The sequence below is a fragment of the Sinohyriopsis cumingii genome, chromosome 10 (assembly GCF_028554795.1).
Source record: "Sinohyriopsis cumingii isolate HCF-2022 chromosome 10, ASM2855479v2, whole genome shotgun sequence".
In the NCBI taxonomy this organism is placed as follows: domain Eukaryota; kingdom Metazoa; phylum Mollusca; class Bivalvia; order Unionida; family Unionidae; genus Sinohyriopsis; species Sinohyriopsis cumingii.
The window spans coordinates 45210155-45443522 of NC_142970.1; the positions used below are offsets into that span (position 1 = coordinate 45210155).

Sequence of the window (233368 nt, forward strand, 5' to 3'; positions counted from 1 at the left end):
CCGAAATAATATGCGATATACAACAATCACCTTCGGATAACGTTGTACACAGAAAAACAAAACCCGCGTATATTTATTTAATATTTAAAAAAAAAGATTTATCCAATCAAAGGACAGCAATCAGACCATTACCGTGCCCAGAGAGCTGGTGTTCAGAGCATTAACATTCCAAACACAGCTGAGTTGTTTCTCAGATTAATCGAAGACACAGCGAAATGGGTTGGACAGCAGCTTGATTCACCTGCGGTCGCAATTATGACTGGTGATAACATTCGCTATTGCGCACGCAGCGACTTACTGCTGCATTTGTGATCGTCCTTTTACCGAAAAGCAAAGATCATCCATCGACAAAGACCAAATTCCCAGTTCCAAAGTTTATAATTTCTTTCAAATCACTGGTGCGTACAACGGCGCGGAACACAATGCAAAATTTTAATTTGCAAAATACGAAGTTACCCCAACAAAGCCAAATTTACGATGGTGCTTCATGACCTGCTTTGGTACTTTGGCCACTTTATAATGGAAGCAGCAGCCACGGTATCAGACTCATCGATAAGCGGTCTCCCCAACAATATGGAAAAATATAAGACGTTGTGGCTAGGCCAACTGAAATATATCGATTCGTTGCAGTTGATGAATTTGTCCCTGCCATAGTGAAGAATCTAGTCGTGAAAAATTACAAAGTCACACGGCGATACTCTCCAAGCACCCAAAATACTGACCTGCAGACAACGAAGGGCGTGTATCCATGCAAGTACATGAGTGACTGGAACAAATGTGATATGTAGTTCAGGTACGTATCTAAAATCGAGTCGGATTTGCGGAATGGTTTTATTCTGCGCGACATCGCATATAGTATGAAGTCATGATAGTATTATAGCGACAGACAATTTGTCAATGGCATCACACAACAGAAACTTCGTAGATGACTTTTACCTCAGGGATTTCTCAGCACTGGCAACCTCACTTCTTGCACTTATTATTGCCCCTGCTGAATCCACTAAAACTCATTGATGTTGACTATGCACTGGCGATGGTTAACCTGGAATCAACGTGATTGCGACTTCTGCTGATGATCATTCGTGGTATGATGTTTTTAAAAATGTCCACAAAGCGTTGTGAATTGGTAACAACACCACAACGACTTTGCCGTTCACCATCGATTTCTTCACCGTTTACAACGCTACTACCATTGACTAATTTGGATGCGAACAAAACAATCTTGTGGTGTTCGATGATGTCATGTATGAAAATTACGTCAATCACTCGCAAATATTTTTACTGTTCCGACACCAAAATACAAAACAAATTGCTGAACATGCCGTGGATATTAAAATGGCTACAATAGCAATTACACAACAAGCGGCTGCCTTGACGTGAACAAAGGGAACATTGGAACTAGTTCGTAAAATAGCCAAACGTACCAAATATAACAAGAAAGCTACAAGAGTTAATGGGGAGACTATCGCACGTTTGCCTAAGGCAATTAAGGAATTCAAAGAAGAGCTTATTGAAGTTGGAGAAGCCTCTCGGGCAATATGATGAAGACGTTAGAGAAGGACATGCCAGAAGTCCAGACGTGCCACCCGAATACAAGTCGCCATAAAAATGCCATCAAAAATAAATTCATCAGACACGGATAGGAACTTGCTTACAATGATATTCAGGGAGTTTACTGAAAAAAGCTGTCAGTGAGCAGTGTAATCGTTTTGTAGCGGCATATAATGCATACGGTAGTGAAGATATTGAAAGAGGTATTTCGTTATGGAGTGAATATTTGGCTTGGTATACATCACACTTTTTGCGGCAACCACAGCAACCTCCTGTTCTTGAACACATAACATATGGACAACGTACGTAAGCAGAACACAATCAAGAACAAATTGAACAGAGACAATCTCAGTAACAAAGAAAGCAAATGTAAGAGTGAGAAGAATTAAGAGGTGTCTAGCATAACAACTTAAAACAGAATTCGCCACAAAGGATGAATATGGACAATGGCTAAGAGAACAAATAGAAAAATGTCAAAAACCAACAAAGTCGTGATGTGCATGCTTCTCCAACAAGTCACAGGGATACGGTCTAACCAAAGGTGTACCAAAACAACAGCCTAGACTTGAAAGTATAACACCACTCCTCGAAGGGATACATGCAAACCTTGCATAGAAAGAAGAAATGCAGAGGCGGATGGATGAACAAGAGAAGATAGAAAGCAGCTTTGCTGTGCTTGAACCCCGAGGACCGTGTGACCTTAATGATCTTGCCGATCGATTGGAAATACTTGTTGGAACTGTTAGTGCGGGGAACAATGCAACTGAATTCATTAATGAAGCCGAATAGTTGTGTCTTATGGATGGATGGATGTCTTATGTGCGCTGACTAATGAACCCGTTGAAGACATTCATAATATATAACGATGATGAGTTCATGAACGATAGACGGTGCGTGTTTTACTCGAAATACATGCTGCGATGAAATAGGTTTTTTTATACAGCCCAAATCGTTACCTTGATGATTACCATTTAATCCATGAAAGCAGAATCCAGTGTTAATTTTTCTGCACCATTGACCGCCGAGGAGCCAAGATCACTTGAGATCGCACTAGCATCACTGTGAGTGTAATACAGCTGGAGTAATATTCGATCGCATCGGTTTGGTGGTCAGCCCTCGCAGACCAAGTAGAAATGCGAGTTGTGTAATGTGCTAAAATTGCAGTTGTAGATTTGTTAAAGCAAATGGGCTCGCAGGCAGCTCAGTCGCTATTAGAATAAGCGATTACAAACACGGACACCAACGATGTCTCTGGGATATTACTATCTACAGAATCAATGCCGCCTGCAGTTAGTAAAATCATTAACGAGGCTGCTCAACAACAATTTTCATATTCAGCGATTCCAAATATGGTAATGTTTAATGGATTTGTAGGGTATTAAAGACAATCAATAATGTATAATGGCCCAGGTCAAAGATACATTTGATCTACCATTTGACATGGAAGCGATGTTTTAAAAGATCGAAGCAAAAAAGATTTCCAGTATTGCTCATACCTACCTATGTACTTAAAAATCAACTGTCAAATGGCACTGAATTTCAGATTGAAAGGAAACAATTGTTTTCTTTAAGCATACAAACATAGAACTGAACCAAGAAAAAAAGTACATCGCTTGTTATGGTAGGGTTTTAATGAACAATTTAACTGGAAGCTCTGCACAATCTCACGTTTAGAAAATGTCCAAACGGTTTTACGTATGTATTAATATGGCGTTCATGCATAAAAATAACTTAAATACAATCCTGCTTGTGTGTTCTCGGTCGAGCACGTGCGCACACGCACCTCCATACGGGAAGAAACAAATAAAGGTTTCAGGCATATCGATACGATGTAAAGATGTTGTTTACTCAAGGAAAAAGATAAATTCCTCAGAGTAGCAAGACCCCCGACTGTACTATTTGTTTGTAATTTGATTTGTAATAATGGAACAATTATAATCGACCATCTTCATGAAACTGGAATGATAAACAAATGTTCAGCTAGATATCGTATTGCTAGAAATGTAAACAAACAGTTGAAATATTACAAAGTTTCTTCTGTATGTTAGAGCTAATACAAATCATTGGATAGATGACACAACAAAGAAAGCATCGAAATAAAGACATTGTGCAAGTGAAACATAAATTACTGAAGGAACAAAATAACATATAAAAGAAAGAATTATGCTCACTATAAGACTCGAAATGCTGATTTATTATTTAGTTGCTGGAAATTTTCATACACATTACTTCAACACCATTTAGATTCTTTGAAATTGTGACATATGGACCGCTGTAATGTTTTAGAAATAGTTCCTGTTTTAGCAAACAATGATATTTCATAGTCAAATCTGACGTCTTAAGTCTGGCATTGTGCTTGAGTCTAGGCATAGTTTTTCTAATGCGAATACTCTGCCTATCCTTTGTAATAATTTTGTCAAATACATTTTAAATAGAAGATTTTTACCCTTTTGCACAACTGAAATACTGATGCACATTGTGTTGCCCTATATTTAATAATGTTGTATTTGCGCCAAATATTCTTGGCAGGTTACGTAGGAGTAGAACTTTGAAATCAGTTCACTAGCCCTCGCATTCCTCATTGAGCCAGAATACAAGTATTTTGTCTATAATATCATCACATTAGTTTTTTATTGTACCCTTCTCTAACCAAATGTATTTCTTTCTTCAGCTATAGAGAAACGTAATTAGAAGAACATATTGTTAAGATTACATAAAGAGCACCTTAACAAGAAACTCACCTGACTCACTATTTGCACTAAAGAATGTAGTATGTTCTTTGTCATGCAAGTCCTTTATACAGCTGCATTTCCCATTTACCTCCTCTGGATGATGCTGGCAGCTGATTAACCGTTTTCTTCATTTCGACTGCACTTCATTCTCAATAAGTCGGTACTGAATGCACGTATGAAACAGCAAGCAACAAGAGACCAAGGCATTTAGTTAAATTTTCCCAGAAATCACACAACTGAAACATTTCAACAAAGCGCTTTATGGCGCTTTTTATCATAGCAAAAGAACTCGAACGAAAAACACGTTTGTCTTTACGTCTTTGTAAGACCAACACATCATTCAATCTTTTCATAAATATAATGTTATTCTGTTATTAATGACTTGTATCAATTTGACTTACAAGCTTTTATTATGTCTATCTATATTGTGCGCTTACAACTTGTCCCTAATTGAGGGTTGGGGTTTTGCCTACCTGATTGTCTTTTTAGTGTAAGAAGTAAACAAAATGGTCACTTAAATTAAAGTTGAAGATAGAACTTTGTTCTAGGGAAATAAATTGGTCTCAATTCTTTACGTTAAAAATCCAAATCACACACACACACACACACACACACACACACACACACACATAGTGTCAGACCTTGAATCTTAAAACCTTGTTTTTATTTTCACCACCCTGTGTAAACACAAATCAGTTGTTTTGTAGATTGCAATGTTAGGGTCCGAAGTGAGTACTTTCTGTCTTATTTTGACTTGATTTGACCTCGTTTATTTGATTTCACCTGATCTGCATACCTCTTGACCAGTTCGTTTCATGAGACAATGTTGTTTACTAGCACACACACATTATCGTGCTGTCTGACAATATACATGCACGTAAATAAAAGGACAACCAACTAATATTGACGGAAAATGACATAATATTCCTTACGTAAAGCTGATATTTGCAACACAGATTTCTCATGGTACCAGTTTGTTCATGCAAGATGTGATTTTAAGTTGTTACGGCTCAAAGTTTAGTTAGATCTTTGCTTTCAAAATTGAATTTCTTATTTGACTTAAAATTAAGATAAAAAACAGAGCAGAAATAGCAACAAACCCGTTTGAACTACAGTGTTATTTATAATAATGCCTACTTTGTAATTCTAGTGGTTAACCATCACTTCTCAGAGGATGAATAACTTATTTGGCTAAGCCGCACTATCATACAAGATCTATAGTCTTAGTTGATACATTGAGAGTGAACCCAATTATTGAACAATTTCATGATGAAACAACACTAATTTTATTTGTATTAAGCAAGCAACACCAAATTCATACGCTGGATTTCTCTACAATGTGCAACAGACACTATCATACATAACATACAAATAATTAAAATGTTTCTTGTACCTTATAATGTTAACAATTGTTGTATAGAGCGTCAGAAGTTATACGTACCTGAATGTTCCATAATAAATTAACATTTCGACTGTTTTATCTGCTATTGCATTGCACAGTATGAACGATTATATCACAACTTTTCCACCTGCTAACAATTACCGAGAAGTTTACATGAGTGTGTAGAGCATTACTGAGACATGTGTACAGAGCACATGTAAAAGAATAGATCAATAATTTATAATGCATGCAAAACAACTGACCCCGGTCGAGTAATTTAAATCTTGTGTATAAACTGAGCGTTTAGGAATTTTAATGTATTAACAATTTTGATGCATTTGTTCCTTTAGCTAACTGATCGTTGTAATTCAAAATTCAATATCGTGTAGCTTGCCCACTTACAACAATGCTTCGATCTTATTCCCATGCTATGATGTATACAGGACGTCTATATTTATTGATTTCCTTGATTTTACATTGGGGAAAGTCCATACCAAAATGACACTCCTAATAAAATTTGATATGTGCATGCGGGTACATATGAATTCAATGAATAAATATGAAAGACTTCGAGAATAAGCAAGTTCAGATTTATTGCATATTTAATAACACAATACTTTGATGAAAAAGCGTTCATATCTCCAAAAATATCATAAAAATAAATATAAATGAATCTTAAAATTGCTGCACATGCTCATATACCAATCAAGATCATATTTCTATATGTCATGTTTAATTTTAACTACAGTCAAAGGAATCGCATGACATTACGCAGACGTGCGCGTACATACGGCATTATCTCTTAAACGTATCCTTTGCTCGGCAAGGATGCAACGTAATCAACGTTTCCTTTTCTCTTAGTTGTTTCTTGAGTGGTATCATTGATGTATTGAGGAGTCAGAAGTCTACAAGTACATTTGGGTGAAAGAGGCTCATAACCCCTATAGTTATAGACCGAATGACACTGACTTTGAAAATCATACTGTTACATACATCTTGTTGTCATCAAAGTTCTTAAGAAACATTAAATACGAAGCAAGCAATGCTTTTACGAATCATTCTTCTCATTAACACAAGCAGGTTTAGCAAGAAAAACGAAATGAAATGTCTTCAACAAAAACTAACCACGTGATAATTACAATGATTTATTAAAAATGCCACATGTATAAAAACCGAGAGATACGACAAAGTGCCCGATGTAAGTCTGTCAAGACTACATTTATTACAGCTTGAAATCTTGCATCCGTCGTATATGACACGTTCTTGTTTGTAATACTTGCTTTGTATCCACGTTTTAAAGAACAGTTATGCCAAAAATTAATATTAATACGAACTATATTGCCTATAGTAATTTAACTGTATGCAAAACTAATTAAGCCATATCAAGTTCTCTGTTATTCGTTGGAGATTTTGACAAGACATTTGATAACTATACGTGATGATTACAGTACGAGCTCATGACTTTTCTAATGTTGATCGAGATTGACACCACATGAAGCATTCTCATAATTATGTTAGCGTTTATAATAGCAAAGGTATTAGGTTTCAACGTGGATACGTTTTAATCCATATTTTGACAAATACGGTTGTCGCGATTAGAACATGGTAATATCGGTACCTACGTTAGACTATGTATTCCAATTCTTGGTTTAAGCTGTGTGTATAAGCATTAGGGGGCAGGACAAGTACTATACGGGCTAAGAATAAATTACTGCACGCAATCTTAGCAAACAAAAATACAATGCTGTCGAATTATTAGTGTGTATGTGAACATTTAGTGATGAGAATTACTTTATGTAGTGAGTATGTATATGCTCGTCATAAGCAAGAGATATATGGTCTACATAAATCCAGTAAAATTATTCTCTCTCGTTCACCATCAATTTATGATTCTCTCATAATTGTTATTGCATTAGTTTATGGCGAGAGAAAAAAGGTGTGTCATTAAGTTAATATACTTTACTTCTTAGGCTGAGATTGGCATTTTTGGGGGGTTATAATTCAGAATTTTTTTAAAATACGTGGCATATAGAGGAAGTTGATTTGTCAATATATCTACGGAATATACTAGTTGTGTATAGTTTGCACACGATGATTTACACGCAATAATTACGTTGTTACGTTTCAGAACAGTCATTACAATTCTCTGCAGAGAACTTCCAGTAATATGTAATATTAAGGCTTGTAAGTGTCCCGGAAACAAACACTTAATGTGATTAAACAGCTAGGTGGTATAAGAAAAAATAACTAAGGTACATTATTCCCAATGTATCGAAAGGTCTTACAAACATAAAGTTTGGTTTGAACAATATTCGTAAATAAATACTTTCATTACAGTTTTAATCACAGAAGTGTTGGTTATGGTATATGCCAGTAATAAATGTCCACTGTACATGGACATTACCTCACATCCAGCAATACGCTTGACTTCAAGACGCCCAATCTGATTAGGTTCGTTGCTAGAGGATATGACAGCTATTTCGGCGTGGAGTGTGTGTCGAGTGTTCTTCAACAGATGTCGTAAAGCACTCCCTCGTAGCTGAGCCATCTGTCTGCCCTCCTGCTTTCACCCTTCCGCGCCGTCATGTGGACCACGCTGAACCGCTTTCGGAAAGGACATTGTCGTTGCTCAGTCAACCTTTTCAGTTGATGACAGGCCACTGACTCTTTCTGATGCTATGGAGCTCTACAGACCATGTCACAGTGTGGACAACTGTCCACTGGCTGCAGGCTCTGCACCGTGCTGATGATGACGCTGTTAAACAGCTGAGCAAGCAATGCACACGATATGTAATATATTACAATTGTAGTGCTATAGAAAAAGGAGATATTTCATTGCCACAGGGGATTTATGGTATATCTGCTGCACTAGATAAATGTGAACCTGGACTAAACAAAGATAGCATCATATTGATAGCTGTCTCTCTTTACAGAACAATATATACAACAAATCAAAAGGAGGTTAAGTTTTGCATTGACATATTATATATCGCTACAAATAAAAAATAGAGAAATATAGTACGTAAACATTCGGGATGGGGGCTAAGCACAGAATGATTCACTAACCTGTTTGACATCGTTATAATGTGTTTATATATTCTTATTGTGAATGGGTGTGACTGTATTATACGGATCATGCATTCTTAGATATTCGATATTGAAAAATTATAAGATGGTTATAATTTTAATTTAATTCGATAATTTAACAAATTATATTGTTCAGTAATAAATGTTGTTCCGGACAGGGGCGAATAATTGAAAACTTTATACACGTACTATGCAGCTGTTGATTCTCCAGATCAAACCTGAAATTATAATTTAAAAAAATGATGTCATCCAAATGCATCAAATGTTTATGTAAAACCTTGTATGTGATCATGTGAGATATCGGGGTGAAAGCCATTGCAGTACTCAGCGTTGCAAGGACGAGTTTTGCGACATAAGACAAATAAAATAAAAAGAGTTTAATAAACACGGGTATTATCAAATGGCCTAAATATTAGATATGAACTTTCTGTAACATTCAGTACAGTTTAGACAAGTTGTTGTTTATCATCCTTTATTAATTTAACGTCATTAATCTTCAATCAAGGACAAGCTAGTGCAATAAGTGAACCTTGGACAATTATGTTAGAGACATGCGCACCACCTATTTTCGGTAGGTTTCCTACCTGCTCATTTTAAATAATACATACGCATGATTATTATTTTCAGCGTTAAAATGGATGGGTAATATTTATACGCGTTCATTCAGCTTATCAATGAAGAACACATCTTAAGACCACTGATTAATTTTGAAACACGGCAAAGAATAAACGTGACAATGACAAACACCTATGTTTTAAATATTATCAGCCATCTGATCTGCCGTTTTATTGTTATACTTGATGTGTTTCTGCAGTGTGGCAAAGATGTTTTGAAATATAACGATATTCATACAGTTTTTAAACATCTCCTAAAAATAATTAAACTTACAGCTTCCTCGTAAAAACAAGAAAGAAAAAGCTTTCGTCCATGGTTGTTGAATAACAGTAATTAAATTAGCTCATTTCAAAGTGAGTAGAAAACGATTTAAAATCAAAGCCCCTATAAGGAAACATAACACGAAACCATGGCGAATGAAGTTGTAACATGGCACGATAAATTAACAGCGCTCTATATCAACATAATATTTCGATCTTAAAGTTTCAATTCAAAATAGGTATTGTCTGATTAGTTCTTTACAATATCAATAAAAAATATATCAAATATGTATCCATCATTGCCTGAACTACAGTAGTACACTATATCGTTATCCCTTTCAAGATTCAGAATTGCACACCCTCAAAACCCGCTTATAGACTGCTAACTTCACAGAGCCAGATATGTCGGTGCATTATTCGACGGCAGTTCTGTGTCAGTGTTGTTTGCAGGTAAAAATCGACTTATCCATTGTCGTCTGTAGTTTTTCATTCTCGTTATTTCCAAATGTTTGTCTATATATATTCATTGGGCATCTTTAAATTTGAATCAAATTCGATGTCATGAAATACCAAGCAGTTTTAGTGCGAAATCATGCTTTTTATTTATATCACATATAGCACTTGTTTAGTATAATATTTTGAAAGATCATCATTGTAATGCAGTGCAGCCTTGGTTCAAAGTATGATTCAAACTGTTTGGATAGCCTATGCATACTGTGTGATATACAGATAATCTAATATCTTTCTTGGCACACGATTATGTGTGGTTTCTTGCAATATTCATACTTTCAACGTACGTCACAGACTGACTGAATTACATGATACATAATCCACATACCAGAAACAAGAGAAACAAATCATTTAATCAATATCATAGATACTCCTTGTTTTGTAGATAATAGAGAACTCCAAAGAGAACAAGTAATCGTGGATTAGCTACGAGATTTCTTCATGACGATTCCTCCGTATGGCAATCAAACTTTGGATGCAGTATGTTTTGCCACACAAGTGAATTTGGAAAGATTTACACCTCATCAGACCCGCATCTTCGACTCAGTCCTTTCTATATTTGGCAAGAATATATCAAATAACTTAATTCTGTTCATAACTTTTGAGGATGGCACTTATCCACCGGTTAACAAGGACTTTTTAATTTGCAAAAACACCTTTCAAAAAAACATTTCAATTTAATAACTCGGCGCTATTTGTAACTACAGATAACTGTGACATTACTTCGATGAGTATTACTACTAATACTACCATTTTTTTATTATTATTATTATTGATATTATTATTATTATTAACGTCGGTAACGCCAGTTTAAAAGGTGGAGACTGATCAATATAACCTCATCGATATTGATTTATTGTTTCATTTCTTACTGTAATCTTGATAATCCAGATGATGTTTTAAAGATGGGTGGGTTTGTGAACTATACCATGATATAAATATAAACATGTTACAAATTTGTATTAAAATTCCATATCAGCTGTGCTCGGTCCAAGTTGGGGTTAGTGTTTGTTTTGGGTTGTTAGGGGGGTGTTGTTGGGGGGATTGCTCATTTTTGGGGGTGATTTTGGGGGTCTTGTTTTGTTTTTTGTAACATATAATTAATGTAAATAAACGTCACTACTGATTTTTTAAGGATTTCGCTGCTTGGTCCTGTTCGTCCTTTATAGTAATGAGCGATCCCTCGTAACAGTTCATTGATTTCGCAGATCATTCGTCTTCAAAGATGGAATAGATTGGAAATCAGAGTCTTGACGGGTCGTAATATTTCCATTTCTCGACAGAAATGTATTCAGCTATAACCTCTTGCAGATGATAACTGCATGTGACTAGCTTAGGAAGCTTATCGACCTAACGATATGGGGTCATATATACAAGAATGCATTCTAAGAAAGTTATCTATCCTACTAAACAACAGTGTTGAAGACTAATACTCGAGAGAGAAGACAATACATGCGCTCAGTACATCATATGACGAGTATAGCACGTGGTGGTATCACATGATACTTCAAGTAATCTGCCTACTACTCGAGTTAAAAGGAGCCTTGGAACGTGACCTATGCTGAGTGTATGGTCCCCGTCTCCACATTTTGATAATCACATGATCCTCAGTAGTAGATATTCGTTACACACTTTGCTCTTCTGCAATTTCGCAGTTTATTTCCACGTTCCACAATAAAATCGGATGTTTCATATGTATGTAACGAATATGGAATTTAAACAGTCTTCATTAGGAACATTTTATAAAAATTTAATTTGAATAGAAATCAAATCTTTATGAAAACTGTTAATTAGCGGACATTACTCAGATTGTTTGGATACAGATTAAGTAACCGATTGCAGGTGACATGTGATAATGGAATAATGATACATATACGGATTTAGAAATATATTGATAATTTTAACTGCCTTTTGATATTATAGTTTTATGACGGTTGTTCTTAAGTTGTAGAATATATAATTTTCACATTGATCCATCCTTTGTAAATATGTATGCGCATCATTTTCATTTCAATACTAAGATCAGTGTCACTTCTCCAAACTTTTTATATCAGCCTTAGAGTTCATATAATAGTTTTAATTTTGAATTGTGTGATTTCTAAGCTCAAATTTCATTGATAAACATGTAGAGCAGCAGAGGGGCTGTACAGACCGAAACTTTTTGCACAATAAACCCCTCCAGGAAACTATTCCTCGATAGAGGGCTTATTTCGACGAAATAAACCCTTCTATTCAGAATACAGGACAAAAAAAAATGTCCCCCGAAAACTCGAAGAGTTTCCAGGGACAAACTCGTTGAGTTTGCACTGACAACTTGGGTTACTTCAATAAATCTGAAACAGTTTCCGTGGCGGGGTCGTTATTGAAAAATCCATGGGTCGGGTCCATCCCCTCTGCTGCTCTGGGAAATGAGTTTCCAAGGAAAAACATTTTTATGTTGCAAATAGTGTATCAAGTCCAATACGGTATCTTGTTCTGGGATCGTGTAAATTTATTGTCACAAATCCGTGAGGTTTTCTTTGAGCATGACTGAAGAAATTTTTAAATTTATTTAAATCCATATCGCCACCACACCAGGTTTGATGAATATTTCTCAGTGTATGTGTATCAACTCCATTGAATATCGCAAGAAGATTACAATTATCCCTGATTACTTTAGGAATTTGTGTATAACGCTGAGTAACATAAATCACATCAGTGTTTTTGTGACGTCCCCGGGAAAATATTCTTGCGGGATTTTTTTGCTTGTCCAACATAACATCATCATACACTACTAGGTTGTTAATTGATTCATCAAGATCCTCGACGCTGGGGGCTTCTTCGATATCAGTGATAAATTCAACAACATCCTCACCGTCTTTACTCAGCGCGCTTGCACTCTCATTAAAATCTTTTATAACGTTATAGCATCGTTGATCATCTACAGATGGAGCTATCAAATACAGTTTATCCCATTTCATCCACTTCATTATCAAGTTCAGCAACAGCTGTGTTTTACCTGAACCGGATGGCCCAATTATAATCGCGCGGATAGAGTTTGGTAGCACTGAATTATGCTTAACTGGCTCTTTCTTTTTTGTCGCAGAAAAATCTGTAATTTCCATTTGTATATAAAGAATAATAATTATGGATCTATATTGTGTGAAGTGTAAGGCACGAACCCCTACGAATGATCTAACAACCATTACAACAAAAAATAACAGACAAGCACTTTCTGGTAAGTGTACGCGATGTGGCACAAAAAAATTTAGATTTCAAAAAAAAAGCGAGAATTTAGCGGAGGTGACATTGCAGCCAAACTTGGAAAGCTCCCCGGAACTCCCTGGGCAAAGTATCCCGGAGAAAAACATCTCCCAGGATACAATTACTGCGGTCCAGGGACCCGACTAGATATCAGACTTGATGAACAATCTAAACCAAAACCGGGAGAGTATCCGATAAACGCTATCGACGCAGCGTGTCACATACATGATGTTGCTTATCGAAGTAAAGATCTACAAGACAGGCATATCGCGGATGTGAAATTAATTCATGCACTAAGCGCCATAAAAAATAAATCATTTAAGGAGTCACTCGCTAATTGGTTAGTAAGATCAGCGATGAAATCTAAATTAGTATTAGGCGCTGGATAATTAAATAAAAATGCAAGCGATTTATTATTCCCCAATCGGATACTGGAGAGGTAACTCAGCAATTAATAAACTCGCCAACGCGGCATCAGTAACACGCGAGGTTGCCAAAAATTGGCTATCAAAACAAGCAATATGGCAAATCTACTTACCACCACCTCGACAAATCAACTTTGCACATTTTGATGTTAGTGTGCCCAATGAAGTTCATCAGGCTGACATACTATTCCTGCCTCATGATACTGTCCGTAGAAAAATATACAAATACGCGCTAACAGTAGTTGATGTTGCCAGTAGATACAAAGAAGCAGAACCGTTAGCGACTAAAACAGCGTCCGAAGTCGCCTCTGCGTTTAAACGAATTTATCAACGAGGACCTCTAAACTGGCCACGATTATTACAAGTTGATCCTGGCAAGGAATTTCAGGGCGCGGTGTCATCACTGACAAAGCAGCATAACGTTACCATACGACGAGGACATACTGAAATTCATCGGGATCAGGCAATTGTTGAGCGATTTAATAGAACACTCGCTGAGAGATTATTCGGATACCAGTACGCGAGGGAATTCATTTACGATACGAGATCTCGTGAATGGGTTGCAAGACTGCCAAACGTGATAGCCGCACTGAATAATGAAATTACCAGAACAACAAACATGAGACCTGTAAATGCAATCACAAAAAAATGTATACCCCGCGTCAGTGAACGCGGACAACAGCAACAAAATGTTTCAACGCAGCCAGGGACGCTAGCGTCCCCACTGCTGGGTAATGTCACCGTTAGGTATTTATACGAACCAGGCGAACTAGAAGGAGGAAAAAAAAGAGCAACCGATCCCACATGGAGTGTTACTACACATAAGATATCCAGCATAACCAGATCAACTGGGAGAAACGCAATCTACAGATTAGATTCGACTGCTCCTCAACGCGGATTTAAACGCGAGCAACTTCAGGTGATTCCCGAGGATACACAATTACCACCCCGATCACTAAAGTGATCCGCACTGAAGTGATTCAATCATTTAAATAACTGCAGCAACACCTCTGCGTCGGTTACACTCAAGACAGGTCAACATCACATTTTCACGTGTATGACCGCGACTGCTATCTATTCTATCTACGGTGAATTGCCTTGGGTCGTTTTTCGAATACTGCCACAGCAATAAACAATTACAACTCGCACAGTGATTATTCTGCTGTTGTTGTAATTGTATTACAAATTCAACATCCAAACTTTGTTTGGGATCAAACTCTCTACCATTTTTTTTGTCGCTCTGTTTGTAACCGGCTAATTTCTTTCTTATTGTGTCATCAGCGATTGAGCTGTCGTTGACAACATCATCTAATACAATTCTTCGTAACTGACCTATCCTTCTTACTCTTGACACGGCTAAATAAACTAAATTTGACCACTCGATGCGATCATCAACAATCCAAACTGTTGTATCTGAAATAGTTAGTCCCTGCGAACTGTGGATGGTCATAGCGTATCCTAGCGTCCACGGGGATTTGCTCATTTTCAGTGCCTGTTCAACAGCATCAACATCAACTGTGACAATATCATTTAATACTAAATTCTGTTTCTCCGGACCCGACGCAGTCAGGCGCCCTGGAATATCAACATCAATATTCTGCAATCGCGTATCAGTTGGTCTATAACACAACGGCACTGGCAACATGGGAAATTTCTTCTGATGTAACTGAAATAACCGCTGCTGAAGTGTGTCCCTGACTATCTTTCTACTTGCCACAATTAAATCACCTGGTTTCCACGTTTCCCAAAAGTCGCTCAGCGAAGTCTCTGGAATTATTTCACGCATTATCTCACACTGGACTTTATTGGTTTGTAGCCTGATCAGTGCCTTAAACTCTTTCAGCGTTTCATCGAGTGCTCTAACATCGTTAGTTATTTCCTCATAATAATCTACAAAAGTTTTCAGCCACTCGTGTGGAGATTCACCTGTAAATGGGGGTGGTTGACCATGATCGCCGCACATCACCACTGCGGTATTTTTCTTTAGCAGCCAATCCAGAAACTGTTTTAATGTATCCAACGGCACAGTGTCTATCTCATCCCAGATGATTTTCTCGGGAATATATTTCGTTCCCATTCGTTCAGGTGTCCACGTGCCGCCGCTGTATTTGAAAAAACTGTGATACGTGCACGCGTTAACATCCCGTTGTCTCATCTCCCTGGCAAGTCTGTGTGTGGGTGTTAGCACAATCATGTCAGAGTTTCTAAATAATTCAATCGCTCGAGTTGTTTTACCAGAACCACCAGGACCGTTCAGATAAACTGTTTTGTGTCTTGTAACAGGATCGTGCACCGGCGGCAACAACGAAGTTGCCCCCGACGAAACCATCGAAGATATTTCTGCGCTGCGATACTCATCCTCGATTTCAACATCAGCCGATTTACAATATCCGTGTAACATTTCATTCTTTATTCTCCACGAGCCCCACGATGGATCATCCGATATAACATTATCCAACAGCGCTGAGTGTTTTTTATCAATATAAAATGAATCCGTTGCAACTCTCACTGCGGCAACAGGGAATCTATTGATCATCGACAACAAATTTATGGATACATAAGCCAGCATCGAAGATCTCAAATGTATGTACTGAGATGATTCTCCGTCAATATAACTAAAAACAGTCCCTAGTTTTTCCCCGTTTGACAGAAACACATCTTTGCGGTTACAGAACATGTTGTTCGTGGCTGCATCAGCGACAATAAGATCCAATTCAGTCTTGTCCATGATTAATCGACTGTGATGTTGTTTATGATCATACGCTCCACCTTGAGTGAATTTCCCTATTATTCTTCGTCCTAGATCTTTTGCTGTGCTTTCATCATTTCTGAGTTTGCTTTTAAGTACTTCAGGAGCTTTCTTGATGATAGCGTCGATAGAAGTTTCTGGATATTCTCGTGACCAATCTTCGATGACTTCTTCTAACGTAACCGGCGTTGGAGTTGGCAACCAAACTTCGGTTTGACGACAATAACATATAATCGCTTCGCTGACCGTCAGCGACAACAGTATTCGACTGTCAAGCATGTATCGCAATAACACTATCGGTGCCCATCGCTTCTCAACGAAATGTCTGCCAAACCAAACATAACACACAGGATGTAAATCCTTAGCGAATTTAAACGACGACACACAAGCAAATCCGGTCAAGTCAAAATCGGGTAAAACACCGTTGACAGCTACTCTTGTCATGGTATTGCCAGCGTGGCCAAACCGTTTAAAATATTCGCTGCATTCTCCACGCCCAAGGAAACTTCCTGGATAACACGCCGTCATGTCCACGGATATCATACCGCGGTGATCATACTGAGTATTCCACAAACCGCCGTGTCCGTATTCGACACAGCTCTGCTGGATATCAGCAAGAAAACTTTTCGGAGTTGGTCTCCATGAATTTCGTTCCCGGGCTACATGCGCGACAACACCCGGGACAGTAAAACAGTGTGTCAGTAACGTATCAGTGTTGCCAGCATGATATTTTTCTGCGAGTTTTTTCATTTCCTGCTGTAACGCCATTGTTCTGTATATTTCCCCGTTGGGTCTCACAAACTGATCATATTCTCCATCTTCGCTACTTCTGAATAACCACACAGACACTGGATCGGTTTTACTTATCTGATAAATAAAATCAAACATGCTCCCAGAATTGCTTTGCAATTCCGGATAATACTTCACAACACGGTCTTGCGGAAATATCCTAACCGAGTCAGTCCAGGCGTGACTGTTATGATCGATAATAGTTATTGGTGTTCCACGGGAATTGTATTTACACTCATACAATACCTCACCGGTTAACGATGAAACCGTTATAGGAAATTTTAGTAATCGCTCTAGCTCAGCAACATCATTTATTGACGCTCCTTTATCCGCTACTCGTGTCGCCCACGCTGTTATTTTAGTTTGTCTTAGCGGTGTTAGGCCGTTTCCTCGCATTGCATTTTTAAAATGTTCCATTACTCGCTCAGCTACACAATTCAACACCGACACCTTCATCGGTTTGAGTTTATCAACGCGTGGTTTCTTCATCGGATAAATTCCATAAACAACTGCGGTCACAGGATACGCTCTGGCATAATATGGTATATCAATCCCAACAAGTACTCCCGGTTTTGAGTCTTTACTTAACAGAACGGTTTTTCCACGAACGCCTCTGGCATCAAGAACAGGGTCTAGTTTGTCTCTGATAATCCACGTTCCCTCGCCGACTCCAACAATAAATTTTATCTGTACGAAATATCTTCTATCGTCGAGATACCCAATTATGTTACGCGCGATTGTATCGTTCATGGTAGCATCAATGATACGGTCACGAGAAATGCTCGCGTTTCCGAGGATAATTTTATACGAAGACCACGTGTGTGCGGCACCATCACGACGAAACTCTTCTTTGGCATTCTTGATAACACCAATTACCTCTGCTAACTCTCTTCGTCGTGGATCAGCGGTTAACCGGTCAAGATCGAATCTAGAACCTGATATGGGTTTTATTCTGGATAGTCTTTCAAAACCCATTATTATAATTAAGACAAATATTTAAATAGACAAATATATTATATGATGAACCAATGCAAGTGGATCAAACTAAATTCATCAGCGCCGTGTAGCAAACCCTGCAGAGGCGAATACTGTGGACAACATGCTCAACAGGTCCGCGGTGGGAGTCTAGGACCGATACCGTGTATCAGATGCGGCATTGGAGTACGAGAAAAAACGCAATTATGTTCAGCGTGTGGTGGAAAACGCTATCGAGAACTAAAACGGTATTATGATAAAAAAAATCCAGACTGTGATAACGCTCTCAAATGCGAGCGTGATTACATAAATAAGTTTTCAGACAAATTATGAATTAGACAATGATTTGCTTATAGTATAATGAATCAAGAATTCGTCCGACATCCAACTATTCCAAATTATGAGGCAAACCGAGATGGCATAGTGAGAAACTACAGGCTGAGGAAACAAGTTGGTACAGTTGATAATGCTGGTTATTTAAGATTTACTGTTAGGAAAGGGAGGTATTTATGTCATCGTTTCGTCTATGAGGTTTTTAACGGAGAGATCCCTAAAGGCCTTGTCATTGATCATATTAACGGGAACAGACTTGATAACAGTATTGAAAACCTTCAAGCGATCACTCAGAGCAAGAATACCATACGAGGAAGAGTTAAATGTAAAACAGCTATAAGAAGAGCAGTGAAATCTGTGAATGTTGAGACTCGTGAAGAAATAATATTTCAATCAATGAGCGCAGCCGGTAGGTATTTCGGTATTTGTCCACCTTCTGTACAGCATGTCGCAGATGGGATCTACAAAACAGCATTTTCAAAGAAGCTCAAATAGAAGATTTCATTCTGTTATATAACTCTTATCGTTGACACAAACGACGATAACTCCTCCGAGAGTGTGTAACGCTTTGCAGAGTTGTCGTTGCTGGTCAGAGGATTTGCTCCCCCTAAGAAAGCCACCTTGATAAAATATTTTATCGAGTTCATAACATGTAATCATTTATTTACCGTAGAATATATATTTTTTTACAAACAATATCCTCGTTTTACTGAATATATCCGACTGTTTTGCTCTTCTGTGCTTGTTATATGACCGCGCTTAAGAAAACATACAATTAAAATATTTTAAACAAGTCCCGCCCACTGCTAGAGCGAATTTCCAACTCGCAAGTAACAGTTGGGTTATATACGAAATCGCTCCCTAAGACCTTTGGGTCGATCGAAAGTCAGCACGCGCAAGCAAAACCATAAATTTAATCCGCCAATGGCGGGTGTCTTTTGTGCACCATCCAATGGTCGATTCAATGGATGGTTTTGCTCTGCTGCTGACCGTAGAAAATGACCCACCTGTGTATGTTTGTGTCGTCATAGGATAAGGTCTTAGGATAAGTTAGGATAAGATTACATGTTCATTGTGCCTTTACTTGCTGTCATACTCGAATCAGAGGTTAAAGGTTGTCTGTTCTGTACCGTCTCTTAGGATAAGATTACATGTTCATTGTACCTTTGCTTGCTGTGATACTCGAATCAGAGGTAAAGGTTGTCTGTTCTGTACCGTCTCTTAGGATAAGATTACATGTTCATTGTACCTTTGCTTGCTGTGATACTCGAATCAGAGGTAAAGGTTGTTTGTGTTGTCAAATAAATGTTTGCCGGGCCTGCTAGAGAACTCGATCCTAGAAGCCAGGGCTGTCTCGTCTTGTAAATAAATGTGCCTCTGAGTCACTTGGCAGTCAGAGGGGTCCGTCCTTAGGATAAGTTACGTGTTATATGTTTGTCCTTGTCAATTCACTAAACACGTCCTCTTGAGCCTATAGAACGTTATTTGACGATCTAGAGGCTCTTGCAGGGGATAAAGTGTTTCGTGTTACATGTTGTATTGTCATGTCGGAAGCAGTCCTCGTGGGGTTCTAGAACGTTATTTGACGATCTAGGCCCTTGCAGGGGATAAATGTTTCCGACTGTCTCGTTTTGTTTTGGAAAGCTAGCGTTTCTCATGCAAAGTGTTTCTATTAAAAATATAAAAATATATAATAATATGAATCACGAAAATATAAATACCATACTTGTTGAAATTAAAGAATTACAACAGCGAGGTTTTAATATTTTACTAGACACTGAAACAATTATGTCAGATTTTGAATCCTTGAATGAGCTATCACGCTTGGGGAAGAACAATCTCCCTGCTCGTTATAGGTTCATTAAGGGTTTGCAAGATCGTGTTTACAGATCACTTGCCGGGATAACTGAAAATCAGGTATCTGAATTTATTCCACTGTGCCGTGCAGTTGAGAAGATTCGTCTTGGATTGTCACAAGAGTATGAGACTCGAAAATTAATTAGCACCAGGGTGAGACGGTTAAAAGGTTATATAAAGAATCTAGACACGGAAATGCCTTGCATTTCTGACAAAAATACTAGTGTTTCTGACTACGAGGCCGACAAGGAAGTATAAACCGCATAGCGTGTGACTCACAGCACAAAGTGAAAGTAGAACCTGAGAACGCTAGCGCCCCCCCCCCCCCGCTTGGAGTGTAAAGCACATTTCCACGGGTAAAAAAAAAAGTGTATTATTTTTTTTGCCCTTGGAAACTCAAAGAGTTTCTCAAGTGAAGGGCGCTTTCAGATTTTCAGGATTTGCTTAAGCGTTTCAACATCAATACAGGAATGAGAATAGTTCATAATCTGTTCTCGTTGACACCAAACTATGATCATATGATTTTGCTGTAGCTCTGTTAATTGTGACGGAGTTAACAAGAAGTCTTCGTCACCATACACGTCAATAACTATTTTAACGGGGAAATACTGTTCTGGGAATGTCTGTATTTGAAATGCGGTTTTTATTGCCTCGTAAAGAATTTGCTTATCATGAATATGAACTCGTGCATGAATGTACTCGGGTTGATACATTATACACAACCGTTTTTTTTAAATGCGTGCTAGCACTTTCAAAGATAACTTATGCTGGTTTTGATAGGGTATTTGCACGATAAAATGACGAAAATGGATCAGTGCAGAAAAAAAAACTATTATAAATATTATGGATCCCTTGACTTAGGACTTCACCAGTAAGTTTATACTAACAGTCTCGTCACGCAGGTCCAACAAATTCCCCCTCTGGTCGGTGAGTTTGAAATTTATCGTTGACAACCACGGGTTATGACACCGTAGATAGACCGGATTGATTGGTTCTTGCACAATCAGAAAACCAGGGGGGTCTCTTGGTGTGAACGTATACAGGATAAACCCCTGTTGTGCCGTCGTAGTATCTGATGCGCTGTAACTGCCATCGATGACGTCACATACAAGATTGACCGCAATAACATCTGTGATATTTACGATCCCGGGTGAGATGTGTCTGCCATCGGATCCTGTACTGTTGTCGTGCTTGAGAATAACAGGTTGTGGTTTTATTCGTTCGTACGCGGCAAGAATATCTTCGAAAGATTGATCGATGAGATCAGAGACTGATTTTCTCAGCTCGGGCACGTTATATCCAGGAAATTTAAAATCTGAAATATCATTCACTTGAATACCATATTTAATTGCAAAATCTGCTCTGGCTATCTGTCTATAATTATCATCGATATAGTCTTTAAGATCCAGTAAAGCCTGAATTATTCTTAGATTTATAGTTTCCATGGCCGATGCGAGTTTGTTTAGTTTTTCTATGGTTGTGATAATATTATCACGCGGACTTGTTAAATCAGAAATATAATCTTGGAAATATACTCGCAGGAGTTGTAGCTGTTGTTTATGTACTAGATTGATCGGAATAAATAATTCAGATTCTATATCATCTAGACGGTAAACACGGAGCTCCTGCCCCCCCTTAACACGTGGAGCTTCTATACTCCAAGTATCGGGCATTAAAGTACTTTTTCTTGCTAGTAATTGATCTGCAAGGAGTAAATAATAATTGTACTCGAGGTCGTGTAGTGCTTCTTTATAGGTCATAAAATCCGATTTTTCAGGTTTTGGTGGACGAGGTTTAACCTCGGGGGCCTTTGGCCATCCTAATAATGTTCGGATTGAGCTGTTATAAATATCCACGGCGTATCCTGGCGTTGAGATTTCAATGACCGCAGACAGCGTTGGTTCATGAGCTGTTATAGATATTTTGGCTTCCTTGCCGGTGATTCGTTTTATTTGGCGTTGTATCTCATTATTGATTTCTTCGATCTGATAACTCCCAGTGGGAAGTGTAATTGTATTCCAGTCAAGTTCACCCTGTTCGCCGGAGTCGGCTTTGCTTTTCCCGAACACGAATGAATTATTTGGCTGCAGACCACCAAATGATGCCGACCTAACATTGGGCCAGCTGTGATACACACTGAGCTTTGCTAACGCGATTTCACTCACTGGAATTGGAGTTCGAAAATTAATACCGAATTCTGGTGTCGTCGAGGACACTGAGATCATTGTGGTCCTTACCGGTGTTGTGTTTGTGACTATTTGTTGAAGCAGTTCTATTGACATTATTTATTTGTTTAGTTTTCAAATAGTCATTGTACGCATCTGACATTAGTTTGAATTCAGAATCTGATATCGTAGCGTCGCTACTTTGCACGTCTAACGATGATGATATCAGCGATGATAATTTCTGATATGCGGTCGTGGCTGTATTTAATTTTGTCGTGTAATCGTGTAATTTTGTGTTAGCACATGATGATATTTTTTTTGCTATGATGCCGAAAACTCCAGCTGTTGTTGTGGCCGCGGAAACACAGATCGTGGCGGCGACTGCTGCAGTTACCGGAGTGACCGCTGATAGTATTGCTCCGGCAGATGCAACAACGGCAGATACTGAATAAACCATAATATCCAGCACTGTTATGCGGCGCTTGTATTTTTTTACTTTTTGACTAGTTACTTCGATGACAGTTTTTAACTCAGATTGCCACTCACGGACTTGATTGTATCGATATTGTTGAGCATCTGGCGTCGTTGACATTATTCAATTACGCGGTAACCAATTGAGGCGTTGCAGCGACGAATTCCAAACAAAACCAGTAAGATGTTGCTGTTAAACTATCGTCCTCGGCTTCAAGCATAAATGTTTCCTCGGTTCCGCTGTTTAGTATTACAGTGCAAACCCCGGAATACTTATCGGTGGAATGTCTCCAAGGATATGTTGTGAAGATTTCAAATTTAGCGGCTGAAAACACAGACAACCTGTAAACACCGGTGGCTGTTGCTGTATATTTGATAGTGTTATTTTGTCGTGACCATGTTGCGAATCCCGATGATACCGTGAATACGATGTTGGTGATATGCCCCGGAGTAACTCCAGTGGGAACTTTAATCAAACTGGTTTTGTTAACGATATCAGGAATACCCGATACGATATCCTGCTGTGTTTGTTTGATCGTGTTAATGTCGGTCTTTACATCAGCGAGTTTTACATCGACGACTGGAGGAGTCCCAAAGAACTTATCCACGACCTCATCAGTTTTTACGAAGTTTCTTCGAAATCTTGTAAACGCGCCCACGTGAACATCATGCTCTGCACGCAGCGTATTTAGTTTACCGTTGACGATGTCCACGTATTGTTTGTTTGACGCATCCTGGTCGGATTCGGGATTCGCTAACGCGGTTATTTTGTTGCCGCTCATGCTGAGTTCGCCTGTCATCGTGTCACCGGCTTTTTTCACACATTTATCAACACCTTTATCAATACTGTCTTTGATGCTTGCGATTGATATATTCGAGTCCTTGATCCGGCCGCCATCACTAAATGCAACGAAGTTATCCTTGGTAGCTCCAAGAACTCTGCGAATTATATCATTCCACTTAATGTTGCTCGTTCTTAGTTTTCCTTGCCTGTCTTGGAAAATAGCAACTTCATCTGGGTCAACTCCAGCTATATTCAAAAGATTATCGACTTCATCTTTGGTCGCATATTTTGAGAGATCAGCATCTGTGCTTGGTTTACCTCCTCGTGTGAAAGGTCTTCCGTAAATATCCACCATTATTCTTATTGCTGTTTTTCAAATGCTAGCATTTCTCGATGCGGTATATTCATACACTACTTTATGAGGAGGAGTTGCTGGATTTCTTGAGATTGCATCAAGAACATTTAAAACCTCCCTCCCACAAATGGGCGGATCAATTAATGTTTGTGTTGGTAACGTCGACTGCCACACTGGAACATTAGAAAATCTGCTGACATACTTGAGAAACTCAACTGGCGGTGCTAAACCGTACGAATCAAAATAGATAATTCCACGTGGATCGATCGCGTAAGCAACCCAGTGAGTTCCCGGACCATCTTTGTTGTCGAGATTGATAATGCCAGTTTCTGGATTATTCGGTCGTTGCGGTAATTGATCTCGCATAAATACGCCTCTGAAATGTTTTACACGCAATTTTTTAACAGCATCGAGTAAATCAAAATTGCTCAACGGCGTTAGAATTTTTTTGGATACCATGATGGTGGAGTTCCTGGTAGTCTTAGACCGCGTCCCTTTTTTTTCTTGTATCCTTTTCCCGTTGCCTTTTTTAGTGCCATTCCAGCTGCAGTTCCAACTGCACCGAGTGCTGCGGCTTTTGCTACGGCTGGTGCTGCCGCGGCAATCAACGCCGGTATTGCTGCGAGAAGAGGAAATATTCCACCGGTTTTAGTCATGTCCTTGATAGCTGCAGCAGAGAAATCAAGTCGGACACCGGTTTTTGCTGTTAGTGCCTTATTAAAATGTTTAAGCTGAGTATTAGTCAACGACAATTTGTTTGGACCACCAGTAATCTGATCTCGTTTTAGTGTTATTGATGTCCCGCACGTGCTTGCGTTCTTTGATTGCAATTTCTTCGTTTGACCGGAAGTCAAGGTGACATTAACATGACTGTATGACATTATATCCTAAGTTTGATTTTAATTGCGTTACATATTCTCGATTGGAGCGTCGATGACCCTCATTCGTCCGCCAACACCTTCAAGCAGCATTGCTTTATCGGAGAGTATGACAGCAATCGCTCTGTAACCACCAGCAGGAACACCTACACGAGCTCGGAAATGTAGGTCGACAACAGATTGTTTAACCAGATCAAGATGTTCCAGCGAAAAGTAATAAATCGGATATAAACTCATAAAGTCTCGCTGTGATATTTGCAGGCCAGTGTCTACATTAAGGTCGCGCCCCATAAATGACATCAGACGATGATACGCGCGTGCGACACGATGATGTTCGAAATCTATTAATATATCCTCAGATGGCTCCTGATGCCCATTTATTCTCAACGAAACTTCAGAAACTCCAAGTGTATCAAATACCATTGGATTTCTTTCCTGGCTATCTGTTCTAGCACGGTATTGAAATGCAATGAAAATATGTCGTGGTGCTGATACTCCTTGTTGCGATGATATATGCCATGTAAACAACCCACCATTATCACCCTGAATAACGTCTGTGGTTGTTGTTTTCCAGGATAGCAGTGATTTACCGCCCGTGTCCATGAAAGACAACAGTCGTTGTTCTTCGGTGATTGACGGAGACAACACTGGCATCCACAACCACAGTTTAGTTAGTATTACCTGACCAGGGGCAACAGCAGCATCTCGCCAGATAGCGTCATTATCATCAGGTTTTCGCACAAGTACAACTGTGTGTTTGGCACCGAATATGACCTTGTGGACATCTCTGCAGAATCCAAAGATGTGAGACAATGGAATCACACCTGAGAACTCTTCATCTCCACTTAACATCGATCTACGTGTTGCAAAACCCAAATTAAAATTTTCGTTCATCGATGCAACTGCGTCACCGGCATTATTCATTGTTACATTCCTGTTCTCGGGGCTGTCGGTTATATCCTTTGCAAACATCATTGATGGTCCGGCTGATCTGGTGTAATCATCCGAGTATCTCGCCAACCCGAGAATTGTTGTGGCAACGTCGACGTTATCATGAATTGTTTCAATTTCTTTTCCATCTATCATGTAAATAGCGGATTTAAATAACGCCATGATGCCGTTGTTAACAAATCCAACTCGGTCGCCGATTCCGTAGTTAGTGTTATCATTCTTTAAAAGCCTACCTTCAACTTCGATGAAGGCCTCAGCGGGCAAGAAGTATCTACTTGTATCCTGGACCTGTAGTTCAATTCTTCCGCGTTGGTTAGGATCACGTGCTTCATAAGAATAATATTGAAAATCACGTACAGAATCATCTTTAAGTACTGGTTTGGACATATCAAACGCGTCATTGGATTTTCGTGCAAACATTATTATTATTTGTGATGATCTAATTAAAATGTTATCGTCACCGGAAACCACTACCAGCTATCAAATTAGCAGTTACACTATCTTGCAACGCTTTGGAGGTAATTCCTGCTGTTGCGATCTCAGCTAATTTCTGATTTACGGCCTTATTTACTACGCTACTAACATTTGCCGGCATAGCTTCAGTGGATGGTAGTTTTACTGGCACCAACCTCTCGACTGGGTTTTTTTTTCGTATCAGCTGTGCTAGTCGATCCTTGATTGATTGAAATGCTTTCCCGGCAAGACTACCAACAGTGCCAATGGCTTTATCCTTGACAACATCAGCGGCTTTCATCGCGAATTGTTTTGCTAACGGTCCAGCTTTCGGAGCGATTCTTGTGACTAAATCCCTAACAACATCACCGACTCCATCTCCGTAAACAACCTCGTATACTGGTAATCGTGAGTTTACTACTCTGACACTTCTTGGTCTGCGAAAAGAATCGTGTAGTATCATTTTATTTAATTATTGTTTATCTAACTGAATTTGCTAGCAAATTTAATTATTAGTCGCTGTGGTAACCGTCTGCGAGTTCATCAATGAGCCCCCGGTAGATGCTGATATCCATGATGCCACGCTGAAATAGTCTCTGACAGATATCTGCGGCTTCATTTATAATTTCCGGAGAATTGTTTCCGGCACGTCTTCCTCCGATGAGAACTTCCAACCGTGATACATCATCGATGATATTATTAGGGCAGGCAATAAAACCGGATCCTAAACCCTCCCCTGTTGATGGTACAATTCTTGGGGATAAAATGTCTTGAGGCAAACTTTCAGAAGATGTTGTTAAGCTAATTATCGGCGACCTAGTTTGTTTGAATTTTTGGCCCCGCGGACTTCCTTCAGATGCAGCCTCGTATTCACTTAACGGAGTTAGGTCAGGATCTATTGCTCTTCGCCGTGAAGGATATTGTTGTCGTTCTGTGTGTTGCAACGGTGATTTTTCTTCTTGAGGTTGCGATGGTGGAATTTCAAGTTTACGTATAGCATCTACAAGTCTATCGTATTTTGTATCGTCCCTGCTGATTTGTTTTTTATTTTCACGTATACGATACGAATATTTGATAAAATTATCATCTGTCATAGAACCGTGTTCTGGGTTTAAAGACACATCTCTTCTAATCAATCCTAACAGTATTGTCTCAGGTAATTTCTCTTCTGGTACATTTTTAAGAAGTTCAATATAATCCGGCGTAAATCTTTTGGCGGGGTCAGTAATTCTCCCTGTTACTCGCTTACCAGCAGGTACTGACACAACAACTTCATCGGGTGGAGGCGGGGGTTTAAGTCCAGCTGAAATATCCTGTAAAATTTTCCTTTGCTCTATTAAAGCCTCTTTGGTAACAGCTGCGGATTTTTCAGTAGCTTTGGTCACGGGTTTAAATAATTCCTCCGTAGTCTCTGCAAAGCCTTCCCGTGCTTGCTGTCTTAGTTGTAATTTTTGTCTGACACTATCACGGACAGGAAGAAATTTCTGAATTGCTTCGAGACGTTCTCGAGCTAATCTAGTCGTATGTGCTTCTCCAATATTTGCCATTATTTATTTGTCAATGATTTAATTCCGCTAACATAAAAATGTTTTTCCTTGGAAACTCATTTCCCAGAGCAGCAGAGGGGATGGACCCGACCCATGGATTTTTCAATAACGACCCCGCCACGGAAACTGTTTCAGATTTATTGAAGTAACCCAAGTTGTCAGTGCAAACTCAACGAGTTTGTCCCTGGAAACTCTTCGAGTTTTCGGGGGACATTTTTTTTTGTCCTGTATTCTGAATAGAAGGGTTTATTTCGTCGAAATAAGCCCTCTATCGAGGAATAGTTTCCTGGAGGGGTTTATTGTGCAAAAAGTCTCGGTCTGTACAGCCCCTCTGCTGCTTGTAGAGAAATGAAAAATACTTGCTATAGATTAAACTTTTATTATAAAAACACTACATGATCGTTTCTTTCTTCTTCATTATTATTATTATTATTATCATTATTATTATTATTATTTTGCTCCGGAAGTAAAATATGAAAAAGATTATCATGATGCACAATGTCGCCAGTATATATGAATTTTACAAAAGGACTTTAAAACTGTAATGAATGCCTTTTTGACGGCTACCTATGCTCAAAACGTTCTCTATGCACAAGATTGTGTACGCTGCACAATGTTGTTTTAGAAGTCAGCCGGAAGGAAAATGATGATCCGTGATGCATAACCCAGATTTTATTTGACACCCATATAGTCTGAGATGGTTAAGCTGGCATTCGATATATATGCTAAATCTGTTTGCCCTCACTGTACACATACTTTTGGTACTCTTTGTGTTCTCACTTACGTCCGTCTCCGTGTTCTTAGATACACCTGAATCCCATTTCTTTTTCATCTTCCACTCACAATGTACAGTTTTGCCATATATGAAATTCGTAAAATAGGGAGTTAGTAATAACTAGAAAACCAACTATTTTGTATTCAGTAGGAGGAAAGAACTCGAATGAATTGACAGAAGAACGGTCCTGGTACGATTGCTTCCACCTATCCTTACAGAGTTTTAGCACTCCAATTAAATTATTATTCTATTATTGCTTTCTAATGAGAGTACTGTTCACCTTAATGTGGTTTGGTTGAGTGTAATTGCATGGATGAAGGCGAGGGCACTATATCCCACCTGAAAACATTGTAGGAGAATTAGACCCATGGGAGATGAAAAATACATTTAGTATATCGCATGCCATAATGTCGCGTTTTATGAGCTCGAAGTGTGCCAATAGCTCAAGCCGGCATAAGTATAATGACGTCTGTGAGTAACCTTTATTTATCTGAAACAGCCGAATATTCATGTTATGTGAAAAAATGGGTCCAAATCTGAATCTTGTCACACACGCAGATATAAATTCAGATACGTTTGTATGTAACGTACAAAATCCTTTTATGCATCGACACAAATTTTCATCAGTTTTTAGCTATCAGACAATTAAAACATTTTGTACCTCATTTATTTCATTCATCATTTACTACTAATACTACTATTCCTACACCGTTTTTCCGAAATCGTCTCACCATTTTATTTTAAATGTGTCTGTTAAAAAAGCATAACTACTTGACTTTGAGTTTGGCACACATTTAGAGAACTACAAAGACCAAAGGTTTAATATTTAGAAACAATGATTTCTTGAATGACAGCTTGAAATGAAAATAAACATATTTTGTTGCATACTTTAGAAAGAGACAAAATAATATAAAAACAATTTAAAATTTACATTTCCATAATTTATCAAATAAATTGTAACATAAATTCATTTTTAATTAATTTAATTGTTTATTATTGTCAATAAGTTTGCTAATGATATGAGTTAAGACAGATTGACCTCAAACATGGTTTGCTGTTGAGGAACACGGTATGCTTTCATAGATGATACTTCATTGTTGTTTTCGTCGTCATTCAAGGACAGTTGTGGAACTTATTTACAGAAAATAAATACCTTTAATCATTCTCAGAATGGTTAATTTCTACTCCTAACAAATAAAAGAAGTTTTATAATATTAAATAACCAAAAAGAATTTGACCTAGTTAAACCTAAATTCAAATTATCTTTACCTGGTTAATCAGAATTTCTTCACGGAACCAACACGGATGCAGAAAGATAACTATATATGGTAAACTTTGCGGCTTACCTGGAATCGATTTAGGCGTAAATATATAAGAACCAGTCCAGGTACTAATGAGACAGAATGATGAGCAGGATCATAAGCTGCGACGGTGTTTGAAGATCAAAGTAAGCTCGTTTCCTAGGTATAATTTCTACTAATAATTTATTCATAACAGTGTCAATTACATGATAATTATTTTTATCTTTTTCATCTTTTCAGCATGCTGCATCACTAATATTGATGGTGGGAATTAGCTGATAATTTCGTATAATTTCACAAATATATAATACTTGTCAATATAATTAAATTGTATATTCTTCTTGAAATCTCGAAAGCATATACGTTTGATTACATGTACGCATGTTGTAACAGGCGCTCAATTACTGTTTAAGTAATAGATCATTAAGTTCAATATTATGTATTTTGTGTTCTGTAATCCTAAAAATGCATTATAGACAAGCAAATGGAGAACAAACCTTATGTTTAAATATATAAAGCTATATACCATCAGCGTGTTATTGAGATGTGCGATCTATTTTGCCCATTTGGGTTCAAGCGAACTTCTGAAACCTGTTTAATCAACGATTTGCACTTGAAGTTTGTAAAGAAAGATGCCGAAAATACGGACGAAGCTTGATTGAAAGATGTTTATTTAGCCTAGGAATCGGAATTTCAAATTGGCTGAATATCATTAAATTCCATTTTCGTTGCATTCAAAATCAAAACATTCGTCTGCATCCTCTGTTGTTTGCAAATTTGATTTCTGTTTTTATTTCGAGTTTGGAGCGCACAGTCTTGTGCATAGCTCACCAAACGGACTGTATCCAGACCAATTCGTAGCCATGGCCATATTTATTTCCAGGATAGACTATTATGTTTCACTGTACTTTATTTTCATACCATTTAATTCAGTTTAAATGAAAACGAAATAATAATTCAAACAATGTGATGTGGCTACCATTATTGCGTATGTAGTCAATGTATTATATGGATCGCTCTATCACGTGCTCTTGACCCTTTGGGTCTCGTTTATTCCAAAACGTATCACTTGTAGTGATACAGTAATCCGTATAAAATTACTGGACTTATACTATGTTAATAATAAATTCGGCATACATGTCCATCCTTCACCTTGGATGTAACTATTAGGTTTCAAAGCAATAACTTACATTATGTTCGAGATATCCCTTGTGATTATTATTTGTGAACTGAAGGTCAAAGAAAAAATTCAAACTATGATTATGCCTGTTGTTGCCAATGTAGGCCGACAAATCAGCCCCACCCCGTGATGAGATTTCACTGGCGCTTTAGGGGATGATATTGCCTATTTATTTAAACCTGCAAAAATCTGCAGCAAATCTTGTCTGCCTACATCAGTGTATGTATCACCAACTTATTACTACTATTTAAGTGTTTTCACTGACTTTTGCGCGTGGATGTTCTTAGATACACCGAAATGAATGTTTATTAAACCCTCTTTCTTCAAATCTGCTCTAATTACACAACTTCAAAATGATGGGAAAGCAATATAAAGAGAGTTATGCAATATTTACAGAACGGCATTCTTATTTTATTCCCAGTCTTAGGATGGAACTCAGTTGATATAACCTGATTGCCTTCACGTATTCTTCACTTCGTATTAATTTTCATTTTCTGCCCATTCTAAACAAAGCACATATGTAATTTTTTGCATGAGATATAACTTGATTATGAATTTGTATGATCATGCTCATTACATATTAAAAAAGTATGGATACAGAGTCAGGTCAACTGGATATCCTATTGAATGGCGTCATTAAAATATATCTCGAGTTAATATCACTTTATTGGATAAACATGTAAATAGCATCGATTTATATAAAACAGTGTAGATATTTATGACATCATGAATTGTAATAAACGTTATTAGATGTGCACAATGAGTGTCATTAGTTCTAAAGGACGTGTACATGAATAGGGTCGCTATTTTCCTATAGTTTTTGCATACCCAGATAAAATATTATTCTATCATCGCCTTGTAATGAGACACGGTTCACATTTAGTGTTGTCTGGTTGGGTGTAATGAAGGTGAGGGCACTGTATTCCACCAGAAAACATGGTAGATATATACGACCCAAGGCAGAGGACAATAATAAATCAGCACATCACATGACGTAATGTGACATCTTATGACGTCGCACTGTAACAATAATGAAAGCCGTCATTGGTGTAAATACCGCTGCCATACATACTACAACTGAGTCAGGTGAAATTGAGTATTATCGTAAGACAAAATCCCAGTAGTTAGCCAATAGGAACTCAATAAGTTCTCATATATTTAGGGCCTCTATATCAGTTTGACTTGAATGTGCATGTGTCCTTCACTATCTTCAGGTCCAGGTAGTCAAAATTTGTATGCTAGGTCTACTGCTGAAGCAGTTGTATAATGTATCACACACAGAAATGTAAAGTCAGATCCGTATGTATGCAACAAGCAAAATTCTTTTCGTATCAAAATGACTTTATATCAATTTTAACGAATTAGATAAACGAAACAAAATTTTAGATATTTATTTCCTCCAACATGTACTCCTATTACTACTACAAATATCACTCTTTCTTTTATTTTATATGCATGTATACAAATGGAAAACAGTACACCATTTTTGTTTTTGAAGGAAAGTTATAGAGCCATATAGTCAAAATGTGTATTATTTTTTACAAGGCAGCATGAAAATATAATTTTAAAAAATTATGTTCACATTCCCAACAACTATCAAAACAATTCAATATAAACTATTTTGTAGATATTATCACCAACTGTAATGACAATCACTATGAGTGGGATGTGATCATGATGTATGAAAGAAATATATCTGGTTAAGCTGTGTTCTAATAGTCCGTCACTGATGACCAATAGGTTTCAATGCACAGTTCTAAATATGTACGTATATACCAGAAAGTATGCGATAGTATTGCTTCCCTACACGGGAAAAATAATGTTCAATACTCTGTCCACTCGTACGTACATTTGGAGACCATACACTTGAATTTCGACTAGTGAGTAATTGAAAGAGTCACCATATGTTCTTAAATCTATTTAATTACATACTATTTACAATAAATGCAAGGCTTTACATTATCCAACTTGCCTGCCTGCTCAACTTCTGCCAAAAGACAATTGAAACATGATCAAGCTGTTTCTTGCTTAATTATTTTTGAAATACAATTAAGTATCGCCATTGTTGATCCTTGTAAACATTTTCGTATTTTACGCTGTAGACCGAGGTAAATCCATAAGTAACTACACCACTTGGAATCCAACAGATGCCTTTTTCTACGGTAACTGTAAAGTAAACTTCAGCATAAAAAGCTTGTTTGTTGTACAAGTCAATACGTTGTTGTTGTTTCTTGTACCAATTAGTACAGTCTAAGTTATTTGTTATACCAATTAGTACATTATAAGTTGTTACCAATTAGTGCATTGTTAAGTTGTTTGTTGTACCAATTTGTACATTTTAAGTTAATTAGCACATTGTAAGTTGTATGTTATACCAATTTGTACATTGTAAGTTCTTTGTTGTACCAATTAGTACATTAAGTTGTTTGTTGTACTTCTTAGTACATAGTAAGTCATTTGCTGTACCAATTATTACGCTGAAATATACATTAATGTAAAATGGACACAGTAGTTATTAAAAATTACGAAAATGTTTAACATAAAGTATTTTTTAGTAAAGAAAATATGTTTAAAATGTTATATGCAATGAAAAGAGACAGTGTTTAACTTGTGGTGCGACTTTATTTCTGGCTTGTACTGGGCGATTCTGAAAAGTGTGAATATAGCTTTATGACGAATTTTATAGGCTACAGTGTTACATGCGAAACCTTGTGACGTGCTTCCCATTACCGGTAGCATAACATTTTCATTCTCAAGTCATTGGTTGAACACGTAGTTTTGTAACCATTATGTAAATATGAAAAAAACAAAGACAAATATTTGGACATCAGTGCAAAACGCATGACGCACAGGATATACATCTGAATCAATTAAAATCAGTTACTGTTATGTAGTCTATTCCGTAGCGAGGTAAGTTCTATATATTGCATCTTTGATGTTAATTGTCTGTATTTGTTTTATAATTATGATGATTTACGTGTTGACATACTTTTGATACCAAATAGAACATTCATTGTAGATTAATTGGCATCTGCTTTATAAAATCCATGTCAAAAGTTTTACATTTTAAAAACTATCGTTTCAGTCCTTGAAGACGCAATAAGATGATCAAATCTATAACTAATCGGCTAACTTCTGGTAAGTATTGCACAAATTATACTTTTGAAATCGCCTTTGTTGCATGTTTTCACAGTAAACATGTCTGTAAAGAGAACGTGAGAGAAAGCTTGAAACTAGGCACATTGTATCAATTATCGTTTTAGCATGTGACCGATCCCCACAACCTTTGGATGTTTTTTAATGAAATCGAACTATACATTGCCAACAATTTTACTGATTGATACCTGGATGATATGGTTGAACATCAATCTGGAATATGCATCAGGCATGCTTTAACAGGGACTGACATGTTGATGTGTTTAATACATTTTGGTCGATACGTTAAATTTAATTCCTACACAGTCATGGTACCTGTCAGGAAAATGTTCATTTTTATTTATTATGAATTAGATCGACATAAAATATCCAAACTGTACTCAGTTTTAAAAAGAACGATTAATTTTTAACAATATGATTGTTGGAAAGGAACACAAGCTAGACCAGATAACTACAATTAAAATGACTGATGAACCTTTATTACTCATCTTGTGGCTAAGCTAAAGGAAGCATACCTATTGTGTGATATCGTGTGGTTATATCTAATGTGTGATATCGTATGACTGTGTTAAAGGAAGCATACCTAATGTGTGATATCGTGTGATTGTGCTAAAGGAAGCATATATAATGTGTGTTATGGTGTGGCTATGCTAAATGAAACATACCTAATGGGTGATATCGTGTGGCTATCCTAAAGTAAGCATACCTAATTGTGAATCACCAAAACACAAGACGGAAGAAACGTGTCCCGTTCCTGAGAATAAATTAGTATCCTGCTCTCTTTATAACTTTTATTTTTGGTAATAGCTCCTCAAACTCGTGTTGGCGTTGTACTTGATTCAGTGTGTCTTAAATTCTTTTTTATTTGGTGTAAAAACTTCCTCAAGCAATGAAATCGCCAAAATAATTTTTAAATCTTCAATAATTTTCACTCTATCTGAACAAATTTGCAAAGTAGTATCAAGGTGCCTTTTTCTATAACATATACGTACTAATAAGGAACATGCCGTATACCAGGTCAATTTTCTTAATTTCGCATTTAATTTTAAAAGATAACAGAAATCATTGCATGAATACAATCACCTATTTTCACCGGCTAAATGCAGCATTCGATGAGGAGACATTACTTAACATCAACGCCTTTTAAACCAAAATAAATATCAATACAAAAAGTTCGACATACATTTGATGCTTTTAAACTACAGCTCATTTTATAACCGAGAGTCCGAAGTGGGTGTAGGCAGTATGATATCAAACTGTTGTATAAACAGTACCGCATCAAATATTGTAGGCAGTTGTGTGGTAGGATGTAAGGGTCATAAATCACAACTGTTTGTTAAAGAAAAAAGGTAATAAAAATAAACTAATTGTTTATAATTGTAAACATATTTCATAGAAGATTAATGGAATTAGTATAGTGTAATTCACTAATCTTAATCATATGATCATGATCGGAAAATAAGATCAGTATTTTTTCTCTTTTTGTATCAATCATTTATTATGTGCTTTATTCACGATCGTCTCCGATAGTTTAACAGCTGGACATTTTTCTCCTCATGGCGGACCGTGCTCTCGTAATGGTATATGCAAGGAATTGGCCCGGTGCCAAGTTCATATTTATATGAAACATGAACTATTTTTTCTTCATCACGATATGAAATTTACATTTACTACCAATAAAGATATGCCTTTCTCTTGTTGACATTTACACCTGATGATCATATATATAATGCCCTATAATAAATCCATTTCTCCGTCCAATCAGCCATACTTATCTACCTGCCTGCATATCTATACAGTTAAATATGTGCACGTATTGCTACGATCATGTAAGCATGCATGCGCACGTATGTAAGTACATAATAATAAAGGTACGGACGTAAATGCATGTATACACACCTACATCCCAGCAATTTTGATACTATCTTATTAAATTTTTAAAACATTTCTATCAAAAACAAGGTTTTGTCCGGTTGTTCGTATTTAATTTTGACACTACACTGTTTCACATGCAGATTCCAAAGTGACTTTTTATTCTTTATTTATAGGGTCAAAAAATAAAAATGACCAAAAACAAGCGAATAGCCTAAACGAACCAAAGAATCTGCGCTGCAAGGATCGATCGTCAAATTCTGCCACAATGGAGTGGGATAAACCAAAAGGCGTTGAAAATGGTATTCATCACTACGAAATGAAGTACAAAATAAAAGAGGAAAAGCAATGGTATAGCGCAAACACCCTGGATAATTCGAATTCGTTACTCGTACAGGGATTGCGAAGCAGAACAGAATATGAATTTAAAGTGCGAGCCATATCTGACGACGGCGAAGAAGGGCCATTCAGTGACATCTGCAAACACGTTATTACTAAACAGTCTATATCAGACGATATCCTCCCTCTTGCTGAAAAGATTCAAGATGGTCGGCCGGCGATCTACAAGCTTCCGTTGGAAAGAAACGATAAATCTGTCAATCATAAATCGAAAACAAGGAAATGTATATTTGGTAAGTCTCCTACCAGTTCTTTTTAAATAATACATTTTATAAATCTTCTCTCCAAATGTATAGTGGATGATAAATATCAAAGAAGAACACATTTTTCGAAAGCGGTAGTAAATAATTTTTAAATATAGCAAAGAATAAATGTGAAGATCTTTGGTAGTTGAAAATAGAGTATAAACCGATAACCAATGAATATTAAAACAATATCATACAGTAACATAAAAGGAAGGAGTCACAAGTTCTCTATTGCAGTTAATACTACCATTATAAAACCAACAAATCGAGAATGAATGAATATATATATATATATATATATATATATATATATATATATATATATATATATATATATATATATATATAACATTTGTTGGATGGCCAACATTTGTCCTAAGAATTTTTTTTCTTAATATAGACATTGGCAATTATAAGGGTTATGACCACACCCCTCATTAGGAACAATGATATAGTCAGAAAGATAAATATATATTTAATCTATGTGACAAAAAATAAAAATCGTATAAAGAACGATTGAATAATTTTTTAAAAATTCAGTTAAATTACATCTTTAATATTTGAAGAATGTTACAGGTAAATACTGTGATATGTAATTATCACCAATGAGTCCAAGAGACACATGTATCAGCATTTGTCAGTTGTGTATTGGACTCGTATTCACCTTTGAAAAGAAATGTAACCATTTTATTGTAAATATCTATATTTCTTCATTAGAGAATTGTTCCTTTTCTTCACTGTAATGCCTAAAATCCAAATCTTAAATTAAAACTCATTTTAAATGTAGGAATTGTTTATTGGAAATGCGCGTCATGCGATTCCTCTTAACAGGGTGTCTCCAGTCCCGCGTGTGAATCGAATTGACCTATTTTCAATTATCACGTGACTTTTCAACAACATTGCTGTAGTCAAAGTGTTCATAATACATTAAGAACAATTGCTGTTCAAAACAATTATTTGTACAGTACATAATGAATTGTGGTGTGTGAGGGTGCCGGTAAGACTGACTTTTGTCTGGAAACCCGTTCTGAGCAATGTGTTCGCGATCTACGAGAATCGTGATATATTACATTGCGTTCAAACGAGTGATGATAGATGGACAGTCTGTGTGAGCGTGTCACTTTAATAGGGAAAGATAACATTAAAAAGTTTACTCTCCAGCGCTCTCACAGTTTTATTTCTGATTTATTATCTACTCAATCTTTTTCCCTACCGCCCAAAACATGTAAAAGAAGAATTTTCACAAGTCACGAGTTACAACAATTCATATTTATTTATTTTATGTCATTTGTACTATGTTGTAGGGAGAAGAGGTGTTCACGAGATAAGTGAGAAGACCATCATGGTTGTGGGTGCTACTGGATCTGGAAAAAGTACACTGATTGACGGGTTGGTGAATTACCTCCTGGGTGTGAACTGGGAAGATAAATCTAGATTTACCATCATTGACCTCGTGGAAGAGGAAAAGGGGAAGAACAATGACCAGGTAGAATTTTAAATTCGACTGAACCTCATCAACAGGACATTTTTCAATAAAAATTCAGGTAGTTTATATCCAAATGGACAAAACCAATTATTTTCCATCTGCTTTGACGTTTGTTTGCTAATCTTGATGCATTTCTACAGCTTGCAAAAGGATGTTTTCGCACATCTTGTACGATAACAATTCTCCTTTTTTTAAACTCCATATAACATTATTAAACCCACTAATGTCTCGTAAAACAAACAAATTAACAAACACAAGAAAAAAGTTGAATATAATGAGACATGAAACCATGGTAAATATAGTTGTGACATGACACGATAGTTAACAGCGGTCTACATCAACATCAAGATTAGATCTTAAAGCCACTAGTTTCATTTTAAAACAGATATTGGTCTGCGTGATGCTTGCCAATATCAATTCAACGTATGTATCCATCATTGCCTGAACCACAGTGGTATACTATATTTATATCAGTTTTAAATTACGACTCTACATAACGTTAGTACTATCATATAAGTAAAATCCAACTGCAAACTTCACAGACCCAGATCTGATGTACCGACAACTCTTGGTCTATGCAGATTGCTAGGAGTCATTAGTGGAACAAACAACATAGACCATGATCAGAGTGATCAACATACCATGCCGTTTGCAGTTTGACTCTACTAATTAGTGAGTCTATATGATTTTCTACTGTTAATTCCTGGATGTTCATATCTGTTCACTAGGCATCTTAATATTAACGGGATAATAGAATGGCCATTTATCCTTGTTCCAAATTACCTTTCGAACTGTTTGGATAATCGATGTATATTGTATTAGATGCAGATAATACAAACTATTTCATGGCACGCGATTCCTTATGGTTATCCGCTATTTCATTATAATATTCATATTTTCAGAGTCAATCCCAGACTGACTGGATTACATGCTATACACTGCACGTACCAGTACCAGGCAAAAGAAAAAGGAATTATATATTAAACATCATAGACACTCCTGGTTTTGGAGATACTAGGGGAATCCAACGAGACCAAGCAACAGTTGATCAGATAAAGCATTTCTTCACGATGCCTCCTCCTCAGGGCATTGAAACCCTGGATGCTGTATGTTTTGTGACACAAGCACCTTTGGCAAGGCTGACACCACATCAAACCTACATCTTCGACTCTATTCTTTCTGTCTTTGGCAAAGATATATCAAAGAACATATTCGTACTCATAACGTTTGCAGATGGGAAGGATCCCCCCGTAATAAAGGCACTAGAAGCTGCAAAAGTACCGTTCACAAAAGCATTTGAATTTAACAACTCAGCGCTATTTGTCAGTACAGAACAGCCAGAGACAGTACCATTTGGACCAATGTTCTGGAACATGGGGAAGGAAAGCTTCAGGGTATTCTTTGACGAGCTTGACAAAACAGAAACAAGAAGTCTTCAGCTCACTGCCGACGTGTTAAATGCAAGAAAAAAACTGGAAGTAACAATGCAAGGACTGCTGCCACAAATACAGGAGGGCTTACACGTGATCAATACAATCAAGCAGGAGAAAAGAATCATTGATCAACACATGGCTGACATCGAGGTATGAAGTGAAAGAAATTCATCAGAGGAAAGTTGATTTAGCTGCAGGCGAATATACAACCAATTGCTTAACATGTAATAGAACATGTCATTACCCATGCAAGATTCCAAATAACGATAGCAAACGTGAGTGTTCGGCTATGGATAAATCTGGCTGCTGCACCAACTGTCCCAAAAGATGTATTTGGTCGCTTCATGTAAATAATCCATACCGTTTTGAAACCTACCAGCAAACGGTCATAAAAGCATTTGAAGATTTAAAGAAAAAATATGAAATCGCTCGAGACAACGAAAGACAGCATAATATTTGCTTGCAACAAGTGAAGGTGCAGTTTAATCAGGTATGCGAAAAGGTTTTCACATTGATCAAGCAAGCCAGAAACTGTATCAATGAATTAAACCAGAAAGCCTTAAAGCAGAACCCTCTGGGCCAAGTTGAATACATAGAACTACTCATAGAAGCCGAAAAGAGAGAAGTTAAATACGGGTGGAAAAAGCGAGTTGAGGTGTTGGAAGCATTTAAGAAGCAGGCAGAGCTCTTGAAGGCAATACCTAATCAAGAATTCAAACCTTGGACTGATAAAGAACTTGAAGACTTGCTACAATAATCTGATTATGAACAAGGTAAGGGAAAGATAAGCTATTATCAAACGTACTTTATTTATTGACTTTAAACATAGTATATGATTTACTTAGCATACACCTGTTTGAGTAATGGAATTCGGGTCGAAAATAAAAAGCATTTGTCACATAATAAGTCATGTACAACTAAATTTGTAAGGGTTCCGTTTGGACGTGTGGACTAAAGCGCTTGCCTTTACCGATCATTGACATTATCACCAACGGCAGCGTGAGTTCCAGTCTCAGGCCTGGCCAGTGTGAGTATGTGAGAAAGCTGCAAGTAGCTTCTCGCCGTCTGGTTGTTCTTACCGGGGTTTCCTTCACCCCCAAAAAAAATGAAAAAATAAAAAACACTAACACGCTCAGAACAGTGTGTTATATTTCCTTAAAAGATTATCATGATGAAGCTGTTACCAGACTCTCAAGAAATAGTTAAATAATCTCATTACACCCACCCCCATTATGAGCGGTGCTGTAGGTGAACTATGAGTGCTTTGAAATAATTAAATATTTACATTTGCACTTAAGAGTAGCAATCAGCTAATTAGCAAGGTCGGTCCATAATGTATGTCTATCTTAATATTAAACACCCAAAACTCGGGGGGGAGGGGGGGGGGCATGAAATAAAGGATTAGAATTCTCAATTGTACGCAAGTTATACTTATAATAATTCATATTCTGCGATTTCTTTTAAGTTGAGCGCATTCCAAATATATAATAAATTTATACTTTTAATGAAGAGTGGAAAGCATATTTTCGTCTCTTTCATCTTAGCAATAATGAGAAGCAGGGAGATGGAAACTGACTTTTAGACAACTTGTCTCTGACTGAGAAGCACCACCCCACCCCACCCCCAGCTCAGTTTTCATATCTTGGAAACGTTCAGGAACCAGACAGGTAGCCCCCGAAACGTACCAAATATGACAGGGAGATCAACCCCAAATTTTAAAGTACAATCCAGATAAATTTGTATATCCAAATTCGTTTTGATTCTTTCTTAAGATACACCACCACAGACCTTAGGGCACCACATTAAGTTATAAAATACTTCGTAAATTTTCGGTCACATGGGGGACAACTCAAATGTTATGAGCTAATACAGCTGGGAGCTTGTGAGTGGCCCACATATTGAGCAATAATTTTCATTCGACCCCGTGTTTACAAGATATCACAAAACATGGAGAGAGCGGTCAACAAGAATTACTAGTTGACTTTACCTATTGGTTAAACATTCATAAAGGACTTAATCAACTCAAGAAATAAATGCTGCAAAAAATATCAGCAGTGCATAATATAGAAGGTGTAATTCACTTTTTAAAGCCACGCACAGAGAATTCACAACACTGTCTATGTATCGTGTGGACCAGGCAATAAGAACTACTTTGATGGCACATCAAAACGACCAAAACACGTATAATGTCAAAATGAGATAACTAAATGTACTTGGCCGACTCGATCAGAACAGCTGAATACTGATAGGGTTCTGAATTACTGCAAAAATGAGTATATTATCAGATGAATCTATCTAGTTTATCGTTTTATGATCTTCTATCATTTTTGGTAATCAAACATAGCTGTACACAAAAAAAAAACGTTCTTACGTAATTTAGTAAATGTTTTCCAGTTGATGAAGTTCTTTGTCACTTTACTGTTACATTCGGTTTTTCATTCGACTCTTCCTTCTAAAACTTAAAATACTTTTTTATATTTATGGTTCATAATAATTATCAGTAATCAAATAATACAACTGAAATTGTATTTGTATGCTACCAAATATTGCAACTGATGCATACTAAATTAATTACCTGACGTCACAAAGGAAAGTCAAGAATTAGACAAGCATGCTGTCTGGTGATTTGCTGCTGTTTTAAACGGTACTTTCCCGAGTTTCTAAATAAATGAATCTTGAACTGAAGACGTGAACAACTATTATATCTCAAAGTCAATCTTCCAAAATATCAACTTTCATTTTCACCGTATTTACTGTTGATACTTTTTTGAAAAGATAACGACACGGAAATGACTACCTTTACTGAGTATAAGAACATGTCATAATTAGAAGAAGATTCAATGTTCAGGCATATAAATCATAACTTATTGAGACGAGATTGAGTCTCCTTTCCTAGCCAATCAAAAGTGACTCTTGCAAGTAGTAATATTATTAGTAGTTCCCTTGCTGTATTTTTAACTGCACTTTTAACACGTTTGATATATCATATCTTGAAAATGGGAGATATGTGCTTTTCCCAAGGAAACACCGACCCTGGATGAGCTGGATGGGTATTGAACCCTTAACCCTTGGTGTATGGGTATAAAACTCTACCAACTGAGCTACAGTGTTTCTCTGGTAGCAGCTGCAGTAGTAGAAGTAGTCTGATATATCGAGGAATAATGTTTTAAACTTTTTATATAAAAAAAACAATAATCGCATTCAACAAATGTATTTTCAGGTGGATTTGGTGCCATGATGAATGACAGGATCGCCCCCCAATCGTAAAGACAGATTAGCGTTCGAACAAAGCCAGTGAAAAACATGCGTCAGTTTTACTAATAACATAATATGACGTTTGCGACCAAATATATGGTCCAGTGTAATTTACCTTTCATATATTTCTTTACTTTCATTCAGCAGAATTCTAAATACCTGAATACCTCTATTTTCGTGATAAATAAGGCCATCAACACGCCTATGCAAAAAAAAAAAAAAAATTAAATGGTTGAAAAAGTACTGGTCACAATGCTTGAATATAATCAATCTTGGAAATAACGTGTTGCATGGCGTTCGTTTCACAAAAAGTTCTTAAAAAACGGAAAAAGAAACCATTCTTTAATCTCTTTATAAAGGCATTTATTTTATGCAAAGGCTGGTGTCGATACTCTTTCAGAACTAGGACACCGGGCTTGTATTTTTTTTAACCTAAATTATCTTACAAATACTTTTCACTATTCTTCTATTAATTTTCATAAAATTGTATTTTATTGTTATTTATCGTATTTAGTCAAATAAATTTTGCTTTGTAACTTTTTATAAGTTATAATCAGAACTGCACCTTTTCGAAGTAAAGGAGATGATAGCTAGTACTTGCATGTTGAATATCGGTGACAATGTTAAATATATAGCTGATAACATTCTATATTAGTGATAGATTTATGTCTTTTGGAAAAAACTGTACTGGTCAATACGCTTGAACATAATCAAGCTTGGAAGTAACGTGTTGAATTGTGTTCATCCGATTACTCACCAATGAGTTTGAGAAAACAAAAACGAAAATGAAACGGTTTGGTCAGCTCTTTATAAACTCATTTATTTTATACAAAGGTAGATGTATATACTCTTTCAGAACATGGACAGCGGGCTTGTATTTTTTTCAACCAAAATCATCTTAAAAATACCTTTCACTATTCTTTTAATTTCCATAAAATTGTATTCTATTTTCATTTATCGTATTTAGTCCAATAAATTTTGCTTTGTAATTTTTTAAAATTATAATCAGAATTGCACCTTTTCGAAATAAAGGATATGATAGTTACCATAGTCATGTTAAATATTGGTGTGCCAAAGTTAAATATATAGTTGATAACATTCTATATTAGTGACAGATTTATATCTTTTGGAAATAACTGGAAATGGCTGTACTGGTCAAAACGCTTGAACATAATCAAGCTCGGAAGTAACGTGTTCGTTTCCGATTACTCACGAATGAGCTCAACAAGAAAAGAAAAAAAAACGAACGGAAAAAGAAACGTTTAGTTCATCTCTTTATAAAGGCATTTATTTTATGCAAAGGCTGATGTCGATACTCTTTCAGAACTAGGACACCGGGCTTGTAATTTTTTTTAACCTAGATTATCTTGTAAATACTTTTCACTATTCTTCTATTAATTTTCATAAAATTGTATTCTATTGTTATTTATCGCATTTAGTCCTAATAAAGTTTGCTTTGTGATTGTTAAATTATAATCAGAACTGCACCTTTTCGAAGTAAAGGAGATGATAGCTAGTATAGGCATGTTGAATATCGGTGCCAATGTTAAATATATAGCTGATAACATTCTGTATTAGTGATAGATTTATATCATAGATGATAAAAACGTTTTAATCGTTTTTCATTTTACCTGAAAAACACGTTTTTTTACGTTTTTTATTTTTTTTGCGTTTTTTATATTTGGTACTTCCATTTTTTTATCATCGGCCATACAGGTAATTATATGGAGGAAACCATACAGTGGTCAGATCATTACATATCTGGACTACGGTTTAAAACTTCTGACATTTTTTCATATTTGTATCACTGAAACTTTAAAACTGGGATGTAGCGTGTAAATATGTAAAATATTTATTTTTGTGTTGCCTAAAAACTACTGGAACGTTTCTTTTTATTTCGTTTTTTATTTATTGAGAAAAAAATGCGTTTTTTAAAAGTTTTTTATTTTAATTTTAACGTTTTTAACATCTATGATTTATATCTTTTGGAAATAACTCTACTGGTCAAAACGCTTAAACATAATCAAGCTTGGAAGTAACGTGATGAATGGTGTTCATTTCCGATTACTCACCAATGAGTTTGAGAAAACAAAAACGAAAAAGAAACTGTTAGGTCAGCTCTTATAAACACATTTATTTTATACAAAGGTTGATGTCGAGATTATTTCAGAACTAGGACACCGGGCTTATATTTTTTAACCTAAATCATCTTGCAAATATTTTTCATTATTCTTCTAATTTTCATAAAATTGTATTCTATTTTCATTTATCGCATTTAGTCCAATAAATTTTGCTTTGTAATTTTTTTAATTGTAATCAGAACTGCACCTTTTCGAAATAAAGGATATGATAGCTACCATAGGCATGTTGAATATCGGTGTGCCAATGTTAAATATATAGTTGATAACATTCTATATTAGTGACAGATTTATATCTTAGGAAATAACTGGAAATGGCTGTACTGGTCAAAACGCTTGAACATAATCAAGCTCGGAAGTAACGTGTTCGTTTCCGATTACTCACGAATGAGCTCAACAAAAAAAGAAAACAAACGAACGGAAAAAGAAACGTTTAGTTCATCTCTTTGTAAAAGCATTTATTTTATGCAAAGGCTGATGTCGATGCTCTTTCAGAACTAGGACACCGGGCTTGTATTTTTTTAACCTAAATTATCTTGTAAATACTTTTCACTATTCTTCTATTAATTTTCATAAAATTGTATTTTATTGTTATTTATCGTATTTAGTCCAATAAATTTTGTTTTGTAATGTTTTTAAAAATTATAATCAGAACTGCACCTTTTCGAAGTAGAGGAGATGATAGCTCGTATAGGCATGTTGAATATCGGTGCCAATGTTAAATATATAGCTGATAACATTCTATATTAGTGATAGATTTATATCATAGATGATAAAAACGTTTGGGTTTTTTTTTCGTTTTTTATTTTACCTCGAAAAACGCGGGGTTTTTTTACGTTTTTTTATTTTTTTTCTTACGTTTTTTATATTTGGTACTTCCATTTTTTTATCATCGGCCATACAAGTAATTATATGGAGGAAACCATACAGTGGTCAGATCAGTCAGATGGTGATAACGACATTGAGTGAAAAATATTTCAATCTTATCTGGACTACGGTTTAAAACTTGACATTTTTTCATATTTGTATCACTGAAACTTTAAAACTGGTATGTAGCGTGTAAATAAGTGAAATATTGATTTTTGTGTTGCCTAAAATCTACTGGAACGTTGTTTTTTTTTTTTTTTTTTCGTTTTTTATTTATTGAGAAAAAAATGTGTTTTTTTAAGTTTTTCATTTTAATTTTAACGTTTTTAAAATCTATGATTTATATCTTTGGGAAGTAACTGTACTGGTCAAAACGCTTAAACATAATCAAGCTTGGAAGTAACGTGTTGAATGGTGTTCATTTCCGATTACTCACCAGTGAGTTTGAGAAAACAAAAACGAGAAAGAAACGGTTAGGTCATCTCTTATAAAAGCATTTATTTTATACAAAGGTTGATGTCGAGATTATTTCAGAACTAGGACACCGGGCTTGTATTTTTTAACCTAAATCATCTTGCAAATATTTTTCATTATTCTTCTAATTAACATAAAATTGTATTCTATTTTCATTTATCGCATTTAGTCCAATAAATTTTGCTTTGTAATTTTTTTAATTGTAATCAGAACTGCACCTTTTCGAAATAAGGGATATGATAGCTACCATAGGCATGTTGAATATCGGTGTGCCAATGTTAAATATATAGTTGATAACATTCTATATTAGTGACAGATTTATATCTTAGAAAATAACTGGAAATGGCTATACATGTAGTCTAAGGCATACACTGAATTCAAAAGTTGTCATTGGGTACCAAGCTTCGTGAATATGGTGGATGCTGCAAAAATCAGTCAAATTCAAGATCAAACGAGCATACGAGCACGGGTATTGATCAAAATAGTATTTATCGCAAGACTTAGAAAACAAATCAATAAAGTTATAGGTTTGATCCGTTCCTGTGATGTGAGGAGGCAATTTTTGTGAGTCGGACGGGATATGCGAGTACCCGAGGACAATGCAGGCATTCTCTTGTTTAATAGTGGAAATGAGATACATGTGAGGTTTTTTCAATAACACAAAATTTTTTTATCTATGAAAGGATACAAATGTTTGTTTCAAATTGAAAATGAAGCCATTGTGTGATAATACGTTTTCTGTATACTGAAAAGGTTGGAGTTTTGAAAATAAAAATGCTTGTATTTACAAAAAGCCGTTTAGTATTGTCATTTCAAAGTTCATGTATAGGGACGCTGGATATTTCATAACACTATCCACGCATACACACACAAATCTATGAAACACATGTACAAACGTATTTAAGACATTCTTTTTCTACTTACACTCCTACTTTTTCTTTCCCAATCAATTTTCGAAAACGCACTTCCTCTGACCATATTTATAACGATTTTCTCCATTTGTCAGTTATTTTATAATGCTCTCTCTCTCTCTCCATCAAACTTATTCTACCATACACAAATATATCTTTCCTCATAATTTATTATCTTTCACTATTATCTATTTTTTTTTAAATACACTCTTCTTTTATTGACTATTCTTTCACAGGCAAACGCTCAAGTTCTGCCTTGTCCATTATGGAGTTCGAACCCTCCCCATATTCGATGTAGTTTCCAACAAATAAATCACAAATTTTGACCAAACATTCACTTGTTAAGTTAACTTTACAGTAAAACTACAAGAAGCATGAGTACTGCAAATGGCACATGATAGGCCTCGTCTTGTGACCTTTTTCACCTAAAGACCTTGACATATTAGCTAGGGGTCAGCATAAGGTGTGGATCTGGGTTTAGTTTCATCAAAAGATCTATAAGGTTTAAAAAGTAACAGCCTGTGTATGAACTTACAGTATCCCTAGATGTGACCGTGACCTTAAGACGGGGGTATGGATGAATTTTCGAGATAAAATTAAGTCAAAATATATAAAAGGTTAAATTTTCAATAAAACAACTTCACTTGTTGAAAAGTTTTACCCATGCATGGAAATTAGTCAGTAATTTATTTTGTCTTTTGTCATGACCAAGATATGGAGTCTGGGGACATCGTGTTTGACACCATCTTTATATTATATGTAATTGACTGTAGTTAAGTTCCATTAAAATATCTTCTGTGTTTCAAAAGTTATGTTCCAGCCAAAGATACAAGTCACTGAATACCATTTCCCATGTCGTGACATTGATCGCAAGACAGAGGGCATGACTATGCTATGTGGAACAACTCCTCTAATCATGCTATATCCTTATATAAAGTTTTTGTTTTCTTTAATTTAAAAAAAAATCTTTTTCCATCACAAAGTTATGGCCAGAACAAGTCAATCATAACAGGTGGATGGAAAATGTCATAACATGATACATGCAACTTAACCCAGGCATATACAAATGTTGATCCTCATGTAAAAACATGTATTATTAAAATGTGCCATTTTAAAAATACACTTTCTGAGACTGCGAGAGAAAGGGATGGTAAAATGAATTATGTGTACTTAACATCAAGGCATGATATATGACCAAAATATACACTGGTTACATTGCCACATACAACATTACCCGAGGGTGGTTGTTGTTTCTATGTGTGGTCATTTCAAAATACAATATCTGATTCAACAGCTGCCTCACACACAAAGTCCGTGCAGTGAGAAACCCAATTACTCATGTTCCCTGGTGTAACGTGGCCATCTCATAAAGAGGGGTGGTTAATTGGGTTTGGCTTCATTATCCAGGGGATGACCTCCCTCGATATTATATCCCGGCGAGAGTAAAAGAAGAATAGAATTTTAACAGAGAACTGAACGGGAATGCTGGTAAGAAATAAACAATGCGAGCCCCCTTTGACAAGAAAATAACAAATTTAATCAGAACAAATTAAAACGGTAATTCAAATTCCAGTTAGATTATATAAGTAGAATTTAACAGGTGTGTCCAATTTGGAGTTATTACATTATTATAACGAGAGGTGAAAGAGCTCAATGTCCACGATTGATTGCATCACCTTCATTCACTTTGTATATCAACGTCTCCTAGTTTATCCTTCTAACTTTAGGTTCTGCCCTTTCATGGAGTTCCTGGTCCTTTTACTCTGACCTCGTCCTTCTTTCTTTCTTTTCCCATACTCCTTTCTTTGGACTGTCTCGTCCTTTTCTCCGAAAGTTGTTCCTCGTCGCTGTTTTTTTTTTCTTTTCTTTTTTTCTTTCAGGAAGTGTGCGTCCTAGCACTAAACATGCCTTTCTTGTTCCACGAGGAAAGCACTAATCTTTAGAATTCCACAGAGTCGAGACAAAGTTTCCTCTTCTAGGAAGTTTCCAGACTAAAGAATTTACACTAGGGTCGTCACTTTAAAGTCAGATTGCTCTAAAGTGTACGCCCTAATTTATTCTGCCCAATCGTAGGCAAGGGTCCCTAATCTTTCCCCATGAAATAATTTATTTCATCAGATTTATTCAGCTCAGAATCTGTGTACGACAGTGCGTGACAATTTTCCCTTTGAAATTATGATAAGTGGACATAGGTTCCTAAAAAGCAGTTAGGGTTGGTAGCTCACTTCTAAGGACCATTTTAAGATACTCTGGTCAATTTCGCTAGGTTGGAAATATTGTTCCTTTTAAGTTTACACTGACATGGGGGAGATGAACAATGAAAGTTCAGAGTGACCTGTCACAAAGACTTTCCTGGCTTAACTGCGATAACTTTAATTGCTAAATGCATTCAACTTTAAATTTTCTGTACTTCACACCTGGCTGCAGAAATGACCAGAGTACCTACAAAGTAAATTCTCACTGTATTATGACAATACGAGTTATGTCAGGAAGCTGTCCACTTTGCAGAACCAATCGTTAGCCGTAGAGGTCTATGAAAATGTTTTAAATAATGGATGTTTCAAAATTTATTGTAAATTTTAGAGTTAAACCTGTCACATAATGCCAAGCTATCAGATAGACTGTTGTTTTTAAAGTTAGCCATTTTTATAACTAAAAATACATTGCAAACATAAAAGAATGTGAAAAGTTAAAGTTCATATAATCCAGTGACATTATTCTTGTCAAACAATGTAAGAATGTATAATAATCTTACACAATAGTTTTGATTTAATAATTCAACGAAAAACAAATCAGTTGTATGTGCAATTATACTACTGTATTGGCATTTAACTCTACCTCATGTACAAGGCCCAGTCATTGTAACAGGAGCTCTCAAGGACTCCTTTGGCAGTCTGAGGGGTGGGCATCCATGGTTACTCATTGACTATTTGATGAGAGTTGTGTAACCAGAGAATCGGAAATACTCCACGACTGTAAACTAGATGCAAAGAGTTCCATTTTCTAAATAATTCAATATCGATATACGAGTAAAAACCAATTATAAGTCTTACTTGTCCATGAATAATATTATTAATGTGAATACATTCTGTACATTGATCTCCATCATGACAGATCCATATATCATATTTGTTTTAAAAATTCCATCTCATTAGATACACTGTTTGAAATCACAGGTTCCAATTAAATTCATTTACAAATGTCGTTATTTTCTTATATCCATTTATGAGCTCTGTGTACATCATTCTCATAAATGTTGGACTTTATGAACAATGAGTATGGTATAGTGCTGGATTCATTCATCTTTCAATTATATTGTTAATAAATAACACATGCATGTAACTCCATTCAGTGTCTTTGCTGGATCAAATCCCAACCAGGCTTCATCTTGTATTTGAGACAGAGGTGCAAACTTTGGATGTTATCTTGGACAATATTAAACATTCCTCAATAATGAAGTCTGGAGCACGTTTACATGAATAACTCAAGGCTGTTCCTTTTAAAAATGCACTGTATACTAGGAAGGCAGTTAAAATATACACATCAGTATTTTATTTACTTGTCTCAAATGAAGCTTCTAAATTATATCTATGGGAAACAATTCCACACTCAATGTGCCTTCCCTGGCTGCAGTTTTACTGAAACAAACCTCATAAATATGCATAGGTCTTGCTCATAGTGAAACATGTCTAATATGCAGATGATCTAAGTTTATTTGCAAAGTTTGATCAAAATCGGGATATATATATATATATATCATGTCTCGACTGGGAAGACATTCAGCCGATCAAATGTAAGACCATCCCATTAATATGCATAGATATTTCTCAGTATTATATTCATCTGAGATTGTATTGACATAAGCCAATTTACCTAGTTTGACCAAATAAAGATCCGAAACAACAGTGCTGGACTGTCAAAAGTTCCACCTATTAGATGTACAATGTCCTTAATTCATGTGTGGATCAAACTCATTGCTGAACTTGTCCGAAATCTTGATGATGTGAGCCAACACTGATGAAAATCAGATTATAAAATGGCTTCAAGAGTGGTAACAAGCAACTGCAATACATTTGATGCAAGCCATGCCATTAAGCTAAAGTGACATAATGGCCAGCCAAGAAGAGAACAATAATGAACAATTTTAAAAACAAAATCTTTATTGCATAATTTAATTTCTGCATACTTCAAATCCTATCATGCATAACACAAGTAAATCAACTTGAAAGATGAACTACAATAGATATCAACAATTCCATTGTATACATTAAAACTTGTTGTTCCACATTTATTCAACAAAGTCATGCAGGATACAATTCATTGCATCATTATGTTATAACACATTTGCATTTCTTACTTACAAAAACCGTTAAAACTGATTTTTTTTTTTTAATATTAAGAAAATTTTAAAATTGTATTACCTATTGTTTTTCCAAATGGACATTTTCAAAAAAATAATTTCAACATAAAACTAAATAAAAATGAATTGCATGGCTTAAATTTATTCATTTATCCCTAATAAGCAAGGTTGGCAGCATAAATATGACATACATATACAAATAGTACCTTTATTACAAACTTTAAACTGCAACTGACAGCAGTTATCACTATATAAAAAAACTTCCATAACTTCAAACATGTATATCTACTAATCATAGGATTTTGCTTTAAAATTTTCTTGCGTGCTAATTTATGACATCTAATGGTTCCTTTTTTTTAATATATTTCCATTTATTCTGCACTCAATTTTTGGAAAATTTGAAAAAAAAGGATAAAATATGTAAAACAACATCTTATCAATCACTATTTCATTAAAGTTGAAACATTCTGTTTGCATATTTTATGAGATTTTCACCAGTTCAATGAAAAATACACAAACCTTCAACTCCAAATTAATAAGTTATTTTTCTTTTGGATGGCAATATGGTGGTGTTCAAGCTAAGAGCATATTGTATGAGCTTGTAAATTAATCTTTCATGTCACAAGAAAAATTGTATGCTTAATTAATTCTTACGTTAGGCTCATTCATCATTATAATATGTACAGCAGTTTGTGTAAAAGGTTCTTCTATCTTACTTTCTCTTTTCCCCCACACAAACAGCAACTGTTAAGGTATCAGCTTCAATGTTTTAACCAGTCACACAAATAAATAATATTCACATTTTACCGGCATGCAAACACACTTGTCACTAAAAATCTATTCTAAGAATAAACAAAAACGTTTGCATATATTACAAATACTATTGCAATTAAAAGTCTACATATCTAATAAAGAAAGAAAAGATTAAAATTGTAGAGACAATTATGCATGATTATTTACGTAATAAATAAAAGTCATACTGAATGAGGGTTGTCAAAGTTTAAAAAAGATAAAATCAGTTAAAACTTTATAAAATAATGCCATAAAACAATGTCTGGAAACAGTTATGGTGTCATGCACAGATACACAAGGATAACATTTAAAGTAACGACTACATTTGTGGTGGGACACGAAGCAGCCATTTAGTTCTCCCAAATTATTTATCATGACTGAGAATACAAAAGAAAAAATTTCAAGATAAACTGCAAACATTGAATGCAAATACAATATACACATTGATGAGTTCAGTCCTACTATAAAATAGGCCATGATTTGCAGTTGCATACTGTGCACACAGATCCAGATCTATGTTGTGTATTCTAATGACTACTCTGAACAAACTGGATAGACAGATCTACTGGCACATTGTGTTTGGGCAAGATATGAAGTTATGTTTGCATTTAGATGCAACTTATTAAGAAAGTAATTTACAACCAATTCTAGTGCAACTTACACTTATGTAACTCATGCTACACCAATAACAAAGTGATCATAGGAACCAAAACAGTACCCTGTCTACAGAATTTTTACATGTATTAGCATTTATCCAGGTAACGAATTATCCGAACATGGCTCTCGATGAGTCTGGATAAGCAATGGACCAGCTGAAAATATGATTCTGATTTTGTATTAACGGGTTTTCATCGGAAATTGTAAAGAAAAACTTAACACTACAAAGGAGTGCTGAATTTCTGAACAACGAAATTAAAGAAAAAAAGACCCAATTTTTCTACAGCCACATCACAACCTAATTTCAATCTTTATCACTATCATCAATTAATAATCTGCTGAACACATAATACTTATTTTGCAAATATTTATCACGCACACTTACTGAAACATGACTTATCTACATAGCGACAAGGAATGTCACAGAGTATATGCATTACGTCAAGTTGCATAAAAACCCGTAAACTTAATGAAACACTTAATACTGTTACTGAAATTTGAGTACTGTATTAAAAACAATTCTGAACAAATAATTCCTCAAATTTTCAAACCAATCATCAATTGTAAAATGATGTTTATACTCCAAGATCGGCATCTAAAAGTTAGTTCGCTATGTCATCTGCAGCTGTCGTCATACACATTTTAAGGATCTTGTCAAAACTAATTCAAAGAATTATATTTTTTTTTAAATTTTAAACCATCAGTTTATTTTTTCAAGCCCTGCTTCAAAATTGTTGACATAAGCACTTTGTCTTGAAGTGTCTGTTCCAATTCTTTCTCATCTAGTTTTAAGGTCACCTGGAATTAAAAACAAATTGTGATTATTATTACTAGTCTATTTCATTCTATAAAGGTACAACAAAGTAATGCAGTGTCTCACTTAACAACTTGTGCAGTATTGTTTCACTTGTCTCACAAAAAAATATAATGCAAATCTTTAATACAGAATCTTCATGCTGATGCCAATATATCCAGATTAAAAGGAATAAAATATATTACCATGTTGGTAGAAAATGTTTCATCTAAAGTGACACTCAAGATTCGTGTTTGTAACTCAAATACCCATCACTGTAAACCAGTCGAAACAAGATGACAATTGATAGAAAATTCAGATAAAATAGAACAGAACAAAAATTCTGCACAATACTATGTTCCCTAGATCACAGAATTAAGGGTTGTGTCAAGATAAAATGACATATTAACAGACATTTTTAGAAAAGAAAATAATAAAGCCAATTCTTTTACAGGATTAGTAAACCTGTTTTATTTATACAGATGAATAGTTCTGAATAACTTCTTATAATCCTTGAAGTCAAAACCTGATGTCGGAGTATGCATAAATAAATAATTTGATTATTGTTTCCTGTAATTTGAAATACATACCTTTGACATTCTAGCTTCCTTTGCTTTCTTTATTCCAAAGATTCCCCTAGCTTCCAACAGTGTGGTGATACCTTGCAGTTCAGAAAAGTCTATGTTGTCAATCTGCTGCCGCTGACAAACACTGCGGTAAACTTCATGAAGCTGAAATAGATTGCAATAGTCAGGAAATACGTTTTGTATTACTTCAGATCAAACATGTAGCAATAATTTTACATAAGGGTGGGTTCTATTTCTTTTCCTTTTTGTTGTTGCTGTGGGGTATTGTGGGGATTAACGCCATTTTCAGCACAAGATAGGCTATACATGGCGGCCAGTATTAATGGTGGGGGAAGAGCCTGGTAAAAACCCCGAAAAGAACCACCTACCCACGAGAAGCTACTGGCAAGCATTCTCACATACCCACATTGGCCGAACATGAGACATTGACCCCACGCAGACAGATGAGATGGCAGTGATCCGTAATGGTGAGCAGTTTAGACCACTTGGCCACTCTGGGCCTCTTTTCCTTTGTTGGGATGGAGAGTGGGGGTGGGTCGAGGAAAGAAAATATGTAAATTAGAATGTAAATTTGAACATTATCTACAAGAATATACAGCTTGTGTTTTAACAAACATGTATGAAGATCAAACCATTTGTCTTTTGCTTATCAGCAAAGCAACAAGGACAGTGAATCATAACTGCATGTAATAAGATATATTACAACCAATTACTGCCCTTTTACAGCCTAAACAACTAGTCAGTAAAATGCTTGCAATAATTAGAACACCAATGAAAGCATCTCAAATGACCATGAGCACTACATTTTGGCAACTGATCTACATTCCAGATGCTTACACAACCTTCATATCATGCTTCCTGTGGCTGGTAGCCTACTTTTACAACACAGATGGTTTCATTGGCTATTCAAGACATCATGAGAAAGTTGCTTACAGGATCAGGGCTGTTCCAGTAAAATATACTTTGGACCCAGGGAAGGCCATTTTAATAATTTTAATGTAGTGTGGTCACCCTTAGATGGAAATTAGAATGTTGTATCATTTTCATATGTACTATCAAAGTAATCAGAGTACCCTGGCATATATTTTTTAAAGTGCTTTCCCTGGGTACAATGTATGTTTAAATGGAATAGCCCTCAGTAAAAGTTGTGTACTTTCTGATTGTGCAAGTGCTCAATGGAAGCCTTCTTTTTCGTATTATTATATTAAACACAAATATCATTAGTGGATAATGTTTGTAAAAGCAATAAACAAGGCTTTTTACTGCTTTACATCACTTCATTTTAATATATCTAAAAGCATAATATATACATAGGTGAGTGCAACATGGAATTTAAAAAAATAATAATGATTTTAACAGTTGCAGACCTGCCTACCCTGACAAATCCGCCTAAGTAAGACAGCTGATTTTTTCCGTAAGAGTGACCAGTTTTCAATAATGTAAAACAAAATACCAATAACTGCTATTGTAAAGCTGGAAAACATAATTAAAAGTTTGATGCATCGACGATAAAAATTATCTTCAACCAAAATGATTGTAAAGTACGTGTAAACTTTATTTACCAAAAGTACAGTTTCACAAACTCTAGTACCAAACCCTACACAGCTCAATGTTTTGTTGATATTTCTCACCTTGACATAACATGACGAGGGCAATCATATCTCCCACCACAAGTGAAACTCAAATTGACTTGCGATGTCCAATAAACACAATTGTGTCCTTTCCAGCTTTGATTCACAAGAATCTGAATACTCCATTTTATTCTTCTGTGTTGATTATTAACACTTTTCTAGAAGCCTATTTTCCCCTTCGTCTTAAACATGCATCTCTTTCTGGATGCCATTTAAAAAAAAATGTTAAAATCAACAGTTTGATTAGGTAGACGCTTCACATGAACAAACAGGTGCAGTTTAAAGCATCTGGGGTGCTGCTGTAAAAGTCTGGTTCCCTGACTAATTTCACTAGTTCTAAGATGAAACCTGGATCCAAATAAAATACAGATGAACCAATCATCCGGACTTTTTGTCAACAGCCAATTTTCTGTAGTTTTTGCTAGTATACCCTAAGTCCGTATTTTAAGGATAATTTTTGCAAGACTTACAGCAAGATCCTAAAAATTGGCAGGTAGGCAATTAGTTGCAAATGTAGATTTTATTTTTAACCAATATGTATCGATTAAGAATCCTCAAATCTCTCTTACACTGAGACATTTACGAACTACATGTTCTGAAGCAATACACAATACACCCAAAAATTAACAAAAAGAACCAAATTTTATATAAATACCATTTTCAAGCAATACCTTTCCAACAGTGACTTCCTTGAATTTTCCCTCCTTGAGAAGGAGTAGAAGAGAACACACAACTATTTTCTGTTGAAGTGGAACTGTCTCCTGTTCTTGAGCTGCAGAACTGCTTCCGTATACATCCGACAGAACCTTGGATATGTGCTGAACTGTTATCTTTTTGGGAACGTGTAGTCCAGAATTCTTGATGGGGCTATTACAATCTGAAACGATTTGAATTTTTAAATAATGATTTTAAAATTTTTTAAATACATATTTGCAACGAATTCACTAATATTTGCATGGTACATATTTTGTAGACTTGATGGCTGATACAAGCACATAATTTATCAATGTAACAGATGTCATGAATTCCAATTTGCAGGAGCAAATCTTATCAAGTGCCAGATTTTAAGGCAACTGCTTTTCTAGACATTTTCCCCACAAGCAAGAAATAGACTGGAGTTAGAGTACAATTGTCCTGAAACTATTTTCTTCAGGTGGGATGGTGATGGGTTGCATTTAGAACAAAGCCTGAGTAGCTACGCCAACAAACAATTATCGAAGTTATTGAAGCATTCAAGTTAGCTCAATGACCTAATTTTGACAGATGTGTCAATCATAACTGAGTTGTTTATAACATAAATATCAACAGTTAATAAATTTAACTCCGGGACTGCAAGATGTATTAATAAAGGGAAGTAACTCCAAAATATGTACATAATGTTGAAAGTCTGGCCAAATGCAGCAAATAATATGTAAAAACATTATGAATTCATACCAAGCCATTGAAAGGTATAAGTGTAACTTCAGACCTGCCAACCCTGATGAATCTGTATTAGTAAGGCAGTTTATTTTTTTCTGTAAGATTGACCACTTTTCAGTAAGGTATAACAAAATATCAATAACTGCTATTGCAAAGCTGGGAAATGTAATTAAAAGTTGTACGCATCGATGATAAACATTTTGTTCAACTGAAAAGTGTGTACGGTAAACGTAGACTTTATTTACCCATAGTACAGTAGTACAAACCTTAGTCCCCCCCCCTTATGCAACTCAACGGCTTGTTTGCTATCTCTCACCTTGACATAATTCTTGGAAATTCCATTGCACATGACAACGGCAATCATATCTCCTGCCAAAAGAAAAACTCAAAGTGGCATGTGATGTCCAATAAACATAATTGTGTCCTTTTCAGCTTTTATTCACCAGAATCTGAATACTACTTTTTATTCTGTTTTAATAGCACTTTTCTAGAAGCTTATTTTCCCTTTCGTCTTAAATGTGCACTGTTTTCTGGACATCATTTTTTTTAAAAATCTAAGATCATGCAGACGCTTCACAGGAACAAATAGATGCCATTTAAAGCATCTGGTTCCCTAATTTCACTAGTTCTAATAAGAAACCCAGATCCAGATCAAACAGATGAACCAATTATCCAGATTTTTCATCAACGATTATTTTCCTGTAGTTTTTGCTCATATGCCATGTCCTTTTAAGGGTAATTTTCATAAGACTTATAGCAAAATCATAAGGGTTGGCAGGTCTGTAATTATGGCAAAACAGCGTAATCTATATATTACATGCTATAATTACATTACAAGGGGAAAATATGCATTCTGACTACTAACCACGTCAGGCAGCTGATAAAAAATCTTGCCCATATGGATTAGAACCAGACAAACACAAAATATACTGAAAAATTATTTATATTCTGCACTCACTTAAAACTAATCTAATTGTTCAACTTTTGCTGAATGATCATGAACTGCAATGATCATGGTCAGATGCACAGAGTGCTGCATTACATTATTCTTACATTCATTTTAAGTTGTAAATCAGTATTGATTTCTCCCTTTTCTGATCAGTAACTAATTCGCTTGTCAAATCTGAATCAGCTAACCAAAGTTTTCTTGTGAAGAACATGTCCATTTTCTTGAAAATAGGCAATGTACAGATGCAATATATAACAATTAAGGAAAGTACACTTATGCAGCAGTCACCTTTTTAAGTGTCTTCTCAAATTTATGAGTTGAGTTACAAAGATGATAATAAAAATGAAAAAAAAATCATGGTTTATTTTTTTATTTTAATTTGTAACGTAGCAAGAACTTGTAATCCACATGCAGTCTAGCAGGGACACAATGTGTTTAAAAAGTGTAATTATTACTCCAAAATCATAATGGTTGGCATGAATGCAATATGTGCTTTGTAATAACTTTATGCGCAAGTCTGCTGATATTCTGCCAACTTATTTCAGATAAAGAGGAAATCTGGTTATGTCATCTATATTCAAATTTAGGTAAAACATGTTGCTAGTGTCCACTTATAAATATTATAGGTCAAACAAAGAGTCATATGTGCAGGAAGACAAATGTACCATCATCCCCATGAATGAATTTAATGTAACAAAGACCTGCCAACCCTGACGAGTGCATCTCAGTTGATTAATTTCCATAAGACTGACTAGTAAGGTGTAACAAAATATCAGTAACTGCTATTGTAAAGCTGGAAAACATAATTAAAAGTTTGACGCATTGACGATAAACATTATGTTCAGCCGAAAAGTTTGTAAAGTATGCACAGACTATTTACCACTAGTGCAATTGCACAAACTCTAGTACCAAACCCTATGCAGCTCAATGGCTTGTTGCTATCTCAGCTTGACATAATTCTTGGAAACTTTTTCCATTTCACATGACAACGGCAATCATATCTCCGACCATGAGAAATGCTCAAATTGGCATGCGATGTGCAATAAATGTAACTGTGTCCTTTCCAGCTTTTATTCATAAGAATCTGAATATTCCTTTTTATTCTTCTGTGTTGATTATTAACACTTTTCTATAAGCTTATTTTCCCTTTCATCTAAAACATGCATCTCCTTCTGGATGCCATCTTTAAAAATTCTATAATCAACAGTTTTGATCAAGCAGAAAATTCACAGGAACAAACAGGTGCAGTTTAAAGCGTTTGGAGTGCTGCTGTAAAGTTAGTCTGGTTCCCTGAATAATTTCACTAATTCTAAGATGAAACCAGGTTCCAAATAAAACAAAGATGAACCAATTATCCGGACTTTTTGGCAACGATCACTTTCCTGTAGTTTTTGCTAGTATGCCACAAGTCTGTATTTTAAGGGTAATTTTCGTTAAGACTTACAACAAAATCATAAGAGTTGTTAGGTCTGTGTTACATCCACATCTAAGCATTAAAAATTAATTTGGAAGATTTACGTAACTAAAAAATTTACCTGCTGCAGAGAGTTTGAGGACTTGCTGACTTTTGACATCATTCTCAACAAGTTCAATAGCTCGCCTGCAAACATCCAGTGCCTTTCTGGCATCCCCTGCCACAGCGGAGATTTTTCTTGCACAAAACATCACAGCACTGGGTTCCATCACAACCACTCCTTCTTCTTCTAGCTGAAATCCAAAGTAAAGTATTTTTCCATATAAAATTTAGACGCAAGACACATATTCAAGTGGATAATTTTAGAGTGAGTATTTGCTTAAGAATAGAAACAAGTAGATTATAATTACCTTCAATTATATGTCCTTTTTATATTTAGAAATAAATTTAAAACAAAAAAACTGTGTAACAAAATATCACAAACTTTGATTGTAAAGCTGGAATATGTATTTAAAAATTTGGTATTATGCAGCGATAGTAAACATGTTCAACTGTACAGTTTGGAATGTACAAGTAAACCCTATTTACCACTAGTACAGTTGTACAAACTTCAAGCCCTATGCAACTCAATGGCTTCTTTCCATTTCACATGACGATGTCAATCATATCTCCCACAAGATGAGATACTCAAACTGACAAGTGATTTCAAATAAACATAAATGTGTCCCTTCCCACTTTTATTCACAAGAACTTGAATATTACTTCTGTGCTGATTCTTAACACTTTTTAAGATGCTTATATTCATTTTCAAGAAGCATTGCTTCTGGAAGCAACTTTTAGCAAAATCTTTATTCAACAATTTGATCATAAGATGCTTCTCATGAAACAATGTGATTTAAAGTGTCTGAGGGAATGCTGTAAAGTTAGTCTGGCCTCCTAACTCCACTAAATCTAATATGAAACATGGATACAAATCAAGCATCGATGAACCAATTATCTGCATTTTAAGGCAACAATAATTTCCTGTATACTTCTGCTTTTATTCTCTAAGTCTGTAATTTAATGGTTATTTTCTTGAGATTTATGACAAACATTCTAAGGGTTGGCAGGTCCACACATTTATTGCTCTTAAACATCTTTTTTAAATATCATTCACAAAATTGCTACAAATACGTTTTATATTTGTTAAAAATGTATTAGTGTTGTATGACCATAGAGAATTTATATTAACTATTGAAATATTATATGTAAAATTTCCTTTAAAACAATTTTCTACTATTTCATTAATGATGCAATATCAAAAGGTATAAATATATCATTAAATTTGTGTTGCCTCTGGTCATAAAACAGACACGAAAGGCCAGTCTATCCATACATTGGTATTAATTTTAAAAAGGCAAACGTTTGTTACAGTTATTAGTAATAGAAATGATATTCAGCAAAAGAGAATGCAAACTATGCCATAAGACAGGGGTGGACAAACTTTCCAGTGCAAGTGCCGCATACACAAATTTACACCTTGTCGCGGGTCGCATAGTTCATTAAGTAAAATAATCAATATTTTAACAAAAGGTTTTTCTAAAAAACATCTAATTAATTTTCAGCTGTTAATATGTTGTTAATATTTGAAAACTTAAACTTCAAAAGAAGCACATTTATTTGATAAACAGAGTAACATAACAGTCAGTGTGAATGATGACTTGTTCCTCGGCTGCATTAAAACCCTTGGCGGCCCGTAGTTTGCCCACTTCTGCCATAAGGCATATAGGGATTTTATGTTTTATTGCCGTGTCTTATTATTATATAGACAGTGGTACATTGCAAAACTTTATAAGTTTGAGGTTCTCATGTATAGTGTATTAGATTGAACTAAATGGTAATTATATTCGATTTTTGAAGAGTACTTGAAACATTTAACACGACTTGTGAACTGAAAAGGAAACACAACTAATGTACAGAGAACTCTATATGAATTGTCCTCACCTTTTCTAATCTGGCTTTGAGAATTGCTGTAATCTGATCTTTGTTGTAAGGGGCAAAGTTCAACAGCTGAGGTCGGCACTTCGGCCTTGCTTGTAGTCGAGGCAACACACGATCTGTCAAATCTAGGGCATTTGCAATACCTGTGGAAAGGAATATATTAACGACTAAGTCTTACAACAAAACTGAACATGTTCATTTGTACAGATTATGTTAAATAGTAGCTTCTATGGTGGACATATATTGGATGTCAGCCCAGCACCATATTCAATTAAGACAAAGGAGATATCATTAGAAGTCTCTGGATGAAATTCCAATCTCAATGGTCATTCATTCTGGGGAATGGCAACAAGATTTTAAAGACACTGTGGCAGCCATATTAGATGTAAGGATGGCACCATTTTTATTTAAGACCAGCTAGGTATTATAAGAAGACTACTGGTGAAATACCATCCATTCAGGAGGAGGAGCATTAATGGGATATCAACATAACAGATGTCAGCTTGGCACCATTTTCATGTAGGACCAACTTGACATTAGACTGATTAAAAACCCACAAAGAAATCCATACAAATTGGAGTTGAATGCAGCATTAACATGACTTGATTAGTATAGCCAGATTCAGAATATTACACCAACCATTCACTTATGTAATACCAGCATGAGGTCACAGGGAACCAAACAGTCATTAAACACAGACCTAGTTGCATTGTGGTGGTATATGTGATGTCAAATAAAACCTGATGCTATACATGCCAATTTTCCAAAATAATGGACATACAGAACTTCGACCACGGTTTTCTTTTTAACAAAATTCCTCAACATGCTGTCCAAGCTACAGTATAGAGAAATTCTTTACTTTGTACCACTGATTAACAGTTCATAGCTGATATGCTAAAAACGAGTTGACCAACATGTCATATGTATGATCTCTTGTTGCCTTTTGTTTTGTTTATGGAAATATCACTACAATAACATTCACTTGATGATTTTAATGCCATGAATTCTATTTACATTCATTGGCCACAAATTCTTATATTGTACTCACCAATCAAAATAAGCCTCGACTTTGGAAGTGATGGCCATTCAAAGATAGTATACAGGATCTCTTGATTTTTGCTGTCTAATTGATCTATCTCATCAAGAACCATAACTCTGGAAAATAAAAATTTCTTCGTCAGTAAACAGTCCAAGAAATCGAGTATTCTCCATCCAGTGGAAATATGAATCTCAACCACAACTGAAATACAGTAACCCACCACAAAAAAAAATCAATGGTAATAAAAGATATTTTGAAAACACCCCCCTTATAACTGGGATACAATACGTACATAATGACCAAATGTTAAATGTACAGGCACAATAATTAATTGTGTATGAAGACTACTCACTATGGTATTTAAAGTGCACAAAATATTAAATGTTGAATATGTAAATAAGAAATTAAATGCCATTTTATATAAATGTCACAAAACAATCCCATTTATGAAGAAATGACGGTCTTTTTCAAATTCTAGCTGGAAACACAGTAAAAGATCAAGTCAAACAGGAAAAAAACACTCAGTCACAATTTAAACAAATAAATAATTGGTACAACTATAACTTGGTATCGGAATGGCAATGAAGATATCTAAGACTGGGCAACATAAATAACTGAGTGAAAAACAGGTTTATTTTAAGCATTAAAGTTAGTGTAGTTTAAAACACATCAAAAGAAACTCTGAAGATGACGTCAATTCAAATATTTTCGTACATGTATTTATGTTCCAAGTATGTCCTGCCAAAACATAAAACACAAGCCCACATACAAAATTAATATTTATAAAAAGCAAAACCTTACCAGGCCTGCAAACAAGGATGCAGTCATTGTATAACAAGAGACCCATAAATAACATTGATGATCCTATGTTTACTTTCGAGTCATGTAGGAAATACTGTGATTGTGTTTATTAAGCATGGCGTATCAATGACCTGGAAATTTGGTGAAGGTATGCAGTCATGAACTACATTTACGTGCAGAAACTATAAATTTCTTATCAGAGTTACCAAAACCAAGACAGCAGATCTTGTACACTAAATTCCAGAGATTTCTTTATTATCCTATGTTCAAGACACTAAGTTTGGTCAAGAAACGTAAACAAGAACAAACTATACTCTGCAGAAACCATCTTTCCTTGAGCTGAAACCACACGTCTCCCTTCAGACAGTTACCTTGACTTTAAACCCATAACAAATTTCCGAAGGGATCTTGGACCGATAGCGATTAGTGGTGAAATGGAGGGTACAGTAGCTGTGTTATGTTTAAAGCCCTCCTACGTTTACTCCATCACTAATCTGTTTCATGGCACAAATTCCTTTAACACAAACACCCTCAATTTAACAGCAGTAGTACCTAAATACATTTCCTTTTTTTTCTTTAAACTGTCATTGTTAAACAACAAATTCACAATTACATTAATAATCCGCATCTGTCTGATAAAACATGATTAATTTAAAGCTGACAATAGTCAGCTAGCATGTGTCATGTCTTCTAGTCTAAGTCAATTAGGTGCTTAAACACATGTGACGGAATAGCAACCATCCTAATGAGTGTGATGCCTAATAATTTTCTCAGTGATGGTCAAAACATCCAGATATATTTTTGTATGGTCAGAAGACAAAACATGGTTAGTGGGGAAACCATAAAGGCTATGTGGTTACTATTAATAAAGTGATGAATAATACTAATTTCCTAATCAATATGACCAATCCTTGCAACAAAATACTTACACTGATGGCCCAGCACTTGTAAGACATTTCTCAATAGCTCTTTGTCTTTCCTTGGATGTCGGTGCATTCTTCCCTGTTAGGTCTGTGTACAGTTTGCCAAACACTGTAGCTGAGTCTTTCAACATCATGCAGTTAAGATAAAGAGTTTTACAACTATGTTGATCCTACAAGAAAATACGGGAAATATGACCGCCATGAAGATAACACAAGTCATATATTCAGAATGGTTAAAACCAGTAAAAAATGTTATTCACTAATCTAGTCATTGCCAACAAATGAACAACCCATGTACATAATTATTATGAACATTCCATCCATTCATACTGCATCTTCAAGTGGGTAGATAGAAACAACCCATTAAGTGCTGGTAGTCAGTTTAAAAAAAAAACATCAGTCATTGTTATGTGTTATTTAAAGCTTTTAACAGCTTACGTCGTTGTCCCATATTTTATGTTCATACTTGATTAGTGCATGAAGCAACTTTTCTTTCATACTTTTTTTTAAAAATATCAACACAGCAAAAGCTTTTGTCCTTATGTTGTAAACTGAAATTTATGTAACTCCAAAACACGTCCACTACATAAAATGTCTGTCAAGCTATACTTCTATCCAGACAAGACCCTAAAAACTCCTTAACACACAACAGAAGTATATGTGAAGCTGATAAAAGTGTACCTGAAGCTGATCAAGAAGGTGCATCAGGCTTGCTGTCTTGCCAGTGCCAGGAGCCCCTGATATGTACAAACTACCAGCAGTCTTATTTAGCATGTGTCCCTTGAGAAAAGCATGAATTTCCTCCACCTCCTTCTCTCGTCCTACCAACCTTTCGGGTTTGGATGTGTGGAAAGACTGCTTAGCTTTGTGATATCCATTACCTGCATAACATGAAAATTGATATCAAAACCGCTGAATGCTTGAGTACATCCTCTGCTAAAATTATACATCTCAACTTGAACGAGTTTGCATATAAAGTAACAATCTGAAGATATTATACAAGAAACAGATGTTTCGTTCCTGGCCATTCTCCAATGTCTAATCAGCACAAACATTTGGACCACTTTGGCTATTATTTCTATACACAAATATGCCTCACATGTAAGCTGCAAAATTATCAGCAAACAAACGAGAAAAGAAAATCACAAAAGAAACTACAAAAATCTGAAAACTAGAATAAATGGACACTGTTTTAATTTTATGACCATGTTAACAACAAAAAAAACTTAGTCCAGAAATACATTCCCCAAGACTCACCATCCGGCTTATAAAATCTCACAATCTTGGGACTTTTTACAGGGCTGTTTTCCTTCATACACTCTTTGGTGTTCGATTTTGTGGGTGACAATACAAGCGACTTAAAACCTGTTGACACTGAAAATAAAAATAACTGTTTGAATGGAAAATTTAACATGATCAATCAGGGTCCATGCTGGACTCTAATTTTAAAATAATGTGGTGGGACAATAAGAATTAGAGTTCACAATTATAATGCTGAAAACCACCACATAAAACAGCAGTTTTAATATAAATTTGAGCCAAATTTTGAAACAAAACAAATACCTATGGAACTTCATGACAATATTAACAAGCATTAAAATTTCATACTGCAAAATTGTTTGGAATATTTTGTTTTTGCAAAGTCTAACATCAAAATTAGGTCAGTACGGATAAAAGGCAAAACACATTAACTGAAACCTAAGAACAAACTCTCGAAAAAGAGTGAAATCAATTTCACTTTTTCAGCATACTTCCCCGACTAACTTCACTAATTCTAAGAAGAAACCTGGAGCCAAATTTTTCGGCAACAACCATTTTTCCGTAGCTTTTGCTAGTATTTTAAGGGTAATTTTCATAAGACTTATGGCAAAATCTTAAGAGATGGTACGTCTGTATCTGCCATAACTGATGTACAGTAACAAGTAATAAAATCTTTAAAAAAAGTTATATGAAAATATTTATCAAAGGTCCAGGCACTGACAAAGAGAATAATCTACCCGATTTCAAAAGACCATGATAGTCTCAAATTTTGTATTGGTAGTTAAAACTTAGACTAGTGCAAGCTACACAGATTATCCTAGTTCTCTTCAAAATAGGTAAGACATTCAGTACAAATTATGTACAGTGACTTGGATCTGTCATTTTAGGAATATTGATAAAGTTTTAACTTTGAAAACACTGTATTCTAAAAGAGGTAATTTATGGGTTTTTTTTAGTAAAAGACCATAACCTCGCTTAATTTTTTTAAAGCGAGAAATGAAACTAAAAAGAAACTGTTTTTTGCCATGAAGAAAACTGGGACTTTTCAAATTTTAAAAATCCTAAATCATGCAAATATTTCATAGTTAAGGCCACATTAATATCAAGAAAAAATTATGGCACGAAAAGTAATTCAAAACCGTTCACGACTGTTAAATCTGATGAAAAATTAAACTATAAATATCAAGCTGAAATTATAAAAATGATGAATACTCTGACAAAAAAAATGTTACCTTTCTGAGATGGTGAGTTAGTAGTGTTGTAAAATCTTTGCATAAGGCTCCCACAGCAGGCAGGAGTTTCTTCTCTCTTGCTAGGTGTTAAAGCTGATCCATTAGACCTTCTCTTGCTTGGACTTGGCGTACCCAATATGGGTATGACTCGATTTTCCTCATCACCTGTAAAAAGGTGTACTATGTTAAAATATATTTTGTCACTTTCATAGTTCTAACAGATCTATACGGACAATATATAGGCCCAAAGTAGTCCAGAGCTTACTTCAATACAGCAAACATTACAAAGCACCTGTCATACAATTCTAGTGTACAGATCAATGGATTGTGGCATTATACAGCAAAGGTTAAAAGCAGAAGGTCTGTGGGAAAACTGCATTGTAGCTGTTTCAACCTAAAAGTTCGTGATGAACAGTGCCCAAAGAAAATTCTCTTTAGATACGCTGGCTCACACTCCACATCACTGACACAAATTTCCTTATTTGCAAAGTTCATAACAGACCTGCTAACTCTGACAAGTCCATCTCAGTAAGGCAGGTGATTTTTTCCCCCAATAAGATTAACCAGTTTTCAGTAAGGTACAACAAAATATCAAAAACTCAACTGCTATTATAAAGCTAGAAAACAATTACAAGTTTGACGCTTTGATGATAAACATTATGTTCAATTGAAAAGTTTGTAAAATACTCGTAGACTTTATTTACCACTAGTACAGTTGCACGAAGTCTAGTTCCAAACCCTACACAGCTCAATGGTTTGTTGCTATCTCTCAACTTTACATAATTCTTGGAAATTCTTTCCATTTCACAAGACGATGGCATCTTGAAAATAAATGTCCTCATTTCAATCTAATCTTCTGTATGCAAATTAGATTAATTTTTTTTACAAGCCCAATCGTCACCTCACTTAGAATACAGGAGGGGCCTGATCTGAGACAAGATTGGCCATGGACATCAAGCTATCAGATTAATTCTAGTAGTGATGACTATGTTTTCTAGAGACAAGCAATGCTTATCTGTTAGTCAATGAAAAACGTTGCTCAGTAATAAACAGGTTTTGAGTGATGTTCCATGTGAATAGTTATCCATACATGAACAGGATCAACAGTGCGCAGACCATTTTCCACCAACGTCTGTGTAAATGCCACTTTTATGTACACCACACTACACTGTAATATTCAGGTGTTGTGGGGGAGTCAAGTCAAAAGCTACACTGCAATACAGGTTAGAGACGTAGCTAAATATCAAGTTACATAAAATTGGCCAGGTAGACTACTCGTGCTTGTGGAGCAGTCTGTAACTTACACCAGAAAAGTGTAAAACACTTCCAGTCAGAATATTACAAGATCTTTGTAAACTTCACATCTTGTCTGGTCATTAAAAGGAGAAATGAACACCATTTTATGAACTTGAAATTAAGAACATGAAAGTGACGCAAACTCATTCAGCGGAGTTATACATGCAGACTAGATAAAAAGTGAGTATTGAATATAAATAAATTGTATGCTTTGTGTTTGTATTTTGGTTCTAAACCCAAATGTGTCAAGAATTTTGACCAGATGCAGAACCAGGTTAGTAGCTAAAAATAATGTACACTTGTTCATATAATGCTCTGTAATTATGTTATGTAATATATAGATTACACAGATAATGCTTTTTGGCTGCTTATATTAGCAATAATTACATTTTTACCACTCTCAGGGATGGATGTATGCCTACTACATTGATAGGCATGGAAATATATAGATTCCTTGCTAGGCACCATTTTTTGGTGAAAACTGAAACAAGATATTGAGGTTGGCGATAGTTTGGTAAAACCCTTTCAAAGCCACTGCCATCGCTGCAGTTGCTAACGTTTTAATTGATCACATGCTGAAAAAATGCAAAAAAACACATATTCAAACAATGTTATGGGCTTTCCTTAGTTTTAAAGTAAATGAAACGATGATATCACACGTAAATGTGATGATAATGCCTAGATGAGACGCTTTTTAAGAAAGAGAAAGAATAATACAAAGATCATCATAACAAATTAAATAATACAACTTTTGTTAGTCACTTTAAGTTCAAAGATCATTATTTTCAATCCTTCATGAATCTTGAATTTTGGGGTTTACCACACAATGATTGATTTTGCTCAGACTCTATGAAGAAGAAAAAAAAACACGAAAATATGCATTTTAACATCGTGTAATTTAGACCTTTATAGGATGTTATTTCTTACGATACATTTGACAGATTTTTAAGTCATACCTTCCACACCTCTTTTTCTTGGTGAACTAAAGACAGGCTTGACACTTGGCTGTGACTGAACAAAGTCGACATTTTCAGCCTTCAGTTTTGAACACTTCGATGTTCTGCTCTTTCGAACTGGAAACTCCAATTTTCTCTGCACACTGGTGATGCTTGCAGCCATATTCTGCAATAGCAAAGTTGAAAAGTCAAGGTGTTCCCCTACTATGCCTATGTAATAGCAGTAAATATGGCTATGCATTTACTATCCACCCTTAGCAGAAATTGAGTATATATATTTATTCATTACATGGTACTCTGGGGGCATGGGTTCGAGTCTAAGGCTCAGCTATCGTGGGTACATGGGAAAGCCTGCCAGTAGCTTCTTGTGGGTCGGTGGTTCTTCCCTGGATTTTCCAGGGTTCTTCCTCCACTAGTTATACTGGCTGCCATGTATGCCTATCTTGTGCTGAAAAATGGCGATAAACCCTAGAACAACTACAACATGGTGCTATGTAGATGTATGCAGCTATGCAACCAAACACTAATGACAGAAGATAGGACCACAATAAAGTGTACTGATTCTGTATAAATATTTAAATAAGTAGTGTCCTCAATCATAAAAATACAAAGACACAAGATGTACTCTTTAACATGGCATGCATTTGTAAAATTTTACCAGCCACTGTGCATATGTAGGTCTTTAAATAATGTCACTTATGTATATAATAAAATTAACACAGAACTCCAGATTTCAGCATTCCCAGCTTTCGTCACTTTCCAGCGTAATGAAATGTAAGCCAGCAAAACTTGAAAACAGGTCCGATTCTTTTGTGAGAATTTGGTATCAAAGTAAAACATTATGACTTTACGTTGTACAAAAGCATCATTGTTTGTTGCCAGTCGTGAGATACTCCTGAAAATTTGACTTTCGTTACGATGTTAGTCGACATGAAAGCATGCAACACATGCTACATAGCAGTTAGGCCGTAAGACCCTGACGCCCAGAACATAATTATCAGCGTCGAGGTCTTAAATGTAGGACTATTATGGGCCGAGATCTGTTACCAACTCCTACGTGACCTGGAAGACTTGGACTTAATATATGAAAATTATCGTTGTATTAGATCGGTTTCTTACGAAAAGGTCTCAAAATTATGGTTTAAATATCACAAAATCAAAAATCAATTAAATTTCCAAATTGGTTTACTTATTAAATCTCAATCATAACGCTTTATTCAAATCCCTAAGACTGAGAAATCGGAAACCACTAAATCTCCGGCCAATCTATTCTTTCTGATAACATGCTTATAACAACTTAAAGTCGTTCAAATAGCCAAATCACTCAATATTCTCGTCATTTAATAACGACAACCGGGAGTAGAACTTGAAATAAATTGTCCTGACAAACAAAAATATATGGGAAAATAAAAAAGCCAAATAGTGCAATACTTTCGCATATATGGAAACTGACTGACGGCTAAATATTTTACCTTAGCACCTTTTCAACCAAATTATAGTGATCGAAAAGAAATTCTTTTTTAAATCAATAAGTTTAGTTATATCTCCAACGTCTTCCCAAGCTTTCTTGACCGAATGTGGCGCGAAGACAAGTATTGTTTCCTTTCCATTGGTCGTTCGTATTCATTTGGAGAATCTTTGCACTCAAGGGAAAAAATAGAAACTTCCCGGAAGTCTGTCTGTTCGTCGGCCAGTGCACGAAGCGAAACGTCGGGGAAACTCATATTGCTCAGTGAAGATTCACAAAAACAATGCCAAGGTTAAAGATTATTGTAATTTTTCCCGTTAGTGTGTGTAAGAGTAAATGTTTATAGTTCAAGTTACCTGGAGGGTATAGCCTGCTTTATAGGTCTACACCACTGTCCATATAATAACACTCCATATACCCTCAAGTATATGTGAATGTGTTCATGTAGACGCGTTTACTCATCTTGAATTAAATATTAATTATTCTAAAATTTAATACAGGTATATTTTAACCAAAGTCTTCAGTCCTGATCATTGAATGGTCTGCACCGTAACTGTCATCAAGAAAATTACAGACGATTATTATTGATTGCTCTATGGAATTGCATCATGGCCATTTAATAAACTGGGTACAGAAAAGAACACGCCAGGCAAATCATTACAGTATCAGTAGTACGAATTTTATTTTCAACATGTGTAGCTTTTATTGTGATATTACATAGCGTGATAATCCAGTTTGTACTGATTGACATCTTCATTTGGATCTCGTCAAAAAATATCCACATATTTTAACATTTGAGTTTTGCTTTATGCATTTCTCAGGGTATGTAAAAAATGGATTATGGACGTTTCGCCCCATGGACGTTTCGGCCCAGGACATTTTGCCCCACTTCAATGGACATTTCGCCCCAGTTCAATGAACATTTCGCCCCACATGGTATATGGACGTTTCGGCCCAGGACATTTCACCCCACATCAATGGAAATATTGGACATTTATAGAAATTAACAAATATTACACCATTGTCTTCGTTTACTTTAGGGGCCTACCGTTAAGATTTCATGCCCCATAATCCCATCACTCTCATCCATTTCAATTACATTCAGCGTGCCGTTATATCAGACAATATTTTCCTTTTCTTTTCTTCATTTATGTAATAAGACTAATAAGAAAATTAATCTATCGTTTACAGTGATTATTTTCTATACGGCAGTACTTCTATTTTCGCTGTTACACAAACTGATGAAAACCACTTTTACCATTTGTAGGAAATTGGCATATCGCCACTTATCAATCATGCTGTTCGTTTACCCAATCAGCGAGCGCAAATTAAACACAACTTAAAAGGGGGATTTGTAATTCTAACAGTCAATATCAAGATCGTATATATGGAGTTATGTTTATTCCTTTCGCGAAACATAAAAACTATGTTGGAATGTATATATATATATATATATAGAGAGAGAGAGAGAGAGAGAGTGAGAGAGAGAGAGTTATAACGATACAAGAAACAGAACAGCAAGTGCTATCACTGGCTTCTTCAAGAGAATGTTTGATAATACTTGGCAGAATTTTATAAATATGAATAAATAACACGTAGAGTACGAATTAATATATATATATATCTATATATATATATCTACATATATATATCTACATATATATATATATATATATATATATATATATATATATATATATATATATATATATGGAAAAATACAATGCAACCACAGATTGTATACAGCAATAACCATTCATTTACAGTAAACATAAGATCTGGGGGATCTTCTGGTCTGGTTGCAGACCTGGTCCAGTTGACCATTCTAACTAGGTTCTTCTCAGCTACCCTGGATGCATCAGGTTGTAATGGTTCTGCATGAACTTCTGTAACCTCATTAACCAGTGCATAGGCTGTTTCAAACAAATTCTGTTTCCCTAATGCCTTGGCCTAAACGAAAACCAAACCGTATACATGTATAGTATATGTATGGATCAATGTATTAATGTATGTTGTGTTGGTATGTAGGTATTCATGTATGTATGTATGTATTAATGTATGTATGTATGTATGTAAGGACGGATCATTGTATGGATGGATGATGAAATTTCGTTCATTATTGGCAGCGTATAATTTATTAAAAATGCTAAATTAATATAGCAGAAGCTTGGAAGACGATCTTTTACTGTATATAATAAAGCGATAGTTCTGGATTAATTACCTTGATACCACATTTAGTAGATTATTTACTAAGTCATATTAACACTTGCTGGGAGCAATAGTGAACCCCAGAACATTTTTTTCTTTATGGCACTAGACAGATGCACCCCTACTTATAAAAAAACATAAAGTTGTTTTATATGTGTATGTTTTCCTCAAAGGTATGTCATTTGTTTACTTTATAAAAGATTTTTGAACAAATATTTTCAAAATTTTGTTGGGTTATTTATGTATTTCCCTAGTGTAATCTATAGGGTTGTTCATCCTATTCCGGTTTTTGTCACCTTACTCGTAATCCCTCCGCATAATTTCAAGTTGACCTTGGCTAGAGGAAGGGACAGCCACTAAATTAAATTATCCATGTTTTATTATTATATTTTCTTATTGGATACAATCCATCCAATGATAATTTGTCATTTTATTATTTTAAATTTAATTTCGGATTTTTATTTTAAATTTAATTTGGAATTTGGGCGAATAAACAGTGTATTATATTTAAACAACAAATGAACCATATTGTTTTGTATGATTGATATACTGAGACAGGCTGTGCTCGAGTGAGGGTCCATACTTTATTTAATTGTACTTCTCCCGACTGGAGCAGGCCATCTTTTTATTTAGAATAATGCCAAAGAATTCAGATCACAACGGACACTTAATTATATTTTTGATCATTTTAAAGTAAAATGAAGAACGTGGTGTAATGCTGATGAATTTCTATAAATGTCTGATATTTCCATTAATGTGGGACGAAATGTCCTGGGCTGAAACGTCCATGGGGCGAAACGTCCATATACCATGTAGGGCGAAATGTCTGTTGAAGTGGTGCGAAATGTCCATTGAAGTGGAGCGAAATGTCTTGGGCCGAAACGTCCATGGGGCGAAACGTCTAGGTACCGTAAAAAATGACCTGCCGAAGAAATATGGATGTACACCTCTCCCTTGATAACTCCCGCACAATTGGGTCCACAAACATAGACCATACTATAAATGAGACGCAAGATACAGAGGGACCTTCAAAAATGTTAAAAAAATTGCTTTGACATTGAGAAAACCATGGGGGGGGGGGTGCGGCATTAGGGAACTGGGCTGTTTATTGAGTAAATCCTCATTTTACAATCGCATCAATAATAATTTGTAATAATGTGCTTTTTCTAATGAAGTTGTTCATTATTATGTTTAACATTTATTTTCAAAATGTATAACATATCAAAGATCATTCCAACTGGTTTCAACAACAGTCACGTGTACGCAAAAAAATCTGTTATAAAAGAATCTGTGTTATATGTCACTGCTTTTTGTTTTCTTGATGAGTCTGGTTCCCATATTTGTATTTAATATTATCCTGCCAAACTGGGAGTCCACAGAGCAAGAACTAGACTAACTGTTTATACACCACCAAACAAGATTCCTTTTTTTTTCAAAAACATACAACATTTATTTTGTGAGACAATCGTCTACGTCAAAACTCGATTTTTTTATTGTTCAGTTACTACAATATTGATGTCAGATTTCATTGGAAGTAATAATGAAAACTTCTTATCATCCTTGAGGATATCTCTAAGTACCAGTTAAAGAATTCTCTGAAAAAGTGTTCAGCTGATCAAATGATATGAGTTCACATGACCAGGGCCACTAGATTTTAAGTTTGTAGGATTTTCATGCATTTTACGTGTAATTACAATGGGACACGTTGCATTTATGATGATTACACTTAAAAGGGACTAAAATATAGAACTAGAACACAAATTTCAATTGATAAAAGAATTATTTAATTTGTATTTATTTATTTAATAGTTCATCCACTAGACGTGACATTTTCATTGACCAAAACTTTCCTTACATATCATTAATTGCAGAATGTCATTTGGAAAGAAAATATGAATAAAGTTTCCAGGAACTATCTGCTGTTTTCAACGATAAAACAAGTGATATTTCAAAGTTTCTGTTTCCAATTTTGATCGTGACTTTCTTCAAGTTCAACAATTAGCATATTTTCTGGTTTAAAAAATGGGAGCCCGCGTTATAAGAGGGTTTGTGGGTTGTTGAGGGAGTATGTATATCATGATGCAAATAAAGTGAATAATTAAATTTTAAAGGAATGTATAATCAAATTCTAAAAGAATAAGAATAATGAATTTCTAATGGAATTTAGAAACATCCGTTTGTAGTGTTTGCTTATCTAACCTTACAATGTAAGATGAACTACTTAGCTTGTAATGATACACCTCTGCAGTGTATCAATACAATTCATGATACACTGTATGATACATAATCGATGTACACATCAAATTTGATGGGTTTTTTCATCTTTAGACGGTCTGTCAGCAGTTGTGTGATGCCACTTTATGTGTTGACATAATGGTTGTATTTCTAGTTAGCCCTTTGTTTTGCACTCATTATTATTTTTTAAATATCTTACTACAGAGCTTCTTGTCGCCACTTTAATTGGACATTAATTTGATTCTGCCTTATAAAAAAGAGGAAATGGTATGAAGGATACCTTATCAAGAAGAAGTATTGAGTATGATAAGTCTTTGGTATAACTCGACCGAGGATTGAACCCACGAAATCCTGCATCCGAGGCAGACACTCTAACCTCTAGGTTACCAGAGCAGTTTTGTTAATTTGTAGAAGACCACTAGGTGTCGTCATTAGTTCCTCTTTCCTTCTTACAGAAATGGGTGTGTTCATGTTACTGCTATCTCAAATAAATTTTCATTTAAAGAATAAAGGCAAATGATTAATAATTATTCACAAACGCTGAAGATTAAAGTAACTTATATTAGTATATAAGTATCATTTTGTATCGATTCATCACCTCTTGTATCAATATGTGTATCAGTATGGAAAAAGTATCAGTTATTTGTTTCATCCCCAAATATCTGCCCTGATATTTATGTTGCTTGGGTCAACGTTTTTCTTGTAAAAATAAACAGTATTGTATAGCATGTTGACTGGTCAACTGACGTGAACTAGAGGCCAAATTTTCTGGAAAATCTCACTAACTTGTTGGATGTATTGGCACTTTTACACAAATTAAAATCTAATTGCTTTAGTCAGACTTTACTTACTCTAATATCTTTTTTCAAATTCTGGCCCAATCAAGGTGGTGCATTTTCAAGTTTTATTGACATATGTTTCAACTGGGTGAAATATATTGGTAGCCAAGGAATACCAAATTAACATAAAGTTAAGTTTCATTATGAAATCAAAGCTATCAAATCACACTTATCAATATTAATAGGGTTTTATTATTTTCATTAAAGAAACATACCCCAACTTAACTGACTTATGCGTTCCCTGGTTACTATCATTGCACTTTAATTTCTTAGTTCTTTTTCAAAACATTAAAACTTGACATTGCAAATATTGGATGTCCCATTTCATTGTCAGCAATTACAAAACTCCTTTGATGCAATGTCTGGTCTTCATCTTGCAGCTTCATGATACGTACAGTGGTTAGGTACAGTATAATGTGGACTGGATCTCATTAGTAGATTTGTAGTTATAGTTTTCAGTTTTACATGATGTGGCACAAGTTTTTGTTTAAGTTCTTATATTTGTTGTTGTTGTGGGGTTTAACACCATTTTTCAGCACATTATAGGCCATACATGCCGGCCAGTATTAATGGTGGAAGAAGAACCCAGGAAAACCCTGGAAAGAACCACCGACCCACGAAAAGCTACTGGCATTCTTTCTCACATACCTACATTGGCTGAATCCGAGACTCGAACCCACGCAGACAGAGGTGAGATGGCAATGATCCGTAACAGTGAACGCTTTAAACCACTCGGGGCCCCTTCTTATATTTGTTCATATTGGTATTTTACACTAGTCCTGTGCTGTGAAAACTACAGTTTAATCTTTGAGATATTTGAGCCATTGTCTGAGTTGGTTTTTGCATTTTTCGTACTTGTTCTATTTTCTTCCACCAAGAATTTTTCACCTACGTCCAGGTAATAAAATATTTTCTCAATGACTGTTTTATAATCTGCCACGAAACTTTGATTTTGAGATCTGTGTTCTGATGTTTAGTACATAAGCACTTGTGGCCACTAATGATGTTGTAGTTAGGATTTGTCCTGCATAATGTAGGCTAGTACAACTTATTGCTTTTTACAGGAAAATTTTTATATAAATTTGCAAGATAGCTTTTGTCTGCTTTCTCTCTGCATCATCAGACTTTTTCTTTTGTCTTTCCCAGTTTGGACTGATGTTGTTATCACCACTGGGCAATGATATTATAGGTTCTATAAACTTTTGTATCACCATTAGCTTTTTAAACTGGGTTCTTTTTAAAACTAAACAATATTTCAAACATCACATTGAGATGTATTCCCTGCAGTGTTAATATAAAAGACATTTGGAAAAAATAACTCTTTAGAGAAGATACATGTGCCATCATTCATAACCCACTTCCCAACTTTACTCTTCCTTTACAGGAGATATCCACTTACAGGTAGCAGTGTATCCCCTAGGGGTGCAAGACTGAGAGTCAAAAATCACCTTGGTGTCAACACTGGGGGTCAGACTGAGTAAAAACAAACTTTGGTACCATAAATGGGGGTCAAATTAAAAATGTGTGGGTCTCTGAGGCGCAAATGAGGGTAAATGGAAACACTGAGGTAGACTCCAATACATGACTGAATTCATCAAAGTGGGAAATTTGAACAAGAAAATCATTCTCAATGCTAATCCTAATTTGCTCAACATTAAAACTAGCACCTCCGCAAGTAGGTATCAAAACACTCAGCTCATAATTAGGCTCTCACAGCAATACTTGTGGCCATAGCTGTTTGGTAGATTGACATTTTATGTTTGAATACAATAGGGCACATTCCAATTGTGATGATTACACTTAAACCTAACTTGTAGAACCAAAACAAGAATTTAACTAGACAAAACTTATTAATCTGATATTTATTTATCAAAGTGCTGCCTCCAGTAGGCATTGACAACATTTTCATTGATAAAATTTCATTGAATATTGTTATTTATGGTGTACAAAAAAATGTTGCTTGGAAAGAAAATGTAACAAAATATACAACTTCTTAATAGTTGAGAATTTCATATTGATTCAATTTCTAGGACTGTTCACCATTTTTTTTACATATTAATGCTGCTTCACAATCAACAAATCGGGTCCAGTTTGGGTACTTTTGGGGTTCAAAAAATGGGATCCACATGACAGTGAGTTATTGAGAGAGCAGTGTTTTGTGACTGCAGAGGTGATCACACAGATGTGGTCTGCATAGATGCTGTCTAGGTGCTCTTTTTATTTAAGTAAATGGTATTAAGTGGAATTGAAAGAAATTGTGAACTAGAGTATGGAAAGAATAAAGTTCTATGTTTTATTGCATAGATGATTCATTGATATAAAGGATAACCTGGATATTGACCTAACCGTTTATCCTCACCATATGTTGTACATGATTGAAAAAGAGGTAGACATTAAATAGTCGTTTGGTGCATTAAGCAGCTGGTTGCTGTATCTATGCCAGTTTTATAGACATTTTTAGATTTCTGTAAACATAGTCCCTCGATGGATACTATTTGCATGTGTTTACCAGACCAGGTTTCACAAATTTACTGTCTCTGTTGGTGTCTTATATCTTCCTGATCACTCTTATTTTCTATTACGATCCACTAGAGTTAAACGTTACAATAACACCATCTCTTTATTTTTTAAAGGAAACATAGAAGTCATTCACCAAGCAGCTCGGAAAGTGAAAATGACAGAGAGGATGAGGAAAGAAAGAAGGAGAGTGGGACCAGTGACTCGGATTCTGATTCAGGGGCAGAGTCAAGCTCTAGTGGTAGAAAAAGTGTTGACTCGAGTGGTTCCGAGTCGGATGATAATCGAAAAAGAAGGGAAGTGCAGTATGAACAGAGACCCTCACAGAATTTGGGGAAGAAAGTTTCTGGTGAGAAATCCAGAGATGAAATTAAGCAAAAGGACAAAGTTGTGGTTGGAGGTCGAGATGGCGGAAGATCTAGGTCATCTCCAAAGAGATCAGAACTGTATCAACGTGGTTCACAAGAACGGAGAAAAAGGCGTTCAAGGTCCCATTCACAGGGATCATTTAAGGGGAATGAAAGAAGCTATAGGGACCAAAGACAGTCTAGATCTACAAGTCCTAAAAGTCATCAGACAGACATTGCTGGCAGAAAACCAGTAAGCGACAGCAAATCGAGAAGTTCAGCAGCGGAGTCTAAGAGGTCAGTGGAAGTGAGGAATAGGCCTCAAACACAATCAGGTTCATCGTTATCAGATAGTCCACCCAGGAAAAGAAGTGGTACTCGATCAGTTGAATCTGGTAGAAATAACAACAGTTCTCAGAGATCCAGGTCTGCTTCTAAAGCGTCGTCATTAAGAAATGTAGATCACAAAGAACCTAGATCCCCATCTGATAGCCCCAGACACCAAAGAGATTCCCTTGGAGGACCACGATCAAGTGGTCAGAATCCCTCTAGACAGAGATCTTCATCAGGAAGCCCCAGACAAAAGCGAGGTGGGGCTGAGAAAGATAAAGGTCTATCAATAAAATCCAGTCCTGTCTCAAAAGGTTCACCTTTGAAAAGTAGGGTTCACGGGGTTCAGAAAGGGTCCAAAAGTATGTCAGCAAGTCCTTTGGTTGAAAGGCATAGACAAGACCAAAAAGGTAATCAACAGTCAAGCTCCAAAAGTTCTGCCTCATCAGCTGATAATATTCAGGATTTGAAGAGGTCCCAAAAGAATGACCTGAAAAGACAGGGTTCTAGGTCAAGGTCCTCATCACCTGAAGAAGAGGACAGTAATTCAAGAAGTAATAAAGAAAAAAAGTCCGGCCCATTATCTAAGTCTCCAAGACAGACATCCAGAACATCAAAATCAGCCAAAGATAAACTATCCAGATCAAGATCCAGGTCTCGAGAAGTACAGACTCTGGCTTCAGTTCCTGCAGAGTCCAATGTAAAATCCTCTAAAGAACTAAAGAAAATACCCACAGTGGGAAAAAGTTCAAGGTCAGGGTCAGGTTCTCAGTCTCCGGGTTCAAGGTCAAGGCCTCAGTCAACCAACAAACAGGCAAACCCTTTAGGTGATAAGAGTGGTCAAATTTCAAGGTCCCAGTCTCCCAAGTACCAGGAGAGATCACCTAAGCAAAAGACCCTGTCAAGCTCTGTTCAGATTGTTAGGGTGTCGAAAAAGGATAGGGAAGATTCTCAAGAATCAGGTGACCAATCTAGAAGCCGAAGTCCAGTGAGAAGAGGCTCAGTAAATACAAGGCATGATATGAGAAGATTTGAAAGTGAACCAGAAAGTGGCGAGATAACCAGTTCTGACAGTGAAGCAGAAGGAAGTATGATACCAGCAATCAGGAGTGCAGTGCAGGTTGGTCCAGTTGTAAATTGATTGATTCATTTGCTTTACAAGTTTAAATGCTTACAACCTTTATGAGAAACGTTTTATTGTGCAATATCATTTTACACATGTAAAAGTTATGCCTATATATCTATATTTACACCTATATTACTTTCTTGACCATTTCAGTCTTGTGTGAGACGAGCAGATTTGAGCCATTAAAAATGTCATTATTTTGGCTATTATTATTATTATTATTACTCAGACATATTGTCTTGCTACATTGATTAATGGGGAGACTTAAATGTCACTTTTCCGATACTGTCTTTGTCATAGTTAAGATTCTTTGAAGTTCTGAAGATTTGCTTTACTTGACTTCAGTGATTTGATTTGCTTTTTTAACATTACAGAAACCCAGGACTCCAGAACAACAAAGAGGGGACAGGCAAGTAATTTTTGGGATATCTTTAGTTGTGTGTGTGCATACATACCAACCATGACACTTTTGGCACAATCATTACGCTATTTTTTTTTTCACTAAATTAATCTTGCGCTCAGCCATGCGTAGATTGTACTTTTCAGTATAGCCTTCGGCCCAAAAAAATCAATCAGTTGTTTCCTCATTTTTATTAATATTTCATTAATCGCACAGGTTATATCCTAGGACAGATGGCTTGTACATAACTACAGGACAAGAGTATACTTGTTTGTAGGCTTTGACCTCGGATGTATTGTTATGATTCATGTTTGTTAGAGAACCAGTCTATAGTGTACTGTAGATCATGTCTAATGGCTTTTATACGAGAGTACAATAGACCTGCATGTACTTTCCTCACACTATAATTACATTCTTTTTATAGCAGCTGTATGGCCTAGTTCAGAGAAAACATGCTGGTTTTCTAATTTTGAATCTTTGCTCTCAGATTCATTGTTCTGGTTTATTTTTGGTACAGAACAAGTGTGTATTTATTTGGCACTAAAAGTCATCAAATGGATTCTAGTCAATGCGTATGTTAGAGCAAAAATGTCTATCAAATAATTCCACAGCTGGATTAGAAAAAGACAAAAAATAAAACCCTCCAAAGATGAATGCATGAATGACATAATACAGCAATCAGTTTTAGGGCAGCTTCATGCCCATTACAGGCTGTGGAAAGGATCTTCATATTAGGCGCTAAAAGTCGAGTCAATTGGATTCTAGTCGATGTGTGTGTTATAGCAAAAATGTTGACTGAATAATTTCACAGATGGATCACAAAGAGACACCCAAAAAAATCTTCCAAAGATTCAAAATGAATGCATGAATGACAATACAGCATTCCATTCTAGCCCGCATCATGTCCATTGCATGCTGTGTGGAAAAGGTTTTAATATTAATCATCAAATTAGCTCATCTCAGAATCTCCAGTACTTAGGTGACTTCTTGTTTGTAGCAGAATGCAAGCATGGGCACAAATGTCATGAATGCAGAGGTGTTATTTACCGAGTTCTTAATAGAACACGGACTACCCCTAGCAGTAGCAGACCATGTTGGTCTTCTGTTCAAACTAATGTTTCCTTATTCCGAAATTGCAGAAAAAGATACATGTGCAAGAATAAAATCATTTAAGATTTGTCTGTATTTAGCTGAAGATACTTCACTTAAAATAGCAGAAGCAATGAAAATTGGACTGTTTAGTATTGCTACAGATTGAAGGAGTGATTATTATGTCAAAAAGTTATACCCCGTCTGTGTCAGATACTTTGCCAATGAAAAAGGGCATGAGTTAGAGTGTTCTTCTTTTATTACCAGAGTTAGCAGTAGATTACTCTGAAGAATTTTGATTTTGATCAGCTTGATAAGGCTTTGAAAAAACATGATATAAGTTGGAAGAGCTGTATGGGGTTTTCACTGATAATGCATCAATATTGTGAATTGCAATGTGACAGTATGTCGCTGTCTAAAGCTAAAACTGCTACATATGAAAAAAATATAAGGAGTAAAGGATGATAAAATCCCAGACAGGCAAATAAATCATTGTTCATTGAATTTTTATCATGTTATATGTGGATTACTCTTTTCTGCTTGGATTACTCTTTTCATCCACTTGGATTACACTTTTTCCTTTCCAGGGGTTGGCACGTGTGTGTAACAGTTAGCTGTGAAATGAAAGGCTTTAAAAGTGTTGCAGGCTATACAAGTGTTTAATAGGTCATCTTTTTTAAATTTCAGTGAGAAAAAAACGTGTCTACAAACTGAATCTTAGTCATCTATTTTTGGGTCATTTTTTTAATATAAAGAGTCAGTCCCATAAAGGGAAATGCTTGATAATAGTCTCATTTGCGGCTGCTTTCGTTTTAATTCCATCTAGTAAATTTATTCATGCAGTAGTAGCAGATAATGTTAAATCACTGCTGCTAAAATGTAGTATTTTGTTGTAGCAAAACCAATTCTAATACTTAATAGTAATACTGTTGCAAAAATTCCCTCCACCCACCTGTGATGTCATGTACTCCAGGTGTAAGCCAAAAGAGGATGCTGACAGTGACTAAGGAGTCAGACATGAAACATGCTGTTTATAATTTTGGCCTCCAGTACAAGTACTAATTGGAACATGGTGTTTTTAATTTGGCACTTCATTACAAGTACTAATTGAAACATGCTGTTTTTAATGCTGGCCCTCCAGTACATGTACTAATTGGAACATCCTGTTTTTAATGCTGGCTCTACAATACATTATTATACATGTATGTATTGGAATGTGCTGTTTTCAATGCTGGCCCTACAATACATGTTCTAATTCAGGGGTGGGCAAACTACGGGCCACATGCGGCCCACCAAGGGTTTTCATGCGGCCTAGGAACAAGTCATCATTCGGAATGACTGTTTATGTTACTGTTTGTCAAATAAATGTGCTTCTTTTTAAGTTTAAGTTTTCAAATATTAACAACATATTAACAACTGAAAATTAACTATGATGTTATTTATAAAAACCAAAATTATTTTACTTAATGAACTATGTGGCCCACAACAAGGTGTAAATTTGTATATGCGGCATTTGCACTGGAAAGTTTGCCCACCTCTGTTCTAATTGGAATATGCTGTTTTCAGTGTTGGCCTTCCAGTACATGTATGTATTGGAATATGCTGTTTTCAATGCTGGCCTTCCAGTACATGTACGTATTGGAATATGCTCTTTTAAATGCTGGCCCTACAGTACATGTTCTAATTGGAATATGATCTTTTAAATGTTGGCCCTCCAGTACATGTACGTATTGGAATATGCTCTTTTAAATGCTGGCCCTAACAGTACGTGTACGTATTGGAATATGCTCTTTTCAATGCTGACCCTACAGTACATGTTCTAATTGGAATATGCTCTTTTCAGTGTTGCCCTACAGTACATGTACGTATTGGAATATGCTCTTTTCAATGCTGGCCCTACAGTACATGTACATATTGGAATATGCTCTTTTCAATGCTGGCCCTACAGTACATGTTCTAATTGGAATATGCTCTTTTCAATGCTGGCCCTACAGTATGTATTGGAATATGCTGTTTTCAGTGCTGAACCTACAATACATGTACTAATTGGAGAAGAGAATCATTTAGCTTGGTAATGGAAGTATTACTTCAGAAAATGAATCTAATGTAATAGTGGCAAGTAAGTATTTAATAATTAATATTAATTTACATCTCTCTGTGCCTCCCAAAACAGAAAAAAGCATGTCAAAATTGTTCTAGCACTGCATATACTTTGCTTTTGCAGAACACTTCCAAAATGTGTAGATGATATCAGTTTGAAATCAGCTTATTGAAATTCATGTCTTGTAGTTAACACTTTAGTCCTGTCAGTGCATTAATTGATGCCTATGAATTTCAGAAATAATACTTTGGAAACAGAAACAAGGGATGGCTCTGATTCAAGAAAAAGACGTAGATTTGACACTGAAGAGGAACGGGATAGAGGAGGAAACCGAGAATGGAGAATGGATGACAGGTAAAAACAAAGTGATAAGAGTACTTCAGATGATCACAGCGATGTATGTACTCACATATAACAGACCTGATTTTTCTCCATTTTAAAGTGGAATTCCACGTTTCTCCTGACTTGATTCCGATTTTTCTTGATATAGTCCAGGATTATTTTTCATCACTGATCCAGTTTTTTAAAAACAGTCTGGTCTGTTCCATTCTGCAACGACCCTTGTAATGTATGGAAGGAAGAAGCATGCTTGCAGCAAAAAAAAAATGGCGTCATGAGTTGTTGAGAGAGACCATGACACGAACCATTTAGATAAAGGTTTTAAAAAACGTATGGGAATGGCTGGAGTGAAAAGTTGACAGAAATTTAGTTGGTCAATTTATAAGAAAACTGAATGCTAGAGGACTGGCATTTTGTGACCTCTGCTCTATGTCAATCACGGTTGGCAGATTTTGGAATGGCACCTACAAAAGAAGCTGCATACGGAAATATTGAAGCTTAGAAGGCATCTAGAAAAAGCAGAATTAATTACTATAAGAAGATTTCTTGCATGAGAGAACAGATGTAGCTTTCTCTCAGAATATGCACACTGCATGTCGCCAATACAGGCACCAGCTTGAAAGGAAAAAAGGCTCTCATTGAGAAGGAAAAGAAACGATTGCACATTGAGCCCAAAAAGTAAGGCTAAACAAATCTTTGCCAAAGCAGCAAAAAGAGCTTGACTAGAATATCAGCAGGTTGTGTCCACTGGAGAAAAAGACAAGTGAATGTATGGGATTATTTGTATATAGTTGGTGTCCTTGGGTGTTTATTTTACATATTTGTTATGAAAAGAGAGAAGTATAATATATTGCCTGCAAGAATTGAGAAATTATTTTGGCTTAATTATGATGTGAACACTGACATGAACATGAAATAACTTAAGCACCAATATTATTGGAAAACAAATTCATGTGACAATAAATATTGTGAAATTATTCAAATCAAGTTGAAATTTTTTGGTAAGTTGGTTAGTTTTTCAAATGATTATTTTGTTATTTATTATGATCATAAGTTGCACCAGGAGCAGTTTTTTATGATTGTAAAATGCATTTTTGGACCCCCGGATCGAGGGCAATGCCACTGGAGACCCCATTGGTGTAGGAGCCACAACCCCCCCCCCCCTTTCAGATTTTCAGCTTTTTGGGGGAAAATCAAAATCATGTCTGATATAAGTAAAATCCAACTGCAAGCAGCTTTAGACCCTGATCCGCTGTTTCATATTGCACCAGCAGATCAAGGTCTGTTTTATTTCATCTGCTTATTCCTCTTCGTAAACTGCATAGACCATGCATCTGCCTGCACATTATGCAATGACAAATCTGGGTCTGTTCATTTTTCAGTAATGACACAACCTATAGGTGAGTATTGAAATTACTTAGCATCTTTATTAAGAAAAGCTTCTTGTTGCATCAGTGGCAACACCAACAATGCTAAGAATATTTTAATTTCACCAACCTAAAAGGTCAAGTGGCCTTCATGATCCATCATGCTTCCTCTTTCATCTGACGGTTTACGATTGGTATTTACAACCTTTCCACCAATTTACCCATTGTGTTTACAGAACAGCTGACATTTGTAATAATGTGACTGCATGCACTGCCTTGCTCAGGTTGCAACCCTTTTTGTTTGCATTTTTCTTTTTGTCCCTTATCAGGGAATTCCATTAGGATGATATGGATTTTTTTCCTCATGGATGATCTTCATATTTCCTACTGTAATGCAAATGTAAAGCTCAAAAATGCAACAGGATTTACTTCCTGGATATTTACATGGGATGCATCTGTAGGATTTCCAATGACTTGCAAAATTTAAATGTGTGTATCTTTAAAACAAAATGTTTTAATCAAAGTTTCCATTAACAAATATGTTTAAAGGTAAATAGTGTAGTTTAGAGACTATTCTAAGCATTACCAGTAAATCAACTCAGAGAAGAACATTGTGTAATGTGTGCTTTAACTGTTTCTTCCCAACTCCTACATACTTTAAAAAAAACAAAATCTTACTAAATGTTTTTCAGTTAAATTGTTAAAATACATAGTTTAATTGAAACAGATGGTTCCTGAATCATTGACAGCTACATGAATGCATGTTCAAAGATTTTGTAAATATTTACAGGCTGCTCATCTGAACTGAGCTATAAAGACGTAAATGTTACAGCATTTGAGATGAAGCCATTGTAAATGCCTCACAGTCACAGGAGAAAGTTATTTTGCAAGGGCATTTTCAGTTTCCAGTAATCTTGAGTGTAGTTTATTACTTCAAGAGAGAACTCAGTCCCTGGATCTATGCCTTCCTATTCAAGGTTTTCTTATGTTGTGTCCTTGTCAACAAATCAGATCAAAAATCTGCCTCATCCCAGGCATACTTAATTTTCAACTGAACTCACAACTCTGTCAAAACCAGCCAATCCACTTCACCTGATCTTTTTGTCCTTTAGACTATGTGATGAGGTCAGCATTAAGTTTGCAATCTTTATCTTGCAAACTGAAGATACAAAGGACTGGGTAGCTGACACCCGTTTGCCCTTTTGAATGGTAGTGATAAACATGCCTTTCACCTTACCCTTCAGGTTCCTAACTCTGGTTTGGTACTAGCCACTGCCTTGCTTTGCACTCAGCATTAAGCAATAGTGTTAGGACTAGCTGCCCTGGTGTCAGGATAATGTGACTGGGTGGGACATGATGATACATGTCGGCTGCATGATGCCCCAGTACTTGACATCACTATAAACTGGCACACTGCAGACATCTTAGCAATATGACTTAAATTGTTAAAGCTACATAAAAATAAAATTGTATAACACACACACACTCAGATTCTTAGCTCTTGCAGTAGTGAGGGAATCTCATGTACGAAACAGCATGGATCAGCTATCAGTTCAGCTCATATAGGAACACGATCAACTCACCCTGACCTAATGTAGGAAATATTAATCAGCTACCCCTTCAGTCTGTGACCTAATGTAGGAAATATTAATCAGGTACCCCTTCAGTCTGTGACCTAATGTAGGAAATATTAATCAGGTACCCCTTCAGTATGTGACCTCATGTAGGAAGTGTTAATCACCTTCCCCTTCAGTCTGTGACCTCATGTAGGAAGTGTTAATCAGCTACCCCTTCAGTCTGTGACCTCATGTAGGAAGTGTTAATCAACTGCCCATTCAGTCTGTGACCGCAGGTAGGAAATGTTATGGATCAGCTACCTCCTTAAGTCAGTCTTACCTTTTATTCTAGCACTTTATTTGCATGTTCTAAGAAATGTCAGCCAGAACAGTGACCTCTCTGCCCTTGCAGATTTTGACTTGCCTTGACATTATTTGCAGCAAATTCATATAACATGGAATTTGATTCATGAGAAGTACATCTCTTTAAACAAAGCTAGGTAACTGCAGCCTACATTTCAATATTGTAGTTGTCTGCATAAACCTTCATGTGTAGCTGAGTTTTGTAAGACACTGTCACTGCAAAGTAATGTAACATTAGATGCATAACAGGAAGTACCAGACCATTCAGACAAAATTAGACTTTGCAGTGTGGACATACCACAGAGGTTTCAGAAACACTTAATCACATGTATTTGGATGCAACTTTTTTATCTGGGATGCAGAAAATCACTTAGGCAGGAGTCCTTTTGTATTCATGTAATAGGTGGGTGGAAAATTGAATGACTGGCCAGTCCTGCTGCAGCTGCCTGCTTAGTGGAAAAATGTGCATTTAGTTGTGCTGATATTTTCAATGACAGAATTCAGTGGCTGAATAACTCCATGATGTACATGTTCTCATTATAAGAGTACATCAGAAGAATATGATGCAGTATCTGGGCAGCAAGTTCAATGACTTTGGCTGCTGAGTAGGAAAATATGCAGATGTTTACAGTGTTTGAATTCAGAGGCAGAAATTCCCAGATATATACATGATATTTATTAGAGTACATCAAATAAACAAGTAGAGCTTTCACTATTGTGCTCATTTCCAGGTGTAGCTAAATAAGTAGTGCACATGACCTCAGAATTAAGACGTATTGAGATTTGTACAAAATGCCATGCACAAATTTGGATAAGTATTTTGGGGTTAAATGGCAAATTGACAAAGATTGTAATGAAATTCAGAAAGTGCTAAAGTTGCTAGGACTGATAGTTTGGATGCAACAGTAGCCAAATGTAAGAAAGTATGTGATGCTTGTCTTGACCATTCCTCAATGGCAACCAATTAGTACTTCTAATTTGCAAAGTTTTCTGGGAGGTGACTGCAGCGTTTGCTGGTGGGACTCATAGTTTTAAAGTCCTTGCGAGACCACTTTGTTGGGTTTCTTGTTAGTATTAAGTTGTGCAAGAGACGTTGTCGTTTGGATGAATCAGATGTTTTGGTCACCCATTTTGAGGAACGTCTGTGTTTGAAGAACTCCGGTCCTATCTCTTTATAACTTTTTATAGTGACACAAAATGAAATATAAACACTAAAGTAATAAAGAGGACATCTTACCATCAACAGCTGTGAACATTTGATCAACATAGTCAAGTTGTTTTCTATGTTGTGAGCTGTTAACAAATCTTCAAGGTAGATAACTCATCAAAAACTTGTTGCCTTTTTCTGTTGTGATGACATCACAGATGGGGGAATACTAATATATGATAATTTTCAACACTACAGAGGATCCTTTGTTATTTTTAAAATGAACTCTGATCTTCAGACTAAAAATACATTGCATATAGAAATGATTAAGTCTTAATTATATTAATGAATAAAGGTTGCTTCAGGGTTTCTGGAGAAATTAAGGAGAAAACACATCGTTCCAATATATTCTTATTTAGCACATTATTTGAAACCTGGCCACTGCCATATGAATAAGGTCATCAGATATAATACTGGGATTTGAAGAAATTTAATTTTTTTAAAATTTCATTTTCAGTTTTCGTTGCTCATAAAATAGCTCATAATTTTAGTATCATCAGCAGCACCTTTATTCTTTAAATTTGCAGTATAATTAATTTGTATGAGATCACATTAGTAAATGAATATTCATAACTTGAATGTCATCATCAAAATTCATGAAAATTAATGAGATTGGTCAAAATTATTTCCCCTTAAATGTTAATTTATTCATCTTGAAAAGTTCTTAACATGTTTCGATGGAATTTTCACTCTTATTTACGTTAAGATGTCATCATTTTTTTAATCATATTTATTTCTACCCTTATGATTCTTTAATGGGATCATTCTATCGTGCTTTTAAAGATTCTAATTATTGCAGAGATTCCTATTCTGTAAGAGGAGAGGAAAGAGATGATTACGTTTTAAGAAAAAGAACCAGATATGATGACAGAGAGAGAGACGACAGAGATGTCGCTAGAAGGAGAGATGAAGGAAGTAGAAGCGTCCCTGATGACCAGAAAGGGGAAGAACGGTTAGACTTATTTATTTGTCTTTTTTAAATTATCTCTGTATGAAAAGAAACAGAATTATTTTGTTTTGCTTTTATGTTGAGAGAGAACTAATTTTTAGTCACAAAATGGGAACTAAAGTAGGAGAATGTGCAGGAACTTTGATCTCAACTTGTATTTACTGTCTTCAGGGCTCTCACTCCTCAGTGGTTTTGGAAAATTTCTCACATATAAATTTGGTGCAAACGTGTTACACTGTGGTTGCTTAATGGATATTAGGATGTGTATTTGGTGTCCAGGAACACATTAAGCTGAAGATTCTAAAGTGACTGGCAGAATAAAAGCACTGCATTTCTCATAATTGTTTTAGTATTAACTGAATACTCCATGCTGTCATGTTCTAGACGTCTTCCGTGTCATCATTTAAGAACCAGCTTGTACTAAGGTATTTTCACTTTTTTGCTCACCAGGTCATAGAGTGAGCTTCTAGTATGGCCATGCCTCCATCATCTGTCCCGTCAACAGTTGCTTGCTACCAATGTGAAGACCATATTTATGATCCAGTTTCAGACTTGGAATATGGGATAATTTTGATATTGAGCAATATTATTATTTATTATTTTGGTTGTTGCATCTGATTGGCTGTCTTGTCACAACTCTTTATGCCATGTGTTTGATCTAGAAAAAATATTGTATTCTGAGAGAAGTGTATGAATATTCTCATGGTAGTCTTTGTTAGAAGTAGTTATCCTTCCTCTGTAGTAATACATGTATGTTATTATCGGATGATTCTTTGTGTATTAAAAAGTATACTGTATGGCTTCTCTACTTGCTCCAATTCAAAAGTCATCTTTTCTGTATCACCACTCATTACATTGACTTATGTCCCTGCTTTGATCAGATCACCAGGCCCATCACAATCGTCATTTCTATACTGCTTTTGTTTCTGACTCTTTAAAAACAAAAATCATGAATACTATGTTGCATTATTATGAAATCATTGTGCCATGACAACTGGATTTCAGTTCCCAAGTCAAGTGACTGGTTGCATGCATTAAATAAAAACCACATGAGCCGATACAATAAATTTATTACTTTTGATAGACCAGTCTGTCTATGAATGCCACTCTTTGTTGATTCAACAGAATTCAACAAAAATACCTTATTATATATATATATATATATATATATATATATATATATATATATATATATATATATATATATATACACACAAAATTCCTATATCTGTCATCTTTTTTCACTATGTATATAATAGTTACAGTTTTGCTTCATATTTGTTTATTTCTGATCTGGATTTACATAATATTTATGTATCAAAAATAAATTGAATCATACAACATTAGTCAGTTTTAGAGTTCACTTCTTCAGAGGAAAAGTACTTTGTAAAAACCTCTTGTCACATGCCACCACTACATGCACGTGAAAAGGACAAGCACCAAAATTGAATATATGCAAATACATCAACATATTTTTAACACAAATGCATAATTCGATGTGTGTACAATGTATGTATATACAGTCAAACCAGTCTACAGTAGTCACTCATGGGAAAAGGAAAAAGTGGCCTTTATAGACAAGTGACTTCTGAAGGCAGGTTTAGCTCTCAAATTTTGTTCATGTCAAATGCTTGTACTATGAGCAGAATAGCATTAGCGTTATTATAAAATAGTATCATTATTATTATTGATATTAGAAGCTATAGTATACTACTAAGATACATGTATTTAGTTTAGCTGTTTAGCAGAAAGAAAAATAACAAAATTTAATAAAATATTTTCAACCCAAAGATACTGTAACCTCACATGGAGTTTTTACTTACCAAGACAAGAAATGTTTTCTTCTCTCTATCTTCGCTAGCCAAGGTTCTGATGTGATAGCCCTATCTAGACCTTGGTGTATCAAGCAGAATTTCATGCGCTTCGGGTCTGTGAATTTCATTAAATGCTGCTACAAGCCACCGCATCCAGTCAAAATTAAGTTGTTTAAATTTGAACACTGTTCCTACATGATTGCGACATGGGGAGCACACAACTTGAATGGACTGATAAATAAGCAATTTCCCACTGTCAGTCTGTGTTTGCACAAATACCTTTCACTCAGATAGACCTGTAATGGACTCCCTCTGGTATGTAGTCATACTTTTGATGATAAACTTACAAAGTATCATTTTTAGGTCACTTGCCTCCATAATTTTCACCTGATGTACAATGCATCATGTTATCGGGTAGTTGGCATTACATACTAAGGTAGGCAATGTATGAAATCCAACAGATGTCACTAGAACAAAGCATCAATATATCTGTTCGATCCGCCAATGAGTAGATAAGGTTATCTTATCGGAACCATGGCTAGTGAAGATGTCTTATATTCTGTAGAGATATAGCTGTGTACATTTATCATTACCCAACTCTGCTTGTCATTTAATGTCTCATAAAACCAATCTGATCATTTACATACACCCCATCAAATCAAGAAAACTACAACTGTGTACATGCATTTGTTTATACATGTTAGTCTCTTTTTATCTCCCCCCCTTTCTCTCTCTCTCTCTCTCTCTCTCTCTCTCTCTTGCAAATACTTTTCTCATGATCAGTAGAAATGGTTCCTAAATAAAATTGCTAATTGACAGTTCGCAAGTAATTGTGAAACAGACAACTGACGTTTGTCTGGGCATCTTGTATCGTTAGGCATGAAAACAGGTGTTCACACTTTTCAGAGATGACCGATTAAGCAGTTGCTCAAACTCACCAAGATCAAAAGACAGCTTTTATTGTGAGCTTTGATGATTCAGTAATGAAAAGAAGCTTCCTATTGCTATAGTACCTACACAGTTAGTGACCGTTCCCGCCCCATTTTCAATAGTTTGACATCTATGTTGAGGTGTAGGGTCAGCACCAGTTGAAAAGCTGGAATTTGCTGCCACCATGCTGTTGTGGCATAGGGTAGCTGCTTACCAATGGGTCTTGTAAATTTAAACAATGTTACAGTGAGTTGTACCAGCATGAAACTGATTGGAAAATTAAGTTTCTGATAAATTGCAATTATTATAATCATTATATATTTAATCCACTGAAAGAGGAGACGACAACACAGCATTGATGAAATTTTTTATCTTGTACTCGCCGTTTGCTTTTCTAGTCACATGACAAGTCTTGAAAACCTACCTGTTGACAACAGAGGTCCAATAGCCACGATATCAACAATAAATTATGTTTCTGATAAATTGCAATTATTATAATCATCATGTATTTAATCCACTGAAAGAGGAGACGACAACACAGCATTGATGAAATTTTTTATCTTGTACTCGCCGTTTGCTTTTCTAGTCACATGACAAGTCTTGAAAACCTACCTTTTGACAACAGAGGTCCAATAGCCACGATATCAACAATAAATTATATTTCTGATAAATTGCAATTATTATAATCATCATGTATTTAATCCACTGAAAGAGGAGACGACAACACAGCATTGATGAAATTTTTTATCTTGTACTCGCCGTTTGCTTTTCTAGTCACATGACAAGTCTTGAAAACCTACCTTTTGACAACAGAGGTCCAATAGCCACGATATCAACAATAAACTCTGTTCCAATTAAAGTCACTTACTTTTTGTAAAAGAATGAAGGACATGTGATTCTCAACATATTTTTCTGTGAACAATGACCAGAAACTTTTCATTGTCAAAGCAATTTGGAGATTCATCAAGAATATTGCATGTATCAATGATGGTTTTGTTGTATCATGCATTACCGCATCAACATGTGCTCTCTACTTGAGGAATCGTGTTTTGTCAGAAACCTTTTAAGTTTCACTGGATTGTGGTAAGTACACTTGAATTGTAGTTTTAAACATCAATTCAAATAACATGCCATTGTATATACCAGTCCTTGCTCATCAAATGAAAGAAGTTTAATTTGCACACTTGGAGCATTCACCACTGATACATTCTAGTGACCACAGAAAGCCAGGTCAAACCTCTGCTTGGTTAAGAAACACCTGGATGCTAGCCATGGAATACAGGTCACTGCTGATTACATGACATTTATATAGACGTTTTGTTCAGGGTGTGTGCATATGTTAAAATGGTCATTATGGTCAGGTGATGACTGAGCTCAGATGAGCAGCAGAGGGGGCGAATCCGACAACTTTTTAGACAAAATTTGATTGAGGCTTTAAAACGACAAATAGAGCCTTCCTTCGAAATCTCACTTTTCGAACAAAAAAAAAATAAAGTCTCCGTTTGGCAAATGGAGCCTTAGCGTTTTTTGCTCGAAAACGCTATATTTCGCCACAACATCTCGTTGGTGTTTTCCCGTGGTAATCATCGGGCGTCCCGCGTCGATGTCATCGCCCCCTCTGCTGCTATGATCTTACAAACAGAGTGATCACTAACTCCTCCTCTTGTAGGTCAATTAGGTTATTTGACTGATCGGTAATTCTAAAATTAATTCTCGTTAAAAACCGATCATGGCATCGCATATAGACCGGATTAATCGGACTCTCAATGATCAAAAATCCCGGAGGGGCTGTTGGTGAAAACGAATAAAGGATATACCCCTGTTGAGCTTGATTTGATTGCTTGGTATCCACCTGGTAACTCCCTTCGATAACATCGCACACTAGATTAATCGCTATCACCGATGCAATATTTACGTTGTATGGAGCAATATGCCTACCACCATCTCCGTTATCGTATCTGAGGATAGTTGATGGGGGGGTGTCCGCGGGTGGATTCTTAGGCCATCCTAGTATGGTTCTTATTGAACTGTTATAAATATTAACCATATACCCCGGTGTGCTTATTTCAATCGTCGACGATAACGTCGGTTCATGAACCGTAATAGCGATTTTTGATTCTTTTCCTGTGATCGATTTTATCCTGCGTTGAAATTCCTTATTGATTTGTTCTATTTGGTATGACCCAGTTGGTATTGTAACCTCCTCCCAGTCTGGGGTCCCATCGGGTTTATTTGTCCGTGCAAAAACCAGCGAGTTATTAGGTTGTTGTCCATTAAATGCGTCCGCTCGAATATTAGGCCAACTGTGATATATTCGCAATTTTGCCAGCGCTATTTCCTTCACTGGAACCGGCGACGGGAAGTTCACACTGAATTCGGGTTTCGTTGACGTTATCGATATCATATTTGTTTGTACCGGAGTGGTGTTCTCCGCGATCCGTTGAAGCAACTGAAACCCTTCGGGGTTCAGCGACATTATTATTATTCGTTGTCTTTAGTGTCTAATTTCAACAACCAGGTGGTTCCGGCTTCCAGTTGAAAATCCTCGATTTTTGACATCGCGGAGCTATACAACTGGACCATCGTGGAGAATTCAACATCGGATACGAACAAATTATCAATCGATAATGAGATCAACCCGGATAATTTCGAGTATGCGTCGGATACTATTTGATGTTTTACTGTATATTCGTCGAGTTTTTTCTGAAAACACGATGATATCTTTCTAGTGATTGCGTTGGCGACTCCAGCAACTGTTGTCATCGCGGAGACAGCGATTGGAACAGCGATCGGGGCTATCGTGGTCACCGTGGATAAAATAACACCGGCGCCAGCTACTATACCCGACACCGAGTACACGACCGCGTCGATGGCGGTTATTTTACGACGGTATTTTTTTATTTTTGCACGGTATTGTTCGGAAAGCGTTTTTAAGTTCGCGGAGAATTCTTTTGCGGTATCGAATCGATATTGATGTGACGTCGGTGATACCTCTGATTCAATTACCTTGGTGGTCATTTTATTCTAAAAGAGCTAGTGTTTTTAATTACTTAGATTCGCTACAAATTCCACATACCATGTGATGTTTGCCCGGGCTAAATTTCCATCAACGGCATAAATTGTAAACTGTTCAGTTGCGTTCTTGTCTATAATTGTTGATATTGTATTGTTAAACCCAGATGAACTCGACGATAATATATTAAACTGCATCATTGAAACCAGTGTCAATCGATAAATGCCCTTAACAGTTGCAGTAGTATTTACTGTATTCTGTGTAGGAGTCCAATCGAATGATCCATGCCGAATTGTGTATACTGTGTTGATGATGTTCTCATGAGGGATTTTTATTTTTTCGAATTGCTCTGCTACTCTCGGTAGTCCGTCTTTAATCGCTTCAACATCAGTTCCGATTATTTCTATTCTCCGCAAATTCGCGTCTATATTATTCTTGTTCGCTGCAACCCTAGTAATGAGTATATCTATTTCCTGTATATGCGCGTCCACATTTTTTTTGTTCGCTGCAACCTTAGTAATGAGTGTATCTATTTCCCGTGTATGCGCGTCTACATCTTTTTTGTTCGCTGCAACCTTAGTAATGAGTGTATCTATTTCCCGTGTATGCGCGTCCACATCTTTTTTGTTCGCTGCAACCTTAGTAATGAGTGTATCTATTTCCCGTGTATGCGCGTCCACATCTTTTTTGTTCGCTGCAACATCAGTTTTGACTGTTTCTATTCTCCATTCATGCGCGTCTATATTATTCTTGTTCGCCACAATATCAGTTTTGATCGTTCCTATTCTCTGTTCATGCACGTCTATACTTTTTTTATTCGCTACAATATCAGTTTTGATCGTTTCTATTTCCCCTGTATGCGCGTCTATATTTCTTTTGTTCGCTGCAACATCAAGTTCGATTGTTTCTATTTCCCCTGTATGCGCGTCTATATTCCTTTTGTTCGATGCAACATCAGTTTTGATTGTTTTTATTTCCTGTCCATACACGTCTATATTTCTTTTGCTCGTTGCAACATCAGTTTTGATTGTTCCTATTTCCTGTGTATGCGCGTCTATATTCCTTTTGTTCGCTACAATATCAGTTTTGATTGTTTCTATTTTCCGTCCATGCGAGTCTACATTATTTATGATCGTTGCAACATTAGCGCCGATTATTTCTATTTCCCGTTCATGCACGTCTACACTCCCTTTGTTCGCTGCAACATCAGTTTTGATTGTTTTTATTTCCCGTCCATACGCAGTGATATCATTTATAGTTGTTGTGATTTCATCCAGCTTGGTATTTTTTTTACCAAAGAATTTATCAAAGTTGTCATCGATCCTGTTAACATTTTTTCGTAACGTGTAAAATTGGCCCGACAGCGTTGTAAACTCCGAAATAGTATTTTTTATTGTTGCAAGATTCGGTTCGGTTACCGTCGGGGTCCCGAAAAAACTAGCGGTAGTGAGCTGTATATCGGTGATAGATTTTTTCACCTCGGTGGCAGATTTTTTCACCTGCGCGTCGAGTTCGGTCACCGATCTATCCAACCTTATAAAACCGTCTTTGACTAATGTTACCGCCGATATATGTTCACCCGGTTTGAGTCGTCCGTCGCCGGTATAAAACGCGATAGTGTCCTCGGCGGCATCACGCTGTCGTGTTAAAACATCATCCAGGGACACATTACTGGATTTCAATTTACCCTGGCGGTCTTGAAATACGACTATTTCACCTGGGTCAACACTGGTTAAATTCAACGTATCGGCGATTTCATCCTCGATTAGTTTTTTTATGTCATCGGTGGCGAGTGTTTCCGTGGATTCCTTCAGCGCCGAAACCGGTCGTCCCCAAATATCAATCATCGTTATTGTAAAAAAAAACTGCGTTTCTAATTAACCCGCCGGGCCTCTACGACCCCACTAGTGTATTCGTTTACAACTACATGAGGTGGTTTTCGCGATGATGAAATCGCCGCGAGTACGTTCAATGCCTCACGGCCACATATCGGTGGGTCACTTAATCACTGTGTTGGCAACGTGGAATAAAACGCCCGGGCTGAACACGCCCGGATATACCGCATAAACTCGTTCGGCGGGGCTAACCCGTATGAATCAAAATAGACGATTGCACGCGGATCAATCGCGTATGCAACCCAATGAGTTCCCGCTCCGGAGGACCCATCGAGGTTAATTATGCCGGTTTCAATATTCCTTGGTGCCGCCGGTAATTGATCCCTCATAAAAACACCTCTGAAGTTTTTTATCGCTAACGCGTTTGCGGCGTCTATTAAATCAAAATTAGACATGGGAGTCATAGACTCAGGAGTCATTGACTCCCGAGTCAATAAACGGTTCCCGGTAGTCTTAGACCCTTTCCCGAGTACCATGAATACGGGGTTCCCGGTAGTCTTAGACCCTTTCCGGCTACGGGTCGTTTTTTTTTATAGCCTTTCCCGGTTGCCTTCTTCAATGCCATCCCCGCCGCGGTACCAACGGCTCCTAACGCCGCCGCCTTAGCCACTGCTGGTGCGGCAGCGGCAATCAACGCTGGAATCGCGGCTAACAGCGGAAATATCCCACCGGTCTTTTCCATGTTTTTGATCGCTGCGGCCGAGAAATCTACCTGAACACCCTTTTTATTCTCCATCGCATTATTGAAATGTTTTATTTGACGCGCCGTCAACGATATCTTATGATTACCACCTGCCATCTGTGACGGCTTCAGCGTTATTGTGGTCCCGCATTGTTTAGCCGACTTTGATCGTAATTTCTTGACTTGACCATCAGTCAACTCTACACTGACGACACTATACGACATTTTATTGTAAACGCGTTTGTGCTTTCAATTACATGTTTTCCACTGGTGCATCAATGATTCTCATTCGTCCACCAACACCTTCTAGCAGCATTGATTTATCGCTGAGGATGACAGCAACCGCTCTGTAATTAACACCACCCGGGGCTATACGAGCTCGGAAGTGTATATCAACGACGGACTGTCTCGTTAAATCAAGATGTTCCAACGAAAAGTAATAAATCGGATACAGGTTTTTAAAATCAAGTTGTGATATTTGCAAACCAGTGTCGACGTTTTGATCACGACCCATGTATGACAGCAATCGATGATACACACGTGCGACATGGTTGTCGCCGTAATTAAGCTGTATATCCTCGGATGGTTCCTGTTGTCCGTTTATTCTCAGCGAAACATCCCTGACTCCTAATTTATCAAATATCATATGGCTGCGTTCTTGACTGCCCAATCGTTCCCTATTCTGTAGCGCTATAAAAATATGACGCGGGGCTGAAACACCCTGTTTTGATGCCAGGTGCCATGTAAACGTATCGGCGACGTTATCCTCTTTAGCATCAGTTGTTACCGCTAGCCAACTCAACAACGATTTTCCTCCCTGTTCCATAAATGCTAACAATCGTGCTTCCGTGGTAACTGATGGAGTCAGCACCGGCATCCACAATGCCATTTTAGTTAAAATGACTTTACCGGCAGCGACGCCAGCAGCATGCCATATTGCATTGTTATCATCACCCCTTCGCGTCAGCGCGATTGTATGCTTAGCCCCATAGATAACCCTCCTGACATTTCTGCAGAATCCAAATATGTGATGGAGTGGAATCGCGCATGAAAACTGTCGGCGTGGTCTTTGCAACATTGTTACTCGTGCTGCGAATCCCATATTGTAATTATCGTTAAGACTTTTTATAACAGTGAAATTAGCGTCTGGTCCTGCTCTGCGGTCTGGGTTATTTGCATCAGCCTGTGGGTTAACTGCGGTATCTCTTTCCACCAGCACGTTAACGTATTGAAGATGATCAGCGTTATCGGTGGTGTCCTTCGCAAACATCATAGATGGGCCCGTCGATCTCGTATAATCGTCCGAGTATCTCGCTAACCCAATTATCGTCGTTGCAACATCAACCTCGCGTTCTATTGATTCAATTTCTCGCCCGTCAATAAGATATCTGGCGCTCTCAAATAACGCCATGATACCGTTGTTAACGAAGCCAACTCGAACACGATCGTTATCTGCGTATGGTGCATTATCGGCGGCATTTGTCACGAGTTCTCCCTCAATTTCGATAAACGCTTCACATGGCAGAAAGTATCTACTGGTATCTTGGACTTGAAGTTCAATTCGCGATCGTAGGTCGGGTTGCGCTGCATAATAAGAATAATATTGATAATCACGGACAGAATCATCCCTGCGCACTGGGGCATCCATATCAAACGCGGGATCAGCGGTTCGCGCAAACATTCTATTATTTATCATGTTGATGTTTTCAATTGCGATTTTCTTTGAATTCTGTTTAAGACCACTCCCCCGCTATTGTGTTCATGGGCGCGTTGGTGGATGACTGAGCCGCCAACGACTCTAGTTTTTCTTCCACGGCGTTATTTATTACTTTACTGACATTTGCAGGCATCACCGTCGTTGATGGCATCACCGGTGGTTTCTGTTTTTTTCTCCTGGATTTCACCAACGACATTAGTTTGTCCTTTGCTGCAGAAAACGCCCTTCCGGCAACATCTCCAATGGCACTAATACCCTTATCACGAATAACATCAATAGCCTTCATTCCTAATTGTTTGGCTAACGGCGCTACTTTTGGAGCCATTCTTGTAAATAACCCCGCAATGGTGCTACCGAGACCATCTCCATAGTACGCGCGGTAAACAGGCAATCGCGAGTTTACCACGTAGACGAGTACTGGTTTATCATGGTTGTAGTGTATGATCATCCTTATTAAAAACACCAGTTTTCCAATTAATCATCCACGAGTTCGTCTATGAGCGTTCGATATGAATTAATGTCTATGATACCACCTGCAAATAACCGCTTGCAAATATCAGCGGCCTCATTGATTATTTCCGTAGAGTTATTTCCGGCTCGTTTTCCTCCGATTAGTACCTCTAGCCGTGATATATCACTGAGAACACTACCAGGACAGGTAACACTAGCGTTTTCAACTAGACCACTACCACTTGGATACCCCTCTCCGCTTGTTTTTTTAGAACCAGCTTTTTTTTGACGTTTTTCTCGGACTTCTTCTTTTTGCTGTTGTAGTATTTCTTGTTGTTGTTGTATATCATAATCATCAATTCCCCTTCTAAATTCTTTATATCCCAATTCTTTTGTATCCAAGCGATCAATCCCTTTATTCGTTTTATACAACCAATTAACCCAGTCAACTCGTTTTATATTACTGTTTTTATACTCGTCTTTTAAAAAGTCTTTTCTTGAATGATAGCTTTGAGCGGCAAAATTACCAAAAAACCTATACTCGTCGGATTTCAGTAATTTAGGTTGTTTTATTTGTGCTATAGCCCCTTCAGTGAGTTTATCTATAAAGGGGACTCCTTTTTGAGTGGAAATTTTTTGAAGTTCACCAACATCACCCTGTTCAGAATCATCAATATCAGCTAATCGTTCATACTCTCGTTGGGTTTTTATATCACTGGAAAGTTGTTTTATCCGTTGCTGTGTTTGTTCTGTCTCTGCTGCTATCTTTTCAAGTACAGGAAGAAGAGGTGCCTCTTTCCGTTCGCCTTCCTTAGGAATATCCCCATATATTGCTCGTTCTGTTGCAGCTGTAACATCCTTAGTCGCTTTAGTTACCGGGGCAAAGAGTTGTTCGCTTCCAACAGTAAAATCGGTTTGCATTTGTTGTCGCGTTTGAAGTTGTTCTCGGACCCTGTCTCGTAACGGTATGAACTTTTTAAGCGCCGCTAGCCGCTCTCTGGCTAGCCGAGTAGTGAGTGATTCGCCTACCATTATTGCAATTGCGAAGCAATTTCTAATTTCTCGCCGGAGGCTCCGTCTATAATCCTTCTAATGTTTTTGATCTTACTAGAAATCTCCCGGCGTCGTTCATAAACACGTCCGAGTTTTTTTCGTATTATTTCAACGGCAGTAAATAGTCCAATGAATGCATTTGCGTCATTGTGGTACAAGTTTTCATTAATCGTATGTTGTAATCGTTTTACAAAAAAGTACTCGCGGGCCAGGGTAAAACGCCCCCGTTTCGACTGTTCGTTAATAATCTCATAATCGGATAATATTTTTTCACTGTCGAGACCATCAGATAATTCAATTCCTTGATTTTTTAATTTTGAAATCTCGGCTAATATATTATTGATGTCTTCGATATTCATTATTCCTATAAAACATCTTGTTTTTAAATAAAAAAAAATGAAAAACCCGCGTATCAATTCCGAAGGTGTTTAATAATTCGTTTTCTTCCGGAATGGACAATTTATTGTCAGCGCCATGGGCGCCGGTGACTTCGTATCTACATATGAAAATCGAATTATATGCCCGGTCTTTTTTGAGATTGCTGTTTGATATACTCGTTCTGCTACTTTTCGTATTGAGGCGATACAAATGTCAAAGTATCTACTGGCTTCATTCATCGACTGAAATATTTTTTCCTCGTGAGTTGTTGTATCAAATGACTTTACGGATTTTGCTTTCTTTGGGTATTTACCGGTTTGGCCTTTTTTGGTATTTTGACTCTGAGAGATGGCTTGCAAGTTTGTAAGAGAATTATCAGTCTTATTACTATTAATATGATCAATCACAAGTCCATTTTCGATTAATCCGTTAAATGCTTCAAATACCACCCTGTGAACATGGTACTTCTTCTTTCCGGCACCAAACATCAGATACCCCTGATTACTTACGGTACCAACCGGCTTCTTCAGTTTGCGGTTTCTAACAATGCCGTCGCGAGATGCCTCGTAATTGACGAGCACAGGATGCGGCTGAAATTCTTGGTCCATTTGTATAATAATACTACTTGTCTAATTTATTATTTGGTTTAATTATGAATCTTTCAACGTAGTCCTGGGGGGTTTTGATGACGAAGTCTGCGGTGGGGTCAATGACGGCGTTTTTAATTCGCTTGTCATAATAGCGTTTTAGTTCCCTGTATCGCTTTCCGCCACAATTGATACACAACTGCGATTTTCCTCTTACACCGACGTGACAAACCAAGCACGGGAGGGGGCCAAGAGAACCATTACGAACGCTTTGTAAATGATACCCGCAGAATTCACCTCTACATGATTTATTGCACGGGGTTGTCGACCCAATCATCAACCATTTGCAGTGATTCATTATACTATATTCTTTCATTTAAATACTTGTTTTAATTATATGGATGAGTTCGAGAGATTAGCAGCAATTAAGCCCTGGAAAAATATTAAGTTCAATCTTGATAGAGTCCTCAAGGACGCACCAAAAGCGTTAATAAACGATAGAACCCTGTTGAGTAAAATACGCGATTGTATCGATGAATTCAAGCGTGATGGCGCATCTCATAGTTGGTCAACATTTCGAATTGATGGTGTTGTTGATGCTACCATGAACGACAACCGCGCAGCAACGATAATATCACAACTTGACGGTAAAAGGTATTTCTTCAGAGTAAAATTCATTGTCCGGGTGGAATCAGGTAATTGGATCATACGTGATAAATTTGAACCAGTTCTCAGCGACAAGAAAACAGTCACTGTCAGCCGCGACTCCAAGCCGGGGCTGTTAACCGGAATTGACAAACCATACTATGAACGAGCGTATCCTGAAACAGCAGTTGTTTATGGAATATACCCGTTAAATAAGAAACCTGATATCGGAAAACTGAAACCAATGAAACAGTCAACGGGGATAAATTGTGTAGCAGAACGAGTAATAGAGCATTTTACAAATGCGTGTCAAGGAAACAAATTGACTGATTTACGACGTAGCAAAATCAACCAGTGGGAACTAACCATAAAAGAGCGTGGAGCAACCATCAGCGACATAGCAAGATTAGAAACGTCGTTGAGATTTCCAATAACCGTTACAACAATAACCGGTGAAGTATTATACGAATCAAAGTACAAATCAAATGGAGCCCCAATCAAAATTATTGATCATAACGAACACGCATGGACGCCCGCGATCACAATATTTCCACGGGATAGAACAGTAAAGTATATACCCGAAGAATTCCTGGGAGAAGAATTCTCCCGGGATGGTTTTCTCGCGGAGAGGAAACTATTTGATGCTATTGCTTGCTTGTGTAAAAATGACCCTGTATCAGTGTGGTTACTTCGCAGCGCTGAAAACGATGCGGATACCTTTGATCAGTTTGTAAGACCAAACGGTGAATTATATCGCACTGAAGCGTTTCACAACAAGATGAAACAAACCGCCATGGAATTTGAGGAGCATGATGAACAACTGCTAACAAATTGTTTTACGATTCCATCGGTTGTAGCTCATGTTGCAGCAAGGAAAAATGCGTGGAGACCAACGCGCAAGGAATTTCTGCCGGATGTACAATCCAGTTGTTTGGAATACTATCACGGTGGACTATGGAACACTGAATACAACCGCGACGCTATGATCTCGGTTGATATGGTTGCCTGTTATCCAGCGAGTTTTCTCGGGTATGGATCCGCCGCTAAGTACTTTAGACGATTTGGACACCCCAGACATGAAATGACTCGTGTTGCTATTAATGGACCACTGCCTGATTTTGATTTAACCGGATTCGCTCGCATAGTATCATTTGAATTCGCGGCAGGACTCCATCGCTGTTGTTATATTTGGATCGGTAGACACATGGCTGAAAAGAAGTGGCTGCCAATAGCGCTGCTACGGTATATGATTGATTGTAGCATGCTTGTATCGTTGATTGTCAGTGACGCGATTATATCATACCGGGCGCAGACTGAAGTCTGGTTACCAGAACCGGAGCGTCTAGATAGCATAATTGACGAGTCCAGAAAACACATTGATGCCGACGAGGAATATATCATCGAATGGTCCAGGAGGATATTCAACCAACGAAACCGCGAGGCAAAAGATCTCGGTAGAAGAATAATTGGTAAGTTCACACAAGGTGGAAAAAACCACGACTACAAACGATATTGCTCACGGCTGATTATAGATGACGCAGAATATGATTTCGTAATCAAGGACGCAGTGGCCAAAAATAGATACGTGAACTGCAAAACAGCTTTCTTGTCCAATGGAACAAAGTTGGGCACAGTTGTTACTTACAGCGATGGAGACAGCCCGGCATATCCACATTTGAGGGCGTCTATGCTGGGTTACGCCGCTATCAATTTATTCTCGATGATAAATAGATTTCCCGACACCGCGGTTAGAGTAGCCGTTGATTCGTTTTATATAGACGTAGCGTATAAGGGAAACGTAGCCGAGTTTACTAGTCCGGACGAGAGTTGGGGTATATGGAGAATTAAAAATGAAATACGACGCGATTATTCCCCGTCAGCAAATGTCACCGTTGAAAATAATTACTTACGCGGTGATAATTTATCAGAATGGTCTAATGCACCACCGTGTTCTGATCCAATTTGTAGATATAAAACAGTTTATTTAAGCGGCTGTGGCGGGTCAGGAAAGACGACTCGGGCAATTGAATTATTTCGAACGCGGGCAAGTATAATCGTGCTTACACCGACCCATAGACTAGCGCGAGAAATAAAACAACGAAATGTTGACGCCGTTACTTATCACAGCTTTTTTCGATACAGCGGTGGTGAGTGGACTCCTGATCGAATGGGTGAAAAATTTATTCCTGGGGTTATCATTTGGGATGAGATATGTACTGTTTCGTTAGATGTTTTACAAATGTTTCTTGATTGGTTGCTGCTCGCGAATACAGCGGTGATCATGTGTGGCGACCATGGTCAACCACCACCATTTGTCGGCGAGGGTCCACATGATTGGTTAAAGGGTTTTGTGGACTATTATGAAGAAACCGATACTGATTACCGAGCACTTGATGAACAACTGCGCGGGGTTAAAAAATTAATCAGATTACAGCCAGATAGAATTCAATGTGAAATAATCCGCGAGGTGATTCCGGAAACACCGTTAAATGAATTCTGGGAAACATGGAGACCAAACGATTTGATTGTAGCGAGTAGAAAGATAGTCAGAGACACACTTCAGCGGAAGTTGTTTACGTTGCATAAGGAAAAGTTTCCAACGCGTCCAGTGCCGTTATGTTATAGACCCGCGGACACACGGCGGCAGAACATTGAAGTTGAAATTCCAGGCCTGACAGCGTCAGGGACAGAAAAACAAATTCTCGTGCTGAATGATATCGTGCTCGTTGATATCAGCGTCGTCGAGGACGCGCTACGTGCTAATAAATCCCCGTGGACGCTAGGATACGCAACAACAATACATTCCTCGCAGGGACTAACCATCACGGACACAATTGTTTGGATGGTTGATAATCGCATCGAATGGTCGAATCTAGTCTATCTTGCAGTGTCCAGAGTACGAAGGATAAATCAGCTTCGAAGAATTGTTATTGACTGAGTCACTGACGGAGTCGCTGACAAGGTCAGTGACGACAAAGTCACCATCGATGCAAGCGTCATTGATAGAAAACTCTCGGGTTACCGCCAACAGGATAAAAAAAAACAGCGGCGTTTTGATATTGATGCCGAATTAATAATTGCGTTACGACAACAACAGAATAATCACTGCGCGAGTTGCAATTGTATAATGAGTTGGCGTTATTCGGATAAAGACACTCGCCAATTTACCGTGGATAGGATCGATAACAGTCTCGGTCATGTCAAAAACAATGTGAGGTTGACCTGTCTTGAGTGCAATAGACGCAACGGCGCTAGTTAAGACCACGTGGGGGTAATTGAGTATCGTTAGGTATCACTTGTAGTTGCTCGCGTGTAAATCCGCGCTGAGGAGCAGTTGAATCCAGTCTATAGATCGGTGGTCTACCAGTTGATCGTGTTATCGTTGATATGTTATGCGTGGTAACACTCCAAATAGGATCAGTAGCTCTTTTTTTACCGCCTTCAAGCTCTCCTGGTTCATACAGATATCTAACAGTGACATCGCCGAGAATCGGCTTGGAAACGCTATCTATTTTTGATCTTCCGGGTATATACTTTTCTTTAATCGCGTCGCTGGGCTTCATGTTGATTGCTCGGGTAATCTCATTATTTAACGCGGCAATTACACCTGGCAACCTTTTAACCCATTCACGAGATCGTTTTTCTTGGATGAATTCCTTCGCGTATTGATATCCAAATAACCGTTCAGCAAGAGTCCGATTGAATCGTTCAACAATTGCCTGATCACGATGTAGCGCAGTATGACCTCGTCGTATCGCGACGCTATGATGTTTCAGCGTTGATAAAACAGCGCCGCGAAATTCACTACCGGGATCAACTTGTAATAGATTTGGCCAGCGCAGAGGGCCTCTTCGATAAATTCTTTCAAACGCAGCGGCTACTTCAGTTGCTGACTTTGTTTTTAACGGCTCCGCTTGTTTGTATCGACTCGCAACATCAACTACGGTTAGCGCGTATTTGTAACCGTTGTCATGCGGCAGAAATAGTATATCAGCCTGATGAACTTCATTAGGTACGCTGACATCAAAGCGCGAGAAGTTGATTTGTTTAGGTGGTGGTAGATAGATTTGCCATATAGCCTGTTTGGATAACCAATTAGCCGCAGTGGTCTTTGTTACCTTTGCAGCGCTTGCAAGCTTACCAATTGCGGCCTTCCCCTTCCAGTATCCTCTCGGAGAATAATAGATGGAATCCATGTTGTTATTATAAACGCTATCGTTTTCAATTACCAGCGCGAGAAGCTCCGCTTCCAATCATTAATTTACCTTTCATAGCCGATTTTACCAACCATGAGGCCAATTTTTCTTTGAAGGATTTATCAGGAATAGCATTTAGCGCGTGAATTAATTTTACATCCGCGATATGACGCTGTTGCAGATCGCTACTTTTGTAGTAAGCAACATCATGAGCATGACACGCCTTATCGATAGCGTTTATTGGATACTCACCGGGTTTGGGCTGATTTTGATCATCGAGTCTAATATCTAATCGTGTTCCGGGGCCACAGTAGTTATATCCTGGGAGGTGCTTTTCTCCTGGATACTTTGCCCACGGTGTTCCGGGGAGTTTTGCCAATTTGGCTGCGATGTCACCTCCTCGCTTTTTTTTAAAACATCTCCGGGTCTAATAGAAATAAATCTAAATTTCTTTGTACCGCATTGTACACACTTACCAGTAAGCGCCGATCTGTTATTTCTTGTTGTAGCGGTTGTCATATCATTTGTGCCAGTACGCACTCTACACTTCACACAATATAGATCCATAATTTATGTATAGAGATATGAATATAATTGATTTTTCGGCGACTAAAACAAGAGAACCAGTTAAGCATGTTGCAGCGTTACCAAACTCGATCCGGATGATTATCATCGGACCATCTGGATCCGGCAAGACGCAATTGTTACTCAATTTAATAATGAGATGGATGAAGTGGGATAAGTTGTATTTGGTTGCTCCTAGCGTGGATGATCAACGATGCTACGAGGTGTTGAAAGATTTCAACGAGAATGCATCAGCGATCGCTAAAAAAAATGTTATTGAGTTTATTACAGATATCAATGATGCACCAGGTATCGATGATATTGATGGCGACGTTAACAATCTAGTCGTGTACGATGATGTTATGTTAGACAATCAAAAAAACCCAGCTAGGATATTTTCCAGAGGCAGGCATAAAAACACTGACGTGATATATGTCACTCAACGATACACTCAGATTCCAAAAGTAATTAGAGACAACTGTAATATTCTTGCTGTGTTCAACGGCGTTGATACACACACGCTACGAAATATTTGGCAGACATGGTGTGGCGGTGACATGGACTTTAATGGTTTTCGAAACTTTTTTAGTCATGCTCAGTCGACCCCACATGGATTTGTAACGATAAATTTACATGATCCTCGCACACGATATCGTATCGGACTTGACCAAATATTCGGTTAAATTGTAAATAACCACTTAGCAGCAGAGGGGGCGATGACATCGACGCGGGACGCCCGATGATTACCACGGGAAAACACCAACGAGATGTTGTGGCGAAATATAGCGTTTTCGAGCAAAAAACGCTAAGGCTCCATTTGCCAAACGGAGACTTTATTTTTTTTTTGTTCGAAAAGTGAGATTTCGAAGGAAGGCTCTATTTGTCGTTTTAAAGCCTCAATCAAATTTTGTCTAAAAAGTTGTCGGATTCGCCCCCTCTGCTGCTAGATGACCATTAAGACAGGTTTGACTATATATAAAGAGAGACAGAGTTAAGTGGGTAAATGGTTGATTAATTTTTGTTTTATGTGTGGCTACTAACTTCATTCAAAGTTTGTTTATGAACTAAAATGTTTGAGCAAACTTGCAGATAAAGGGAATCCAGCCTTTTTACATACATGATTTTTCACTTAATCAATGTTCTCTTTAGTACATAAATGTTTAGCCCTGGGAATAGAAGTCTGGTGCAGGCACTAAATTATGTCTAAGAACTGTATTTGTAGCTGGGTATCAGTTTTATGTCATTTCTACCAGTTTCTCCATGATAACAAAGAAAACATGATCAAACGTGGCTGCTGTGTAGAATTTTAGAAGGCACGTTACAGATCTGAAAGAAACATGGGGGATACACATATTCATGAGGGTATATGAGATTCCTGACTTGCAAATTAATGGGGGGCCCAGAGTGGCTGAGTGGTCTGAAGCGCTCTCCGTTACGGATCACTGCCATCTCACCTCTGTCTGCACTGGTTCAAGACTTGCATTCAGCCAATGTGGGTATGTGAGAAAGCTTGCCAGTAGCTTCTCGTGGGTCGGTGGTTCTTTCCGGGGTTTTCCTGGGTTCTTCCTCCACCATTAATACTGGCCGCCATGTATAGCCTATCGTGTCCTGAAAAATGGTGTTAAACTCCACAACAACAACAAATTAATGGAGACAACATTAGTCATTAGGCTTATTTTCATTAAAGCAAAAATATTACTAACTTACTGAGGTTTAAAAAAAAAACTTTCTAATATTTGGAGCTGTTAAATATCTTACTTCAGAATCCATCTGTGCATTAGCGTTACTTTTCTTAAATTCTAAATTCTGATCATAACATTATTGGGTTGGATTGATTGTGCCAAAGATAAACAATACAAACCTCTGAAATGACTATCTACATCTTTAACCCTTTAAGCCCCGATCCCGTCTGTAGGTGTGATCCGGTTTCTGCATTCAATGGCCGATCCCGCCTGTAGTCGTGATTTTTTTACTGCATTCAATGGCCGATCCCGTCTCCAAGCGTGATGAATGTGTGTTAGATTCAACGTCTCTGATTGGTTAGAAATGGGTTTATTCCAAGAACTAACAACTATTAAACCAATCAGAAATGATTTTACTTTCATTTGCGGAAATTTGAATTGTTCAGAAGCTAAGGGCTCCTGTTTTGAAAGCGGTTTAACTACACGTGTTCTGGTCATGAAAAATCGTAAATGATGGCGGACATAAGAGTGATTTTTGATGAGAGCAAAAATGAGGAGTTTCTCGGGTTTGATCTTGAAAATACTGAGCAAGCTGAGGAAAGATATGTTCATTAGTTGGATATTTTGTGAGATTTCGATTCGGACATAGAAGTTTCTGAGATTGAATCGTCCGAAGATGAGGATGCTGACAGCGCTGATGATCGAGTTCTTGCGGATAAACGTTGCACATAATTTTGTAAATTCTGTATAAATAAGTCGTGAAAGACTTGGACAAATAGGGAAAAAAAATACATCACTGTGTAGACAAATTCATTTGCAATAAATGGTGAAACTTTCTTGGATTTTAATTGGATATAAGCAGAGAAATTAAGGTAAGAGTGAATGCATGTGCACGATGTTTACAAAATTTTCAAACAGGTAAAAACTCTGGGGCACACGCAGCTAGACACAGCTTAGCGCTGCTGGGGCATAGCAGCAGTGATACTGATAACGGGTCTGGGGCTGAATGAGTTAACTGCACGCATTGAAGAAGAAATGGTTTATTGTAATGGGGATTTGTATGACTTCAGCATGACAGTGGCAGTTTGTGTTATGTACTTTCATTTGCATGCAAAGCTTATAAATATACAACTTGTAAACAAATGAGATTATATTCTATACATGGCCCACTATAAGAACAACCACCCTGTAAAATGAAGAGGAGGATTAATACAATGGCAAAATGTCTATATATTTAGTTAAGTTTGGAGAATTCAGTTGATAAGCTACAGTTCTGTATTGTTGATTAACATTGGCTATTTGACAATTTAGTCATTTTAATATAATTTGCATAAGAATGAGAGACAAAATTGGTCAGCATGAGAAAAATTGATAACATATATTGGTAACCCAACAATACACAAATTATGTTCTTAATTATTAAGTTTTCCTTATTGGAACTGCTATTTTTAAGGCTGGGACTTTTTCTGAGAAGGAGTTCTGAGCTATAACTGTCACAATCGTAAGGAGAAGCCAGAAAAGGAGTTGAAGTGTGTATAAACTTTTTCTTAATGTATCACAAAAGTCCAGCAGATGATCTGATTTTGGAACCACCTACCCACTCGTGTTGTGCTTAGTATCCTCTTTTATTTATGTACAGCGAGTTTATTCATCATAGAGTCTGTGGTCAGTCCAGTGTTTGATCAAACCTCTTTTGGAAGATAGTTTGGTCAGACATTGTGATATGTTTGGTTCTTCTGGTTCCCAATATGATAGAAAGGAGGAAAGTGTATCTTGCAATACAAAAATGAAAAGCAAACTATAGGATAAAACAAAGGTGAAATTTGGATGTAAAATGAATGTCTGTTCTGAACTTTATTTATATTTATGTGTGTGTGTTGCAAACAATCTGTTAATGTAAAATTATTTGTCTGCCTCTTATTGCAGGTTATTGGGAAAAAGACCAGCAGATGAGAATAAGGAAAGTGAAGTGGGGAAACCAGAAACTGTAGAGCCAGCAGAAAAGAAGGCCAAAACTGGAGGTGATATTCTTACGACTCGGACTGGGGGAGCATATATCCCACCTGCAAAACTTAGGGCCATGCAGGCAGCCATTACAGACAAGTCCAGGTTAGTATGTTATAGTAGAAAGAATTATATTAAAAAATACAGAATTGTTGTGTGATCTAGTATGCACTATTTTTCAGTGCTTTCAAAGACAGAAAGTTTAACACAAGCAGACCAGAGTTGACGGAAAGTATTCTGGCATGAAGGTCATTCATATTTGTAGAAAGGAATATGATCCCCATCATTTATGAACACCATTAACTAAATAAAAAGAAAATATTCAAAGGACTTCATGTAGCTCAATAGAATTTCACCAAATTTAATAGCATCAGGACATTAAGCTTTTCTACGTGCCATTAGATATGGCCACCTCTACTAACAGTATAAAATATCCTTATATCTCATCAGAAAGTGACCAAATTTATTGAACATTTTGGCACTAATGACTTTCAGATTTATACAAATGTCGCTTTATTCCCATTCAATATTGAAACATTTACCAAAATCAGAATTTACAAATATATTAAAAAGCATATTGGCATTAAGGGTTTTAAAATTCCTGTACATTATCCAAAATCTGCCATCAGATATGACCACTACTACTAAAAATAAAAAACTTTTGGTAACTTCTATAAAAATTTACTTTCAGAATTTTACCAAATTCGACAGGAAGTGTCCCATCTTGAAGACCTTTCACACTTATAGTAGTGATGACATGCAAATGTGGTTGCCATTAGAAAAAATAGACCAACCTTCAGACTTTTTTAATTTAAAAAACACAAAAGAATTTGACCAACTCTGACAGAAAGAATCCCCACATATAGCGCTGTCACTATTTGACATATGATTTTGATATATATAAAGAAACCCAGAAACAGTTATTTTCATAACATTTGCAATCAACAGCATTAGGAAATATTTCTACAGACAGCATCTTGCTGGTTCTGACGTTTGGCTCTGCTATTCAGAGACCTAGAGCGATTGGGGGCTGGTCTGTTATGTGTCATCGATCCAATGCCTGCTGTCATCCATACATCCATTAGCAGAAGCACAAATTTGTTATCACTGTTGCTCCTAAACTACTTGGAGGATGAACCAATACACACACATCATCCCAAGGTTAAGTTGGTCCAAAACACACATAGTGCTGCGAAGACAGTGGCCATCTTACAAATCTTTTTGTCACTTTTTCTTTGGAATAGATGGTCTCATCATAATGGAGTTTTCACTAAAAGACTTCTTTTGACATCATGTTGCTGCTTGATAAAATACAAATAAAGCCTTTGCAGATGCCATCTTGAGAATCTTATTACAGCTCATCCTAAATGGAAAGTCATATTCAGTGGACTTTTTACCAGAAGACTTCTTATGAAGTCTAGTTGGTCCTAAACGAAAATAGGTTCCACTCAGATATCTAACTTAGCCACAACTCCAGCCATTTTTAAAATCATTTTATCCTCTTGCATGTTTTTTTTTGTTGAAGACGTTTTATGATGTTTAGTTGGAATGAAATTGGCACCAATCTGATGGAAACTGTGGCCACCTTGTTGCAGAGTGTTGTCAGGACTGTGATTATCACTTCTCCTCCTGCCTGAATGAGCTCTGCTGGTATGTTGTCAGTGCTAATAACTTTCCTTTCTTTAGTGACCTAACTGCAATTTCTGATTCTTCATGAAGAATGGGGTTGTCATCAATTTCTTCTGCCTGAGGGCAATTTATTTGTGCTGGATCTCCTATCCTTTGGGTCTGATGATTGTACACTTCTGAGCATTATTCTGTCCATTGCTTCTGTGAGGCATTTTCCTGATTTGTCTTGGATGGTGGTTACAGTTTTCCCTTTATTATGGGTTATGAGATGTTTCACCAGTTGATATGCCATTTTGGTGCCATTTCTACTCAGACTGCCCTCGATTTTGCAGCATTGTCTTTCTATCCAGGATTCCTTTGCCTTTTTCATGCTTTTCCTGATCATGTTATTTATCTGTCTGTATTTTTAGCTCCTTCCTGATCTCTTTATCCCTTTTTCAGTTCTCTTCTTTTGTTGCATAATTCAAGGACATCTGTTGTAACCCAAGGTTTCTTTGTTTTGCGTTATTTGCCAATAATCCGACTAACTGTACTAGTCACAGCTGTGTTGAATGTCGTTAATGACTCGAGGTCAGTGTCTTGGCTGTCCAGGGTTATCAAAGGTGCAAATTTACCACCTATCATTGCTTGGAAGGCTTCTTTGACTTTTGGATCTTTCAATTTTTCAGGGTCAAATCTGATTCTTTATTGATTAGGCTTTTTGATCATTTTAAGGTGGAGGCGAAACATTGTCATTAATAAATCATGGTCACTTCCAATATGTGCTCCTGGAAAACTTTGTGTTCTGGCGATATTCAGTCCAGTGCAGAATTATTTTTTCACCAAGATGTAGTCAATCTGGTTGTGGTGTTGTCCATCTGGACTGTGCCAGGTCCTTCTTCTAGATGCTTTGTGATGGCCGAACGTGTTGGCTAGCACAAGATTGTTGTAGGCAGAAAAATCCAAGAGCCTGAGTCCTCTTTCATTTGTTTGTGCATTGCAGAAGGGTCCACAGGTGCTTTGCCAGTTTGTCTGTGAATCAGTTCCCACCTTTACATTATAGTCTCCTTGTACAAACAGAATGTTCTTGGGTGAGTTGTCAATGACAGTTGGTTGTAAAAATTCTCCAATTCGTTCTCATCATAGTTAAATGTGGGTGCATAGGCCTGTATGATTGTGATGTTGAAGGGAGTTGCCCTCAGGCAGATGGTAATGAGCCTGCAACCCATAATGCTGTTCACATGCCCTTGTGGACAAGAAATCCAATGCCATGGCTGTGTTCCCTCTTCCACCTAAGCAGAGCTTATGCCCTTCATCTGTTGTTATTTCGCCAAAGTTTTTCCAGCACACTTCGCAGAGACCAATAATGATCCAGTTGTACCTCTTCAACTCGTGTGTAAGTTCTAACATCCCTCAGTATTCTAACGTTCCATGTGCTGATGATGATGATGTCTCTCCCATGGATCTTGGTAGTTGGGGCACCAGTAGCATACTTGTCATCTCCTTCCTGGTGTGCAGCGGAAAGTGTAGTCATTGTTGACCCGGGCTGTGACCAATCCGGTAAGGAATAATTGTTAGTTGTCTTCATGTGGTGTGTCAGTGGCAAGATACAACCTGGCAGAGCTCATCCCTCTCCAGACTGGATGACCACAGCCAAAATCCACTGATATAGTGTGGCATGCCCTGGCCCTGAACACATGGTCATTGAGCTCACCTTGGAGCCATTTCACCCTGGCCATTGACTTCATCAAGGAAGACTTCCACCCAGGGATGCTGTGCTATCATCACACTATTTTACCCATATTTGGGACCCTTGGGGTGGGTGGGAGTGTCTTATTCCATTCCGTACGGATCCAATAGACCTGTACCACTGCCAATTCATGATCCTACCCATGTAAATTAGCACATCCTGATCCTGTCCATGCAAATTAGCACAATATGCAGCCTTCAAATACACCTCACTAGCTATTGTCAGCCAGTTAAGTAATATGTGAAATGGTGGTCTATACCTGACCTATTTTCTTTTAATTGCTGCTATTTAATTGCAGCTCCAATCATGACTCTTTAGTGTTTAAACATGATATATGTAATGGGCATATACTTAAACTGGTGGCTTTTTTGTTTCCTTTTTTAATGAAGATTACTGAAAATTGTGTTTTCTCGAAACATGATCATGTCAGGGAGTTTAGGAGTACAAAATTGTAATATTGGCATGACAGGCCATGATTAAATCTGATTAAAATCTGACCTCAATTTCACGTAGTATAGGGGTGATCTGATTTAGATTGCACCGTGTTATGGCAGGTATGTCAACATCTTGAAAATACATTTACACATTTTTTAAGTGTGATCAGTGAAAATATTTTTATACAAGCCCAAAGGGCACCTCATTTAGAATACAGGACAAGCCTGATCTGAAATTATAGAGGTACCAGGCATCAGTCTATCAGATTTGTTTAGCACTGCCTTATCCACTTTTATTCTTTGTATTTATACACATATTCTGCCTTGGCATAATCAGTACCATCTACTTTTACATCTAAGTCATCTACTTTTACAGACAAATTACCATCCAATTTTATAATGCATTTACATTTTATGTTATATTATTGCATTGACTTAGCTTGTACTTTTAATTTAGATATGGGTATTTCATGGATCATACCTATGGCAATACTTGAATAGAATATATGTGCTCATCTTTTCTACTTTACTATAATAATATTGAATGGACCTGACCGCTCTGGTAGCCTAAGTGGTTAGAGCATCCACCTTGGATGCTGGAGGTCATGGGCTCGAATCCTGGCCAAGTCATACCAAAGACTTATCCAAATGGTACTAGCAGCTGCCTCACAGGTGCTCAGCATTAAGAGGCTAGTATTAGGACTGGTCATCCTGGTGTCAGGATAATGACTGGATGGGACATGATGCTACATGTCAGTGATAGACATCACTATAAACTACCAAACTGCAGACATCATAGTGATATGACTAAAAGAATTTTAAAGCTACATTACAAATCCAAAACACACACACACACACAAGCATTTAATGCACCATTATATTCAAATTTTGTTTAATTGTCTTTACTATAGCAATTTTAGAATGCCCATTATAAACACTTATCTTACTATGACAGTACTAGAACGATCATTATATATGCACCATCTTTACCATAACAATATTTGAAGGAACATTTTCATCATTACTATAAGAAAAAGTGTGTTTATTTTCCATGTATTTTTATCTTCACATATACATGTAAAATCCAGATTTTATGGCATTACTGTATTGAATTAAATTTCAGCGTTGAGTACCAGAGATTGTCTTGGGAAGCCCTGAAGAAAAGCATCAACGGTCTTGTTAACAAGGTCAACATCTCCAACATTATCAACATCGTACGCGAGCTTTTCCAGGAAAACATTGTCAGAGGGAGGTGAGTAGTTACATGAGATATAGTTGTGGGGTAGGTTGTTAATAATCTGGCTACAGCTATCTTAAGAGACCACCTGTTGAAAGCCAGACATGTGGTCTTTGAAGTCAAGTGATCCAATCCAGATTTCTTAGCATCGGGTATATCAGATATAGAACTTCATTTTTTGGCATCAAGATTGGCAGTCTTTAACACAAGATGTATTACTATATTTGCTTTGTAGATTTTATGTATAATGAAAACTGACATCATATTTTCTATCAGTTGAATTATGTATATGTCAATTCTTGTTATTGCTTTTCTGTATTCATATATACTCATTTACAAATTGATGGTGGGGGTTTATTTAAGGTCGACTTATAAGCATAACATATTAAAATTGAATCCTTCAGAGTTTAAATTAGAGCTTGTTTGTAGTGACTTAATCTTCATTGAGTAATGCATTTTGTTTGCTGATTATTAAAAACTATATGATAATAAAATGTTTTATTTACATCTTAACACCTGCGTGTATTTTTGATTTTAAGAAAACAAAAGTGCTTATAAATGTTATTATGTCTTAATTAAAGATTGCATATGCCACCCTTTAAAATAATAATCTATTACCTTTTTATTATAGTCTTTGAATAACACTTGCAAAAGTCTAGAGTCAAAAGCACTTGTGTTATTTACTAATGTGACTGACACAATCCATTCTGCTTTGGTTAGCTAATCACTGAGGTCTAACATTCAAACTAAAGGTGTTTAATTGTGGAAATTGTCTTCTGTCTGTTCACCAGCCTGAAGTGACCACTTGTTAATCAACATATGCTGTTATGACTTGCCACTGGATTAGATCTTGTAATTTAATATGCATTCAAAATCCTGCAGATCTTTGTTCAGTTTCTGTATGATGCAACCAAATCACTTAGTACAAGTTGGACTCTGAATTTTTAAAATGTTTCTTTGATGTGACTGGTGGCAGAGAATGACCATATTAAGACAGAAGCAAAGATGGATGGTGGAGATGATATAAGAAACTAAATCATCAAGCCACTCAATACTAATAAAATCTTTATCTGACATTCATATTCAGACTGCAAGTATAATCAATTCTCTTGACTAATGACATCAAATCTTTTAGAACTTTCACTCTTCACTATTAATGCCTGTCAGAACAGAACACCTGTGTATTCAGTGGCTGTTGACATAATCCAGAAACATTTTGATCCAATGGCAGCATTTGTTTGGTGTCCCATCAGCATATAAATGATTCTGTACAGAAATAAAATTGTAAAGGTCATCTACTGCACAAGCCATTACAGTTGAAATCTGCCCTTCCTCTTCTAAACGGGGCCCCGAGTGGCCGAGTGGTCTAAAGCGCTCACTGTTCCGGATCACTGCCATCTCACCTCTGTCTGCGTCAGTTCGAGTCCAAGGTTCGTCTAACATGGGTATGTGGGAAAGCCTGCCAGTAGCTTCTCATGGGTCGGTGGTTCTTCCCTGGGTTTTCCAGAGTTCTTCCTCCACCAGTTATGCTGGCCGCCATGTATAGCCTATCTTGTGCTGAAAAATGGCGTTAAACCCTAGAACAACAAAAAATCCTCTTCTAAATGTTATTATTATTATTATTACTATTATTATTATTATTATTATTATTGTTATTATCATTATTATTATTATTATTATTATTATTATTATTATTATTATTATTTTAAGACCAAAATTGATATGTGGTTATATTTTAGTGTTGTTGTTGATTCACATCAAAAGATTTCCTTTTTCAAGAGCTAAGGACATTAAATTCATGAAACAGACAACTGTCAACATCAATTTTGTTTTAAATTCTAGTTTTAAAATATTGATGTCATGATTTCATTGAAAGTAAAATTTCTGCTCATCTGTGAGCAAATATCTAGTGCAAAATCAGGAATTTTAAGTTTAGTACAAATTTTTATCACTTCTCCATAATGAATCTCATGTGTGAGACAAAGCTTTTCATGCATCAAAAATACTCCTTTTGCTTGCTTCCTGTGCTGACATTTGTGAACTAGTAGGATAAACCACCGATTGATGTTACTTGAATTATGTTACCCACATAATAATATTTATAACAATTGGTCAGTTGAAATGAATTGAAATCTGATACACTTCCATGACTGCTAGCTTTCTTGTGGGGAGATTTGCATGCCTTTTTTTATAATTTTTTTTTATTCCACCCTTTTTATTTGATATGATAGAAAGGATGTAATTAATGTTATAATACAATGTTGGTCTACGTCTAATGGATTGTTACTATACGACAAATACTTCTGCAAATCAGAGATCAAAACACAGTCAGTATTCAGGTTCTCAGATATGCTCATAAACATAGCTCCGAAGATATGCTGACATATCACACTCATGATGAAAACACCGAAACCACATTGAAAGGCAGAACTAGAACATATATTTCACTTGACAAAACCTATTATTATCTGGTATATATTTCCTAAATCTGCTTCCACCAGTAGGCATTACTGACATTTTCATAGATCAAACTATCATCAAAAATTGTTATTTACAGTGTACAGAGATTTTCTATTAAAGGAAATTGAACGAAATAGCTTTTTATTGAAAGTTGTGAATTTCATGATGTTGAGTCTCAGTCTTATTCATGCTCAACAAACGGGGCCAATTCTTTTGGTATGTTTAACTGAAAAATATGGGATCTATGTCTGACCCCATGATAAAAGCAGATTTGCAAGTTATCCTTGGTGTGGGTTAGTTAATAACGTGTGCAAGATATACAATTCAACATTTATGCATAGACAAATGGATAGATGCTGAAACAAAAATAAGATACATGACATTTGTTAACAGAGGTTGTTATAATAAAGCTCACATGTGTATATCTGTAGAGAAATAGAATATTTTCAAGTAGTAAAATTGTTTTATAAAAGAATTAACTTGATCTGTTGTAGTATACAGGAAAACACAGCAAATTAAACATCAAAAAGGTAATTTATTTTTTATATACTCACTTATAAGTAGAGTCCACTGACCTAGATCTGCGATTGCATACCTGTCAATATTAACGATCAGTTACTACACAGACCCAGATCTCCATTGCATAATTAAAGCTGTCAAAATTTTAGAAAACTTCTACTGGATACCCATCAGTTTTAACGATCATTTACCCAGGTACCCTATAAAAGGGAAATTGTATTAAATGGGTACAAACCTGAAATTAAGTCAACATTTTTTAACTCACACTTTCCTATAAATATCACTACCTTATGTCATCATTTTATTTCCCGCATTATTATCAACGGGCAGGTTCCTGAGTACCCAGAAACCATTTGTCATCTTTACGCATATTGCACTGTAAGATTTGGGTCTGTGTAGTTTGTTAGGAGTAATCAGTAGAATAAACAACATAGACCCTGATCTGCAGGTGCATTCTGCTTTGGCAGATCAGGATCTTTATTGCTTGCAGTTTGACTCGACTTATAAATGAGCATATATGGTATCTTTCTTCTTTCTCTCAGTCATCTACTACAGCTGTGCAATGTTATTTTTCCTCAGAGGCTTGCTGGCAAGGTCCATCATACAGGCACAGTCAGCCTCTCCAACCTTTACCCATGTATATGCAGCTCTTGTGGCCATCATCAATACAAAAGTAAGTTAATCAGTAACATAATGGGTGCAGACATTTTTATACATGGAATGGTGTTCTAATGTAGATGACAAGTTGATTTCTGGTTCTACTAGTCATACATCACAAGAGCTTATGGAATGGCCTATTGTTCAGAGTCGTACATCCATCAACATAAGCTTGTTATTGCAGGTATAATAAACTACATGGAGGATTGCAATGATTCTTTGAATACACATTCAGCATTGGTCCTAATTTGTGGTGCTTCTCCAGCATCTAATATGGCCACCATACCAGCCATTTTGAAAACTCTTGTTATTGCTTCTCCGCCTGAATGGCAGTCATATTGATGCAGCAGTTGTACCAGAAAAGTTCTTATGTGTCTGATTTTTCCATCATGAAGATAAGTCTGCATAGACATCCAGTCATACGTCGAATTTGTCCATCGTGAAGATAGGTCTGCATAGACATCCATTAATGTGTCTAGTTTGTCCATCATGAAGATATGTCTGCATAGACATCCAGTAATGTGTCTAGTGTGTCCATCATGAAGATAGGTCTGCATAGACATCCAGTTAGGTGTTTGATTTGTACATCATGAAGATAGGTCTGCATAGACATCCAGTCATGCATCTAATTTGTCCATCATGAAGATAGGTCTGCATAGACATCCAGTAATGCAACCATGGTGACTATCTTTATAATCTTGCCATCATTTCACCTTCTAAATGGATGGTCATATCAGCATGTTGGTTTCACTGAAAGATTTCTTAACGCTCTTTGGTTGGTCCTAAATGAAAATGGTCTCTTTCTGGCATCCATTATGGCTGTCATCTTGCTATCGCTACTCTTCCTGGACAGAAATTCATGTTAGTATGAAATTTTCACGAAAAGATTTTGTATGATGCCTAGTTGGTCCTAAATGAAAACTGTGCTCCTCCAGACATCCAGTATGACTCCTGATGCAGCCATCTTGAACATCTAATTGCTACTCAACCAAACTAGATGGTCATATCAACATGTATTTTTCTTTCATAGACTTATTCTGATAACTGGTTGGTCCTAAGTGAATATGGTGCCAATCTGACATCAGTATGGCCAAGGTTGCATCCATCGTGAAAATCTTATTATTACTACTACTCCTGAACAGAGTGACTTAGAAGCAAGTCATTTTCACTGGAAGACTTATTATGGTGTCCAGTCTGTTGTGTATATAAAAAAATTGCCAGTCTCATATTCAATGTGGCCACCACAATGTTCATCTGACCACTATTCGTCCTAGATGGAATAGTAGATTTTCACCACAAGAATTCTTATGATGTCTAGTGGGAACTAAATGAAACAAATGGTGCCAATCTCACATACAGTATCGTCACCATGGCAGCCTTAATGAAAATCTTATTATTGCTACTTCTTAAAAAAGGAAAGTCATATTGAGAGTCCAATTATAATATCTAGTTGGGGTGCTGATGTGACCACAGATATGGCTGTCACAATGAACATACTGAGAAAAAAATGTCACTAATTTTTGCCTGAATGGATGGTCATATCAGCATGGGAGTTTCACATAAAGTCTTCTATTAGTGTCTGGTTTGTGTCTGTATCAAAATGGTGCTGACCTTACATGTAATATGACTGCCAAAAAGACTAATTTCAAAATCTTATCACTCATAAATATCAGACATTGTTTCAACAGTCAAAAGTTAAAAAGAACTAAAGGTCTTGTCATAGTTCTGTACATCCTTTTAATACAGTAGACCATAAGTTCATTTGAGTACATTTGTTTAGAATTAAATTCTAGGGGGTATATATTTTTGGAGAAAAAGCAAGTGAGAAAGAGAATGTCTTGCATTCACTAATGGTGTCATTTGTGCCATTCAACTGATTGTACCAACATGACTGAAATACTGGTGATTGAAGTAAGAAAATATAATTTGCAGATTATTTTGTACTAAAACAATTACAAAAAGGATCTTAAATTTAGTCAGTTGTTAATTTGTTGTAAACATACAGCTTACACAGACTTATGGAAATTTAATTGCTGTGAAAATATTTTAGATTACTTTACCATTACTTGTTATTTCTTCGTCCTTTTAATCATCATCCTATCCATTTAATTCTCATCACTCTTTGTCCATTTAATTATCATCACTCTTTATCCATTTAGTCATCATCACATTCTCTATTTAATTGACATCACTGTTTGTCCATTTAGTCATCATCGCACTGTCCAGTTAATTGACAGCACTCTTGTCCATTTAGTCATCGTCATGCTGTCCAGTTAATTGACAGCACTCTTTGCCCATTTAGTCATCATCACTGTCCAGTTAATTGATAGCACTCTTGTCCATTTAGACATCGTCATGCTGTCCGGTTAATTGACAGCACTCTTTACCCATTATAAAACTGTATGAATATTCTAGCATACAAATACCAATTAGTATGTACAGTATAGAAATCTAGAGAAGTGTGAAATCAATTAAAGTCTGTAATTATGGGAATGAGTATTACTGCTTGCTTTGCATATTTACTTTATCTTGATGTACATCACTTTAAATGTATGGGTATCAAATTGATTAATTTGGTTATAAAATTCATATTTGTAGGGTCCTAATTTTGTGGACATTTGATTTAAAAAAAATAAAATTGATATACTAATTGGATTGTTTTTTATGCATGTTGAAGATTTCAAGGTGAATATATGATTACAGCTAATGACTTAACTCACAATGGTGCTCATCTGTAATGATGAGCTATTTCTCTTAAAATTAATTGATGTACCAGTATACCTGCCTTCCATTAGTGGTATCATTGTAGTGCTTAAAGGACACTGGTACATACTTACTGTTTGGCAAGTAATTACAGTGCATTGGATTTGTATTACTATTTTGCCAGCTGGCCATCAGCAACTATACAGAAATTAATACTGGCATATTTGATACGATATGATGTTATCTATCACATATATATCATCAGTATATAATCACAGGGTATCCACACCCACCTGATTTTTAAGGTGGTCCTGGAATCTAAATGGAATTTGAATTGAACAAAAATATGAAGGAATCCTCCTTGAAAATGTTATAAAATGTCCTGGAATTTCATATGTATCTTTAATCAGAGCATCAGGCTTTAAAAATGACTCCTGAAATTTGTCGTTGTGTCCAGAAAAACTCCTGAAAAATAAAAATTATTTTGGTGCAAGAACCCTAAATATGATATGAGCATTAAAAGAGAAAAATAGCATTGTATATTAAAACAATGAAATTTACATATAAATGAAACAGAAAATAATGTTTAGGTCACCTGTCTGTAAGGTCATGTGGGCTGTTGGCATGGCTCTGTGCCCATTGTTGGTCAACTGTCATGTGTGCAAGTGCTTATTAGGCACAGAAAAAATTTGTGTTTTCTATTACACTGGTATAAAAATTACTGTATTCAGGTCATGGGAAGTATATATATTTAATGTGATTTCTTTGTTGGGGTTTGGGTGGGGTAGCATGGGGAAAAAGGTGCCTGGGTTGGCATTGAGAAACAAGGATGGTTGGCCTACCATAAATGGGGGGGGGGGACTTTATCATTCTGGAGTGCATATTTCTGATCATTTTCAAGTATACATGGGGGGCCCCAAGTGACCGAGTGGTCTAAAGCGCTCTTCATCACTGCCATCTCACCTCTGTTTGCGTGGGTTCAAGTCTCAGGCTCGGCCAATGTGGATATGTGAGAAAGCTTGCCGGTAGCTTCTCATGGGTCGGTGGTTCTTTCCAGTGTTTTCCCGGGTTCTTCCTCCACCATTAATACTGGCCGCCATGTATAGTCTATCTTGTGGTGAAAAATGGCATTAAACCCTATAACAACAACAACAATTATACATGGAGTATGGGGAGTATAGACTTGTATCATGAGAATCTTGGACAAGAGTGATAATGAGCAAAATATACATGTACTAATGAGGTGATTTTTAAGCAGATTGGCTGACCTTGTTATTCACTGTGGAGACTAGATTTCTGATCCAACTGGGATGATATCATTATGATCTTGATTATGGTGAGATATACACATAATAATGAAATGATCTTCCGCCTGATAGGGTGAGCTTGGTACTGGTCTGGAAGTCATATTATTTAGCTAATTTGATCAAACTTGGCATGTAAGCTTATGTTATTAAGGTCTTAGAGGATTTCAATATCTGATTGACTTGGCTTGTGACCAGTGAGCATATAAAAGATACAATCTTTTTTTTATAAGATTGGTTTGGCTTGTTACCATGGTGGAGGCCTATTTCTGTTCCAGATTTGATCAGACTTGGAATTTTTACTTATATTATCAAGATCTTATACACGTTTGACCATGAGCAAGAAATTATGCCTCTTAATGATTCATTTTTCTTTTAAAGTTACAGTGGAACATTGAGAATCTTTACTGATGTGTCCTATTATCCATCTCTTAGTTCAGACCCTTCCTTCTTTACTGAATGGTATATCTGTCTACATGTACTGTAATTAAAATTATTAAAAAAGATATATAATCTTTAATAACTTTAATTATGTACAGAAAATTATTAGATGTTATTGAAGAAGATATATATGCAAGAAGGGATAAAAGAAAACAGAATAAGCTATAACACAAATTTTTTAAAACCATTCCATATTTTATTTGATCTTATATTTTTTAACTTTTGTTGAGATATTATGCTACCATGTTTCTGTGGCAAGTTGATCACTCAAAAGACAAGTTTAGTTTTTCAGCCAGCTTGCTTGGGGCTAGCTGATTTGTATCAGATATACTCAGACATATTGTTGCCAGTAATACTCAAGGATATGTATGCTTGTAAAAACGGAGACATTTTGCTTGATATTATTTTCTGAACTTGAGTGCTTTCCCATTTCTCAAATGTTTCCAAATGTCATTGGATTCAGTAAAATTTTAATTAGTGTTCATTATTATAAATGGATATTATATGTAGTTATGATCTTTACATTTTCATTGTTCAACATCTTTCATAAATATTTCCAGATATACATTTTTCAGGTCAGTAAATGGCTTTGGTTTTAAGACAAGCAAACAAATGTGTGATTCTTGCCATCACATAAATTGGTAAGGTCGGCTTTGAATATCAATCATGCTCTGTTAATTTTTTGTGACTTTAGATTTGTAGTCTAATAAAAAATTAATCACATGAATAATAATGAATTTACAGTATGATACCATCTTGTATAATGTTCAGTTATATTTTTATAAATATTACAGTTCATTTATGTTTTTCAAGAGCAAGTTGAAATGTTCAAATTCTTCTAAACATTTATAATTTCCTTTATACCATTTCAGTTTCCACAAATTGGAGAGTTGATACTGAGGAGGTTGGTGATTCAATTTAAACGAGGATTTAAAAGAAATGACAAGAATATCTGTCTGTCGTCCACAAGATTCATTGCTCATTTGGTCAACCAGCAAATGGTATGTTCACATTATGTTATTTTGTCCTGTTGGCCAGTGACATGGCATAGGTAGCACATCTTTAGTGGCAAAAGTTTTGGCAATAGTTAACGACCTCAGAGATCTTCAGAGATGGTCCCATGGCATGCGATCACATGATTTGTGCAAAATTTCTACAAATTCACACACTTGGAAAGCAGTGATGCATGAAATCTCCCGCAGATAGTTTCTCGTTGCTATATGAAAATGTACTCAGCACAGTATACAATTTTTATTCAGCCATTCACTTTTAAAGAGCTTGTCACAACAAAAGTCAAGCCGTTAGAATTATTGTAGTGCTTGTTGTGATGTGTAATTTTTCATAACTGATTACACGTCTGGTTTCATCGGCTTGACGTGATTGGTTGTTAAACTAAATTTGATTGGCACATTGGGCCCTGGAACAAGCATTCAGCCTTAGTTGGAACATTGCATCAAAGATGTTTTAAAAATGCACATTTATAATACAGGCTATCTAAAAGACCAAAAATGACTGATTACCAGCATCATTCATCTTTTGATGTCTTTTTCATTGGGCAAATACTGGCTGATCACAGTGATGAGGGCACTTTATTTTTAAAGTTAGAAGTATATCAGATTATTGGAGCTGGAGAAGTGTTAATGGAGTCACCAGTGAGTGATTTTGAAACTAAAAAAAGGTGTTAAATATGAGTATGATATACATGCTGGATGGACAAAAACAATCAGCATGACGGACAACCTCTCATTTCAGCTGTGTTTCAAAATTGAATGTAGAAAGGGGAGACAAGTAAAATTAAAATACAGACAATTTAAAAGTAGATTGCACTTTTCGTTTCTTTTCTTGTCACAATTTAGCTCTGTGGGATTATGAGCAACAAAACCATATGGCCTTATTATAAAGGTTACTGTGAATATAATAAATAAGAATGAGGAAATGAAAATAAGAAATAGAGATATTTATTTGATGAAAATACCTCTCTTTGAACAAGTAGAATATGGCATTAATGGGCTTAAAATCCTAATACAGCATTGTGGAACAGTAAATTTATCATATTAGTCAGTAGAGTGCAAATTCAAGAAAATTAAACATTGGTAAAACTTAAGTTTGTGAAAAGTCTAAATTTGAAACAGAAGTATCCAAAAGACAAACCTGTGAGCTGTGGAAAATTGTACACACTAACCATAAGAACAATTTTCAAACTTGTTCCATCTGGCTAATGCTAGCTATGTATGTGCCTCTTCAGACAACAGAATGTGGGGGGGGGGTCTCGGTACAGAACAATATTTTTACACTTATAAGGAACAGGTTAAGCTCAGAAACAGTCAATAGATTAATGCTTTTACAACTAGAGGCAACAACTTGTAAAGATTTTGATTTTAATATGGATTTTACAGAGTGGATCAGGAAGAAAAGAGAGATGGACATTGAAGTATTATGTAAATATTGAACTGTGGCCATTTCCTTCTTTCCCCTCATTTTTCTTTACTTCGACCTTAATTTTCTGACAAGGGAGTTAAATCCCCCCATATGATAAAATCCTGGGAGCATCTCTGCATCTTCGAGGTCAATCCTATGGATTGCTGCCATTCAGACCACCTCAGCTATTAGTGAAACAAGGATAGACTGAGAAGTGGCAAATGCATCAGACTGGTTTTTTTTTATTCACAACTTATCGGTCAGTCCAGTTATACAGTAGCCAAGGTGGATCACGAAGAAAGAGATCAAGATAGATTGTGCGTTCCTTTTTGGGAAGAAATTTCTGGTGAAGGCAGTGTATTATTTTTCTTTAGATTACTGCACAAACATGGATCTGAGGCTTCTTTTTATCTCAGAAATAGCCAAGTTGGTCCAAATGATAAAAGAGTAACTTTAAAAAGCATTAACTGTTCCTGTAAATGTGTTTCTAATATAGTTGTCCACTGTGTTTCAAGTGAAATATTGGATAAGTTCATTAATCTTTTCATAACTTTTAGCTTCGGAACTTTTTAAATGATAGTGTTTGCTTTGTTAGGTTGAAAAAGCTATTTCATTAGCTTCCAAAATACCACATTTGTATGGTGGGCAGTAAAATTGTAATGCAGTGTATATTTGAAGGCACCAGAAGTTACTGTATTAGGCAAAAATCACATCTCCACTAAGTTATATATTTAATATATTTTATCATGAAAAGCCATTCAAAGTTCACTACATAAACATTATTGGGCTTAATTGGGAAAATTTGGGAGCAGGTGCTAGTGTTTAGCAAGGTGACATCAGCTTTGCTTTTTTTATGTATTGAAATGAAATTTAATTGACAAAGGCAATTATTTTGGCTGAATAACCTTTAGTATTACTTTCAGATAGGCACATAACATAGAAGACTTGGTTATAGGAGTTTACATAATTCAGTACATTAAAAGATTCAACACAAGATGAAAATTTTCATATCAAGGCAATGTTTGGTGTGTCAAGACTTTTTTTTTCTTCAGTATTGTTAGCAAGTGTCTCTCTAAATATGAGACTATATATGTGTTAATATTGTATCTTCAAATAAAATCCATTAAATATTGATAGATCATGAATTAAATATTGACTGATGACAGCAAAAAATTATTTTCCTCTCATTACCATCCTTTGAAAGAGATAATAGTTTAGTTTGAGATCTTGGGTAGTAATGTGGATCTGTTTGTCAGGCCAACAAGGTTTCTACAGCTGTATGTGACCTGATTAGGGAAGAATATATCAGATGTACATGTGTTTAACTTCCAACGAGTTGCAAATTGCATGGACCCTATTCTGCCATCACATTGTGTGTAGACGTATCGGGAACTATGAGGTTTGTTAGGACTAACTATGAGGTTTGTTAGGACTAACTATGACATTTGTTAGGACTAACTGTGAGGTTTGTTAAGACTAACTATGAGGTTTGTTAGGACTAACTATGAGGTTTGTTGCGACCAATCATGGAACACATATAAACCTAGTCTACTGGCATGTTATGCATTGGCAGATCAGGGTATGTCTTGGTTGCATTTGTACTAAACTTTTTGAGGTATATGAACATTTTTCTGAATTGTATCATTCCAGAGTTATAAAAATCTGTTGAATGATGGGGGGGGGGCATAGATTACACAATGGTAACTAATACCCATGCTACCTCACTATGTACCTTGTCATGCCATGGTTTGATCCCTGGTTTCAGCAAGTGTGAAAGTATGTTGTTGTTGTTGTTGTTGTAGGGTTTAACGCCATTTTTCAGCACACGATAGGCTATACATGGCGGCCAGTATTGATGGTGGAGGAAGAACCCAGGAAAACCCCAGAAAGAACCACTGACCCACGAGTGAAAGTATGTGGTTGGTCATCAAAAGTCAGTGATTTCTACCTGGCATTGAGCACAAGTTTGATTTTTGACGAATCAGAGAGACACATTATCTACGAAGTAATATCATTTGTGTTTGGCTGGAACAAAATCACAAGCTAAAACACATAAGTTTAATGATTTTCAGGTCACTTATCCATGGAGGAAGTGGATTCAAAGACAACACAATAATGAAATCAGAACTAACAAGAGATTGTTGCGTAAAACTTGTGGTGCAGTGAACAGTTAAGAAGTAGTTTAAAACTTTGGATGTTGCAATTTCTTATTAATTGCATTGAGAAGAGACACTGCAAGTTTGCCTATATCTACCACTCATAGACTGCAATAGACATTATGCTTTTGTAATATTGCTCACGTGTTTAATTACACAGGTCCATGAAGTACTATCACTGGAGATTCTAACCCTCCTACTTGAGACCCCAACAGATGATTCTGTAGAAGTAGCCATTGCCTTCCTAAAGGAATGTGGTCAGAAGTTAACGGAAGTCTCACTGAGGGGTATTAATGGTAAGTGTTCTCAAACTCATCAGAAAGTGTTACGACTTAGTTGGTTTTCAAGGGTGTATATATAGTGAATGTTTTTACCTATGCTAAGTCATATTGAAATGTGTATGGACTGTGCACCACCTGTGTTAACTCGTATTGGAATGTATGTGAACCTGTTTTAATTCAAATTAGAATGTGTATGCACCTGTGTTAACTAATACTGGAATGTATGTGTACCTATTTTAATTCCAGTTGGAATGTGTATGTACCTGTGTTAACTAATATTGGAATGTTATATGTACAGCTCTTCCCCATTTACTTTGCTATAAAGCATTTCCAGATATAATGTGGTAATGCGTGGGCCCCATAATACAAACTATAAAAATTATAATTTAACAATACATTTTAAAATAATTTTCAACATCAGCAGAAAACTTGACATCAGAACTACTGTACTCTATTTAGACATTACTGGAACATGTTTTTACAGTCACATTTTAACTCAAATTAGCCACTGTTATACTTGTAAGATATTGTGTTCCTAACGGGCTATTGTACACCCGAAATCACCCATGTCTCTAATAAGCCATAATTGTCATCGGTCTGTGTCATCTATTGTATTTGGCTAAAGTATATGACTGTTGAATTTACATTTAGAACTAAAGCCACCTCAGCAGATCAGTGTCTTAATCTCTGTAAACACAGCAGGCCAATTATACAGAAGACCAGCTTGATGCCGGTCATTTTATACTGACAACAGATCACAGAAAGAATTACTAGTGGCATGTCTTTTGCACTTGCTTCCACTTTCTGTAATTTGTTGCAGTGCAGCCCAGAAGGTTCTCCTTTGCATAATGTATGTAGGTATATTCAAACAGTTAAATGTCAATTGCTAGTAAAATCAGATTTAAAACTGAGTTCAGTATTATCAGTATTTATGAATTGATCAAGACATTTAATCTTGCAGTGGAGGAAAAGGAATGCTTTATTATGTGAATAAGATCGTGGTTTTGAGTGATTCATGGACAATGATGTTTAAGAGGCTAAAGCTATGCTACAGGGACATTTTAACTCATTTGACTATGTTCAGCACTGGACCAAATTAATGATGACTGCCCCACTACTGGATGTAAGACTGATGCTAACCATGTCGAGTTCTTCCTACATTAAAGAAATGCCTTGAAAATTGTGCAGCTGAGAAATATAGACTTCACATAAAGAAAACAAATACGGTAGATCTCAAACAACATAAAATCACGAAATACTGCCAGTCGGAAATGCTTATTTTTTTTGGGAATTAGTACTTGTTGTGAACAAATGTGTTTGTTTCAGACACCATTGGATTTTAAATGTATTACATGTATGTAAATTTGTCATTATGTTGGCTTTTTTAAATGTTATTCTGTGTTTTGGAATTGATAAAAGTGTGCTGAACAAGATGTGACATCACTCAGTCATATGTAACTGATGTTTTGAACTGAAAACAGTTCTTGATAAAAACAACTTGACATTTCAGTGCACTTGTTACAGATCAGTGTTCAGTTTTTTAATTGTTAAGTGTGTGTTAAAGTGGTACAAATGCAATTATGAGATTTTAATTAGCAAAGAATAAAGCGTTTAGCATCAGCCATCAGCCTCAAGTGTAACCAAATTTGATTTTTTTTCTTCAAGTGGTAACATTTTTTCTCATTTTTGATCACTTTAAACTTTATGCACTTGTAGATAGAAAGTATGAATGGCAAATATATTTATTAAAATGAGGTTATTTGCATCATTGTTTTTGATATTACTAATGACAGTATGGGTTGAAAAATCAACCTGAAGCATGGTGTTATTTTATAGACTTTTTAAACTATCATTATTTGAGAGAATTAAATGTATAAATGCCATGCAGTGAAAAAAAACACTAATTTACACAACCAAACATTACTCTTCATTTGTCTGATGTGTTGTTATTACTGCATCCCAGCCTAACACACAAGTGTACTCATAATTTTCAATCATTTTCACTATACTGCTGTTTGGTACAAAATGTGGTCAGCAGTTATGAACCCTGACTACCATGTTATAACGGGAGATCTGTACCAGTCTTAACTCAGATTGGAATGTGTATATACTTCTGTCCTGTGTTAAGTCAGGAATGCATGTGTACCTTTTACTAACTCGTATTGGAATGTTTTCTGTACCCATGTTAACTTGTATAGGAATATGTGTGTACATGTGTTAACTCATATTGAAGTGTGTGTGTGTGTGAATTCGGAGTGTGATTTGATCAGAAATACTTGATACAGATGCAGTGTATCTGTCTTATTTTTGGTACTTAACCCTTAGATAATTTCAAAGGCAGGTTGAAACTTGGGTTACACTTTGTGCACACTAACAGTGCATTACTGTGCTGTCTTTGGCAGAAAATGTGTAAACGATGTTTTGTTTTATTGTTGCAAAAATATAATGCTTCTTAACAATATCCATGATTAACATGGAACCTATGGGAGTCTTACAATTTGAACATTCTACATTTTAGCAATCTTTGAGAGACTGAGGAATGTTCTTCATGAAGGAACCATTGATACCAGAGTGCAGTATATGATTGAAGTGATGTTTGCTATCAGAAAAGATGGCTTTAAGGTAAGCAGTTAACAATTCAGACTCAACAATAGCAGTATTCTATTAATGCAGTCTTATGGCTACTGCCACCTCCTGCTTCATCATTGGCCTCTTACAGAATTCTTATATCCATCAGTCTTTCACTGAAGAAAGACCAGCCTTCGTTCAGACAGATACCACAATCTGTTCAAGTTGCTGACCTTTTGCCCTGCTCTGAAAGGCATTTTCAAGACCAAAAAGTTAACAGGTGGTTCTTTTCAAATTTAAATCTGACATGCATCAAGAAAGATCCAGCTGCTGACAGAGACAGTGCAGGCCTGGGAATAATACATACTGTATATCCTTTGGTCTGGCAACATAACACCTGAGGGTAAGACTTTCATGACAAACATGAGGCTTAGCTGAGTGTCTGATGCAAAATTTTGATCCCAGTGTTCGAATTATCTTACAATGAAGGACTCTTTCTAACATTTCTGAATGAAAAATGTGGGTTGAAGTCAAAATGGCATATTGTGAAAACTCATATAACTTTCAAAGAGCAAAACATCTATTGAGAATCTTCTACCTAATGGCTTGGTGCTCAGCATTAAGAGGTTAGTGTTAGGACTGGTCGGCCCGGTGTCAGGATAATGTGACAGGGTAGGACATCATGCTACATGTCTGCGGCATGATGCCCCAGTGCTAGACATCACTATAAACTGCCACATTGCAGACATCGTAGCGATATGACTGAAAAATTGTTAAAGCTACGTTAAAAATCCAAATCACATCACATCTACCTAATGGTAGAGCTTAAAAAGATAGGTTTACACTGAATAATTCAGTGTAAGGTTTAAATTGCATTTAAACTCATTTTAACTTTCAAAGAAAAGTGGTTGAAACAGCTATGGCAGTGTCAATACAAAGCATCCATACGCAGGGCCAGCGCTACCATATAGGCAAACTAGGCAGCTGCCTAGGGTGCTGATTTCAGGGGGCGCATTTAAAAAAATATATATATTTGTTATAAATTTTGAAATTCATAATTTATGGGGCGGGGTTGGGGGCTAGAATCTAACCTTGCCTAGGGTGCCAGATAGTCTGGCTGGGTCTGGCGCCGGCCCTGTCCATACATGAGATAGAATGTGCAACATCACCAATGTTGAGAGGTCAAAAAAGTAAAATTAACTCTTTATCCATAAGATTAATTGAGACAGACAAACAATTAAATTATTCTCCATTCTACTTTGATTGAGATAGAATGCATTGACTCTTCAGAAATAAAAATGAGAATTGTCAACATAGCACAAAAAAATATAATAACAACATTAACACATTAATCCCTGTAGGTTTTTGTCAGTTTAGCATGAAACTGGAGTAGGAAACATATTTTGAAAGCCTTTTCTAAATGCATCCAAAAACACCAAAATACCAGGTGATCTTTCAATAATATACTGCCTAGTTGTGTTAGGGACATCGTTTTTTGTTGGCTATTTGCAGACCTGCCAACCCTACTGAAAAAAATCGGGAGAATCCCGATTTTTGGACCTATCTCCCGATTCCCCGATTTTTAAGAAAAACTCCCGATTTTTCAGCTCCTCGAGAAAAAAAAAATCTGTATTTTTTTTTTACAAAAATGGCATTTTCCGTTTCCCTGTTTCTGTAGCTGGATTTTCTGTGTCTGGTATGTTTCTTAGTACTTTACCATATCCGGCTTGATTTGGATCATTTCCGGTTTTCATCTGCCAGTTTTTAAGCTGGATTCAGAACAGTTTTGACAGAACCAACCAAGCTCTACAGCATGACAAGCCCCTAATTCACAAGACCAGAGACATTCTACTCTCTATGTACCGAGAATTCCTTTCTATTGTTATTAAGCCAAAGTACATTGTTGACAAGACAGACATCACAGCAATTCATGTAAAAGATGAAAGTTTGTACATTCATTCTCAGGACTTGTACTTGGGTGAGGCAACCAACAAACTTCTAGAGAAGATGAATAATGAAGCACAGTTAAAGACTGTAGGGCATTTCTGATCAAATCACTGTCATACATGAAGGAAAAATTTCCATTAAAGAATGACTTACTCATTCATGCAAGCATTGCAGATGTGGCTAAACGATCTCTAGCATCATTTAAGGACCTGGCCTTTTTCTCCAGCCGAATGGAAGGAATCAACACTGATGATCTACATAGAGAGTTTCAGCTGTACCAAAGTTACAATTTAGACACAGAATTGAATATGGAAAGAGCAGATCATCAGTGGGTTGCTCTCGGGGGAAAAAAAAGGATGGATCTGGCCAACTGTTGTTTCCAACCCTAGGGAGAGTAATGCTATCAGTACTTTCAATATCGCAAAGCAACAGCAGTGCTGAGAGAGCATTCTCAATGGTCAGAAAAAAACAGAACTAGTCAAAGAGCCAGCCTGTCAGCATCAACCCTGGAAGCTATTCTTATTAGCAAATTTGGTACCCAAGGACAAATAAATGATGAACTTTTGCAGAAATGCAAATCTGCAACATTCAGTGGGCTGAAATAAAAAAAATATACATTGTTATCATGATATATACACCTTACTCTTGTACCTCCTGATTTTTTACCCTGCCTCCTGATTTTTAATGGTGATTTTCCTGATTTTGATTTTTTCAATGTTGGCAGGTCTGTATTTGGCTTGCGCAAAAGCAGAATGCTAAAAGTTGGAGTTCTCAAATCAGGACACAAAATCAGATCCAGACAATGGGCAAATTTCGAATAGAACAAAATTGATTCCAAAAATTGAGGTTTTCCCTCTGTATTTTGTGGTGCAACTAAAAATTCCAGATTATTTGATATCATTGTAGAGCTACATCTGTCTACCTTTCTATAATACCACACACTTTAGTGTATCATTCATGATGTTACAGAGCTCAGCAGTAGGCTACTACTTCCTGCCACGTTAACTCGTCGCTAGGGATTAATGTATTAAATACAGGGTGGGCATATAATGTACCATTGATGGGTCTCTTTTTGTTTTTTATTTCTCACTCAAAACTTAACTTGATTCATGGCATCACAAAAATGCAGGGGCTAAAGGTAAAATGGAAAGTTCCATATTGTATATGTGAATAAAAAGTGGAGATCTTTTCAGAGTATTTGCACAAAAAAAGGGAAAGGACTAAGCAAACTAATTTTTCAAATGATCATGCTTGTCATTGTGAATTGAGGGTTAGACTCCAAACAGAGCCAACTGCATACATTGTGCCCATTCGTTTAAGCAATGATCTTGATGTTGGTTTGGTTTTGTGGTATTGAAACACAATTAGGTTATTAGCGCCAAGGCAATTGGAGCAAAGAGCCTTGCCTAAGGACAGACCATGGTAGCTAACCCAATCGGGTCCAGTGTTACGGTTCAAATTCACACCCCTTCAATCATGCATGCTAACTACTGAATTGCTGCAGCTCCCCGATCATAACAGTGGTAATTTTCATTTCACCATTATCCAGATCCATACATCTACATCATAATCATTCCCACACTTTACCAAAAAGTTATCATGCTTTTATGCTTATGTTGGATATGCATAAAATTATGGCAAGAAACTTAATACTTTTGAGATGTAATTACGAGTTGTCTCTAGACGTACACAGTGGTTAAGTATTTTAATTAATACATTTGATGACAATCAAAGATAGGACAGACAGGAAGAAGAAAAGGGCAGTAATGATGCAAAAACCTGTAAAAGGATAAAATAATTTAATGTATTTAATAAGGTGCACGCTTTACTTAAGAGGAGTGATTTAGATATGTTATTTTACATGCACATATGCAGTGGTTAGGGATAACAGAGAAGAACGTTAGAATAATTCTGCTTTACTTCAGACTTCTAGTTAATTATGTTTGTTGATGTGGTTTCTGTTTATTTCTTTAAACAGGACCATCCAGCAGTGATGGAGGAGTTGGATTTAGTGGAGGAGGCAGACCAGTTTACTCACATGATGACAATGGAAGATGCAAACAATGCAGAAGATATCATCAGTATGTATAGGAACTGTACTCTAATTCAATATCATCAGTATATGTAGAAACTGTACTCTAATTCAGTATCATCAGTTTGTATAGGAACTGTACTCTAATTCAGTATCATCAGTATGTATAGGAACTGTACTCTAATTCAGTATCATCAGTATGTGTAGGAACTGTACTCTAATTCAGTATCATCTGTATGCATAGGAACTGTACTTTAATTCAGTATCATCAGTATGTATAGAAACTACTCTAATTCAGTATCATCAGTATGTGTAGGAACTGTACTCAAATTCAGTATCATCAGTATGTGTAGGAACTGTACTCTAATTCAGTATCATCAGTATGCATAGGAACTGTACTTTAATTCAGTATCCTCAGTATGTGTAGGAACTATTCTAATTCAGTATCCTCAGTATGTGTAGGAACTGTACTCTAATTCAGTATCCTCAGTATGTATAGGAACTGTACTCTAATTCAGTATCCTCAGTATATATAGGAACTGTACTCTAATTCAGTATCCTCAGTATGTGTAGGAACTGTACTCTAATTCAGTATCCTCATTATGTATAGGAACTGTACTCTAATTCAGTATAAATCAGTAAGTATAGGAACTGTACTCTAATTCAGTATCATCAGTTTGTATAGGAACTGTACTCTAATTCAGTATCATCAGTATGTATAGGAACTGTACTCTAATTCAGTAATAGTATCCTTGTGAAGTCATAATGAATTGTTAATACTTATTAGAAACACTTTCTGTGAAATGTACTGTAATTCACAAACAGGCATTTGTTTTCATTATAATTATTGTAGAATATTATTGCAGCTTTAACTGCCAAGAAAGATGTCGGTGGTTCAGGTCAACATCTTTTAATACATTATGATTTGAATAATTTTATCACACTTAATAAACACTGATGAAAGAATTTAAAGCCAAAATTTTGAAAAAATCCTTGCTGCTGGCATCATGACATCTGGGACATTTGATGATGTCATAGTCAGCACAGCTGATTATGTAAAAGTGAACAAGACTTGACATTAAAGGACACTCTGAGAGGTTTAAGGCACTTTCAGAAAGATGCCCATCATTTATAGTGTACTTAAACTTGCAAAATGGTTCTATTTTTTTTTCTCAGTCTGTAAGTAAATCATCATTTAAGATGTTGAGTAAAACAAAGCAAAGGTAGACAACAAAATGATGTTGTTGTTGTTGTTATTATAGGGCTTAATGCCATTTTTCAGCACAAGATAGGCTATACATGGCGGCCAGTATTAATGGTGGAGGAAGGACCCGGGAAAACCCCGGAAAGAACCACCGACCCATGAGAAGCTACCAGCAAGCTTTCTCACAAATCCACATTGGCCGAGCTCGAGACTTGAACCCACACAGACAGAGGTGAGATGGCAGTGATCTGTGACGGACCCCAAAATGGTGTAAACACAATGGCATAAATATGAGGCATTGTTAGCTCTTGTGCGATGAGATTATGACTTGTGAAATCACTTGTTTCATTTAGTATCATTAGGTAATATAGCTTAGCAACAGTGACATAGTACATGAGATGAATGGGTGCTTTTTACGGCAGGAACCTAGGTTGTATGAAGTATAATGAATAAACATTTTTTTTTATTGTTGCAAAACAGCAATTAAAGCAGTCTTTGGTATTTTAGTCAGCAATGTTTGAGGCACAAGATTCTGCTGTATTACTATTTTTGTACAAATTATCATATACATTTGTATTTGCATGCATAAATCTTTAAATTGAATTTATGTAACTTGGTCATAGCAATATGCATATTTTGCATTGATCATACTTCTATCTTTATCTGGTGCATTATGAATCCTTCAGTTTAGGAACTTGCTCTTAACTATAACCATGGTTCAGAAGGGTAGAGAGTTGTTTAGGGTAGAATTGAATTGATAAATATGTTCTTTTTTTCGTCTTTATTTTGGGAGACAGCTTGTAGAAATAACGGTACCGATTTCATATCGACATCATCTTCACATTGTATGTGCAAGCCTGTAACTCTGAAAAAGACAAGATAAACCACATGCTGTTAATAGATAGATAGTTTTGCAGTACTTTTCATGAATTTTCTTGGGTTGGTGAGATGGGGGCCCATCATTTTAACAGAATAATTAGTCCAATCGGGTTAGTGAGATTGGGGCCCATCATTTTGAAAGAAGAGTTAGATCAATTGGGTTAGCGAGATTGGGGTCTGGGCCTATCAATTTTTACAAAAGAATTAGACCAATTTGAGGAAAATGTTCTTGAGTAAATTGATAATATTGGATATTCTGCATGATTTGGAAATCTTTCTCATTGGGATGGGGCCCATCTTTGGCTGCTGAGGACCCATCAGAAATCCCTTTTCTTTAAATACAGAGAGAAGAGAACATTACTGTAAAATAAAGACAGGTAGATGCATAATTTGATCATTGTCATGTGAATTGATTAAAAGGGCATTTCTTATTTCATCTGTTTTGACATAAATGTTTTTCTTTTCCAGATGTATTCAAGCCTGATCCCGATTTTCTTCAGAATGAAGAAAGGTATAAAGTCTTAAAGAAAGGTAAGATTATCCTTACCTAGAAAAATTTATTATAATAATTGAGATCAGACATGAACTTATCAGCATTTTTATGTGCATTTAAATGATTCATTAGTGAAGGCATTATTAACACTGCAAATAGAACATCCTTGCCACTTTTTAATGCGAGTCAAATGACTCAGCTCTCAGAAAGAGACATGGTTGTAATCGTGGTGATGCTTCCTAGATTGGTCTGATTTTGGCAGATGAACCCAATGCTTGATGTGCTAACACTAAATCAGTTTCATGACAGAAATTTGCTGAACATGAAACACCTGCACTTTTAATTCAAATATTATTCCTATAACTCTTGAATGAAAAAATTTGAAGAAATTCTTAAGTTGCAAAAGCTTCTGTTGCATTAACGATGACATGTCACAGAAACGATGTGACAGCAGTAATAACAATGGACATGAGGGCAGTTCATAATGGTCACTAGCATCTAGTTCAAAATGGATCATATTTCCATTTTAAGGTCTTTTTTTTCTTAGCATGCAATAGGAAATGCCAATGTCCAGATCAAGGGGAACCCTTCTCCATCAAAAACATATACAAGATATTAACTACCAACTAACATGTCTTTCTCTGGTTAAACCACTGAAATTAATGCTCCTAAAAATACATAATTTCACAGTATTAAAAAAGATAAAGCATGGTAAAACAGTTAATTTGAATACTCTCTCTACTTTGTATACAAGATCATTTTATTTTATTTTATTTTATTGTATTGTATTTTAACCCTTTACCTCATAGAGCATAGTGACAAAGTGCAGCTCACTATAAATAGAACACATGTTACCTAGTCGACCGCATATGCATAGGCATGCCTGTGAACTGTTAAGCAATGTAGTGTATGTTACGTTGAACAGCAATTTTAACCATTTTACATTTTGGTACACATCTATTATATGTGGAACAATTTAAGAGTAAAGTCCAATTGTTATAGCTGTGTAATTATTTATCACGGAAGAATTTGTTATGTGCTTTAAAATCTGGAGAGAACTCGTTCACCGTCATGTCAGTGAGGCCGTGTGACCAACCGTAGCTGCCATTTCTCATACTCGAAATTTACAAGTTTTTCGTCTGTGTCTACATCACTAAGTCATCTAAATTTGATAATTTATAAAAACTAATTGCAGCCTATATCAATATCAGACCTTTACCGAGGTTATTGAATAATTCGTAGTTGTGATTCTAATCATGAAAACTTCATAAGTACTGAATGAAATCCACAACCACCATCTTGGAGAGTGGAGATTACGACCCAGTTACTTTAAATAGCAGATATCGACCAGTACATAAACAGTGACCACGTGATCTGACATAACTGTTATTCACAGAAATGAATGTAGTATCTAATAAGGGGTTTTCCCTGAAAGTGGCGCTACGAAAACCGGCTTAAAATGGCTGATGTTTACAGCCGATGTCAAAAGGCGCTTCCATGGGACTTTTGTAGAAGTGTCCAAAGACGGTTGTATGAGGTAAAGGGTTAAGAACATTTATACAAGTTGGAGATGAAATTTCAGAATTTTGACCAGTGTGTATGTCTTGGTGACTATCCTGTATGAATTGGTTGGTCTGTCAATAGGTCCATGTGTCTTGACAGCATTTTTTTTTTATAATTAGTTTTCATATTTAATACCTTGAAAAATCTGTGAATTTGTTGCCTTGATCATTAAAACTAAATAGAATGTATCACTTTTTAAGTTCAGAGTTTTTTTAATTCGATTTTCCAAAATTAATAAATAAACAAATTGACATAAAATTAGGTGGATCAGATGGCCCACAAAACCAGTAGTGCTTTTGCTTCAATTTTGTACTAATTATTTCAATGGTTTCCAAACTTATTTTGACCTGAAACAGTTTTTTTTTTATGAGCCTCATAAGCCCATTTCCACCTTTTCTTAAGTTTGCTACCTTCAAAAAGAAATCCTGGTGACCCTCTGCAACTTTCCAGAATGTCAGGATCATGAACTTGGAAACCACTGAATTATTTGTTTCTTTTGTTCTACTTGTTGACTTATTTACATGGTGATCAAAGAAGTAACATGGAGAAAATTTAATTTCCGTAAGATAACCCTTAAAAACTTTTGTAAACTCCTTAAAAAGTCTTTAAAATCAACTCTAAGCAGCTGTACAAAACTGTTATATAGCAATATAAATCATGGTTCTGTAGCTGTAAAAATCATGGTTATTTTGCTGTATAAATCATAGTTTTGAGCTATATAAAGCACAAATCATAGCTTCTTAGCAGTACATGGTACTGTAGCTATACATCCATGACTTCATAGCTGTACAAATCATGGTTCTGTAGCTGTACATAGTATGGCTGCATAGCTGTACAATATATAGCTCTGTAGCTGTACAAACCATGGTCCCAAAGCTGTACAAATCATAGTTCTGTATTTTCTGCACATTAACTTTTTCAGCACCCAATCTATTTATCAGTACTCTAATTTTTATAAATAATTTTGATCAGCATTTAAATTAAAAATGTTTTGAATTTTTTTTTCAGAAATTCTTGATGAGGGATCCGATTCTGAATCAGAGGGAGGATCAGAGTCTGGTAGTGGTAGTGCCGACAGTGACAGTAGTGAAGAAGAAGGCAGTGATAACGAGGAAGGTCTGTTAGACCATTTTTTACTGTTACTGTTGCTTTTTTATATACATCACATAATCATTACAAAGTTTTAATATACCCACTGAAAATGAACTATATATACTGTTTTGTAAGTCAAGTCCAATTCCAGACTGCCCAGACCCAGGTCTGTTATGCGCTAGCAGTTTGGGGTCCCTGCAGTATGCTCAGGGTAATCATTTGAACAATCATCGTTAACCCTTATCTGTGGCAGATCAAGGTCTATGTCATTTGCAATTTGACTCAACTTTTAGGCATTATAAGTTTAATACCATTCAGGTTTATTATTAATGACAAAAAATGGTTAGCTTTCTTATGGTGATGAAGATCATCATTATTTGCCTAGAGCATTGCAGGCCCTTACTTCAAATGATGACTACTTCAGATGCCTAAGTGATTAGAGAGTCCGCCTCAGATGTGGGAGGTCACGGGTCATGGCTGATCTCACCAAAGACATAAAAATGGTACTAGCAACTACCTTGCTTGGTGCTCAGCATTAAGAGGTTTGTGTTAAGACTGGTTGGTGGTTGGCCTGGTGTCAGGATAATGTAATTAGGTGGGACATGATACCAAATGTCTGCGGCATGATGCCTCTGTGCTGAACATCACTATTGACTGCCACACTGCAGACATTGATACACTATGGCTGAAATTTTTAAAAATCTACATTAAAAATCCAAAACAAACACACAAACACACTTTCAGTGATAAATTCTCTAAGACAAACTATTCTTTAAATGGATATTTTTGCCTAGACCCAGGTAAGTCTACCAAGGCAGAAGTGTCAGACTGGAGATTACCCTGCCTAGGCATAATTATCCAAGTGGAGATAATAACCTAGGCATAGGTATCCAAGAGGAGATAATAACCTAGGCATAGGTATCCAGGTGGAGATAAGCCTGGCTAAGCATAGATATCCAAGTGGAGATGATAACTTTGGCATAGAATTTCAAGCTGGATAGTATTGTTACAGGTGGGTGGGTGTGAGAGTTGGCAAATCAAGTGTATATTTTGCACAAAAATGGAATAATCACGTTCATTTTATCCCAGATAAATATGTCGGCTTCAATATGACCAGCTTGCAAAATAAGATTTCATTTCATTTACAGCTGTGCAGCAATTTATCAGAAAACACCCATAGTGAGGGTATCTGTAGTTATTGTTATTTCTGTTGTAAACTATTAGTAGAAGTATTTTTATTACATAAGAACACGATAATAATAAATGAATTTTTATAAGCTAAAATAACCAATTATGACTATTGCAGCAATGATAAGGAACTTCAATTAACTGTTCTTAAATGTTGTAATGCAATAATTAATAAGTTAAGTAAATTGGCAGGGCATCATTTCTAATCAAGCATTCATATAAATTTGACCTAGATAAATTAGTACCTATTATGATCCTTTTCCAGAAAAGCTGGAGCAAACACTTCTGGCAAGGATTTTTGCACTCATGAAATCCTTATTTTGATATGCAGGGCAGTTGTGGAATATTGATCCACTCAGAATTTTTTATAAAATTAAACTTGATTAAACAGTTGACCTTTACGCATTTGGTCTTTTCTTATACTGTAACTCCTTCCATATACCAGCTGAATCCCAGGTATGTCCTGGGACATTGATAGGTTTGATTGTTTGGGTTTAGTATCATTTTTCAGAACATGATGGGCTAAACATGACAGCTAGCATATTCAGTAGAGGTTGAACCACTGACCCACAGGAAGCTACTGTCAAGCTTTTTCACATACCCACACTGGCTGAGCTGAGACTTGAATCCATGTGAATTGAGGTGGAACATCTGTGATCTGTAAAGGCGAGTGCATTAGACCACTCGGCAACCCAAGGTCCCATGTTTTAGGACATAGTGTAGCGTTAGGACATGGCAATGTACAGTTTGTATGTTAAATTACAAAACAAATTGATTTAAATAATATGTGATAAATGCATTATGTTAATTTTTTTACCAGGTGGAGAAGGAAAGCAGACCATTGTTGACAACACAGAGACCAATCTGGTGATTTTACGTAGGACCATTTACCTTACAGTTCAGTCCAGTTTGGACTTTGAAGAATGTGCTCATAAAATGATGAAAATGGATCTCAAACCTGGACAAGAGGTATGTCAATAACATTTGCAAAACAAATTCTAACAAAATCTAAAGCAAACAGTCAGTATTGTTGAAAGAGCAGCTTGAGTCATTCAGATGGTATAAAGCTTTTATAGACTTTATTTAGTAGGAGATTCTAAATTGAAATACATGTTATATTTTCTGTGACAGTTGAACCAACTGGTTGTTATGTTTAAGCATTTGTTTTTTTGAACTTGGAACTGTATTATAATGTCAGAATAAACTTGTCATAATCCAACAGGATGAAAGAACCAATCTTTTGTCAGTATCCTGGATATGTCCAACAGTTCGATTGGGACAATAATTTGTGGATTTCATGAGGACAGATTTAAAGCTGTAACAAACAATCTGGAAATCGTTTATAAACAATAGAACCCATATAAAATCCATGACTGTAAGCACTGATCTAAATGTCATTTTTCACAATGCTCAGTATCAGTAAGTCTGGACGAAAACTTAACAGACCAAGATCTACCATTGCATAATGTGCTGTCAGACCTGGGTCAGTGCAGTTTGTTAGGAATGATCTGTAAAACATACAACATACACCCTGACCTGCTGGTGCATTAAGCATATTAGCAAAAGCATATGATTTCTTGTGTCCAGTTGGACTTGACTCATAAGCATGTATATATGGTAGATTCACATTATTTTGATTTCTTAGAAACAACACTAAGGTTGTCATGTCAGATTGGTGAAACAATATTTCAGCATTTGATGGCTTTTAGCCTTTCTTCACCTTTTCTGTAGGTTATAATGTATCGGTTTTATATCAGTGTTAAAATTTTACCCTATCATTATCCATTGGAGAACACATATACATGCATCAGCATTTCAAAACTCATGGTAATATGAAGGATATCTGCATAAATAAATGTATCTCACTTTATCTGGTTGTTCAGCCTGTATTATTACACATTTTAAAATTGATAACAGTAGTATTCACTTATCATATTGTTTTGTCTTATATTTGAGGCAGGACCTCAGGTGGCGGATTGGACTAGAGTATTCAATTTTACTGATCACTGCCATTTCACCTCTGTCCATATTGGTTAGAGTCTAGGGCTTGGCCAATGTGGGTATGTTTGAAAGCTTGCCAATAGCTTCGCATGGGTCACTGGTTCTTACTGGGGTTTTCCGCCACCAGTTACCCTGGCCACCACTTATAGCCAATCATCCACTGAAAAATGGCATTAAATGCAAAACAGCAACAACAATGTATGTGCTTTCTCACTGGTGTCTTGATACATTATGATCAATTAACGTCAGATATACCATTGTACTGTTTTACTGCAATCTCCACATTGACCACTCCGTTGGCCTAGTGGTAGAGCATCCACCTCGGATGCAGGAGGTCACAGGTTCGAACCCTGGCTGAGTCATGCCAAAGACTTTTAAAAATGGTACTAACAGCTGCCTCGCTTTATGCTCAGAATTAAGAGGTTAGTGTTTGGACTGGTCAGCCTGGTGTCAGGATAATGTAACTGGGTAGGACATCATGCTACATGTCTGAGGCATGATGCCCCAGTGCTAGACATCACTATAAGCTGTCGCACTGCAGATATCATAGCGATATGACTGAAAAATTGTTAAAGCTACATTAAAAATCTAAATCACACACTCACAATCTCGACATTATGTCTGTGCAGGAAATCTGAATGAAGATCGTTTTTAGAAGTGAAATAGTTGATTCACACCAATATATTTATATTGTCAATAGAATCAGTAAGTAGTTTTAAGATATTTTATCTTTATTTAATATGGTTATATATTTGCATATAATGTTGTAGTGACAAATATACACTCGTACATTTACCAAAAGTTCACCAAAAACTGAGCTCAATGCAGAGTGTAAAAACTACATATTCGGTTTTCTGTCAGATCAGCATCAGATTAAACTGTATCTCGCTGGATACCTATAGAATGAAGTAGATTAGGGTAGTTCATGGTAAAAATTTGCAAAAAAATTGGATAATTTGAATAAAGATTTTACATTAATTTTTATAGAGGAAAGTATTTTATGTATATTTGAGAAAAATGTATAGTACAACTAGATGATTTCATAATAAATGGTAAAATTTTGATTTACCAAAATATGAGCTAGTTTTGCAGCTGCCTTTATTGAATATTGCTTAAGATAATCCAAGAAAGAAGAATTCACAAATATAAGAAATACTTATTCTAATTTGATTGTGAAGATAAGTGTTTGGTTTGCCATGCATAGTAAATGTGAAGTAAAGGGAATAAGCTCTGCTTCACTGATTAAAATCAAATGAATCTTGCCTTGATATATTGAGAAATCGTACTAACCCTTAAAGAGATAGTCACTATATTAGTCACACTGCCAGTAGAGGTAGTACTTATCACATCTTAAGTCATTTCTCAAGTAAGCGACAGTGTACACATCCCATTACTTCAGCTTGCCATGACTGCTTGTAAAACTAGATTTGACTGGTACATTGGGGTATGGAACAAGCCTTCTGTCATAGTTTGCTCATTTCACAAATACTCATAATCACACACAATCTGGAAATTGTTTAAATTACTGCCACATAATACAGTGGTGATTTCTTTCAACAAATACTGACTGCAGATGGTGATGAGGACAATGGTTTTGAAGGATTTGAAGAAGATGAGATTATTTTAGTTGTGAAGTGTTGTTGGAAGTACTCATGAGTGATTTTATACCAGAAATTATTGCCAAAGTTGAGTCTCATTTACATGCTGGCTGGACGAAAAGGATGGCATGTCGGGCAACCCCAAGATTCGGTGGCATTTTCAAGTCAAATATCAAGATTTCAAATGCCAAACATAAAGACTATTCAAGACTTTTTATGATTAGTTATTGCATTTGATAGTAACTCAATCATTATGTAGATCAGAGACTAAATGGGGAAGACTTCAAGGAGAACAGCCACAGGAGAATATGGAAGCTTGTCACACCTGACCAGATGAATCCCTTTTTCGCATTGATTATAGCAATGGGTTTGGTACATAAATCTCATTTCTTGATGGGCTACTGTTGATGTAGGGGCCCCGAGTGGCGGAGTGGTCTAAATCGCTCACCGTTACAGATCACTGCCATCTCACCTCTGTCTGCGTGGGTTCGAGTCTCGAGCTCGGCCATTGTGGATATGTGAGCAAGCTTGCCTGTAGCTTCTCGTGGATCAGTGGTTCTTTCCGGGGTTTTCCAGGGTTCTTCCTATACTGGCCGCCATGTATAGCCTATCTTGTGCTGAAAAATGGCATTAAACCCTATAACAACAACAACTGCTGTTGATGTAATATCAACCCCATACTTCAGCAAAGAATGATTAGGTATACATTTCTTGCAATTCTAAGCATTTTTCACCTGGCAAACAATGAGAACAATCAAAGTGATTCTTTACTCAAGATCTGCCCAATGATTGTAAAAACAGAAACATTTGCTGAGGTTTATTCAGCCGATATGAACCTCAGTTTTGATGAAGCTATCTGCCCTTGGAAAGATTGTCTGAAATTCCAGGTTTATATCCCTGCCAAACCTGGTAAGTTTGCTATCAAGCTGTTTCAGGTGTTTGAGGCAAGGAGTGGATATTTTATTTGCTAGCACATTTACACTGGTAAACTATGTGGAGACCTTGACATTTACTGTGAAGAGCTAGAACTAAAATGTTGAGTAAAACCAGAACATTTTTGATTGGTTTGCTCTCCAAGTGTGGTCTTTTGAATAAAGGATAACAGTATGTTTTGATAACTGTTATTAATCACATGAACTGTTTAACAAACTTGTGCTGCAATACACGTGTGTATGAAACCATGAACACAAATAGTGTAGGTGTTGCAGAGGCAATGCTGGTTGAGGAAAGTGTATTTTTCATAGAAAGGACAATTTATTTCTGGTGAAATATTATGACAAATGAGATGTAAATGTAGCAATCATCATAAAGAAACTTTTGCAACAAATGCAACTAAAGTAAAACCCATCTGTATTGTGGATTATGTGAAAAATATGGAGTAGATTTAAGTGATCAGTTTTGCCAATACAATCCTGTGCTAAAAGAAATCCAAGAAATGGTAGAGAAAACTATTTTTTTTTCTTCTGTTGATTGTATGCATTGGAAAGAATATAGTATTTCTTAGACATATCTGAATTTATCCATCAAAAAAAGGAAAGAAAAATACAGATGTAATATAAAGGTAATATGTCATTTTATCTGTATTTTCAACTGTACATGCAAATGCGATATAGTTATACATGTGATTTGATGTAAAACATAAAGGTCAGACAACAACCATCATTTTTCATATCGGGTTTGTACATCTGTGATGTAAAGTAATTAAAATACATGCAGTTTTTTAGGCAAAGTTACATTTTCATTTCTTTTCTCAAACAATTCGGGACTGACAGGTGTTGTACTGCAAAACAAAATAGATCTTTAAGGTTTAAAATGTTGAATATATTGTACTAGTGATGCCGTCTATTCTTGTGGTTTTTTTTGTTGGATTCTCCACATAATATAATCTGATATATAACTTAAGTTGTGACCAATGACTCAGTAAATAGCCCCCCTGTCTATCTATCCATTCATCCTTCCTGTCTTAAATCTGCCCATCCTGACCTGACAAAAGGAATGGTATTGTTATAGTCATTTAGGCACATATGGTAACCTAGCTAATGTCTTTCTTTCTGTTTTTTGAATTATAAAGAAATTAAAGGACATAACTCTCCTTTACATATTTTACATGTTTCAGGTGGAGTTATGTAACATGATATTAGACTGTTGTGCTCAGCTCCGAACTTATGAGAAGTTCTTTGGACTTCTAGCTCAGGTAAGCCGAAACATATTCTACATTTCAGATTACTTTTTTCTTTATCTCTATGCAACCTTTCTTTAACAGCCAGCTATGAAATGGAAAAGTTTGAGATGTTTTGTGGAGATGGCTGCTTAAGGCTGAAGTCATTTAGTGTTTCTTGCTTTCAATCCAGAATGGTCTCATTCGTTCTGTTGATTCACGTTATTTCACCTGTGTAAACCTATAGCAACTGGATGGATATCAGAAATGATTTCTGAAGTGAGGTTGCTGTTATAGTGGATTGGATAATAGTTCTTACTACAGTATTTCTCCATCAAATACTTTATCTGATCACATTAACATGAGGAAATTACTCTGCCACTTTCCAATCAAGCCCTCCCTGAAAGACAAAAAATGTCTTTCCATATACACCATATAAATGAAGGGAAGTAACCCTTACAGATTAACTGCCCTTGTTCCATCTAGGTGTCCACCTATCTCTCAGATGTTCACTAGCTTAAACTTCACTGTGCCTGCTAAATGTGTCTCCAAAGAATCCATTACAGTTTGTAATCAGTATTGACCACCAAATTTTTTTTGTCCATGGTATAGTAAACCAAAAGGTTGATATACATGGTGTAGACAACATTTGTGTATTTTCTGATATTTTTCCCCTTGTTATTGTTGGTGTGGTATCAGTCAGTAACATTCAAGTTTCAACAGTATATTTGTATTGCACTGATCCATTTAAGTTTATTATGAGTCTCTTAGGTCATACTGAAAACGTGAGTCTGCATCCTGGAACATTTTTTAAAAATATATTTGCTGTATGCATTTGTTTATTTTTTTCTCTCTTTCGTTGCAGAGATATCTGTCAGGTGCAAGAAGTGCAGATGCTTTAAATTGGTGAAGGTCAACCACAAGAGGTGCCTTGTCACTACAAAGTGGCCTCACACCCATGTAGCACGTTTATATTGTAGGCAGAAGACTCATGGTCTGTTGTCTTTAAAAGGCTACTGAAGAATCACGAGATCCAATCATAGCTTTGCCAAGTGATTCAACTCAGGCTACTGTGATACCCTTTTATTTTCATGGGGCTCAGTTTTCTTGGTTCAGTAAAAACAAACAAAAAAACATTTTCTTGCGTGCTTAAATTCAGTGATTTGCCTGTCAAAGTTTGCATCTTATTGGGGATTTTAAATTTGTGGTTTAACCTCAACAGATACTCAGAAATAAAGACTATAACAGACTAAGACTATACAGATGCAAATGACAGGCACTTTGAGTGTGTACCACAATACTACTATATGTCTAAAACCTGACACGGTTTAGTACCATCACTGGAAGCCAATGCAACCAACAATACTAGAACAACACTACCGCTTCCAGGAGCAAACATAAAAACACTGTCAAGATTAATTGCTTGCACTGTGTTTTCAGTTGAGTGCTCAACACCAAAGGAAGTTAACATCACAAAAGTGTGACAAAGCTAACTAATTCAAAAGAAAGTAGAAGCACTCTTTTGTTTGTGCCTGCCTCGTGTACAGACCAACTTCAGCCACTTCATTTTGACCATAGATAAAGAGTACAGAGAAGAACAAGAAGAACTAAAATCACTTCCACAACTGGCATGCTAAACTCATCATGGAAGCCATAATGGAAAGAGAAGAAGTTACTGGTGATGAACTGTGCACTGTGTTAGCAAACCTTGCAAAGTCATTAATTATTCCAGTTGATGCTGAATGGATAATTGCAGTTCATCCGACAATAAGTGAAACATCTGACCCAATGATCAGTGGTTTTGAGAAAGCTGGAATTGTTTAATTCTGCAGTTGGGGTTTATTTACCTAACAAGCATTTGTGTGTACTGGAGACTTGATTGACACTACATTGATATTGTGGCTTTGTCTGAAAATCAGTGAAGTGTGAGCTTTAATAATATTCATGCAAGAATTCAAGTATTTTACAGGTTTGTTGTTCTTTTGGATTAAAAATGCATGGATAAAATTAAATGTGCTTTCAGGAGGATTTAAATTTTTCAATACGTGTTTCATTCAAATGAAGGAGCAATTTTGAAAATTTATCCAATTTAATTTTCATATATTAATGATTTATTTGGTTTTTTAAATTCATTTTCATTGTTACTAGCGTTTGAATACCTTGTTTTCTTTCTGGTTTCACTTTATCCATACTTGCCTCCAATATCGATATAAGGTAGTTAGTGGAAATTACAGCTACTGGTTACCTTATCGATGTTTACATTGCAATCTTACAAATTGTTTCATAATTCTTTTTTCATAGATTGAAAAAGGGCATGTAAAAATTAATACTGTGTTACCAAATTACTGGATTGAATTCGATTTGTTCGATTTGTGAACTACTGACTGCTTTTTTAATCTCTGGACAAAAACACAGTAAGAAAAATGGCAAACTTTTGTTTCGTCTTTACATTCATGGTTATGGGCAGCAACAAAAACCAAGAAAATAGATTCCCCTGAAAATTTCTGATACTACAGTATATTGGAATTGCATATGATTTGCATACCACAGTGAACTTTGTCAAGATGGTCACAGAGCTAATTAGGACCATATTTAGTCCAATAACGCAGTCCACTGGGCATAAGCCCCTATCTCTTCCCTTGCACCAAGTTGGTAACATGGAAGCTTGGCATACGGTAATTGCCTTCCAATTTTGCCTGTCAGTCAAGCTTGGAAGTAGTATGTCAATCACCATATACCATCCTGGTTGATTTGGTAGGCCCTACTAGTGTATTTGACAGCTTGAGTAATTTTGATCTCTGAACATCACTGTCATTCAGAATGATATACAACTGGATGCCGATCATACATAGGGAGGACAACCCTTGGTTGATGTGGATGATTAGGGAGGACAATCCTTGGTTGATGTGGATGATTAGGGAGGACAACCCTTGGTTGATGTGGATGATTCAGAATTCATCCATCTGAATGCCTACCTCCATCAGCAGTTACTATTATATACAAAGTCAAGGCATCTCTGAATGTTAATGAAGATGACAAACAGGTGTCCTTCATGATTTTACCATGGTTGTCAAAGATTGCAGAAATTGCTGGGTTTCTGTCTGGTAAAATTTGTGACCCTTAAATCAAGGGATTTCTTTTTGATGAATCACTTGCCTGCAACTTTTTCACCACAAACAAAAAATTCATACGTCTCTCTCATTTGGATGTACCTAGCCCAGACAAAGATATAACTGCAATTAACATATGTTTGACTCAGTTATAAAGTTGACTCAGTTATAAAGTTGATAAACATGTGTTTGATACCATGTCTGAGTTGGTCAGAAATGTCGTGTCAACTTCCTCTCTACTTGTCCCGGGTGTCTTCTGCAACTTTTTTGCCTAGCTATGAAGGCTGGAAACAACCACACCAGAGATTTGGTATACCATGTTGCCATGGTAGACAACAACATGTTCCACCAAATGATGGCAAATGCCCTAATGACCTTTTTTAATCTGTGCTTGGAAAGAAGACACCCTCCTGCATTATTCTTTTAAACCCCCATCATGTGGCATCTCTTCACTTCCTTGCTTTCATTTTCCCTCTTCTGTTCAGGTAGACAATTGAGAAGTGAGAAAGCAGGTAGCATAGGACATGCCCATTTAACCCTGCAGACCACTATCAAGACCTAATCAGAAGAATCCCAGAGAAGGATTGATCATCGACAGAAAGACCACAGCTTCCAAAAATTGTTCTTAATGCAATTCCTGGCTGGGACAGGTGCTGGATTAACAATGTTCGATCTAGTGACAGATATACCCAGGAAAATTGAGCAACCCTGATGCTATTCAAGCAGCCAAGGTTCAGGTATTATGTTTGTCCCCACAGAGACTCCATGCCTGGCCCTTGGCAGGGATAATTTGCTCAAAAAAAAGTTTAGTGCATTTATAGTGGAGAGGACATACAGCCCTCCACTTTGAAAGCATATGAGGGAAAGTGGCTTGTTTTCACCAGTTGGTGTCATGATAACGTCACATCACACACACACTCCATTCCCCATTTGGTTAACTTGAGGAAGTGAACCAAGCCCCTATCACAAAGCAAGGGATGCTGTTCTGTGATTTCAGACACATTTAGACATCATAGAAGAGAGAGTGTTGCTGCAGAAAAGAACATTCTGATTTGCTCAACAATTTTTACAATTTCAGGCCACACTTATTCAACTTGTTCCAGCAATGGAATCTTCACTGGGTGGTTCAGCTAGTTTAAGCCCATGTCTTCCACCTTTCCAAACTACAAACAGTTCTGTTCTGAGGGCATATTCATACTAATGATGCAACCTGGTTTCATTTCTAAGAATGGGTTACCATCGATTCCAATTAATAAATAACTGATTCCCCTCTCTGCTCAATCAAGCTGCAGTTCCTGGTAAACATCATCAGATGTTAAGATAAATAAACATGGAGACCATCAAACGTTCTTCCTACTGCTAAAGGCAGAAAAGCAAGATGAAATTTCACAAGCACGGAAAACATGGCTAAAAGGTGTTATAATATCAGTGTACACTGATCTGGTCTGACTTGTGACGATTTTGGTTCAGGAAATGAGCAGTTTCTGCAAAACTGGTCTTGGATTCGTCTAGCTGTCACATTCATCTACTTTCTCAAGCTTCTGTTTATGTGAAATGACCTTGCAAAGGAGAGAGTAGAATCATGTCATTGAACTGGTGGCTGTCCAGATAGTTAGCACATCCTCTACATGACAGCACAACCTTAGTGCCAGGCATGATCTTACAACTTTGACTGGATTTGCCTGGGAGATTTTTGCATGGAAGGCATTAATGAGATGCATGATACCATAGGTATACATCTCACATGTGTATAAATGGACAATCTTTGGCTGTGTTGCCATTAAGTTAAGAAAAATGTATCCTATCTTTAGAGCAGTCATCGTGCTCCTACAAGGTGACGTGGGTAAAGGTTGGATGCTTAACCATTTCCTTCTTCTCTTACCCATTTTACTAATATTTTTGTAACTCATGTTTGTCCAAAAATACTTACCCATTTGCATTACTATGAATCATTCAAACTCTTTCAGTTGCAACCATCTTGGTATAATATTCACTCCAGCTTAAATAAGAAAACATTCGTAATACAGGTGGCCACCTTGAAAGAACCAGCAAAGTGAGAGTTACTTTCCTTTCATTGCATATGATATGCAGATGAAAAGAGTCTTTACATTATTCAGGGAGGGGTGGATTCTGAGGTAGCAGAGAGAAATTTCCTAATGTTAATTTGATCAGGTAAGCATTTTTAATAAAACATAATATACTCAAACCTATCCTTTTTACCATAATAACACCAAGGTACTATCCTGCTAAATTTTTCCTAAGGTTAATTTGATCAGGTAAGCATTTTTGGTAAAACATAATATATTAAAACCTATCCTTTCTACTATAATAATACTAAGGTACTATCCTAATAAATTTGACCCATTGAATGTGCACAGTTTAGTTGTTTTTAATGTAAACATTTGGACAAAATACTTGACAAACATTTTAAGTACAAAAGACGTCAAATATTTTATTGAAATCAAACCTATTTTTCAATTGTGCTGTCATCCTTAATTTGGGGACAATATATACACACTCACACACACATATCGAACGAAGAGTATTGTAATATACTGACTTTTCAGAAAATTGAAATAAAAAACTGTACGGTGAAAAATACATAGCATTTCAGAGTTGCAAATCGGATAGCTTTAAGAACAAATGCTTGCTTGGTGGGGGTGAGAGGCTTTCATCAAACATGGTCAAATCGTCACATAAATACAGTAAACTTGTAGCAGTGGAAGTACCAGAATTAATCACCACTAATTCATTAATTTGAAAAACAAAGTGGAAAAATTTATCAGCATGTATGTCCATGCTATACAGGTATTCTCTTCTCTTCACGACTCATTTAGGTACGAATCGAATTTATAATCAGATTTTAAGGTTTTTGATATCTGCTTTAAGTTGTGTTGGGGTTACATGGCATTCATGCATGCATGCATGTATACAAGTCACATGTTTTTATTTAAAAGGCATGTAGTCAAACAATTCTGTACATCTGGATAATTAAACACCCATTAGAGCCCACATGAAGTTAAAAGATAGAATTCAGAATCCCATTTGTTATCACCATTTACTGTCATTATTTAACAGCGTTTTCTTTTCTGCAGAGGTTTTGCCAGATAGATAAGAAGTACGTTGCACCATTCCAGACAATGTTTGCAGAGCAGTATAGCACAATTCATCGCCTTGAGACAAACAAGTTGAGAAATGTGGCCAAGTTTTTTGGACATCTGCTGTTCACAGATGCAATATCATGGGGGGTATGTTCTTTTCCTTGTCAATTCCACAATATACAGTTTTAACAATGACTTTGAAAATGTTAATAGGCTGACTGTTTTCTGGCTATGTTTCATCTAGCAGCTTGAATTAAGTTTTATCCGTACTTGGATTGATTGATAGCTTCAAAACAAACAACCATCAGCATATGAAATAATTGGTATCCCCACATTTTATTTTGTGTTAACTTCCATTTGTCCATCTGTCATTCCATCCATCTGTTCATAGCCACATACCTAAAGTGCAGGGTAAAGATTTGATAAATTTGATGCACCAATTTATTGATAATCATGAATGACAGGTCCATAATCATTGACCACAGCATAAGCAAGATAGCAAGAGAGGTTGAAATTTTTGTTATGAGGGTGAGGAAAAAGGAAGTGGACTACTTACAACTTTATTGATACATCCTCACACCTTCCAACTCTTATGATTTTGCCACAGGTCTTATGAAAATTACCCTTAAGATAAGAACTTCAGGCATACTAGCAAAACCTGCAGAAAAAAAATGATGGTTGCCGAAAATTCCAGATAATTGGTTAATCCCTGTTTTATTTTGATCCAAGTTTCATCTTAGAATTAGTGAAATTAGTCAGGGAACCAGACTAACATTACAGCCGCACCCCAGATGCTTTAAACTGCACGTATTTGTTCATGAGAAGTGTCTGCATGATCAGACTGTTGATTATAGAATTTTTTTAAATGGCGTCCAGAAAGAGATGCATGTTTAAGACAAAAGGGAAAATAAGCTTCTAGAAAAGTGTTAATAATCAACACAGAAGAATAAAAGGAGTATTCTGATTCTTGTGAATCAAAGCTGGAAAGGACACAATTACATTTATTGGACTTCATGTGCCAATTTAAGTATGTCTCATGGCAGGAGATATGATTGCCATTGTCATGTGAAATGGTAAAGAATTTCCAAGAATTATGTCAAGTTGAGAGATAGCAACAAGCCATTGAGCTGCATAGGGTTTGGAACTAGTGTTTGTGCAACTGTACTAGTGGTAAATAAAGTCTATGCGTACTTTACAAACTTTTCAGTTGAACATAATGTTTATCGTCGATGCCTCAAACTTTTAATTACGTTTTCCAGCTTCACAATAGCAGTTATTGATATTTTGATACACCTTAATGAAAACTAGTCAATCTTATGGAGAAAAATCAACTGCCTTACTGAGACAGACTCATCAGTGTTGGCAGGTCTGCATCCTACTTATGGAATCTAATATTTATGAATGTTAGATTGGAAGAACTAAAGTAAAGTCAGTTGCTGCTCACTAAGGTAATATCAAACAGGTCCATGTATATTTGGAGTTGAGGTAGGTCCCTCACACTTCTGAAACCACCTGCTGTCAAAATAAAATGCCATTACTATCAAAATGCATACATTTTTAAACTCTACAGAGAATGGAAAAATTGAATCAGTAGAACATTTGGAACAGATAAGCCTGTCTTTCTTTAATTATGCCCCCCCCCCCCCCCCCTTCATTTTCCTTACCAGTATTACCTGCCTTTAAAGCACTAAACATCCCGGAAATTTAATAAAGTTGGAGATTCATATATATGTCAGTGACAATTGCATCCCAGGTATGAATAAATATGTGACCCATGCTTAAACTAATTTCCATCAAAATCACTCTTTGAAAATGTTTAGAAGTGAATAAAAACAGGAGTAGGAGAAAATGGTAAACTGCTTTTGCACATTGTGTGCTACAAAACCAGGCCAGGACAAATCTGTTTCTGTACTACAAATCTCCATTCTTAACAGCACTGTATTAAGAGGTTGAAACATAGAGATAAAGTATAACTGCCTCTTCTGTCATAGCTTTTCCCCCATCCGTTTGTATGAAATCGTTTAGTTCTTCCTTAAGCTTGTCTAATGTACATTTTAGAGGCAATGTTCTGTCCATTATGGGCATTTGTCCTTTACATAAAGGTGAAATAGACATGTTAGATTTCTTCATGGTAAGGTCACATTTATGTGGGAGGTGTCAGGTAAGGAATGTTTTTCACTGATTAATATTGGAGTATATTGATGTCATTGACTTGTTAGAATAGGAAGCAAACTATAACAATTCTTAAGTTCTAAACTGTACTGTATTTTTAAATGCACATCAAAATTGCAAGATATAGTTCATCAGCTTCGACTTTTTGGTCAAGTAGTGTAGAAAATTTGAGGTGTTTCCCTGTATTGGGGAGTAAACTAAACACTATGTTACTTACTTCATGTTCACTGTATTGCAGGTTTTAAGTGCAATAAGACTGAATGAGGAGGATACAACATCTGCTAGTAGAATTTTCATCAAAATCCTGTTTCAGGAGCTTTCCGAATACATGGGACTGCCAAAACTTAATGAAAGACTGAAAGATCCGTAAGCCAGCATACCAGCCTCCTTACCTTACAATCTTAGCTTTATTGAAAATGTCTTATACTAGCATATAGTGCTTTACTCAACTAAAACTTAAACCTATACTATTGAAGAGGGGGTGGGAATTATTTTATTTTTTTATCAGCTGTACTGGTTATAGACCACAGACCAGAACTTCACTCCAGGGTACAGTTGGGTCATAAACCAGAACTTCATTCCAGGGTACAGTTGGATAATAGACCAGAACTTCATTTACAGGGTACAGTTGGGTTATAGACCAGAACTTCATTCCAGTGTACAGTTGGGTTATAGACCAGAACTTCATTCCAGGGTACAGTTGGGTCATATACCAGAACTTCATTCCAGGGTACAGTTGGGTCATATACCAGAACTTCACTCCAGGGTACAGTTGGGTCATATACCAGAACTTCCGTCCAGGGTACAGTTGGGTCATATACCAGAACTTCATTCCAGGGTACAGTTGGGTTATAGACCAGAACTTCATTCCAGGGTATGGTTGGATAATAGACCAGAACTTCATTCCAGGGTACAGTTGTGTCATATACCAGAGGAGCTTATGGGATGGCATGTTGTCCATCATCTGTCCATCAGTTAGCACAAGTTTATTGTCACCACCCCTCCAAAGTTATTTGGAGGATTGCCTTGAAACTTTACAAAACTTTGTTCTAGGATACAAGTGGTCTAAATGAAAGTAGTGCCATTTGGACAGCCACTATGGCCACCACAGCAGCCAAATCGAAAATCTTGTAACCACTACTTCTAAATAGATTTTCATATCAACATGACGATCTCATTAAAATACTTATTATGTGTTGTTTGTCCTAAATAAAAATGGTCCCAATGTGACATTCAGTATGTCAGGCACCATGAAAATATTTTATCGCTTTGTCTTCTCAGTGGCCATGGCCGAGTCATGCCAAAGACTTATAAAAATGGCACTAGCAGCTGCCTCACTTAGCACTCAACATTAAGAGGTTAGTGTTATTACTGGTTGGCCTGCTATTGGATAATGTGATGGGGTGGGACATGATGCTACATGTCTGCTGTATGATGTTCTAATGCTGGACATCACTGTAAACTGCTACACTGCAGACATAATAGTAATGTGACTGAAAAAGTGTTGAAGCTATGTTACAAAATCTAAATTGCACACTCTTCTGACTGGAAAGTCTTATTGACATAGAGTTTTCACAAGAAGACATCATGTCATGTTCAATTGGTCATAATCCAAGAATCCAAGATGGAAGACGATGACGTATGCTGTAGTCGGTAATGTTGAAGTCTACAGTTCCTGTAGAAACAAGAATTATCACTCTAGTTTCTGATAGCTGAATAAATTTTTATATTAAAAAAAACTGTTCTTGTTCCACAATATTCCATGAGCACACGTATTTTCCAGAAAAATAACAGAATTAATCCTTTTGAATCCCAGTAATTTGAAATAACTTCAGACCAAGTAATTTGAAATAACTCCAAACAGCACAACATACAACTAACAGTTTAACAGCCAAGCTTCTACTGATATTCATTCTCCAAAACAGGTTATATGGGCTTTCTAAAACATCAACAAGCAGCAGAGGGGGCGAATCCGACATTTTGTCCAATCGTCATTTGGCTTAATTATTACTTTCTGCACTCAACGATCTAGTGTCGTCAGCGCCTGGTAAAAAAAAAACGACGTCGTCGTCGAGGGGATCGTCCGGACGTCATTTGGTTTAATTAATACCTTCTGCGCGCCGATCCCAGCGTCGTCAGCGTCCGGTAAGCACATCGACGACCGCGTCGATGTCATCGCCCCCTCTGCTGCTATGATCTTACAAACAGAGTGATCACTAACTCCTCCTCTTGCAGATCAATTAGGTTATTTGACTGATCGGTAAGTCTGAAATTAATTCTCGTTAAAAGCCGATTATGGCATCGCATATAGACCGGATTAATCGGACTCTCAATGATCAAAAATCCCGGAGGGGCTGTTGGTGAAAACGAATAAAGGATATACCCCTGTTGAGCTTGATTTGACTGCTTGGTATCCACCTGGTAACTCCCTTCGATAACATCACACACCAGATTGATTGCTATCACCGATGCAATATTTACGTTGTATGGAGCAATATGCCTACCACCATCTCCGTTATCGTATCTGAGGATAGTTGATGGGGGGGCGTCCGCGGGTGGATTCTTAGGCCATCCTAGTGTGGTTCTTATTGAACTGTTATAAATATCAACCATATACCCCGGTGTGCTTATTTCAATCGTCGACGATAACGTCGGTTCATGAACCGTAATAGCGATTTTTGATTCTTTTCCTGTGATCGATTTTATCCTGCGTTGAAATTCCTTATTGATTTGTTCTATTTGGTATGACCCAGTTGGTATTGTAACCTCCTTCCAGTCTGGGGTTCCATCGGGTTTATTTGTCCATGCAAAAACCAGCGAGTTATTAGGTTGTTGTCCGTTAAATGCGTCCGCTCGGATATTAGGCCAACTGTGATATATTCGCAATTTTGCCAGCGCTATTTCCTTCACTGGAACCGGTGATGGAAAGTTCACACTGAATTCGGGTTTCGTTGATGTCACTGATATCATACTTGTTTGTACCGGAGTGGTGTTCTCCGCGATCCGTTGAAGCAACTGAAACCCTTCGGGGTTCAGCGACATTATTATTATTCGTTGTCTTTAGTGTCTAATTTCAGCAACCAGGTGGTTCCGGCTTCCAGTTAAAAATCCTCGATTTTTGACATCGCGGAGCTATATAACTGGACCATCGCGGAGAATTCAACATCGGATACGAACAAATTATCAATCGATAATGAGATCAACCCGGATAATTTCGAGTACGCGTCGGATACTATTTGATGTTTTACTGTATACTCGTTGAGTTTTTTCTGAAAACACGATGATATCTTTTTAGTGATTGCGTTGGCGACTCCAGCAATTGTTGTCATCGCGGAGATAGCGATTGGAACAGCGATCGGGGCTATCGTGGTTACCGTGGATAAAATAACACCGGTGCCAGCTACTATACCCGACACCGAGTACACGACCGCGTCGATGGCGGTTATTTTACGACGGTATTTTTTTATTTTTGCACGGTATTGTTCGGAAAGCGTTTTTAAGTTCGCGGAGAATTCTTTTGCGGTATCGAATCGATATTGATGTGACGTCGGTGATACCTCTGATTCAATTACCTTGGTGGTCATTTTTATTTTAAAAGAGCTAGTGTTTTTAATTACTTAGATCCACTACAAATTCCGCATACCATGTGATGTTTGCCCTAAATAGACTGCTATCAACGGCTTTAATTATAAACCGTTCGATTGTATCCTTGTCGATGATTGTTGATATTGTATTGTTAAACCCGGATGAACTCGGCGATGATATACTGAACTGCATCGCCGAAATCAATGTCAATCGATAAATACCCTTAACAATTGCGGTGACATCTATTGCATTACGCGTAGGAGTCCAATCGAATGATCCGTATTGAACCGTGTATACGCCACTGCCGATGATCCCATGAGGTGTTTTCATTTTTTCGAGTTGCTCTGTCATTCTAGGTAGTCTGTCCTTAATCGCTTCAACATCAGTTTTGATTGTTTTTATTTCCCCTCCATACGCGTCTACATTTTTTTTGTTCGCTTCAATATTAGTTTCGAGTTGCTCTGTTATTCTCGGTAGTCCGTCTTTAATCGCTTCAACATCAGTTTTGATTATTTCTATTCTCCGCAAATTCGCGTCTATATTATTCTTGTTCGTTGCAACATTAGTTTTGATTGTTTCTATTTCCCGTGTATTCTCGGTCATACTTTTTTTGTTCGCTGCAACATCAAGTTTGATTGTTCCTATTTCATATGTATGCACGTCTATACCTTTTTTGTTCGCTGCAACATCAGTTTTGATTAATCCTATTCCCCGCCAATACGTGTCTACATTTTTTTTGTTCGCTTCAATATCGGTTTTGATTGTTCCTATTTCCTGTGTATGCGCGTCCACACCCTTTTTGTTCGCTTCAACATCAGTTTTGATTGTTCCTATTTCCTGTGTATGCGCGTCTACACTCTTTTTGTTCGCTTCAATATCAGTTTTGATTATTCCTATTTCTTGTGTATGCGTGTCCATATTATTTATGATCGTTGTAACATCAGTTTTGATTGTTTCTATTTTCCGTCTATGCGAGTCTACATTATTTATGATCGTTGCAACATTAGCGCCGATTATTTCTATTTCCCGCTCATGTACTACTACACCATTTCTGATCTCTGCAACATCAAGTTTGATTGTTTTTATTTCCTGTCCATACGCAGTGATATCATTTATAGTTGTTGTAATCTCATCCGGTCTGGTATTTTTTTTACCAAAGAATTTATCAAAGTTGTCATCGATCCTGTTAACATTTTTCCGTAACGAGATAAATTGGCCCGACAGCGTTGCAAAATCCAAAATAGCACCCATTATTGCTGCAAGATTTGGTTCGGTTACCGCCGGGGTCCCGAAAAAACTAGCGGTAGTGAGTTGTATATCGGTGATAGATTTTTTCACCTCGGTGGCAGATTTTTTCACCTGCGCGTCAAGTTCGGTCACCAATCTATCCAACCTTATAAAACCGTCTTTGACTAATGTTACCGCCGATATATGTTCACCCGGTTTGAGTCGTCCGTCGCCGGTATACAGCGCGATAGTGCCCTCGGCGGCGTCACGCTGTCGTGTTAAAACGTCATTCAGCGACACATTACCGGATTTCAATTTACCCTGGCGGTCTTGAAATACAACTATTTCGCCTGGGTCAACACTGGTTAAATTCAACGTATCAGCGATTTCATCCTCGATTAGTTTTTTTATGTCATCGGTGGCGGGCGTTTCCGTGGATCCTTTCAGCGCCGAAACCGGTCGCCCCCAGATATCAATCATTATTATTGTAAAAAAAAACAGCGTTTCTAATTAACCCGCCGGGCCTCTACGACCCCACTAGTGTATTCGTTTACAACCACATGAGGTGGTTTCCGCGATGATGAAATCGCCGCGAGTACGTTCAATACCTCACGGCCGCATATCGGTGGGTCACTTAATTGCTGTGTTGGCAGCGTGGAATAAAAAACCCGGGCTGAACACGCCCGGGCTGAACACGTCCGGATATACCGCATAAACTCGTTCGGCGGGGCTAACCCGTATGAATCAAAATAGACGATCGCGCGCGGATCAATCGCGTACGCAACCCAATGAGTTCCCGCTCCGGAGGACCCATCGAGGTTAATTATGCCGGTTTCAATATTTCTTGGTGCCGCCGGTAATTGATCCCTCATAAAAACACCTCTGAAGTTTTTTATCGCTAACGCGTTTGCGGCGTCTATTAAATCAAAATTAGACATTGGAGTCATAGACTCAGGAGTCATTGACTCCCGAGTCAATAAACGGTTCCCGGTAGTCTTAGACCCTTTCCCGAGTACCATGAATACGGGGTTCCCGGTAGTCTTAGACCCTTTCCGGCCACGGGTCGTTTTTTTTTGTAGCCTTTCCCGGTTGCCTTCTTCAATGCCATTTCCGCCGCGGTACCAACGGCTCCTAACGCCGCCGCCTTAGCCACTGCTGGTGCGGCCGCGGCAATCAACGCTGGAATCGCGGCTAACAGCGGAAATATCCCACCGGTCTTTTCCATGTTTTTAATTGCTGCGGCTGAAAAATCTATTTGAACACCCTTTTTATTCTTCATCGCATCATTGAAATGTTTTATTTGACGCGCCGTCAACGATATCTTATGATTACCACCTGCCATCTGTGACGGCTTCAGCGTTATTGTGGTTCCGCATTGTTTAGCCGACTTTGATCGTAATTTCTTGACTTGACCATCAGTCAACTCTACACTGACGACACTATACGACATTTATTGTAAACGCGTTTGTGCTTTCAATTACATGTTTTCCACTGGCGCATCAACGATTCTCATTCGTCCACCAACACCTTCCAACAGCATTGATTTATCGCTGAGAATGACAGCAACCGCTCTATAATTAACACCACCCGGGGCTATACGAGCTCGGAAGTGTATATCAACGACGGATTGTCTCGTTAAATCAAGATGTTCCAGCGAAAAATAATAAATCGGATACAGCTTTTTAAAATCAAGTTGTGATATTTGCAAACCAGTGTCGACGTTTTGATCACGACCCATATATGACAGCAATCGATGATACACACGTGCGACATGGTTGTCGCCGTAATTAAGCTGTATATCCTCGGATGGTTCCTGTTGTCCGTTTATTCTCAGCGAAACATCCCTGACTCCTAATTGATCAAATATCATATGGCTGTGTTCTTGATTACCCAATCGTTCCCTATTCTGTAGCGCTATAAAAATATGACGCGGGGCTGAAACACCCTGTTTTGATGCTAGGTGCCATGTAAACGTATCGGCGACGTTATCCTCTTTAGCATCAGTTGTTACCGCTAGCCAACTCAACAACGATTTTCCTCCCTGTTCCATAAATGCTAACAATCGTGCTTCCGTGGTAACTGATGGAGTCAGCACCGGCATCCACAATGCCATTTTAGTTAAAATGACTTTACCGGCAGCGACGCCAGCAGCACGCCATATTGCATTGTTATCATCGCCCCTTCGCGTCAGCGCGATTGTATGCTTAGCCCCATAGATAACTTTTCTAACATTTCTGCAGAATCCAAATATGTGATGGAGTGGAATCGCGCATGAAAACTGTCGGCGTGGTCCTTGCAACATCCCTACTCGTGCTGCGAATCCCATATTGTAATTATTGTTAAGACTTTTCATAATATTGAACTCAGCGTCCGGTCTTGCTCTGCGGTCTGGATTGGCTGCTTCAGCCTGTGGGTCAGTTGCGGTATCTCTTTCCACCAGCACGTTGATGTACTGAAGATGATCAGCGTTATTAGTGGTGTCCTTTGCGAACATTATAGATGGGCCCGCCGATCTTGTATAATCATCCGAGTATCTCGCTAACCCAATTATCGTCGTTGCAACATCAACCTCGCGTTCTATTGATTCAATTTCTCGCCCGTCAATAAGATATCTGGCACTCTCAAATAACGCCATGATACCGTTGTTGACGAAGCCAACTCGAACACGATGGTCATCTGCGTATGGTGCATTATCGGCAGCATTTGTCACGAGTTCTCCCTCAATTTCGATAAACGCTTCACACGGCAGAAAGTATCTACTGGTATCTTGGACTTGAAGTTCAATTCGCGATCGTAGGTCAGGTTGCGCTGCATAATAAGAATAAAATTGATAATCACGGACAGAATCATCCCTGCGCACTGGGGCGTCCATATCAAACGCGGGGTCAGCGGTTCGCGCAAACATTTTATTATTATTCATGTCGGTGTTTTCAATTGAAATCCATCAACGTCGTTTTCGTCGTAGACCACTCCCCGCTATCGCGTTCATGAGCGCGTTGGTTGCCGCATCGGCTGATGGCGAAGTCGCCAACGACGGAGTCGTCGCCAACGACTCTAATTTTTCTTCCACGGCGTTATTTATTACTTTACTGACATTTGCAGGCATCACTATCGTTGATGGCATCTGTTTTCTTTTTGAAAATCTCTTGGATTTCACCAATGACATTAGTTTGTCCCGCGCGGCTGAAAGCGCCTTTCCGGCAACATCTCCAATAGCACTAATACCCTTATCACGAATAACATCAATAGCCTTCATTCCTAATTGTTTGGCTAACGGCGCTACTTTTGGAGCCATTCTTGTAAATAACCCCGCAATGGTGCTACCGAGACCATCTCCATAGTACGCGCGGTAAACAGGCAATCGCGAGTTTACCACGTAGACGAGTACTGGTTTATCATGGTTGTAGTGTATGATCATCCTTATTAAAAACACCAGTTTTCCAATTAATCATCCACGAGCTCGTCTATGAGCGTTCGATATGCATTAATGTCCATAATACCGCCTGTAAATAACCGCTTGCAAATATCAGCGGCCTCATTGATTATTTCCGTAGAGTTATTTCCGGCTCGTTTTCCTCCGATTAGTACTTCCAGCCGTGATATATCACTGAGAACACTACCAGGACAGGTAACGCCGTAGGATTCTTTACCAACAGAGTATCCTTTTCCTTTTTTTGGTGTTATAATCTTAACTTCCTTGTGGAATGCGTCGTAATCGGATTTACTACGATGTGTTAATGCATCTTTATGTTTACTTGCTAAATACACTATTCTTGCCCAGTCCTTTAACGACTTTATATTTTTCTCGTAACCGCTATTGATATGCTTCTCATCTCGTATGCTCTTAGCAAAATTGTTGGCAGTAAAATTAATTAATTCTTCCCTGTTGCTGAAGTCTCTAATTTGATCTATTGTGCTCTTCTTGAGTACAATACGGGGTATATTCCTCTCTTTTTCTTCCGGTATTTCTTCTTCGGGTATTTCTTCTTCTGGTGTTTCTTCTTCTGGTTCTTTCGCAGTAGCGCCTAGTTCTTCCTCGTCGGCCATTGTAACATAAGGTTCTTGTGGTTCGGTTATAGCGAGTGGTGGTGGCCTCCGTGTTGTAGCAGCCGCTATTTTTGCAGGGAGTGTTTCTAAAGACCTTTTTGTTTGTTTTGTCTCTGCCGCTATCTTTTCAAGCGCACCAAGAACGGGTACAGTTACCGCCGTAACATCCTTAGTCGCTTTAGTTACCGGGGCAAATAACTGTTCACTTCCAACAGCAAAATCAGTTTGCATTTGTTGTCGCGTTTGAAGTTTCTCTCTCACTCTGTCTCGTAACGGTATAAACTTTCTAAGCGCTGCTAGCCGCTCTCTGGCTAGCCGAGTAGTAAGTGATTCACCTACCATTATTGTAAATTGATCCGCAATTTTCTAATTTTCCGCCGAGTGTACCATCGGGAGCTCCACGGAGTTTTCGTCTATAATCCTTCTAATGTTTTTGATCTTACTAGAAATCTCCCGGCGTCGTTCATAAACACGTCCGAGTTTTTTTCGTATTATTTCAACGGCAGTGAATAGTCCAATGAATGCATTTGCGTCATTGTGGTACAGGTTCTCATTAATCGTATGTTGTAATCGTTTTATAAAAAAATACTCGCGGGCCAGGGTAAAACGCCCCCGTTTCGACTGTTCGTTAATAATCTCATAATCGGATAATATTTTTTCACTGTCGAGACCATCAGATAATTCAATTCCTTGATTTTTTAATTTTGAAATCTCAGTTAATATATTATTGATGTCTTGGGAATCCATATTCTTATAAACATCTTATTTCTAATATCAAAAATTTTAATAAAATTTAAGTTTAAAGTTTAATAAAATTATTGGGGTCATTTTTGACCCCGTTTTTTGTATGGACAGTACAATGCCGTAGATCTCCACTCGAGTGTTGTGGCAGATTGCAGGCATACATGGACAGTACAATGCCGTAGATCTCCACTCGAGTGTTGTGGCAGATTGCAGGCATACATGGACAGTACAATGCCGTAGATCTCCACTCGAGTGTTGTGGCAGATTGCAGGCATATACATATACTTAATTAAGGATGAATATATTTACAATGAAATGATTGATGGATGATGGGACGACACAAGACAGCACAAACATAAAACGGCGGGGCGGAACTCTACGGCCAATTCAACCAATCAAAAGCAACCCAATTAAATTAACCCGGTTGCATGATTGTGAACAAAAGACAACCACACGCCCGGGTCAAGAGCGTGGGTTAGTTTTGATTAGTTGAATTGGTTTTCGAAAGCCCCAGGCTTATAACGAGTCAACTTATATATAAAGTGACTAATACAGCGGCGTCAGTCACAAGGTGTGTGTTAATTTGAATTCCCTTGAATCGTTGAATCCTTAAATACTTATTAATGGTGTTTCACGGCATTTAAATGAAACCAAATACTCAAATAAAACATTAAAAAAAAGAATACAGCTGTTAGATAACAGCGTGTATTTCATTAGTTTTCATCGTAAAATGATTAATTAATCGCAACATTAATTGGACTTCAAGGGACGTAACTCTTGTCATGCGACGCTATCACAAAACGAGTTATCTCCCTTTGATGTTATATATGAAAATCGAATTCTGTGACTCGTCTTTTTTGAGATCGCTGTTTGATATACTCGTTCTGCTACTCTTCGTATTGAGGCGATACAAATGTCAAAATATTTTCCTGCCTCATTCATCGACTGAAATATTTTTTCCTCGTGAGTTGTTGTATCAAATGACTTTACGGGTTTTGCTTTCTTTGAGTATTTACCAGTTTCCCCTTTTTTGGTATTTTGACTTTGCGAGATAGCTTGCAAGTTTGTAAGAGAATTATCAGTCTTATTATTATTAATATGATCAATAACAAACCCATTCTCGATTAATCCGTTAAATGCTTCAAATACCGCCCTATGAACAAAATACTTCTTTTTTCCGGCACCAAACATCAAATATCCCTGATTATTTTTCCATCCAACCGGCTTCTTCAGTCTACAATTTCTAACAACGCCGTCGCGAGATGCCTCGTAATTAACAAACACAGGGTGAGGTCTGAACTCTTGGTCCATTTGTATAATAATACTACTTGTCTAATTCATTATTTGGTTTAATTATAAACCTTTCAATGTAGTCTTGAGGAGTTTTGATGATTTTGTCGGCGGTGGGGTCGATGACGGCGTTTTTTATTCGTTTATCGTAATAGCGTTTTAGTTCCCTGTATCGCTTTCCGCCACAATTGATACACAACTGCGATTTTCCTCTTACACCGACGTGACAAACCAAGCACGGTAGGGGGCCAAGAGAACCATTACGAACGCTTTGTAAATGATACCCGCAGAATTCACCTCTGCATGATTTATTGCACGGGGTTGTCGACCCAATCATCAACCATTTGCATTTATTCATTATACTATATTCTTTTATTTAAATACTTGTTTTAATTATATGGATGAGTTTGAGAGATTAGCAGTAATTAAGCCCCGGAAAAATATTAAGTTCAATCTCGATAGAGTCCTCAAGGACACACCAAAAGCGTTAATAAACGATAAAACCCTGTTGAGTAAAATACGCGATTGTATCAATGAATTCAAGCGTGATGGTGCATCTCATAGTTGGTCAACATTTCGAATTGATGGTGTTGTTGATGCTACCATGAACGACAACCGCGCAGCAACGATAATATCACAACTTGACGGTAAAAGGTATTTCTTCAGAGTAAAATTCATTGTCCGGGTGGAATCAGGCGATTGGATCATGCGTGATAAATTTGAACCAGTTCTCAGCGACAAGAAAACAGTCACTGTCAGCCGCGACTCCAAGCCGGGGTTGTTAACCGGAATTGACAGACCATACTATGAACGAGCGTATCCTGAAACAGCAGTTGTTTATGGAATATACCCGTTAAATAAGAAACCTGATATCGGAAAACTGAAACCGATGAAACAGTCAACTGGGATAAATTGTGTAGCAGAACGAATAATAGAGCATTTTACAAATGCATGTCGAGGAAACAAATTGACTGATTTACGACGTAGCAAAATCAACCAGTGGGAACTAACCGTAAAAGAGCGTGGAGCAACCATCAGCGACATAGCGAGATTAGAAACGTCGTTGAGATTTCCAATAACCGTTACAACAATAACCGGTGAAGTATTATACGAATCAAAGTACAAATCAAATGGGGCCCCAATCAAAATTATTGATCATAACGAACACGCATGGACGCCCGCGATCACAATATTTCCACGGGATAGAACAGTAAAGTATATACCCAAAGAATTCCTGGGAGAACAATTCTCCAGGGATGGTTTTCTCGCGGAGAGGAAACTATTTGATGCTATTGCCTACTTGTGTAAAAACGACCCTGTATCAGTGTGGTTACTTCGCAGCGCTGAAAACGATGCGGATACCTTTGATCAGTTTGTAAGACCAAACGGCGAATTATATCGCACTGAAGCATTTCACAACAGGATGAAAAAAACCGCCATGGAATTTGAAGAGCATGATGAACAACTGCTAACAAATTGTTTTACAATTCCATCGGTTGTAGCTCGTGTTGCAGCAAGGAAAAATGCGTGGAGACCAACGCGCAGGGAATTTCTACCGGATGTACAATCCAGTTGTTTGGAATACTATCACGGTGGACTATGGAACACTGAATACAACCGCGACGCTATGATCTCGGTTGATATGGTTGCCTGTTATCCAGCGAGTTTTCTCGGGTATGGATCCGCCGCTGAGTACTTTAGACGATTTGGACACCCCAGTCATGAAATGACTCGTGTTGCTATTAATGGACCACTGCCTGATTTTGATTTAACCGGATTCGCTCGCATAGTATCATTTGAATTCGCGGCAGGACTCCATCGCTGTTGCTATATTTGGATCGGTAGACACATGGCTGAAAAGAAGTGGCTGCCAATAGCGCTGCTACGGTATATGATTGATTGTAGCATGCTAGTTTCGTTGATTGTCAGTGACGCGATTATATCATACCGGGCACAGACTGAAGTCTGGTTACCAGAACCGGAGCGTCTAGATAGCATAATTGACGAGTCCAGAAAAAACATTGATGCCGACGAGGAATATATCATCGAATGGTCCAGGAGGATATTTAACCAACGAAACCGCGAGGCAAAAGATCTCGGTAGAAGAATAATTGGTAAGTTCACACAAGGTGGAAAAAACCACGACTACAAACGATATTGCTCACGGCTGATTATAGATGACGCAGAATATGATTTCGTAATCAAGGACGCAGTGGCAAAAAATAGATACGTGAACTGCAAAACAGCTTTCTTGTCCAATGGAACGAGGTTGGGTACAGTTGTTACCTACAGCGATGGAGACAGCCCGGCGTATCCACATTTGAGGGCGTCTATGCTGGGTTATGCCGCTATCAATTTATTCTCGATGATAAATAGATTCCCCGATACCGCGGTTAGAGTAGCCGTTGATTCATTTTATGTTGACGTAGCGTATAAGGGAAACGTAGCCGAGTTTACTAGTCCGGACGAGAGTTGGGGTACATGGAGAATTAAAAATGAAATACGACGCGATTATTCCCCGTCAGCAGATGTCACCGTTGAGAACAACTACTTACGCGGTGATAAATTGTCAGAATGGTCTAATGCACCATCGTGTTCTGATCCAATTTGTAGACACAAGACGGTTTATTTAAGCGGCTGTGGCGGGTCAGGAAAGACGACTCGGGCAATTGAATTATTTCGAACGCGGGCAAGTATAATCGTGCTTACACCGACCCATAGACTAGCGCGAGAGATAAAACAACGAAATGTTGACACCGTTACTTATCACAGCTTTTTTCGATACAGCGGCGGTGAGTGGACTCCTGATCGAATGGGTGAAAAATTTATTCCCGACATTATCATCTGGGATGAGATATGTACTGTTTCGTTAGATACTTTACAAATGTTTCTTGAGTGGTTGCTGCGCGCGAATACAGCGGTAATCATGTGTGGAGATCATGGCCAACCACCACCATTTGTCGGCGAGGGTCCACATGATTGGTTAAGGGGTTTTGTGGACTATTATGAAGAAACCGATACTGATTACCGAGCACTTGATGAACAACTGCGCGAGGTTAAAAAACTAATCAGATTACAGCCGGATAGAGTTCAGTGTGAAATAATCCGCGAGGTGATTCCGGAAACGCCGTTAAATGAATTCTGGGAAACATGGAGACCAAACGATTTGATTGTAGCGAGTAGAAAGATAGTCAGAGACACACTTCAGCGGAGGTTGTTTACGTTGCATAAGGAAAAGTTTCCAACGCGTCCAGTGCCATTATGTTATAAACCCGCGGACACACGGCGGCAGAACATTGAAGTTGAAATTCCAGCCCCGACAGCGTCGGGGACAAAAAAACAAATTCTCGTGCTGAATGATATCGTGCTCGTTGATATCAGCGTCGTCGAGGACGCGCTACGTGCTGATAAATCCCCGTGGACGCTAGGATACGCAACAACAATACATTCCTCGCAGGGACTAACCATCACGGACACAATTGTTTGGATAGTTGATAATCGCATCGAATGGTCGAATCTAGTCTATCTTGCAGTGTCCAGAGTACGAAGGATAAATCAGCTTCGAAGAATTGTTATTGACGGAGCCGGTGACGGAGTCACTGACGAAGCCGGCGACAAAGTCACCATCGATGCAAGCGTCATTGATAGAAAACTCTCGGGTTACCGCCAACAGGATAAAAAAAAAACAGCGGCGTTTTGATATTGATGCCGAATTAATAATCTCGCTACGACAACAACAGAATAATCACTGCGCGAGTTGCAATTGTATAATGAGTTGGCGTTATTCGGATAAAGACACTCGCCAATTTACCGTGGATAGGATCGATAACAGTCTCGGTCATGTCAAAAACAATGTGAGGTTGACCTGTCTTGAGTGCAATAGACGCAACGGCGCTAGTTAAGACCACGTGGGGGCAATTGAGTATCGTTAGGTATCACTTGTAGTTGCTCGCGTGTAAATCCGCGCTGAGGAGCAGTTGAATCCAGTCTATAGATCGGTGGTCTACCAGTTGATCGTGTTATCGTTGATATGTTATGTGTGGTAACACTCCAAATAGGATCAGTAGCTCTTTTTTTACCGCCTTCAAGCTCTCCTGGTTCATACAGATATCTGACAGTGACATCGCCGAGAATCGGCTTGGAAACGCTATCTATTTTTGATCTTCCGGGTATATACTTTTCTTTAATCGCGTCGCTGGGCTTCATGTTGATTGCTCGGGTAATCTCGTTATTTAACGCGGCAATTACGCCTGGCAACCTTTTGACCCATTCACGAGATCGTTTTTCTTGGATGAATTCCTTCGCGTATTGATATCCAAATAACCGTTCAGCGAGAGTCCGATTGAATCGTTCAACAATTGCCTGATCACGATGTAGCGCAGTATGACCTCGTCGTATCGTGACGCTATGATGTTTCAGCGTTGATAAAACAGCGCCGCGAAATTCACTACCGGGATCAACTTGTAATAGATTTGGCCAGCGCAGAGGGCCTCTTCGATAAATTCTTTCAAACGCAGCGGCTACTTCAGTTGCCGACTTTGTTTTTAACGACTCCGCTTGTTTGTATCGACTCGCAACATCAACTACGGTTAGCGCGTATTTGTAACCGTTGTCATGCGGCAAAAATAGTATATCAGCCTGATGAACTTCATTAGGCACGCCGACATCAAAGCGAGAGAAGTTGATTTGTTTAGGCGGTGGTAGATAGATTTGCCATATAGCCTGTTTGGATAACCAATTAGCCGCAGTGGTCTTTGTTACCTTTGCAGCGCTTGCAAGCTTACCAATTGCGGCCTTCCCCTTCCAGTATCCTCTCGGAGAATAATAGATGGAATCCATGTTGTTATTATAAACGCTATCGTTTTCAATTACCAGCGCCAGAAGCTCCGCTTCCAATCATTAATTTACCTTTCATAGCCGATTTTACCAACCATGAGGCCAATTTTTCTTTCACGGATTTATCAGGAATAGCATTTAGCGCGTGAATTAATTTTACATCCGCGATATGACGCTGTTGCAGATCGCTACTTTTGTAAGCAACATCATGAGCATGACACGCCTTATCGATAGCGTTTATTGGATACTCACCGGGTTTGGGCTGATTTTGATCATCGAGTCTAATATCTAATCGTGTTCCGGGGCCACAGTAGTTATATCCTGGGAGGTGCTTTTCTCCTGGATACTTTGCCCACGGTGTTCCGGGGAGTTTTGCCAATTTGGCTGCGATGTCACCTCCTCGCTTTTTTTTAAAACATCTCCGGGTCTAATAGAAATAAATCTAAATTTCTTTGTACCGCATTGTACACACTTACCAGTAAGCGCCGATCTGTTATTTCTTGTTGTAGCGGTTGTCATATCATTTGTGCCAGTACGCACTCTACACTTCACACAATATAGATCCATAATTTATGTATAGAGATATGAATATAATTGATTTTTCGGCGACTAAAACAAGAGAACCAGTTAAGCATGTTGCAGCGTTACCAAACTCGATCCGGATGATTATCATCGGACCATCTGGATCCGGCAAGACGCAATTGTTACTCAATTTAATAATGAGATGGATGAAGTGGGATAAGTTGTATTTGGTTGCTCCTAGCGTAGATGATCAACGATGCTACGAGGTGTTGAAAGATTTCAACGAGAATGCATCAGCGATCGCTAAAAAAAATGTCATCGAGTTTATTACAGATATCAATGATGCACCAGGTATCGATGATATTGATGGCGATGTTAACAATCTAGTCGTGTACGATGATGTTATGTTAGACAATCAAAAAAACCCAGCTAGGATATTTTCCAGAGGCAGGCATAAAAACACTGACGTGATATATGTCACTCAACGATACACTCAGATTCCAAAAGTAATTAGAGACAACTGTAATATTCTTGCTGTGTTCAACGGCGTTGATACACACACGCTACGAAATATTTGGCAGACATGGTGCGGCGGTGACATGGACTTTAATGTTTTTCGAAACTTTTTTAGTCATGCTCAGTCGACCCCACATGGATTCGTAACGATAAATTTACATGATCCTCGGACACGATATCGTATCGGACTTGACCAAATATTCGGTTAGTTGTAAATAATTTTCATTGTAAATAACCACTTAGCAGCAGAGGGGGCGATGACATCGACGCGGTCGTCGATGTGCTTACTGGACGCTGACGACGCTGGGATCGGCGCGCAGAAGGTATTAATTAAACCAAATGACGTCCGGACGATCCCCTCGACGACGACATCGTTTTTTTTTTACCAGGCGCTGACGACACTAGATCGTTGAGTGCAGAAAGTAATAATTAAGCCAAATGACGATTGGACAAAATGTCGGATTCGCCCCCTCTGCTGCTCAACAAGGGTCACGTGATCATCATCTGGAAGTTTATAGAAGCAAGTACTTGTTACAGATCACGTTTACCCAGTATGACCCTGATGATTACCAATCATTTTTACTCTAAGAAATAAAAAATTGTTTATATCTTAAAGACAAAGTTCCATCATGTCCTTGGAAACAACCAACCATTTTAAAATAAAAAAGAACATGTTTATGAAGGTTGCTACAAATTCAGAAACAAGGTCAGGATTGAGATCAACACCTGGTGTTTATATACTAACAGTCAGTGTCAAACTATTTTCTACAAAATTATCATCTCTATTGAATAAATTTACATTACAGTATCATGTAATGAAAAAAAAAATATAAAAAAACGGACAATTAAATTGATATAAATATATATTAAATCAGATATAATTAAATCAAATATACCTAACATATCAGAGATGGTTTTAACACTCAGCAGTTGAGAAGAAGAAATGGTCTTGTCTTGAATTCGTGGGAGTTCTCTTTGGCTGATAGTTGGTCCTTTCTGTAACAAGATAACCAGGTGGGATTTCAGATTTACAACAGAACACTTTTGATGGTGATAAAAATGCAATGTTTAATAACGAACGACTTGAATGAGCAATTAATTATGATTAATATGTGTGTGTACATGATCCAAATATTGGATCAATTAACATAAAATGCACTGACTTAATAATGAAAACACAAATAAATGACTTTACATAGTGCAAGCACAAGGGATGAGTGATTCACAGTGATTTCACAACAAAAGAACAATGTGTTTTACTCAAATAGTAAAACAAATGTAATATTTTACTCGTATAGTAAAATGTATTCACTCAAATAGTGAAATTATGTAAACAAAAGGCACATATATACAAATTATCTTTACAGTCCCCAAAACACTGGGTTTTACAAACCCCAAAAATTAGCCCACGGCTAAAAGATTACATGTATGGAGTTACACACTCCATCACCAGCACACTAGGCTACCTGTCACACTGGCCAATCAAGCTGTTAGTATTCCAGATTGGTCATTCAAGAAGTCGGTGCCCACCAATCTCGGCCAGCGATGCCCGATCACCTGCTACTTGACCAGCAACACTGTCTATTCAGCTTCACAGCTGCTATGGTCGACTTCTGTGGTTAGCTCTGCAGCTGGCACCATGTCGATTTTGATCACTACGATAACTCTGATCACTCAGGTCAGTCCGACCACTCGGATCACTCTGTGATCACTTGGGTCAGTTCTATTGCTGAAGATGTGCAAGTCCTTAAAGTAAACTGCTCTCTGACAAGACATTCCGTAATGTCAAGATTTAATCTTACAGTGAGGCATTTATACACAGACGAAGTCGTCATACATTGTCTGTGTGCTGGAAGCATTCAGTTTTTCCCATTGAAAGTACTTCGCACTGGCGGCATAGGATGAACCAAACTCGCTATTTTGAAATATTGTACAATATACATAAATCACCCTCAGGTAACGTTGTTCACAAAAAATGAAACCCAAGTACATGTATTTAATAAATAAAAGGATTTATACAATTCCATGACACCTTCAAGATATTAATTTATATTATCCATTATTTTGGAACAGTTTGCACAAATTTGGCACATTAAATGTGGATAAAGGCATGGGACTGCAGACAAGCTTTTGTTTAGTTTCTTTCTCATGCAAAAACATTAAAATATTTTATGTCTTTTTTGTCTTTAATACTACAGAAGAAATATAATTTTTCATTTAGAAAATAATACTTTTCAGCGTGATGACTTTACAGGATAAGTAAAATAAATTATTTGTTAATTAGTTGCAGGAACTATTCAGATATTCTTGAATTGTTTGTCAATGTAATAAATGAGTTTTTATTTGAATAATTTCTTCATTTCAGAACATTACAAGAATACTTTGAAGGACTCTTGCCACGAGACGATCCAAGAAAGACAAGATTCGCCATAAACTTTTTTACTACTATCGGCCTTGGTGGTTTGACGTAAGTTATTTTTCAATTCAGGCTTCAGGTTTGTGGTTGGATTCCTATGATTAACTGTATGCTTATCTGACTTATTTTTCACTGATACACATGTCTGGCTGTATTTAGTGATACTTTTGTGTGTATGTGTATGTGTGTGTGTGTATATATATATGTGTGTGTGTGTGTGTGTGTGTGTGTGAAACCTTACTATAGCTTGATGGATGGGGTCCACAGGTAACATCGTGCTATGTAATGTGTTGTGCAAGTCAGTTAATTAGGAAATGGTTCATGTATTTTCCTAGGTTTTACAAATGGTGTTTGGGAAAGTGGTGCACAGGAGTAGGTGCAAGCTATGTGCTTCAGGAGCACAGTTATCATCTTAAATCTATGCATATCCCATGAGAAATAATGCAAACACAGTGATTGTATATTTAATAATTGATATTTAGCAGAGAACTATTTGTGTTGATAGTTGCACACTCTGAATAGGTAAAGTATTAATGCATGTACTCTGTGCTCTGATTTCAGTGTATCCATGAACCTACAATAATTCCATCAAAATTATACACAAAGAAACATAAGTTTTAAGTAATTATAGTGTAGATAATAACTAACCAGACCTTAGTGCAAAGAAAATAATCCAAAAACAATATAAGGAAATATAAGGGACATAATTCAGATTTTTGCACATGTACGTGTCAGGGTGATTAAGCAGTGTCTGTATAAATTGTACGTTAGAATTTTTTCTGCTAGATTCCATATGAATCAAACTAGTGAACTTCCTTTTGACAACAGCATGAATAATTGTTAAAGAGCAAATGGGGTCATTATTTTCAGAATGAATGATATGATTGACTAGTTGATTGATTGCACGATGATTGCCAATACGCCTAAGCCACTTTTTTGTGATGGTGACTTTCCTTTTATTTCATTGTATAATGCAGTGCCCAATAATTTCAACAAGCTTAAACTGCGAAATTGGTTTTGATAATTAGCAATTACATAATTAGATAAATTAGTTATTTTATACAATTCTGGTGAGAAACTTACTTCAATCATCATTTTGTTTGTGCTCGGTTAGCTTTTATAGAATTGGTGCCTTTTACAAATAAGCTAAGATCAGTATGGTACCAAACGTTAATGGACAGCAGTTTTTATGAAGGAAGCATGTAGGGTTATCCATGTCTGTTTGTGATCCATCTTATATAGCACACATTTTTTTCCCACTAAATAACTTTTAAAAGATATATTACACTGAGAATAAACATATCTTAGATCCTAATATCAAAAAGACATCAGTTAAGTTTTCACCTTATTCCCGCTAAGTTTCACTTATGACCCATTTTTAGGACTATAAATTTCAGTATTGTACCACAAATTTTGTTTCCTCTCAATAACTTTGAAGAAGAGTACGGAATTTAACCATTTAAGTTTCAGTTATGACCCATGGTTTGGGCTAGAAATATTGGCCATGGACCCTGAATTTAACCATTTAAGTTTCAGTTATGACCCATGGTTTGGGCTAGAAATATTGGCCATGGACCCTGAATTTAACCATTTAAGTTTCAGTTATGACCCATGGTTTGGGCTAGAAATATTGGCCATGGACCCTGAATTTAACCATTTAAGTTTCAGTTATGACCCATGGTTTGGGCTAGAAATATTGGCCATGGACCCTGAATTTAACCATTTAAGTTTCAGTTATGACCTATGGTTTGGGCTAGAAATATTGGCCATGGACCCTGAATTTAACCATTTAAGTTTCAGTTATGACCCATGGTTTGGGCTAGAAATATTGGCCATGGACCCTGAATTTAACCATTTAAGTTTCAGTTATGACCCATGGTTTGGGCTAGAAATATTGGCCATGACCACAGATCTTATTTCGTCTTAGTAAGCAGAATACTTTGAATTGAACCATGTTTGATTGGTACCTCAGTAACAATATATCGGGATTGATTATCATCTGATTCTGTCAAAAATCAATTTAGTTGTGGTCTCTGTACAACTTAGATAATTACCCTTGCATTTTGAAACATCTTTATAAAGTTAGATGAAGAACAGTTAAAGACTGAAACTTATTTATAACAAACTGCTTATTTGACCAATTAGTTTTCTTTATTAGTATGGAATTTGTCAAAATTGAGAGAGAAAAAATGATCATGTATACATTTTAATCTAAATAAGTATTTCTTAATCTCCACACTAAATTTAATGTCAGGAATATTGATACCTACCATCTGTCCCAACAGCCTTCAATGCCACTGCTTATACTGGAAGAAAATATCTGAAAGTTGTTGATATCCTGTACATCCAGTTGATATCCAGTATGCATGGTTCATATTCTGTACACATGGTCGATATCCTGTACATACAGTTGATAACCAGTATGCATGGTTCATATTCTGTACACATGGTAGATATCCTGTACATACAGCTGATTTCCAGTACAGATGGTTGATATCCTGTATAAATGGTTCATATTCTGTACACATGGTCAATATCCTGTACATACAGCTGATTTCCAGTACAAATGGTTGGTATCCTGTACATACAGTTGATTTCCAGTACACATGGTTGATATCCTGTACATACAGTGATTTCCAGTACAAATGGTTGATATCCTGTACATACAGTTGATTTACAGTACACATGGTTGATATCCTGTACATACAGTGATTTCCAGTACACATGGTTGATATCCTGTACATATGGTTGATATCCTGTATACATGGTTTATATCCAGTACATATGCTTGATATCCTACACATATATTTGATATTCTGTACATATATTTGATATTCTGTAGTATTATGGTATTCATGTCCAAGAGTCTTTTTTTCTTCCCAGGTGTCCAGGTCAGATTAACACAAATTTCAGTTGCTGGCATTTTTGCATAATTTGTGATAATTTTATATGTGCAGCAGGAACACACAATTTGCCTGTGACCCAGGATTACTGTTGGGTGGGGAGTAATAAATTATGAAACAGTGAAAGTAGTTATATTTTTGCACAATGCTAAACTGGAATTTGTTATAATGGGTTATGTTATATTTGAAAATTGAAAGTGTACTTGCTTACAAGTTGGGTTCAACTGTAATCTGCATAGACTCTGATCTGCCATCACTTAATATGCTGGTAGATAATGTCTGTGTTGTTTGTTCTACTTATTACTCCTAAATAAACTGCATAGACCCAGGTCTGCCAACACAGTTTGTGATGGTAGATATGGCTCTGTGCATTTTGCAGGTATACCCGACTTTAAAGCAGATATATACAATACCGGTATTTACTCAGTATATCTTTCTACACAGTGATGATCTGAGGGATCACCTTAAGAATGTGTCCAAGAAGTTGATGCAGCAAAAAGAGGAAGAAGAGGAAGAAGAATCTTCATCATCTTCATCAGATGAGGACCAGGAAGATGATGGTGATGAGGGTAAAGAAGATGATAGTGACAGCGAAAACAGCTCATCTTCTGATGATTCTGAGTCCGACTCCAATGACAGTTCAGGTACAAATTAATAGTCATTTTAGCAGAACCATTTAATCTTCTTGACAGCTTGGCAGATAGACAGGATTGCCACTTTTCTTCAACAATATTCTCATTATTGCAATAAACTTTAGTTCAACAAAAATAAAAAAAACTAAGGAACTACTTATGTATTAATACACCATTCTTTGTTTTCTTGACAGTATTTGAAATAAAAAATTTTAAAATATAGTTTTGTAATTTATTTCTTCAGATTCATTATTTTTATAACTATATGGATGCGATATTGCCCGCAAATATCACCTTCCATGAAATTCTTGTACTTTATTGGTCTTGGTTATAATAATGTATAAATTCTCTAAGTCTGATGAATGTCCGCTTTTGTAAAATCAAGATTTACTGTGTAGCTTGAAAATGTGTGATCGTTACATTATGAAGTCCTTTATATGGAATCGTTTCCGACTTAATTGTATTGTATCGCTATTAACTCTTTGACAGATTGATCATTAAATTGTATGGCTGCAACTTCTGCTGCCTATTAAATGACAATGACAGTTTCTTTTACACAGTTTTGATAATTGTAATAAAAGTGATTTGAAAGAAAAAGATTAACAAAAAGACACAAGACCTTTCTTGATATCCTTAGCGATTTATTACCTGGCAATAAATTTGCCATAGTCTTTTTGTTGCCAAACAAAACTATGATCTCAGTGAATGTTTCATAATAACAAAATTCACTCACCAATATACATTTTTCATTGTGTATTTTATAAGAGGACTCTCTGATGTTCAACATATATGAATTGTATGGATTTTTAACACTCATTAAGCTGTTATTTATGAGTAATTAGTGATGGGGATACTTTTTCCAATACTTTCCTATGTAATCACTCTAGCTTAAGTAGGGGGCTCCGAGTGGCTAAGTAGTTTAAAGTACCCACCAATACGGATCTCACCTCTGTCTGCGTGGGTTCGAGTCTCGAGTTCGGTCAATGCTGGTTTGTGAGAAAGTTTGCCAGTAGCTTATCGTGGGTCGTTGGTTCTTTCCGGGGTTTTCCTGGGTTCTTCCTCCACCATTAATACTGGCCGCCATGTATAGCCTATCATGTGCTGAAAAATGGAATTAAACCCTAAAACAACAACAACAATTGTAACATCATTTTTTCTTCTTCACGGATATCAGTTTTCATGCTTTCGTGAAAAATGACAGTTTTAGTGGTAATTCATTTTGTGGACTGAGAAACAGCTGCTGTTGTTCTTAGAGAAGAATAACTCTTTGTTTGATCATTAAATTGGTGAGTGATAGCAACCACAAAATTGGTATGCCATAAACAATAATGACTTCCAAATATTTTACAGATTATTTGTAAATAATTTGATTTTATATAAATTAATGTATTGTTCAATTCTATAGGTTCTTCGAGTTCGTCAGATGAGGATCAAGGGAAGAAGAAATCAAGAGAAAAAGTGCAAAAACCCAAAGATAGACAGAAAGAAAGGGACAAATACAATGGTGTTCTTAAAGAAAAGACAGAATCAAAGGATAAAAAGAAAAGAACAGATTCAGATCAGGAAGATAGGTCACTGAGACAGGATAAAAGAGAAAAGAGGAGAAATGAGGTCAAAAATAATGTGGATGAAAATAATATGCATCAGTCCATGAGAAAGAAGTCTGATAGAAACAGTGATAGGACAGAGCTGGACTCTACAAGTATTTCTAAAAGGAACAGAAATGTTGATAAGGAAAATGATAGGGCTAGTGATAGAGACAGTAGGAAAAAAAATGATCGAAGAGATTTTGATGTCAGAGTTGGTGGAAGTGGATCAAGAGAAATAGAAGAGAGAGATTCTGATGAGCTCAGAAAAAACACAGAAAGGTCTAGAGATAGGACAACAGACTATGTTCACCGATTGGAGAGAAATAAAAAGGACAAGCAGGATTCAGGATCTGGTTCCAAGGACTATAGACGAAGGAGTAGGAGTTTTGATCGACAAAGATGGGATCACAGTTCAAGTCCCAAGGAAGTTAGGAGGAAAGAAAGATATAGAAGGAGTGTCAGTGAGGAACATATGAATAATATTGGGCGGGATAGTCGACGAAGGCGATAAAAAAAATATTGGTCGTGATAGAATGTCTTTTTTACATTTTTAATATGCTTGGAATGTGTCTGAAAAGAAAGATGATGCATGTAGAATATGTATAGTAAATATGTGAAAGATTGGAAGTTTACATTTTAAATTGATCTGATCACCCTTCACTTACTGATAATTCTTTTTATCATAGTGTACAGTGTTTTAGAAAGATTCAAACTTGAGATTTGTGTCACCTTCATAAATGCATGATTTAAACTTTAAGTTCCAAAAATTCAGGTTTTCACTTTCAGCCAGTCAAAAGTAGCAGCTGTTATTGTTGACTCTAATTTTAAACTTAGTCATCATGACTTTAATTTGTTTCACATAGCATTCCACCAGTCCATTTCTGATGGCAGCATTGGAAACTGAGTCCCATACTGAGTACATTTCTGGCAGCAACACTTGTAATTGAGTCACATTACTGAGTACATTTCTGATGGGAGCATTGGTAAACGAATCACATAATGAGTACATTTCTGATAGCAAGTCTGGTAATTGAGTCACATTACTGGGGGCATTTCTGACAACAGCATTGGTAAATTAATCACAGAATGAGCACATTTATGACAGCACGTCCAGTAACTGAGTCACATTACTGTGGGCATTTCTGACAGCAGCACTGATAATTGAGTTACATTACTGGGGGCCTTTCTGACAGCAGCACTGGTAATTGAGTCACATTTTTGCAGGCCTTTCTGACAGCAGCACTGGTTATTGAGTCACATTTTTGAGGGCATTTCTGATAGCAAGTCTGGTAATTGAGTCACATTACTGGGGGCATTTTTGACTGTTCTTGTTCAGTTAACTTGTTTCAGTTTATGAGAGAGTAAAATAAAATTTTAACAAGTTTTACAGCTAATTATGGAAATGTTTAAAATTTTATTTAAATTTTATTTGAATAATACTTGAGGGCATTAAATCTTTTTAAACTTTGAGCAAGATTTTAGAATTCAATTTATATATTATGTTTAGATTATTGCAGGACGTTTTTCAGTTCATCTTCAACAACGAAACATTCCACATTCATATGAAAATGATAATCAAATAGCTTTTGTCACATTTTTTTTAACATGGTAATATGCAGTATCGTAAAAATCCATCTAAATATTTTTATTTTTTTAAGGAAAAAAAGAAAGCACGACTCATTTCTCTGTCAGAAATATTTAGCATGAAAAAGTACTTTGTTGTACATTATTATAAAGTTTCAGTATTATTGGGAAAATGGCTGAATTATAAAAGCTCTGTCACTTTGGTTGAAAATTCTGTAAATGGAGGCCTAATTTGTTGTTGTAGAATCAGAAATGCCAGTTAAATTGTTTATTTTCCCTGTTACATTTACATTATTATCATCTAAACATTGTATGTTTGAAAAAATGCTTTAGTGGCATCTATACATGAACTACTGCTGTAGTACTTAGTTGTTGTCAGAAAGAAGAGTGAACAGATGTGAGAATGTCTTCATTTCAGTTTAGAATGTGTGCATATGATCAGAGTAAAAGAGATGCGCCAGTAATTTGTGTTGTAATTATCAGATTTAGTTCATGAATTAAAGAGTAAAGTGTACAGTTAATGAAACAAATGTGTATTTTGTATAAAATAGAAATGGATTAGCAGATAAATAGATTCTCAAGGTGACAAACTGAGACATGAACATAACACTTTTCAGTAAAATTTCTGATAAGAATTGTTAGATTTTCTGTCTTTGGTATAAAAAAAAATGCCTTTCAGATTCAGGTTTTGTATGATTGTACTCAAAATACTCCTGATTCCCTCCATCTTTCCCCCATTCCCCCATTCCACCCTAATGCTACTTCCATATATGCATGAAAAAATTCTCTCTATCTCTGTCTCTCTCTCTTCATGTCTATACCTTATATGGGAACATTTTAGTGTTATATTCATGCTGTTTTCATGTCCTCTTGAAATAAACAATGAAAAATTTACACAATAGAAATTTCACATAAATTATGACATTAAGATTTCTCCATTTATGGAATTTCAGTTAACAGCATTGTAAAACTTTTAAATGATTAGTGACTAGAGTTTGGCATAAATGGCGGATTAACTGAGCTGTATCATTTTTAGCCTGGTTTTATGAAAAGAGCAATGAAACAGCACCAGATTGCTTTAATAGTCAAGGCAGTTCTCACACCTGTACAGTTATAAACAAGCTGTTTGAAAACCCTGTTTCTAAATCCAACTTTACATAAAGTATTTGAAGTAAGCAAGCGCTACTAGATATTTACTTCGTAAATAATACAGTTTATTTTCAGATAGAGAGTCCAATTAAAATAATGATTCTGCTCTGCTGTAATTTGTTATCAGTAAAACATTTTGCTTATCGTATAATGACTTCCAAGAGAATGGGAAAGACAGTCGTCACTTGTTGTGATAGCAATATAATGTCTTCCAAGAGAATGGGCAAGACGGTCTTCACCTTGTTCTGATAGCAGTATAATGTCCTCCAAGAACATATGCAAGACAGACTTCACCGGTTCTGATAGCAGTGTATTTTCTTCCAAGAACACATGCAAGACACTTCACCTGTTCTGATAGCAGTGTATTTTCTTCCAAGAACATAGGTAAGACAGACTTCACTCTTTCTGATAAAAGTTACGGTGATAGAGGTTTTAAACACTCTTCAAATTATTACTCTATTACACACACTCCGACTGTAAAATCATAAAGCATTCTCATTTTATATCTACACAGTTGCACCCTCCCATTACCCTGATAGAAGTATAGTGTCTTCCAAGCCTCTGCTGTGGGAGGTCGCAAGTTCAAGCCCCAGCCGAGTCATACCAGAGACTTATAAACATGGTACTCGTAGCTGCCTCACTTGGTACTCAGCATTAACAGGTTAGTTTTAGGACTGGTCGGCCTGGTGTCAGGATAATGTGACTGGATGGGACATCATGCTACATATCTGCAGCATGATGCACCTGTGCTAGACATCACTATAAACTGCCACACTGCAGACAACGTAGCAATATTTATGGAAAATTTTTAAAGCTATGTTAAAGATCCAAATCACACACATGCATGTCTTCAAGAGTATAGAGACTTCACTCTTAATGATACCAGTATAATGCCCTCCAAGAGCATAGGCAAGATAGCCTTGTTATGATAGCAGTATAATGTCTTACATGAGCATGGGCAAGACAGACTGCACTTGTCCTGATACGAGTATAATGCCCTCCAAGAGCATAGACAAGATAGCCTTGTTATGATAACAGTATAATGTCTTACATGAGAATAGTCAAGACTTAACTCACTCTGAGAGGAGTATAATGTTCCTCCAAGAGTATAGGTAAGACAGACTTAACTCACTCTGAGAGGAGTATAATGTTCCTCCAAGAGTATAGGTAAGACAGACTTAACTCCCTCTGAGAGGAGTATAATGTTCCTCCAAGAGTATAGGTAAGACAGACTTAACTCACTCTGAGAGGAGTATAATGTTCCTCCAAGAGTATAGGTAAGACAGACTTAACTCGCTCTGAGAGGAGTATAATGTTCCTCCAAGAGTATAGGTAAGACAAGAAACTTACTGATAGTAGTATAATGTCCTCCAAGACCAAAAGCAAAACAGTCTTCAAATGTTCTGATAAGAGTATAATGCCCTCAGAGATCATTGGCAAGACAGACTGCACTCGTTTTGGTAGCACCAGTATAATGCCTTCCAAGAGAATGGGCAAAACAGACTTCACTTGTTCTGATAGCAGTATTATGCCCTCCAAGAATGGGCAAAACAGACTTCACTTGTTCTGATAGCAGTATTATGCCCTCCAAGAAAATGGGCAAAACAGACTTCATTTGATCTGATAGCAGTATTATGCCCTCCAAGAGAATGGGTAAAACAGACTTAACTAGGTCTGATAGCAGTATAATGCCCTCCAAGAAAATGGGCAAAACAGACTTAACTAGTTCTGATTGCAGTATTATGCCCTCCAAGAGAATGGGCAAAACAGACTTCAATTGTTCTGATAGCAGTATTATGTTCTCCAAGAACATAGGCAATACAGATGTCAATCTCTCTAATAAAAGTGAAAGTGGTAAAGGTTTTATCCACTCCTAAAGGAATTACTGTTGTACACACACACTGACTGTAGAATCATAAGGCATTCTCATTTTATATCTGCACACTTACACCCTCCCATTACCTTTAAAGCAAGGTCAAGGTGATTAAAAAAATACTTTATGATATGATTTTTACATGTGTTAGTAACTTATTGCTTTCCTGCTTGTGCTGTATGTTGAGTAAATATTACAGACATCTGCTGCTGAGACTACATGTTATACCTACATGTAGTGTTATGGGTTTATTTTTAATATTCACAACATTTGCCCTGGCGGTGACAGTATAAGATTGTGGCCTTATTACACATATTGCTAGTAGTATTGTCCCTTGCTGAACTCTCTCAGAGCGGTGGAAATATTGTAACCGTGACCTGTTTTTCCAAACTAAATGATACCCAATTACCCAGTGGTTGTGGATTAACACGGGTGTTGATTTAGGTTCCAATCTACGTTCAACTATGCCAGAATGTTAATTACGCTAACTACACCAAAACAAAATTCTACTGACATTAAAATTTTGAAGTGCACTGCTTAATTACAGCTGAAAGGCATGAGAACATTTTCAGTTATTTCTTAGATTCTCATTTTCTGTTAATAGTTGCTGCAAATATTAAATTATGGTTAACATACATTAAGAGTCCTTTTTTAGCTAGTTTGATGCATACAGTTTGTAACATTATCCATTCTCCAACATTAAAGTTACATGTTATACTCTGGGGTTTGGTGGGGTGGGGGTATTTGGTATAAAATCTATCTACCTGGTGGGGTGGTGTTAAAGTCATTATGTACTAAGATGGGTGTTTTGCTGAAATGTAGGACAAAAGTTGAAATATAATTTTTCCACGTATTTAAAGATCTGATTTAGTATTAAACTATATTGAAATATTGTTATATAAAATAAATCGGTGATGAAAGCTTCAATACTTGATTACAGTTCCACAAAAACTGAAAATATAAAATCTCCATTAATACTTATCTCAACAAGAAAACAGTCACATGAAGAAGCAAATTTTAAACAGATGTTCATTCAAAAAATATTTAAAATACAGATATTATGACAGTAACAATCAAAATGTCATGAATATTTAAATGACTGAACCATGCTTTTAAAAAATTGTCATGCACAAAATTAGTTTGGATTTATTGAAGTTTAGCTAAACTTGGCAATCAGATTTGTAAACAGACCCACCAATGAAGGAGTGAACGTTTATAACAGATAATTTTACCATAGAACAAGACCTGTAAATATAATAAACAGGTGAAATGATTAATGTATATGAACATCTGACATTTTACTTAACCTAATCCTAAGCAAAGAATAAGAGAGGGATGTTTGAATATTCAGTATTGAAAAAGTTATAATCGACCAAGGAGAAATTAATATATCGACTTTCCTCAATTGGTTTACAACAAAAAGGTTTGTATCAGTGTTAAAAGTATGGAAGACTTGATTTTTATTTTACACAGTTGTATAAAAAAGCTCCAGGTGGTCTTGTAGATAGACCAAAATGCAATTTGGTTGGACACGGTGGTATTGCATAGAAGCAGTAGCTCCCTTGGACAAAGTCAATAACATCTCTGTTGCACCTCTGTCACATATTGTTTATGTGCCAATGGAGCAAAAAGTCAGCAGTTAGTAATTCCAGGACTCCCATTTAAACAGAGATATTGGTCCCTATCAGCTGTAGAGTATGTCACTGGTGAATCCAATATAACAAAAAAAAAACTTTTCAATTAATATTGCTACTAGAGAGCTTTGTATCAAATAGAAGATTTAAATTATCTCACAAAGAATGCAGTTTTTATTGTGTTCAGATAGGTTAAAGTGTATAGACAGGTAGTAGCAAAAGCTTGGATTGTTAGTGTTTTGAAACTGGAATGTTCAGTTTTCTGTTCTGGTTAGTGTTCACAGCTCTTCTAATCACATCATTGTGGAAGAATTGGATAGAAGTGCTGATCCGTAGAGATCCATCAGACTATTTTTGGTTTGGGATTTCTCTTATAGGTATCCCACAGAGGGATTCCTTCTATAATTACTTTTTATCCACCATCTAGCCAAATCCTGGCTGCAAGACAGTTGTATAATTTAAAACCCAGATGCTCTAAAAACTTAAGCAGAATTGCCAAAGAAGGAGTTTCTCGTCTTGGAAAATGTGTATGGAATATTAAAAGAAAAATATCATTAGACGAGTTAAAATGATAAAATTATAATAACCAGAATGTTGACATGATTCTTTTTTACGGAACGGAAACTATACAAGACTTATCACAAATGATGATGAAAACTATTTTGACAAGATTTGCAATGGCAAAGTGTCTTCTAACACAGGAACTACAATCCTGTTAGAGGAATGTACAGAGGTCTCGCTCATAAAGATGTTATTTAAATTTCAAACACTAAAAATTTTCACAGTTTTGATTGGCAAATTGTCTGATTCATCAAAACGCTTGTAAAAACGTTTTGATAATGAAGTAAAAACCATATATGATAATGATCACAAAAAATATTTTATTCATCCAGGATTTCATAGTTGATAGATTTATAAAGGATAGCAAGGAAGCAACTGAAATTGGCATTGAAAATAGTATTGCTTAGCGTATCTTCTGTGTATAACTTAAGTACATGATTAGCAGCTAGTGTTTTAATAGCAACTCTTCTAGCATGTGTTGTTGAAGAATCAAATGTATTTATGACTAAGCAGCCAGTTTATATTCATGTTGCACTGACGGTGCCAGATATGCTATGCGGATCTACTGTGCAGATGCTGTACAAAATTTTACTTTCCTTCGTCCTTCTGAGGAATTTCTTATTGTTTAACTAGTCCTATCCTCTCCATTTAACAAGTGCTATTTTAAAGTTTGATTCTTACGGTTTCAAGATTGTGAATATATCATCGTGTTGTTCCTATAAAGATAAATCTTGTAATTAAACATGTCCTCAATAATTCCCCTTGGACATCTTCCAGTTTTTAAACTAACAGATCGCCTAATATTACTTCGATGATTTTGAAACCATTCTGTGTAAAATCAGTTTAGTAACCCTTTGCAAATGGGGGGGGGGATATTTTAAAATTATGACCGTTTTTCCAGTTTTGAAGTCCCAAAGTATCAGTTAACCAAATAAATTGATCCATTTTCTTGTTATCTTTTATTTTATTTGTTTAGTTGCTTCAGTCGGAGTCCAGTCCATTTATGTTTGATGAGTGCTAATGTATCCCTTGATTAGTTTGTTAAAAATTATTTCTATATACACTTTTTCTGAGTAAGTTTGAAAATACTCAGTTTTCTTTTTCCAGTGAACCCTTGACTTTTCTTATGTATAAATATTTTCCCTCACATCAAACTACGTTTTGTAAGGCATTTTTTAAAAAAGATTTCTCAGAAAGAGTCGTGTAAGTTATGTGTTTGTATAGAGTGATTTTTTTGATTATGTTACATGTCAATAATATCTGCCTGACACTGGTCATCCATGTGACTTACATAGATCTGTCTGACACTGGTCATCCATGTGACTTACATAGATCTGTCTGACACTGGTCATCCATGTGACTTACATAGATCTGTCTGACACTGGTCATCCATGTGACTTACATAGATCTGTCTGACACTGGTCATCCATGTGACTTACATAGATCTGTCTGACACTGGTCATCCATGTGACTTACATAGATCTGCCTGACACTGGTCATCCATGTGACTTACATAGATCTGTCTGACATGAAATCTCGAGTTTCGTATGTATTATGTAGGTAGATTGTTCAGTTTATCATTCGTTCAATTCTGAGTATTTTATTTTATTTATGTCCTTTAAATTTCTTCCCACACTTAAATGATATTAGTGTAAGTGACTGTACTTGGTGATTATTGTAAATATATTTTAAATAATGTTCTTTTTTGGCTCTGAAAAGTACAATTTTGGCGTGGCTACTCTGTCTCCGGTGTCATTGATTTTAAACGGTCTAAAAGCATGCAGAGAATACTTTACGTGTGACAAATTAGAATTCTTGCACCTCAGATACTTCATAAATTTCAGACACTGACAGCTTCGTCATTCTCAGACAACTATTTTTGCACTGACAGCTACTTCAGACACTTCATGCTCGGACAGTAGTTTCATAAACTAAGTCTGCTTCACACACTTTGTATACGCTGAAGCGAATGAGCCGCCTCCATAACATTATATCGCAGAGAAGAATTATCGGTACAATATGGCCTAAAATTAAGATCCAACCCATTAAACCCAGCATTTGTGTCTGTTTTTCAACCCAAGTATAAAACATTATACCAAAGAAAAACATTTTTATACTTACCTTTGGCATTAAACTATTTTATAGCCTTAACAGTACAAACATTGACCTTTCAGATATCCTACATTTTCGTTTCTGCAAGACCTCCCTGGCTCCTTCAACAACCCAAAATACTTTTGACGTTGCATGAAGGAAACAAATCCGAGATGAATCCTACCATTTTTATAACTCTTATAAGGAACTTCTCTCCAAACTTCAGAACTGCACACGAATTTATACATATGGATGAGGAAAAGGCTGCTGCAGCCTTCCGTAGAGGAAATCACACAACAAAACTTCGTTTGCCAGATGGTGCATCAAGTTATTCAGCCGAAATCAGAACAATTGACCTTGCCCTGAAATACATCTAAAGCAAACATAGTATAAACTCTTTCATCTTTTCCGTTTCACTCTCAGTACTTTGTCATTACACAACAGGAAGTTGGAAAACCCATTACTGACAATATTCTCATCGGTTACACCCAGCTGCGAACATCTCACAGTATAGTATTATGTTGGTTGCCCAGCCATATTAATATTTAAAGGAATGAAATAGCAGACCACGCTGCTCAAATAGCCCTATCTCTATAACCATCTGATTTTAAAATACCATACACTTATTTTAAACATGGTATCCAAATATCTTTAATTAGTAAGTGCGTCGTGGAATGATGTCCTCAAACCAACTTTAGGCGAATGACCTTTTTCCTGCAGAACCATCCGTAGGGACGAGGTAGTCATTGCAAGAATTAGAATAGGTCATACTTACATAAACCACTCCTACATATTAAAGGGCGAATACTCGCCTGAGTGCGCTTTTTGCAATGAACCTTTAACCGTGAATCACTTGATGTTAGACTTTTTTCGATCTCCAGCCTGCACGCGATCGTTACTACAACGACCAGCATATGAAGGAACTTTCTAATACGGTAACTGTGTCTGGCCTTTTAAATTTCTTGAAGGAAGTTAACGTTTATTACAAAAATATAGTTTGTTTGCAACCCTATTTCCTTTGCTTATTTTAATTACATTCGTATTGTGAATCACCTTAATTTTTTTTTAATATCTAATTACACACCCTTTACATCCCCCGTTGATCGGGAGGTTTGATACAGTTTCAACATATTATCGCTGTAGTTTTGTACTTCCATCGGGACAAATCGAGTTTGAAGCAACATTTAACAGGCTTTTGTAAATCACACCTTCAATAGAATGATAATAGGTGATTTAATGGGGTAGGGTGTGTGTTAAAAGTAATGACAGTGCAATAGCCTACATCCCAAAATTCTTAACTAACGGTCCAGATCTGTCATTATTTCCTTACTCAATGGCACAATAGATATCCAAATCAGCAAAGAAAAATGTCCTCTTGTTTTGAAATGTAAAACATACACAACGATATCACTGAAAAATTGTTAAAGCTACGTTAAAAATCCACATCATACACACACAGACACACAAGAAGACAATGACTCTTTCGAAACATATTTCCTTTTGCGTTTCAAACGAAAGTTCTGTGTAAATGTGCTAGATGGTTCTGGATATATATATATATATATATATATATATATATATATATATATATATATATATATATATATATATATATATATGTGTGTGTGTGTGTGTGTGTGTGTGTGTGTGTGTGTGTGTGTTATCGTTTAATAGAATATCAGCACTTGATTTCATCTGAACATAAAACTAGTTTCAGTGCATATTATTTCATTTTACCTGCCTTGCATTTTCTTAAACAGTATATATGTACGTCACAGTTGCAATAAATAAACTTAATATTTTTTTCCGGTTTTGTAATGTGTATGCATGTGCCCCTGGGTGGACAAGGGGTTTTCTCCAATTGATAACAGTAATATGGTGAAAAATGTCGTAAGTGCGACAACACGTATTCAATTTTAAATACATCGAGCAGAATTTAGCGTAAGCCCGTCTTCAGATCGAGACAGGAAACGACTAAAAGGCTTATACTGTAATCTCTAAATAGACCCATGTCGAACAGAAGTTTATCACAGTGTGCATTTGTATGGCAAGTTTTGCGTGTAATTACTGGGGAAAAACTAGATACGGAAGTGTCGTAACGTTGAAACACAGAGGTAACGTAGAGGACGGAGTTGTTATTGTCCTACGATCCTTGTTACACATAGCTCTACAGTCATGCTGCACTTCTGTTTCCTTCTAGGTCTCGAATGTGCGCAAGTAGAAAAGGTAAGCTTAACTTTTTAATGATCTCTCTTGCAGTAAACACTTAAGTAATTCAAAACATTTTGAACGCTCAACCTTGAATGATATTTTAGATGGACGAATTTAACTTAGTTGTTTTTGTTTTGTTTTATTTAATGATGAATCGTTCTTGGCAGGAAATGCGAACCATCGTAGTCTTTCTGCCATACACTTTCTTTGCTGATACGTGGTAAAAACTGTAAAAAATAAAGAAAAATAGCTTCGTAATTCTTCCATGTAAGACAAATGATTCACGCAGTTCGGAATGGTTTCGAGTGATAATTCGCGATTATATGCAGACGGTAGAAAGTGGTGTTTTTAAAGGGATAAGAAAATGTCCTGACATATATGATAATTGACGATTTCTATACAAGGTATGACTTCAGCTTTTGCCTCCAAATAATGTGAGAATTTACTTTGATTAAACTGCATCCCCATTCAATATTGAAGCCCTGATTTTAAGGAATCGCGCTTGTTGTCTTTAAATGTCTTCACTATATGGAAAGCCTCGCTTTAATATTCCTGGCATTGCGAGTCAAGAGTCTGATTTTTTAACTTTCATTACAGACGGGTCTATACATCTCTTTTCTCTTTCACTTTCTCGTTCTTTTTTCTTTTTCTTTATCTTTTTTCCTCCTCTTTTTTTTAACCCGCACTAGGACAACAAAAAGGAGAATGACGTCTGCTGTCCACTCTACAAATCGATATATAGGGGCCTAAATCCCGAATCCATTTCAGTGCCACAGTAAACAAACCACTGGACATGCATCTATAAAAGTTTACATATTTTGTCGTAGTTTGGATAATATTACCTTTTTCGGTTTTCAAAATTTTCAACGATTTGCCCAATTTTGCTTTTACAGATTATCAACATAATTTAGAAACAATAGTATGAGGCAGAAAAACAAATTTGTTTTGCATGTTTTTATGCAAATATTGACGACCTGTTAGAGTTTCATGCCAATGAAATAATTGTTAGTTGTTTTGAATTTTCGATACTTGTAATCTTTTAGAATACATTGAGTGCGTACATTATACAAACACAGAATCTATTGTAAATGTGCTCCTTTTTACGCAATCGTTTTTTGAGACGCTTTGAAATACAGCTGTAGTTGGACATACATTTGCACGTGCAAAGCAAGATCAACCCTAAAAAATCAAAAAATTAAGATTACGAGAAAATATAAACTCAGAGTCGATTGGAAAGGCAACGCTTTCTTGTAACACAAAGGCTTCTTAATGAGCTTATTTTGATGATCTACATCCCTTTTAACATGAAGAATGTTCTCTTCATTCTTTGTGATATCGTACCAAAATCATTTTGATGTTTTTTACTATACACACAAGAAATACACACAGAAACACACACATACATATATACATACATACATACATACATACATACATTATATATATATATATATATATATATATATATATATATATATGTGTGTGTGTGTGTGTGTGTGTGTGTGTGATTGAAAACATGTCAAAAACTACAAAGACATCATTAGTATATATTCAATCACATACTCACTTCAAGCCACCGCCAGCGCTCTTTATTAAACAGTTTGAAGTAGAGAAGATATTGTGTTTGTTTAGGTCAGATAAGCATCACGGTCTTCACAGTACATACGGTAAAATATCTAACTGTGGTAGTCTTTGGTAATGAAAAATGATCAAAGGCGATTTATAAAACGTAATGCCCGAACTTGCCGTCCTACGTGCATTAATGGCTTGTTTCTGTGTAAATGATTGAATTTACACAGGCATTTATCAGGAAAGTAGCCCTTTAATCGTATAAACCAAGTCGTATTTATTTTTTTTAAATTGTTTACTTATTAGTGTTTTGATACGCATGAGTAATTAAATGTTTAGTATTGTCGCAGGTTTATTTCATTAAAAGTAATTTGAAAATATTCAAGCGAATTGACCGTTTCTCAGGGTAGTGTTTCCTATACCAACTGCATGGGTTAAAATTTGTTATGTATATACACTCGTATGCATAAAAGATGTGGCTTAGAACTATTCTCCTCCCGTATCTCTGGCTCTTTTGCAGTAATTTCATAACTCTATTCTTTTTTCCCAGTCTTATATGATTCCATCCGCATAAATAAAATGTCTGTTTTCCAGTAGTTCCAACCTTATCCACAAACATGGCTTTCAACAACGCATCCTGTACATTACTGCTGCTGTTTATCCTGCCAGTTCTAGGGCAAACGACACTCGACCCACCTGCAACAACGGCAACAGAGAAAAAGGATGACGCAAGCCCAGAAGGCGGCGGCATTAATCTAGGAAATAGCTTCTTTCTCAGGGACCTAAGTCAAGGTTAATCTTTTCGTTTTAAATATAATGGTAGTAATGTCAAGAGAACATATCGTATTGTCTTGCGTGCATCGTCCAATGTGTATAGTGAAATGAGTTGTCAGTCAACGAAGGCTATTTTCATATCCTCAAAAACCACTGGACCAATACTACTTTTACCACTTTCAAATGATCTTACATATAACCTTTGTTTTTACCGTTCCGTGGCCTAGTGGTTAGAGCGTACGCCTCGGATTCGGGAAGTCACGGGTTCGATCACCGGCCGAGTCATACCAAAGACTTACAAAAATGGTATTAACAGCTGCATCGCTTGGCGCTCAGCATTAAGAGGTTAGTGTTAGGACTGGTCGGCCTGGTGTCAGGATAATGTGACTGGGTGGGACATCATGCTACATGTCTGGACATCACTATAACCTGTCACACTGCAGACATCTTAGCGATATGACAGAAAAATTGTTTTAAAAAGCTATGTTTAAAATCTAAATCTAAATTTAAACATATAACCTTTTGTATGGCGCTAAATAACCTAATCGTTTTGATGGGCCGTAATAATATAATCAATCAATCAATCAATCAATTCTCCATCACATAAGTCTGCCGTTATAAAAATGCAAAACCCTTTAAACTTCATCTAACAAAGACCACTGAACACAATTGTAAAAATTGAAAGAAAGTACCCTGGTACAAAGGCCTCTCAAATGTGTTACATTTATGTCAATTTCCTATCAAATATGGCAGCCCAAACCTTCCTGCGCGAATTGTTTTAAAAATTGATAGAAAGAATCTGACCAAATTTGACGAAAAGCTTAAATTCTTTAAAACCGTCATATTTGCAAAGAAAAATATAATGATATAAATTCCCTATCAAATACGAATACTGTCACTTATATATACAAACATTGTAACAACTATTTTCACAGAGCGTTCAAAATAGTTACGCCAATTCTGACATGCAGTACCTTCGCATAAAGACTTTCTGTTTACACAAACGATACCGATTCACCATCAAACATGATCTCCCTTACTAAATTGCTAAACATAATTTGACCATACTTGAGACAAAACTACATGACATCAAAGCATTCCACAATCCAACATGGCCACGATTCGTAAAAATCCTTCAGAAATTTTCGATAGCCCCCAACCCTCCATCCTTCTTCCTTCCACCCACCAATTTTTTTATTGTTCATTTTTTATATTGAAACAAAATTAACAGCATTTGGTCCAATTTCATCGGCAGCATCCTGGCATGATTGTCTCTTTGATTTTTCTTTACTTGTGATATAAAGCATCCACCATATATGGTGCAGGTAACGAAAAATAGAAGGATAGCGACGACTTTTTCTCAAAAACTGCCTAACATAATTCTGGTGTGAAAGTATTTCAGATTTCTACAAGTGACGCCTGACCACCGTTACTAATAAAATAGGAAAACTAGTTGAAATGGGAAACCCAGTTGAAATGGGAAAACTAGCTGAAATGGGGAAACTAGTTTAAATGGGGAAAACTAGCTGAAATGGGAAAACTAGTTGAAATGGGGAAACTAGTTTAAATGAGGAAACTAGTTTAAATGGGAAAACTAGCTGAAATGGGAAAACTAGTTTAAACGAGCAGATACAGTCACACCTGTTCTAATGGTTACCTTTACTCAACGGTTTCCTCTTTACAACGGTCATTCAATCCCCCCTCCCCAACAAAAAAAAGAGCAAAATCCCCGATACAACTGTCGTATATGCGAAGGTCTCCTTTCTTCTGCTTTCAGAGACAAGATGTTTTCATGCCAAACAATGGTTTCTCCCTGCATATCGGTGATGCTTTAATTCATATGATGAATTAAAGTGATCAGGATACATTAATCATCCCTTGAACATATCATGCATGAGAAGAAGAAGAAAACCATATACACGTATTTTATGATTTTGTTCAGTTGTGCACTTACAACAATCTTGATCACATAATAATAATAATAATAATAATAATAATAATAATAGTTTTAATAATAAAGATAATGCTTTTCGATGCATGGTATTTGTTAAACAAAAATACAACAATTAAAAGTGAACCTGTCTGCAGAAATCACCTGTGCACAAAGGCCAATTTTTGCCCTTTTCCCACGAGTGGCTGCTACTGACAGGTTTGTCAGCATAAGAAAGCGTCTTGGCACAAAGGCTTTTTAAGTTTTCACAATGATGCTATTTCACTGTCCACTTTGGCCGGCATTTTTAATTACTGGCAAACCGTGCAACAACATTTTCTTTAAAATGCACATAAGTGGACCTTAATTTGCATAATTGATGCAGATATACAGTACAATACGGCTGTTTGGTTAAAATTAAATAAAGCCTTTTAATGACTTCTAATTAAAAACCGCTCACAGAATTTGACCATGTTTGAAATAAAGCATTGCAATTTTAAAAGCCTTTTTTAAGTTTTACCTATTATCCCGACCTGCCTTCAATATCGCCGAAGATAGGAATGATGGAGAAAATTTAAAACAACTTATTTTCACAACTGTCCAAAGAATTTAAATAAATTTGATGAAAACACCCTACTTAATAACGTTCTTAACCAATCGCTTTTAATTTGGCTTTTTGTTAGGCCCATTTTTGCCCCTTCTGTTAGGGTAATTTTATATTTTACTAAATTGTATTTTCCCGACTCGAACGTTCCTATTTTTCCTTTTCCATCTACATTCTACCCAGACGTATCTAGACTAATCATATATCTTATTTTATTTTTCAACTTTTTTTTTCGATTTAGGCGCAAGAACATTAAATTTCTAAGTTGAATATTGGTGTGTTCAAAAATTCCAAAATTAAATTCGCTAGACCATTCATGCTTTTTGTCATTTTCATTGTTCTCGTAAAATTACTCGAAGAAGAAACATCACCGAATTGAACTCAAATATATTATTTAATTTCTTTTGCTCAACGTAAATGATGACAAAAAGCTATATAGTCTTACGTTCAACAGTTTTCAGTGAGGCAAGACAAATATTTCACTAGCTTAAAAGGAAAGCAATTTATACGAAAAATTAGTTAAGTTGAGGTTGGGTTGAACACAGAATAAAAGTGCTTCAATGTTCCAGATAAGATGCTGGATTACAGACTGTATTTAATTAGGGTAACATTGAAATAAGTAGCGTCAGCACTGATAGAAAGATGGGTTAAGCCGTGCAGAGTGAGGAAGTAATACATTGCAAGCATAAAAAAAATACAAGTATGGATATAAATACATTTTTACAGTGATAGCTATTTTCTGAAAATATATTTTGTCTGATAAAACGAAAACAAATATTTGGAACATGACATATATAATAATGCCTTTCGATAAATCTTCTAAGAGCGAGAACCTTAAACGATACACTTTGAAAATATTACTGCAAGAATATTAAGGATTTGAAAGAAAACATATTTGACAAAGATACATAATAATAATAATAATAATAATAATAATAATGAGGACTTTGTATAGTGCCTAATCTTTAGAAGCTCTAAGCGCTTTACAACATTAGACAACGCCTATAAGATAAAAAAAAACAACATATAATAATATTATTACAAAAACAAACACCATGAAATTAGAAAAACATTAAAAAATATATAAAAAAAAACATGCTGAGAATATTTCAGGTAGGAAACATTATTAGGTCTTTAAGTTTGTTCTTGCAGTCGAAATAAGTGAGTTTTGAGAGCCCTCTTCAATGTGACCACTGTGTCTTTGTGTCTAAGTTCAGTGGGCAATTCATTCCACGTTGCTGGGCCCTGGTATGCAAAAGAACGCTTTCCATATGACTTTGTTTTCATAGTGGGAATAATGAGTATACGATTGCCAGAAGAGGAGCGTAAGTATCTTGCTGGTGTGTACACATGGGTGAGATCGGATAGGTATGTTGGACTAGAGTCCGACAGTGAAACGTAGTACAGAGAACAAATTTTGTGTTTGATTCTGGATCGAATGGATAGCCAGTGTAGGGTACAGAGCAGCGGGGAGGTGTGCTCTGATCGTGGTACTCTAAGTATGATCCGAGCAGCTGTGTTTTGAACTTTTTGAAGTTTCTGGAGTAGATATTGAGATGAACCAGACAGAATTGAGTTACAATAGTCCAGTCTTGAAAGTACTAATGAACACACAAGTGTTATAGATGCATCAACTGAAAGATATTTGCGAAATGAGCTGATGCGTCTCAGCTCAAGATATGCAGCCTTGCATATGTTCATGACATGTTGGTGCAATGTGAGAGTACTGTCCAGAGTAACACATAGGTTTCTGATTGTGTGAATTGAATGTTGCCGTTGCTGATATTTATTGTTTGAGATAAAGGATGTGAATGAGAAAGTCTTTGTGTTATGATCAGAATTTCTTCAGTTTTATCATGATTCATCTGCAGCTTGTTACATGTCATCCATGATTTCACATCGGAAATACACCTCTCTACACCTTGGATGATAGCATCAACTTCAGTTGGGTGGCTAGAGTTGTATATTTGGGTGTCATCAGCGTACAATTGGTGAGACACTGGATGATGATCCATGACACTTGAGAGCGGCTGAGTGTACAGAATGAAGATTACAGGTCCAAGAACAGACCCTGTGGAACACCACAACATAGATCAACTGGGCTGGAGTGTATTCCATTTGCAGATACAATTTGTGTCCTGTTGACCAAGTAGGACTTGAACCACAGTAAGGCTGTATCATGAATGCCAAATACATGCTGGAGACGGTGAAGTAATATTATCATGGTCTATTGTGTCAAATGCTGCAGACAAATCAAGGAAGATGAGGACTGTAATCTTTCCGCTATCCAACGCAGAGAGAATGTCATTAACTACTTTTAGAAGAGTAGTTTCAGTACTTTGGCAAGGACGATATGCAGATTGTACATTGCTAAAATGACTGTTTGAATTTAGATGAGATACAAGCTGGGATAGAACAACCTTATCTAAGATTTTTTATATGAATGGGAGATTAGAATCTGGGCGGTAGTTCTTTAAATCGTTATGGTCTAGTGTTGAATTTTCAGCGGGGGATTTACAATAGCAGATTTGAAAAATGATGGGAATCCCCCAGATGAGAGAGAGGTATTAATAACATCAGTTAGTGAAGGCAATACTGGATCTAAGCACTCAAGCAGCAGTGATGTTGGAATTGGATCAAGTTCACATGACTTTGGTGCACTCTTCATCAGGATTGTACGTACAAAATCCATAGAGACAGGTTCAAATGCTGCTAATGGTTGCCGCTCAAATTCTGTATCCCAACTGTATGGTGACTACGAGACAATTGAAATTGTGGTGTCAAGCTTAGCTCTAATGGTTTGTACTTTGTCACGGAAGAAATTTACAAACATGTCCGGAAGGACGACTGGAGAGAACGTAGTTGGAAGTGGTGTTGATTTGTTCCTTGGCATTAGCTTGTTAGTAATCTCGAAGAGCTCTTTGCAGCTGGAACTTTCCATGATCTTAGTAGTGTAGTGGGCTGATTTCGCTGCATGGACTATATTTGTGACATTCTTCTTAGCGACTTCACAGACTTGCTTATGAATAGTGAGTCTGGTGGAAAGCCAGAGCCTCTCAGCTTTACGGCGGTCTCTATTAGCAGTGCGAAACTGGTCCCTAACACTGCTATACCATGGAGAACACTTTTGAATTGATACTCTGCACTTGGTAGCTGGGACATCTTTGTCAAGCAATGAACGCAGACAGTTATCGAGTTGTTCTGCGGTAGGAAGTAAGCAAGTTGTTAGGTTAGCTTGGATATCGTGTAGTTGAAAGATTTAATAGAAACTATAGGACGACAAAGCAGACATATTTCGCTCAAAATGAAACCAGAGAATATGTCCTCGTTTTCTAAATTTAATTCAGGGAGAAACAGAGTAGCAATTATCTTAGACCAACATACATGACTCCATTTGAAGCAAGCATGATCAAAAGCCCCATTAAAGGTATAGATCAATCAGTCTGGTTACTAACAAAACGTACGTTGGCAACACTAAACAAATAAAATAATGAAATAGTTATATCTGAAAAGGGATACCATTCTATAGGAAATATTTAAAATGTAGAAAGTAATTAGAGGTGGCCCAGTCGTTTAAACTAGAAGTATATGTTACGTACAAGAATCATTTCTATACGACAAAGTAGAATTCATGCACAGTGACAGAGATCTTGAAGACGACAACACTTATCAATAATGGTATGTTCTCGTGAAATGTAAAGGACAGGATGAATCACTTAAAATTTGGGAAAGAGACGAAAATATTATAACTTCAAATATGTTATATGTCCAAGACATACGTCTAATTAAGAGCCGAAGCCTGTATCTGATTAAAACGACGCACAGTAAGTAAAAAGTGCTATCAAGAATATTAAAACTATGAGTATTGAAAGACAGCGTTGTTTAGGATATGACATATGTAGAAAACGATGTAATACAAAATCAAGGAATTCAAACATGGTTGATATGTTAAATAATAAAGGGAACAAAGTAAGTACAACAACAAACATCACCAGTACAGAACAAAATAGTGCACACAAAAAATATGACTAGGTCAGTAAAATGTAAACAGTGTAATAGAAGGGTAATAAATGAAATCGGGGACGAAATGATGAGAGATAACCAAAATACGAAGCTGATTCCAACAATATACCACAAAGCTATTAAAAATACACTCTGTCTAAAATAGGACAAACTTAGTGTTTGACATTTAAACAAACAAGCGGTATTCAAATGCACATCATTATTATATGCTCATTTGTTCCCGTTAACTTTACATTGTCAGAATCGTGCAACATATTTCGATACTACAATGGTTCATACTGCACGACACGTGTGTTTAATATAGCATCGTGTATTTGGATGATTAGATTTGCTTGTGAGTTTTTAAAATATAGAAGATAAAAGTTAACTATGTGGACGAGTTCACTAAGTCTCAAACGAAACCTTTCGAAGCAAGCACACGAATGAATGTGATATTAAACAACATACATGAGATACACAGTAATTGAAAATACCCTTCTGATCATTTACACAGTTATGTAGAAGACATATTCGTAACTTTTCGCAAACAGAATGGTTCAGATTATGACAAGTTCTCTCAAGCATAGAAAAGCACATTGAGGCCAAGGGCTATCGCATATATATCAGATACGTACCATTTTAGAAGTAAGTCAAAACACTAAATTAGACGAAACATGTATCTGAAGGTTTTGGTAGGAAACTAAGAGCCCCAGAGACAATAAGCCAAGACGACGGAAAAGTATTATAGCCGCTGTCTAAACAAGTTCGTGGGAAACAAAGCAGCTATTTTGCTGAGACTGATTCCGTTTAAAGTGTTTGTGATATATGTGCTTACCATGAAGAAGAAATTAAGTATCACGTACACCGAAAAGTTTTTCATTTGGCACTACTACTACGTCAGTTAATTGTACTTTGCCAGAGTAAACACTGGCTCAAAAAAAGACTCAGAATAGTACATTGTAGTCACCAAATTTAAAGTCACAGTGCAAATCAATCTGATTAAAACCAGATCTCCGCATACGGTCATGTTCTGGTGACCTTTGAATTAGCCATTGGAAATTCAGGTATCAATATTCTGAAAGTGATTTAAATCGTTCGGTACCCGTTCATGCTCTTCCCCAACACTGCTCAGTAGCCATACGCGAAGATCTAAGACTTCATCTGATTAGCGTTTATTTAAATAATATGGGTTGCCAGAACATGTCCCCTAAGCGGTCGCTGTCAGATCATCATATATAATAGTGGTGATCTGATTTTAATCACATTGCCGTGCACCTTCACACTGTCGAAAAAGAATCTGGAATTTGGGAATTATACTCCAATCGGCTTTTCATACTGTCTTTCTTATCTTGAATATTTTCGTCCGCCAAGGACTGAATATTTTGAAATGTCAAGTATTGTCAGACTGATCATGCAAGAAAGGAGATTAGTTGCCAAGAACACCGCGAAGTGTTTCATGCAATCATTGTAAGGAGAAACCTCAAACACTGTGCTGGACACCAAACGAAGTTCGCAGATCACGTATTTCCAGTTTTAGTTACCCAAACATCTCTTTATTGGCATCATCGAGAATACAACTCTCAACCTCTACGTCTCCATGACAAAAGTCAATTGGGACAGGCATACTTTGATTACAATACCCGTTGAATCCAACTTTAGGCAAAAAGGGACAGGCATATTTTGATTACAATACCCGTTGAATCCAACTTTAGGCAAAAATTCCTTGAGACCCTATTTTATGACTGTTGGAAACCTCGCTACGATTCGGTATAAACGGTAGATACGGCATTTCCTACGACGACAATGGCGTTGGTTACATTGTGTGAAGGTTCGATTCCACGCAAGGCCAAGGCTGTAATGAGGGACATTTTCACCTATTAAAGTTCGGACAACAGAGTGTGGAAATTCAGTTTGCTCACGGACTCGATAACATTGTGAACTTTATCTAATCTGCGGAATAAATAGTTCAGATACGTGGTCTTTGACAACTAAAAGATCCTTCATGGAAAACATGGTCATGAAATTCTCCGTCATAGAAATAGACGAAGAAGAACAGCAGCAGCAGCGGTAGAAACGGAGTCAATGTGCGTGACTAGGATGAAAAGAAGGAGATGAAACAGTTTAGCACAATGTGGGGACAAGAAACGACCTTAGTGAAATATTCTTTTGATCATCTTGCCAATGTTACAATTTCAAATCAGTCTGTAAAGTTACACGCTTTAAGCTGTTTGATGATGAGCCGTGAAGACAAAGCATTTTCTGGAGAAAGTTTGGATTCTCGTCCAAGAAAGTAAAATCCTCAAATACTTGTTACCAAGTCTAAACAATTCGTTGAATACTTCCTTTTTACCTACGTATATCGCTGACCAGTTAAAAGAACATGTAAAGTTTGAGAAGATCGCCTATCGTTACCATTTAACTATGTTGTTTAAGAATAAATACCTCTGAACGTTATCCACTCACACATACTTTGTACACAGAATCAGCGAACCAGGTCGTTTGCGACAAAGAAGAATTCCTTAATTGAAAATCCAAGAACATTTGTACCTATATAATTAACATAGACGAAAACTTGATACCTGTCTGCTTTCCAAAATTGTCAACGACCACATGGTTGAATATTTTGATTCGTATTGATTACATCCAGTCCAAGACAATATAATTGGCTCGATGAGAAGAAGCACTGCTTCGACCCATTTCAAAAATGTGCGATTATATTGATAATATTCGACAGCTTTTGGACAAGACTGGATGCGTTTTCTTAATCAGCGAAACCTTAGATTCCTTCAACAACATCTACTGTTATGTTTGGACACCATTTCTTATAAATGATGAAAGAGAAGAGCTGTAGTTTTAGGATAATTATGCCATCTCTTTTCTTTGTTCGACAACACAGTTTACATCTGTAGCAAGACAAAACCGTTATAAAGCAATGTAAATAACGTTTCACCAAGCAATGTTATCAACCATGTAAATATTTACACTATACCTATTGTATTTTGTTGTACATTGGATCTTAGTTTATCTTCCATTTAGACGTTATGGATTGCAAACGTTGCGCGACCGCCTAATCCCAGGTCTTCTTTGTGTCTTGGAGAGTTTGGTTAAACGTGGCACAATATAGTGTTTATTTGAAAATAAAAAAAAAAATAAAAATGACCATTATTCCCCATTCTCTATGACAACATTTCCATACAGGATGTGTCCTATTCTCGATATTACAATTCCCATAGGTAGCCATACCGAACAAAAGGCCCCCTTACACACATATAGTTTTCATTGCAGACTCATCAATGAGGCAATATAACGATCCATTTGGGCCTATATTGACCTTCATTACTACTTACAATTCATAGATGTCCGCTTTGAGTAGATGTTCGCTCGAAACTTGTATATGATCATAATGTGTCCATCATGAACACGTGCTCTTTCCACATAGGCGCACCTCTAGCTACTAGAGCACAACAATACAATAAAATGCATTAGTTTAAGACTTTATTAATATTCAGCCTTAAGACATTGAACTCAAAGCATTGGCTGCCTTTTATGCAGCGTCTATGGTAAATTCACCTTGGATAAGAGAGAACACTCTCGAGTAATGATCCTGAATGCTCGATCATGATTTTCTTCAATTATCCTTGATTGTCTTATATGGCGTCGTCAGCAGCATGTCATCCAAGATGGGAACACCTTTCCTTACATTCTGTTTTACCTGATAACCTAAAATGTGTGCATACTGAATGAATATAAGTTACATGATTGATAATATTAACTTATATTTATTATATCAGTAAGGAATTGCGAATGTAATCACTATAATAGGTTGTTATCACTAAACAGGTTATGCAAATATAGGTCATGACTAAAACATGGTTTCGGGTTGCAACACAACTGGGTGAAATGATTGAAGCTAATACAATTATCAGCAAATACGATCATATTTTACTGACAAGTAAATAATGATTAAAAATTTGATTATGCTTTCTATTTTTAATGTGAACTTGCTTTAAACTCTTTTAAATTCCAGTATTAGTTGGCAGCCCAGATGATCTCAGCGATAGACTGTGCATGACGCAACAGATCATACTGTCATTAATAACGACTAACACTCTCTTATTTACATAATGTAAAACAGTCTATACTTTCAAATATTCTTTCTTTATTGGATTTATTTCTGGTGCTATATGGCAGATATATATTCCGTGAGACTCTGCCATTTCCAGGTCCGATAGTTTTTAAAGTTTGATTATTTATATTCTCGTACGAAAAAATTAAAACTAGCAAACATTTGGGTTATCTATCGACTTTCAATTTTAATTTTAAAAAGCAAGTAACCATATGGTATGCTGGTCTAGTAGAGTTTAACTTTATTTTTAATGATTTCGTATACGTAATATAAAAGAGAAAATTGACAAATTTCAAAACTACTATTGGACTTGTATCGGCAAAATATGTATATACCACCCCATGACTTCACCTAACTGATCTGTTAAAAACACACCAATTTAACAAGATATAACTTGGATGCGTTATGGACCTGTCGCGTCATATTGACTATCTCAAGTTACAATATTTTCAATCGACACAAAAATAGCACAGACGGCAAGACTTTCTAAAAATCTACCTTAAATAGACACAGATCTAAACTCCGCTTTCGCTGCGGCTGTGACACGATTTAATCCGGTATGGCTCTCAATCTGAAAATCAGGTGTTATGTTCGAAAACTCACACCACAGTGTTATGACATTCACCCCCGTAATATGATTAACTTTATTGTGCGCCAACGCTATGACATTGTGCCACAAATTACCATCTTATCCCTGTTCTAAAGGTTGTCATTATATAATATACTTTATCAAACCTTTAAAGTCAATGCCTTTATGCTGTTTCTTTTCCCAGGAAATCGTCAAACTATCCTGGATTTCAGCAGATTCGGAGGACACCTCCCAGTGGGTGTATTAAGGGAAGCCCTTCTCCAAGAATGGCAAAGGTCATTTGGAAATCCACCTTTCCGAACTGGAAGTAACGCTGGCAGAGGCTGGGGTATTCGAATGCCATCTCCAAAACAAAACAGTTCCACTGCAATTCAGCCACACAGCTCGAATAATGAAACACATATTCCCTTACTTGATGCAGTCGAAAATTCATCTAACTTGCCTTTTTCTTCAAATCAAACAAAGAATAGAGCGGACATCAATGGCACGCACCAAAATACGGGGATTTTATCAGGCATTCAAAGAAACACGGAAGAATTTCAAAGTAATAGCGGCTTTGGTGTGTCCGGCATTTCTAACATACATAATAATGAATGGTGGGGTACATCTGGAAGACTATCATCTAACACACAAGATAATACAATAACAGAGACCTTTTTAGGATCTAATGCAGGATTTCCTAGAAGTAGAATATTGGATGTAGTCGGAGGGCGTAAATCTGATTCTCTAAGTCAGGGTGGTGTGATGAATTCAGGAACATCTGTTTCGGGTATTATCTCCATGACATCTAGCCCAATACAAATTAACAAGGACCTTTGGAAAATAAATATGAACAATGGAACCTCACCAGACACAGGCAGCGTCCATCATCCAAGCATTCCTTCAGGACAGGGAATCCTAAACAATGATAGTTCAATACCTGGTTCTAGACTACCGATTTCCGAGAGTAGAGAAAACAGCAACCTGCACAAGGGATTATCCTTCGGGGAAATGTTTGCAAGTTTATTTGGAGAATCTGCCACTCAAGTACCAACGCCTTTAGTAGAAACTGGAAATGGACGTGTTAACTTTGTGCATGACTGGAATAATACACGACGCAGCAACATTAATCCCTTGCCTGATAAAAGTGTAATTGCAGTTCCTGAAATGGTTTGGCCAAGTTTTCAAGGGCCAATGCCATCGAATCTGGGATTTAGTGATCAAAGTTCCTCAGTAAATTCTCAACAGATGCTTGCAAAAGATATTTTAAGACCAGCCCTGGTAGATATTAATGCCGTTACACAGAACCTTCAACAAAAACACTTTCTTGGATCTCCAGTTAATGATTCACATATCGTTTTTGCTGGAGGACCGCGTATCATTCTTACATCACCCGACGCAAGTTCCAATCAAGAGCGTTTGTCAAACAACCAAAGTCAGCAAACTAATTTTGACTCAACTGGCCCTCTGTTGGATCGTAATGTAGAAATGCAGCTTGTTAACAACACCAGCAATGCAGACAACAATTTGAACACATTATCAATGAAAGATCTCTATATGGACTCCGGAGTTACAGGTTTGCAAAATATGAATATTACCAATGGCGTGCAAAAAATGAACCTTGAACGTTTGTCATTAAAACAGTCTTTAGTATTATCACCTAGCATGCGCGTGGTGGAAGAAGAGAGCAAGTCGTTTCTTAACAAAGGAAAAGCAGGTCCAATCTTAAGTTTGGTTCAGCCACAGAACGATGAATTGAATCTTAAAACTTCCGCTGTATCATCAGATTTGGAGATGACACTGCTGAAGACTTTTCCAACAAAACCGAGAGTATCCTCTGGATTTGAAGTAATAAAGTCTCAGAACACGGGTAATTTGCATAATAAGGACTCTACTATAAAGACTGAACCTTTACCGATCCCAAATGAAGGTTTGACTTTGATGCCTAAAGATGAGAATATAGCTAATATTATTGATAATCGATTCCATTCGAAAGAACCGATAGTTACTTCCAGTGTTTTTTCTCAGGCTTTTAAGAGGGGTGAACAGTCTAATCATCTTAACAAGGCAATAGCATCTGTTGAAACGGACCACGGTGTACTTTTAATCAGTCATAGTACCTCTATTCCAAACTTATTTGATTCCACTATAACAAGAAAGGTTCAGACCTTGCAGAAGATAAACGGAAATCAGTTCAATAAGTCACCGCAGCTTTTCTCGACGAATACTCAGCCACCCAGTGACTTATCTAGGACACTATTGTCGATGACAAGACCATTGTCGCAAGTTGTAGAAAAAGCAGTGGCTAATAAAGAAACAATTGGTGGAACGAAATTGAGTACCATGATCGCAGCCAATGTCATGAAAGATTTTCCCACTTTTGTTCAAGTTAACGTTCCGTCTCTTCGAGTGCCAGATGAGGCATTGCTTCAGGTACCGAGTATCGGGACAAAAGGATTCGTCCGTCCTGACTCTTTACATGTAACCAATCTGAAAAACAATAGTAACTTCTTCACTATGAAAAATCTATCTTTAAACCCAAACTCACCACAAAACCTTCCAGTGGGGTTTCAGCTGGTACAAGGGTCATGGAACAATGCGAAATCGACTAATGAAGTTGTCCGAAATGGTAAGAAAGTGAAAATGAATCGAGTCCAAGAATCAATATCCCAGACACATGCGCGTAGCACAGGCGGTCACGTGGACATGCAGTCTTCACAGTTATCACCTCCAATAAAAATGAAGAAGCAATCCACAGCCATGTTGAAGAGACCAATTTCGACCCGATATATGACAACCACTGCTTGTGATTAAAGCTACGTCAACATGTTTATATTTTAAATTGTATTTTACTATTGTTCTCTCTGACAAAGATCATACGTGTCCGCATTACAGGACTGCAAATGATCGAATGGGAATGTTTGTCACAAAACCTGAGAAACTTTAAATAATACGTATACCTCATTAGTGTTGCATTTATTTAGTATACAGTGTAATTTAAAATATCCGTAATAGTCGAGAGATATCTGAATTGTTCAACTAGCTGAATAATTGATAATTTTGTCTGTATTTTGTTTTGGAGAAATTAAATTGCTTGTAATGAAACAAACGTCTGATGCCTGTGGTACTGCTATTCGATGTTGTGTTTGCTTATCACAGTATTCTTGTTTCTATGGAAACCCTCTTAAATTTAAAGTAAAATAATTCCACTATCTTTTATCACTGGATAAGTCTATATTTTCTGAAAGGATTGCAAAGTTATTAGCGGCTACAAAAATTCTAACGAACTTAATGAAAGTTTGACTTATGTTTGTGAAATCTGCTGATATGTTTGCTTGTTTTGTATTATATACTGGGCAATAAAAAAATTAAAAATATCAACCAACCCGTTCCTATTTGCTACTGGTAAATGCGTATCCATTAACGTCACGGTCCTTTGCAAAATAGCATTCGATCGTCTTGAAACTTCTTTATTTAAACAAAAATACTTAAAAGAGTTTGTTAATTTTCCGGGTGAGTGGAGTAAAAGCCAAAGAACCCGCAAGAATTGAGACCGGTGATCTATCTATCTATCTATTTTTCTATTTATCTATCTATCTATCTGCTTGTCTGTCTGCGTTGTTTTGCCTATGAAAATGTTTTCCGCCTAATCATATAGTCTGGCTGCGAACTCTCAGCGGTATTACTTGAACCAATATCCCCAACATACCACACTGATAATTGTCACTACATAACATATACAATTTCAAACTGTGAAAACTGTACAATTTCTCATCCAATTTTTGTGTAATATCCAATCAGAATTATTTTCTTTTTCAAATGGAGTTCATTTCGTAATGGATATATTGATTTTTACAATAATCGTTATGCTAAAGGTAAGCAGAGCCGTGTGTGCTCTGGTGATTATCAGTTGACGAAATACTCAAATCCAGGACAGTCACTCTTACTAATTAGTATATTATTATCAATAGCATAATGGTCTTTTTATTTGAAACGTCACAGAACTTATATAAAGTATTGTTTCTCTATAGTGAAAGTTTTTTGAAAACTGAGTGAAAGATACCGATTTGGACACGTTATGTAGTAAGACAAGTACGAGTGTCAGCTATATAGTTAGACGAGTCTAGTAGCCCAGATGTTTTTACCTAATAAAGCCCACGTAGTCCAGCTGGAGAGTGGGCAATGGTCCATTGCATATTCGGAAAAAGAATGATTGACCACTGTTGGTCGATAGGTGTAAATTGTGCCTTCGTCAATTAATTCGCCAGTTTACTCCATTGGTAAAAGACAATTTGTGGGAGGATTTTTTTTTTTGTTTTTTTGTTTTGTTTTGTTTGGTTTGGTTTGTTTGTTTGTTTGTCTGTTATTTATTTTTTTCTTTTCTTTTCTTGTTTTTTTTCTTCTTGGTTTAAACGGCGCAGTGTTTACATTATTTGTATAATTCTGAAGATGCTGGAACTACCGGGGCAGCCACCCAGAGTTGGCCTTGTTGCTTATTAAACATGCGAACCTTTGATTACGAGTCAGACACTCTATCAGCTGAGCTGTCGCAGTACCTCGTTACAAAGCCAGAACCTCAATAGTACTTTTAGCATTAACTTGCTTTAAAAATGTATAACTTTTATATCCATTTCTAACAATAATAATGTCGATTCTATCGATAAGATTTCATTTTGCTTATGTCATACATAAAATTAAATAGGCAAATTTCTGCGATGATATGTAAAAGCTAGCCGAAATGGAAATACGTTCAAACTTGGGGGAAAATGGGGACATACGTTTTTGTTCTGGAGGCAAATCAGATTATTTTTCTAATGAAAGCAAAAGAAAGCCTTTAATATATGTGTAATGCAGTCACATTAGTTTCTAAATCTTTTTTACACAGACACACACGTACACATTCGCAATTCACGTGCCAAATGAAAACATTTTATATTAAGAAATAGCAAATTTGTAGGTAATTCGCAAACTACTTAGTTATTGAGTTTGTGAGAATACAGCTTGTATGATTGGGTAAGTTCGTACGTTTGCTACAGAATTCGAGACGAATGATTGTGTGCATGGGTTTAAAGCTTGTCTTAGTGCTTGTGCTCGATCTGCAAGATTCTAACAAATAGTCTCATCTTGATTATAGCTTTTCGTGCATTTTTACCTCATCGGTCTCCCCGACATTGAAGCAAATTTCACGATGTCCTTGTGATTGTCATCCATTTTAGTTTAAATAAACGTAATATATTTCCGTTACAGATAATATTGCTAACGCTATTTTTAAGTGGTTCGATAGATATCCATATACTGAAATCCTCCAACATATGTATGGACTTTCAGTTTGTAAAACAAATATTTAATTTTTTTTTATTTTTTATTTTTTTTTATTTTTTTGTGTTGTTGTTGTTGTCATTTTAAGGGGAAAAAAAACAACTCTTATCAAATATTCCTCTTTTCAGACACGTGCTTTTCGGATTCTAAAATTATGTTTTTGGACACTCTCTATATCGCAAAAGAATTGCACAATATAATATGCATTTGCAAATAAAAGTATCGTGGTTACTGCATCTTAGACATTGTACCTGGAATAGAGTACAAAATCTTTCGGAGTAACATCAATGACACCATCAAAGAGTTTGATCTCACAGTCTATTACCATTTATGATAAGAAATGTTTCCTCTTTTCCTCGCAATATCTTCAAAAAGTTCTTTTAGTAAACTTTAACGAACACGATCTCCAATTTGAAATAAAAATGAAAATTCCCTTTACTCGATATTTTTAACTCTCATTCGTTTCTAAGAGAGAAAAAAATGATTGTGTCGCTTCGTCAATTTTATTAGATTCATAATATGACAAATCACAATGAGGCATATTGTTATAATTTTGAAGAAAACAAAATCTTCTAATACATGAAAATATTAGAAGGTTATAAGTTATATGAGGCTCTACAAGGCCAAGCTGGAATCAACATTAGCGCATTGGCGTACACTGTTGGTCGCGATGTGGTTATACGGGAAATGTTAAACTTAAACATAGCTTTAACATTGACAGTAAATGGTTTCGTTGTTTAAAATGGTTGACCTCAATTTACGGTATCTAACAGGAATTTAAAATAGAGACAGTACATTGGGGTTAAAACGTGAATTTTATATTTTTGGGTACATGATAACATAGTTAAAAGTTGTTGATCTCATATGGTTCTACATTGTTACATTGTTTGAAGTGGCTGACCTCAGATGGCCCACATACTATCGAACACGCCGCTTAGAGAAAACTGATGTTTAATGGCTGTATGCAGAAATTCGCGATTGGTATATAAATGTACCTCAGCCTGGGTTGGCGTGCTGGTAAATTTGCTTTGGTGTTTGTGAACGTTATGGCCATCTCTTTTATTTAGCTCAGAAACCTAGCGCGGATCGATATTAAAATGATAGTTATTTAGACCATTGGAAGTTAACTTTGAGTTAATTTGTATTGGCATTTTTTTTCGTACGCTGAAGTCCGTATGAGTTTCGGAATATTAATCCCATTATTAGTCGTGGCTCTATTTCTTTTAAAATCCGTATTATTTTTGGTCTCCGCTAAAGTCCGTTACAATTTCTGAATTTTACCAATACTTCTCGTCTAAATTATGCGTTCTTTTAATTCTTATTTTTTATTTATTTATTTGTTTATATTTTGTTTTATACATGTCTGAACTTTTCACAGTTTCATCTAAATCCAGGTAGAAATTCAGAATTTTAGTGCTAAATTTAGTCGCAGTCACTTGAATATAATATTCCAGATTTGTCTCAGTCTCCGCTTAAAAAATGTCTTGGATGTCTAAATAAAAAATGATTTCATTTCAGATGTTTAAGACTAAAAGTCAAAACAAGAATAAAAAGGGCATCAAAAGCAGTCGTCTTTTTAAAAGGGGAAAACTTATTAGTGAAAGGAACAGACAGCAGAAAAACAAACAATAATCAATATATTTCCTTACATTCAACCAGAATAAACATAACTTTTGAACTTCTAAAAATAATAGAATTGTTCCAAATAAGATTACTGCAGATATGTGAATACAGAAATATTTCGGTTGCACCAGTCAAAGGTATATTTCATTTACTGATAGAACATATGTCTATCAAAGACTTATTGTTTTTACTTTTCCAAAGACTTACCTTGTGAAAGTGGCACTTTCATAGCAAAATCTAGTCCGAAAAATCGACCCGCTTAATCTGTGTTGATCCTGATGGGCGATATGTGGGTATGTCACCTGTTCATTAAAAATGCGCAATTTTGCTGCAGGCAAATCTTTCCGGAATACAACTGCGGGCAGTTTAGACACTTACAGGTATTTGGTAAAAACCTTATCTAGAAGGACAGCGGGTTGTGCTATTCCACGTAGATATATAGTCGCCAAACATAAGATTTGAACTGAAAATAGTAAGAACATATCGCCGAGAAAAACTCTTGAGCCGACAATAGCTCAACAGCCGCGAGACATACCGGTAAGTGTATAAAATATGTACCGGCGTGTGCTGACTAGATTATCTGCAGATTTTTCCAGGTTTTAATGAATAGGCTGGCAATCTAGTCAGCCCCTAAACCGCTAGTCAATTGTATCATTACAGGTATGGGGCTGATTTATCGGCCTTAACAAAATCATAACACAAATGAATCAGAACAAAAAGGAAACACGACCTTAAAAAAATAAGCTTCCTAAAAGTCCGAATTAAAATTTTTAAAAATCAAATGCTTCTTAAATTTATTTACGTCGTATAATTAAGAAAGGAAAAATATGATTTGCTTCAAAACACTGGACCAGATAACAGCAAGCGGTTACGGAAATTGTTAGCAATGTTTCAAAGAAAAAGTATTGCTATTTCATCCAAAGATGAACTATAAAAATAAAAAATAAAAAAAAATAATAAACAATCATAACACAAATTTAAGATATCTGTTTTTAGGTTTATTAATGAGATTGTTATTTATGATAATGCATCATCTTTCCTTGAAATGTTACTCCAACTAAAGAAATGATTTTATTAGCAACATCCACTTATTTTGACGTAAAGGATACTGAAAGCAAATATATCTAAAATAATAATACTAATATTTAATCAGAAGAAAGGAATATTATATTGCAGCAGTAAAAAGAACCAGTTACTAATTACAAGATAAAACACTACTTCCTAAAACCTTGGAACAATATAATTTGTCGAAAAACATATAACTAGCAATTCATTAAAACGGAATCAAGGTTACTAAATTATTTATAGAGGTTGAATAATCGAATACACCAATTAACTTCAATCAATCGAAAACGCTGCTCTTATGAAAAGGTACAATGCAAAACAAATAAGGATCAATGAATTTTTTTTAAAATTAAAAATCCTACAAGTCTTAAAATGTTTTAAAAACATAACTAATAGGAATGAGAACTTCAATCTTCGTATTGCATAAGATGGGGTACATGAAAAAGGTCCATTAAAAGAAACGCCAACAATTGTAATACCATTATGCTCAGAACCTTTGTCAAACTCCAGTTGGCCACGAACAAATACATCACTATAGACATCACTATAAACTGTCACACTACACACGTCGTAGCGATATGACTGAATTTTTTTAAAGCTACGTTACAAATTCAAAACACACACACACACTAAATGCATGCAGTAGAGATCTGTGACATGTAAGATATGCTACAGGATATTTTGACTTGTATTTATTTTACTGTAATAATTTGATTACTGAAGTGAGAAAACAATACAAGTTAACATAAACATTTAAGTAATTTCCTGTTTTATTATGGTAATTACTTAAATTGCATATGGCAATTACTTAAACATTTACATAACATTTAAGTCATTTCTTGTTTAATTATGGTAATTACTTAAATTACTTAAACATTTACATAAACATTTAAGTAATTTCCTGTTTCATTAAGGTAATTCAGAGTCTTAGCGATGAAAACAAACAATCACAAGACATTTGCATATGGGTCTTATCTTCCCGTTACTGAATAAAACACTGACCAGAAGTTACGGCTTGCTTTATTTTTTTGTTCTGGACAAACTGTCCCCAATGCTATCAAAGACACCCAGAAGAAAGTTTACATCAAATGGCACAGGCTTAGTCTGATTTGTACAGGTTGTTATTCATTTTGAGAACTCAGCTGATTGTTTTTGTGGGTGAGATACCTTGTCCCACGGTCTTTGTTTAGCCATCACTTTACACTTTCCATAGGTTCAAAGTAATTAAAACAATGTCCTGTGGCAATAATCCTCGTGTGACTGAATACATTTTTTTGACTTAATGCACTGTCTCTTCGGAATTAAATAATTAAGACAAATATCATAGACATTTTTACGTTTAGGTTCTGCCATTATTCAGGAATGATCTGCCTGGTATTGATGGAAAGAAAAACATACACAGAACCTACAGCTTTCATTACGATACATAGTCAATTCGTTAATGATTGTGGCTACACTGTAAAGTCAAATTTTGAAAGTGAGCCAGTGAAGGCGTAGCAGGTTTCTGAAATCTGCTCAGCGTGTGTTGACTCACCTGTTGAAGGGAACATTTGAATGTCATTGTCATCAGAACTGGATTTTCCGTTTGATGTCTTGATACCTTCAATTGTCAGAATCATACTTTAAAAAAAAATTAAAACAAACAGACACGAGGTGTCACTGTCATGGCATGCATATTTCTATACGGCGCATTCGCAGATTCGGTCGATTTAAAGAACAGGTCATCTGTCTCAAACAGCTAACTGTAGCTACATACTTGAGGCCATCAAGCATTAGGTACATCTATTTTACAAATTGAACCTGAACTAATATCATCCAGAAGTTTCGTAGCTTGTCCACCTTCATCTGCATGTTTTGAGTCTCTGAGATCTGCTCGAAATGTGCGACTGTTGGCTTAGAGTCTATATAAAGTTTCTTTTGCTGACTATCTGTCTAATTGACTTTGATGTCATAGTACTTGAACAATTCAATGGCTAAGATTTCTGACATTTTCAACCGATTCGGACACTCTATAGGACTAAGGGACACAATCTATGCATGTCTTTAGTTTATCCGTACAAACTGCTCAGTGAAGTGGAATTTCTCGACTGCATCCAAAACACCAAAACTCAAACCGACGTGCTACGTTATGTGTTGTGATGACAGGATTGATAGTAGCTACTAAATTCCTTTCAGCAACACCGTTCTTTTATCCCAAGTTTTCACCACCCATTTTGACACAAACAATGTTAAGGCCATTATGTTGTGCGTCATCAGAACGATCAAGTTTATGTCAAGATTACAAAATCCTCTCTTAATTCCAATAAAAACTCCATTATAATCTGAGCTTTCAGGATGTTCAACATTAGCAAGCAGCATTACAGTTTAGAAATCTAAGAAAAATGCATCCAGTACAAGCATATGATAGGACGGACATAAATTTAACTTTAGATATTATATTCTTTATATATTCATGTTAGCACCACACAAACAACTGATAACCTGAAAAGGATTTTTCTGTTTTGCTATGGCATATGTGCTAAACAGTTTCACATATCGCTCTGTTGTGCTCACAATGTATTTACTGATCCCTTTATCTAACTTGCCTCTTCGTGGTGAAAGCTGAGGTATCGTCTATTGCGGTTTTTACTCTTCTGATGGTTTATGGTGTATGACTTTCGGGACAGCCTGTATTGGAATTAATCCACGGTTGTTTGTTTCCTTTCTTGCTAGTGAAGGGTATCTCTTATATATATTGCTAGATGCGATAGTTTGATCTTTGTTTTCCGTAAGCTATGGGAACACCTGCGAAAAGGAATCTTTAGAAAAGAATCCTTTAATACTAGTATGCGTAGTGTAAGTTTTAACCAGTTTTAATGCGGTTTTTCTCTCTCATTTTTTCGGCTTTCGACCCTATTTCTATAAGAAAACCACGCATCGATTATAAATTGCCTAGAAACTTCTGTGTGAACATATTTATTACGTTTAAAAGAAGTCTACCGATTGGTTCATATCGACAGATTCCTTTCGGAAGCTACATTATTCATCAAATGAAATTTGTTGTGGGAGAGGGTGGGATGGATTCATAGGCCAAACTGCTTAGGTATAACAGCTATTTTTAATTTCCTTAGGATTTGTTTTAAATGAGAACTGTATTTCAATAGCTATGGTTATCGAATTATTGATGTAGTAACTGACATATATGAAACTCAAGGCCTCTCTATTTTCAGTGTAACTTAACGAGTTTTAATTTCTTCAAACTTTATAATAACTTGTTCGCCTTTCTCTCTATCCATATATTTTATGTTTAGGTTTAACTATTTAAGTGACGTTCATGGCTTTGTTCGAATTAAAGGTTCTAATATGTGACTTTCATGAAAACGTAAGGTTAGACTTTTTCAGTTTGATACAGTAATCACAAATCTCTTCGATTTTTACAAGATGTTTTTCAATACATGAAGAATATTTTCCAGGTCTTTTTGTCAAGCGGTGATGTTATGGTTTTGAAAATTGCGGTCATAGCTGGGATTGTTTAAAAATATATTTGAAATATGGTTTTCTTGATGGGGGGAGCACATGTGGTCTCAGTTTTTAATAAAAAATGAGGTATTATTTATGAGCACATCTTGGTGTTCTAGAGATCTTTGAAAATTTTAATAGTAATTATACATGATACGACTTCCTTTTGCAAAACAACTGAAAAGGAAGAGTGCGTGATATTAGTTTAAAGACGGGGAGTGGTGAATGATGTATAGTGCATATCTACTAAAAATTCTTAACGTTTTAAACAATTTTTTAAAAATTCTTTCCCTTTTCTTTGTCACCATAATTTATTACCATACTTTTCCTTTTCTTTATAAATTCGATCTTCATTTATGATTTTTCTTATTTTCTTCTCGCCATGAAATGTTCTTCTGTACAATAAAGAGGAAATTGTGAGTTCTTGCAGCTTGTTCGTTTTGCAAATATATTAATTTTATGGCATTTAAATGTATTTAAACAAAACTAAACATTTTAATATTAACGTGATTGATTTTTACATCATGAATCTCGATAGGCGTAACGGTTTTTTAAATTTCGTCGATTCTTAAAATAATTGATACAAAAACGGGAGAATATTCGCGACAGGGTTTTGAAAGTCAGAAAAAGAAAGCAGCATTTTAAGGAAAACAAGAGTACCCTTCGAACTAACTCGGCCATTATTGTGAGACACATATATGCATCGAATGTATGACGGCACAGTAAATGACACAAATTTCATACATTTTGCCCTCTAGAAATGTCGTCCGAACAGAAACACCACCACCCGCAATCTATTCGGACTATCTCGGATTTTTATATGATTGAAGTGACGGAATGATTGACCGAGAAACTGCGAATGAAAAAATAGTTTGATGTATCATTCTTAACTTCTCAGTCAATCCTTGTTCGTAAATAGTCTAGGTGGTCCGAATGGCAGCTATCGTGATTCATCCGCTCGGGCATTTCCGTCAAGTCGAGAAATAACAGCGGAAGTAGTTGTAGGAATGAACATGATATGGCGATTCCCTTCTGTCGGAGTGTAATACGTATGCTACAACAGAAAGCGCCGACAATGTTCTAATTGTGACTGTCTCCATCCGCCGCCATATTAGAGTTCTGTGGATAATAGTAATATCTAATATAGTTCTCAATGGCGGCGAATTACATCTGAGGTTTATTTCTCGATTTGTCGGAAAACACCGTGGATGTTCCGACTGATTCACGTCAAAATTGCAAATGAATCCAACATTGTTTCTGCCACAACAGAGAAGTTTCTAGTGACGATTTACATCATTTTAACTAATTTACGTGAGATGCATCTAACAGTTCTTGCCTAACTATGAAAACGTTACATGTTATTCAGTTTAACTGCGTGATTTATCTAAAGCCTGAATGGCAGACTTTGCGGACGTTATTTCCTCTTGCTGTCCATAATATTACAAAAAGAAGCCGTGAAGGCGATTAGGTGCTGTCGAAATCTGTTTGTTGAGGCATTTCAGCATGGTTAGAGAACAAAACTTACTCACCTCTGAATTGTTTAATTTCTTAAACCATAGTCTTGATTCATGGAACGTATATCTGAATTTACAAGTAATACCGATTCCAGGGTAAATTTTCACTTTGTATCAAAGCTATTTCGAACAAGTTCTTATTATTTGTTGGAAATTTTTTTTTGGCTTGAATTGTTCCCAACGAACTTTCTGTAGACTGTTATCTTTTGAAATCGACCGCCACTCTCCGAGAGCCCATACATATTGTATTAAAAAATCTTTATTCTCTCTCTCTCTCTCTCTCTCTCTCTCTCTCTCTCTCTCTCTCTCTCTCCGAACTTTGGTTTTATTATTTTATCAGTTCGAAATCATATGACTATTATAGACAATGCACGATGACAAATTCTGAAAAATGCCATTTTATTCATATATCACTATATTATTTTACCATAATTTCAAAAGAGAAAAACTTGGTTGTTTTTAAGTCATAATGGGACCATCATCAGCTCAGTGTATATATATAAATACAACCGTCAGCTCTAAAGCTTCTAAATATATATAACCATGCACTGACGTCTATCTTTGACAATACATGACTTAAAACGAAACCATGTGTGCCTATAACGGAATGGTCTCAGTGTTTCAATATACCAGCAAATATTAAAGTCAGAGTCCTAAATGATCGAGATTGTTAATAAGCTTTTTTAGGAGGTGGCATCTCAGGTGGGCAGTCTTGTGGCATCATGTCCTTTTTTGGCATAGGCATCATCATCATCACCATCTTCGGCATAGGCATCATGTCCATTTTCGGCATAGGCATCATTTCCATCTTAGGCATTGGCATCATTTTAGGCATCGGCATCATGTCCATTTTCGGCATAGGCATCATGTCCATTTTAGGCATCGGCATCATTTCCATCTTAGGCATAGGCATCATTTCCATCTGAGGCATTGGCATCATTTTTGGCATCGGCATCATGTCCATTTTAGGAGGTGGCATCATTTCCATTTTAGGAGGTGGCATCGGCATAGGCATCATGTCCATCTTAGGCATGGGCATCATGTCCATTTTAGGTGGTGGCATCATTTCCATTTTTGGCATGGGCATCATGTCCATTTTCATCATAGGCATCATGTCCATTTTAGGTGGTGGCATCATTTCCATTTTCATCATAGGCATCATGTCCATCTTAGGCATAGGCATCATTTTTGGCATCGGCATCATGTCCATTTTAGGTGGTGGCATCATTTCCATTTTTGGCATGGGCATCATGTCCATTTTCATCATAGGCATCATGTCCATCTTAGGCATAGGCATCATTTTTGGCATGGGCATCATGTCCATTTTAGGTGGTGGCATCATGTCCATTTTAGGAGGTGGCATCATATCCATTTTTGGCATGGGCATCATATCCATTTTCATCATATCCATCTTAGGCATAGGCATCATGTCCATTTTAGGTGGTGGCATCATGTCCATTTTAGGCATAGGCATCATGTCCATTTTCATCATAGGCATCATGTCCATCTTAGGCATCATTTTAGGCATATCCATTTTTTGCATTGGCATCATACCCATTTTAGGCATTTCCATTTTGGGCATTGGCATCATTTTCATATCTGGCATCTCCTTAGGCATCATTTTCATTGGTGGCATCATATCCATCGGCATCGGCATCATTGGTTTGTCAGGCATCATTTTCATGTCCATTCCAGGTGGGCAGTCTGGAGGCATACCTCCATTACCTCCCATCATGCCTCCCTCGCCTCCCATCATTGGCATCATACCACCTTCGCCTCCCATCATGGGCATCATGCCGCCTTCTCCTCCCATCATGGGCATCATACCCTTTCCACCTTCCATTGGCATCATTCCACCTTCGCCCCCCATCATGGGCATCATACCTCCTTCGCCTCCCGTCATGGGCATCATGCCTTTTCCACCGCCATTTGGTTTCATATCTCCTTCTGCATTCATCGCTCCACCTTCTCCTCCCATCATTGGCATGCCATCACCTAATGAAATATAGGAATCACGTTAGAACTTTTTTCCAGTGTTAACTGACATTCGTATAGTTTGGCAGACCTATTGACTCATCAACAAGAAGATGAAAAACAATGAGTGACAAACAGTAACAATTTTAGTAAAGAACTTGCTGTGCAGATATAGATATGATCAGCCATGTGTTGATAGTACCAAAAAGGACAATACACATCAAGGCACCGCTTACGGGTACACGTTATTGACAGCATGTTGGAAAGCAAAGCAGATTAAGCGTGTGTATATTATGCAAACAAATAAGGGAATAAATGAGTCTACAATATGCGCCAGTACAGGTCGAGAATTTTCTCCTTAAAACCCCCACAAACAAACGAACAGCTGGTAAAGTCTTAAGATGCTGAAAATTGAACAGAGGGGTGGGCAGACAGACAGAGACAGAGACACAGAGACTGAAAGAGAGATGGTCATTCACATCCACAGCGGGATTGTAATTCTTATTTTCCTCAACCATTCATTAGTTACTTATAAATTAGGATAATGGTTTGTTTTAATAATATGAATTATACATTAATGCCATATCTATCCAGCGCTTTAATGGTAGATACAATCTATGCCATTGATGGTACATACAATCTATGCCATTGATGGTACATACAATCTATGCCATTGATGGTACATACAATCTATGCCATTGATGTAGGCCACCGTGTACAGACGTCGCAAAATGTGTCAAGTGAAATTATTTTCATAATGCACCGGGATTTTATTTTCAAAGCAAAGATGTTTTTCTCAATAGAACTGATATCTAATAAAATTGTTATTCTGCTCTTCAATATCTATCCCAACCGTTCGGTTCAAGATTTTAGTTGCTACCAGCCCCCCCTCGTTTCGCTTTAGGCCCAAGATTTCTTTTTGTTTTACAACTTACATTAGACCTTTATTTTGTAAATAATTTAAACAACGTTCATTTTTCATACCTTGCTTGCAAAAACAGGATCTAACGTTTTCATAGTAGTTTAATTAACTGATACCTAATTACCGCCATCAGCATGTTATAGAACTGTTGTACCGTGGACAATGTCCAGATGCAACGTGTGGACTCATAGCCATTTTGTCCATAGGGAAATCCCACTACGGTCAGAATTCGCTATCAGGACCAAGGCTTTGCCGAGTTCTTAACCAAAAATATGTATTTCTCTTATTCACCTAACAAGTATTTGGTTAAGATTATCATCATGGATAAGTGGAAGTGTTCTCAACTTTAATGAAACTATTTGGAGTACAATTTAAACTGAAAATTTTGATTATTATTGTTATCGGGCGTACTCATGGGCTACATGTTTATTCCACATGGCTGTCTCGGAAGGATAGGAATGAAATATGCATATGCATACTCATAGGTAGGTAAATAAATAGAATCTTCCCCAAGTGTGAAGGCAGTAAAAGTTAAATCAAAGAGTTGTGCCGGGGACGAGGCCTACCGAGCTCATTGTATAATCTTACTTTCCGATGATATCTTGTTCACATGAGTAAGGAAGATTCTTTTTTCTCAACCACATTGTACCATCTTTTCGCCTAAATCACTGCGGAATGTGAACAGTCGGTGTGAAATTTTCACGTTATACAGTGTACACCGTTGGCAACGAGTCAATGGCACAAGTCACAATGACAGAGCGTGAATTTGTCTATGGTAAGATTACTAGGGAACAAAATTTGAACGGACCCAATGTCCCGCATTTCATAGATAGCTATTCAGATAATATGTATATACAAAAAGTATGTTGAAAACATAACCCAGTTTAAAAACAATGGCATCAGAAGTGTTTATAGTCTCCGTAATTATATTTCGGTGTTTTACCCATACTCCATTACGGAGAATCACGAAGAAAGACGAGTATTATTCGCACCATCCATTAGACTATAATCTTTGTCACGGGCCTTATTCGTTACTAAAATATATTTGTACTCCTATTTTTTAATTAAAACACGATTAAAAATATATATATCTTGCAACTCTGTGACATTACTTTATAGATGCCAAGAGCGCGTGCAAGTTACATCTCAATGACATCAAGCAACGTCAGTCAGAATATACACAATATACCGACAAAGCATCCGTTTTTACTTTGTATCGTCTATTTTATAGTAGAATCTATCGTATGTATCGATGCGTGATAGGGAAATCCTTCCTAGGATTCAGCATGCGTGGATAGGAGCAAGGCTTTGACGAATTCCTGTCCACGAATTGATTACTCGCCCGGACAGAGATAACCACACCTATTCATTAGCTTAATGCTTTCTTTGAATCTAAGTTGTTAATTTTGATACTTACACGATATGAAATAGTGTGAATTATTTAGCGCATGCTGAAACTTTGATGAAAATGGTTGGAATATGTTTAAGTTACGACGATTTGAGGTTGCATATGATACAGAGTACGCATGTAAATCACGTGACACACCACACCTTTCCTGACAACATTTTTGGTTGGCAGTCCATGTGTATCGCTACACTGGATCCCAAACGGAACAGTTAAAGCATTTTTTGGACAAAGTATCAATTGAAAATATTTTTGATCTTTAAAAGAAAAATATCTTAGTTGTTCTTACACTAAATAATTCAGTTAAAACGTAGAAGTGGGTTTAACATACAAATAACTTACATTTTGAAACAGACTGAGAGAGAAATAGTACACGCCGTGACATCATGTATGTGACGACATCGAGAAATGAGAACAAATCAGCGTAACGATGTGCCAGTCAAAATGCCTTTGTGAAGTCATGAGGTGTCAAATAATTGTCATGTGTGAGATAGAATGAAGATTTTAAGTATATGCTTTCACCTTGAAAATTTCTGTACTGATAGATGATGTGAGAAAGTTGTATCCAGACTAACAAAACTTGATGCAAACTCAGAATATCTCTATACGCTGGATGAGAAAAGTACATAGACAGACAGAGGAGAAGATCGATCTGGAGTAAAACCTGCGCTGCACATGAATGAATGAATGAATATATATATATATATATATATATATATATATATATATATATATATATATATATATATATATATATATATATATATATATATATATATCGATACATACATACATATAAGGGCAGGAGGAAAGGTAGATAAATATATAGATAGCATAGCAGAAATGAAATTTGATACCATAATTGCATTCATCCTTCCGTCCTACTGAGACCAGCGGACACAAGGACAGGCATGGAGACATAACGAGATAGTGATTGACCAACAGAGGGAGAATTAAAAAAAGTATATATGACTCCATATAGATATACGGACAGAAAGACGGGAGTGGGGGTGTAAAGCTAAACGCATAGAGTTTTGTATGCGCAATACATTCGAGAGATGGAGAGATAGAGACAGACAGAGAGAAAATATACCTTCGCCTCCACCGCCGCCGCCGCCTCCTCCTCCTCCCTTCTTTGGAGGGTATCCCTGACCAAAGACTATGCCTGCAACGGCCAGAAGATGTAGAAAAATCTTCATGCTTCAAGCTTGATTAGAGACCTGAAAGGACATAGACATGTGGTAAATATTGCAGAACAACAAATAGAGTAAACATTAGAGCAAAACTCGTATTAATGCAAGAAAGTCAAGTGTATTACATAATAGTAGCATCTAACCGCTAGCTTTATTGGCTTAGGTCAGTATTGTCCGTTTATCTGTTTTCGTTACTAGGTCATTGACAATGTATAACCTATTTTTGATTATTGATACAAAGAGTGAAACTTTCTCTTTTTTGCAGTTATAGATTCATCTCATATGAATCTACATAAATATGAATTATGGGAATAAAATGATTCCTTTCATCACGATAACAATTTCATAAAGGCTATAGCATTTCATTTTAAAATTGCAGATTTTTGTAATTAAACTAGAGGAATAATTAGTAATTTGCTCTTGTTAGTACACCATGCCTCTCCCGCATCCCCCTCAAAATGGAGATGCGTCTATGTTTAAAAAAATAGTGCCTAACGTTTGGAAACAGTGGTTTGATAGAGAGTGCACTTTTTGGCTGATAACCTAAATATGTACCATGTTTCATAGCAATCTGCTGAAAAGTGCAAGAGTACCGTAGTTGCATTCACCAGATTCTGTCAGAGACTGCACTGAGCTATAATTCAAAGAGAGCAATTACTCTTACTAAAATTATTGCTGGACAAAGATTTGTCAATAAGCGTATGTTTAGTTGATGATCATAACACGTACCATGTTTCAGATCGATCATACAAAAATAGCAAGACAAGTATCGTTCACTACATTCTGTCTTACATTTTATTCAGCTGCTGGAAGGAAAGGGGTAATAACTCTGCAATCAGTTTAAAGAACCATGATTTGTAAGCATGCACATCTTCAGGTGATAGCCATCGCATTTAGCAAGTTCATAACGATCCATTGAACAATGTGAGGCTAGTTGCGTTTACAAGTCAGAAAGGGAAATAAATTTATAAATATTGGAACACCTTGATTTGTCGATATGTTCGTCTTCGGGTGATGACCATACTATTTACAAAGTTTCATCGCAATCCATCAACAAACACTGTGTGTCAGACGGAGGAACGGGCATAAGGATTTTTATATAACTCCTCTGATATATATATTTCACTTGCCACACAATTTCACAACGTATCTCTGAGTACAAAAATGATAATTTCTACCTGACTTCTGAGGATTAAGAACATTTTTTTTTTACTTCGCAAAATGAAACATCAAATAAATTTTGTCAACCCGACATATAAGAGCGCTTTTAAATTTCAAGGAAAATTAAACAGTAATTAACAACTTTCAAGGACTGTGTAAAATAATTCTTTGCTGTTTTACATTTTCGAACAAAACTGATTCGCAAACTAAAACATCACCATGCAATTTGATTGTTGTGTGTCTGTTTTACATCACACCAGTCTGCAATCAAGTCACGATTCTGATACAATAAATAGGGAAACAATCACTTTTCTCAAAGGAAAAATTACTTATAATCGAATATGACCATAACAGGTACATCCTTGTATGCAGAAAACCATAATGCGTGATTTCCCTGGGCCCCAGAGGTCCTGGGGCGCCAAATCCCTTTTGGCCTTCATCGTCGCCCTGGGCGCCATTTACCCTTAGTACGGCGTTGTAAACAGATGGTTTGGTCAATATTGCACCTCTCCAATCGTGATTATTACCATTATTACCATTATTACATTATCAATTACATGTATGTACGTATGTATGTATGTATGTATGTATGTATGTATGTATGTATGTATGTATGTATGTATGTATGTTTACGGTTTAACGACATGAAAGTACAAAATTGGCTCTACATTACCGAGAAAGTTTTGCTATATAAACAAAGGCATACATAACAAAGATAAAATCCTTAAATTGCAATGTCAGATTTTGATATAATCTGCACTGTTTAAGCAAGTCCAATGCTTTTTCGGTTGGAGACGAATCCATGGAAAAGAAAAGCTACCACCATAAGTGTCCATATGGTTTATTCTTCATCCACCAGACGGAATGTGTGAGAATTGCAAGATACATAAACCAGGTACAAAATACTTTGAAAAGTAGATTTTAAGCACGAAACAACCCTGTACTCTAGCAGCGCGTGAACTATTATTTGACTACAGCTGACGTTATGAAAGCGCATTGCATCAAGCCAGCGATAACCTGCAGGCCAATAAAGAAATATTGTAACCTATCAAGTCAAAATCGTATGACCATTTAGGATGAAATTTTGAATTTGGTATTATAGCATCAAATCCAATATGCCATACAAAATTGCCATACAAAATTGTGCAAATAACTTTCCTCCAGCTATCCAATAGGATTTCGTCGATGAGAATAAAACTGATAGAAACTTGATTAAGCGCTTTTATAAAGGCATTCCCTGCCTAAATGCAGCATAACCTGCGTCCATGGCTTGTCTAAATCTTATAATCTTATAGTCCCACACAAGCCTCTCTACCTCATAATATTTTAGTCCTACACAAGCCTCTCTACCTCATAATCTCATAGTCCTACACAAGCCTCTCTACCTCGTAATCTTATAGTCCTACACAAGCCTCTCTACCTCAGAATGATACATATTCAGGAGGCTTGGACGTCTTTTTTAAAGCAGATCATTTACTAGCAAAATAACTACAAGCAATTAAAACCCTTAGAGTCAAACAGGTTACGAATTTTCAAAAGGAAATAATTTAAAAAATTGTCATAGCCTAGTCTACCTAACCAATTGGTATTATATGAATAATAAAAAATCGCATCGGAAACAAACCAATCAAAAGAAAGGAAAGCTTAATAAATGGATTAGATTTTCTATTAAGGAAAATGTAGTTCAAAACATTTTCACAAGTGGACATTTTCCCGGTGCTTATATTGTATAGGTGTTATATGGTTCTTTGCGCGTTTTTGTTTTTCTTCTTCGAAAATAAATAAGATCTTAATGACCAAAGATCAAATTGCTTTAATTAGGAGTAGGTCTTAATTATGTATAATTCTATAATTATTTCAATTTGTGAGGGTATGGCATATACCTGACGCGACATTTACTTGCGTTTGATATATAGATAGGTTGCCCATGTATCAAGCAATGATGTGTATATGATGTTTTAGTGGACACTAACAAAATATTGAAGAAAAAAGTCGCTCTTGTTCTATAATCAATAATGAATTTAAGCAGAATTGAGATACAAGGTTTGAGAAAGTTGTACAAAGTGTTTGAAGGTCGTGTTAGGTATTCGCATTTTAAAACGTATGTGTCATATTCGGGAACTCTATAAGATTGTTTTAATTATGCTAAAATAAGATTGTTTTGATCATGGAATGATGTACAACATAGTTAAATATTCACAAGACTTGATTTCAATTGACAACACATCTTGTGCAAAAGGTTAAATACGGGTCATTGGTACACATTTCAGTATGAGCTTCGCAGTAAAAGCAAACACAACAGCGAATTAAATATTTAATGAATTTATTATAGTTTGAAAGATATTCAATATATTCATCGTATATTGTACTAAGTGAAGCCATTCTTTAAGGTTAAATTCCAATTAATAGTTTTCGTAACTTTAAACATAAACAATTTCCTACTGAAAAATAATAGAAATGTTATGAAGAGAATTTTCAATAATTAAATATACTATTGTCAAGGTTTAGCACCGGCGTAGCGTAATAAATAAATAAGTAAATAAATAAATAAATAAATAAATAAATAAATAAATAAATAAACAAAAGATATCCATTTGTCACTGAAGGAGAAAACTGCAAGCTTACCTAATTTGTAGAACGGCAGCCTTGCTACGTACTGGGAGACGTAACGAAGTAATCTGTTGTCCGGTGGCGACAAGGTGCACAAGTAAAGCAGTTGACTCGACTTATATACTTTTCCACCAAGCAACAAATTGAAGGGAGCAGTTTTCTGTAACCCGAAGATCAAGACTTGCTTTGGTGCGAGCAACAACTTGTACCTGCGCATGTTGGACTTACATTACATAATACGAAGGGCAGGCGTGACTTTCGAACAACATGAATCTACTTTTGGTCATCTTACTCTAACATAAGAATAAAGGACTTCAAACGTTTTAATAGTAGTATATTTTAAAAACATTTTGATACCTTAAAACCATGAGTAGTAAACTTCTAATTTTATGTATGTGTCTTCAAACACTTTGTTTAAATTGACGATTTCGTGCTTCAAATTGCAGAATTTTTCTTGTTAGACTTGTGGCGACAACATTATTTTATTTTCAGAGGCGACTAAAAAAAAACGATCACTTTATTTGATTCGATACATCTGTTTATCTGTCCATCTTTCTATTTATTCATTTCTTTGTTCCTCCTTTCTCTGCTTGCTATTCTAAAATTAAATACAGATTCCATATTTGATTTATTCGCATGATGGTGCCATGCAAATTCACCAGAAGAACGAGAAAGCGACATGTAAATATTTGTTAATCTAACATAACGAATAAGCTTGTCTTTATTTAGTAAACATCTATTCTCCTTCATAATATTATAGGGGGTAAAGCTATCTGAGTGTTACTCGGGGAAAAGACCCAGACGAGGGAATGGTTATCATTTTTGCGTTTAATCAATCAAGCAAGCAAACAAGAAAGCAATCATGTATCTTTTGCTTTAGTATGTATTTCAAAAATGCGACACAATATAATATTAATTCATCATGCAATCTTATATTATATTTCTGCTGAGAGAATAATTTTAAAACACTTTTGGTACAGTGTGACAGAAGATCAATACGTTTATGATATGGTCATGCAGGCTTGGCCCGTCCATGGCGCGTGCTTTTCAAGACTATTGAAATTGTTTTTTATGGGTTATTTTTTTAAAGCAGATAATGACGAAACTTTATATACAACATTTTATCATCAAGAGCTCAGATGAGTTTGATTATCCATGCATTGTAAGAATGCTTTCTGGCATATTAATGCCTCAGATCCAACAAATTAAAGAGACTGAGTTTGATTAAACTTGGCATGTAGCCTCATACCAACAAAATCGTGAATTTTGTTTTTTAATTATGAGCTAAATCTGAACATATAAATAATGTGATTGGGGATCTAATTGGTACGGTTCATCAACACTCCACGTGCTATTTTTCTTACCCGGTTTGACCGCTCCGGTGGCCTAAGTGGTTAGATTTTCCGATTCAAATGCGGGAGGTCGAGGGTTCGAACCCAGGCCGAGCCATAGCAAAGACTTATATAAATGGTGCTTGCACCTGCCTCGCTTGGCGCTCAGCATTAAGAGTTAGTGTTAGGACTGGTCGGCCTGGTGTCAGGATAATGTGACTGGGTGGGACATGAAGCTACATGTCTCTGGCATGATGCCCCAGTGTTAGACATCACTATAAAGTGTCACACTGCAGACACCGTAGCGATATGGTTGAACTTGTTTTAAAGTTACGTTACAAATCTAAATCACACACACATTCGTACTCGATTCTGAATAAATGTGGTCTTCCAGATTATATCATTGAGAACTCACTTGAATTAGATTAAGAACAACATCTACACTTTGTCAACGAGGTGAATTGTTACATTTTATTAAGCTTGTTTACACTCTAAAAGGTTTCTTTTTTAACAGAACTTAATCTAGTTAGCTTATAACATATTTCATTAACATTTTGGACGAGTTTGCGAAATCAACGCATATTAATGAGGTTTATCTGACATTTGATCAAACTTGCAGTGTAAGCTCATATTAATCAAGATATCGTGCGATCTAACATACGTTTGCATGAGATTTTTGTTAACACTGTGGGTTTTATTTGCGATCCTGTTTGATAGATTAGATAACACTAATGTTACCACACATAAATCAGATTATAAGCAACATCGACGCATGTTACCTACGGTGAAGCATCGCCATGCAAAAAGGATGTAAACATAACGCAGTTTGGAACAATGTAATTAGTGTCATTTGTTGCCACAATTAGACATACAGCAATTACCCATTGGGACCGATTACGACAATAGACGATCCTGTTGATGAAAAGGGTAACTTCCCCAAGTCTCATCTATTACACTGTTTTAGATTTTAACCATGGAAGACGTATACAGCGATTTTCGATAGGCCTATTGCTTTGGCGCTCTCAATATTCTTTATTAGCCAACCGGCTTACACTATCTTTAAAATGTGATCTTAACGGGTGTTATGTAATTCTTTATTATAACAGGTTGTTCAGGGACAGTTGACCAATTTTAAGAACCTCACCAAATTAGTATAATCTTTTGGCATCGATACACAAGCACAAATTCAAGTATAACATCATTTGATATACATTCCATTTAGTGCCTGGAGACTAAACGATGCTTTCCTTCTGCCGATCTGTCCGTAGTTGTAGTTGTATCCAGGGATGGCCTTAGGCCGATCGGACCGATTTGCCCCATATATATATATATATATATATATATATATATATATAGAGAGAGAGAGAGAGAGAGAGAGAGAGAGAGAGAGAGAGAGAGAGAGAGAGAGTAATTTTAAATCGATGGAAGAAACATTTTAGTTCAATATCATATCAAACTTGCTTAAAAGTTTATTTCCAAATGCCATGCCCACAGGCCCGGTCCTAGGATGTGCGGGGACCAAGGAAGCATGTGGGGCCCAAGGCAGCAAGCGATGAACGCGGGGCCCATGCAAACTCATTTTAATGCCTGAAAGTGCAGGGCCCAAGGCGGTTGCCTCGTTCGCCTTGCCCTAGGGCCGGGCCTACATGCTCACAGGGTACCCCGCGCGTAAATCAAGGGGCCCCGCCAAAATGATCCAGATCGGGACCCGGCTTTGCTAAGGACGTTCCTGAATGTATCTACTAACTCACTAGCTGAAAATACACTAAGCCTATTTCGTAAGTTGGTGGTGCGGGTAAAATACGATAGCTTTCTTCACCGGGTCTTCTGGCAGGGGGTCAAAAGTTAATTGTACACAAATAAGTTAGTGATATTTCGGTACTGATTTTATACGAGGACCTAAGTGTCATTGTCTCGGGGACGGGAGGGGGGGGGTCGGGGGAGAAAGACCATATAATTTTAAATGTTGAAGATATATTCACAGGCAATATTTAATAAAACACTCAAAGATTTGCGATAGTTAGCTAACAAATGTTATCTTTCTCTACGCAAGCATCAGATTCCTTGAAAGTAACAATATCCTATATAAATAATTATGATGGCGAATCCCCTCCATACTAAAGGCCATATTTATGACATAATTTTCTATGTTGAGTTATTACATTACATGGGCATACCTTATTGCCATCTAAAAAGCTGTATTTTGTTACTTGTAATTTTTACTTATCAAAACTTGATAACATTTATTTACATACTTGTTACGTTAGCTTATCTCAGTGGTCGCTCAGATAAGCGTGAATACGAGTGACGTTCATCGTGAATCAACGACGTTAAGCGTGAATATGAGACGGTAGGCGGGAATATAAGTGACGTTAAGCATTAATGAGATACGTTAAGCGTGAATGAGTGACATTAAGCGTGAATATTAGTGACGTTAACCAAAATGTATGAAATGATCTAGCGTCTGGTCATCCAGATCAATGTTTAAATACACTGGGGACTATTTCTAAACATACTTCGATATATACACATGAAGTGTGGCCTTCAGTTAGTTTGTAAACTAAATTCCTGTGCTGTATTGAAGAACAAAAACTTATTACACCCACAATATCAGTTGAAAACATTAATTATCTTGCGAGAAAAGAAAAAAAAATATACTTGTTGGGCTTGAAAGAAAATCACAACCCCCTCCCATTTGTTTCAGTATTATTTATATGAAGGCTTTTCAGGAAATGTCCTGCCCATACTGTGTCTGATAGATTTATGTGTCGTTATAAGCAACAGATTCGCTAACATTTTTCTGCAAGTATAAACTTCCAGCATCTCGGCTGAATCATAGTTTAAAACTAATTCCTACGGAAATCAAGAACATTCTTAAACCGACAAGCTTAACGATGACTAAATATTCTTCATCAAAGTACGCAGTATGTCCACAAGCCATCACGATTTACTGACAACCAGTTAACATGCATCGTAACACTAATAAGCTACACATCAAAGCCCTCAGTGACACGCGTTATCAGGTTTTACATCGATCATAAAATGAATTACAAGGTCATTGTACGCTACGCTGTTACAAATAGGCCACAGGAAGTGACGGAAAATATCGAACATGTCACCATTTGATTTGTGTGTGTATAACCTTCACTATCATAATGCGACGAATAGGTAATCAGAGACAGAAAACTGATGTTTTATAACGATAGTACCCCAAAATTGATGGATTTAGGTAGAAGTTAAAAGCAGAAAAAAACATATTCACTTTAATGCGTTAGACGTTAATGCTGGCAATCGGCTGAAATTTAAAGATTGATAATTGGATCGTCATAACATTGGTTTAATCAACGATATAGACCATAATGTATAATGTAATTTTCTCACACACAATCAAATGGTTACGTTCCTTGTACTACAGAGAGAAAAACTTGCCTGAACAAAGGATGGCTATGTTTTGCTTGTATGTCGTTATTACATATTTCACTTGTACTGGACATTTTCGTCCGGAAAGGTTGATTCGTTTGAAAATAAAATAGAAAGATTTATATCGTTTATATTCAGTTTTATGGCACTTCATAAGCAAACGCTTTTTCGTTTAACTCCCCCCCCCCCAATTTCCGATTATTTTGATTTATAGTCACACTACAACTACAGAAAATAATAAAAGTTACTTATCAGAACGGCATTTCATGACTTAACGTAGCTTTGCCTATTTATTTATTGAACTGAAACAAACTCATTTATTTTTTAGTTGACAGGTGTTTAACGGCATATCAGCAAAATAAAGAACTGGTGCCTGTGCAATGGGAATAAAGTGCCTTGCCCGGAGACGAATTACGATAGTCGACCAGAGTTTGTCCATGCAGGTTTCGAACCCATAACTGATTAACAAATTAGTCGCAACGATTCCCCGATAATAAGTAAGTCTTACTCAGATAGGTCACTTTAGAATACAT

At 36.5% G+C, this 233368-nt stretch overlaps 4 protein-coding genes and 1 pseudogene across 6 annotated transcripts; 3 read left to right on the top strand and 2 right to left on the bottom strand.

Moving 5' to 3' along the window:
• Positions 1-30240: 30240 nt before the first annotated feature.
• Positions 30241-47485, top strand: LOC149789962 (uncharacterized; annotated as a pseudogene). Its single transcript, XR_016423779.1, has 6 exons — positions 30241-30333; positions 34453-34505; positions 36572-37027; positions 38344-38525; positions 39428-40731; positions 43179-47485. The product of XR_016423779.1 is annotated as an uncharacterized LOC149789962 (transcript).
• A 4275-nt stretch (positions 47486-51760) lies between these two features.
• LOC149789963 (DNA replication factor CDC6-like) lies at positions 51761-71269 on the bottom strand. The gene is made up of 12 exons (XM_089972049.1): positions 71165-71269; positions 69693-69858; positions 67441-67605; positions 66206-66322; positions 65630-65829; positions 64955-65118; positions 63234-63340; positions 62189-62328; positions 60327-60498; positions 57095-57300; positions 54796-54936; positions 51761-54210 (listed from the first exon to the last, which is right to left on the bottom strand). The coding sequence occupies exons 2-12, from the start codon at positions 69853-69855 to the stop codon at positions 54118-54120; spliced, it is 1668 nt and encodes a 555-aa protein (XP_089828175.1). The 5' UTR covers positions 69856-69858; positions 71165-71269; the 3' UTR covers positions 51761-54117.
• Positions 71270-71360: 91 nt separating this feature from the next.
• LOC149789964 (uncharacterized) lies at positions 71361-183386 on the top strand. 2 transcript variants are annotated; one of them, XM_089972050.1, is made up of 22 exons: positions 71361-71451; positions 79076-80756; positions 81137-81171; positions 84590-84706; positions 86074-86091; positions 89984-90136; positions 111666-111848; positions 116659-116787; positions 120331-120424; positions 125729-125857; positions 129591-129726; positions 132230-132333; positions 136205-136307; positions 138810-138872; positions 141406-141513; positions 143498-143646; positions 148393-148470; positions 154640-154792; positions 157056-157183; positions 175950-176051; positions 179348-179547; positions 180941-183386. In XM_089972050.1, exons 1-22 carry the CDS (start codon positions 71444-71446, stop codon positions 181633-181635), a joined length of 4566 nt encoding a protein of 1521 aa, XP_089828176.1. In that variant the 5' UTR covers positions 71361-71443; the 3' UTR covers positions 181636-183386. The 2 variants fall into 2 exon arrangements, with proteins under 2 accessions (XP_089828176.1, XP_089828177.1); XM_089972051.1 differs by lacking the exon at positions 86074-86091.
• A 131-nt stretch (positions 183387-183517) lies between these two features.
• LOC149789965 (uncharacterized) lies at positions 183518-209065 on the top strand. The gene is made up of 4 exons (XM_089972052.1): positions 183518-184241; positions 192217-192242; positions 194391-194588; positions 206006-209065. Exons 2-4 carry the CDS (start codon positions 192224-192226, stop codon positions 208612-208614), a joined length of 2826 nt encoding a protein of 941 aa, XP_089828178.1. The 5' UTR covers positions 183518-184241; positions 192217-192223; the 3' UTR covers positions 208615-209065.
• Positions 209066-219201: 10136 nt separating this feature from the next.
• LOC149789966 (uncharacterized) lies at positions 219202-228185 on the bottom strand. Its single transcript, XM_089973383.1, has 3 exons — positions 228100-228185; positions 224214-224340; positions 219202-220814 (listed from the first exon to the last, which is right to left on the bottom strand). Exons 2-3 carry the CDS (start codon positions 224317-224319, stop codon positions 219490-219492), a joined length of 1431 nt encoding a protein of 476 aa, XP_089829509.1. The 5' UTR covers positions 224320-224340; positions 228100-228185; the 3' UTR covers positions 219202-219489.
• Positions 228186-233368: the final 5183 nt, after the last annotated feature.

Excerpts from the sequence above, each read along its gene's own strand:
- LOC149789963 (XM_089972049.1), bottom strand. The coding sequence starts at position 69,855 with ATGGCTGCAAGCATCACCAGTGTGCAGAGAAAATTGGAGTTTCCAGTT. Across the intron at positions 65,830-66,205 it reads GAGATTTTATAAGCCGGATG|GTAATGGATATCACAAAGCT; the intron begins GTGAGTCTTGGG and ends CATGTTATGCAG. Across the intron at positions 65,119-65,629 it reads ACCTTCTTGATCAGCTTCAG|GATCAACATAGTTGTAAAAC; the intron begins GTACACTTTTAT and ends ATTTTCTTGTAG.
- LOC149789964 (XM_089972050.1), top strand. Across the intron at positions 81,172-84,589 it reads GAACAACAAAGAGGGGACAG|AAATAATACTTTGGAAACAG; the intron begins GCAAGTAATTTT and ends TATGAATTTCAG. Across the intron at positions 141,514-143,497 it reads AGGCAGTGATAACGAGGAAG|GTGGAGAAGGAAAGCAGACC; the intron begins GTCTGTTAGACC and ends TTTTTTTACCAG.
- LOC149789965 (XM_089972052.1), top strand. Across the intron at positions 194,589-206,005 it reads TCTCAGGGACCTAAGTCAAG|GAAATCGTCAAACTATCCTG; the intron begins GTTAATCTTTTC and ends TTCTTTTCCCAG.
- LOC149789966 (XM_089973383.1), bottom strand. The coding sequence starts at position 224,319 with ATGAAGATTTTTCTACATCTTCTGGCCGTTGCAGGCATAGTCTTTGGT. Across the intron at positions 220,815-224,213 it reads CGGCGGCGGTGGAGGCGAAG|GTGATGGCATGCCAATGATG; the intron begins GTATATTTTCTC and ends ATATTTCATTAG.